Here is a 288,358-nt window from a genome sequence, read left to right as displayed (position 1 = left end):
CCTGGATTCAAACATTAGACATTCACTTATAACAGAAATACTTCACATATTCTAATCAGAACATTCTATTCAGGAAACTCACTCATCTTAATCTACACTTTAAACAAGAAAGAAAAGGGATTCATTCGTGTCATACAGTGTTTGGATCAGCATCTTGGTATTGACATATGGATTGTTTCATGTTGTCCAACTGCTCAATAATGTGTTCCAGCTTCTTGCAACAGATCTCGTTAGATATTTTTGAGCTGTAATCACACTTTTCAAATGGGCGGTACTCACAAGCACTTCTGATTTCCTCCCGTAAAGTCATTTGGATATCCTGATTCCACATCCGAGTAAGGCTTCTCAGACACAGTCAGAGTTTAATTTACAAAATTCATCCAATTTTCAAAAAAAAAAAAAAAAAAAAAAAGTATTCAACTGACAAACTTGAAACTAACTGCACCAGACAAACTTCCTCCATTCCACTCAAACTCAGCATGATCTAATGTCTATTTTCAAGTCTTTTATGTCCTTCCTCGCTACCTTGATCCACACCCTTCACTGTTTTAAAGCTGTCCAATTGGCACCATGTGGTCCAAAGTAGTCCTCATTGTTTCTGGGACATGAGTTTCTTTCCGGCACAAGAGTTTCTTTAGTAACTTCCTTTTCTTGTGATCCTATTGGTGCTATGCAAATACAGGTATTTGTTTAACGAGGGAAGATTACCATCACCCATACTACACTTCTGGCCTTGGTTGAAATACACCGAGCACCAAAACCATCTATATCCTAAACGTATCCTCTTTCTTTCAGGATAGTATTTTAAGAAAATATAATTTTTTTCCCCTTTGGTCAAGCTAATGATACCTTCCTACATAATCACCATCTAAAAATTTCATAAATTATGGAATCATCTTCCTTGTATTCTCTTTTACCCAACCAAAAAAGAAGAAAAAAAGTCTTTCTTCAATTCTCTTGCTAAGACCCCTTGATCATCACTCTTGAATACATCTCACCGTGTAAACTCTATATCCCTTTCCTATTCTAGAATTTTGCAGGGACCTTTCTCACTTTCTAAGGGCAATTACCTAGTGCTGGCCTGTCCCATGTGGGGTCTTGGGAGGGATGAGTCTCAATATGGCCCTAACCTTTGGCTTTCTTCATGCAAAGTGGCCACTAGTTAAGACTCGAAAATGAGCATTTGCACTGGCAACCCAAACCTTTAACCATTACAAGCAACCCACATCTTTTTCACCGTTTGTGGCACCCTGATACAATCCTCAGATTTAGCATTGAATCCTGAGCTTTTCTTAGCATTGTCCATTGGACCCCAGCCTTTTGACAAGCCTAGAAATAGGACTGTTTAACTATATGGTATTTGGATTTTCACCTATTTCACGCCCCAATGTTCATTAGATGGTTTTCTTACTCCCTTGGATCCTGTCTAAGGGCCATACAGTATTCTTACTAGTACCAAGTATTTGCTCCAATCTCATTTTATATCCTTAAGTTTATCTCAACAAGTGCTGCTTTTTTTCATTTCTTTTTCCTTTCTGAATTGGTATTCCACCTTCTAATACAAATGCACATTTTATGTCCTTCAACAGCCTCCAATTTCCTTACACTCCTTGCTCAACAACCCATAAGGCGCATCAGTACTCAGCAGAAGCATTGAAATTTTTTACTTCGACTTATCTATCATTCAATTGAAAAGGGAGTCTTATCTAGCTCTAACATGGTTTCTTTCAAAAGTTAAAATAATCTAGCATGTTATTGCAGATTCTTGGATTCCATCTTCTTTTAATGTTGTTATCTGGAAACCCAAATCCTTCAGTTCCTTATCATCATCAACTCTTCTACATTTCCATAAAAGCTCAAAGAAAGTGCCACACACACACACACACAGAATAGGGTATTCTCCCTCATTCAGAATTCCTGTCGATATATTCATCCAGCGCATCCAAAATTGTCTCCTAAAAATTGTGATTCTTCAAGAATAGTTGCAGGCTGATGGGTCCCTGTATTGAGACCACTTGAATGCAACTTTGACAAGGAATATTCCAATAGTATCCACAAGAGAGGAAAGCTGGCTGCTGCACTTCCAGAAAAATATATTTACTTCTGAATTTTTATGCAGTCCTAGTTTCTATTTTCTAGTTATATTTCTATAAATTGTCAAGTCTCAAATTTCTAGTAATTGAGTTCTACTTCCTCTGTTTTTTTTTTTTTTTTTTTTTTGGGGGGGGGGGGGGGAAGTAGGTAAATTTGTTTGTAGTAATGATGGTAAAAAATATGGATTAAGGCAATCTCCTAGATCCCCCAACCACAAAAAAAGGGCATTCCCTCCTCAGCAATACCTGAAGGGAGAAGAATACGTAAAACAAAACCTTTCTGAATAAGATCCAAAGAAAAATCCATAGGATTCCACATCATCTGCATTCTCCACCTGCATGATTGTCATGTAATCCAATGCTGGTTTTGCTTTCTCCACATACGTATAAACTCCTTCCTAGTGAGCTAGCTGCCTCAAGTAGAAGTTTCCATTTCATTATTTGGGACTTTCAAGGCCGCTGGATTTTTCCATTAATGTCTAAAGCCAGTTTAAAATCTAATCAAATAGAAAATTCCATGATGTTTCTAATACGATGTTGCAGTCTTCCAAATATAGCCTGCATTTCCATCTCTGGAACTGATATAACTCCTCACCTCTGCCTTCATATGCTATGATTGGATGACCATTTGTATATCTGATCAGCCCTCCTCTAGTTGCCGCTGGGAGGGCAAACAAGTCAGGGTTTGCTTTAATCCAGCAGCAAGACAGCAAGCCTTTAGTACCTTGGTGGCATGGTTTTTAAAGCGTCCGCCTAGGTGGTAAAGTGGTTTTTCAACAGCCTTATTTGTCATCACTTTGTTAACATGCAATTTTTCAGCCGCTTTTTCACCTAACTGCTACTGCGTTGCTGCCTTATGCGCATCATTGCCGCCTAGACACCAAAGTGGTTGCTTTTTTGACATTTTGTATATAATATATTTTTTCAATCAAATTATATTCTACAACGCCATATACGAACTTAATAGTTAGTCATTTGAGAATCGGGAATCAGTGAATCATTAGATGGACAAAGCACTTATTTGGCATCACAGAATCATAGCCGTAAGTAAAAATGTAAAATTACTACTTTCATTTTTCATACTTATAATTTGATATAGGTCATAGCCATATGTTATGATGCTCGATGAGATGAACTTATGTTTGTGTTCTTTTTTGGATAATCTTTCATATATATAATTCTTGAATGCTTTTTTTTTTTATGAATCTGATTCTTGATGTTTGTATAGCTTACAATAGATATTTATCAGTCTAAAAGTAGTTGTATTAAAAAAAATTGACCCAACCGCATTGGTCGCCTTATTACCACCTAATCACCTAGGCAGAGCCCCAACAGCTTTGGTCGCCTTGACAACCATGCTTGTTGCTTCAGACTGTATAAATATCACAATTTGTTGCCACTAAGAGATTCTTGGCATTTCGTTATGCTGAAATGGCAAAGGAATTCACTTGTTGATCACATTTTCAGTAATGGTAGCAACAACCTGATCCTAGCTTCTAGTTTTGTTTCTAAAAATTCAGAAATTCTTTTAGTTCAAAGACATTGGATGGTTGTGCAAGCTAGGGCTGCAACTGGGCCGGACTTTCGCAATCCCAAGCCAAGCCCATTCCCGACCTAATTGGCCCTAATTGGACTTGGTCGGGATGGGTTGGCCCTGACCTTGATTGGCCCTGTCCCTGATTAGCCTTGTCCCTAACCCTGATTGACCCTATCTTGGCCCTAGCCCTGATTGGCCTTGTCCCTAGCCTTAATTGGTCCTATCGTTGGACCTAAAATATCAAATGTAAATTCAAAAAAAAAAAGGAGTATCACAACAAGTAAACTTAAAATAAAATTCATAAAAATATAAGATGATTCAAGCTCCTACAAAAGATAAAATAGTCAATAAGTTGCCAATGCAGGGTTGGTTGAGTGGTAAAGATCTATACTTCTCAGTGGAGAGGTCTTGGGTTCGACCCTTGCGGACGGCATTTCATTTACAGTATTAAAAAAGCACCCGTACCCAAAAAAAAAAAAAAAAAAAAAGTCAATAAGTTGATAGTGTTGCTTTAAACATAAATAAATTCATACTCCATAATTCTATATTGAGCTCTAAAAGCCTCTCATTGCTTTGGTGATGGAAATTGAAAACCTCTCCCATTGATATCCTTATTCAACAAAAAAAAAAAATCCATATTCAAAACCTTATTAACAAGTAAATCAACGATAATTTAGTATTGATATCTTTTTCGTAGTTAAAGAAAATGATATTTTAGTTACAAACATAACTATTTGTCCTTAATAAGTTTTTTCTGAAATATCACATTGGAGGCAAAAGAAAGATGTCAATATTCCTGATGAGAAGTTGGGGTGTAGATTTGTTAGATATTAATTCTCTATATACTAGCTTTTATTATTTATAATATATTATCTCGCCTTAGTCCAAAAAAAAAATCAATGTTTTTTGGAACTAAAAATGACTTAGTTCGAAAAATAAAAATTATCTTAAAAATAATATAAAAAGTGAACTCATAGTCTAATATGATCAAAATGACTGAAGATCAAAGTCGAGACTTATAGTTATATCAGTGTTAATATAAGATTAGCGTAAAAATCTAGTACATGATTAGGGTCAAATTAACATCAAGACTAGAGCCAAAATTAGGGTCAGGATCGGGCTAAAATCAGATGGATGCTTACTACATTGGTAATGAGGATATAATTTATTTTTATTAATTTTCTACCAAACATGATCATGTTTTTAAAATTTGACACGTGTCAAGTATTCACCTATGTGGATTATAATTAATTCCTCCCCATATAGGTGGCGGGTCCAGAACTCAAATCAGGGCCAAATTCATGGGCCTAGATTAAGGCCAATATCAAGGCCAAAATCAGGGCCAGGATCAGGGACAAAATCAGGGCCAAAATTAGGGACCGGCCGGAATGGGCTAGGCGAGCTAGAGAGTGATCCCAAGCCCGCCCTTGGCCCTAAGGCCAGAATATTTTGGCCCTAACCCGCCCTTAGGGCCAAAATCTTTAACCCAAGCCTATTTGGGCTCAGGGCAGGCTTAGGGCGGGTCAGGCCCGCCAGGGCCAAACTTGCACCCCTAGTGCAGGCAGCCAACTTCCCTAATTTCCAATCTTATGGGGAAGCTACATCTAGAACCTGGGTAGGCTTTCTCCTGACTCCTACTAATTTAGCATCCCCAATCCAAGGAGCTAAAATCACTCGCATGAAAGATGTAGTTGAATTGATTGCTCTTTGTGCAACATTTTACTGTCCTACTGTGAGGATGAAGGGCTAAGAGAGATGCATTCCTTAGCCCCTTTATCTTCTTCTCCTATCTACTTCTCCTCCTCTACCTAATACCTCCTTGTGCTGCTGATGCTTGTGCCTGCAAAAAGTGCTGGAGATCATCCTGAATGACCCACCATTTGAGATAAGAGCTGCTGTTTCTGTATCAACACAAAGCCCGTCTGTGCCTGAGGTTCCAGTTCTTCCTAGGTCATGTTGCAGATTTCAGACTTGAATAATTTCCCAACCAACCAGTGGAATCAATTGAGATTTGAAGCCTGAATCAGTTTACCAAGAACTCTACTCGACCCTAACTTTGAATCTATACTCTCTGGTCTGTAAGATCTCAACTTCTTGGGAACTACCTTCAGATTTCCATTGTTGGCCATCAGAATTGAATAAGTTTTTTAGCAGAGGCCCCACCCATTCCCAACTCCACTTGGTCCAAGTTTGAGCATATTACTGGATGATTTGCTTCCTAAATGATCTCTACTTTCTAATTTTGTGACCAACTGCCATTTGTGTCTGGCCATTCTAATCAGTCCTCATCCCAAGGCTTCCACTTGACCTTAGTTGCAGCCCCTGTACTTACTGGTATTTTAGTGCAAGCTTGAACCCTATTCTGACCTTCGGGGCAACTTTCTATTCTGCTGTTAGGGTCTACTGTTGGTTGACTGAATCAGTCATTGTGGGTGTTGTGATGTTTGTCAGCTTGCTATTTTAGCCTTATATTACTACATAAATCAAGGTCTTTAACTCGACGGCCAACTCACTCCCTTAAAAAAGCAAGTTGGACCATGATCTCGGCTGATAGATCTGGAAGGAGAACACCACGAGAGATGATCAGGATTCCCCCCAGTCTAGGGCTCCCCGAGCTATGCTGGGTGAACTCAGGCTACTCAGCTATTAAAAATCGGAGCTAATGTGAAACCCTGTTTGATGGTCCATCTCAAGGGACATATAGTAGCAGTTGGGGCTGAAACTGACAGCAAGTTATTTTATGCCTTCTGAGCACAGTGGTGCCCTTAGATTTATGACAGAACAAGTCTCAATGAGAGTTCCACTTTAGGGACCCAAGTTGGAACCACTTTGCTGAAGTAAAAGACTGAAATGCTCTACTGCACACATAATATACTCATAAAAATTAATTAACTCATACACTAATGTTCCAACAATTTTGTTTACCACAATTAACATTTCAAATTTCAACATTCAAATTTTAATCCAAAGGTACAACTGCACTGGTGTGTTCTACAAAGAATATGATGGAAAAATCAAACAAATCCTGCAAATCTAGCTCCACAAAGCAACAGAGGCAAAACTGCAAAAGTTTCGGTGAGATTGAGTCAAGCTATCTTGACTTGATAGAGTTGGGTCTCCTCTATAAGCTGGGTTTGGCTGAAATATTTCTTGAACTGAGATCTTGGCTTGAGATATCAACTCAGATGTCGACCAAGTCCAAGTAATTTTGCAATTCAACAAGGATCTCATCCGAGTCAAGGTAATTTTGCAATCCAACACGGAGATCATCTTGCAATCCTGAAAAGTGAAAAATCTCACGAGATCTCGCAAGTTCTTGATCTATGCACTATGCCTTCAAATAACTTTTACAGATTCTATCCCAATTTGACCCAAAGCAAACATTTGAAAGAAATTTCAGATAAACAAATGAAATGCAGAGCAAATAAAGTCAAGAAAGTGATTAACATTAGGAAGAAGAATCTTTTAAATGAGACAATTTCTCAAACTAACTCCCAGCCCAAGGGGCTCAAATTCAAATTCCCAGATAAAAGAGAGGCTTAGATTGATAAAAGAGAGACTGAAAGACAGATACCTTGATCAACTGCATGAACTCACGACAATGAGTGTTAAGCATTTCCATCCTTGGACCAGTTGAGTTAGACAGTTCATCCATTACAGCTCCAGCAATCTCCAACACCCGAACAACTCTCTGTATGACATTATAGATGGGAGATATCACTTCTCTCCTCCAAAATTTTTTTTGCAAAATACGAACAGCAGTGCAAAACAAATCATGTAGGCAAAGATCTTTCAATATTTTTAAGCTTTATCATTGACCTTCTCCACAATATGAAGCTTCTGGAGAGAGGTATTTTGGCTTTGAGACTCCATGGCATTGGTTGAGTTCTTCCAATTGCTGAGCAGAGAGTTCATTTCAGTTACTCAACAAATAACTGTGTACAAGATCAAGTTATTCGTAGTGTTAGAGCAGCTTTAAACAGAGCACCAAATAAACTAGTGTAACTCATGTGCTGCATTCCATTCTCAATTATTGAAATACTCTATAGTAACTTTGTTTACTCTCATAGTTTTGTAAAACAGACTTGCCATCAACCATGGCATAAACTGACTCATTTTTCTCAGGTTAAAGCAGCACTTGAAAGTTACAACTAAACCATGCCCAATAAACTAACAACAAATGAGAACAGAACCATATTGAGGGTTATGAGGAATGGAGTAAATCCACAAACACAAAAGAAATAATCAGCCAGATAATCAACCATACAAAAAAACATTCCTTAAAAAAATAGGGGTTCCTAATACAATTTCAGTTGATTTACTTAAGAGCAGTAAAACTATTTCTTGAACTCTTTAGGTTTTATCATTTCCATGAAAAGCATGAAAAATGTCTGGTGTCTCTTGCATTTTCCAAAAATAAAACAACAGTTGGCAGCACGACTGTAACTTTTCTCCGCTGGATAATATAAAGATGTTACATATGAGCATCATAAAGATGTTACATATGAGCATCCATGGTTATACATGCCAGCATTCAGTTCTACCTTCTAAGAGTGTGAAAGTATATTAAAAAACACAAAATGGTGGCTGAACAAAAATTGAATTAGATATTAATGCAAGGATACTCATCCATAAGGTGGCTGCACAAAATAGGACTCTCAAATTTGCTGCCCAGCAGTGCAGACTATTTCCCAGCATTAGTTACTACTATCAGGGAAAGTATTCCCTGACAGAACTTTGTTGTGTTTGTATATACTACTTTTTCAGATGGCCTTGTGCACAAAATTAGATAAGACTTAGAAGGTTTTGGCATCAACCCAACTTTGAAGCTGAAAAAATTTATGCCCTAGAATTTGACTACTAGCTAACCTAAACCATTTTGTATTTATACAACTATCACAATTCCCATGTCATCACTTTAGATGAATCCACGTTAATGAATCACATGACTTTTGGTAGGTAAAAGAAAAACTAAATTCAAAACCAATTTTCTTTTTTTTGCTTTCTGGAAGGAATTTGCATGCTCACAGTATTATGAATTGGGCTTTGAAAATCCCACTATCAACTGACAAATTTCATAAACAGAAGATACATTAAATCCCTTAAACATAAGACAGTCAAACCCAAGTTCTCAGACCGGGGGAAAGAAAAGGAAAACACTCGGAAAAGGCAAATGTTATAACTGAATTCAACAATTCAGGCAACGAGAGTCGAGAAGGAGAAAACAGAGAAGCCTTGAACGGCTTCAATTGTTTGAAGAGTAAGGTGTTTCGCAGTGATGGAGAAGATGGAGACGAGTAGTTTTAAACCCTAGAATAAGATCTCAGATGAGAAACGTAGGAAGAGAGAAGTAGAGATTTCGTCCTAGTAACAAAGAGAGAGAGAAAGGGAAGGAGAGAGACAGACATACCTGAAGTAATCTGGTTCGTGGGCGCTGCTAGATCTCTCTCAAGACTTGTGAAAACATATGTACGTACTTACTTTTCATTTTACATTAGAAGGTTTAATATTTTGTAAATAGAAAAAGACTACGTACAAATGCACGTGGTCTAAGTGGTGTTGGGGTTTTTTACTTTTGGTTTTTTTTTTTTTGGGAGAGAGCTTTGGTTGGGGAATATTACTAATATAGGTACTGCCGTTTAATATTTTGGTCTAGAAGTATTTTCTTTGTTAAAAAAATCGTCTATTGTGCACAACAATACACCATCACAGTAGGACATGTGGATTATACCATATAAAAGGTTCAGATTAAATTACACATTTTAAGTGAAAGAAGCCTAATTTTGCAACTCGTTTAACCAATACCCACCCATTTCTAGGTTGCCAATTACACACGAATCCTTTCTTCATTTCTTCTTCTCTTCTTGAATTGAAGCATGAACCGATCACAAAAAATGAATAAAAACCCTAACAATGGAATAGATCATCACTAGCCAACCCAAGCTTATGAACTGTCAACGGAATTACAGTCATTAGAGCCACAATAGCTTCAACATACCTTTGAGGAAATCAATCATAGGTGTGTTGTTTTGGTGAATGCTATTGTAGATACGATTTGTCATTTTTTTTGTTGTTTTTTTGCTTTTCTCTTTTTTGAAAGGTAGGGGAAACATTGAGGTTGTGTTTGCTATGAATTCTGATAGCGTAGATGCATTTAAGTTTGGATCTACATGGGCAAGTATATGGGAACATTTTACGTCTTGTATTCCACTTGAGGTACCATATGGATCTCATGTAGGAGAATTATGGTTGTAAATTTGGAGTGTTGGAAAATTACTCTTGTTGTATGTTTGGCAGGAATAGTGTGAAGACCTCTTTATCAGGGGAAGTTCAATTGGTTGCTTTGGTGTCTATGTTCCTTTCTTTAGGGTGAGTGTGTTTGGTGTCTTTTTTTTTTTTTTTTTGGGCTACTCATTTTAGGACATAAGGTTGGTATTGGTTGTATGTTCATTCCAGTTGTGTGGTTTCAGTTATTTCATGTGGTTTTTTTTTTTTTTTGGGTTATTCGGTCACTATTTAATGGTTGACATGGTATGCTTTTTATCTTTGTTATATTCATGCTATTTCCATTTTTTTGGGGGGGGTATGTTTACTCAGTTTTCTGTGTTTACTTGTTAGCATGTGTGTAAATGGTTGCCGGCAAATATGCTAATATAGTTAATATTCACAAGGTTGGAGTGCATAGGAATTCCAGAGAGCTAGTTATGGGCTAGGGCATTGGTTTGAATCCATGCTTCGTGTACTATGTCGGGTATGTGGGTATATTCCGTATGCAGTTCTTCTAATGTGTTTCTAGTGCAAGGGATGGTGCATGGGCAAAAGGTCATTGGTAATGTTGTGTGTTGGTGTGCTCTACATGCAAGAAATGGTTGGAGAGTGTGGGAGGAGGAGTGGATAGGGTTGATTCTCCCATAAGTTTAAGGTTTAAGGGGAGTTTTTTTTTTTTTTTTATTGATTCGAACCCCATTTCACTCCTTAAACCACAAACTTGCATGAGGGTTATTGGTTGTCTTCCAAGTTTTTTGAATGGCTATCCCTTAGTATTGTTGTATTCATGGATGCAAATTTTTCGTAGTACAATGGCCTTGAGTTTCCATTCTTCTTAGTGAACTTTGAGGGTGTTGATGTTTAGCGGTTCCTTCCTGTTTGTTGATCCTTGCAAAAGATTAGTAAGTTACGATTAGATTGGTTGTCCAAATGAGGTTTTTTTTTGGGGGGGGGGGGGGGGGGGGGTTTTTTTTTTGTTGATTGTTTTGGGGGGTGGTTGTGTGTGGTGAGTGGAATGATAGGTGGGCTTGGCATACCTGTGTGCTATTGTTAGTCTCCATGAGTGTACTGGGAGTTGTATTTTGCAATTGTTGGAACCGGGAAGAGAGGTTGGCAAAAATCCGACCTTCTGGGCGTGCCCCCCCCCTTTCGTTCATTGTGTGTTTCTAAGTATTGTCTAGCGGCCGAAGCACTCGTCCAGAGTGCTTATCTGGAGGGTCCCCCCCCTGTGAGATTTGATATGTTTTATACTTGTACCTCTGATTTGTAAAGATCGCTACCTCTCAATTGTATTGCAATTTCATTTTTGCGTTTGATTCCCCCCGCCCCCCGGCTATGCTAGAAGCACATCTACTAGAATTCTTAACTGAAAGATGGTCAAGGGAGACGTGTGCGTGTTGATGAAACTTATAATGGAGCTAGAAATCACAGATTCTACATTCAATGATTTCTTATGAATATAGTCCATGTTGTTATGGTGACAAGATAATTAATGCAATGCCACACCATCAGCTTCCTTGGTCTACAAATTCCTTTTTTTTTAATCTCATACCTAACCAATATTCCTCTGAAAGTCCCCTCTTACGTACGCATGAGAAAACCAAGACCTTAAATCTTACGTAATCTCTTCCTTATTATTTGCTTAGTGCATAAACTACATTAAAACTGGAGATCGATATAGTGATCGATTAGCTAAACCTTGCATGCATGCTATATATATATATGAGATCACACTGACACAGAGCCCACTGGAGCGTTGCACCTAGTTTTTGCCATCAACACTTAAAACAAAATTTTGTAAACCGCCCAGGAATTTAGAAAATTTTGTAGATAATGAAACCTAACATGAAATGGTGAGTTGGTGAGAGGAGGCTTAAGGTTTTCTAGTGGCGTAAGCAATGACTTTATCAGTGTCAAACAAAGCTAGCTAGCAAACGTTAACTATGGTGGATGCCTAACTTTCAAAGCAGGCAATGAGTGCAAGACAGATTGAATAAATCTTCTAACATTATTTGATTGATGCAGAGTGGATACGTATTTGTTTTACATAATTTCTTTTAAATATGAACGAAATCCGTTAATTATTTAACTAACATCTACATATGCATATTCAATTTTTGACTAAAATGTTTTCTTCAATATGCGAGACGGTGAATGTTACAAGACAATGAAAAGCAGTCACTATCAATGCAAGGTTGATAGAGTGATAACTATACTTCTTAATGGAGAAGTCATGGGTTCGATTCTTATAGAGGACAAAGCTCCCTCTGAGGATATAATTGAGGTGTGGGAAAACGGGCCTGGATGAACCTCAAACACCAAGAAAAAATAGTCACTAATGCTATTATTTATCCAATGGTCAAGTCTTTCCAATTCATTCCATTAGCTTTAGAGTTTTTGAAGCACTAGTAAAGTATCCAACGCGTGCGTCCAGTTCATTGAAATCCTAGTCTTGAGATTCTTTTGGTCATACCAATGGTTTGTTCCAACCCGGTGATCAATGAATGAAATACCTATGCCCCCTATGAGTCAAAGACTATGGGCGTAAACAGACCGGACTTGGATTGAATAGTGATGATACCATATCAACATCCTAGTGTATTATGATGGATTCAGATAATACCCTATCGGTTTTTCGGACGGATTTTAGTCGGAGTCAAATCCGAATGATAATCGAATTGAATAGTTATTCTTAAATAGATTCTTCTAAATGGACATGAATACAGATTGAATACAAGTTTTTTACTATATTTTTACATCTTAATCATTTTATTTATGAGGGCTAGGTTTGAAATTTAAGAATTTAACACCTTTGGTAGTTATTTTAATAAAAATCTAAGAAAAATAGTCACATTTCACAAGTAAAAAGTTTATAAAAATAAATCTAAATACGTAACTTAATCGGATAATAATCGTTAAGAAAGAGTTATAGCATATCTGCATCTTACTAGTAATCGGTCGGATTCGGACACCCCTAAAATCAACCTCTAATCTTAGGATACTTCATTTGTAGATAATTTACCTTCAAATCCATATGGATAAAAACAAGACAAAATAATCAATTAGATTAACCCACCACATAAATAAATCAAATCTTCCTTACTTTTTTCATTAATGATGATCATTTAGAAACCAAAACTAATTTATCAACTCCTAAAAGATAATGTCCTCAAGTTGTGTATATCTCACTGTCTATACCAACCATGATTGTTGAGTTTATCTTAATCTGTTATCTTTGATTACTTACCAAATAAGTGCCAAAATCTATCTACAGATTTGGCAAGTAAACCGCTGGCTGTTGCTTGACACTGAAGTAAAAACCATAAACAAATCACAAGTTCACAAATCACAACATTCACATTGGCAAAATAGCAGCTAACATAAAGTCTCTAAAGCATACTGTTAAAAGCGATGGATTATCCAATAACACCCAACAAATAGTAATTTATTAAAATTTAAAAAGATATTACAATATCTCAATGATATGAGAATGAAAAACATATCTGAACCAACCATAACCCCCCTCCCCAGAAGAATAAAATAAAAAAAATAAAAAAATACTAGGGGCGTCAAACACAAAATCGAACCAATCAAACCACTAAACCTTAGTGGACCAAACCAATCACCTATGGGGTCGTTTTGGGTCTATGACTGGCCAAAACCTGAACCGTACCAATAAACCAAAAATTGGACCATAACCTCTTAAAACCACACCGAACCAGGGTTGATTTGACTGTTTCAATTTTCAACTCCCCCACCCTCTGTTCCTTTTGAGTCTTACCTGATCACCCATGAAACTTCAATAGCCTGCAAGAAAGTAGAAAATGAGTGCATGCCGACATTTAGTGATCGGGAGGCTGTCTTTGACAATTAAGTCATTACTCGTGCACATCACTAAGAAAACTTTGAGGATTTACAAAGTCTGGAACTAAGTAAAATGAATTTGAACTACCTTGAGTGAACTAATTTAGGGTTTATATATAGATTAACCTAAATAATTGGAGTCGGCAAATGATGTTGGCATACTTGTTTCCGTATTGAATGATCTAGGTGGATGGTAGCTTCCTCCTTGGACACTGAGTCTGGATCCAACTTATACACAATAAGTTCTTGCCAATTTCACAATCCCTTTCCGAATCTCTTATTGGGATCGGATGTGGCACAAGGCTAGCCATTTGATGCCTTTTTTGGAACTCTGAGGGATCAAACCCTCGGTCCTCCAAGCATTAATCCGGCCGGTCTTGTGTGGTTCAACCTGGTCGGCTGAACCAGACAAAACACCCCCAACCCAACCCAACCCAACCCTTGGAATTGGTCAGGAATATCCGGATTTGCTCACCTGATTCCGTAGATATGATTCTAATTCTTATAAAAATAGTGGCAACCTAACCCATTTAGACAAATTAGAGTATAAGATATACATTTACCAAACCAAATTGAAAAAGAATTAAAGAAAACCAAATTTCAGAGAGATCTGGTGAGAGACGTCTGAAGGTGGCTGTAGTTCGGATAGAGCTTTCAGTCATTTTTCAAGAATTTTCTGCGCAAAGAGTTGAATTTCTGTCGTAATCATCTTCTTGGCTTACCGATTAGAGCTGGATTCCAACCCATTACGCCACGTCAACTGACCCATCTCATCCGCTTGGCTCTTCTTTTAAACCAATTCAACAACTCCTCCGTCTCCTTCAACCCAAAAACCCCAAGTCAAGGAGGAGCACTTGAAGGAAGGCGGCGAATTAATCTCTTTCTTTCTTTTTTCTCTCTTGGACAAAAACACAAACAAATGGAGGGTCTTATCCCATTTGTGTATAGAGCCATAATGCGATACAGGGTTGGTGGAAGAGCTGCCATGGCAGGTGCTTGGTTCGAAGATCCGCCTTCTGCTTCATACATGAGACTTCCTGCAGGCGATTCAGCGAGGTTCCAGTTATCTGATACTCAATTCTTCAGACAAGATCGTGTCTTTTCATCGTCTTCCAACCCTTCAATGTCTCCTTCAGCTTCTCAGCTACTTCTCTCCGCCGTAGCTCAATCACCTCTTTCACGTACCCCTTCTCGCCGTTTGATCTCCTAAAGGAGTTGTCCATGCTTGACCAAAATGGGTCGATCTCTGCAGTAGAAATTTGTTAGATATGGTGTGGTTGGTTTAGATGAATAAATGAGTGGGCTAATGAAGGAGCTAGCTAGCCTCTCTCCCGTGAGTATATTGCGTGTAAATGGATATGAAGTGTTTCAGAAGAATTCTGGATGTGTGTTCCAAGGTCCAAAGGGACTTTGCATTTAACTGTAAAGTTGTTGTAGTTTGTTCATGTTGGGTCTGTTCAATGGATTGAAATTAAGTTATTTGTGTTCTATAATCTCTTTTTTAAAGCTCCGTGAGGAATATAATTGATGATCGAATTTCATGTGCAGACAGCAATACAGCATGGGTGTGTTAAATCTTAAAATCAGCTAGGAATCGGTTGGTAGGTACCAGTTCCAGATTCAATCGGATTGGAAGCGGTCCAAAACCCTTCTATATGACTCAATTCCGATTCACATGGAATTGCTCTGGGTCAGTTTCAGTATTCGATCCTGGATCCGATTCATATTGGCATCAACTCAAAATTGATATGTTATCAAACTGGTGGTATTAGAGGGATCACATCCTCTAAAGTTCCCACCACCGCAATTCCGTATAATTGCCTAGGATTGTGACACATGGTAAATAATTATTCAAGGGTTAAATTAGAACTCAATTAGGAAAATTTAGGAATTTATTAGATTCAATTTTTAGTTATGTTCTAATTTTGATCATTGGTAATTAACTGTCACGTGTCACAATCTTTGATAGGAATTACAAGAAATTACAGGGCAAGTTCTTGTACTGAAATCTGAAGAATGACCAACACCAATATGTTTTGATAGACAACCTAAATGATTTGTTTTGAGAGTTGTCATGGATGTAGAGGATTTGGGTGGTTAACCATTTATCCAATTAAAATTCTGTGAATATATATTTACATGGTCGTTATTATAAGATTCGAAGATTTGCATCTTAGGGTTTTGGGTGGGAGTTCTGTAATGCCGTGGTAGGATGAAATGGCGACCTATAGACACGAAGTCTTCCATGCCTAGCCTAGCTATCTTGACTTACTTGAATGGCATGCATGCTTAAAAGGAAGGCAAATTCTCTTAAAATGAATTGTTTGGCAAAGTTTAATTCTCCACCTTTGTTATTACATTAGCAGATTTATATACATTTTCCCTTGCAATCTTTCACCTGTAACGCATTACTTCTCACTCCTAATTTGTTGTTTGGCAGTTATGTGAGATCTTCATTGTAATCTTCTTTCAATATAGTGGGAGTTCTTATTCCCCAATATACATAGTTCAAGTCTGGATCTTCGCATGGTTAATTCATGTTTGTCCAATCCGAAAACAAATTTCTTTTTTTTTTGAGTGAGAGAGAGAGGGATGATTTAAATTCTTATAAATGCTTTCAGAAATTTCTTTTAAAAAAAATTGTTTTTAGATTAGACATATGTCATAAATCTAACAATGTGAATTAGAAATTTTTTTCTCTATATGAATAAAGGATCTAGACTCGACCAAGTACATCCCATTGGTATAGAAGTCACGTGCCTTTATTGTTCATGATTTCATAGTCGAAAAACTTTCACCTGATAAAAAATGCTCAAATAAAAAACAAGTATCATTCAGGTCTTGCTTGGGTTCTGTGCATAATGCACACGACCATCAAGCCGTGCATTTGGGAAGGTCGGATCGAGATTTCGGTTGAAATTTTGATTTCGACTGAGATTTCGGATCCGACGGCCAAAATCTCAACTTGACGGTTAATGCGCATGACCCAAGCTTTTTCCGTATCATCATGTATCTTCAATGGTGAAAAAAATCCATCCTGCAGTCCTGTATGGTTGATGAGTGGACCTGTATCAATATCAATGTTAGTGAGCCAACTCGTTTGGCAATTAACGAAAATTTGAAATGTAGGACTAGACAAGCATTGGGGCAGTTAATGGGCCAGCCGAGGAAGAGCCCATCGTTTTGTACAGGGCCTCATGCTAATTAAATTCCAAACCAGCAAGGATATGGGCCCCATTAATCAGGCACAACACCAATAAGATGGATCATGGGCCTGCCGGGAAAGGTTTAAACTATACCTATCTATATTAACTGACAAAATACATATTAACACGTTTCTATATTAGATTGCTTTAAAATACATTGGTGCTCGATACGAGACAATACGTCTCTTAAAATCACTTGAACAATACGATACTCGGTACCGATACTGTAAAACTTGCCGTTAAGACTTTGTTGTGTTTGTATATACTACTTTTCTCTTACCAAAAAAAAAGTATATACTACTTTTCTACATGTCCTTGTACGCAAAATTAAATATGATTTAGAAGGTTTTGGCTTCAACCTAACTTAGGGTGTTATTAATTTAGGGTTGTGCTTCAGTGTTGCGCGATTAATGCACAACACTGAGTTGCCTACGGTCGACATTCAATCTCGACCACCCGTTTTGTTTTTCTTTTTCTTTTTCAGTCGATGTAGTTCAAAAGGTAAATAATAAATAATAAAATTAAAAAAAACCAAAACTGGCGGTCCAGATTGACCACCGGTATTGATCCTGACCATTTGCAGCACTAAAGCAAAATGTGTAAATTTAAGGGGCGAGACCTGAATGTTGCGCATTATTTAATGTGCAACATTACTACCGAGATTGAAATCTCGATCGTCCATCTCGCAGGTGGTTGAAAGCAAGACAAACGATTGAGACCGAAATTTTGATCTCGACAGTTAGCAGCTGATGTGTCCAAAAATCCGCTTAGCCTTGAGATTCCTGGGAATGACTTGCAAAACAAAGTTAGACGTGGCTCGACCCTGGGGTCCGGAGGCCACCTCCGAAGACCACAAAGCTTTGGCGAGTTGCAGAGCTTAATTGAAAGCTAGAATGTAAGAAGAATGATTGAGTTACCTAGTACGAGCGTAGGCTACTTGTTTATCTAAATTTACCTCTGATTCTCGATCGTTGGATGAGTTCATGATCCTTCTTGGTGGCCGTCTGATTGTAGGGCTTTTCCCCCTTTTCTTGAGGGTGGAAGCGGTTTCCATGATTAACACGATTGTGCATTCCTCATGGTGGTTGTAACCTTATATAACTCAATCATGTATCCCGAATTTCTCGAGATCATGGTTATTCTTGGAACCATTGGGTTCTTTCCTCATCACACTACCGTGATGACCAAACCCAATCTTGATGGCTAAACCTGACTGTGATGGCCAAACCCAATCGTGATGACCGAACCCGACCATGAGGTCGGGCCATCTTCGACTGTGGTCAAAGACTAAACCGAAGATGAACCCGGTCCAGTAATATTTTATCCACAACAGTAGCACAGTGCTATACATTTAAATATACAACATTAAAGTCAAAGTGGGAATAAATAATAAAAAAAAAAATAAAAAAATAAAATAAAATAAAAAAAAAACAAACTCACTCATTGCATCACAATGATCACATGATCTTTTGGTTATGAGTAAAAGAAAACCCAAATTCAAACCTTTCGCTCTTTAGGTTTTTCCTGAAGGAATTTACATGCCAACAGTATTACGAAATTGGGCTTGGAAAATCCCATTTCCAGGGTTGTTGACAACCTCAGCAACCAGCACACAGGTTGGCAAGGTGATTTCTGTACAAGTAAGCAACGGGTTTCATTTCATTGACAAAAAATGGTTTCCACCGACAAGTCCAACCCAGATTTTTTAAAAACCAAGTTTTGCCTTATTTTTTCCAATTAATTAACAAACCAAACCAATCGGGGGGAAAGAATGATTTTTTTTTTTTTTCGTCCAACAGGGGGAAAGAATGATTTGTTAAGGCGTGCTTTACTTATTACTTTTCTTTTTGTTAAACTCTATTTATATTACTTATTGATCATATTTTGTCACGTTACTTGCATGAGCCCATGTATCCTGGTCCTTCTCTCATTATTAAATTAAGATTAGTTGAGATGGCCTTTTTGAATCAATCTTCTGATAACCTAGAGAAGCAATAGATCAAATAAATTTATTGATGTAGGTAGATGTATTATTGCATTTCCCTTACACAATAGAAGTAGGTAATTTTCAAATTAAGAAACTCAAATATAAATTATATAATTGCTTATTGTTATGCCAATCTGCACCAAGTCCCTTGGCTCAAGAATGAACCATCTGGTCTAACCACTCATAATGGTCGACCAGAAAGCCTAGTAAGTTCTCTAGGAACTAGGATGAAGAGAACATGAGAAAATGAGTGAGAGTAATAGTCTAGGAAGTCCCATTGAAGAGGGAGGACCTCGGGAGGATTCATTGTTTGTCCTATTCAGTGACTCGCGTATCTCAACATTTAGTTCTCCATGTGTATTAACAAATATGTTGACCTTGAGCATACACAATTGGAGCATGCTTCTCGCCATCTTGTCCGGTGTTTAGGTGGAGACAAGTCCCATCAGCCGTCATCTTTTCTAGTGTCAAGTACAAGCCTCATCAGAACCATCTTGGCCAGTGCTTAGGTGGAGAGTCTGGAGACAAGTCCCATCAGCCGTTAGTTTTTCTAGTGTCAAGTACAAGCCTCATCAGAACGGTCGACGAATCCTACTAGCATGTCAATCGTTTGGAATCACGCATTAGCTATAAATACTCCTAATCACCAAGGAATCTGATTATGCTGATTAACTCTCAATACATATCTGCAAGCTTCTTTTTCTCAAGTAATTGAAGCCCCATCCTGAGGTCTAGTTGTTTTGAGCCTGACTTAATCTTCTAAAGCGGCTAGCCGACCACTGAATTGACTTGCACTCACCTTCTTTTGTGTGGACAAGCAGTAACAAAACCAAAGCCAAACCAAAATTATTCTTGGTCCAGTGGAAGAAGTCAAATTCTGAAACAACACCTATAATTTTTTTTTAAGAGAATTTTTTGATCAAGTGACATATCATACTATTATTCTTAAAACATAATTGAAAAGACAAGCTACATTTCTCTTTTCCAAAATATCCTTGCCTATTCAATTTATTATATCTTTAAACCATTTAAGAAAGATGTCCAAGACTGTAGTTATCATTCATAAACACAATATTAATTAATAGAATAATATACTAATTATCATCAATTGAACACGAACTCAAATGACAAAATAAACACAACATTTATTAATAGAATAATATAACAACTATCATTAATTGATCTAAAAATCAACTCAAAGAAAAAAAATTTAAATTATACAAAAATAGAAAATTATATTTGAGAACGCATCACAAGTGCACTTATGCGAGGTTTGAAATGTCAGCCAAAATCGGATGTCGGTGGCTGGTGGTGACACCACCGACATGGTGAAATTTTTCGGATATTTGGGCGTCTTTTGGCAGTTGACACCACCGACACAATGAAATTTTTCCGATATTTGGGTGACTTAGTTCGGATGGATTGCATATCTCGGTGACCATTGTTGAGCAGGGGTCGCGCTCTCTTTGAATGCAACCTCAGCAGCAATAATAGCAAAAGCGGGAGCTAGAGGAAAAGCAAATCGACTTCGATTCTTGAATAATCCACATCACTTCTGGTTCTATTGTAACAAAAGATTCCCTTTTTATGTGGAAAATGCCTGTATCAATAATTATGATCTTATAGCGGTGGAACTCGATAAAATCACTGGAAATCTCACTGCTAGCCTACTGCTTCACTTGAAACTAGACTAGAGAAACTCACAACAGAGACAGTAAAATGCAGGAGGGAGGGAGAGAGAGAGATAGACCAGAGAAAAGAGGTTGCAGATGTACTTGCGGACCCACCAATTTTTCTTCGAAAGCGATATTTCAGAAACATAATGTACCTTGCACGTACGTCATTACTAGTGGGATCAAATGCATCAAACCAATATTGAGTAAGAGAGTACAAATGTGCAGTAAAATCAGTTCATGTTTAGAGGAGAAAGACACGTCTAAATGCTTAAAATACTATTCAGCTTGGTTAAGCTAGCACTTACATTAATTGGGGGGGGGGGGGGGGAGGTAGGGGATTGTATTAGAGTGGACTCAGTGGAGAACAAAATGACAGACATGGTGGGTGACAATATATTAAATGCTCCGATGGAGTGTCTAACATCGACAATCGTCTTAAGGTCGATAAGATGTATTATCAACTAACAAAAATACAAGATGGAGACGAAAAATAAACAACATTACAAAAATATAATATGGTTATTTTCTTATCCTAGGTGGAGTACGGATCTCTGCATTCATTGTTGCTGTTAGGAATTAATCCCAAAATTAATTAATTAAAAAAAATTTGATAGAAGCAAAGAAAATTATTACAGAGAACAAACACGCAGCATCAGTTCATGAGAATTTTATACATTGCTTGATTTGTGAGAGTGACCAACCAATTTTTCGTTTCCTCCTTCTGGAATGGTTCGATCCTAAATGCAGTAGTGTATTTAATTAATGATAACAATTCCTCAGTTACCTCCGTTGGCCAAAATGACTTAGGAGATCGCAGGTATTGTAATATGTTATCTAGCATGGTCCAAATCCTAGTGATCTAGCATATTTTAGTCCATCTAGAAAGCCCCAAGTGATCATTTTCAGATGATTAGCTGCCATGAACTGACCAACCACACAACTTTGGATTGTACCATGCACAATGACCCCCCAACATCATCCTATCCAATTATTTCAAATAGTAGCACTTCCTGCACAGAGTAAGAAAATATCATTTGATAATTCTTCTAGAGTAAGGACTTTGCAAATGCATACACCGGGTTAGGGGGTAAGGGAGGCCTGAGATCCTTAAGTCCTTTACTAGGTGGCCATAACGAGAGGTCCACCATCCATTTATGAAGAAAGTCTAAAACCTGTTTAGGTTGGGGTTCATTTTTAGCAAAATTGACTTCATTACAAATAAGCCAAATCCTTAGCAAAAAAATCCGAAAAGAACCATGTTAGTGTTGCTTTATCTAGCAGAGCATGATAAAACATAAATTCTCGAAAGTCATTCAGATTATTTTGGAGAATATTTTCTACTCAAAGACCTAATGGGTCTTGCTGTCGGACCTTGCTTGGGTCCTGCACAATAAATGCGCAGGACCATCAAGCCATTCACTTTGGGCGGTGGGATCGGAATTTCATCGTCGAGATCGAAATCTCGACTGAAATTAATCTCGACCGAAATTTCGGCTTGATGATCCTGCGTATTTAATGCGCAGATCCAAACTTTTTCGCTTGCTGCCCACACCCTCCGTGTCCATTGAGAATCAGCAAAAAGATGTCAAATCTTATATCTGAGTCGTCCGCATTTTGCTCTTCTTGTGAAAAAGGCATCTATGCCCTTTTACCATGGGTAGAGTATGGAGAGAGACTTCACCAAAAAACAGAGATATAGAGAGAGAGAAAAAGAGATAAGCACCGACACACACGCACACGAAGAGAGGCCGCGCTCACATGCAGAGAACCACTTCCCTTCTCATGGCTATGATTGGCAAGCGAGGTATCATAATCACAATCAGAGAAGGGAAGCAGAGATATCATAATCAGTAAAGGCGACGCATAAGACTCATCACCTATCTTGTTTGTAGGCCCTGATTTGCATTGCAATGCCAGCTAGTTTCTGAAGAAATTTCCGACAAGATCCAAACTCCCTTGAGGAAAGCCTTGCTCCACGCGAACGAAAGACGGAAAGAGGTCAATTTCTTCATTCTTCAATAACTAGACTTCAACGACTTCCAAATCCGCTCATATATATTTGGGTGAAAACCTCTACCTGTTCAAGCAGCTCGTACATTGTTTACAACGTTCAGATCGTTGCCGGGAAAAGAAGCCTTATTCCCAATTCCCGGCTAAAGTCCAAACGAATTTCGGGTAAGTTTCTCAAGATCTCTGTTAAGTGTTAATCCATCCTTTGCTTGCTTTCGAATTTGTTTCTCCAATTAATCTCTTGACGCGTTGTTGATCCCAAATTGTTCGTGGAAGATCTTCGGTGAAGATCTTGGGTGATTGGGCTCTTACCAATTACAGAATTTTCTTGAATGTGATATACAGTTCCTTTGTGTGAAAGAGATAAAAAATCAAGAGTGTTCTGGTGTTTATTATTTGAGGGTTATCTTCTCTTCCTCTCCATCTCCACTCTCCACTCTCCTGCCCGCATTCCCCTTCAAATTTTTGAGACCCCAGTTTACTTCTCTCCGTCGCCGAGAAATGTGATTTTCATCAGACCCTAATATCGGGTTGATTTAGCATTTGTAAGAAGGGACCCAGAAAAAGAAAAAAGAAAAAGCCCTGATCTTTGGTTGGAAATCAGATCCTCCTAATCATGGGATGATTTTTTTTATTTTGAACAGTTGTGGTATCTGAAGCCAGATAACGGATTTTTCTTTTTCTTTTTTCTTGTATTTATCTACCGAAGGCTTTGGTTTTGAATGTAATAGCTAAAATTGACGACTTACTGATTCTACTTGGTGATTTTTCTCCTTTTCAACGTCCATGTAAGCAGGGATTACTATGAATACATTTAAAAAGAAGTTATGGGTGAGATTCGTATTCTAGCATAAGTCTGTTCTAGATTAATAGCTCCAGATCTTCTCCTTTCTTACACATTGATACCAAAATCGAATCAGATTACGGTTGCTTCTGCTTCCATGGGTTGCACCATGACTCCTGGATTTATGTTCATATACTCCAATGCGGTATAGCATCCCCATACCTCTGCACAGAACCTTTTGTCCCGGATCCATGATGTTCCTTTTCTAAGTTGTGCACCATAGGTAGTTCCATCGATATATCTTGCTAGAGTTGTATTGATTACTTGTTTGAAGATGTAATTGAGATTGATGTTTACTTCTTCCAGTAATAGCCATAAATGAGGTTCTTGGAATTTTGGCCTCGATTATTTTTGGGAACATTTCTTTTGTGGAAACTGTGCACCCCTTTCAATCTCCAGCAAACCAGAGAAGGAGCACTGGTGAAGCATTACCTGCCCAATATCTGCCCCAATTTCAAGTAGTTGAGAACCCACCAGTCAACTTTAGTTTGGCCTCCTTGTCCTGTAGGATGTCTCAGGCAAATCTTTACTGAAAACATTCACATGTGGGGCGCTTTCTATTATAGCATTGCTTCTTATCCAATGATATCTGGATAAATCTTTTAGTGGTTTATCATTTATGCCGGCTTTAAATTTCCTATGTTCTTTGTCACTAGTTCCTATCCTGGATTGGTATTATTTCTTCCTCCTTGCATGGCGAGTTCTTGTCTGGTTAAATTCTGTGCGTTATTGCTTGATAACTTCGCTTGGACTGACAACAGCAAGCCATTTATCATCGTTTTGGATTAACAAATGTCAAACTTGCGTTCCATGAATGAACCTTTCTCAGACACATTTGGGAATCCATTGATAAGGTTGTGTTCTGATTTGTTATGTGAAAAATTGCTTCTTAGAATCTTACTTTTGGGTGACAGGAAAGGCACGATGAAGGCACTTATCCTTGTTGGAGGGTTTGGAACACGGTTGAGGCCATTGACGCTTAGCGTTCCAAAGCCACTGGTCGATTTTGCTAACAAGCCCATGATTCTGCATCAGGTCTTACTTAAACTTGTTTTTATAGGGTTGACATCTGTCTCTGTCACTCTTGCCTTCCCCCCCCCCCCCCCCCCAACCCGTCTGGAGGATTTGTATCAGCTAGCAGGTTCTCTAATCTCTATACCAGCAGGATGTGGAAGGTAGCTATACAATATGAGTGTATGCGCCATCCAAACATATTTAATAAGGCTTGAATTTGAAAACAGGTGAACTGAAAATGTAAAAAGTGTTGAGAGGGTGCACAGGGACATCCATTGGGGGGGGGGGGGCTTTTGAATCTAAGTACCAAATTTGATGTGTGGTGATCCAGATGGCTTGATTTGCCATATCAACTTGCAAATGGCAAAATTTTGGGGCTAGTGTAGATAAACTTTGATCTTAGAGATGTTCATTTAATTTATCTCTGAAAAAATTCATCTTCATGCCTGCAAGGGGGTAGTGTATGGAAATTGTGTCATGTTGCTTATACTAAAGACTTTATCAAGTATTAGACTAGGGTCTCCTTGTGGCTATTTCTGTTTTGCTTCCCAAGTTATAGTGTCCAATTACTGATCCCAAAGTATTTCAGGCTGTATAAATTCAAGTGGAACTAAGGGTCCTAAGCGTGAAGAAAATCATGCACCTCAATAGAAAGTCCTGACATTTCCTCTTGGCTGTTGTATACTGTTTTTGTTGCTTTGAGTTCTGTTTGTTCAACATGGTCCTTGATTCTGTCTCAGATAGAAGCTCTGAAGGCTATTGGAGTTACTGAAGTGGTTTTGGCCATCAATTACCAACCAGAGGTAATAGACCATGAGTTCCAATGAACAACTACCTTTAATTGGCCATTACTGCATTTATATCAAGGATTTGTGATGATTAATTATTCATTTTGGTACAGGTGATGCTTAACTTCTTGAAGGATTTTGAGGCAAAGCTTGAGATTAAGATCACATGCTCACAGGAGACTGAACCACTTGGAACTGCTGGTCCTTTGGCTTTGGCTAGGGACAAACTGATTGATGGTTCAGATGAGCCTTTTTTTGTCCTAAACAGTGACGTTATCAGTGAGTACCCACTCAAGGAAATGATTGACTTTCACAAAAGCCATGGAGGCGAGGCTTCCATTATGGTGACCAAGGTACTTACTAGTTTTCTATCACTCCTATATTTCTTTTTCTTCCACTTCATTGTCTCAATGTAAGAACTTTAGAATATCAGTATGTTTGTAGAGTGCCTCAGGATGCAGTGAAATGATTACTTTGTCCCTTTTTATTTCACTCTGAATTCAATAGGTGGATGAGCCATCCAAATATGGTGTTGTGGTTATGGAAGAATCAACGGGGAAAGTTGAGAAATTCGTAGAAAAGCCAAAATTATTTGTGGGAAACAAGATCAATGCTGGGGTTTACCTGTTGAACCCATCTGTACTTGATCGTATAGAATTGCGGCCAACATCGATTGAGAAAGAGGTGTTCCCCAAGATTGCAGCAGTGCAGAAGCTCTATGCAATGGTCCTTCCTGGTTTCTGGATGGATATTGGACAACCAAAGGATTACATTACTGGATTGAGACTCTACCTGGACTCCTTGCGGAAGAAATCCTCCTCGAAGTTGGCCTCTGGTTCTCACATAGTTGGAAATGTTCTGGTGGACGAGAGTGCTGTGATCGGAGAGGGATGCCTGATTGGACCAGATGTTGCCATTGGACCAGGATGTGTAGTTGAACCAGGTGTCAGACTCTCACGTTGTACAGTGATGAGAGGGGTCCGCATTAAAAAGCATGCATGCATCTCCGGCAGCATCATTGGCTGGCACTCGACAATTGGACAGTGGGCTCGGGTTGAAAACATGACTATCCTCGGAGAAGATGTTCATGTTTGTGATGAAATCTACAGCAATGGAGGTGTGGTCCTGCCTCACAAGGAGATCAAGAGTAGCATTCTGAAACCAGAGATCGTCATGTGAGTGTGAACATGCAGTTTAGATCAGGTGTTGAGTATGTAATGTTTATAATTATCTTTCCTTCCTCTGTTTCTGAAATGTAAAAGTTCTCTTTTATTTTTTCCGTTTTTTGGGAGTGGGTAGTGGGGTAGTTTGAGGGTCTGCCCTCAGAAATATGGAAGGGAGGTTTGGTGTGGTTGGTCAGTGTAATGGCATGAGATAATGTTTTTTTTTCTCCCTTTTTGGGTAAACGCATGAGATAAAATGTTCAGTTCATGAAGATGAATTAATTGCTGTGGTTGCTCAAGCACTGTTACTTTTGATTTGATACGGTTCTGATGTTTCTTTTCCTGGTATGGGCAAAACGAAAGTATCGATCATCATTTTGCTGATCATGATCATTTCTGGTGGCAAAATCGCCACAGCATCCAAATTTCTGGCACTAGTGCGACACCTCGCACCTGCTTTATGCTGAACTCATGTACAGGGTGTCTATTCTTAAGTCTTTAACTTCCAAGTCCACTCGTTCGTTCTTGCTTTCATCATCTGACTTTCCCTTACAACGTTATGAATCCATATTCTGGAGATCTTTCTTTCCATCATTCTACAACCAGCTCATCAAAGTTGAACTTGCAGTTGTAGGAGCCTTAGAAGGAGATTTAGGAGCTATGACTCCAGAATAGGGCATCAGGCATCAAGCTTGAATATGGCAACGGGTAGGGGTGCATCTTGAGATTCTTGTCCATTTTCTTTCTTCCTACGTTTTCAAGTTTCATATATCTAATATGCATGATTAAGTTTCAGCTTGGCAGGGAAGAAGGCATGGACTGAATTTTCATTCATGCCCCTCTATGTGATGGGACAAAGTGAGTAGATTCTTGTGTTGTTTTAATTCTTCTTTCATCATAATCATAAGCAAGCAAAATCCAGATCCTTTCTTATAATTCGTGTTCACAGAGAGTATTCTCACCATACCATGGGAGAAAGAAACTATCAGACACAAACAGGTTTCACCCGGACCCCAACAAGATTCAAACCCTTGGACCTCATAATCCAACGTGTTAGTCTTTTACCAACTGAGCCACCCTTAACATGATACTTTTCTCGGTTTAACTAATCCTACCTCAAGGTGTTTGTTTTTTCCACCTCAAACCTACAGAACATTTAGGGCTCACTCCCCAGATTTTCCCACTCCAACCCTAACCAGACAGGGTTAAGCAGCCCATGGACGGACAATACAGCAGTTACAGCATACTGCACTTGAAGTCTGAAAAGGGGATTTGAACAACCACTTGAAATAATTGTATTTTACAGAATGAAACTAAAGACTTTACCAAAAAGAAGTATGCTAGAAAACCAAAATTTCTTTTGCTCAGAATGAACTTTACAGGAATAATAAAATTTACATGGAAAATTATATTCAGCATGTGTAGTGAAGAAGAATGTGAAAAATTGGAGAGATTACTGCCTTACTGGTCGGTCAAACAGAGGCTACCAACCAAAACATGACAAGGTAAGATATGGCAACGAGGAACCACGTAACAAAAGACAGAGCTACGGAGATTTGAAACCTGCTACAGGGGAGTTCAGTTTGTGCCCTGCAGAAATCTAAGTCCCTTGCATACAAAACTGTTACTGCCGCTGATGAACATGCAGCTGCAAGGGATAGAGTTGATGTCACCTGTATATCAATTTATTCATATTAGACCAAAATACCAGCAGTTTTTGACAGACAAATTCTGTTTAACTTTGTTACTGACAGGACAGAATACATTTAGTATGAGATGTTTGATAGGAGTAAAGAGCAGTTAAATACAATAAAACAAATACCACTATCAACTAACTTCTGAACTAATAAACCCACTTCACAATGACCTAAAATGGGGAAGCAGGTATTAAAGAAAATATGCTTTCAACTATGTGAATGGATCTATTAAAAGGACAATCTTCCAACAAGCATGTACTTCAGGAGATTTCTGTTAATAAAGAGTAATGATTCTTTTTAACAAACCAACACTTTGCACCATACATCATAGCTAGTCGAATGACTATCTCATGGAATTTTCCTTTGATCTTTAAAGGAATACATCAATCACACAGGACCCCCGACACACCTCTCCTCTTCATCCACCCAATTCTTTGGAAACATCATTCTTTTGTACCACCTTCTTTACTTATGATTAAGCCAAGGTATCTAAAATAATCACTTTTTGGAATCTCCTCATTAAGTTTCACCACCCCCTCGTTTGTTTGACTACGACCAAAGTTACACACTAGATATTTCGTTTTCATTTTATTTAGTTTAAATGGCTTTTGATTCCAATGTTTTTCTTCTAACTTGATATTAATCCCTACTTGTGTCTCATCTATCAAAACAATATCATCAACAAAAAGTGTACACCAAGGAAACTCACCTTGAATGTCTTAGTTAAATTATCCATTATAAGTAAAAAAAAAATATGGGCTTAAAGCTAATCCTTGGAGGTCATCAGTTATTTGATAACTTTAATCAATTCAACCCCATCAACGTTGTTTTCCTTCCTCATCTACAGGTTGACTCATGCACCTCCTTTTAAGCTTTTTATTTGTTTTTTGTTTTCCCCATGCCAAACCTATTTTTTAACTTCATTTTCGTCTGGCATACTGCATGCCACAGCTTAACATTTCAATTTCAAACCAGGCATTTTCTCCAGTAATGCCGAGATTGTTTTTGTCCATTCCATCATTTCAGTTTTCTCAACTAATAACATATACTATTCTCCTATATTGCACTAAAAAAATTTGCCACCTCCTTGACCTTGATTGGTCCATGTGGCCAGTTATCTGTCTCCGACAAAACTGTTGTCCTAAAAATAAGACACACGCTACAAACTTGAGCCACTCCCCAATAAATGTGTATCCATCATTACCTAGAATCTTACATGGAAACTTTGGTTGCTAGTGAAATAGTTTCTGAAAGAAATATACACGAGATATTGAAACAACAAAATATATGATTCAAGGGCAAAAAAGGGTCCCAACTCTCATGGAATAGTTAAATTGGAAGACAGACAGCATACATGAATCCAAACAAAAGAGGAAAAATACACAATCAAAATACTTAGAAAACCTTTACTCCCACAAACATTTCCAGCAAATATCATGCATCCAGAGGTATGCATCTTTCTAGAGTTCCAAGCTAAGATGCTAATACTCTTCTAAATTTGGAACTTGAAAGATATTAAAGTTTAGAGGCAAAAGCCTGTTACCCAGTCACCAACAACAAACAAGCTCAGTAGGAGAGGATTCTGAAGGTTTCTCTTCATCTGCAAAGCATAAAGATCAAGAGATGCAAGTCCCAAGCTCCACAGTACTTGAAGCCCCATTGAAACAACTAAATAACTGGATGCAAACAAACATAAGTTAGCAGATGTACATAGTGAAATAGAATCAACTTTATATTCATTAACTTTCAAGAAAAAAAATTAGTTCAGTATTGAAAGTTTCCTAACTCATGCATCAGAAATGTATAAATAAAAAGTGTAGAAGGAAAGGACATAAAAGGTATAAATTTTTGTTCCCAGAAACATCCTCCCTGATCAATGCTAAAGGGAAAAAGCAACTTGAAGAAGCATTGAGCAACTGCACATACGTTTCCTCCCTACTAATCCTTGGTTCATTTTTGGGCTGTCCCTTTGATGCAGATCTAACACCTATTTGGGCTTATTTCTTTTTAAATAAGCCTAAGGTTGGGTTACATAGGCCATAGGCCTTTGGTCCTTTGAGTCTAATGTGTATTGGGTCCCTTTAATGGGCTAGAATGGGGTTCCCAAGAATTGCATGCGAATTCAGTATTAGCTACTGAGTTTATTTTATGTTTTAGAGTGGAACCATGGTCATTCGGTTCAACTAATTCTTTTAATTGTAAGTATTGGTCCAATTTAAGTGAAGGACAGAACAGTCAGTTTATGTTTTGAGATCTTCAAAAAGATGGGCCCCGGCTGGCCTTGCTGGACCAAGGGTACATCACCCCACTGTTTTTGGTTCCCTTGATATTGATCAGATCACACCTCTGTACTAGGCCATCCTCAGGCCTCCTTTGAATGTGGCCATGCCACCTCAAATTACTCTCTCAGTTTACTGTGTGTCAGCAACTGCCAAATTCAGCTCTAATATGGTCATAATCCTTACTTTACCCTTCCTAGTTTCACCACACATCCAAGTTAAAATTCTTATCTCTGCTATGCTTAGTTTGTTTAAATCATGTTTCTCAACTACTCAATAGTCCACCACATACATTATAACCAGTCATATGACAATCCTATAGATTTTCCTTTTAAGTTTTAGAAGGATGTGATGATCACACAACACTCTGGAAGCACTCCACTTCATTCATCACACTTTAATTTTGCATGAAACGTTATCCTCTATACCACCTACTTTATACAACCCCAAATATCTAAACAAATCTTTCTGAGAATTCTCTCTCTTCCCTCAATAATCAACATTTTGCCATCCATCCAAATGGCGCTAAAGTTACACACTCTATATTCCGTCTTTGACCTACTTATTGTAAAGCCTCTTGAAAGAGTTGATTACAATGCTGATCTCCATAACTCCAGCATAGCATTAATCCATGCTTTTCCCTAATCCAACAAAACAATATCATCAACAAAAACCTTACATCACATTTCTCATCTTGAATATTCAGCATTAACTCATCCATGGTAAGTGAAAACCAATAAGGTATTAGATCTGGTTCTTGATGTAACCCAACTATAATTGGATATCCCTACCGCCCTCCCTCCATTGGTCTCACACTAGCAACGAATGCTCTCATAAACATCTTTAGTATACCTAGATACTTACACAACAAACTTCTCTTATCTACTAGATGCTACGATAACACTCGGTGTACTTTGTCATATGCTTTTTCTAAGTAAATAAAGATAAATAGAGATCCTCATTTCAGACTAAATCTTTCCATAAGGTTTCTAAGTAAATGGCTTCTGTCGTGGATCTACCTGGCATAATCCACGTTAATTTTCTAAGATTAGTAGTTTTTCTTCTCAAGTGGGTTTCAATAAGACTCTGCTAGAATTTCATAGCATAAATCATTAGTTTAAAGCCTCTGCAAGTGTTGCAGCTCTAATCTTTACTTTTGAAGATCAAGATCACAACCCTTCTCCACTCATCATCTGGCATTTCCTAGTCTCTTAATTTTGTTCAACTGGGCCTGGTGCCTATCCTACTTGATCTTTCTTAAGGTTTCTTTAACACCAAACACCATAACATTATATATATAGTCTTCATAGGGCAATTGTCAGTGCTTATGGACCCAAACCTGGGTGATTTATCCATGACCAGGATGAAGCTTGGGTGAAACTAAGTGGAGGTCTGAACCGACTGATATTGAATCAGTGGATGAGTTGTGGTTAGGGGTGAAATGCCACTCCAACCCATAAAGAGTTTTTTTTTTATTGAAAGATTATCAATTGATTGGGCAATAATCCCAATAATCCAAAGATTACTAGATTACTAGTTATTGGTATTGCTCCCACTAAAGTCCATATCTATGTGGTTATCAATATATCACCCGTGTCTCTGTTACAAGACAGCTATTATAAATAGAAATCATTGAATAAAATCATAGGAATACGTATGCTGTACACCCCCAATCCCTAGGAGTGTAGTTCAATCGGTTAGAGCACCACCTTGTCAAGGCAGAAGCTGCAGGTTCGAGTCCCATTAGTCCCGACCTAGTATCCAATGAATTCAATTTCTCTCTCCATTTTCTGTTAAAGAGTATATATGTGTGTGTGTGTTGTCTTGATGGGTTTTCTAGGTGACTCCTACCTCAAAACCTGTTCGATAGGTGCAAAAATACACTTCTCATCTCTTCATAATGTCCTCATTCTTTACAAGCAGTCCATCATCTTCAACTTTTAGACAACTAATATGGTTCAGATCTCCACTCTTCCTTCTTCTCATTTAGCAATCCTGCAGATATTTTTTTCCTCAGTGTCTAAACATTGATTGAGGTCCTTGAAGTTCTTTTTCCTTGCTTTCACCACTATCTTCTTAGTTTCATATTTGGCAGACTAATACCTTTTTAAATCCTTTGCATCCTTAATCGTTTGCCAAGTTCGAAGCTAGCTTTCTTACTCTTAACAGCCACTTCAACCTCATTTTCTCACCACTAAGCTTCTGGGACGATGTTTCCCTTCATTTTCCCTATGGCAACTTGGCAACCTTCTTAATATACACAGAGTCACAGACAACCTATTCTATAACACATCATTGTCCCCTTCACAGCCCTACTTTCCTTTCATATATTCAAGGTAACCTCCTATAACCTCCGCTCTGCCACCTTATCCTAGGGAAAATCTGCTTATGCTAACCTTGCTTATAGACATGCAGAGTGAGGCATACATCCTTGATCAATAATTTATGTGGAGTAGATATGCTCTTTCCTGGTTCTTGCAGTCCTTGCATAATACTCCATTAGCCCTTCTAGTGACGCAAAAATCAAATTGGCTATCATGATGCTCACGTTTATGGGTAAAAATCATATCATCCTCCTTTTTGGAGTTTACAATGGATAAATCATTGGCAGAAGCAAAATCCAAGACTGGGATCATATATTCTTCATCTTGCTAAAACAATAATCTCTGTAGACAATTCCATAGCCTCTGGGGTTTCTGCCAACATAACCATTCAGATCACCCCAGTAATATCATTCTGTCCTTAACAAAACCTTGTATTAAACAATCCATGAGTTCCAGGAAATGTGACCTTGAACTTTCACTCAAACCTACTTGAGGTGCATTAGCACTCAACTAACTGACAACCTCTATACTGACAACCTCTTTCTCCAACAAGCTCGATGAGTATAATCCTATATCCAAATCCTAGCGCATCGACCATATCATTCTTTAAATCTTTATCCAATACCATCCCAATTCTGTTTCGATTACTTATTGCCTTAGCTTTTCTACAGTCCATCTTGTCTCATGGATACATGCTATATTTATCTTTTTTTCTTCTCATGACATCAATAAGTTCTACAATCTTACAAATTAAAAAACAATGTTCCAAGATGCTGATCTAATCTAATGCTTTTGCGTATATACTAGCTTCTTTACTTGGACATGTTAATCATGCAAAATCCCTTGCCTACCAGTCCTGCATCTGGGTGCTGATGAGGCATGTCACTTAAAAAGGTACACCCCAATGTAAGGTGATAGGACATATTCCTGTAAAAGGTGATTGGCTGGAATACTAATAGTGCAGGCTGCTACCTGCAGCACCAAAAATGTATAGTAGGAAACAATAATAATAATAACAATAACAATAAGAACTATCATTATTTATTTTGATACCATGACTATATGAGAAGCATTAGAATATGAGCAAAAACAAGAAAAAACCCCAATAACATTAAAAAGTCTAACTCAATACACTAGCTTCCGTCCCTTTTTTCTCTTAAATATTTTCTATAGATAGTTAAATCAATGAAAAGTCAAAATTGCAGACGATCCCCACATTTTATTGTTAAATCACTTTGCCCAACAAAGCATTCTCACATTGTTATTATAATGAATCACTCTCATTACCTAAATGTAACCAACAGAAAATGCTCATCACACCATTGAAGTGGCTTGTTTGTTGATCATCAATCAAATCTCTTGGTTTCCTTGCCGCAATGTATTGCCTCCTCTACCCAGATCCAGAATGAACTATCTGAGGTGAGCAAATGACATTCATTAGGTCTCCAATGCTAGGACCACACAAATTCCTTGGCGAAGTTAGACTTCATTCTGCTTAACATGGACCTGATGTGATACAGTTTTAATGTTTGTCCTCTAAGAATGCAGTTTAATCAGCAGTTCAAGATAATCTTCAGATGGTCTGTAGTCGCAAGAGTCAAAGCACAATGTGCGACAGGAGCAGCATCTTGGGGTTTCACTTAGCTGGCTTGCCTGTAAAATACTTGGGTTTGCCCCTTCTGTCCACCAGACTCAGGTATGTGATTTTCGATTCACTTGGGGGTCCTTTTTGCACAAAACATTGGTCTGTGTCTTGGTGTAGAAACCACACTAACTGCCCAACTAGTTAGCATTCTTTTTCTTGTAAATATTGAGCATAATAAGGCGCCCTCCAAACAAGGGACAATAAAAAATGATATGTACAAGAAGACAAATACTCACTCTGTTTTTAACCTTTCAATTGATATAACAATAAAAAATACCATAAAATATCCTTTGAGGAAGGAAGGCTAGAATACATCCCACGTCCTAAAGTTATGTCAGTTCCTTGATCAATGATTTCAAATTCAAGGAAAAGAAGTTCATTTGAACAATAACATGCAATAATCAACTCTGCTATCTGAGAGACACATGAAAAGCACCACATTCCCCTCATGATTTTTTTTTTTTATTTCGGGGAACATATGTAGCTTTCATGAAATAAACTTGTAGGAAACCAAGTGATCATATAACCAGTAAAACAATAAGGCAAATGCTGCAAAGTTTTCCCTGTAAATTGCAGTCCAAATCAAAGCAGTTGACAGATCAGGAAAGACAGCTTCCCAGCCAACGTCCAATTAGAAGTGAGGTAATAAAATGGCCCAGACCAAACCAAAATGACAATCATGACTTCGGTAAATAAAAAATGAATGTGACATTTTCTGAAAACTCTCTCCATCTTCCACACCACCACCACCACCACCACCACAACAACAAACCTTACCTCAACTAAATGGGATTTGCTACATGGATCTTGCCTTATAATCAGCTCTATCTGAGGTTATATTAGATATGTGGCCTAAACCATGTATATCCTTTCTCACCACTTCTCCTAAGGTTACTTTAGCTCTGCCCCTAGCTCTTCTAGCTCCTTTGATATAGATTAAATCACTCCTCCGCACATCAGCATTTAAAGGTTCCATTGAGCATGGCCTTGTTACCTCAAATGACTTTCTTGTAGCTTAAGGGCTACTACCAGACCAGCTCTAATATGATCATTCATTGCTTTATCCTTCCTAGTTTTGCCACTCATTCACCTTCCTCACCATTGAGGAATAATTCAAATTTGTTTTTACCACATTTGACCACTAATTATAAATAGAATTTCATTAACATAAAGCTTAAACAAGAGACAACGACGAGGTTGAGTTAAGAAACTGTCACTTACAGTAGTCAACCTAAACCCTAAGATGAAAAAACCCAGAAGAATGCAACTCAAAGAACTCTTATGTTAGGTAGAACAAAGGGAAAATAAGTGGGGAGAAATCTGAGAAAAGGAAAAGATAATGAAACTACCAGAAAGCTGTGTAGTTATTAAACTTCAAGGCAGACGCCATCGCCCAAATGGATCCACCAGCAAACAAACACTGTCCTATTCTCAGTAGAAACCCGCTCACAGTACCAGGGCTCCCAAATAAATTCTTCATCTCTCTGTATTACCCGGATGGAAAACAACGTCTCTTATGATCCCAATCTACTTCACCAATGAAAGTTGCTCTCCAAATCTTCCCTTTAAGCATGATAAACCATTTCCCCGTCTGCAAGATCTACTTTCAAGTTAAATCAAGGGGAATAGAACAAGAGGATCCCATTTTCAGAGGTTTAAAGACTAAATCCCTGTCAGTAAGATCGTTTCATGTCGAACAGAGTATGAATTAACACTTTACACAGACTCTCATAGATTATTAGGATGGAAAGAAAGAAAGAACAACTATTTCTGCAAAGTAGGAGCTGAAATTATTTTACTGCATTGAGCATCAAGAAACCCACGATATGTCGGGGGAGTGGGAATTAAAAAAGGGAAATACAAGGTTGGTATTTCTATTAAAGTATTCATTCCTTGCCTGCCAATCTGCCATTGTTTACCCTCTAAACTGTGTTCTTGATTGGCCGCCAACAAGAAAAGACAGGAACACTGGCCTAGCCCAACAATCAGATTCAAAAAATAAGGATGGAAAAACAACTCCAAGAGCCCAGCGTCAAGAGTGTAATCCTAAACCGGCCGGACCAGACCGTTTCGGCGTTGAACTCTCAATGGAGTAAAGTGCGGATAGCTAATCGTGGATTTTTATTTGTGGCAGCTGCTAACTGTTACGATCATGTCACGAGAATTTAAGTAAATATAAATTTTTTATTTTACAAAATCTCATCCAATCTTTTGAAATTTACTAAAAGAACTCTCGAATCAAATGAACTTGATTTGGGGTTTTTTGATTTCTCTCGCTTTCTTCTTCCTCTCTTCCTTTCCTTTCTGGTTCCTACACTTATCGCTTCACTTGTCAATTTCTCACTTTGCTATTCTTTCGTGGCCAATAGTAGTTTTCTCATCTTGTGTTTAGTTTGGCAATTTTCTTCCCCATAAAGCAAAAAGTGCCAACCATCTCACCATAAGTGCAAGAGCAACTGGTGCACAGCCTCCGCAATCGACTCAATAATCAATGAGAAAAGTTGTCAGCGGTTTCACAATTCAGATCATGGAGACCATAGCAGCCACTACAACCTCATTTTTCTTGTCTCTCTTCCTCCTTCCTCTCACATTTGTAGAGATCAAGGACCTTAAGATCACCGCAGACTCCAGAGGCATGATATGGTTCAAAAAATTCAGCTTCACTCACACTATCACGTCATGGTTAGTGTTTCCAACATCTCTTACTCTTCATCTCTCTCATAGCCTAATACCTTGCGCTTTGGCTTTTTTCCCTTCTCTTTGAAGAAGCCTTAATTAGAGTTTTATTGGAAGTCGAAGAAAACCTTAATTTTTGTGTTCATGAGAGTCATTACATTACCGTTCTCTACACTTTCAAGGATCTCTTGTTACCCCCAACGGATCTTCAATGGTTCATTACCAGTCACTTTCAAGGCTCTAACTCAATTTAGGAATCAGAAAGGAAAGGAAAAGAGGAAGAATAAAGCGGGAGAAATCGAAAAACCTAAATTGAGTTCATTTTACTCAAAGTGAACACCGGGAAGTTCTTTTTATAAAAATTTCAAAAGATTATGTGAGATTTTGTAAAATAAAAAAAGTATAATTACACTTAAATCCTCACACTTTCATTCACAGCTGTTGGATTTGTATCTACGCATGTGGCGTGATCGTAGCGCCTAGCTGCTAGCAATAGCCATTGCCACAAATGAAAATCCATCCCTCACCACAAAATTGGCGTGGGGCCTACATCTAAATAATTGAACAAGAAAAATTAGAAGTGGGACCATAGGTCTCACATAGGCCCCACCCAATTTTGCAACGAAGAAGCATTGGGGAACTACGAGGGGGTGATCTGGACTCCATAGAGTAGTTGGATAGGATATGCTCATAAGTGTGTTTCTTTTGGTGTCTTTTTCCATCTTTTCTTAGTGTGTCTTTTCTGCAGAGTTTGGATCTTCCACTGGTTAAGATAAAAGTTTGTGCCCTCTTCATATTTTTTTTATTACACAATAGGAGTGATGCACACCTTTGACTATTGATAAAATAAATAATAAGTGAAACCCTAATGAATTTGACTCGAACCCCATATCTTATTTTATCGTGGAGAAGTATGAGGGGAGCAATGACATTTATAGACTATTTTCTTCATCATCACTGCTGGTGATGTTCTTAACAAATATGTGCGGAGATTGGATTATCTCCCATAAGGGGAGAACAATGGGTTTTCGAAGCTTTCCATCCAAAGGGGAAAAAAAGAAGAAGTGCACTTCCTAACCTTTCCTTACCTTGTCCGATCCAACTAGGGGTGTAAATGGATAATCGAAACCCGCTTCCGAATTCACATCCGCATCCGTTTAGGGGTATTTGAATCCGTCCGATTACTAATAGGATGTGGATATGGTATACCCATTTCTTACCGATTATTATCCGTCCAATAAAATTATCCAATTAAGTTACTTATTTAGATTTATTTTTCTTATTTTTATAAATTTTGTTATGTGACTATTTTTCTAAATTTTCCACTAAAATAGCTACCAAAGTTACTAAATTCTTAAATTTCAAACATAGCCCTCACAAATAAAATGCTAAAGATGTAAATAGGTAGTCGAAAACTTATATTCAATTTGTATTCATGTCCATTTAGAAAAATTTATTTAAGAAAATCACTATTTGATTATCATCTGAATCCGACTGAATCCGTCTAGGAACCGATATGATATTATTCAAATCCGTTTGAACATGATAGAATGCAAATATAGTATTACCACTTTCCGATCCGAATTCGGTTCTTACACCCCTAAATCCAACAACCCTTTGGATAGTTAAAGAGGCATCGAATGATGGGACCAAATTTTGCCCATTTTGTCTATTAGCCCACTAATCCCGAATTCGGTTCTTACATCCCTAAATCCAACAACCCTTTGGAGCTGCTAAGTTAAATAGAGCACCTCAGAATGAGCAACATGGGACCCGTTTAGATTTTTGTCTCCAAATTTTGTTTCTAAAACGTAGACCCCACACATGAAATTGTTTCAAAGAAGCCTAAAACATGTTTACCAAACACAAACTTTATTTTTCAAAAACCCAATTTATTCGCGTCATATAGGGTTGTATTTTAAAATTACAACGCCATTGTCAAGCCAAAGCGCGCACTTTCAGTACAGAAACATTAAAAAACGATTTTGCATAAGAACTAGTTTCCAGAATAGAAACGTTAACAAACTCATATAGATTTTGGCATGCGCTAATTAACAAAGCCACCGCCACCACCACGGCTGTTGATTCGCGCTCTCCAAGCTTTACCTCCCACCGAATCTCAGAAAGCGAGCTTACGAGAGAGCTGACGGAAGTCCACAGACTCCACACTCTTCGATTGCCGTCCAGGGTAGCTTCTTCAGTCTTCCACGAGGCTAGACTCTTCCAATTTTGTCAAGTGGAAAGCTTCTTCAGTTTCTTTATTCTTCCACAAGCACAGATTCTTCCATTTTCGTCACCAGGCTGAAAGCTTCTCCATTATTCCCCAGGTATTTCACTCACTCTCTCTCCAAAAATTCTTACTCATGCTCTGTTCATTTGAACTGGTATCTTGAAGAAGGATTTGGCTTTCTCTGTTTTCCCTGTTTCTGAGGTTGCAGTTCGAAAATGGCTAACGCTATCCGGTGTTTCGAGTTGAACACTGGAGCGAAAATCCCTTCCGTTGGGTTAGGAACATGGCAATCTGACCCTGGAGTTGTTGGAAATGCTGTAATTGCTGCAGTCAAGGTAGTTTTCTCCCCTTCTCGAGAGTTTCTAACCTTTTTTCCCGGATGATTGTGCCTCATAAAAGTGTTAAACTCTCGCCTTCTTATTTTTGAGGTGTTGGTCGTTGCTAGATGCTACTTATTTATCATATTATGCTGAGTATTTTATGATCGCAATACTTGAAGTGGTGAGCAAATATTCGCTCGTTGTTTTTCTTTGGTTTCAGGGCATGTATCATTTCTTCCAGTTTTTAGTTGTTGACTATCATTTCTGGTGCATGTGACAAAAACTTCGAGTTCGAGTTGCAGTAAAAACTATTGGTACTCGATCCCCAACCCCTTTATAAAAATAGCAAATAAAATAATAATTAATTAACGGGAAGAAAAAAAAACAAAAACTCAAACTGTGATTCGCTTGCCAGCTTCCACTCCCTTTTTAGTTTATTTTCCCCATCTATATCTTCTTTAGGTGGGTTTCTCATCTTCTAAGGTTTATTGAGGCATTACGCATGCAATCAATTTTGATGAAGGGGACTACTACCAAAAAAAAAACCTTTGATGAAGGGGAAAGAAAATGAGCAACTTCAGATGGCCGAGAGTTGTGACAGTCTGCTGTCTTTTTGTCTTCAGGGATAACTTTATGATGGGTAAATGCAATATATAATTAGGATTGAACAGTTAGGGTAAAAGCTTTTCTTATTGCTCATAAATCAAATTGTGATAATAGAAACATACTGTGTAGTGTTGGTTGGGGTTGCATCTGGTAGCTTACTAACTGATTTGAGTGTATCATATTTAACTGAAATTCTGTTTCATTACCATGATATCCTGTTTCTGCTACTAGCCCTTCTTCTCATTGATATGACTTCTGGTTTAGCTTAGTAAAGGGAACCTCAAATCCTGTGAACTTCCAGTTCTTTGCCAACCCACCTTCATTCTTCTTGGGGGTAAGTATATGAATGCCATTTTGTTAGATATCTTGGTTATATTTAACATATTTAACTTATCAGGTGACCTTACCACATATGGTCTGCAGTCCCTAAAAATGAAAGTAGAATGTATTTATGATTTGACAAAAAAATGTTGTTGCTTCTATGTGCTCCCACCCCTCACCCCCCACCCCCCAACCCCAAGAAAAACTCTTTTTTCCTTGGGATTCTCTTTTCCTCCCTCTTTTTTTGTACAGGATGATCTCTTTAAATTTATTGTTTTAATTCTATGCATACAGCTGGAAATACACAAATAAGTATTTTAACTGGTATGGGCTGATAACCTCTCTTGGAGGGCCATGTAGAGGCTGATTTTTCCCATCTGTTGGTGGATAGGCTTTTCTTTATGGCTATCTGCCAAACTTGATGCCAATTTCAGCATATCGATAGTGTTTCTTCACATTGTATTTTCAGCAATATGGAAATCAATTCAGACGTTATTGTAACATGTGTATTCAAACACTACAATGAGCAAGCATAAGAGGTTGATGTTAGAGACCGCCATGGATAATATCTGTCAGAATTTGAAAGTCAATTGATTGGCCATGCAGCATAAGAGCATGATCCGTATCCACGTGTATTTAAAAAAAAAAGAAGCATAAATGAGAAGAGTACTCTAAACTTCATAAATTACTTTTAAAATTGAAAATATTCCAAATTATTATCTTGACATATTTTTTATCCTTAATAAAAATACTAAAAATGATCACATTGTTGAAAAGCTACAAGTCAAATTTTTGAGAACTTCATTGTGTCCCTAGGTTCATTCCTATCTCCTTTAAGATTCGTTGATCACATAAAAGTAGGCACCAGATTTTTCACTCTTTTGTATGCTTCACAGTTCTTAATTCTTTATTGAAAAAAGATGTCTGATTCGTGTATCCAAAAACTGTCTTTTATTTCTCTCAATACTTCAATGGATGTTTCTGCCTATGCATACTGTTCTTTAATGCAGAATTGGTTGCATTATTTGCAGGCTATAAACATATATGTCTAAACTTTTGTATTATCCATATTCGTTTTTTTATTCACTATGTTTGTTGTGTGTCAATACAGGCTGGCTATCGGCATATTGATTGTGCTCAAATCTATGCAAATGAGAAGGAGGTGATTAAACTAATCATTGCTTGTTTGTATATGTGTTTGTCTTCTCTCTTCCTCTCTCACCCACACATGTGATCATCATAATTGTCTCTGATCAAAATCGATGATAGAAGTGACCATTACATGATCAAGTAGTGGTTTTGTTTTTACTGATTCTGACAACATACTGGGTTAAAATTTGGAGCTATAGCATTGTGGGTTACAACTCCAACTGTAATATGATACCAGTTGAGTGATTGAAGAGTACATATTGATCCAATCTTTGGATGATTGCTTTCTCATTTTATTTTATTTTTCTTTGTTTTTTACTGGCTGTTGTAGGTTGGTCTGGCATTTAAGAAGCTGTTTTCAGATGGTGTGGTGAAGCGTGAGGATTTGTGGATTACATCTAAACTCTGGTTTGTATATTCTTATTTTGACTTTTGAATACCAGTGGATTTGTAGCCGCTTCAATTAATAACTGGGCGGCAAAGATTTACCGTCCTAGTGTCCTACTTTTATTACATGATTTCATGTAGTGAAAGATATCCAATACCAGACAAACTTACAGATATAAGATGTGACATTAATCTGCAGGTGTTCTGATCATGCACCAGAAGATGTACCTGAGGCGCTAAACAGAACTTTGCAAGATTTACAGCTTGACTATGTTGACCTGTATCTTGTATGTGCCCTCTATATAATGGTTACTTTCTGAAAAATGACATAATGAGTTTATTATCATGGTAGCTAGTAGAAGGGTGTATTCTTTAGTGATCATGTTCTTCTGTATGGGGTTGAAGACTGAAGTCGTGCCAAGTCATCTGATGTAGTGGTTTGGTATCAGAAAGATCCATGTTTGGAACTCTAGATCGGTTTACCTATGCAGCAAAATAGGATTTGTGCAGCTGGTCCATTTATCTGGAACAGGACTTGGTTGAGTTGAGTTGAGCGTTTATCATTGGACTTAGAAATTCAAATATTTTACCAGTATTTTTCTCTAAAGTATTGCAAGTTCTCCAGTATTAGGTTCTTACAGTGATTGCATTTCTATGCCGGGCCTTCATCACTGTATTCTTAAGTAATGTACATGTCTTTAAGGTCAAAAGGTGCTGGTAAAATGGTATTGTTGATTGTAGTATTGAGGTTGGGAATTTATGGCATGGAAGGGTCTTTCTTGTATGTGAACTATTATTAAAGCTTGTTCTGAGAAAGTCATTGTTTGCTTTTAAACTGATATTATATACTGTGCATGTCATGTTTTCCTTCAATATAATTGCTTGACATGGTAGTCGACCCAAATCATATTTTATAAGTTGGTTTGTCTGTCTGCCATTGAATGTTACTTTAAGTGACATTATTTGCATCCAAGTTTTTGAGATTGCTCTGTTGCTTGAGGATTTGCAAGGTTGAAGTAATTAGCTGGAAGCTTGAAATTTCATCACCTCCGTTTAAAAGCTTTCCATGTGCAGAAGCTATACTATGTTTACATTCAATAATACACTTTAGGATCCAGTTCAAAGCATATTCTAATTATTAAATTCTGTGACATGCATGATTTCAAGCCTGCTGGTGGATGGTCTAATTTCGCCCCACTTTTTTCTTGGAGCTCATGGGAAGTTAGATGCCTAACTTTGGAACTGTTTCCTGGGGATCCTGAATTATCTAGGCACCTGAGATCCTCATTTGGGAGAACACTTTGTGTTGGGGTGTTAAAAATTGTGTGGGAATAGCCTGTCAGATTAACAAAATTGGCCCATTAATGCTGCAATCCTGGGTCCTGCTCACATATCTAAGTGGGAAGGATGGACGGAACTTTTCTGTTCTGAGTTTGTATCTTGTAGGTTTTATACAGTTATTATTGTATGTTTTGTCATTTATAAAGACCTGGCGAGTGGTTTTGCATCAAGCAATTGGGTATTTGTGGTTTTGAAAACAGTTCTGCATTAGTTCACTGACATTATACTTACAGTGTGATTTGTCTACCAATGCTAACTGGGGCTTCTAAATTCTTGAAGATTCATTGGCCAGTCAGTAAGAAGAAGGGATCTGTAGGTTTTAGTCCTGAAAACCTCACCATGCCTAATATCCCAAGTACGTGGAGGGCAATTGAGGCACTCTATGATTCAGGAAAGGCCCGTGCTATTGGTGTTAGCAATTTCTCTTCAAAGAAGTTGGGGGATTTGCTAGAGGCTTCCCGTGTTCCCCCTGCAGTCAACCAAGTGGAATGCCACCCTGCTTGGCAGCAGACCAAGTTACATGCGTTTTGTAAAGCCAAGGGAGTTCACCTATCTGTAAGAAAATCTTGATGCCATTAAGCTCATGTATATTTTAAAAATTTTGTTGCTATTTGTGTTAATTTCCCCATTTCTTCTCAGGGGTATTCACCTCTTGGTTCCCCTGGCACAACATGGCTCAAGAGTGATGTACTTAAGCATCCTGTTATAACTACGGTTGCTGAGAAATTAGGCAAGAGTCCTGCACAAGTTGCTCTTCGCTGGGGGCTCCAAATGGGCCACAGTGTGCTTCCTAAGAGCACAAATGAGAACCGGATCATTGAAAACATTGATATCCATGAATGGTCCATACCAGATGATTTGTTTGCAAAGTTTGGTGAAATTGAACAGGCAAGTTGTTTATGTTTCCTTACCATTGCTACTCCTGCAATAAACATGTGTTAGAGGCTTGTGACTCATTTTAGTTACAATTTGAGACACCGGCATTCTGGTGTTGAGCAATCTAATTACTTGGTGCTCTTCCTGATGAAACATACTAATAGCTGACTCGTTTTCCATGACATGGTATGGCTCTGAATAGAGTTGAATGCCAGAACTAGATATGTGAATCTGGCCCATTTAGGTGGGAAAAAGCTTAGTTGGGTTGAGCGCAAGCTTTAGGGGATGTGCGTTGCAATCCTTTCCATTTCACCAAAATATATGCGCTGTGTCATACCTATATATTTTTCTGGTCTTGGAGGATACCCTTTTGGATCTGGTAGTATAGAAAAATATTCCTGTAAGGTCACGGGTTCTTTTTGGGTAGAATTTTCTCTGTAGATGATTATATTAATGTGCTTTTTTGGTCGTTATGCAGGCAAGATTGATTAGAGGTGCTTCTTTTGTCCACGAGACCCATGGTGCTTATAGGACTCTTGAAGAATTCTGGGATGGTGAAATCTGAGCTTATATGTAATTTGTCTTGTTCTTGGATTCAGCTCACATGAAATTCTCTGTTATAGAATTTGTGCGATTCCTTGTATTGAGTAGTCAAATGTGATTGGTGTACTGACAGATTACCAAACTGTAAAATGTTGGATGTGATGTTTCTGTTGTAGAGTTAATATTGCAACTTCCGGTTGATTACTAAAGCTTCAGGTTCCACAAAGTGAGTATGTCAATTTTAATCCACCTAGACTAGAATTAAATAACAATCAAAACAATTATAAGAGTTAAAGATATGATATTACCTAACAATGAAAATGACACTTTATCCTTCGTGTGAGAGTGATGCAATGTGAATGAATGTTCAAGATTGAATGAATTGCAACATTAAGAATTATTAAAAAGCCTTTAATCACCACAATCTGGCTTTAACAAGCCTGCTTTGCTTCCTTGTGATAACCTTTAAGGAGTGGATATGGGTGAGAGGCAAGAACACAAGAAATCTGAGATCTGGAGATTTTATGAGACTGTATGGTTGATAGCACTTCGTAGAGATTAAATAGAAACACAAAAGGTCCTACAGCTCTAAGTCTAACAAATAGAAAGTTAGTCAGTTTTTTGTCCGAAATAGCGGGCCATTTGGAATATAGCCATTAATGCGGCCATCAGGTCGTTTGTGGGAGTCCGGATCTGCGAGCCTGTCGGGGAGCACAAAGTGCTACCCGACGGCTTTTCCACCCCAAAATACGAGGGGGCCCAGAGGTGGGTGATGGGAGGTTTTTTTTTTTTTTTTTAAATATTTTTCAACTGTGGAGCCCACCGATTTTGTGGTGGAAAATCTGTGTTCCCCGACAGGGGTGATGATCCAAATTCCATTTGTGGAGCATATATAAAATAACTTTGTGTCAATTGGTGAGCCGTTTGGAATCAAATGGCGTGCCGTTGATTGCCCAGACGGCGAGCCAATTTGGAACAATAAAGTTGTGCTTACATTATCAAGGGATTTGGTGTTTCTAGTCAACCCTAAGTCCAAAAAAATCAATGGTACTTGACTTGCTCGTCGGAGACGTACCTCGACCACACAAAGTCGAACATGCATTTTGCAGGTTTGTGACAAGGAAGGGCGAGCGAGATTCCGTATCAACAATACTATTTGTATTTTTTTATTAGAAAAGCTTTTATTAAGAGAGAAAAAAGGGGGGCCAAAGCCCCTATTTACACAGATTGATTCAAGACAATGAAGTAAAGAAGACCACCAATTATGGGAGAAACTCCAATTGACAATTCCTTTAGCTAGCAAATGAGCCCCTTATTGAAGGACCTTGGAATAAAACAAAAACAAACCAAAAAAACTAATTTTTTTTTCGTAGTAATCTAAACCAAAAAATCTATAACCTTAATGAGAAGAATACCATCTTAATCCAAAGTAGCAAGAAGATCATTAAGAGCATTACAACCATAGAACAATATGAGAAAACATCTAGGGGGAGAGACCAAGATTTTTATACTATTCAATGAAAAAAGGGAGTTTTAGACCAAGTTTATGGACTCTTGAGCAAGGGTAGGGCTATCCCAACAACCCCGCTCTAAATTTTTGAAAATTTCACCTTTTCTTTCCAATTTGTTGAAAATTTTTCTCTAGCTTTCTTTTTATGTGTGAAATATTAATAATTGGTCCACATCTTTGATTGCGCACCACAAAAACATTAACAATAGGGTTTTAGCAAGATTACTCATGTTTAGAATATCAAATTCCATTAAGGGTTTGTTTGGTTACTTGAACATGAAGATTTCAAAATCCTAGAAATTTCAAATCTATAGTCATTGTTGTATGTAACAGGGGTATTGATGTCTTTTCACAGGGAGTTGGACTATGATGTCTTATGTATTAGTTTTAAGGGCATTTTGGTCTTTACAGCAATATGTATATGTTTTATCTTTTGGGGGTTTGGCTTATGCGTATTCATTCGATCAGTTCACTCTCTCTCTTCATTCTTTTCTCTCTGGTTGCGATAGAGCTTCTAGGGTTTGAGATTTGGTGCTTCTTCTTGCTGCTGGTTCAAGGATTGTAAAGCGTGGACGGTTAGAGGCTTTCTGGATTTTGAAGGACTGATTATTGCCTTGCTGTTGGTGTTATCGGTTTCCTTGAAGAGGAGATAAGGCTGCTGTGTAATCAGGTGCAAACGCTCTGATTGAGTCTTTCTTCTTCTTGTTTTGTCCATTTGTATGATTCTACTTGGGTAGCTATCTTAGTGCTGTAATTTCCTTTCTTAAACTATTGAATATTGCATGACTGATGAGTTTGTTAACTCATCCTTGGACGTAGGTCGTAAGACCGAACCAAGTAAAAAATTGTGGTGTCTTGTTAATTCTTTATTTCTTTCTTTCTTGGTAATATTCCGCTGCGTATGTGAAAGTTTGCTCAACAGTCATGATTCATAAAATTAACTGTTTGGTTAGCCTGAAACTTTGAAATGAAATCTGTAGACTCATATTGAAAAAACATCCATGGAATCATGGTTTAAATGTTTAACGAGTAGAAGTGAAATATAGTGAAATATTTGGATTTCCCCTCATACCCATAAATCTACATATTCACATTTTTAGTGTAAAAATGTGAATTCCTAGATTTTATGAATCTAGAGATTCACACAACCAAACGAGTATAAATCTTCTATTTATAATTCTTAAGATTTGAAATCTCTTGATTCATGTAACCAAATGCCCTAAATATTTGTCTTTAAAATCTTTGCCTTTTGCTTCGAGAATATTGTTGCGTCAAAACGATTTATAAGCACATTTCCATAATTTTAATTTATGTTTAAAAAATAACCTGAAACAAATATAGTTTTCTTTCTTGAGTGAAGAAACATCAGAAACTTTTTTTTGGTGGATTATCAAACCGGTCGTTGGTTTCCTAACCATGATCCGTTCGTTATTATTTTTTTCTTTTGGGGTGAAATGGTCAATTCATAAATTATGTGCGGATATTCGGATAATTGGATATTTTCGAGTATCTATTTTAATTTCTTTTTTCTTTTCTTTTATGGAAAATCCTTGTCAACTTGGTTTGGAATTTAGATTCAATGCAGAACTGGGCCTGGCCCTGGGCCTGGGCCTGGGCCTGGGCCTATCTACTGGATTTCAACTCGCTGTGCAAAACGCCGGAGAAAGAATATCCCAATCCAATATTCTAGAATGATTCTAATGGCTTTGGCATGCTTTTGGCCTTCCCCGGTATCCGATTCTCAGAAATCCTTGTTCTTCCTCGCCGGTCTGCGATCACACAGAACTGAAATAAGAGAATCAGAACAAATTAGGGTTTCAATTTGATCGAAGCAGACGAAAATGGCAGGAGTAGAAGGTATGTTCAAATTCCTTCGGCCAGGGCGTCGTCCTCAATCAACTGACATTCAAGCTGCCATCGCTTGGGGAGCCGCCGCAACAACGGGAGCCATTTATCTGATCCAGGTTTGCCCGCTGCTTCAATTTTATCTTCATCACAGATGATAGTATATTATGGTTCTTTTTCCATTCTTTTTGCTCTTTCTTCAAAGCTTTTGAGTTTTCGATTAGGTTTCCTGATTTCGCTTGTTTTCCTTTGTCCGCTAGTGATGTGGTATTTCAATTTTAGAGTATGTAATGACAATCTCAGTTTGATTTCTTAAAAGTTGCACATGATTCTTGAGATGTTTGCACTTAAGTGGCAATTGTATTTTTGCCAGGATAGTCAACGCCCCATAATCCTGATACTCATATGCAATAAATACTCAACTAACTAGTATTTATTTGGAAGAACATCCAGAATGATTCAGAATCTAATATGGGTAGACTGAATAAGCTTGAGTGGGGCTTGTAATTAATGAATTCATGTTTTCTGGTTTCACATCCACGTCGATCTGGAGCTGAAAATGACCAGAGGGATAAGCATGAGTGGGGTTGCATAAACAAAAGCCTTGTTTGAAAGAGGTAATTAAATGACCGTAATGTAATTATTGATATGGGGTCTTCTTCATCTTTTCAAATTTGAATCGTTCTGCCTGTGGTTCTGAATCATTCTATCTGATGCTTTATAGGGGAGCAAACACAAAGAGCATTTATATCATTCTTGGACATCCTTTGGTGTACCTTTATTGGTGCCATGGTGCATTACCCCCCCCCCCCCCCTGGATAAACTTCTTAAAGTCGAGCATCAAAGGCACTTAGAACGTATGATTGGGGTCCTCCTGTGTGTAGTAAATAATGCCTTATGATTTTTAAATTGACTTGATGTTTGGCATATGAATTCCATTATGAATTTGTTCATGTTAGTATGAAGTTTTGTAAGGCTCAGGACATCTAATGGTGTCCATGGTACATAAAGTAAATGTCCCTAAGGAATAATGAACTGAAGTTGATATGATGTGATATTGTGGGTTGCCGTTTGTGTTAGATAATAGAGAAAATGGAAGTTTCTGAATGGCTTTGCTGTTCAATGAACACTTATATACCCCAGTAAGTGGGGTAAAAGAGGAGAACACAGATAAGTTTCTCTTTTCTTTTTGGAGGGATGGTTGGTTGGGTGGGGGGTTGTGAAGGAAAGAGAGAGGTGAACAGAGAGACAAGGTCGATCTCAATCATGATCAGCCAGAATTAGTATAAACTGGCTGGAATTGGAGTTATGATTTCCCTAATTCCAATCTGCTTCCTCACCATGGGACGGTATCAAGATGTATCCTAGGCATATGCTTGGAGTATTAGAGGAGAGCTTGAAAAAATAGCCTTACAAGTTGAACTCGGCATGTGCCTTTGTGGATGTTCTATAAAATGTATGTAAAATATCCTTCTGTCGATTATTGTAGTTGCAAGATATGGTTATTACATGCTTTTGGTAGCATGCTGTTTCTCATTTTAACCCGACAAAATGAAATTGAGTTTATTTGCTTTTTCACTTGTGTACTTGTCATCATCAGCATTGTTTTTGTTTGATACAGTATTTATTGGAAATGGTATAACGAATTTGATTTTCATTTTCTGAATGATTGTAATACTTATTCTATAACATGGTTACCTAAAATAAAAATGTTAAAAAATAAATTAAGTTGCTAGTGGTAGGGCTTAGACAAGCAAATATGGAGTTTCCTTATTCTTGTTTCTAATATAAAATGCATTACGCCAAAGCTTAGCCTGTTAAGGTATCACAGCAATGTCTGGGCATGTTTTGGTTTGAAACTGCCTAAGCTGCCAAGACATCCCTGGGTCTTGTCTTGGCATTCCTGAGTTTTTGACAACATTAGAAAGATAGGGTCACTCTTTTTTCCACCTTTCAGTGTGCATGTATGTGTGTACGAGAGAGATTGGAGTGTTGAAGAGAAGAACATTTGTTTAACGAGTGACCATTTCAAATTCAAACAAAGGTTGTTATGAGTTATGGTAGATTCTTTGTAAATTGTTATAGTTGGTTAACATGATGATTGTTATCCCTTTTCCTTTATATTCCAGTATGGTTTCTGATTCATTTTCTGGGGGCAATTCTGTAGCCATTTGATTGGATCAAGAAGACCTTTTTTGAGAAACCAGAAGAGAAAGTGATTTAAAATGCAGCAGATGCCAGAATCTTGTACAACATTTTGCAATGGATGGTATGTTTCTGCTGTGAACTGTAGAAAGCCTGTTTATGTGAATAATGCATCTTGGATTTTGTTGTTTGTATTGTCATTTGGAGGCATTGTGAGATGATACCAAGGAAGTTTGACTGAATTTACTTTTCTTGAAGTTGTTCTTTGGTCTTCTCTTTACCAATTGATTGCTGTAAAGATATTCTGCAATCCATGGCTCTTCCAGTCATGGTTTTGATTGGCTTCGGTTATTCTACAGTCTGATTGCTTGTTCAGTTTTTGGGTAGCCGTTACCTGTTGTATAAAACTTCTAAACCTCAAATTTCTTGATGCTAAGAAATGTTGGGACGGATTCTGGGGTTCTGGAACTGACTCTATCCCCAACTCTTGGTTTTAAAACCCTGATTCCAAAGTTAATGGAGATTGCAATGAATGGTGGTGCCTATCTCCGGGTCTTTGTCATAAAGAAATGATATGATTATAAACAACAAATGTGAACCATCACTTTTGCTTTTGCACACACTTCCATTTATGAAATGAAGCTGGTTTTTGGGTGTACGTCAAGATTTAGGACCTTGCTTCAGTGTTGCATTTAATGCGCAGGACTGTCATGCTCAACAACTTGAGCCGTAAAATCAAAAGATTTAATGTTGTAGAAGTGATGAATCTGCCCCTTTATTCATTGTCTTTGGGAAGATTATCGTGCTGAGTCTCATTTAGGAAGGGTTTCCTAATGGCTTGTATACCCTTCATTGTTTCACTTGGAATTTCATCATTAGAGGGATCAAAATTAGCCCAAATTTCACATTCCTATTTTATTTATTTTATTTTTTGGGTGGGGGCATTGATTTAACACCCTCTTCCATGAAGTTGCTTGCTATAACATTTTGATTGAATTAGGGCTCGATGTGTGGCGTCCACCTCCTCGAATTTTCTAATTTTCTTAGGGTTGTATGGTATGTTTTGTTTAGGGTAAGCAGTTCTGGGAATGGAGGGGAAGAGTGTTGTCTGTTCAAGGAGTTCAAACTTGAATTGGGGTTGAATCAGTATCTGTGGATCGGATTGGAGTTAGCCATATGTGGTGTTAAAAGCTTAGGAACTGGGCATTGGATCTGAAAACCCAGTATTCCTGTCAAGGGGTCTGGTAATTTGGTGTCCGAGCATTTTATTGGACTCTGCTCATGCCAATCCGGAAGGATCTATATCAGCCTTGGATAGGTATTGGAATTGGGAAACTGGTACCTTTGGGTTGGGCACTATCATAGTTCTATGGTTCATTCTTGGCATGTAAATTCTGAAAATGTAAGAATCCAAAATTTTCACTCTTTCCTAAATAAAAGAATTTTAATTTTTAGATTGGAAATGTGTTAAACATCTAATCATGTGAATTAAAAATTTTCTTTTCCCTGTGAGTAGAGGATCCAGGCTCGAAGTCATCTGATAGAACATTTGAAATACCTTGGGCATTGCATTGATCAATCTCCGAAAGAAAGCGAAGGATCAGATTCTCTTTTCAGCTAAGGCCTGAGAATCCTCAGAAATTAGTGTCTCCAGGGGAAGTAAACATAATCTGAACGTGCTAAACTCCAACTGTTCAACAATGTCCAGAATTCACCGGGGAAACAGAACATTTCTAATACTGTCCAGCAACAAAATAATGAGCAACGCCAGGAATGGTTTCGGTTGAGGTCACTAGTGTAACTGAGACCCATTGCCTGTAAAGATTTGGTCCCAAAATTCTAGAATTTGTCGCTCGAATCTGAAAACTGAATGAACAATCAAATTCCCAGACCCCGAAAAATCAATTAATTTTTGGATCCGTGAATCTATATCGGCCTCTGGATTTCTGAATTACTTGTATAGGTTAGAGCAGACTCACACCCCAACTCGGAGAGAATACAAGCAAAGATAACAAATACAGATTGATTACGACAATTAAAACCCAAAATTACAGAACATATGAGCACCCTGAATAACAGTCCCATGGTCCAACATAAATAACAGCTTTCTCTTTCTTTTGTACTAATTGTTTTCTTTGGCAATTTTCACTTGTAATTACAACAGTACAAAAACCATATTCAAAAATCAATCCTCATGTACAACCCACCCCCTCTTTTTGTTTTGGGGTGTGTGTGTGTGCTTGTTAATTTATTAATCCAGTACATTCTCCAACAGTATCACTGGGTAAAGAAAAAACTTTACTCATTATAGACATCTCCATACAACATCAACATTCTTCACATCATCACACAAGTAGATTATTCAACCTTGGAAAAGCATACGACTCCAACCTGTAGATATTAAGTTCCTGCAAATCTACGAGATGTAGGTGAAGAAATTGTATAGAACACAAATGATGAGAACTATCAATAGTTGATCATGCAACGATATCTTCCTCAATTGTTGGGCGTTGTTATCCGTTAATGTTGAAGGAGTACACATGAACTCAACGAAGAAAGAGGAGCTCCCATCAGAGTTTAGCACCAAATTTGGCTCTCCAGCAACGTCTTTGAACTCTCCATTTCTCCATTCCTATTCTCACAAAAGAACAGAAAATCCCTTTCGTTATATACAGAAAAAAAAAGGGGGGGGGGGGGGGAAGAAGGTAACTGGAGATGGGATGCATCTTCTCTCTTTTCTAACCCCTCTGCCTGAAGCCACTCAACTAAATTATGGACTTCTAATGGGTTCAGCAAGGATTATGGTTTTTAACCCAACTGTGCCCAGGGGCTCAAGGGCCTGAAGGGTCCAGGGATGGGCTTCCAAGATTAGGATGGAGCCATCTCTACATCAACTCCAATAAATAAATTGAATGAACCAGTGATTTATATCACCATAGCGGGTTCCATGTCGGTTTGCTGACCAACACCAATCTAACCGTATGGGTCGGCTGATTGATTCAATTCTACATAAACAACACTAGTAGAAGATAAACAACACTTTTGATCCATGATTTCAGAATATTTCAAATAGTTTATGTCGAAGTTGATAGTTAGAATTTCGTTAAGCCTTTTAAACTATTCCATACAAGGTTGGCCCAATCTAATATCTATACACTAAATTAGACATCATTCGGCACATAACATGATAAGGGGAGTTTCAGTTTCATGAGATTAGCTCTCTACCAAGTAACGTGAGAAGATCAAAGAATGATTTACCTTGAACTGTTTTCTGACGCTGACGATAATACTTCCTGCCGGTGAGTTGAATAACAATGGACCTCTTGCAGACTGAACCAAGAACTCATTGTCATTGCCAGAAAGGAAGAAGCTTAGAGCGAAGTGATAAGAATCATTGTAAGACAGATTGGGGCCCATGGACTTGTGTAAACAGAGAATTGGATCTCTCCCTGGGAAGTGGAAACCTTCCTCCCCGTGCTTTTTGTTGCCCACAAACTCCGATATTATGAGACCAACCATATCGCTAATGCTTTCCAATTCACCGAAAAGGTAATCCATAGTTTGGCTGTAATCCGAAATGGAGTGTAATTAGAAGGTTGTGTTTGCTACTCGTTGAAGCTGTGAAAATGAAGCAGTGATTAATAGTTAATACAAGGATGGTGGTTGGTGGTTTGCTACATATAACAGCTTCATCGGAAACCTAACCACACTACCCCCACCCCCCCCTCCTTTCTTTTCACTTTGATTTGTTGAGTTTATGCTCAGAAAAAAGAAAGACTATCTGCATGTAAACATTCTCAGTTGAATTTAATTAAAGAGTCCAGATTTTGATTTTTATGAAAATAGATGAAACACCAACAAGTGTAAATGCATCGTAACAAGAAAAATTGCTTAAGGGCGACCTGTTTGGTTACTTTGAGTCTAAAGATTTCAAAAATCTAGAGATTTCAAATTTATGGAGTCATGGTTCATAAAATTAATTGTTTGCTTAGCCTGAATCTTTGGAATGAAAATTTGTAGTTTCATCTTAAAAAAACATTTATGGAGTCATGGTTCAAATGTTTTACACTTTTATAGTAGAGATGAAATCTCTAAATTTCACCTCATATCCATAAATTTACAGATCCACATTTTTAGTGTAAAAATGTGAATATCTAGATTTCATGCATCCAAAGATTCACACAACCAAACGGGTATAAGTTTCCCATGTGTGAATCCAGAGATTTGAAATCTTTGGATTCATGTAACCAAACATGCCTTTATGTGAATCCAGGGATTTGAAATGAAATGAGATTTCAAATCTACGGATTCATGGTTCAAAAAACTAATTGTTTGGTTAACCTCAAATTTATCGAAGTTCATAGAGTTTCCTTGAGTTACCTCACATGAACCTGCAAATTTCATCAACATTTTTATGCTTATGATGTCAATACCAAAAAATGACTTAATTCACATTTTTAGGCAAAAAAAAAAAAAATGAAATTCCTGGATTTCATGAATCTAAGGATGTTTTATAACTAAACATGTGTAAATCTCCTATTTATGAATCCAAGAATTTGAAATTTCTGGATTAAGATAACCAACCAAGCCCTAAGCAAACCTTTCCTTTCTCGTAGAATTTTTTGAAGCAAACTATATATGGTTAAGAGATATCATTTCACTTCATCAAAAGACAAAATTATCATTTCTCCGAGACATGCTAATTTTTTTTGTGTAAACCAAGAGCTAGAACCATGTTGTCACGTATTCTGTGATGACATAATGTAAAATTTTCATTCTAAAAATTCAAAATACTAGACAGTTGACTTCCTGTAGAGCGCTATGGGTTATAGGCTCATTAATAGCCAATGTCAGACTAATCTTTCAACAGATGAGAGTGCTCCAATAATAACATGTAGATAAAATATTCTCTTAAAAAAATTAGAGGATCAAACTGGTTGTGCCAACTGCTAAGACTCATTGAGCCACACCTACCAAGAACTGAGTAGTGTGTTTGATGATAAATTCTGTCAACAATTTCACTATATTTATGCAATTTTAAAATGCTAATTATGATCTTCAGAATTTTAGGTTTTTTCCTTTGATCGAAGCTTATTCATGTATAACACTAATAACACAAGAGATATTATTCAACTATGAATGCCACGTCTACAGAACGCTTTGTTCTGCCATGTGGCGGAGATCAATAGAAATTCGGAGATCAAATGGTGACTTACCTTAAGTTCCGATGTTTTTCGGGGCCGATCTCTCCTCGTATCCCAGTATTTCCAGAAGAAAACGTCAAGAACTTCAGTCGATTTGGATCCCTCTTTAACACCACTGGGATCGGAAAAACTTTCTCTGCTTCAGCCATCATCGAACGTAATTCATCGGCCGATATTCCATGACCGATGATACTGAAAACGCCGAACTGCAATGCCGATCGCAATAACAGATGAATCGAATCATCGTCTCTTAAAGAAAGCAACCCTAGATCGATTTCAACGGGATGCGATATCGGAGAATGGCGAGATTGAGGGAGGGAAAGGTCAGGGATACGTAGATTGTTCTCGAGATATTCAGCGAGGACGTAATCGTCCACGGCGGCTGATTTTAATCCTCTGCCGGTGGCGATTGGAGAAGGAGGTGGAGCAGGGAAGATGAAGCTTTTTTGGTTGCGGAGAAGAGCCATTGAAGAAAAAACTTCTACTTCTGATAGAACAGAAAGAAAGAAAGAAAGAAAACGTCGAAGAAACAGAAACTATTAAAGTTAATATTAAGTGGCCACAGTGGGGTTTCGATCTTATTTCTGCCGATGCGAGGTGGAGGAGGGCGGGCCCTCTCTCCACTCTCGTGCATAAAGCATGAGTCGTAGTGTGCACGTCGTCCCAGTGGTAAGGTGGCTCCGCTCTGCACGTAGGGGTTGTTGGTCGGCTGGGTCCGATCCGGTCGGACCAAATGTTTCATTTTCATATCGAAGCGTAAACCAAAGCGTTTATGGCAAAGTCTTAGGATTGGGACTCTGGATCCTCTACCCAGTAGAAGTCTTGTCTGCTCTCACACTTCTCCACCAAACAATAGGGGTAAGACCAACTTCTAATTGCTGACAAAATAAATTAGAGGTCTGATTCCTAGTAAGTCTCATGTTGGTCCATCCCTATGCTATAGTGAAAAAAACGTGAGGAGAGCACAAACCTGTAATGATCCCTTCAGTTCATTATCGATAGGGTACAATAAGGTGGGTTGGGCCGGCCTTTTCAATCCCAGCCCAGCTCTTCAAGTCTTTTTAGTTGGGTGCACATCTTCTTGGTGGTAGGGTGGCTCTGTTGAACGTAGGGGCGTTGGTCGGCTGGGTACTATTCCGTCGGACCAAATGTTTTGCTCTCGTATTGGGAAACAAAACCAAACCATTTTTGGTTTGCTATAATGGTCCCTTTAGTTGAGTTTGGATCACCTTTCCATTAAGGGAGTAGTATAACTTCTCCAACATAATAGAGGTGGAGTCCACATCTAAGCATGATAAAATAATTCAGAAATGAGATTCCAATTGGTTCAAATAAAACTTTCATTATCAGTAGGGTATGGTTTTACAGTAGGGAGGGTGGGCTGGCCTTTTCAATCCCAGCCCAGGCATGGAGTTCTTTTAGCTGTGTGGAGCCCACTATGAATCTGATTCAGCCTAGAAAATTCCAATCAGAACAGAACCTGCCCTAGAGGCCCACAGAGAGGAACTGCAGGGCTGGGCTAACCCTTTTATGGGAAGGGGAAAGAGTAAAATAGGAACTGAACCGGCTTGGGGATGGAAAGAAGGAGAATGCTTGGTGAGCTGGGCCAGGCCTGTCCCAAACAAACCATTATTGGGATTTAGGTGGGTCATGGTAGGTTTGGGTTGTCAGGGCCCACGTTTGCATCCTTAATGATGATGACATGCTACTAGTTTACGTTTTTTCATAATAGTTGATCAATAAAATATATTTAAATGGGCTTTCTTTTTTTCTTTTTACATTTTTTGTAGAAATTTTTGGTTTTATTTTCATCAGTTGTACTGTTTTTTTTGGGGGATAAATTTCTCATCAGTTGTCTTACCCAAAAAATAAAAATTCTCATCACCTGTACATTCTCTGCTCTTTTTGTGCACATACATTTCTTTTTTGGAAATTTTCTCCTTGTTAGATTGGATGGGATTTCCGGAGGATAAGTTTCAAAACCCTACAATTTTAGAATTATTTCACTTTTTTTTTTTTGCGATATAGGGGGGGGGGTAGGCCCGCGGGGGGGCCCCCCCCCCCCGGGGGGGGGGCTTTCCCCTCTCCCCCGCCAAAGGATCAACGAGACTTCACCTTGACATAGAAGGAGACTGATAAGGATAATTTTCTCAAAATTTAATATTATTTTAAAATTTCCTAACAGTAGCTGACTAACAAAAAATCCAAACTAAACTTTTCACAGTCAAAATCAAAATCTTAATTTTTTAAAATCCAAAATAACAAGAATACAAGTATAAAATTGATATTCTATATAATTTTTTTTTAAATAAGACTGATATCATCTTTTGGCTTAATAGGCATTACACGTCCAATTTATCAGTCTGTTACTACCATTTGAAAAATCTGAAGGCATAATAAGACTAAGCCATCATTTAGTGCTTGTTTTTCTACTTTTTCCTGGTTAATTGATCACTATAATCTTAAACCTTTTTTGTAGTCTAAGGGCCAAGACCAATTTAATATGAATCAGTTTTGGTACATTTAAGTTGAGCAAATCATATTTTGATTTCAAATTTTCACTCGTCTGTTGTCACTTGAATATCATAATCAAGAATCAAACAGCACTCAAAGATAGTTTTTATATATAATTTAAATGTACAACAAAACTCCACTTCTGGTCCTGAAAAGATTCGACCTCTCGACTTCATACTATGAAGCGTTGGTCTTTTACCAACTAAACCAACCCCTTGAGGTTGAACTAAATATATATTATAATTAGATCCAAACCCAACCAATCATGATTGGATATGGTATTCAGTTTCTAAAAATTGAGCCAATATTGGATTTGAATTTGGATCCCACTTCTCTATAGTTTAGAACAAATTCAAACATTTTATTTATTTATTTTGGGTTATCCAAACCAAGCTCCTGTAATCAAAACGAGTTGACACCCTTAGGATTTGTTTGGTTATTTGAATCCAAGGATTTCAAACCCTTAGATTCACGAATCAGAGATTTATACCTATTTAGTTGTAAAATATTTTCCTGAATTCGTGAAATCTACGGATTTCATTCTTTTAGGGCTTGTTTGGTTACTTGAATCCACGATTTATCCGGAATATTTTTGGAAATCTTTGGATTCATCGAGATTGAAACTCGGACGAATTATACCCGTTTGGTTGTAAAAATCTCCAGATTCATGAAATCTAGAGATTCACATTTTTACACTAAAAACGTGAATTTGTAGATTTATGGGTAACAGGTGAAATCCAGAGATTTCAAAAAAGCTGTACATTTGCCCATTCACAAAAATCACGTCGATCAAATAGTTTTTTAGGATGAATCCACAAATTTCATTCCACAACCAAACATTTAATTTTATAAATTATAACTCCATAGATTTGAAATCTCCAGACTCATGTAACCAAACAAGCCCTTACCTAAAAACGTGAATTATCCCATTCTTCTGTATTGCATGGATTCCACCCTAAGTATAAAATAAATGAAATTAGCCAATTGATGCAAAGTAACTGGATGAAACTCTACGAACTTCGATAGATTTGAAGTTAACCGAACAGTTAATTTTTTTAACCATGAATCCATATATTTGGAATCCATAGACTTTAAATCTCATTTCATTTTAAATCCCTGAATTCATGTTATCAAACGGACTCTTAGATCATGCCACTACAGAGGCACAATGATGACATCACTTAGGATCTTGAGGCTTGGCAAAGCAAAATTATAGTAAATGAACATTTACAATGCAAAAGCCCCCACAAATGCAAGATCGGAGGAGAATCGTACCATGAATTTCATGCTAAAGCTGATCCTGTTAGAACCCACAGCCAATATTTCACAGTAGTGATGAAACCAAGGGAAACCCGGAAGGTACAGTGGCAAGTTCTCTCTCTCTCTCTCTCTCTCTCTCTGACCTTGTTGAATTCCTGTTCTGTAATGCCTCCACTTGTACAGAATACCATTTCCCCCAAAGACAAATAAGATTTATGCGGCATTTTATTGGATGGATGCCATCAAATTTGACATTAGCAACTTCGGATATTGAATACTAAAAAAATGTTGCATTTAGCTTATCTTTCTTGGGCATACCAACACATTTTCTGTACTGAGTTTTCCTTTCCATGTTCCAATTTCCAAGGCAGAAATACAAACACTGATCATCTAATCATAGATAATGTTAGATACAATTCTAACTGCTTGCCGTTTTTCCAACCACAAGGCCCAACCACAACTGCCAAACTTTCTCTATACTTTCCATTAGCATGCAAGATCAAGTACTGTGTAACACCCAGTATTGCTGCTTCATTTCACCATCATCACCATTACCTACAAGATTTTGCTCCTTAGCTTTGATTCTCTATTCCCTGTGACAGGAAACATTACCCGGCTGTCACTCATCCTTGCTCTGCCCCTCAAGAGCACCCATTAGTAATATAAGAAAGCAATCAATCAGTAAAGAACCAAGTAGTCACAGTGGAGTATCTACAAAACATACACATGCACATCATCTGGTTGAGAGAAGCTCTCTCAATTCCCAAATAAGCACCAAGTCTTTATTGCTGAAACTAACATGTTAGATCCACTTGGCATGCTTGCTTCACTTATGTAGATCAGTTCCCAAGGTTTTTGCTATTAGTTACTTTTGTTTACCTGAAGGATGTATGTCTAATTCTCCGCAGTGATTTCATTTGTTCAGTCATGACTTACACAATTATGGAGTAAATGAGGTTAAAGCCTTTTCTCTCTCAGTTCTAAATATCACTTTATTTTGGGATCATTTAAATGCCAACCCAAGTACATTTGAAGAAACCAGGATAAGTAACAGATATTGTCAATCACATCTCAATCCAAATAATCATGTCCCATCTTAAGATAATTCACAGAAAAAATGAATACTTTTTGTTATAATCCAAGAATACGAATGTGTGCCTATATTAGAGATTTGACTGCATTAGTTCCAAAAAATAATAAAATTGAAAACCTTACCTGTGGAGATCCTCAGAAGAAGCTCCTTCACGAGCAAATTATTCAGCCAATTCAAGCTGAACCATACAGGACTGATTCTCCTCCTCTAGGAGAAAGTAACATGATTGTTATCTTGAACCTTGATCTGGTTTTGACCTTAGATGGTTTGGCCATTTCTTCAGTATTTCAGCTTCTCTAGCTATCTGAATATCTGAAGGTCGAATTAATTGATGTATAGCTTTAAAAATAAATCGGGGGAGCAATGCTATAGTAATTGTAAGAATGACGGTGAGCCAATAGGTAGCTGACTTAACAAGATGGTAAATTGTCCTGCAAAAGAGAAAACACTTACGCACTGCAAAGATAGTTCATGAAAAATCAATTAATACATAAAGCCATAAGACGAACCAGTAATTAGGAAATTTTGGTATAGTATCCAATACCACCAAACATACACCTGTGGTGACTATGGAACCCCAGGTTGCAATATGAGTGATCAAGAACCAACGTTGTATGTCCATTGCCAAGTGAATATTCACAAGAACAACAACCGTAATTGTCCATAGGCTGCCCAAACTCCAGACATCAATTGTACTGTCCTGATAGATGCAAACAGGAATATAAAAAAGAACAACACTCTGCCAAAGAGTATCTATCATGGTAATCCAGAACAGGCAAACATTGTAACTCTCTTGTCTATGCCCTGCTCCATAAAGCTTTGGATGCTGGAGCAAAGTCTTATGACTTAAATCCATGTCTAGAATACCAACAACAATGGTAGGGACAGAAGTATAAAGAATAGAATATAGCATACTACTCCAATCTGTTAAAGCAGAAGTAGTTGAAAATGCTGTGCATAATATGTACCTGCAACAAAAGGCAAACCAAACCACTCAAACCAAATTGCACCAAAAATCGATTGCTGAAAACTAAAGTAAAAGGTGTGAATAAACAATGAATGTTTCAAGTTAGTGAACAGAAAACCTCCAACATTTTAAATATTCAGTGACTCAGATTTCAGAAAAAGAAATAAAAAAGTAGAGACTCTCCACGAAGGCTCTGTCCGGTTGGATGTACAGCATTGCAAACTGAAAACAAAAATAACCCGAAAATTTTTCCAATTGTAGCAACAACAATTGTTGAAGGAACTCAGAACAATGTAATAATAAAGCAACAAAATTTTCAACCAAATCTATAGATATCGTGAAAAATATGGCAAAATGATTATTTACTTCACTTTTTTACTACAAATTTTTATGTATGATGATATTGGTCTTTCCTACTAGATATTGACTGTTACTGATGAGGATTGGTCCATGGGCCCAGGTGATGATCATGGTGGGGATGAAGCTCAGCCTTCTACAGTTGGTCGGGATCCGAACGAGACCCAACCTCCTAGTCAAGTTGGGACTTATATTGGCAATGATGGTGGAGATTTTGCTCCTACAAAAGCTGAGAATAGCAGTGTTGCAGGCACTGATGGTGCTGATGGTCACAATGGTGGTGGTGGACTTCTAGATCATTATGTGGTACCATTACCAGAGTCATTAAGCCCCATCAGTTTCAGGGGCATCCAAGTTAACAACATGCCACCTAGGATATGCACCATGGTGGCATACCTCTTCATAGGAGTCGGCCCTCCTCATCCACTGGGACTAGGTGTCACTAGAGAGGACCTTGTGGCCGGTTCCACCCATCAAGGCAAACAGACGTAGACATTGAGAGCATTTTGGGCTCCATATGTCATATGAGTGTTTGAACATTTGGTGGGAGTTCGTCTCAGAGGGGCTCAGAGCAAAGTGGAACATATTTTAACCCATATTGTCAGATGGTTGGCATGGGGATGCTTGCTTCATCTTATCCTAGTGTTGACCATGACTTGTCTTACTCAAAATTACAATTGAGTCACAGTACGAGATCTTCCTTCATTGATGACATGTTCTCCCACCCTATCCTTGTCCCTGCACACCAGCCAGCATATTCATACCCATCCCTGATGTCAGCAACACCATGCCATCCGTATGATAGCTGTGGTGGTGGGTAAGGTGGTAGTACATCTCAGACTCCACATCATGGTATGAGATCTCTCTGAGATCTCGCTTTTTGGCATTGGCGAGATGAGTTTTGGGTCTAGTCTAGAAAACTGTAAAATATTAAATCTGACTTCCAAGGGGTTAATCCTGTTGAGAAATATGAAATTGGTAGAATGGCTTATTGATCCATGATCTCAAGCCCTTTATTTATAATAAAGTGGAAAGTAGACTATTACAAGGAATAGAAGTTTACATGAATGCAAACTCTAATTTAACTCCTATACAAACTCTTATTAGACTCCTAATAGAATCCAACACTCCCCCTCAAGTTGAGGCATGGATATCACACATGTCCAACTTGACCAAAAAAGTATAAAACATCTGTCCAGGTAAACATCTGCAATTTGATCTTCAAACTTATAGATTACGTCTGCCTTATAGACTTCCATTTGATTTGTCCTCATCTTTACTGCAACTTTATGTCTCCAAGGAAGAACGCCTAAGTAAAAAAGGTAGAATCTTCAAATGTTGAGAAGACTAAATTTTTGCACAAATCTGAGGGAAAATATATTTTTGGGGTAACAATAACTAGGGTAAAACAGCCAAAGTGAAAGTTTTGATTTGTAGCAATGTTAGATCTTTAAAGGGAAAGTTTGCCAAGGGACAATCTTCAAAGGTAGGGGAAAATTTGTCAAGATAAGTGACAATCTCCAAAGGTAATAGAGATCAAGTTCTGCAAAGGTCAAACGACAAGTCTTTTGCAAGGTTAGATCTCCGAAGGGAAGATGTCAAGTTAAGGGGCAAATCTCCAGGGTTAACAGAGATCAAGTTCTCACGAGTCAAAAAGATAGCTCTATAGCAATGTTAGATCTCCAAAGTGGAAGATTGCGAAGGTAAGGGACAAACTTTCAAAGGTAACAAAGATCAAATTCTACATAAGGAACATGGTGGGAGATCTCGCGAGATCTCGGCGAGATCTCGCGAGATATCTCGGTTTCTTCATAAACCGAGACGAGATCAAGGGCGAGATCTGCGAGATGGGATATCTCGCTCGAGATCTCGCCATATCTCGCCATATCTCGCTATATCTCGCCATTCTCGCCATATCTCGCCCCAAATCTCGCCTATCTCGCGAAATCTCATTTTACCAAATTTTTGTAGATTTCAACCAAGTTTCACTGCCTCTCTTGCACATCTCAACATCAAGAAACTCAATCATCCTCTACTTGTCTTTGAACTTTGCATTATGACTTATATAAACTTCTACGGTTGTATACTTTTATCATTCTATTCTTGAGTTAAGATTGTAATACTCTTGAATGTTATCTTGTGCATTTAGTTATTTGTGTATTTGATACCTGTTTTCATTTATATGCCTAGGTTTTATATTACATGTTATATAACCTTGCATTCTCTAATCCTACAGCATTAATGGTTTTATATTATATGTTATATAACCTTGCATTCTCTAATCCTCCAGCATTTCGGTTTCACAATATGGGTAGACTTAGAAATCATATTTAGGGTTGTTTTCTCACAAATCCAAGGCCACTAGTGTGTTCAAAAGGCATCAAATAGGCTAAAACCAAGTTTTAGCCTCGGGACCTAAACCCACCGAGTGGGCTCCGGTTGCGCCCATGGCACTCTCGCCGGATCTCGCCGAGATGGTCGAGATCTCGGTTTTCTGGTGCGAGATCTCGCTCGGGCGAGATCTCCCACCTGTAGGAGTCCACGTGAAAGGCTTTGAATTGTGGTGTCTTCTTCTCCCCCTCCGTGTGGCATACACGTGGGAAGATAATAACAAAGGAAATTCCAATGGGGAAACTTGGAAAGGAAGAAATTGTAATGGTAAGATAAAAGTATCAGGAAAACAAATCTAAATAAAATGACAAAATTTGAAAGGGGGTTGACCGAGCCTACGGTGCCACTAATGAAGGTCTAATATTACCGAATGGACCGGATTAGAAGATGTAGTCAAAGCAGAAGTAGATCCTCCAATCGGCTCGAGCAAATAAAGTCCATTTACCACGACCAATCTCCTTCCCCAAATCCTGAAGTAGCTAGGTAGGAGTTGGTAGGGGTAGTAGAGGAAGCAGTGGTCGAGGCTATACCGGCAGTAGAAGAATGCATAATACGTCGCAGAGTAGCGAACTCCTCCTGCGAAAAACCAACGTCTGCAGAGGGTGTGGTGGAAACTGTCTCAGAAAGATTAGCCTTTTGTTTTCCTTGTCTTTGTGCTCGTTTTTGCTCAAAATCAGCAGGCTTCCCATGCAGTTTCCAACAATTTTCCTTGGTATGATATGGTTTGTGACAGTGCTCACACTTGACAATCTCCTTAGCCGGATTAGATTTAGTGCGAACAGATTGTAAAGTTGATTTCTCCATAATAGGAGTATGAAGCATGACTAATCGACGACTTTCCTCACACTGAACAAGAGCATAAGACTGTTTTAGTGTAGGAAAGGGAGAACGACTTAAGACTTGCACTCTGATCTGATCGTACTCTACGTTCAAACCTGCCAAGAAGTCATATACTCGAATCTTATCAATGTACTTCTTATATGTCGCCACATCATCTAGATTAGTGGGGTGATAATCCCCATAATGATCCAACTCTTGCCAAAGAGATCACAACTCAGCATAATAGTGGGCCACAGTTAGTTCCTTTTGGGTAATCTCATGAAGCTTCTTTCGTAGCTCATAAAACTCAGTGCATCATTCCCCAACCGTCCATATGTTTCGGTAGTAGCCTTCCCGCATTTGGGCTGCAGTATCAAGTAATAGGTAACCCCGGGCAATATTTGGATGCATGGAATTCAAAAGGAATGACATAATAAGAGAGTCGTTTGATATCCATTTATCCTGTAAAACACCTGCGGTAGTGGGTTTGATAGTAGTGCCCGTAATGTATCCAACTAGTCCTCTTCCAAAGAATAGTCGGTAAGCGGATCGAGACCAGATCAAGTAATTTGTGCCGTCAAATCTTACCGAAAGAGAATGAAAAGTGGAAAAATATTCGGATCGAGTGGGAGCAGTAGTATCATCAATAGTTGTCATGTTGACAAAATTATCTGCAGTTCTTCAGTCTTCACCCTTTCGAAGTAACAGAAACGTCGCAGAATGCAATAGCCAAACAACTCAAGACTTTTTTCTTTTTTTTTTTTGGTAAAGCAGAATAGTAGATTAGAAGAAAGAAAAAAAAATATCGGCCAAATATGCAATGGTCAGGTTTGGTCTAAATGTAAAGAGATTGGTCCAAATATGATGTGGTTTGGTTTAAATATAAAGACTTTTAGACAAATGTTGTAATGTTTGGTTTGGTTTAAAGGGTGAAAAGGGAACAGAGGGGTTTTGTTTCAGACAAAAGGTACCTAGTTTCTTGGAGATGGCGATGGTTACGAAATGCGGATTCTGTTCGGCTTCTCCCGAAGTAGCGAGAAAAACAACAGACAACAAGCGGCGGAAGTGGTGATTACTGTTCGGCTTCTCCTGAAGTAGCGAAAACAACGACAGAATGGGCAACGGAAGTGGTCTCATCCTCTCTCTCTCCTTTCCGTCTGGTTTGGTGGTAGAAAAACTGAAGAATGATAGATACCAGTTTGAGGCGCAGGAAACAAAGGGCTTTTCTTCCGCTTTTTTCTCCTCTTTTTTCTCTTGATGGCGCAGAAGCGAGAATGTAGATGATAATGACGATAGAAGCGGCAGAGTCCAGAAGCGAAGAACTTCGCTTTCTCTCCCCCCCGAAGCTTCGCTTTCTTTTTTTTTTTTTTTTTTTTTTCTCGATAGCGCAGGAAGCAGCGATGTTTGGAAAGAATCAGAAATTGCTACTGGTTTGAAGAACTGCGATGTTTTTGAAGAAAATCAAAGAATTGAAGTGGTTTGCGATGGGTTTGAAAAAAATTCAGAAGAAGGAGGTAGGTCTTTGTTTTGTTTTCCTAATCGCACTTAGGCATTGATGCCATGTTGAGAAATATGAAATTGGTAGAATGGCTTATTGATCCATGATCTCAAGCCCTTTATTTATAATAAAGTGGAAAGTAGACTATTACAAGGAATAGAAGTTTACATGAATGCAAACTCTAATTTAACTCCTTATACAAACTCTTATTAGATGGTATAGATTTTTCTAAAAATAGTTGGTTAACCTAGATTTCTAGAGAAGTCGATTAAAATGGATTTTTCCGAGGTGGTACGTAGGAAACAAAATTGTAACTAATAAACAGATAAGACTAAGAGCACATAGGGGATTGGGAGACTAAATGGATTAAGGAGATAATGTTATAGAAAAGATCAGGATAATTCCATCTTTAATGAGGAAATTTCTAGGACGGTGGAAGTTGCCTATAAAAAGGGGATTTGGTTGTTGGCTAATTTGCAAGAGGAGAAAGTAAGAAAGACAGTAAGAGAAAATCGTGAGGTGCTGTTGAAACACCTAGTCGTGTAGATTTCTATATTATTTAAGAAATTTTTTTAGTAAGAAATTATTTCTGTCTTAAAGTCTCTCCATTTCATCTTTTTTGTTTTTTGTTGAGTTTATATTTCCACCCCATTGCACCTATAAAAATTACCAAATCTCAACCCAGATCTCAGTTCTTGGTCCAACCACCCTTTTAAGTCCCACAACTCAAGCGAGACAGGTTGAGATCTTGACTTGTTTGGCCTCCTCTCACCTCCCATCTCGCCCACAACTTCCCACAACTCCCTCTCACCTTCTTCTTGTTAGTATTTAGGATAATCAATCACACACAATCAAGTAAAAACAATAAAGAAAAGAGACTGATTTACCCCAGTTCACCCTAACGTAGGGCTACGTCCAACTTTTAGGTTCTCACTATATTCGAGGCCCAAATTTTTATAAGGCCAATACAAGCTTAGAGGCGCTGCCCCCTACACCCCCGCTAGGGCGGCCCCCCAAACCCTTGCTAAATCGGGGGGGATGTTGTCAACAACAGAATGTGAAGCATGAGCCATACCCAACACTTCAGTTATGAACTCATGATTTATATTGAACTTATGATGGTCATATTATTGATGTTCTACCATACTCGTATGGATGGAATTCTGTTGGTATTTAAGTTATTTAATGCATCTTATCACTTGTTTTTCATTTATGTCCTAATAGTCCATTGAACTTATGATGGTCATATTATTGATGTTCTACTATACTCGTATGGATGGAATTATGTTGGTAATTAAGTTATTTAATACATCTTATCACTTGCTTTTCATTTATATGTCCTAATAGTCATATATTTCATGTTTTATAACCTTGCAAATTCATTTCTACAGCATTTCGATTTCAAACTAAGGGTTGAGTTAGAACTCAAACTTTAGGGTTGTTTTCACACAAATCTAAGGCCACCATTATGTTTAAAAGGCCTAAATAGGCTAAATACCAGCTTTGAGCCCAACCTGACCCTTAAAATCCCCTGAGATGGGCCCTTGAGTTCACTCGAGTTGGGTTGGGAAAAAATACCAAATCTCCCACTTTTTCTCAAGGGCAAGATTGCCTTTGGAGTGAGATCCGGTACCTTGCTTCACATTATGATGGTGACCCATATCCTAGGATTGGTTACTGATGATGCCACATATATGGAGGTGGTGTACTATTATGTTTAATGCTTCTCAACTTCCATGTCATGGGATGGCTATGTGGCACAAAGTGAGCATTGGATCCAACGGATATACAATGGATCAAGCCAAGCTGAAAAATCAACTTCTACTAGATTACGTCTTATTCTTATGATTGATGAAGTCTTGTGGAGTTGCGAACTTGTACTTTCTTCATTGTAATTTTAACCAAGTACTGAGTTTAGAATGCTATGAGTCATGACTTCTTGAGTTCTACTTGTTCTTGTAGTCGTTATTGCATTTTAATGAAAGTTTTTCAGCATTCTCTAGCATAATATCCATATTTACATTTGTCAAAATACATGTTCCAGATTTCCAGTTTCGTCAGCATACTACCAGGCATGTACAAATCAAGACCAGCACTTTGTGTTAGGTTTTAGTAAAAAGTAAAATTTCCATTGTGTTTAGTGGCCTCAAATTAGGCTGTACACCGAAAGTCAAACCCAAAAAACACCTAAAACCTCCAAAATAGCCTGTCTAAACATGGTACAAAGTTGTACCATATTTCGCCAAGAGCTCAGTATCTCAGCTGTCTCGACCAGGACAGCGAGATGAAACAAGATTTTGGACGATGGTTTTACTATAAATACAATACTGAACAAACTTTCAAGTTCTCTTATAATTTAAGCTTCTATTAATACATTTTTTGTTTAAAGAAAAATGGTTGTTGTAAACTCGTAGTCTACCTAGGTACCTCTGCATCTCACTCCCAAATCGAGTTCTCGGTTTGCATTAAAAGCTTCACTCCACAGTGCACCTAAAAATTTTGCATTTATGGAGATTCCCAAAACTATATACATCAGAAAGAGAAAGACTATCTATACAGATGGAAAGAATAACATACCAAAACAGCATCAACACAAATACAGCATTACGATAGAAGTTGTACAGAACCAAGTAACCAACACGCTGATAATTCCAGTGTCCATGCACAAGGAGCAATCTTTTAAGAAATCGAAACTGGCCCATGGCAAAGTCTGATGCCATCACTGCTTGTCGTCCTTCCTGACCACATATTCCAACCCCAACATCCGCCATTTGGATCATTGAAACATCATTAGCCCCTGTCACAGATGTTCCTGGTCAGTGGAAAGAAAGACTGCATTTTCTAGGTAAGGAATTCAGCAGTTACCGGAGCACAATGTAAGAAAAGACTAACTGAAAAAGAAGAAAAAGAAAAATCAATGCCATGGAGTGCACCACCATCTTAGGAGTATCTCAGTCAAATCAAAACCACAACGTTATCCCAAGTCCCAACAAGGAAGGTAGACCACATAAATCCTATTTTAATTCCATTCCATCAAATAACTAATGAAGACAAACACAAATGACATTATTATAAAATACGTTGAATGAAGCAGAAGGAAAACACATAGAAATCCCCAATGATAAAGATCTCGCTAGGCTCCAATCCACTTCCCCCTCCCCCACCCTATAAAAAAATGGGGGGGGGGGGGGGGGGAGAAATCAGATAAACTATCAAGTTGAAAAACTCACCATCTCCTATTGCCAATGTCATGTCATCAGTCCGGCATTTAATGAGATCAACAACCCCAGCTTTTTGCAGAGGTGCAACACGACAACAGAGGACAACCTTGCAGGTAATTGCAAGATCAAAAAGCTGAGAAAAGAATATTTAACATGTTAGACAACTTCATCCATGGATAGCATATTTGTCCAGAATCCTAAACATGCACACGAAAAGAAAAGAAAAGAAAAGACAAGAAGTCTAGATATCTCAAAAAATTTGAAAAATATTTGCAACAAAGAGCTTCCAAACATATAATTTGTAACTGATATTATATTTAAAAGGAGCAGACTCATGCCTCATCTTCAAGATCTTTCTCCAAAATATACACAAGGCTGTTCCCATCAATTACCAGAGCTAGTGGAGCACTTTTCATGCCTACCACTTTCTCAGCATGCCACTGTGATGCATCAGCAATCTCAAGATAATCATTTTGTTTATTTTTCAGACCCTTATTCCTAGAAATTGCTGATTTCACACCATATTTGGCCTTAGCATCAGCTAAAAGACGTCTACATGCACCTTCAGAAGTACCATTGATTACAATCTTCTGCATATCTGGGGTCAAGAGTCTGCATGAAAGACCGATTGAAATTGCAGTCTCTTGCTTATCTCCAGTAAGAACCCAGACATTGATTCCTGCTTGCCGAAGGCATTCAATGGTTTCTGGCACACCATCTTGCAGTTTGTCTTCAATTCCAGTGGCCCCAAGAAGATTTAAATTACATTCAATAAGAGCTGCAGTTTGACGTAGTTTTGTTGATCTCTCAGTCAGCGAAGTGCTTGCCTCCTCATACATCTCTTGCCACTCCTCAAACTCTGCTGCAGTAAGATCCCTTGCAGCAACAACAAGTGTGCGCAAACCTTGCAACGAATATTCCGTCAAATGACTCTCTGTTGCATTTTTTATATTGGCTCTGTGATCAACCTCATCGATCGGTTTCTCTAAAATATTGAGCATTGAAGTATCAGCACCTTTCACTAGAACCTTTACAGAATTGTCAGGAAATCTAATGACGACTGACATTCTCTTGCGCACGCTATCAAACTCTTGCAGGCCTATCACATCCAACCTACATTGAATATAGAAACCACATCATTACAAAGGCGCAAGTACAACCACAATCCTTTTCTTTTCTTTTCTTTTTTTGGAGAGAAATAGATTGACAAATGACAAGCATGAGAATTATGGTCACACAAGAAAGGTGCAAACAACTACAAAACCATATCAGAGGCTGAAAAGATTCAAGATAGAGTATCCCCTCAAATTGACTAGGAAAGACAGGTTGAGTCCTTCCCCATCTTAATATTTCAACCCAGGTTCCAGTTCGACAGTTCTGTTGGATAATAGACAAAAAGTTTATGCATGACAGACCAGTCAATTGCCCTCCAAAAGAAAATTAAGTGATAAAGCACTCTACCTTACTTTCTCACCATTGACATCAATCACAATGTGCCCAGAAGTACGCTCAATAAGAGTGTAACCATAAGCTGCAGCTGCAGTAACTAAAGCTTGCTCATCGGGAGATTCACCCTGATAGTCAATACCTTCAACCTTTTCATTTAAGTGACTCATTGCACAAGTTAAACTGTGTTGGATTGGGATAACAGTATTACAAGCTGCCAGAGTAAGGAAAAACTCGTGTGCAGCCACTCTCTCATTTCCATCCAAGTCTTTATGCAATAATTTCACAAGTTCGGGATCAGTGACGACCTCAGACTTTAGCTTCCATCTCTTTCCAGCAGCTCTGGCTGCAACAAGTAAAGCAAAATGACAGGATCAGAATACAAAGTTCAGTAAAATTTGACAAACGTGCTCTGTAGTGCAAGTTTTCTTCTCATCAAGTATCCTTTGCCACCAAGTCAGCCAGCTGCCTCTCAGCACTTGGCAGGAAAGCGCATCTGCTGGAAATACATTGGAGCTGGGTATTCAACAATTGACCAAGCCACCTTCAGATGCTCTTTTACAGTAAAAAGGCAGCCAAAAGGAGACAGAACAAGTTGCAGCAAAGGATCCAGATTCAGCTCATCACTAATGATGTAGAACAGAAAACATGGCATGAATAGCAGTAATTCATAATATGATAATAACAGGACTAAAGTATAAGCTGTAAAATAAAAAGGAAATGTATAAGAATATGCAATCTGTAAAACCTTCATGAGAACTGAAAGAGATCTACTCACATATTTTCGAACTAATGTTGTATTTACAGTCTGTAGACATAATTACAATTATTTAGTCTCCCAGAAGGGTAGAAAATAACGCACTCATGACCCATTTTACGTTCTTCATTATTTGTAACAGTTCTTTATTTTTGGGTTGGAAACTTTCTATTCTGTAGATATTCATTCCTGAGCTTTTAGAAATAAATAAGGCAGAGGGGGTCTTTCGAATGACTATTTGTATCTTTATTGCATTAGCTAAAGCTTATTTGTTCCTATTCATTCCTTTCACAACAAGATGGACTTTGCCTAGGATAAAAATGGACCAACTATTAAAACTCAATGCAGCACTCTCAGGCAGTTTTATGGCACCATCAAACATCCTCATCTGAATGCAAAGTCTAATTTCAAGCCAAAGTATCAACATGTATATTCACTTGCACTCTGAACTATTTGCAGAAAAGTGCTGAGAAACAGCCCACTTAACAAGAGCCTCAGGACATCTTTCCTGACAGCCACATTTGGTGCACAAGGAGCTCCATCCTCCTCTATGCACATGTAAAATTCCCAAACAATTATTAAACCATAGCCAAAAGAATAGTTGTCTATTTTGTGAGTTGCTGACCAGACCATATCATGACTATAATAGATAGAGGAAAACGACTTTGAATTATCCCCTTAAGTTGTCAAATCTCAGTGTCTAATTCAATCAATACCATCCCTTGGATGCATCTCCATGTATGTTTGATAGTCTATCATGCTTCATGCTACTGCTTACCCTGGCCACACTACAGCACCTTGCAACTGCTCAAATTTTCAAAACTCTATTTTCCCCATTTGGCATAGTCTGTTTGAGCTAAAATTTGATAGGTAGCAGAGACCTTGTGGTCTAACTGCCCACAGAAAATTTGGGTCCACCTAAATGTTACCATACTGGTTCTCATCATTTCTTTGTCTTTAATGGATGTGCTTCAGGAAAAAGTTCCTTTCTTTTCCCTTATATCTCCTTAAGGGGAGAATCTTAGTGAAAAGGTTCCAGTTTTTATTTTCCTTTTAGATATTTCTCCTAAGATTCCTGCAGATGATCCTCCTTTCAAAGATAGAGTGGTTGGATAGGAACAGATGGAGGAGGATGTGCAGGGAAAGCGACAACCCTTGAAGACTTATCAAAGAAAAGAGCAAGAACCCCCTTTTGTGCCAAGCCATTTGGAAGCTTCAGCTCCTAGTCCTAAGGTACAAGTTCTTCCAGATGAGCCTATCTCTTGCCCTAATTTGTACCTACCAATTGAATTGAGAAAGCAGCCACGGGCTTGCACCAAACATTATATTTCCAATTATGTTTCATATCAATCCCTATCCCAAGAATTTCAGAGTTTTGTTTTCTCTTTGTCCTCCATTTATGTTCCTAGCACTTGGCAAGAAACATTATCTCTCTCAAACTGAAAAGAAGCAATGGATGAGGAAATGCGAGCTCTAGAGAAAAACAAAACATTAGAGTTGGTGATTTTGCTTGCAGGATAGCGAACTGTTGGGTGCAAATGGGTGTTCATTATCAAGCATAAGGCAGATGGGACTTTTAAGAGGTATGACAGCCAAAGGCTTTACTCAAACTCATGGAATTGACTACTAGGAGACGTTTGCCCCTGTTGCCAAGATGAGCGCAGTTCATGTTGTCCTTTCATGTGCAGTGAATAAGAGGTGGAGCTTACAACAATTAGATGTCAAAAATGCTTTTCTGCATAGAGAACTTAAAGAGGAGGTGTACATCAATGTGTTGCTTAGGTATTCCACTGCTAATACTAATGGGAAAGTTTGCAAGTTGAATAAGGCATTATATGGGCTAAAGCAATCTCCAAAAGCGTGGTTTGGAAGGTTCCATAAGGCCATGATCCCTAATGCCTATAAGCAAAGTAATGAAGACCACACTTTGTTCATTAAGAGAGATGTTTCCCACACTATAGTACTTCTAGTGTATGTGGATGATATTGTGATTACAAGCAACAATGTGGGTGAAATTTCAGCTTTGAAGACCTTTTTGAAAACTGAATTTGAGATTAAGGACATAAAAAGCTCAAATATTTCCTAGGACTGGAGTTGGCATATTGACCAGCGGTGTATCTCTCTCTCAGAGGAAGTATACTAGGGATCTGCTTAAGGAAACTGGGATGTTGGGATCTAAGCTTGTTAAAACTCCTAGGGAGCCTAACCTACACTTGAAGGCAAAAGAAGGAGAACCAATTGACAAGACAAGGTATCAAAAATTGGTGAGAAAATTGATCTATCTATCTCATACCAGACCAGACCAGACATTACATTTGCAGTCAGCCTTATCAACTAGTATATGCATGATCCTTACTCCTCAGAGTTGGATGCAATGTATCGTATCATAAGGTACTTGAAGGCCACTCCAAGAAAAGGAATTTTGATATCAGCTCATGGACACTTGAAGATTAAAGCATATACAGATGCAAACTGGGCAACGTGTCTGGATGATAGGAGATCTACTTCCAAGTATTGTGTGCATGTAGGAGGTAACTTGGTAACTTTGAGAAGCAAGAACAAGGTTGTGGTTGCAAGGTCCAATGCTGAGACCGAATTTAGGGCATTTGTGAGTTAATATGGCTGCCTAAAGAGATTGGTCAAATTCGGAGGTTCTTATACAATTGTACTCAGATAGTAAGTCAACAATCCACACAGCTCACAATCAACTACAGCATGACAGGACCAAGCATATGGAGATTGATAGACATTTTATCAAAGAGAAGATTGAGGTTGGGTTTATTCGTATCATATTTGTCACCTCAAACAGTCAACATGCTAATGTGCTTACAAAGAGCTTAAGCACCAAGATGTTTAATAGTGTCATTGGCAAGTTGGGCATGATAAACATCTATGCTCCAACTTGAGGAGGAGTGTTGAAAGGCAAGGCAGAATCGAGTGTTAGTAGATCTAGTAGATATGGGTGTGATTTGGATATTACAAGATTCAGTTTCTATTTTTCGATTTTGCTTGGATCTTCAAAATCTTTAGGATCTTTCATGATTTCTTGTAAGATTTCCACACTGAAAAGATTTGATTTGTTCTGTATTTGATAAGTTATGAGTAGAAATGAAGTTCTTATTGAGTCCTTCAAACACAAGTCAGGAAATCACCAACTCTTTCAACAGGTCCAATTTTCACATTATAATGGCCGACATGAAAACATAATTTATTCAAAACAAAAGCCAGAAGGGGCCAGCCAATCTGGAGAAAAATATAAAATATGGCTCTACCTGAAATGGAAGCTTCCTGCATTGTGACATCTGTGGTGTTAGAGGAGCTTCCGTAATCCTTCCCATACACACTGGCTCTCCGGAATTCCATTTTATTCTCAGTCAATGTACCCGTCTTATCAGCAAATACATAGCGTATCTGTCCTAGATCCTCATTTATATTCAGCGATCTGCACTGAAACCTTGAATTGGAGCTACTGTCATACATATGCATATCCTCTATCATGAAATAGGATTGTCCCAACCGGACCATCTCCATTGTAATATACAGAGATATTGGAATCATTATCTGAAACACTATGATAGAACTCAAAAATGAGAAGAATGTCTCCATAGCAATTCCATAATATTTATGTGGTTTCCCATCAAAGGGTCCATTTTGAAAATATCTTTTACGATAGTATGGCAATGTATCAAGCTGCATTTTATGTCTTTCAAGCCACAGGACCATCCCAAGTGCCACAATAGAACACATGATTAGAAGAAAAACAGACAACCATAGGGTTTCCCTATTCATGTAACTTTCAAGTCTGCTTCTCTTGGAAGGGGATGCTGTACTGTTCAACATTGCTTTTGTATCCTGCCCAGCATAAACAACAACACCAATTACCCATTCAGTGTTCTTCAGCTGGCATCCTCGCAAGATGATGTTGGATTGGCTGAGGGAAAATTTCTGCCGGTTGAACTCCATATAAGCTGTAAACTCATAAATATTCCTGTTAGGCTGCTCGCATTTGATAAGCCCTGAAATGGTGTGTCCTTCAAAAACAATTAAAGCTGTTTCCTGCCGGGCATATCTTGTTTTCAGGTTTGACTCACCATCCAAATTTATTGTCTGGATATAAGCTATTCCACTTGGATCACTTGTCGCCAGCAAAACCATGTCAGTTGGAATTGATTCATCGGCACGTACTTTTACAACCTCACCAGCTTGTATCTTTCTCCATTGCTTCAGCCTAAACTGACCAGATTGAAGCACTAGAGCCTCACGGTTGTTCTCATTCTGGTCTGATCTGTGTCTCCGCCAATCTTCATACCCATCCTTCATTGCCGTGACACCAAGCACTAAGAGGAGAGGAAAAAGCGAAGCTGTTCTTCCAAAAACAGCTAGAGGCGGGAGCTGGTTCAGAGCAGCAATAGCTAGGAAATACAAATAAGCAACACGCTGGAACTGGATGAAAATATTCTTGGGCAGGAACGTGATCACAGTGTACTTGCTGGTTATAACCTCATTTCCTGCGAACTCGCACTTTTCATTTGTCGTCTTTGGATCATTAACATAAATTAATCTTGGATTCTCTCCAGGTGAGAAATTATCTTCAAACTGCACACTTTTGTGACGGATACGCCGAGATTTGCTCCCTCCGTCCTGAACCAGAGGTATCCCAGAAATTTTAACTGATGCAGACTTTTTCTGGAGCTCCATTGTATCCCGGAGTACCGAATGCCTCTTTTCCTTCTTGGGGCATTCCGACAGAAACTCTGGTACGATCTGGGAGCTCTCTGATTGGAACCTTTCTACGGTCACAGCAGAATCAACGTGATCGATAGGTTTCTGATACCAATCTGAATCTCCAAGGGGAACAGTATCATTGTCCTTTCCATCTGAAAAATTGCTTTGAACGTCATCAGAAACGGAAGATGCGAATGAAGTAGTGGGGTAGTGGCAGCTCAAGGAGACATCATTCAACGGCGCCGGATCAGGCTCCACAGACGAAGGATCTGATTTACTAGAAGATGATGACAGCAATGGTTCGCTGGAAGTCATAAATAATTATCCACCGAACGCATTGCAAAAAAAATCAGGAAGGAAATTTTGGATTTGTATAGATTATTTTCTGAACGAAAATCGGTGGCCTAGAGCTAATTTCTCCCCCTAGTATCCTCGGCCATTTAAGTTCTTCGACAATGCGTAACAGGAGGGCACACACTGCAATATTTACTACAACATCTCAACCTCTTAACCCGTCCATCATATCTTCTTATTGAACGTTGAAACATAAATAACGTCAATCCTTGCTATCTTGATCGCTTCACAATGTCCTTCCTTTATTCCCTAGCACGAAATTGTTCATAATCCTCGCGGTTCAACCAGTAAGAATTCCTATAATTTTCTGTTAATTTCGTGATACCTCTGTTGCAAGTTCGGAAAACCTGCTGAACGTGTATCACGGAATCGCGCACATCAATCAAAACCTGTTGTTCTGGATAGGATTTCGGTCTTTTTTTGTTCAGATATTGCGATCTCTAAGCAACTAACGTAATTCAACCATGTATTTCATTTGAAAATTTGCCAACGCCAACTGAATACCTAAAAGACTAAGATCATCGTCCCCTGAAAAGCCACAGCAGAAATGACATTTAACAAACTAAATCCAAAAAACTTGGAAGCTCAGTTGATCGGTAGCACAAACCTGATCGTTTCTGTAAATACTTCTCTAATTTACTCAATGGCTTTTCGGCCGGCAGATTCACCAGAGAGCTAGGGTTTTCTCCTATTTTCCATCTTTCCAGGGGGACGGTGATTCTGAAACAGGTGAGAGAAAACGAACATAGGGCTTGAAGTGCGAGAAAATCGCGAGATGAGAAAAACAGTGAGAAGGACGAGCGGAAGAGCATGATTCTTGGTTTAGCGTTGTCTCCGTTGTTAATCCGTTCGCGTTTTTGGACATCCCGCCCTTTTTCAAGTACTAGCACCATTTGGAGTTTCAATTTTTTTTATTAAAATATTAACCCATACCTGTCCTTGTGTGTACGGATCAGATTTTGGTTTCCAAGAAAACGGCCGCATTTGCACGGTTGTGCCAGCAACCTCAAGTGGGTAAGGATTTTGCTTCGGTTCCGCGTGGGATTTTATACCGTTGGATCGCATATTTCGGTTGAGATTTCGATCTTAATCTTTGTTTTTCAACTGATATTAATCCAATAGCCAAGGATATCTCGCTGAATGGTTTAAGTGCTTAACCCATTTATTGCGCTAAACCCAAGCAAAATCAAGTGGTTGAAGGGCTTGTGCAGTCTAGCTGTATGTGTAGCAATACTCTATAATCATTGAAGGTTCCTTATCAATAATGATAAGCACCTCTGGCGCAAAAAAGCTTGAGTAAATGCATAAGACTGTCTTACAAAATTCCAAACCGTCATATATGAGATCTTAATTCGACGGTCTAAAATGCTTACTAGACAGTCCTATGCATTTAATGCGCAATGCCTTGTTGGACAGACTAAAGCAAGATCCCCTCTTGGTGAAGAGATAACGACTCACGAGTTCAACCTTCTATCATCTCCATAATCTAAAAACAATTATACCCTTTTGTTTGTGGCTACGTCTGTAACATTTCCATATCTGCTACACATGGCATGATTCTAAAGCAAGGGTTTAATTGGTAAATTTAGTTATTTTATGTTAGTACTTAAATAACTTCCAATTTTACAAGAATCCACTCCTGACATATGTTAATTTATAATATAATACAAGATGGGAGGAGGGGGGAGAATCCAGCCCTAGTCACTCGATTCTCTATCTTTAGTATTGCTCCTCTTCTTCTTATGTCCCTTCTCTCATTTTCTGTGGGCAAAACCCTTTAATTCCACCTGGTTTCTCTAGACGCTCTTTTGAATTCTCTCAGGATTAAGTCTGGCTTATGTAACATTATTATGCATGAACTTCCATATGTGATACGATAGGTAAGTTGATGTTCAATGCATTGATCTCTTACCTCTGGTGGACCGCCAATCTTGATTCTTATAGGCGATTTGGTGAGCTATTTATTTTGATGTATCTTCCAAGCTTCAATCCCATCTCCAACCCTAAGTTGCGACACCCAGGAAATAGAGATATTGTTTTCTCCAGGCTTTTAGGTTCTCCTTTTTTGCCAAGCAGTAGATTTTGATTGATCCCCCCTTCACTCTTCCTCTCCCTCTTTTGCATATTCTATTTTCCTTGTTTGAGAAAAGACATATTGTTGCTCCCCCATTTGACTCTTCGAGTGAATCGTGCTCAATCCCATTAAAGATTCAAGAATCTATTTACAGAAAATGAGAGTGAGTGCAAGGAGACTTTGGTAGTCATCACCTGCCTCCACACTTAAGCCAAATTCAAGAACAATGCTACCTCAGGTTGGGCTTTTAAATTGTAGGAACTTTGGAGCTAGTGAAATAGAGTGGGAGCAAAATGAGCATTAACATCGAATGTGGTGGTTGAGGAGGTATTTAGAGTAGAACCTGACTTAAGAGTGGTTGTTAGATCGTTCACTAGAGATGGATCCCTTGATCAACAGGATAGCAGTAGGGCTTGACATGATAGATCTTACACTACACTATTGACACTTCGGTGGTAGCGTCGCCTAATAGGGATGTCCTCATAGGTCAACGTATCTCTGACTAGGTATAGAACTATCATACCTTGATTGTGTGTCATTTGTCTTACATCCCCTTGAGAAAGAAGAACCCTGAGGCATCAACTAATGAACCTCCCAAGGCAGTGCATTAAGCCCCCTACCCACAAGGCCTTCTAGACTTCACAATCAAAGGTGTGAAGTCACTCCTTCGTCCTCGTCGAGACAGGTCCCAACGTGATGCAATTTAGTTCTCCATGGATAGGGTTGATCCCCCAAATTTTATATTTTTTTATCATTGTTGGGCCACCAAGGTCGAGCCACCTGGTCTAATGACTTGTTTTGGCTTCCCGGCCAAGCCATCGATTTGGTATCGGGTTGAATGACTTCACCAAAAATAGCATAACACATATAATAGTGTTTCTCTATCGAGGAGTATTGCCAACCTTAACGCTTCTTGTGTCTATCAATCTATGTCTATCCTCCCAAAAACAGAAGACAAAGGTGTCTTTGAAATTGAAGAGTTGGTGTCGACCATGCTTATAAACAAAGTTCTTATACCTCACCTCCATGGTGAAAATAAACAAAACACCAATGAAAGATCTTCAATTAGTCTTGAATGTTGAGTTATTTAATAATTATGTTACAATATCTTATGTTGAATTATTTAATAATTTTGTTACAATATTTTTTTTCCTAGATAAGATGTAGTATGTTAGTTATAAGCCTAGCACAATGAACATTGCCCAATTATTCCATTTTACATATAATCGTCTAAGTAGAACCCAAACAATTATGGTTGATTTGGAAGTTACTATAAAGGGCTTGAACATGTTTGATAGTCATGTCATAACTCTATGCAGCGCTAGGACTAGTCGTCATCCACTGGCCGCTACGAATGAATAGCCACGTGTTTGATAATAAACCCTACTCGTTGGATGAGTTAACATTTTATCTGTATTTAAATCCATCCAATTGATCTGATTCATTGATCAAACCAAACCTCTATTCTTCACCAACCTTGGATTCTCTTTAAAAAAGTAAAAAAAAGGAAAATTGGATAATCACCGTCAACGTTGCTAGCTAGAGTTAGAAACAAACACACTCCTCCACGTCCAAAATCTCGTGGAGTGGGAACGACTACTCTCTATCTCTTTCAATCTACCAGATTGTTCTTCTCTATTGAGAATCCCAGTCTTAGAGGTAAAATTTTCTCTTGAATTTGATCCAGTTTTTGGTTTCCAAAAAAATAAAAAAAGAATTTGGTCTAGTTTCTTTCTTCCTAAGTGTATCTCTATTGAGTTTTAGTGTTGTATATTCATCAGTGTTGGCTTTTGCTTGCATAGCAGCAACAAAGTTTCCTCGAATATCCTTAGTTTTACAACTCATATGGATGTTGAGTGCTCAAGTATCTATCAATCGTGATTTAGCCAAGGGAAAAATCAAAGTTGAAAATATCATTCGGTGCAAAAAATCTAGTGAAATTATTGGAGAAACAAGATCCGAACTCTTGTGAAAGAGATCAAAGATTTTGAGTTCAAACTCGAAGATCCGAATTACAATACTTTTGGCAATGGAAAGCTTCTACTTCTACAACTCACAACTATTTATCCTTATGGATTGGAAGTCTAACGAGAGTGAGAGGTTTGGTTGACCGATGAACCATATCAGTTATATCGGTTTAAAAATGGATAGAATGTTTAATTTACCCAATGATTAGGACTTATTATGAAATGCAATACACTAATCCGTAGCGGCCGATGAATGACCAGTACTTTAGGTGCTACAGAGGATTATGACCCTTGATAGTCACCCTATTGCATAATAACTTCCTACCCTATTTGCTTTTCAAGAATATCTTATGTTAAATATGGTGTTTATCACAGAACTCTTCTTTTTCTTGTCCTTTATTTTAACCTAATTAGTCTTCGGAAAAAAAATTAACTAATCATAGTTGTACAAGAAGATGTAAAAAATTTTCATAAAACATGAACAATAGCCGACGAAAAATTTAAAGTGCATGCAGAAACGGCGCAGATAGGAATCGGATAAGAAAGAAAAATAAAATAAAGAAGTCCGTCAATACACGTGGAGGATGCACTGGTGTTTTTCGCGACCACTCAAACAAAAGAACTTGTATAAATAATATCTTACACGTGGTAGAAATCTCGTCCGTGGCTGTCACGTGTTTTTGGCAGTTAAAATTTTCTGGTAATCTCGCCTCTCTCAACTCCTAGAATAATTAGGTTAAATAAATAGGTTTTGACCGATGGACCGTTTGAAGCAGAGGATTCGAAGCTACCCCACCCGGTAGACTGGTGTCGTGTCAGTAATTTATGGAAGTTTTGGCTCTGTTGTGGACGTTCTTCTCGGTAGGTTTCTGTTAATTTTGATTTTCATGTCTCTAGTTTTCGTTCTGAAAGATGTTAAGGAGATTTCTAGGGAGTGAGACTTATATTTTGTCTGTTCACATTGTTTCGGTTGTGATAGTGAACAGATGGAGAAGGAACTTCTCGAGTTGTTCGAAGCGGCGACGAAAGCTGCGGATGATGCAGCAACAAATGCGTCTTCCTCTGGTGGATCTGAGGAAGCCCGATGCATTGACATTTTGAAGCAACTGAAGGATTTTCCTGTTACAAAAGATACTCTCATTGCAACGCAGGTATCATCTCCTCCTTGTCGAGCTTTCGATTGTCTTTTAAGTTTTTAGAATTAAAATATCTTATACATTTCGGTGACCATAATTCATGACCAGGTTATACCTGATTCTTCGCCCCTTAAGTTGTTGGATTGAAAATATTTAGAGCAAAAAGCAAAACGACAAACCTCTGTTTTGTTTTAAATATGCAATGAAGAGCTAATTTTTTTATAGTCAAAGTTCTGGCATTTGTGGTGGTTAGGGTTTATTCGAATATAGCATCAAAACAGTAACCCGCACATTATAACGTTATTTATGCTTATTGTGGTGCATGCATGCTCTTAACTGGTTTTGTTTGATGTAAACAAAATCCCGAGTTAGAATGTGTTAAGATTCAAATTCCTCCACAAATTTTTGGTATTGTTTTGGTTACAAATTCTTTGGTGTAATTTTATGAAATTTCGAATTGATAGATAGCTTCATGAATAGTTGGACCAAATGAGAGTTAGGCGGAAGAAATGTGAGGACAAGAAGGATCTTGGAACTCAAAATTGTTAAAGGAGCATAGGCCTCTGATTTGATCTTGGATTTCCGAGTGGATTTCCTGCCGAGATTTTTATTTTCGAATCTGGTTTGAGAATGATATTTAGTATTTTTTTTGTTGACGACTGATAAATAGTGACTTTATTTTCCACATTAGATAACATTCTTAAGTCCATTCTGGTTTTTAGTTACATATGTAAAATCTATTTAGGTCCAAACAGCCTGAACTGATGGTCTGGGATCCTTAAATCTCAACATTATTTCTCTCTCCTCTCCCTTTAGCTTATTTTCAATATCTATCTGAGATTTTATTCATCTTTATCTTCAAAACTGATTTGAAGCTTCATGACTCTGTCTGAAACTTAACATTGAATACTGCTTTGATCAGGGCAGATATCGTTGGCAGGGTTTATGGCCAGTAAATCTGGATATGATTTTTCCAAATTGCATATTTATGTTTGAATTACTTCAACATGCAGATCCCCAACCGCTAATCTTTTGCATTCACAAAACATCCACATTAAACTCTTTTTCTTGACTAATTTTAGAAATGCAGTAAGGAACCTGGAAATTAGAAAAAAAATTCCATTGATTGTGGACTCCCCCCCCCCCTCTTCTCCCTTCTGCCAATTCCACCCCAGTGCTTTTCATGGTTTTCACACTAATTGAGACAGTTATATTTCACCATAGGTTGGAAAACGTGTTCGGAATCTCAAAAGGCATCCTAGTGCAAAGATCCAGGCCTTGGCTTCTGACTTGATTGAGACATGGAAAAAAGCAATCATTGAGGAAACAGCCAGAAATAAGAGTAGTGGAAGCTCAGAAGATAAAAATTCTGCAAAGGTTGAAAAGACTGAGATTGTCAAGGTTGGGAAGGACCAAAAGGCGGATCCCATGAAGATTGAGAAGGTGGCAATGACCAAAATTACCAAGGTTGACCGGGTTGAGAGAATAAAATCTGAGAAGGCTCCATTTTCAGATACTACAAAGGTTGAAAAGATTGAGATTGTCAAGTTGGACAAGAAGAGTAATGAGACTGAGTGTGTTAAGGTTGAAATGATATCCAAATCCAAAGAGGACAAGCAAGCTTCTGGAATGAAGAAACCTCTACAAGCTTCCAATTGTCCTCCAAAACTGACTTCAATGTTCAAATGCAATGACGCTGCACGTGATAAGCTCCGAGAAATTATTGCGGATGCCCTTTCGAGAGTGTCTAGTGAGGCCACTGAAGAAATTAGGGAAGAAGTAAATGCTTGTGACCCAATCCAAGTTGCTGTCTCTGTTGAGTCGGTATTGTTTGATAAACTAGGCCGGAGAACTGGGGCACAGAGTTTAAAGTACAGATCTATCGTGTTCAACATGCAAGATCGCAATAACCCGGATTTGCGGAGAAGAGTTCTTCTTGGACATATCAAACCAGAGAGACTTATTGTGATGACACCTGAGGAGTTAGCAAGCGATAGAAGGAAATGTCAAAACAACCAAATAAAGGAGAAGGCTTTATTTGATTGTGAGCGTCCTGATGCTCCAAAAGCCACAACAGATCAGTTCAAGTGTGGTAGATGTGGGCAGCGGAAGTGCACTTACTATCAGATGCAAACGCGGAGCGCCGATGAACCTATGACGACCTTTGTAACATGTGTAAACTGCAACAACCATTGGAAGTTTTGTTAGTTGGCCATTGGGACAGATTGGCTTGGATGTATATCGTAGAATTCTCAAGCTCTATACTTGTTCTTTTTAATCATGTCCACAATTAGTTCGTTTAATCTTTGATTTCCTTTTAAATTAATGCTTTTCGTTTATGTAGAGATTAAGATGAATCTACTTCAGGAGGCAGGCATTCAGTAATCTAGTTCTTGATGTGGAAATTGGAACTTTGCTGAACACCCTCCAGTTGAAGTAAATCTACTTCTGTTTTTTCATTCATAGGTAAGGTGGGTAGAGGATAACAGCCAAGAAGTTTGAACTTGAGAACTCGTAGTGAGCAGAGGCTTCAGGGGCACCGAGCTCACTAACTTCCCAAGGTAGTTGTTTTTTTCCCAGTTGAAGGCAGTTGTTTAGTATATCTGCTTTCATCAACTTCGATATCAGACATCATCCTCTTTTTCCTGATCTTGTTTATTTTGTTTTTCTGCATAGTATTGAAGCATCCATCATATGTGCTTATATATAAAAAATGAGTTAAGTGGGGGCATTTTTTTTTTTTTTTGTAAGAAGTGGGGGCATCTTTAGTAAGGGCTATCTGTACTGAAGCTTAGAATCTATTTACATTATATACTTTCATCATGGTCTCAGACTCTCAGTTTCTCTTGGAAGTTTTCCTTCTTTAATATTTATCACTTTCTAGATGAATTTTTGCTGGTATCCCAACTATGTACTCCACCCACATCCCTCCCAAATAAAAGAAAGAATTGAAATTTCCATATGCAAGCTTGAGATTCCAGGTTTGAACTCTTCACTCTTGCTGGTTGAATTTCAAGTGGTTACCAATTTGAATGTTCTTTAATCCTAGTAGTCAAAATTTACTTGCCATAACTGGAACAGGGATTGTGGATAGAAGATTTGCAGTAGAATCCATCAAAACCAATTCATCAGCACTGAGCCAAAAGGTGGATCCCAGTTGGTGATTCACCAAGTCTCAATCAACTCTTGTCGAGGTAATACTGATGCTTTTCCCCACACATATTATGTGGGATCTAAATTGGAGCATCAATGAAATAATTCATAGGTGGGATGCCCATTGGGTCTCACACATGGCCCCACGCCACAATATATCACCAGCATCAGGACAGGGAGGTGATTTCGACTCATTCATCAACCTCTTTTGTATGGTAAAGGAGCGTCACAGATATCTCTCCCGGTGAGTTTATCAAGACTCTAACCAACCTCCCTGGTGTTATCTTCTCCTCAGCCCCTACCCATAAGAAAAATAACAAAAACTAAAGACTGCTTTTGAACTTGTTTTCTTTTCTATCCTCATTAATAACTGCTAGATACACTTGACACTATGTGTACAAGTTGTTCTCTATCACAGGGGCGAAAAACAGGTATTGCTTTAAGCTGCATGCGTAGAAACTTCTCATTGAACTGAAGTTACAGAAGTAGATTGCCTATGCATACTTGATATCTTGATTGATCTTGGAATTACTAGTTGGGAGAAAAGTAGATGCATATGCATACTTGTTATCTTGATTGATTGATCTTAGAATTACTAGTTGGGAAGAAAGCAAAACAAGTTAGGGACTGTGAACACTGCAGCGTTGCTTCAGAGCCTGGAAGACCCGAGAGCTATTGTCGAATATACGTGCCCTGCGTTTGTAATCAATGGGCTTTCTCCCCTGGTCGCTCCCAAGAATTGCTTCTTCCAAGCACTCAGTCATTTCCACTATTCCCTTTATCTCTCTGCAGAGCTTGTTCCCTCTCCCTTCCTCGTAAACTTCATATCCTAACTTCTCCCATTCCTCTGCGTTAATAATCTCCGCTTCTTTTTCTTCTTCTCCAACTCCTGCTTCTGTTACCACCTCTCGCTTCGATGATGCCACCGGAGCTACAGATTCTGGCAATACCAAGGTCGCCGATAAACCTGTAAATGTAATTTCATTGTGAGAAGACCAAGCTAACCAGGAATTGTGAGAAGAGAACGTTGAGTAAAGTGAAGGCTTGTTATGGCTTCGAAGATAACCAGTGGTGATGGATTGGTTTTGATGGAGACGAAAGTGGGTCTGAGCATTCATGGCAGCTAATTTAGAGCAACACTAACTATTAGAGCTTTTACCAGCGGGCTTGAGATGGGTTGGAGTTGGACACTTGGACACTTGGACTGGCTAATTTTATAGGGCCGGGAGTAACATCGATCCTACAAGCAAGACAGCGTCCGTTACCCAACTTTTGTATTTTATCGAACTGGGCGGTGTGTTCATAAATCATGACAAAAATTTGGGTGACCAATAATGGAGGATCGTGCTTGGGAGCAGCGCCGCTCCCAACAATGCACGGTCTAAATGCATTTTGGGTTTTAAAGCAAATCTAGACCATTGAATGAACACTTCATTCAACTGTTCATATTTGCTCTGGGCTCCAAAATGCATATGAGTCTTTGATTGCTAAGAGCAGCGTTGTTTCCAAGCAAAACTAAGAGAGGCGAAATTTACCCCTAATTTACAGGAGGTGAAGTACAATTACATTTAAACCCATTAGTGTTTGTCATTTACTAAATACTCCTATTTTCTAAAATAATAAGGTTAAATTTAAAAGAATATTGATTTTTTATGCATATGGAGAAAAAAAATTTCAATCCACATGATTGGATATTTGATAGGTGTTCAATCTAAAAATGACTTTTTTTCCCTTGAGGAAATGAGTAAGAAGTATGCATTTTTAGTTTTTTACATTCACTCTTGACACTTGCAAAGTGACCAGCAAAGAGGAGTTTCTAAGCTCCAAATCTCTTCTCTTCCTCGTGCAATTACTAGTACAGGGTGGATCACTAATCATATGGGGATTAGAGTATTGGGTCCCCTATAAATATTGTCTTTGTGGGTAAGCTCGGGGAAATAAGCAAAGCGTGACAATTTGTGAGGTGGAAAGTGATGTTTCTCAAGCAACAGTAGAATTTCTTGTTCTTTCAGGTAGGGTAGGCAATCTTACTAAACCATGATGAATTCTTTATTGTTGTGAATGTATTTTGTCTATGTTATTCTTTGTGGTTGTGCATCCATTTCTAACAATTACAACCATGCAATCACATAATACTTTTATTTGATGATCTATAGCTAATATTAGATGACATCGTAAGCCAAAAAGAGGGACTCCATGCTTATTTTTTGCCCAACTTTGACCACCTTTGCTCTCATTTTGTGTTGGGGATGAATGAACAATTACAAAGAACACAAGTAAAACATATTTACGACACAATAAGAAATTTAATGTGGTTTCACAAGATTGCATATGTTTACTAGAGAGCGAGATTCTACTTTTTCTTGAAAATCACACCATTTCATATTTTACAAAATGCTACATTTTATTATCCTAATCATCATATAATTAAGATTCTATTCCTATAGTAACTAGCCTATAACTTGTTCCAACTACAAATACTTATACAAGACATATCCAAACCCAACATCTTAGACATTATAATTGTCATCCTGTCTATTCCCCATATAGAGGAATCATCCCAGTAATTTAGCTCTCTTGGTTTTCCCTTTTTTCTGGAAAATCAATTTGAAATGTCTTTTATTTTCTGTCACGAATTAAATTTCAGTCGTTTTCGAAATAGTTTGGATTCTTTAGAATCCGGATGGTGACAACCACGATTATCAAAGAAGAATTATTGTTTCTTCTTTGGGTGGAGAAACAGGGATAAGTGGATGTGCGTCAGTGTCTAGCGGGCTGTCACTGTGAGGAAGAAATACTTTAGAGGGATCATTTTATGGACAAAGAAGCCAAACCCCTAAAAAAACACTTTTTTCTTCGTTCAATAAATGTAAGTCAATTATCAACTTTGATGCGTGCAAGGGTACATAACTCAGTGCTAAACGGTATCGAATGGAGTGTAGGATTATTTTGAAGTGGATAGCTAAAGTATGTTAGTACAGAAGGAATTAAGAAGGAAAATATCATTTAAGCTCTCTTATTTGAGATAAATGATGGAATAGACCAAGCACAACACTACAACATTCAACGAGATGAGATATGGTGCAATGAAAAGGAAGTGCTCGATCTACTTTCACCACTGAATCACAACAAGTGGCCGATAGTTTATGTCCCGCTTTTGGTAAATATAACATGTAATATTAAGGATACTAATCTTAATGGTTTTAGTCAAACCACACTCCAACAATGGCTCACTTATATAGCATCTATATCTTCCACAGAATATCAGAAGACATTAGCAGTAATAGATACTATTGCTCTTTGTATTTGCTGTTCTAAGTAATATCAAGTCAAATAATAAAAGCCAGTAAATATGCGGTGGAGGAGAGTTTACATTTAAGAATGCATCTTGTGTGAGTGCACAGTCCTTTGCTATGGTGTCTGTCACCATGTTAGTCTCACGAAGTACGTGTCTAAACGAGGTCAACTCAAAAGATTCCTTCATATGCAAAATATCTGCAACTATTGGGATATACTTTCAGAAACTTGCATGTGAGAAATTGTAACAAGCCTAATGAGGCATATTGGACTAGTTTAGTATATGATAGGTTAAAATGTTTGACTAAACTCGTTCAATTAATTTCAAAACTTTTAGCAAACTAGTCAAATACCTAAAATTTGGAATCAAAATTGACATCAAATCTGAAAAAAAGAAGAAAAAAAAACCCTAGTGGAGGGCTAACTGGAATAGCTTGAAAGTTACCAAAAGAGTACTATTTGAGTGCATCACTTGGAGAGGGCTACCTAGAATTGAAGCTTACTTTGAATACATGGTATTAGTTTTACTCTTTTTTGTGCAATTTGGGTTTGGAAACTGCTAGGTTTCTGGGAAATGTGAGAGAGATAAAAAAATATTCATGACTGGTTTTGATCCAATTTCTAGAACCATGATTGGACCTGATTTAGAAGCCACTCTACATCAGGTCACATTGTTATAAATGCGAGAACCTACCTGTTTAAACTAGCCTTGAACCATAACCAATGACATCTACTGAATCTAGGTTAGCAATGGTAGGCTCCGCATACCCTTCTGACTTATCTTGCAATCCATTGATGAATTTAGATGTCAAAGGAATTCAGACATTCAGTCATACTCTTAATCGTTCACAAGGTTGAACCCATAACCTCTTTACTAAATATGATTCTTTACCACTCTACCAACCTTCACTGTTCTCTCAATTTTATTTGCACTAAATTTGTATACTTTTTTCCCCTTTCCTATACTCTTCACATGTCCTTCCCCCGTGTAACCTTGACCATTCGTCCCTTTAACCTTCTTTAACAAATCTTTTTGTTAAAAAAAGCTAAAAAAACGGTAAATGATCAAATTATGCACTTAAGATAAACATTAACTGAGGAAAGACAAAACAAACCAACAAAAGCCCTGCGCACCAAAAATACATATTTAACCCGCATCAGTCCTGGGGGAAAGGGAAATTATAATTATTTTTGTGGGGGGGGGGGCCCCCCCCCCCCCGGAACCTCCCCCAATAAAATTTTGGTTTTTGGTGGGGGTTCCAAACCCCCGCCTTTTCCCCCCCCCCCAAAAGGGCGCCCCCCTGTTAAGCTCACGATCATAATTATTCTTAAGAAAATTACATTTTTTTTTGGGTAAACTGAAAAAGAAAAAACAAACTTAACAGAAAATCTGCCAGTTTTGGAGCGAACCAAAACAATCTATACAGGTAAAGACTATGACAGTCAATTATTACTCTCTAATTTAAATCGGTGAGCACAACCAGACTTTTCATATTTACAAGAATAAATTGGGATTAGATAAAATACATATGAAAAAAAGAAAGAAAGTCACCCATGATGTTTTTTCTTAAGTTACAAAATAAATTCTTGCTACTTTTATTTTATTTTATTGGCATTAATAATTAGAAAGTCCTGCTTTGAGAAGCTGAAAAATGGAAGGGTGACATTCTAAACGGGTGCTGACATGCCCAACCACCTGAGATCATTGGTCTAGGCAGACCCTCATAACTAGGACAGGAGGTTCCTGCTGTTGTTGATCCCGGAACTGAATTACCAGGATGTCTTGTATGCAAAGCACTACCTGAACTGATGCAGCCATTTGCCAAGCAAAAACCATGAGAAGATTTGGTCCCTAATGTTCTCAGCTCCCTCAGAAGTAACTAAAGATCAGTTTGAACCATCTCTGAGTCTCCTTTCAGCAGCCAAAGCAGCAGCAACAGCAGGAGGCAGATGCATTAAACTCTCAGAAGGATTCTCATTTTCTGGCTGTGAGGAAGGCAAAGCTGCAGAGAATAAGGATTGAACATCTTTGAGGGTCAAGACAGGCTGATCCTTATTTTTGGTGTTACCGCTGATGACAGAATTGGTAGTCCTGCTGCTATTCAAATTGAGAATGCTTTCTTCGACAGTATCTTTCACCTGTAACAGACGCCAGAATCAATAAAGGTAATCATGCAACTACCATAAACTTTGAGTGTCTGGACCTTGAAAGAGATCGCCAGAAGGATAAAACAAATAGTAATGAAAATATCTTTGAAGCAAACTCTTCATTTTGTCCATTATATTGTTAAATGGTAGCACCAGAGGTCAGTTACATCTAAAAACTTGATAATCTGAGAGTACAGGACATACTATTTGATTAAGCTCCCACCAGATACTATAAATATCCACAAAATAGATAGCCAGTTCATAACTGACTTTAAACTCAAAACAGATTTTCAGCTAATCAGGACAGGAGTGTTAAGATTGCCATTCTCAAGGACCTCACTACCAATTCAACAGCAACTGGTTTGATGACCATGGATTCAAATGAAGGGAAAACAATGTTAAACGCATTAAAACAGGAACATTCAATAGAACTCTCATTTTCAGAATAGATATTTGTATGAATATTCCATACTTGCCTACAATGTTAAATGCACAAGCAGGGTTAAAATCATACTATAAAACGGTGCACGAGTGTTGTCTTCTCCTGTCCGATTCGGTGAACCCGGTTAATTGCTTGTGCTTCTGCAGCAGGATTAATCAGTGGCTCTACAAGAATGACATGCTGTGCTTCTAAGAGATTAAGGCCATTTGCTCCATGTTGGATTAAGAGCAGTAACACTTGGATGGGATTTGGTTCTGGTTGATGGTCATCTTTCATACATCTTGGACTAGTTTTCTGGCCTTTGAACTGTGAGATTGCATCATGTGATTTTCTGCAGGTTCAATTTACAAATCATAAGCATGAGCGCACAGGTAATTAATAATATTCTGTTGATAAAACTTTCCACCTTATTACCCAGGACCAGGAAAGAAAAGGGAAAAACCGCTTTGGGGGGGGGGGGGGGATGAAAACCTGAATTTCTGAAGAATAGGCCCACATAAGAGTACAAGGTGTCAGTTGTCACCAGGAGAGTGTGGCTACCCTAAATTTCAACAAGCCACTATTCTTCTATGGAAATGATTGGCATCTTGATCTATCAAAGACTCCAGGGAAGAAAGCACAAACCAATCTCAAAATCAACTATAGGCATATCTCACCTGCCACCTTTCATCCGTATGCAGCTAACATCGTTAGTAGCCAAAGCATGCGCTAACACATCGAGAACATCGTTCCAACTAGAGAAGACAATTACTTTAGCTTTGGGATCAGTAGATTTGATCCACAGTATTCTCCTTGTGACAGCTTCAATCTTCATATGCATGATCAACAATGTTAGAACATTAAGGCTTCAAGGTGGAGATGACTGTAAGTCTATATGACAATCGCAAATAGGCAAAAAAAGAAGCAGCAATGGATGGACAGTAAAGGCTGGATAAGCTGAAGTCAGTGAACGGAACAATAAAATGTTGAACAGAAAAACAGACCTTTGTTCCATATGAACCTTTAACATCTATAAGAGCTTCAGGCTTTTGATGACCTTGGAAAGAAATTGGATTGCAGGAAGTATAGGCTTTGGTTTGTCTGTCATCAGCAAGAGCAATATTTTGAATATCTGTACGTTGCCGACATATAGGGCACATTACCCATCTTTGTCGTGTCTCTCCGTGATGAATTAATCCCTGCTCTGTCATTGCAACCAAACCTGAAAAGTAATTTCAAAAATACATCACAACCTGAACAACGACGGCAGAACAAAAACACATACTGCTTAACTCAAACATCGTGAGAAAACGCCAATGAGACCTGCCAACACTGCCAACGTGAGGTGCAGATATGGGTGTCTAATGGCTGACCAAACCTAACACAGAGCCACAGAGCACCCCCACAAAAAAAGGAAGAAAAAAAAAGAAAAAAGAAGAGGATCTAGATCTGGCAGCCGTACATAACAACTATGACTATCTCAGGATATGACTCAAGGTATAAAGGTCAAAAACAACATGACATACTCTTTTATGATTTTATGATTTAGCTTACATCCAACACAAAAAGTACCTTCTTTTATTTTTATTTTTTATTTAGTACGGTAAAACCATAAGGCAGGATTTTGAAACAAACTGTTATTGCCATAGTTGTCATAGCACCCAGATGAGCCAAGAGTCACAGATCTGGTCCACACCCCAAGAGATACACCTATTAAGGGGCAAAGAGCCAAAGATCCACCCCAAGGTTGATTGATGTGGTCTTTATTTATTATTTTATTTATTTTTTTGGGTTGAGGGGGGGGGGGGTTTGTGGTTCAAGGTTAGCCTATGAGCCTGACAGCTTCCCTACCCAATTCTGTTATCCTTTCTGGGGGAATCAAAGTCTTTGTGGGACCCACATTTCACTCAAAGGTCAAATCCAGACCTTCACTGCCTGCCCATTGAATGGTTCTGATACCATGAGTTGGGCCACAGCCCAAGATATGAACCTCTTGTGGGTTTCCTTTCCCAAGGTAGGTCAATTTTGGATTTCTTTTCCCCTTCTTTTTTTTTTTTTTTTTTTTTTTAAAATATTTGGAAGCGGGCTGAGAGAGAGGTGGTGGGGGGCGTGTGTGGCATGACCCAAGGCAATTGACACCATCTTGTCTGAAGGTCAGGAGGCCAAAACAAGTGCCATAGTTTGCCCATATTTTATGCTGGTTCCAAACCTATCTTCTCTCTCTTCCCTACTTTATCTTATTGCATCTAGCATACTCAATGTGACTACCAACCATACCAGACTTTATTGGATGCTCAATCTTGGAACCCCTTAACAGATATCCTTACTGTCGACCACGGGAGGTGTTCCATAGACCTCCATGGTGTAGTGAACCATAGGACATATTGATGTAACGCTAAACTGATGGAAGATTAACTAGGAGCCAATTAATAAAATCTTTAAGGAAACAGCAGTTCCAAATGGGTCACATACTGAATTTATGGAGACAATTAGGGTTTCCTTGGGATATTGGGAATAATGGTGAGATGGATGACTGAATCTGTGAAGGTTTTGTGAATTCCCACTTCTTGATTTGGGATGTCTTGAGTAGAGATTGTTGCCTATTGATTTGGAGAAGATAGCAAGAGATGGTTGGGATGCTGTTAGTTATTACTGGTTAATTTGTCAAGAAACTTAGGAGATGGACAATTTTCAAAGATGGGTCAGATTAGGTTTGGATGATTAATGGAAGAATAAGTATGAGGGGATCAGAAGGATCAAACTCACACTATAGTGTAGGTTCCTTTGGCAGCAGCTTGAATGGTTGAAAATATTCTTGTGAGCAATAAAAGAGAAGGTGGCTGTCCAACTATGCTATGTAATTGTACTGCTCCAATGGCAATGAAAAATTTTAAAATCCTGGCTTCCAAAAATAAAAACCTGTTGAAATAAACGATTGTAGTAGAATGGCTTATTGATCCATGATCTCAAGCCCTCTATTTATAATTAAGTGGAAAGTAGACTATTACAAGGAATAGAATTTTACATGAATGCAAACTCTAATTTAACTCCTATACAAACTCTTATTAGACTCCTAATAGAATCCAACACTCCCCCTCAAGTTGAGGCATGGATATCACACATGCCCAACTTGACCAAAAAGAATATAAAACATCTATCCAGGTAAACATCTGCAATTTGATCTTCAAACTTATAGATTACTTCTGCCTTATAGACTTCCATTTGCTTTTTCCTCATCTTTACTGCAACTTTATGTCTCCAAGGAAGAACGCCCAAGAAAAAAGGTAGAATCTTCAAATGTTGAGAAGACTAAATTTCTGCGCAAATCTGAGGGAAAAAATATTTTTGGGGTAACAATTGCTAGGGTAAAACAGCCAAAGTGAAACTTTTGATTTATAGCAATGTTAGATCTTTAAAGGGAAAGTTTGCCAAGGGACAATCTCCAAAGGTAGGGGAAAATTTGTCAAGATAAGTAACAATCTCCAAAGGTAATAGAGATCAAGTTCTGCAAAGGTCAAACGACAAGTCTTTTGCAAGGTTAGATCTCCGAAGGGAAGATGTCAAGTTAAGGGGCAAATCTCCAGGGTTAACAGAGATCAAGTTCTGCACAGTCAAAAAGATAGCTCTATAGCAATGTTAGATCTCCAAAGTAGAAGATTGTGAAGGTAAGGGACAAACTTTCAAAGGTAACAAAGATCAAATTCTACATAAGGAAGTCTACATGAAAGGCATTGAATTGTAGACATCTTCAATCTCCCCCTCACGTGTAGCTTTACACGTGGGAAAACAATAACAAAGGAAAGGAAGAAATTGTAATGGTAAGATGAAAGTATCAGGAAAACAAATCTAGAGAAAGTGACAAAATTTGAAAGGGGGTTGACCGAGCCTACGGTGCCACTGATGAAGGTCTAATATTACCGAATGGACCGGATTAGAAGATGTAGTCAAAGCAGAAGTAGATCCTCCAATCGGCTCGAGCAAATAAAGTCCATTTACCACGACCAATCCCCTTCCCCGTGACCAGATCCTGAAGTAGCAAGGTAGGAGTTGGTAGGGGTAGTAGAGGAAGCAGTGGTCGAGGCTGTACCGGCAGTAGAAGACTGCAGAATACGTGGCAGAGTAGCGAACTCCTCCTGTGAAAAACCAACGTCTGCAGAGGGTGTGGTGGAAACTGTCTCAAAAAGATTAGCCTTTGGTGTTCCCTTTCTTTGTGCTCGTTTTTGCTCAAAATCAGCAGGCTTCCCATGCAGTTTCCAACAATTTTCCTTGGTATGATATGGTTTGTGACAGTGCTCACACTTGACAATCTCCTTAGCCGGATCAGATTTAGTGTGAACAGACTGTAAAGCTGATTTCTCCATAATAGAAGTATGAAGCATGACTAATTGACGACTTTCCTCACACTGAACAAGAGCATAAGACTGTTCTAGTGTAGGAAAGGGAGAACGACTTAAGACTTGCACTCTGATCTGATCGTACTCCACGTTCAAACCTGCCAAGAAGTCATATACTCGAATCTTATCAATGTACTTCTTATATGTTGCCACATCATTTGGATTAGTGGGGTGATAATCCCCATAATGATCCAACTCTTGCCAAAGAGATCGCAACTTAGCATAATAGTGGGCCACAGTTAGTTCCTTTTGGGTAGTCTCATGAAGCTTCTTTCGTAGCTCATAAACCCGTGCATCATTCCCCAACTGTCCATATGTTTCAGTAGTAGCCTCCCAGATTTGGGCTGCAGTATCAAGTAATAGGTAACCCGGGCAATATTTGGATGCATAGAATTCAAAAGGAATGACATAATAAGAGAGTCATTTGATATCCATTTATCCTGTAAAACACCTGCTGTAGTGGGTTTGATAGTGGTGCCCGTAATGTATCCAACTAGTCCTCTTTCAGCAATAGTCAGGTAAGCAGATCGAGACCAGATCAAGTAATTTGTGCCGTCAAATCTTACCGAAAGAGAATGAAGAGTGGGAAAATATTCGGATCCAGTGGGAGCAGTAGTATCATTTGTGGCTGCCATGTTGAAAGAATTGTCTGCAGTTCTTCAGTCTTCACCCCTTGAAAAAAAACTAAAACGTCGCAGAATGCAATAGCCAAACAATAATATGATCAAATCTCCTTTTTCCCTTCTTCTTCTTCTTCTTTTTTCTTAACAGAATCGTAGATTAGAAGAAGAAGAGAAAGAAAAGAAAAAAATAATATGGTTCGGTCAAAGAGAACCAAAATATGGTCTAAATTTGGTTTGGGAATTTGAAAAAGAGAAAAATCTGGTTCAGCCAAAGGACTGGTCTGGTTTATTGAAGCGATGGGCTTAAAGGGATTTCATCATCGTCCCTGGCTTAAAACAGATCGCAAATCAAAGAGAGGGACTTAAAACAGATTGCAAATCAAAGAGAGGCAGAGGCGATGGTGAAAGCAAATTATGGAAAACAACTCACAATCCCTGGAAGCTAGAAGCAGATCGATTCTTTCTCTTCCTTTCTTTTTTTTTTTTTTTTTTTTTCTTTGGTCGATGGCGGAAGCAGCGATGTAGCAGCAGGGTTTTTGACGATAGCAGCAGTGGTATCAGCAGGGTTCCTCTTCTCTTCTTCTTTCCTTTCCCTCCTTTTGGTTTTGGAGATCGATAAGTGCAGAAAATTTCTGAATTTGAGTTTCTGCGATAGTTGCAGAAAAAAACCTGCGATGGTTGTAGAAAAAATTCTGCAAATGTTGCAGAAGAAAGAACTCTACGACGGTATTACAGTTGCAGAAAATTCCTGCGATGGGTTTTACTGAAAAAAATTTGAAGAATATCAATCGAACTTAGGCTCTGATGCCATGTTGAAATAAACGATTGTAGTAGAATGGCTTATTGATCCATGATCTCAAGCCCTCTATTTATAATTAAGTGGAAAGTAGACTATTACAAGGAATAGAATTTTACATGAATGCAAACTCTAATTTAACTCCTATACAAACTCTTATTAGACTCCTAATAGAATCCAACATATACTAAAAAAAGGAAATGCCTACCCTCAGCCAACCATAACTTAAATTAATGAGGACTGGTGCTGGTTGAGCACCAAATTGGGCTATTTTCCTTTGAAATCAGCCTAGGGTTGATATATTATATATGGGGGTTGGGCCTTTGTTCAATATATTTTGTGGTACTGGGGTGGTTATCATATGGGCCCAAACATTAAGCATTTAGGTCAAATATGAAAATAGGTTAAACATTTAGGTCAAGTATGAAGAAGGGGGGCAGGGGAGCTTGTGGGTGGCAGGGAAAAAGGAAGGGGGGGGGGGGGGAAGGGGCTGGGGTAGGCTGTACTTGGGAGTGGAAGGGAGCTGCTGGAGTTGAAGAAACCTTGCTGAAAATTGAAGAAACTGCAGAAATCCACACTTTAATGGCTGCCGCAGGCTTCCCCAGGGAAACACATGAATTCTCTTCCTCTTAGACTCTCAACCAATATTTAATTGATCAATTCAATTTGTCAATTACAAAGAATGAAGATAAGCCTCAAAAAAGAAAACACACTAAGACTCAATTAGGAACCCAACTTGGATTCTAAATTGCAATCCAATTCTAAGTACGACTCTTACTTGACTAAAGACTCCTAACTCAAACAAGGATTATATCATATCTCACTCCACAAGGATCCAATTTGGAATTTGAGATTAGATATACAATCCCCACAAAAAGTAGGACAATGCTAGAGGATTCCTTCACAAATTAGGAATCCTACTCTAATAAGGACTTTTCAGTAACTGCAAAATAATGACTCAACTGCAAATATTATTTAAAAAAAAAAAAAAAAAAAAAAAAAAAAAGGGAGAGAGAAAAGATCTAGGGTCCTACCAGCATGTTGGACCCAATGGCACCTAACTTGGACTCCACGATTTTACAGAAAATGACCAAAATGCCCCAGGTGGGATTAGGGGCCACAGGGTTTGGGGAAGTAACCCTAGGCCCTATGCTGCCCCTGCCCCTGGGGATGATTTACATCACTTCTAGGGAGTAATAATGACACTGCTGTAAAACCAAGAAACCATAGACTAGCTCAGGATCAATGGCTTACACATAACTCTCTACTGAAAGCCTTAATGATGTAAACCATGGTTGGACCCCCAAAAATTGGGCCCAAAAACCTGACCCAAAAAAAAGTCACTTAAAGCTGGCCGAATACCCCACGGGTATCTTGATCAGTTTTCCCTGCTCCCTTAGGGCTGAATATGGGTCTAGTTTTACTCCCCTCGATCCCAGGGTCAGGGATCTAATTTTATATTTTCATTTTGGTTAGTCAATTTTGATTTGTTTAAGAGTTTCGGTTGAGTTGGAGTTAGTTGGTTAGTTGCGATAAAAAACCTTATCCAAGGGATCTTATCTTTAAGAGTTGTTTTCTGTTTGGACAGTCAGTTATGTGAGTCTTAATTACTAAGTCTTTGTTACTTAGAGTCCAAGTCTTAAAGTAGTTGGATCCTAATCAGTTTAAGGACTCCCAAGTTGAGTCAAAGTGTCTTGTAATTTGGCCATAAATAGCCTCTTTAATGATGAATAAAGCAGGTTGAATTGCTGAGTAAATTAGAGGCTTGGGCCATGGGGAAGGAAACCCTGCGGCCTGGGCTGGAGAGTAATTCTCAATAAATTCAGCAAATTCCAGCAGCATCTTCATCTTCATCATCTTCAAGCTGGCGACAGCTCAACAACTTTCAAACTTCCAGCAGCCTTTGAGATTACTCTTCCCCCATCAAACAAGTACAATCCCAACCCCTTCCCTACCCTTGGACACCCTCCCAAACCCTAAAACCATGACCCTAATGCCCTTATCATCCCTTTTCTAATTTTTTCTGGAATTTTCTGCAATTTGCGGACTTCTTCCTAGTAGACCTGAAATTCAAGGTCAGATCTACAGCAACCTAACCGTTAGATCTATCCCAAACTTTAGGAACCTTATCCCTCTAACCCTTCCCTCCCTTTCAGCCTGATCGGATCGCCTAAACCCCAAAATCCTAACACCAACATTCTGCACTTCATCTTCTTCCCTAACTTCTGCAAACTTTAAACTCATACCATTCACATCTTTCTCAAGCCTTAGAATCAAGTTCTGAAGTCGCTAACAGCACGAATATCAGTTCTGAACTGTAGAACAGCAAACCCCACTCCCTCCCTAACCCTAACCAAACCTTTCTTAACCCTAATCGGTGCTGGGTCTTATCAAAGAGGGTCCTGGAGGATCTAACCCAGACCCTGGGTTACATTACTTTTTAATTAGGTCTATGAAACTAGAGTTACATCAAACTTTTCTACTATCGGATATTGCTTCTAGTATTTGGACTGTTGCTCAGAGGACTTATGGTAAAGTTGGAGGGATCAAGTCTTGAACTCTATAGGAAAGTTCATGAGACAGAACAGAAGGAGATGACACACTCAATATTACAACACTCTTAGTGCACTATTGCAAAAGATTGACCAGTACAACACCTTTCAGTCTAACAATACTGATGACATTGCTGCATACCATAAGCACCTAGATGAGACTTGGGTGTACGGTTTTCTAGCTGGACTTAATATCGAACATGATCCCATTCAGCTTCAAATTCTAATCCAGAATCCTCCTTCTCCCACCATATAGGAATCATATGCCTTTGTACACACAAATACTGTCCTCATGCAACTATTTGCTTCCTCCCTCTACACCTAACAGGTCAACCCTCAAACTCAAACCGGAAGTAGTACGAAAGCAATAAAAGAAGTTATCAAGTGTGAACATTGTGGCAAACCATGGCATTCAAAAGAAAAATGATAGAAACTGCACTGGAAGCCCATAGATTTTGAAGCAAAATGAAAGGTTGGTCGAGTAAAGAATCAAGGAAATACACTGACTAATCAAACTGAATCTCACTGTCCTACTGATACAGTCTCCAAGCTCTCCAACAAAGAACTGCAAGCTCTCCAACAGTTACTACAACCTCCACTACCACCACCAGTCTGCAACTGCCTCTACTACCTCTGGAAATCATTAGGCCTAATCAGGTATATCTACTCTACCTTCTTGTGCTACAAATATACCGGACTCTTGAATCATCAGCTCCGAGGCTACAGGTCATATGACTAGTTCTTCCACTCATTTCCATCAATATACCCCTCTCTAGGAAAGAAACAATTTGTGTGGCAAATGGATCCTTTTCCTGGGTCCATTTGTTGTTTTCCACCCTACCTCTACCTCTACCTTTGCTTCCTTTTCTACTAGCCTCTTATCCATTAGTGGTATTACTAGGGATTTGAAATACAAAGTTACCTTTTTTCCTTCTCGTTATGTTGTACAAGATTTGGTGATAGAGAGGATGACTAGACATGGTAAGGTGCAAAATGGTCTCTATCTAGTTGACCATATGGCTCCTCCAACTGCACAACATCTTCACCAACACCACAAATTCACTTTGTCAACTCAGATAGTCAGATGTTTCAATTTCCCCATCAAGGGCCAGGTCACCCTCTGCCAGTTTCCTTTCTTCCATATTTAGTTACATTGAAATAAGAATGAGCTTTTTCTTCTTTCTTTTTTTTGGGTTTTTTTTTTTTTTGGTTTGGGGGGGTAGAGCGTGCATTTTTGTTCAACAAAAATGCTCTAGTTATTTTCCTCCTCATAAAGAAAAAATCTTTCATTTAATTCATTTAGATGGATGGGGTCCTAATTGTTGTCATTCTATCCTTGGTCATCGTTGGACTCAAGGATTGGAATCTTAGTTTCAAGGCGGTTTCGACCAGGCGATAAATCAAGATATGGTGGTCGCGACCATGGTGGGAGATCTCGCCAAGATCTCGCGAGATATCTCGCCTTTTTAGAAAGGCGAGACAAGATCTCTGGCGAGATTTGCAAGATTGCAGATCTCGCTCGAGATCTCGCCCATCTCGCGAGATCTCGCCAACGGGACTTTTTTTGCTGCTTTAGGGGCTTTTTAAAGCCCCTGTCTCGCTCAAGAGAGGCATCTCTCGCCTCTCTCTCGCCTCTATCTCGCTGGAAGCCCATATTTGGCCGGAAAACTTCATTTTTGGCCGGAATTTGGCCGGAATTTGTTGGGGATTCAACATAGAAACATCATCAACTCATCTACAACAACAAATTGAAGCATATTTGTAGTGATTCAAGCATATTTCAAGGGATCTTCAAGAAATGTAAGATTTTCCTCCAAATTTGATTTTTTTCAAATACAAGGTTCTACAATGATTGTATGAGTGTGATATAAATATATGTTGATGTTCAAGCTTAGATCTACACTTTCATGGAAAAAAAATTAATTTTCTGTTATTAATTTTTTTTTAATTTTCGTATTTAAAAATATATTATCTAAAAAATTAAAATTAAAGATAATAAATAAATACTTATGATATGAATGTGATTATTATTTATGTTAAACTACATTTAGAGGGCTACAATCTCATGTATTAATATTTTGATTATCATGCTTGCTGTATTTTTTTATTTAAATAATTAAATAAAATAATTATGAAAAATAATATTTTATTAAAAAATTATCTTTTTTTTTTTTTTAAATGATGCTTATATTATGTAGTTTATTTTAAAAATACAAACATGTCTTATTGAGCATTGTATATATGTTATCTTAGAACAAAGTGTGTGTTTTGTTGTTTTATAAATTATTTTTACATAAAATAATTATAAAAAATAATATGTTATTAAAAATTTATCTGTTTTTTTTTTTAAATGATGCTCATATTATGTAGTTTATTTTAAAAATACTAACATGTTTGTTTGAGCAGTGTATATATGTTATCTTAGAACAAAGTGTGTGTTTTGTTGTTTTATAAATTGTTTTTACATGTTTTTATGTATCTAAAAATTATTCTAATGATTATTTGGGAATATTCATGATTCATGTATGTATTTCAGACTTTCGGTGCTGTACATTTGAATCTTAAATGGCAACTAGTGGGAGTGGCGGCACCTGGTAGTGGGACTCGGGACATTGCTTGGCAACATGGGGATCCACTATTGCCGACAAGAAGAAATCCCGATGCAAGTATTGCCTCAAGACTTTGAATTCTGGTGGTTCAACCAGATTAAAGCAACATTTGGCTGGTGGTTATAAAGATGTTGCCAAGTGTCCCAGGGTTCCTTATGAAGTCCAAAAAACAATTGCAGCAACTTTAAGGGGAGGGAAACAAAAAAAGGAAGAGATGGCACAAAAGCAAAGGGAATTTGAGGATATAGTGCTATCTAAACCTACTCTTGATGTTGATGAGGAATCAAGCGATGATGAAGAGAGGAGGAGGGTTATGGGTGTTGAGTCACGAGCCGAATGGAGACAGATGAAGGCTGCAATGGAAGCTAGCGAGACAGTCCTTACATGCTGATAGTGTGAGGCAATATGAACAAACAAGGGGAGCGGTGGTTCGGGGTCGGGGGCATCCATGCCACCTAGACATAGTTTTCAGGGAACTGAGACTAAGAGGACCGAAAGGAGGAGGAGGAAGACTACACATTATGATTCCACATTTGACCAAGACCCCTCCCTCTTCAACCAACAAGACATCTATCAAAGAAGCATTCCCTATATGTTTGTTGGAGGTAGAGAAGGCAGTAGGGAGGAGGAAGCTAGGTTATCAATCAGCAAATTCATGCTCTATAACAACATTGCACCCAATGTAGCCAAAACACCATACTATCAGGGGATGATCAATGCAGTTGCTAGGGCAGGTGTAGGGGTTAAAGGCCCAACAGCTTGGGAAGTAATGAATAAATATTTACCCAAGGTAAAGCAGGAGGTGGATGAATACATTGAATCATTAAAAGAACAATGGAGTACATATGGTGTTACTGTGATGGTTGATGGATGGACTGGTCCTACTAGACAGTCCATCATTAATTTCATGGTGAGCTGCAATGGAAAGACCTCCTTCCTCAAGTCAGTGGATGCCTCAGATAAGATCAAAGATGCTGACTACCTTTACAAGCTTCTTAGGGAGGTGGTCCTCGAGGTAGGGCCAAAGAATGTTGTCCAAATTGTCACAGATAATGGTGCAAACTTCAAAAAAGCTGGTGAAATGTTGATGAGGAAGAAGAGCAGCAGGATCCACCTCTTTTGGACACCATGTGCTGCTCATTCGATTGATCTTATGTTGAAGGACTTGGGGAAAAGAAAGTCAATCAGTACTGTGGTTGAGAGGGCTAGAAGGGTAAGTAATTTTATTTATAACCATGGTTATGTGCTGAAGATGATGAGGAACCACTGGTAAGGGTGATCTAGTCGGACTGGATTGACTAGATTCGCCACCAACTATGTAGCTCTGAAAAGCTTCCAGAAGAAAGTGGTGGGTCTTTGGCACATGTTTGCAAGTGAGGAGTGGTTTGGTTGGCGTGGATCTAGCCATCCTGATGCATTACTAGCCCAACAAACCATTGCTAATGATTCCTTTTGGAGGCAGCTGAATAGGACACTGGGCATTATAGAGCCTATTGTGTTTGTTTTAAGGATGGTGGATTCGGAGAAGAAGCCCACAATGCCCCACATATATGCTGCCCTCCAGCAAATGAAAGAGTTGGTTAGAGCTGCTGCCCCTAGCACCTTTAAATCCTACGAGAGGATCATCGATAATAGATGGGAGATGCACTTGATGCATCCTTTGCACTTGGCTGGTGAGTCACTTTTAAGTCTTTAAGTTTTTGTTGTATACTTTAATTTAAATTCTTTATTTGTTATAACTTATAACTTATAATTTATAAACAAGTAAGTTAGTAAACAACCAAATCACTAAGTCACTAACCAAATTTTTTATTTCCACAATGCAAGCTTACTACCTCAACCCAAAGTACCATTACAAGAATGATCTGGGGCTTGATGTAAAGTTGATGATCACGGTGCAAGAGGTGGTGGAGAAGCTTGTGTCAAATCCCATCATGCAAGGGACAATTAATGGAGAGGTGAGAACTTATTCAATTGTTTCTTCAACTTCTTGCATTAGTGCATTAGCCATTAAGCATATACATAATACAATAATTGAAGAATTGGTGTACAGATCAGGGAGTTCAGGGATGCCTCTGGGAGTTTTGGAAAGCCTTCTGCAGTTGCAACTAGGAAAAAAACTGATCCTGGTAAATAGTTCACTACTCTATAAGTCATTAAGTCTATAAGTCTATAGACTATAAGTCTATAACTTTATAAATGATAACTGATAAGTTATATAAATATAAAGATTTGCTTGCCTAATGCATTCTTATTTTTGGTTATGCAGTGACTAGTGGTTTCTATATGGAATTAGTGCGCCAAATCTCGGGGATATAGCAATTAAAGTACTCTCACGAGACTTGCTCATCCTCCGGTTGCGAGAGGAACCGGAGCACCTTCTCGCTCATCCATAGTAAGGTACGGAACAGTTGGGGAGTAAGAGGCTCGAGAACTTGGTGTATGTGCATTACAACATGAGATTGAGAGTAGGGCACATACAAGATAATATAGATGACGACAATCGTGAACCGATTGAGTTGACTGATATATTCCACGAGCCCCCGCGAAGATGAGGAAGATGATGTCATATATCGGTGGGTTAGGGATCGAGGTGGCCCGGTCTTTGGATGGGCCGGAAGGGCAGCTGATCCTACCATTGCTTGCTCTTTGTGGGCCCAGATCTTGTGGTCGAGCACCTATCTTCTGATGAGGGTCAGGCTGCTGTAGCGGCATCAGAAGGATCAGCTGTACCATTTGTGGAGCCACCTGGTCGACTTCAAACAACTGAGGTGACAACTAGTAGTGGGGATTCAGATGATGATGCCGATGATACCACTCATACCAGACGGCCAAGTGGCCCAAATCAGACATCGAGTTCGAGTCATGGAGGCAGTCGGGCTGGTCGTGTTTACGGTGGAAGTCGGCGTCAACAAAGGGAGTCACCTGACTCACCTCCACCAAGTCCGAGTCATCCGACACATGTGAGCCACAGTTCCCCTATCTCTCGGACTTATAGTAGGAGTCGGAAGAGCAGATCAAAGCAAGGGCAGGGGCAACCAAATGATGATGCGAGCATGCATGATCTTGAATTGAACATGGGAAGCATGAGCCTAGATCAGAGTGATTCACAACAGCAGAGCCTATCATCGGGGTACCAATACGGGGATCACAGCACCGGGTCAGATTACAGTGGGTATTCTTCTTATGGAGGTCATACTATTCCTCAAGACCCTTCACCTGGAGAGTATGCATATGGGAGTGAAGGTGGGTTGTTAAATGAGTGGTTTAGAAACCCGTACCCAAATACTCAACAACTATATGAACAACAACAACAACAACAATGGCTCTTTCACCCACCCACGATTGACGGTTATCCCAGACTGCTATTCCTCTTGTATTCTGACATGCAAACATATAATGATCATATAAACCGATATGTGACATACTTCAGTGATCAATTGACTTGGGAGTCATATGTGGCCACCGTTCAGAATCAATTGATGCGGAATGTTGAGTGATACTCTTAGTCTTGTAACTTGTAAGTTGTAAGTTGTAATCTTCTTAATTCTTATGGAGTTATGGTTGTAAAATTTTGAAGACATTTAAGTGTTTAACAATTTATTACTTTGAATCTTTGATAGTTTGAAGTTTGAACTTTGATCACTTGTTGACTTGATTCTTGAATACTTGATGTGTAATGTTATTGTATATTTGTATTTGATACTTGATGGTTGATAAATGATAACTCATTAACTTGAAGTCTTGAATTACTTGATATCTTTACATAATTACATTACATGTTGTCTCTAACTCTATATCTATAATCTCTATTCTCTAAGACTCTAACTTTGCATTTCACAGAATTTCGGTTTTACACATAGGGTCGACGTAGGAGAAATAGTTAGGGTTATTTTCTCACAAATCTAAGGCCACCAATGTGTTCAAAAGGCCTTAAATAGGCTAAATACCAAGTTTCAGCCCAACCAGAGCCCTAAAACTCACCGAGATGGGCTACCAAGACTACCGCCAATTTTCTGGCATATCTCGACCGAGATCTCGCCATCTTGGTCGAGATCTCGGTATTTCTGAGTGGCGAGATCTCCCACCATGGTTGCGACCAAAATTTCAATTGAAACTTGGAACTTTTCCTTGCGAGTTTTGGTAGCAAGTTTCGACCCTTTTTTAATGGTTTTTCATCTGATTTCTTGCATACTACCTATTTAAAGCATAATGGACACAATGGAACTGATATTTTGCTAAAAAAACCAATAAAAATTTATCATTCAAGTATACTAACACATGAGAGGTTCTGAGAAATACAAACTTTCTAGGATTGAAAAAAAAAAATCATAGATCATAGTCCTAGACTAAACATATATTAATCTCATACCCATACAAGATCGTTTAGGCCATCCATAAAGCACCCCAACAAAATAAAAAATAAAAATAAAAAGAAGAAGAAGAAGAAGCAAAGTCTAGAACAAACGTTGCAAAAATCTTCCAAAATACCCACAAGAGGATCAAATGGTGTGATGGAACGCAAATGAGTGACTGAAATTGGGTGAAAAATGTGTTGAAAGCACAAAAAATAAGAAAAAAGGGATTCTTTTTTTTTTTTTTTTTTTGGGGGGGGGGGGGTCAAAATAGCCCTGGTGAAAGTTGTGAAACTTGGCGAACCTAGTCGAAACCTATGAAATCTCGTAGGGGTCGATTCACCACAAGTTTCATCTTGATATCCAAAAAAGCCAAGATTTTGACCCAAATTGGTTCCTTGTTGACCTGTAATCTCAATTGACTCCCATACTCGTGTCACTAGGGTATACTCGGTATGTCACAAGAGTGAAGTCTTTTAGTGTTTCCAACTATTTCATAAGATAATATAAATCCATTCGACTGCAAGATCAGAGCAACAATAATGGCAGAGAATATATGAAGCATACTTTTCAACCATACTTGGTAGTTGGTAGATCATGGTATTCTCCATCAGACCAGCTGTGTTGATACTCCTGCTCAAAATGGCATGACTGAAAGAAGAAAAACGACACTTATTGGAGGTTGCCTATGCACTTATGACAACCTGGAATGTTCCAAGATTCACGAAGCATTCAATGTATCTTTGTGGGATATTCTCCTTCCCAAAAGGGCTACCACTGCTACAATCCACCATCTTGCAAGTTTTTTGTTTCCATAGATGTCATCTTTCATTAAGCCTCATCCTACTATAACTCAACAACTCTCTTGGGATGAATGGAATAGTCAAGGTAGCCACTTACAGAGAAGTCACTAATAGAGCATCCACCTACAAAACTACCAGAGCAGCCACTGACAGATCAGCAAGAAGTACCAAGTGAGGGGGAGCAGTAGACTCCTAGTAGAGGTTCCTTGAAGACACATGAGCAACAAACTCCAGGTAATAACATTTTGAAGTCATATGTTCTTAGGTGTCGTCAAGTGACCACTACCAAAGCTCCTTTACCATTACAAAAATCCTCTTCAGAACTAGAGCTTCAATCTCCACCTGCTCCATATCCCAGTAAGGATCTTTCTCTTGAACAACCTATTGAAAGGGTGTTAGGACATGCACTTATCCCATATCCTATGTAGTCTCCTTGACTTCTTTCACCTTTCTATCATAGTTTTGTGTCTTTCTGATCTTTTATGCCTGTTCCACAAAAGTGGTAGGAGGCATACCTAGATCCTAAGTGGAAGGCAGCAACTTTGGAAGAAATGAAAGCACTTTATAAAAATGGGACTTAGGAGCTTGTCATTCTTCCTCTGGGCAAGTGACCTATTAGTTGCAAATAGGTGATTGTTGTGAAGTAAAACAGTGATGGATTTGTAAATTGACGCAAATCTAGACTAGTGACCAAAGGATTCACTCAGACTTTTGGAATTGAATATCAAGAGACTTTTGCACTTGTAAAGCTGATAATTATCGTAGTATTACTTGCACCTATTAACTTGGGCTAGGATTTCCAACAGTTAGTTGTGACGAATGCCTTTTTACATGGAGAACCAGAAGAAGTCCCCATGGAAATTCCTCTTGGTTCTCTGATGACAAGACCAAACAAAAAGTATGCAAACTCTGACGTGCACTATATGGGCTAAAGCAGTCATCTTAGACGTGGTTTGGTAGATTCCATTAAGTGATAGTGTCAACAAGATAAAAGTAGAGTAATGCTGATCCCACCTGCTTAAAAGGACACATCCCCAGGTTACCATTCCAATTGTCAATGTTGACAATACAGATGTGACAGGTAATGATGGTGAAGAAATATTGAAAATTGAAACAAAAAAAAGAAAAATTCCTGGGTCATAAGTTTTCTAGGGATCGAAGTTGCACATTCAGCTAAAGGCATATTTCTACCCCAGAGAAAGTACGCACTAGAGTTATTATAAGAAATAGGCTCACTGGGTTGTCATCCAAGTGATACTTCTCTACAAGTTGCTAGTGGCTGAAGGATTAATAAGGGAACCTGCTGATTAAGGACGTTATTAGCGATCGAAGTGACAGCTAATCTACCTGCCTCATAAACAACCTTAGTCAGTTCATGTATGATCCATATTCCAATCACATGTTTGCTCTCTTTTGAGTTCTTCATGGCCTGAAATCAGCTCCAGGCAAGTGAGTTCTTCTGTCACCACATTATCATCTCTGCATTAAAGCCTACATTGATGCAGACAGCGGAGGTTCACTTGATTGGAAGTCCACCTCAGGACTGTACTTTTGGTGGTGAGAATCTTGTTACCTAGCATAGCAAAAAGAAAAATGTTGTTGCAAGGTCTAGTGCTAAAAATTCTGATCTATGGCTTAAGAGGTTTGTGAGTTATTATAAATTTATAATTACGTAGTCTACTAGAGATCTGGGTGTGCTAGTGCCCTTCTTATGATGCTCCACTATGACAACAAAGCAACCATAAGCATCGCCAATAATCCAGTGCAACATGACAAGAGAAAGCATGTGGACTTGATAGGCATTTTGCCAAAGAAAAATTGGAAAGCAGCATAGTTTGTATGCCCTTTGTGGATTCAAATAAAAAGTATACCCTTTTTCTGCCAAGAGATGCCTTTGCTGGTCTTTTCCCCTTTCGGATCCTCTCTCTCTCTCTCTCTCATATCCCCCCTTTCTGCTGAGCATTATCCCTTATCCCTTATCTTATATTTTCTTTTAACCCTTTACCCTTCAATAATATGCCTTGCTCTGTGAGTTTTCTAACATATCCAGTCAATTTAATCAAACTCCATCCAGAGTCATCTATTAGTTCTGGATTTTTTGCAAACATGTGTACTCACCTGGATGATCAGAGACAGTAGGACTTACAGTCGTGGGAACTGATCCCACTAGGAACATTAGCTCCGATTAGACCTGCAAATACTGCTGATTCCTAATTTCATAGATACGCAATCCAAGTACCAAGTGATTTTTAATTTTTTATAACTGCAGCGGTTTGGATCCATCCAACAGATAAGGTACCAACAAATCTGGGATTTCAAATCTTTTTGACTTTTGAGACAGATACTAACATGCTGTTCAAGTACTTCTCTTGTGCCCAACTGTGAACTGCCCCTGTTATTATTCTCAGGATTAAAGAGGTAAGCTGCCAAAATTTACAAATAAGGGTTATTATCTTTAGTGACAATACCCATTTCTGAACTTCAATTCTGTTTATTAACACTGTTCCTTAATCTCCAGAATTGTCAATTCCTTTAAAAACATAAATACCAGATATATCCCAGCTAATATTTAGTTACTTTTTAAGTAGCCATCTGCTTCAAAAACTTACAGCTTTACCATTGAAACCTGATGAATGTCTATCATTCTTGTGGTCCATAGTGAACCTGTAATTAAGGTATTGAACCTGCCAACCTGGGATCACATTCCAAGCTCAGGATAGCAGATATACAGCTTGAGGGGGAGCATTAAATTGTGTATCATGGGATAAGTTCCATTGGGCAGTATACCATAGATCATATCTAATAGCTCATTTGTCTTTAGTTATTTCATTTTGAAATTAGACTAAAATAAATTGTTTCCTCACATTGCAATTTGTCATCCCTTTCTTTTTCCTTTCACTTCATCTTCTCTCAAATGTTGAATTCTCAAATCTTAATATTATTACAGGACGGCAGGACCCACACTGCCACATGGCCACACCCCCATGTGGGACCACAATACAACACCCCCCCCCCAATGCACATCTTTAGTGCTCCTGGGTTGGTATGGTTGTCTGATACCACGAGTTGGGCCACACCCCCCCCCCCCCCCCCCAAAAAAAAAAAAAAAAAAAGATACAGCCATTTTGGGGGTTCCTTCCCCATATATATGCCCAAGAGGGCCAAGACCCAGCTGAAGATGGTCAACGTGGGATTTGTTTTGTGTGTATGGGAATTTGTCAGAGCATCATTCCTTCTTTTTTTTTTTTTGTGTGTGTGTGGGGGGGGGGGGGGAGGTTGTTGACAATTTGAGGCCATGACACAAGGCAACAGTCCGCCATCTTGCGTGAAGGTCAAGGACTCAAGGTGCAGAAGCAAGGGCCACATTTCCCATAGTTTATGTCAATTCCGGGTCTATCTTTTTATTCTTCCCCAGACAATCCCACTGGGTGGGACTGGTGGTTCATGGTGACTACTAGCCTCACCACCAGGTTTTACTGGACGCTAGCCTTCTACCTCAAGTACAAGGCCTCTGAATGAAGCTGTAAGAAATGAAAATGGAACTTGAAGATGATCATTAGACTTACATTTCCAACAAGTGACATGCCCACACTGAAATACCATTTTCTGATTGTCGAGTTTTTCTTGACAAACAGGGCATGCCTCATCATCAGCTCTACAGACATGTTCAATTTGTTCAATTGCAGAATCAGCAGCATCTGATTCTACTGCACCTTGAGGCACAGATGTAGCATCAAGGTTCTTCGGATGTACATTTTGCTTAGACTGAACTAGTCCCTGAAAAGATATTGTTTAAGTAAGTACAAGGACCCAAAATTCAACTCATATGACTAAATCTGCACTCTCAAGACCAAAAGCATTGGATGGGAGCATGAACTTCCCCTAAGATAGAATCATCAAAGTATTAAGAAGATCCATTAGAAATTTTACACCAAATGACTATACTCTACAAAACCAAACAATACAAACCAGCTGATCTGTCACCCTATCTAGGAGACTAGGATAGACCTGTAACACTGGATCCTTATCCTAATCCTTTTCCAGTAACCTAAATGAATAAGGATGCCTACTATTGCACAGATTTCCCCAAAGTCAAAACTATATGTTGTTTAAGACCTGCAGACCAACAAGAAATGTTCCTTGGGGTGTCTACTAGGGGTTTGGGAGGCAAAGGTGAATATTGGCATTGACATCTCTACAGATGGCCTTCCAAATCTGATCAATAGAGCAGGATTTGGAAGAACATCTAGAGGTTATGCTAGTATCAGATGTGGGAGATGGTAGCAGAGAACACTAGACGAGCAGCAGTGTCACAAATAGTAGAGCCAATAAATTTGTCCACTAGCCAATGACATTCCTCGTCAAACGGGAGAGGGTGTCTGCAACAGGCCCAAATGGACACAAGGCCAAGGGCCCAGATAGATTTACTGAAGGGGTAGGAGAAAAGGAGGTGATGGATGTCTTCCTAAGTATGGTCGCAGAAAAGACAGGTTGGCCAGGAGGTGATGACTATCTTCCTCAGTATGGGCGAAGAAAAGACAAGAGGTTTGCTATACCCCTGTTGCCAACCCTCTGTGTTTTCTACGACCATACCAAGGAAGACATTCATCGCCTCTTTTTCTCCTGCCTCTTCAATGAATCTATCTGGAAACTAGGGCTTGCCTCCACTTGGCCTCGTTTTAGACACCCCCTACCTTTCAACAAGAGTTGAGTGATGGACAAACTTGCTCGTTCTACTATTTATGATACCATTGCTCATCTTCTATTCAATGATATCCATCTCCGACATCCAGTATGAGCATAGCCTCCATAGATGGTCATCCAAATCCCGGTCTATTAATCAGATTTGGATGGCCATCTATATGTTAGGGCCAAGATTCCCCCCTCCAAACCGCCCCCCCCCACCCACCCAAAAAAAAAGAAAAAGAAAAAGAAAAGGATATTCCTTGTTACCAGGGGCTTGGACTCGTCCATATTGCATACCCCCACGGCCATATGAATTGTGGTTGCTCCCCACTTCTCTTCCCCCCCCCCCCCCAATTTCCTACTTCATATTTTCCTCCTTAGAGGCTGCTTTAATGTATTATTTATTCATCCAAAAAAAAAAAATAAAAGGACCTGGAGACCAACAATATTAATATGAATATAACCAAATGCAAACAGAAAATTTCATGCTGCTCATTAGATAGATCTTTGAGGCCTAAAAGATAGAACAGGATAATTCCGCAAGCAAACATCACAAAAAACAGAAAATGAAGATTATAATTTCAAAGACATCTAAAAGAGTGGGCTGATAATGATTTGAAATAAAAAAGTGACAGATAGTGAAAGAAAGCTGCTGGCTAAAAGCCACAAGTCAGTAAAAGTAGGGTCCAGCTATCCAGGTGTTGGGATGGAGAATTTTCTTTTGAGGTTTTTCTTGTGTGGGGAAGAAAAGAGAAGGGGAGGAAGGGTTGAACTCTAACCTTACCGGGTCAGCATACCATGTATGGAATTTGAAACTCTAAGTACCCACTAAATTGACTGAGTATGTGAATTGATAATCTTGTAAATGAACCCCCTGCATGCTTATTGGAAGGGCAAGGAAGACTTAAATCAAGGTTACATGATATTTTACAAAAGTTCATGCATGCTAATGGTAAACCTGCCTTACTCCAGTTGTCAACATAAGGTTACCACCAAACAATAAGAAAGAAAGGCAAACTTCAATTAAAACTACGAGAATACTCGAAAATAATCATAGAAACACATAGGCAGAGCAAAAACATCCAAAAGACATTGTCCAATCTCCACAGTAACAGTTTAAATAGAACTTGTAACCAATAAATTACATGGGATTATGACAATGACCAATTTAAACAGAACAGTGAAAGACTAGACAACAAAGTTATGCTCCCTCTAACCCATCAATTTACACATGCAACACTGTCCCCATGCAGCAGCTCATTAGATTTCAAATTACTGGACATTGTAAATATTTTGTAACATAAGATAATTTCTTATCCATCCAATCTCTCCATGTGTGCTTTAAAAACTGTTTGAAATTACAACTATGGTCGGACAGCTTGAAGTAGTCATAGCCATGGAAAAAAATTCGAGGGAAACTCAAGTTTCGACCTTGTGACAAAGGGAAATTTCATGGAAACGTGGGACTTTTTCCTGCAAAATTTGACATCATGTTTTGATAGGTTTTAGGGGTATTTTGTAGTGGGACTCTGCATATAAGCTAATTAGAGTGTAAATAACACATTCGCACATTTATTTTGCTAAAAAAGTCAATGTAGATATGTCATTCAAAATACATAACATCAATGTAAAGTTTTCCAACAAATACACTATAAACTTAACTACCTAAGTACATAGCATTCAATATATAACTTCTAAGTTCAAAACATCAAATACAAAATACATATCATCAATGTAAAGTTTTCCAACAAATACTCTATAAACTTAACTATTTAAGTACGTAGCATTCAATAAATAACTTCTAAGTTCTAAACATCAAATACAAAGTAACAACCAATAAAAGGGAAGTGCAACTCAATGCCAAGAGGAGTGCCTTGGCGGATCCATCTTGTGAGCCGAGTAGTACTGTGCCTGTAACATCCTCTCCTCCGACCAACAAACATAAACATCCCATGACATGTTATGCATGTGCCCCTAGGGTTGTCGAGGTAATCGACAATTGTAGCTCTATAAGTCTGGTCACCAACATGCCTAAGATAACCAGCCTGAGGGAGTACACAATTTGGGTAGGGAAGACCTGATGGAGGGTGTGTGGGTAGTCGTATTTGGGAAACATGAACGAAAGAAAAAGATAAAAAAATTTGGGGAAACCACAACAGAGTGCCAATGTGTTATTTATACTCTTCATAGCTTATATGCAGAGTCCCACCCCAAAATACCCCTTAAAACCTAGTGAAACTTGCAGGTTTCTACGAAATTTCCCATTTTCAAAAAGTTGAAACTTGAATTTCCCTCAAATTTTTCCCCCCACGTTTCGACCAGGTTGGGGGAAATTTCCTAGTTTAGCATGGTTTAGTCAAATTTTCCCAAGTTTCTAGGGAACCATAAACTCTTTTTTGTTCCCTTATAGTTTCGCTTCCCATTTACAAAAATGGGAAATTTCGCGCGAAATTTCCAGGTTTCGTGCGAGTTTTGTTCCATGGTCATAACCTCTACCAAATGCATGTGATCAAGACCGTTTAGTTGTAATAAGGTTACTGTTGTTGTTGGTTAGACAACTTGAACAAGTATGCTTGAAATATAATGCGGGACAAGCCCCCAAAGTCTACAGTTGAGACTTTGTCAATTGACCCATCCAATCATTCCCCTATAAATCCAAATATCGCAGCTGTGGTTTGATTAGATTCTGACCTTGCATTTTGCAGGAAACTTGTTTCCCTAGATATGACCCTAGGAGAGGTGGAAGGATGATATGCATACTCTAGGTTTTGTGCGAAGGATGACTTCAGATAGAGCCTTCTGGAGGGCAAATTGGGCAAGCATCCAATTTGCCAGCCTCTTTTGGCTGAGATTTTCATGACATACCAAGCTGTGGCTCTTTCCTCTTACTTTGTTATCTCATTTCCCATTTCTCCTCTCTCATTTCTGCAGTCATGAATTTCTCCATGCATCTAATTTTCAGGCACGCTTACCTACTATGTTTTGTGAGGACCCGTATAGCACAGGGCTGAGTTTGATGTTTTGGTAAAATGTGGGATACTGAGAGTGGTCTGGAAATTTTCCATAGGAGAGTTAGAGCCGTATATTCAAATTTTTCTATGTCAATTTAACTGGTAACAGGTGAGACATTAATTCATGAGTATATATTTGGCAATGAATCTGAAACCTTAGTATCTATCTGGTGATTCATAAAATTCCATAAGTTCAAATCATGCAAAATAAAATAAAATTTAGTGGCGTCATAGGTGCATAAAAACAACTTGAGCAATGGTTTACATTTATTTGATGTAGTGGCATCATAAGTGCATAAAAACAACTTGAGCAATGGTTTACAGTTATACCTTCAAATAACGAAGTTGGCCTTTTATACGTGACAATGAGGCTAAATACATGAACTTTTCATTCGAGAACTCCACACTAGCTGCAATTAGTTCTTCTGAACATAAAGCATCAATGGATGCAGCTTCAGTCTCACTGTTCCTCAGGCGCAACCGTGATGTGGCCATCTTTATCTCATCATGAGCACACAAGACTTGAGCTTGAACAGTTGCCAAGGACCTTGCAAGGGTATATTCCTTCTTCATAGCCTTAACCAAAAAAAAATAACAAGTTGATGATCACTGAGAGAAGGTTTCTTGCTTCAATGTAGTCTAAATTTGAGTGGTAATTCCAGACAAAAAAAGAAGACAAGAAAATGGCAATGAAATAAAGATCATTTAATGTTATTTATTAGAGACTTGGACAAAAACATGTGACAGGGCATCGCTACTTTGGTCCTTCTCTTTATATCATTTGCTTATTCACTTAGAAGTTAGGAAGCATTTCTCCTCTACATGGCGGACAACCAATAGTGTAAAAACTATCATCCAGTCAGTACAGGCAAAGAAAATTGAGTATTAGAATTGAAACCAGGATTTCAAACCCTGTATAGATGACAAACCAACCTAACAGGAATTGTAAGAGGGAAATGATATCTATGCCACCAGAAGCAGTGGGATTGGTTTTACTAGACACCTCATAGTCTCCTACACCTTAATGTGTCACTACGAAAGCCAAATTCCGGGAAAAAGAATGGGAAAAAATTATTCAGGGAAACCTCATGTTTGGAAGCACTCATACTTCGCTGAGAGGATAATGGCAAGAGTATCAGTTACTGCTATGTGGCAAGAAGGTTTAGTAGTTGGCGAAGAATACAAGGGATTCCATGGAATGGCTTTTTCTGATACCAAGTGAAGGACATCTGCTTTTCTAAGTTCATGCAATTAAAAGCATCACAGCACAAAACAGTTCCAGTGATCTAGTTGCACAAGGATCAGGGATAGTACAAGAACTCGGAAAGATCTCCGTAAAGTCTCCCCTTTTTTGTCTGACTGAAACGAGACGAGATTGCATACAAGTTCATATCTTGGTGATATCTTGAGATGTTGGTATATCTTAGAATGCTAATGTAATTTTAAGATTTCCACCCAAATTTGCTGTTGGTTTCAACACTCCTCCAGTCCTCTGCACCCAACCCCCCCCCCCCCCCCCACCCAAAAAAAAAAGACGCTCAGCAATTGCAAAGGGGGTCAAGATTAAGTTCTAGAAGCATGAGATTAAGGAATAGACTGGAACTGGCTTCTGGACCTCCTCAAGCTATTCGAGGGGAAGTCTAGGTACCGGAAGAATGACTAAGGAACTGAAAAGGTTTTAATTACTAATAAAGGTCAAAACCTATAATCCTCTTAGCAATAGCAAATATTCTACTTTGACACAATGCCACATTCAAGGCAAGATATATTCTTCTGGTTTGCTGAGAGTAAATGAAAGATTCTCTCTATGATGCTTATCAAGGAAGACAAACTGCAAATTCTTCTTGTGAAAAAATGGGAGAACAACCTGTACGTAAAACAAAGGTACTGCAAAAAAGAAAAACATCTCAAAGGCAATACCTCAACTAGACGCAGATGCTTTGAAGCAGCTGACATCCCCTGTCTCCCTAAATGAGCTTTGGAATAACTCTTGATAATCTTAAGGATAATCTCCAATTCAGATGGAAATCTTGATACCTGATACACAATATATAAGCAAATATTAACAAGATGAGAAATGAAGGAGTAGATTGATTGCTATCACAAAAGCTCAGTTTGATAGTCAATTAAGAGAAATTAATAGTCACAGGACTTTAAGAATGAAATTCTGCACAAAATCCAAAAGTATGGGGAAGTGCATCCAAACATGTGTGCACATTGACATGATACAAACACAGTAAGGCTGGGAATCCAGTGGGTACTTGATGACTTTATTTATTAAAAAGTTAAGCGTTGATGTGTGTTATAACAAACCAAAAGTCCGAAATCAAGAGCTGCAATGAAGTCAGAGGGAGAACTATGGAAGAAGGAGAGAATAATTGCTGAAATACGATATATCCAACACACTATTGCGGTGTCCGACAGTTTATTGTTACTTAGCAATTAGACTGTTAATAACCTTACAAGTCGTCAATGTCTAATTACAAGAGCAATGGAAGACTACAAATAACAGCAAACTACTAACCATATCAACGCACGGACTGTGGTACATATCTTACCACTCCCTATCAATAAGTGGCTCCAATTTGGAACAAGTAGAACAAATATTTTAGCAGCACCAGATTTGGAAACACCTGGTGGCATTTATAAGCGCCAATGGACAGAAAAAACCATTTTTCCTTTTTCTTTTTTTTTTTTTTTTTTCAATTTTTTTGGAAGGGTGGGGTTTGGTAAGAGGAACACTACAATCAGTGCTAAGGAACTAGCTTGACCTCAAAAAAAAAGCTACAGATCCTGAAACAGCCCAAACTAGCAAACCCTTAACAGTAAGATCAAGAACGGGAATGGGGTTGCCAACTAGGCCAACATAACAAGTACACAAACCAGGATCCAGGATTCTGCAACAAAGAGTATTGTCTTTGATATCCAAACTCAATTACTGGATCAGACACGGGCCAAGTAGGAAATGGCAATTTTAGGGGTTGGATGGGGGAGCAGAGGGAGATGATATCTCGGAAGAAAGCAGAAAATAATTGGCCTGGGGAGATCGCTTCAGTGAAGGAAAAGCCAGACTAAGTTTGGAAGACAAGTTTGAAAACAAGGGGGTCAAGGTGGGAGGAGGGTCAACTGGATTAGTAGAAGGACATGAGGAACAAATGGATATAAGGAACAGGCTATGGGAGACAAGCCAGGAGAGGATGGGAGATGGGCCTGGTTCAAGAGAGATGGATCCAGACTGGGTAGTGATGGAAGGGTTGGTGATGCAGAATCATCTTCAAATTGAGCTTCTTTCCATATGGATTTGGCCTTTCATTCCTTGGGTTTACTTTGTAATTGGCCAATTTAATGGGTAGAAACTAGGAAAACGAAATTTATTTCATTAATTTGGTTAGAGTCCTGTTTTAGATGTGTTTCCTTTATTATATCAATTTCCTAGTCAACTTAGGTTACTTAATAGGTTAAGGATTAGGTCAGGCCCTTCTATTTTAGCATAGGAATCTATCTTGGAGTCAATTTCTAATTCTGAGTCCTAATTTGAGTTTGAAACTACGCAAGCATGGAACAAAATTCGATCGATATGGTCGATATATCGATCGAAATGTCTGTAAAAATTGAAATCGAAACGAAATGTAGTTGTAGGAACAAAAAGTGTACATATCGTTATATCGGTCGATACGAGTCAATATTTCGGCCCGATACCATATCGGACCGAAATGTTACATGCGCAGCTTATAAAGTGTCCAAACCGAGCCACTTTTCGACCTATCAACGCTATTTCGACCTACTGAGCGATATCGCCCTCTGCATTTCGACCTCCTTTGGAAATTTTTGCTAATTTCTCTTGCTTTCATCCCCTTCTACACCTAATTTCTAGTATTCCATTTCCTTCAAACACTTGATTTGCTCCTCCATTTGTGCATTTTCTCAAATCTTGCAAGGTGAGTAACCAACTTCCTCTTTTTTTTTTTTTTTTCCATTTGTGCCTTAAATCATGTTAGATTGCTTCCAAATTTATGTATGTTTACTTTAGAGTGTTGATCTATGAATTTGTAGTGTCAAAATTATTTTTTGACTCTTCCTACTATTTTTTTATTTTTCTGTTATTAAAAGTTATTTACTAAATTATGTATATTGCTAAAAATTTATATGTATAATACATGTATAAGCTTCAAATGAATGTATGTGAGAGTTGAGACACCATATTGCTGTGATGGTGTTGAATTAATTTCTTTTCTGTTAATTATGTAATTTTACTGTATTTAATGTATATTTAAATAATTAAAAATTATATTTAAATATTAAAAAAAAACTAATTAATTTCTGTTTTAAATTTTAAAATAGTGGAGTATTAGTGGAAGCATGTATGCAATTTTTGGAGCATGTTGTGGATATTTTTAAGATAGTTTGTGTGTATTTTATATATTTTAAAATTATTCATATATTAAAAAAATACTTATATAGTTATACATATATTTTTTATATTTAAAAATAGGAGGTTATTATTAGAAGCATGTATGTCATTTTTGGAGCATATTGTGGAGCTTTTCAAGATACTTAGTGTGTGTTTCTTGTATCAGGCACTCTCTTTTAAAGATGTCAGATATAGCTTGGGAACATAGGAGGCCACTGACAGCTGATGGGAGGAAGAGCGAGTGTAACTATTGTAAGAAACAAATAGGAGGAGGTGGGGTCACTAGATTGAAGCTGCATCTAGCTGGTGGCAACAGGGATGTAACAGGGTGCCCAAAGGTGCCCGAAAACGTCAAGAGGGCAATGGCCTCATATATTACTGGTGGAAAGCAAAAGAGGAAAGAGAAGAGATCACAGAGGGATGAGTTCGAGGATGCCTGCTTAGATGACCTTCCAGATCCTGAGGATTATGGTAGGGATGAGCCAGGAGACAGTGACCCTGATCCATAGGCCGATCAGCTGAGGAGGGCGATGATGATGAGTAGGGAGCAACAGAGGATTGATGACATGAGGAGGCAATAGAGGGGTCTGGGTTGTGGGTCCTCTAGAGAGCCAGTAGGTATAGGAGGCACAGGTGGCTCCCAAGTCCCTATGAGGAGGACTCAGAGTGTGAGGCAAGAGGCTCCTATCCCACGGGCCCCTACGAGGGGTCGAGCTTCGTCAACACATCCTACAGATCCGGATCTTGAGATTCTTCGCAATGATCCGGCCTATTTAGGAGGCTTGAGCAAAAGCAGAGGAAGTTAAAGCACTTATGGGGGAGTGTGAAGGAAAAAGTGGGGATGGCTTTCTCCAAATGGGCCTATTACCATAGTATTCCAGCACATACAGCCCAAGGGCCCTATTATAGAGATATGATTGAGGAGATAGGCAGGGCTGGGAGTGTTGTACAGGGCCCCACTCCATATAAGATATATAATGTGTATTTGCCTAAGCATAAAGAGGACTTAATGAGTACATTAAGGGATTAAAGCGCATGTGGAATCATTATGGAGTGACTGTGATGGCTGATGGTTGGACTAGTCCCACTAGACAGTCCATCATCAATTTCATGTTGAATTGTGATGGGAGGACAGTGTTCCTCAAGTCAGTAGATGCATCCGGTGAGAAAAAGGATGCAAAATACATTTACAAATCATTGAAGCAAGTGGTGAAGGAGGTTGGAGTGGAAAATGTGGTTCAAATTGTGACTGATAATGGCTCCAACTACAAGAAAGCTGGGTTGAAGATGCAAGAGAACTCCAGGTATTTAAACATATGGTATTAATTTTCATTTGTAAATACATATATTTACATTACACATATACATGTACACTTTATAACTTTGTATTGATGGCTTGATGCCTTAATGGATGGACAGATATATGCTCTTTTGGACTCCTTGTGCTGCTCACTGCATTGACTTAATGTTAAAGGACATTGGAAAAGTCAAGCTTGTGAAGAAGACTATGGAGCAAGCTCAACATGTTAGCACCTTCATATATAATCATAGTTGTCACGGCGACGAGGCGATGCGAGGCGGTTTTAGCTAATTGGGGCGATGAGTCGATGAGGCACCCTCCGAGGCGCTTTTGAGGCGGTCGAGGCGTTTTAAGTGAAATTTTTACTTTTTAGTGTACATCTCATACACTAATTCATTATAAACCTATCTTATATATAATAAAAAAACTAATATTAGCCATTTAGCCTACCTCAAGTCATCCAACATACTACAAACCACACATAGTAGGTCCTAAATAAATTCCAAGTATCATACTACTTGGAGTAGGAATAGGATGCAGTAACCAGATAGCAGGTTCAGAGTATGAAAGATGTTGAATGACCTTTAAACAACAGTAATCAAATACTACTTGGAGTACAATAGGATGCAGTAATCAGATAGCAGGTTCAGAGTATGACATCAGAACATTACATGAATAACAACCACGTGAAAGTCACAGAGAAGTAGCTATGTCACAAGAACCACAACAGAAACTTTAATTGCAATTTGCAAGTCACAAAGAAGTAAATAATCAGTTAATAATCTCCAAACAGAAATTAAACAACGAATAGCAACTTATAACATTGTTAAAACACAAAAGAAAAGAAAAAAAAGCATGTTGGCGACATATCGTCGCTTGAGATGGTGAACAAAATCACCGAAGGCCGCTACAAAACGTTAATGAATTAATGTTACAAATGATCCCATGTATTCCATGTAACATTTGTATAAGCATTCAGCCATTAGATTATTCCCAATTGGAATCTAATTTCCAATTTATTTTTGGCCTTTGATTTGGAATAAAAAATGGTGGTTTTTTAAAATCCCATAAGGCGGTCGCCTCAGGGTCTGAGGCGTCCAAGGCGTCTGAGGCGAGCCTGAGGCGACGCCTAAGAGCCTGAGGCGACAGCCTTATGGGCTCCAACTGAGGCGAGTATCGCCTCAGGCCCTCTAAGGCCACCAAGACGCCTTGACAACTATGTATATAACCACACCTATGCATTAAGGATGATGAGGGGCAAGTGTCAAGGTGAGTTAGTGAGGCCAGGCATAACCAGATTTGCTACTAATTGAATAGCACTGCAAAGCTTTAAGAGTAAGAAGACTGGCCTTAGGAGTATGTTTGCATCAGAGGAGTGGTTTAACTGGGAGGGTTCTTCACCAGTGGGAGGAAGGAGAGCACAGTTGACTATACTCGATGAGACTTTCTGGCACAATGTGAGGATAGTGGTGAAGATGGTTGAGCCTGTGGTGAATGTGTTGAGGATGGTAGATCAGCAAAGAAAACCTACTCTAGCACACATACTTGCTGCAATAGAGAGGATGAAGCAGCAAGTTGCTCAGGTCCACCCACGCGGCAACAAGAAAGTCCTTCAAATCATCGACATTAGATGGGAGTCTATGTTGCAGCATCCATAAGGCTGGTGAGTTGTTAAGTCTAGTATTTAATTTAATTTAATTTTCATTATGTTATCACACTATTAAGCATTAACTATTCCCATTTTATGACATACTCTTTCTTACACAGCATACTATTTAAATCCCAAGTACCATTACAAGGACAATCTTGGGATGAGGCAAGATTTGATGGATGCTGTCCAAACTGTAGTGGAGAAGTTCGAACCGGATTCAACTAAACAAGCACTCATCCTTATGGAGGTGAGATAGTGATTTGAATCATTTGATATTCACAATTCATAGTTTTATACTAAGTCATTAACCTAGTAACTAGTTATTGTTTTTTCTCTTTATGTATTAGATAAAGGCTTTTAGGGATGCCACTGGGAGCTTCGGTCATGCTGTGGCCCTAGCGGAACGGGAAACCGCCCCTGCGGGTAAGTTCATTCATTTATTTCATTATACATTTAATTATTATATTCTATCTTTAATTTAGTTATTTAAGTATTAAAATGACTTGGAGTCTATGTTTGTTGCAGCTGAGTGGTGGTTGCAATTTGGACGTGATTCACACAACTTGAGTAGGATTGCAAGCAAAGTGCTCTCCCAAACATGTTCTGCCACTGGTTGTGAGCGAAACTAGAGCACCTTCAGCCTCATTCACTCGAAGAGGCACAACCGATTGGGTGTGAAGCGTCTAGAGGACCATGTCTACATACATTATAATATGAGACTGAGAGAGGATCATATTAGACAGGGGATGGACAGAGAGAGCACCAATATCGAGTTGGCCGACATATTTGAGATGGATGATGATGATAACCCAGTAGTTGACTGGATCAGGGACAGTGGAGAGCCATTGCTGGATGAGGAGGGAGGTCGTCCCAGTAGACAAATTGCAAAGGAGATGGGGGCTGATGTGGATGAGTACATGGCCCAGGAGGGGAGGGCACATGTAGAGCCCGCCCGTACCTTCGTGCCACACCCTAGTGCATCCACCCAGAGTGAGGATTTGATTCTTTGGTCCGACACTGAGGATGAGGTGACTCAAGCCTCAGGCGATGACGACGATGGTGGTGATGATGACGATGGCGATGACGGTGATGATGGAGGGGATGAGGAGGGTGTGGGACCTCGTGATCAGGATTCAGCTGATCCTAGGGGCAGACCACCACCACCACCACTACCACCAGCAGTACGTGAGAGTCAAGGGGGGGAGGATGACCATCGAGATTCACAGGAGAGAGTCAGTTCACCCACGCGACACAGGATTCATACCACACTGGAGCTGCATCTCGAGGCAAAAATGTTTCCTCTACATATATGAGGAATGGGAAGGGGAGACAACACGGCTGGAGCACAGAGGACACGCCATCATATGGGTCCTACCGTCCACCCGATGCCAAGAGCTTGGTGGGATCTATGAGATCGATGAGCATTGATGATGCTAGAGACTCCTCCACCTCTAGAGGATCCGAATGGCATAGGCCTGCACAGTCCTCATATGATACTGTTGTGGAGAGTATTGGTTCTACCAAGTCGACTTATGGTTATGGACCATATGGTGTCCCTCCTGGCTATCAGATTCAGGGTCAGGCCAGTCAGCCACTAGTGGAGCCTTATGGTTATGGAGCAGCCTATGGAGCTTATGGTGTCCCTCCCACTGTCGATTATCGGAGTCAGCCACTGGGACCTTATAAGTATCTTTATCCTTCTCCTAGTCCTGAAAGCCAGGGTGCTCTTTCATTTGTTGAGCAGATCTTCCACACTATTCCACAACCACAAGGCCCACCACCACCAGTTCCTTTGGAGATTCACAACTTTCCACCGTCAGGAAATCTTATGCATGTGGATAAGGCCACGTACAAAGATGCAGTTGTTGATTATGTCCAAAACTATATGGGGCAAACATCATGGAAGTTGTATTGTCATTTGTATGGGGTGCAGATGGAAGAGGGAGACCTTGAGGCTTGAATAGAATAGACTTGTAACTTGTAAGTAATAACATTCCCGCTTCTTCTCTGATTCATGTACTATATACTTGGAATGTTGGATACTTGGATGTTACATTTTCAGTAGTTTTTTGGTAAACTAGTAGTTCTATAGTGTTTATTATGCTTGAAATAGGTAGTATGCAAAAATCTAAATCAATTTGAGTGCATTTGAGGCTTGAAATTGACTTTTCAAGAGTCAGATAAAAAGTATCCAGTTTCGGTTGAAATTTCGACCGAAACATGGAAATTTCAACCTTTTTCAAGGTCGAAATTACCATATCGATCGAAATTTTTTCCTTGTACGCAAGTCATTTTGGCTATAAATATTGATGTTATTGCTTAGTTAAGCAACGAATTGAATTCTGACTTTTCTTTATTTCTGCTAGTGAGGTAAAATGACATAGCATGTCCAAAACCCCCTCCCCACAACAACCTCTCTCTATCTGTCTCTACACAATTTCTTCCCTTTCTTATGTGATTTGTTATCTTCTCCCAATAATATATTTAATCAATCAACCTGATCTTCAACAAAAGTAAGTGGAACTATTCCAAACCCCAATTCTTCTTTATCTAATCTTCTAAGCTTCTAAATTCCCTAACCCTAAATTTCTTTTTTCTTTCCTTTCTATTTTCATTTTCCCTAAACCCTACCATCAAAACCTATCTCCAGCTTCCCATTGGAATCATTAGAAATGAAAACATAGCCTATATCTATCATCCCCTTCTGCCAATCAAGAGTATACATCAAATGATCACAATACCAGCCAAAATCCAAGGATCTAAACCCCTTTCCTGAATTTTTACACTCCCCAGAAAATGCAAATTTCCAACTTAGATCTACACCACTTTGACCATTAGAATTGTTCCAAAATTTAGGATCATCCTATATACCATTAACCATTCCAATAACTTTTAATCCCATATCTCAAGAACCTGCCTCATCCATCTATGTACCCCATTCTCTAAATCTCTCCAAGATTATCCAACTACTATAACTAATGTTCTTATGTATCACAATTAAATTTCGCAAAATCTTATAACCCTAAGCCCTTACCTTTCGAGTTAAGATCTTGGAAAGTTGACCCTAGTAGAACCTCTTCAACTTAAGGCTACATCAAGTGGTACCAAATCCAAGTTGGGGAACATTTTACTCCTTTCCTATCTCATCCCCCTCCCTTTTTCGAAGTTGTGTGGGACTAACCATGTCATGTGGTCACATTACCAACACTGAACCACATGGCTATTCAAGGAATTGACTAAGACTCAAAAGAAGAACGATACTGAGGTTGAGACTAGATTTGATGGAATTGAGGTAATGATTAGAAGAATGAAGTCAAATTTGACAAGTTTATTGAAGAGACCAGTAACATTCTCACAGAAATCCTTGGAATCATGAGGAGAATCGAAGCACAAACTACAACAAGAGCTTCTAATTCAAGTGTTTAAAATTTGCAAGCTTAAGACACCCTACAAGAAATCATTGGTGTTCAAGATGTTTCTGAAGAGGCGCAGTTAGAGCCTCAAGCACTTAAAGAGCAGGTTACTTGCACTGAGGACTCTATGAATTTGCCATTCACAGTTGAAATTAGTTTAGAGATTGAACACAGAATTCGTGGTTCCACCTAAAACTTTTGACGATAAAACTCCTCATCTCAAAGAATACATTATAAACACATGTGAGATGTCAGAGTATTCTTTTGGACTGAAGGTGGACATTCACCACACCAAACTCATCCTTATATTTTGCAAAACTCATGGTCGAATTTTTCTCAACACCGAGAGAGTTGAGGCAGAATCATCATCAAATTGGGCATTTATGCTTAAAAGCCTAAGATTGGTCAGATATGTGTTTGGCCTTTGATTCCTTAGGATTAATTTGTAAATGGCCACTTGGATGGGCCTAAAGTATCGGCAGAAAATAGGGGAACGAGATTTATTTTATTAATTTTGTTAACATGTATTACATTATTAATTCAATTTCCTAGTCAATTTGGGTTATTTAATAGGTTAAGGACTAGGTTAGGCATTTGCTTCCTTGCACAGAAGTCTATTTTGGAGTCAAATTCTAATTTTGAGTGCTAATTTGCGTTTGAAACAATGTCAGCCAATGTGGCTATAAATGTATGTGGAATTGCTTAGTTGAGAAATGAATTGATGAATTAAATTTTGAGTTCTTTTTTACTTGCTACCAGTGAGGTACAATGACATAGCACCCCCCCCCCCAATCATGCAATTTCTTCCCTTTCTTACATGATTTCTTATCTTCTCCCAAGAATATATTTACTCATTCAACCTGATCTTCAGCAAAAGTCAGTTGAATTATCCATACCCCAAATCTTCTTGCCTAATGTTCTGAACTTCTAAATGACCCCTAATACCCCTTGAATTGGAGCCTTGAGTTGAAGAACAAAACTTTCACAACTCAGTGAAATCTTGTCGAGATCTCAAGTCAAATCAATATTTTGAGAGAGCAAGAAGGCCCTCAGTTTTGAGTTCTTGAACTATGATACCAAATGCCCTACCAAGAATCCAAGATTCCCCAACAAAGAGGATGTTCTCTAGTATCCAAACTCAACGGTTGAATTTTCAAACTTAGACTTTGGACCATGAAATTGATGAGCCATACTATGAAATTAAGGAAGAGAATAATTGAAACCCGTTTGAGACACTTAACTACAATTACGGAGAACCAATTTGGGTTTAATGCCGGGAAGATCTACAACGGAAGCTAAATTATTTACCTAATTAGGAGACTTATGGAAAGGTATAGAGAATGTAGGAAAGACCTTCATATGATATTTATTGACCTAGAAAAAGCTTATGAAAGAATCCCTAGAGCCTTAATTTGGCAAGTACTAGAGAAAAGAAGTGTTGCAAGTAAATATGTAGATATAGTTAAGGATATGTATGATATTTCGGTGACAAGTGTAAGAACAGTGGGGGGACAAAGTAATGAATTCTCAATTACAATTGCACTATATCAAGGATCAACTTTAAGCCCATATCTATTTGCACTTGTAATGGATGAATTAACCAAAGACATTCAAGATGAGGTCCCCTGGTGTATGCTTTTTGCTGATGATATTGTGTTGATTGACGAGACTCAAGTGGGGATTAATACCAAATTAAAATCATGGAATGTAGCTTTGGAATCAAAAGGCTTTAAACTAAGTAGAACAAAGACAGAATATTTAGTTTGTAACTTTAGTCATAATTGAACAGACGATGAGGTGGTGATACTTGACGATAAGAGATTCCTCAGAATGATTGTTTTAAGTACCTAGGTTCAATCATAAGTAAAAGAGGTGATTTAGAGGATGATGTTTCCCAAAGAATTAAAATAGGGTGGATGAAGTGGAGAGGTGCGTCCGGGGTCTTGTGTGATCGGCGAATTCCATTAAAGCTTAGGAAAATTTTATAGGACCGTTGTTCGACCAGCTATGATGTACGGTGAAGAGTATTGGGCTGTTAAAAAGAATCATATAGATAAACTCAGTGTGGCAGAAATGAGGATGCTAAAATGGATGAGTGGCAAAACTAGGATGGATAAGATAAGGAATGATCATATTAGAGTTGGTTTGGTAGTTGCTCCCATAAGTGATAAGCTTCAAGAAAGTCGTTTGAGGTGGCATTGCCACGTTCAACAGAGACCTATAAATGCCCCTGTACGGAGTGATATAATCTAGATTGAAGAAACTAGAAGAGCTAAGGGTAGACCTAAGATAACCTTAAGAGAAGTGGTGAGAAAGGATATGCATAGCTTAGGCCTTGTATCTAGCATGACCTTGAACAAAACTGACTAGAAGGCAAGAATCCATGTAGCCGACCCCATTTAGTTGGGACAAGGCTTATTTTTTTTGTTGTTGTTGACTTTGGACCATGAAACTCTCTATTTCGATCTTTATCTATCAGTATTAGTTATTGGTATTCATCCAAATTTTGTTTTCTTGGTATCAATTGACAAGGTCAATGCTATTTCAACATCAGCTTGCAACTCTACAAAATAATCAGCCTTTGAATCAGCAATCTTGATGGCAATTAAGTTGACTAGGCCAAAAGGTGGGTCACGGTTGGCCGGCATAATGGGCTTCATTAGATGTAGCGTATGGCTGGAGAAAACCTATGTTCCATCGCAAGTCGTGCTACGTCAATTCCCCGCCTCTAAGAAAAAGAAAAGGCCTCTTTGAGTAAATGATGTGAACACCAGGACCCCCTGGTCAAAACCTCAAGAGGGGCCCCAATATGGCTCCAAGAAGCCACCACAACCTGGCCAAACCCTTATTTGGGGGATATTTTGGGCATTTTGCCCCCTTTTTAATTCTGGAATTATTTCCAAAAAATTTCAGAATTTTATTTGAGTTAAAATACCTAAGTTAGGTTCAGTTTGGATTGGTTTAGATAATTCTGTTTTCATTCAACGTTGTTCGGTTGAGTCCTAGGTTTTTAATTAGCATGTGCTTATCTAAGTTAACTTAAAGACTAATATAGCATGTGTTCTTTTAATTAATAGAGTCCATGTAATAAGGTGGGATCCTAATCTATAAGGAAACCCCACCTAGAGTCCAATTCATTTTATTAATTAGATTCCAATCCAAAGGTTTTTGGTCAAGAGGTGGGATTCTTAGTTCATTGTAAATATCAGTTTTGATTGAATAAAGAATTTGAGTGTTTATTGCCAACGTGGAGGCAGGGTTCCTTTGAGGAGGGACCCTGCAGTTGTCAATTTGAGAGTATTCAGATTTCCTGCATTCAAGCCTCAATTGCATTCTTCCAGCAATCAAGCATTCAAGCATTCAATCACAGCAACCAAGTACAGCAGCTTCCCCCACCCCTTCCCTGCCTCCCCTCTTATTGGCAGCCCTTCCCCACCCTTCCCCTCTCCTGCACAACCCTAGAAGCCCCTTTCCCTTCCACCATAGGCTTCCCTGCCCTTTCCCCTCTTGCACAGCCCTAGGAACTCACCCAACCCTGTCACAATTACTCCCTCCCCCTTCCCCTTCTATTTCAGCGAAGTCCTACCCCTCCCCTTTCCCTTCTCTCCTGTGATAGCAGCAGCCCCCGCACCCCCTGTTAATCCATATTCCCCAGCCCCTTTTAGGCATCTTCCTCTTCCCCTAGGATCGCACCTAGCCCTTGGCTGTTTTCCTTGGGTTATTTTCCCCAACCATGACCTAGAAAAATCCTGCACTTCCTCCTCTTCCTTGAGATGTCTGCAGAATTTCTAAATTTCTAAAATCTGATTCTGTTTTAAGTTCTAAGTCCAGATCAATCAAATTCTATTCTGAGTGGCAGAACATCAAGAGGAATCAGTTCTGACAGAACCAGCAAGGCCAGGCGCTCTTCCACACTAGCCGAACCTTCTCAAACCCTAATTCCTGATTGCCGCTAAAATCCCTGTTCACACTGTAGCAGAATTTCAGGGTGTGAAAACACCCTCCAATCCCTAGGGTTTTCATTCTTCTTTCCTGGAATTTCCTGGGCAACCCTTAATCTAGGGAATTGACCTCAATACCCTTAGCCTTAGATCTGGGTTTTTGTCAGTTAAATCAAAGACTGATCTTGTATGGAACACATTGCTGTTAAGAAGAAGAAAATAGCAGGGTAGAGAGACAGAGAAGGTGAAGGATCCCAGAGATACTTCCCCAGTTTTATACTCCAATGCCAAGTAACGGAGGATAGCAAAATTGAAGAAGGAAAGGAGAAGTGTCCCACCTGAGAAGAATTGGAGTTGCAGCAGAAGAGAGAAAAAACCGCACAGGCAAGAAAAAGAGAGGGAGGGGAGTGAAGAAGAGTGCACATGCACAAAAGCTCAACTTTTCAATTAACTTCATTCTATTCCATGCTTAACATGTTGATTACAAGCATATATAAATGATGGAATAAGCAAACTTCAATAAGCGAACAATTGTACTAAGACTCTTTAACAATTTAAAACAAATTAAAAGTCTTCCTACACATCGTACCAAGATCACAAATCTGCTTACACAAGTATCACTAAAATAAATAACAAAATCCAAAATATCTACCAAAACCTCTGAGAAACCTCGGAAGAATATGATGGTGGAATTTTGTGGCTTAGAGAGTTCTGAGCCACAGTCGTACTACTTCACTAACATAATATACAGAACTACATGTATTACTAATGGAAGTGAAAAGTAAAAGAAGGAATACAATGTAAGGCAATAAAGTAACTAATGTAGTACTGTATTTGAATGATCAAAACAGTAGCCAAATAGGACCTTTTACAGGGAATCAAGTTCAAATTTGATGGACTTAAGGTGAAACAGAGTTTAGATGGGAACGAGGGCTGAAACTAGAATGGTATTATAACGGGCTGAATAGATCTTCAAATAGGAACAGAACTATAATGAATAAAGTGACAATAACAATGTAACATGTAACACCCGGGCTTCACACCGTAAGGTGGATCAATTGGATCGAACACCAACCTACCTTGATCAAACACAAGGGTTCTCCAAAGAGGAAAGAATGCTAGCAAGCAATTTGATTTCAATTCATAAGTTGTATCTTCACCACTTACATAAGTCTCTTTATATAGCATTCTAAAGAGACAAACATTAATGGAAACATCCAACCACTAGCTAACACAACCTACTACAAACATTAATGGAAACATCCTACTACTACCCAACAACACTAGTCAAAACAATAATAGAAACATCCACCTACTATACCCCACCACTAACCAACACCACCTACTAGCTCCTTTTGTTGACTTTTCAAAGCTAGACTTGGGCTTAGTTCAAAATAGTGGGCTGATATTCTCCCACTAAAGTAATCCAAGCCCATGAAACCATGGGCTCATTTTATCCCACTACAATAGTCCTAGCCCATGCAAGCCATGGGCTGTTTTGGATCATATCCTTAAGCTTTGATGAGCTTGACCATTGGGCTTTTCTCTTCCTTGTATATGCTGCCAATTCTACATCAGTAACAAAAACTAAATCCTAAACGACCCTCAATACAAAATACTAACAGGCAATACTACTAAAACCCACCACTAAACCACTACTTCTGCCTGGGCAATAGGCATCACTGTAACACACACGCAAAAAGCCTATCACAAAATTCTTCAGAAGATTAACATAGCATACAAAGAAACAGAAGAGAAAATACAGTTAATGTCATCCAATCAGGTTAACTTGGCAAGGATGACCCCCTGGTGCATCCAGAAAATGAAAAACTCCTTGTTTAATTATATGATGGGTGTCATAACGCTAGTTTTGCACAATATCTAGCAGTATGTTATGTTGGGTTATTAGATTAGATCAATAAACCCTAACACTTACAGGGCAACAAGTGCACAGAGTTCTAAATGGTGACATAAGTGCATGTCGAAGCATCCAATAGGAAAGTCAACACTTCTTCAGATAGTAGAATTTGACCTCCAATCTGAGACATGTCTGAGAGAGTCAGATGCCAATTCTTATCTCAGAAGCTACAAACGTATTGTAGAATCTAACCCTGAATTTCAGTGACAATGGGCATTCTAGCTAAATCAAACCCAACCTGTACAGCATTGGTATGTTCAAGGTGATCTTGCTTTCAAAACTAGAATTCAGTTATGAATTTCCAAAAATTCAACAGACTTCCAACTCAAGAACACTTCGGAGCAATTACCAATGGATACTTAGGACGAATGGCAATCCCTATCAAAATAGTATAATTATAAAACTTCTCCGAGGCCTCCATAAGTAAGATATAACCAGCTAAGGTATTTCAAAGCTTTAATTGAGACACAATTTTCACAAACCGACACCATTCATTCATTCAAGCCAGAACAGATTTAACACTAACGAAGTTTATGATACCATCCATAAGCTGCTTGTTCCAGTAATGAACAGGTAATTAAGGATCCTTGCGTGGAATTAAATTTTTAGGAAAAAGAGGGGCCGCAGGGGTGGGGGTGGGGGTGGGGGTGGGGGGTGGGTGGAGGAAGCATGTGCTCCAAGTAACTCACTACTACTTTTTCCCCGACATCCCTCTTCTTTTTATTCTCTACATCCCCAGCTGTGGAGGAAACTGAATCCTTACTGGGATGAGACAAGGCCTTATAGAAACGATTCAGTTCAGATCTTCTCTTTTGCATGTCTACTGCCTCTTCAGCAGACACAATCTGCCCTCCATCATTTCCTTTTGAAGGACGAAAGAGCCTTGCCCCGTAGACCTGGAGAAAGAGTGGCAGAAGTAAAGTCAAAGAAAACATGAAAATATCCCAGTTAATGGCAAAACATTTTGGTTATGAAAGAAGATAAGCACACCTGAAATAGCTCATCAAGTTCACAGAGCACACATACAGGACCATTGCCATTTTCTTGACAGTTCGGACAGTATCTCATATGTTCAATATCCTCATCTCTTGGGTTATCCATTGTCTGGTCAATTTCAAGGAGTCGTTCAATTAACTTTTCTCTAGAAGTTTCCAACGACTCTAGACCAGACTGGATTACATATTTTAATCCACTTATGCTTCGAAACCTGCATTATGTAAGCCAAATAAACACATCGGCAACATTAAATTACATTATAAGCTAAAATTTGATTAGAATTGAGCTTGAAGAAAAAGGGTCTCATGAAGTTTTCATGCTAAACATATGGTTTGAATACTTAAGCTCCCCTCTCCCCCCCCCCCCCCAAAAAAAAAACTAAAAAACTTTTCTTTCAGCAGTTCCTTAACCTTCATGGGGTTTAACATTTTCATTGCCACGCAGCCGAGAAGGCATTATTAAGTGTATCTACTGTGTTGATACTTTTAATACTGAGCACCACGAAACAACCATGACCACACAAGTCTTAAAGGCATGAAGCGCAATGGAGGAACACGTACAGACTTCAGAGAGGAAAATTGAATTTCACTCAACAAATTTTCACATGTTCCAATGGTTGAAAATGATAATCCATGAGCACTGCAATAAATATAACGGGTGTATGAAAAGATATCAGCATACTTTTGTGGGCCAGTAACCAAGAATCATTATGGTATCACATGTTTTAATACTCTCCTCAAATAAGTTGGTATTTTCAGATGCTGATATCTCTATAAAATCGTGCGCCCGGTAGCTAGTACACAAGGTTCCCACAAGAGCAGGTTAAGGGAGGTCATGATGTGTGCAGCCTTAGCCCTGCTTTATGGAGAGGCTTATTCAGACTTGAACCCATGATTAGAAGGTCATAATTTTGCACTGAGCCTGTCCTCTTGATGTTGATACCTCTCTGGTCTGAAAATATCGCAGCATGAGGTTTTCTTCTTTCCGACAGAAATCATGAAATTTTCAATCCAATTTCACAGATCAGTATACTTTTTTTTTTCTTTTTCTCTCGAGTAGCAACAAACGATATATGATCAAGGAATCCAACCAAGAAAATAAAATGTTTCAAATGCCATATTCTGCACACAGAAGATTCAGCAGGGTTATCAATCTCTTAGGAAAGTCCCAAAGTGCATGCTTGGTAAAGTCAAGTCTCTGGGATATGCTGTATTGATTTGAATAATTTGATTGAGCTTTTAAAATATTCATATTGTTGGTTTTCCTATTCATGCCTCCAGGATCATAAGTCCTCATTACCGCTTCCTTTTTTCATTGTCTTTGGAGCATGGATTAAATTTCATCACATGAAAACCCATCTGTCCTTGAAAAGACCCACATTAGTTCCTTGAGTATCATCCCTCTAAGTAATACCCTTTTCTTCCCTAGCTGGTAATGGAAAGAGCTTACAAATGTAAATATATAGACGGTTACATATACAGATGATCCAAGTACTGTAAAAAAGAAAACCACAACTATAACAAACCTTAAAGGAATTCTCGAGGATTTTGAGGCATTTAAAGTCCTACAGACAGCTTCACTAACTTTTCCAATTAACTCATTCGAGGAGTCCTTGTTCTGCTCAATATGCAGAAGGGCTTCTAACCACCAACATGTATCATGATCTTTTCTGGTATTTAGTAAGTTACAAACCTTCAAAAATACAAAGTCAAATATACACATCAAATGAAGAGTAAAATATGAAGAAAAAAAATTGCCTCATGATGAAATCATAAAGGACTAGTAAAAGTATATCTCAAACATTTCACGCAAGTGAAAGAATCTGCATGACTTAAGAACACACTGCAGCAATATTGAAACCTAAAAAAGAAAATTCATCCCCCCAACTATAAATTGGTAGTTTCAAAAATTAATCACCAGTCATTGAAAACTGGAAATAGCAAAACTTCAGTTAGTTCTGATCTGTTAGAAGGGTACTTGGAAAATAGGGCAAAATAGAAAGGATCTCGAGTTGGTGCTGCCTCTTAACTCCAGAGTCCAAGTTCCTTAGTTATCTAGCATATGGTTTCCATTTTTGTTTGATTATCTACGCTAGATGTAATTGCTGCTGTTCTATAAATAAACATTTTGGCTGAAGGAGGCTTATATGATAAGTAAGGCCTCCTAGCCTCTTCTCTGGTCTTCTTCTTCCTCTTGCCATTCTGTCTTTCTTCTTTATCCGCTCTCTAGTTTATGCGGTATAAGAGCAGCAGGTGCTCTAGATTACCTTCAATCCAAGCTATTAAGGTTCACAAACATACCTGCAACTCTTAGGGGGGGTCATCGCAGCAAGTTTGAGGGGCTTTTAGGTTTCGTCTGAAGGGGCAACAGCACCTGACGCTGCAACTCTGTTTTGAATAACTAATGAAATAAAGAAGCTCTTAAAGCTTCCGTTTGGACGGAAGAATGGTTGCACTGCTTCTGGTCTTGCTCTCTGAGAGGTAAGTACTACGTTTCTGCACTGTTACAAAAGATTCCTTGGAGATTTGAATGACCTATTGTGGTTGACCGCCAAACCTGATCACATAGATAAGGAGGGTAAGGCACGTAGAAGTTGAGTTGCCCGAGGGCTTGGTCATAGCTCCTATTCAACCGCTTTCTCAGAGCAGGTCGGTCTCAATCAAGATCCACTCTATTGGGCTACATTGACTCCCTGTTTCATGAGTGGTACTGACAGCAATTTTCATTGAAAATGACCATGAGATGCTGGTATAATATGGGGTCTCCCCCTCCGTTTGAAGCTTCGATTGACCAATTGGAGTATCAATTGAATGTCCTCTTTAGTATCGATTGATCTGCTAAAACCATGATCTAGAAGTTGTACATGTTCAAAACTCGTAGAAATTTCTGCTATTCTACATAACCTATCTGATGTAGACCAAGGAGGGTGGGAAGTAGGAATGGTTGAATCTAGGGCAACTCTAGGGTTTTTGGGAAATTTGGTAGGTCATGGAAAATTCTTGGGAGGATCTTTGAGATCCTTCCCAAGTTCTCTCTCTTCTTGCCTTCTTGCCTTCTCTTTTTCTATCTTTCCTCTCTGTTTCCCTTTTTTTTTTCTTTCTTTTTTCCGTTTTCTTTTCTTCTTTTCTGTCTTTCTTTTATTTTCTGTTTTTCTGCCAAAACAGAGCACCCGAGAGAGAAGGAGGGTTTTAGGGGGGGCATAGAAGGGCTGGAGAGGTGAGGGAATGATTCCAGAGGGATCATTATGAGGGTGGGGGGAGGGGTTACAGGTCTGAACAGAAGAGGAAGGGGTCCTAAGAGGTCTGTAATGGCCTGGGATGGGGGTTTCTGTGTTGCGCAGAAACAGGAATGGAGGGAGGAGTTGCGATGGGCAGGGAAGGCTGGAAATACCTGAAGAGGCTTGGGTCTGAATTCTGCAGAATGTATGCATGCTGTTCCTTGCTGTAAACGATGCTTGAAAGCTGAGACAAAAAGCCGGGACTGCTGGAGCTATTGAAAAACAACTGAAAGCAGTAATTTACACTAAAGCAGGGTCCCTCTCAAAGGAACCCTACCAAACCTCCTTGGCTGTAAACTCTCAATTATCTTTATTCATTCAAAACTGAAAAATTCTGTGAGAGGCTTGAGAATTTATAGCCTTTACAAGACTGTAAAACAAAATGAAACTCTAATCCTAACTGACTTCAACTTAAGTTCCTCACCCAACTAGATAACTAAGGTAAGAAACTTCCTAATCCAACTTAACTAACTCTACTAGATAAAAACTTAATTGGGCCTCTTGAAATTCAGATTAGAATCCCAACTGGAATGAACAACCAAAAGGGAAAAAAGAAAGAAAAATAAATAAATAAATAAATAAATAAAAGCACAAAATTATGGCACATGGGCCTGGAAGTATTAGGCCCCACCCCATTATGGCTCTTGATGGGCCTCTTTCTTGTGTTCCCATAACTATTGTATCAAATCAACTCTGTTCTTGTCGATTTTGTTATCTGAATAGTTCAAAGTTTGGTTCTGCCGGTGCATGTTGGTTTAAAGTTCTTGGTTCCATTCTGCTATTTTGATTTGTATTGTATGGTTCAACTTCTGGTTCAATTTTTCTGTTCAATTTCTGGCTCTGACTTGCAAGGGCAGATTCCTGAGTTGGATTATTTTTCTGAAAAATCTGTGATGGCTGAAGCTAAGACTGAAAATAAAAATACTATGACCAAGGTGTTATCCTCTTCCTCCAATTGGCTTAACTGTACATAAGCTTATAGGGGCTAGTAATTCCATCAGTGGGGAAAAATTGTTAGGAGTAATAATTCTTGGGAGAGGACAACAGGATCACTTGACCACAAAACTTGATACTATAGACCCTAATTGGGAGACAGTGGATGCCCATATTTTAGGAGAAATGTTGAATTCTATGGGAATATTTGGATGTCCTATATTCTGGTCAGGAGACTCAGGACAACATTTCCCATATATATGAGCTATCGCAGGAGTCCTACAAAACAGGAAGAGCAGCAAAGCCTATACAAATACAGGATCCTCTCTTTCAGAATCAGCTATCAAATAACCAAACCTTGGAGGCATTGTTTAAATCATAATAACTCACGAACTGAGAAGAATTGGTTATGGGAGGGAATTGGGAAAGTTAGGGTTTCAACAATACCAAAATGGGATAGAATTGAGGAAATATAGGGTTTTAACTACCCAAATAATACCCATGATGGGATGGGACTGAAGGAGTTGGAGTTTGGGGAAGGACATGGAAAAATTAGGGCTCAACACTAATCTATGTGTTGGGTTAATTTGATAAAATAGCAATTCAGCTGTGGGATGAATTCAGATGGGATGGGGATAGCGTAGATGTTGTAAGGCTTGCGGCTCAAGGAAAAGGGTTGGGAAGCTTGCGGTAGGGTCCAGGAAAAGTTTAGGGAAGAATTGAGCAAAGATAAGGGCTGTCCTAGTTTCTTGAATGATTCTTGAATCCTTCTTCCTTCTTTCTTGCCTTTCTTGATCTTTCATTGTTTCTTTCTTTGATTTCTTCTTTGAAATTCTGCACTTGGTTTCAAGGAAGAAGATGAATTACAGAAAATTCTGCAAATTCAAATGAAGGGGCTGCAATGGGTTTTAGAGATAAGAAAAGAGAGAGTGGAGGGATGCAATCCTAGTGGTAGGGGTTTCTTGGGTTTTAGATGGGAAAGGGGTGTGGCAGCCTTAAGAAAGAAGAAGGAAGGGGATAGGGGGCTGCAGATGGGGTAGGGAGGGGGAGAGAGTACGGTATGCCGGGATGGGGCTTGGAGTTAGCTTACTTGATGTGGGGAGGTCTTGCACTCGATGGATTTTGAAATTGGAAAATCTCTAAGCTGCCCCAAGTTGAAGGAGAGGGGTGGGGGTGATTTGCGCAGGGGTCAGGGGAGTTGACTGGTTCACTCAAGCTAGAGGAAGGTTAGAAGGCTGCCGCAGGTTATAGAAGTCGAAGAAGATTGAAGAAATCTGCAGAAAACACAAGCACTCAGCCATGGGGATCCTCCTTGGAACCGATGACCTCCAATTCTCCTTCAATGCTTTGTAATTTATATTAATGTAGTCTGAGTTTCAATACAAGGTATGGAGCCTTAATATAACCCCTTATATAGAAGGAAGGACACTTGGGACTCTGAACTAACTAACAAACTTCTACTCTACTTAGGCTGAGTTTGTTTGCAAAGGTGGGGTGGGAAAAAAAAACATGTGGGCCCAATGTGTAGTGGGGTGAGGGAGAAGGAAAGGAAAGAAAACAAAAGGGTTTTGTGGAAAAGTGATAGTGGTGGGTCTCACTTTTTACTTTTCCAAACTTTTCCACAAAGTCCCACCAAATTTGTGGGGTTTTGAAAAGGCTTGGGGTGGGAAGCTTGGGTTGCCACCTCACTAGACAAGTTTCCTTGATTCAAGGAAACTTGTCTCTCACTTTCCCACTCCAAGCAACCAAACAATTTACACTTTTGGAATTTAAAGGAAAAGCAAGAAAATTTTGCTTTTTCAAAAATTTTCCCACCCCACCTTTATTCCAGCAAACAAATGCAGCCTTAGGGAATCCAGTTTGGATTGGAAAATCCTTTACAACTCATAGGGAATCCATTTGGATTGGAAACTCCTTTACAACTCAACAACTTAGAAAGGAAAATAACCAAAATAAAATAACAATTATCCAAGAGGAATCTTACCTTAAAGTTGATTTCAACCGGGACTCCCACATGGACAAGGAACGTAACTAAACTTAAAATTACAAGTAGACATGAAATCCTGCAGTAGTCTACATCTGACTAGCCCTACTAAGGCTCCAAAAGAGTGAACAAAATGACCAAAATACTCCTGGATAGAATTCGGCCAGCCCTTGGTGCACCAATTGGTCTTAGTTCTAGGGTTGAGGCTTTTTGGGTTTTTTTTTTTTTTTTTTGGGGGGGGGGGGGGGGGGGGGGGGAACCTTGTTACTGCTTGACTATAATGTCACATGCCATTATTCAAAGTCATCCCAGCTATTATTTCATCTCAGAGTTGCAAACCCTATCTTTCTTTTTTTTTTTTTTTTGCTGTACTACTACAGCATCTTGTTTTACATATAGCAGTCAAGGTGGTGCCTCAGCTATTCCAATTTCCAAGTCAACCAGTCACTATATTTCAAGGAAGTCATACCCAAACTTGGAAATCTTAACACAGAAAACATACATGTGACATTGAATATGGCAAATATACCTGTAGCTGGGGTGCCTTCACCTTGGCTTGGCTCAGTGATGACTCTGATTTTACAGTTTATGTCAAAGAGTCCTAATCAAAATGGTAGAGTTCCTATGCCACATCATATTCATTGGACTGAAGTCTCCTATCAGGTGCATGATCTCTTTCACTGCTTCCACCATCAGGACTGAACAATTCCATTTCCTTATGAATTTTGATACATTTTTAACTTATTTGAATTAGAGTTTTGTGGACTTTTAGTTCAGACAAAGAAGTGTCAAACACTTCAGAGTGAATTCTTAATGTGTTCAAACATACAAAAGTATGTTCCCTTCCCCCAAATGGTTCTCAAAAAGGAAAGTTGAATAGAACAGGTACCTGCACATATGAGACTTTAAAATCTTGTTGAGCCAATGACAGCCTAGAAATGAATGCTGACAAGTACTTCTGTTTAATGTTTTCACAAGTTGTTCTCAAAGAACTGTAACTAAATGAGCTAGGTAATATTGTGGTCTGTGTATCATGTTCTGCCTGGACCACAACTTCTGTTCTTCCAACACCCATTTCAGATAGGTTAGACATAAAATCAGGTGATTTCTCTTGCTGTTCTTGACGTGTAACACCAGAAGTTATACCCATGTCAACATCATTGCTCAATTTTTGTCTCTTCAGTGGGTACTGTAGAAACTCATCAGTTTCATGTACTTGTGCTGTGTTTGCTTTAGTGTTCCCAGGGAGCTGTTCTCCTACTGGTGAGCATTTTTGTGTATAACCTGAAGTAACTGAAAGTATTTCAGCCAGATTATGATGAATGTGAAGATTCAACAAGGGATCCAATCGGAAATCATCAGCATTCTCTTCAGCTAATGTGAGTGCTTCTTTGTACAAAGATACTGCTCGAGCATGATCTTGCTCAATTATGGCTATTCCAGCCAGTCCGTTCAGGGCCACAACCAATCTCCGTAAAGCTTCCTCCCCTTCTGTTTTTGTCTTACCCATGAGAACCTACAAAACATAAATGTATTAAACAATGGGAACAGGAAGACTCAACCACTAAAATTTGTGGTGGAAACATATGAAACTAAAAATTTCATAAAGTCCCAAATGAAACTCACCACCAATATCTCCTCCATGGTCATCGGAGACTGCTGCAATGCACGTAACCCAGAACTACCTACTTGAGGATGGCAGCAGGCCTGGCGAAGCTTCAAAAGTGAGCTGAGGAGCTTAGAAGCCTCATTATGGGTAAGAAATAAATCAGCGGCAGATGATTCACAACCTGGAAGGGAGAGACAATGATAATGTGTCATTAGACTGAGATTGTGCTATTCAATACTTCAAATTACAAGCATCAAAATAACAAATACCTAGATATTTCCTTTTATGAATATCATCCTTGAAATTTTCAATAACTTCACGGGCACAACTCACACAGGTTTCATGTTGCCTCTCATAAAAATGTGCCTCAATGGCTGAGAAAGTGAGCCATGATAGACACTCCTCCTGTGGAGGCAGCTGTAACTCATCAGCCACATGTACTTTGGATGAACGCCACATGATTTCTTTAAAGAATTTCCAAGCAAATTCCACAGCTCCTTTCTTTCTCTTCTGGAATGGGAGAGCACATCAGAAATGGGGAATGAGTGTTAAATAAATGCTACAAGCAAACATGTAGCTTCCTCAAAACAAAAAAACAGGAAATCCACTACGAAACCCGGAAAAGCAATGAACAATACAATAAGCACCTGGAGGTTTACCAGGGGCACCTAGGTAGGCACCTGGAGGTTTACCAGGGGGTAGATAGCTCATTTTTTTACTTGGTACAAATCAGCACAGGTCAATTTCCTCAATCAAACCAACCCCCTACCCAGCCCAAAATGAAAAATAACAATAACAGTTGCGAGGGATGGTTTACATGGAAATTTTGGAAAAACTGCTGCATGCATCAATAATTATCTTTTACATGTAAAACGGGAGAAAGAATATTATTCACAACTTCCTTAGTCATTTTGACTGGATTTCCAAATATTCATGTTGATTCAATTGCACCTCCCTCGATGGACAATATTCTGGGTGATTTACATTACAGCAGTGATTCAGATCTATCAGATCTAATGAATCTGATGCCAGAGGATAATGGTCCACCAATGGTATAGAAGAAATCTCAATCTCACAGCTAGATGTGGACAGATTCGATCATAAATCTAATGGATAGTTGTCTTAACAACTCATTTTCAGAATTCAACTTTTGCATTTAATGAGGTGCATTAAAGAGGAAAAGCGAATTGATCCGTGTAATTATCATAGTTATCAAGGTAGTGCAAAGGAGTCCAATTCCATCACAGAATCACCGAGAACACCTTGCTCCCTTGCCTCTTTTTTGTTTAACCTTCCCTAGAGCCATGGTCATCTTGATGCCATGATAATGATAGTTATTATCGACATAAAATAGAGAAGAAACAACTTACCATGGGAGGATAGTGAGTGCCAATAATTTATTTGGTACGATATGAAGTACATGCAATATGGGAAAGTGGTACCATTTGGGTAATATTTCCACAACTTCTATTTCCAAAGATAGAAGTTGTGGATGGATCTTGCATTATCCCAGTGTCCCACATAGACTCCTAACCTGATACTATGTTGTAGGACCTGGATCAAGGAAATAGAACCCACATATGCTGCTGGATCTTGTAATATCCCAGTGTCCCACATAGACTCCTAACCTGATACTATGTTGTAGGACCTAGATCATGACTTGTTGCATCATTTTATTTTCTTGTTTCTCAAAATATTGAGAAGATATTGTTGGTTATTGCAATAGCAAAGTACTGCCGCCTCTTTCCCTGGTTTTTGGTAACTAAGGTTGAACGTCACCTTCTATTTTTCTATTTTCCTTCAAAAACCTCAATTTTGTTTTTCATGGAAGTGAGGGAAGTGAGAGGACTGAAAAGAGGAGGTAGACTGCACATTATGATGCAACATTTGACCAAGACCCCTCCCTCTTCAAAGCATTAAGACACCTATCAAATAAGCATTCCATATATGTTTGTTGGAGGTAGAGAAGGCAGTAGGGAGGAGGAAGCTAGGTAGACGATTAGCAAATTCATGCTCTACAACAACATTGTAGCCAAGTAGCCAAAACATCATACTATCGGGGGATGATCAATGCAGTTACTAAGGTAGGTGTAGGGTTTAAAGGCCCAACAGCTTGGCAAGTAATGAATAAATATTTACCAAATGTGAAGCAAGAGGTGGAGGAATACATTGGTTCATTGAAGGAAAGATGGACTACATATGGTATTACTGTGATTGTTGATGGATGGATTGGTCCTACTAGATAGTCCATCATTAATTTCATGGTGAGTTGCAATGGAGAGACATCCTTCCTTAAGTCAGTGGATGCCTCAGATAAAATCAAAGATGCTGACTACCTTTACAAGCTTTTTAGGCAGGTGGTCCTCGAGGTAGGGCCAAGTAATGTTGTCCAAATTATCACAGATAATGGTGCTAACTTCAAGAAAGCTAGTGAAATGTTGATGAAGAAGAAGAGCAGCAGGATCTCCACCTCTTTTGAACACCATGTACAGCACACTCGATTGATCTTATGTTAAAGGACTTGAGGAAGAAAAAGTCAATCAATATTGTGGTTGAGAGGGCTAAAAGGATCAGTAATTTTATTTATACCCATGGTTATGTGCTGAAGATGATGAAGAACCACTGTAAGGGTGATATCATCAAACTTGGATTGACTAGATTCACCACCAACTATGTAGCTTTGAAAAACTTTCAGAAGAAAGTGGTGGGTCTATAGCACATGTTTGCAAGTGAGGAGTAGTTTAATTGGCATGGATCTAGCCATCCTGATACAATAGTAGTCCAACAAACCATTGCTAATGATTCCTCTTAGAGGCAGTTGAATAGGAAAGTGGGCATTTTAGAGCCTATTGTATTTGTTTTAAGGATGGTGGATTCAGAGAAGAAGCCCACAATGCCCCACATTTATGCTGCCCTCCAGCAAATAAAAGAGTTGGCTAGAGCTGCTGCCCCTGGCTCCTTCAAATCCTACGAGAGAATGAATAAATGGGAGACACACTTGATGCATCCTTTGCACTTGGTTGGTGAGTCACTTTTAAGTCTTTAAGTTTTTGTTGTATACTTTAATTTACATTGTTAATTTGTTCTAACTTATAATTTATAAACAAGTAAACAACTAACTAACCAAATTTTTTATTTTCACAATGCAAACTTACTAAATCAACCCAAAGTACCATTACAAGAATGATCTGGGGCTTAATGTAAGGTTGATGACTGTGGTGCAAGGCGTGGTGGAAAAGCTTGTGCCAAATCCCATCATGCAGGAGACAATCATGGAGAGATGAGAACTTATTTAATTGTTTCTTCAACTTCTTGCATTAGTGCATATACAGTAGTAAATGTACAATAATTGAACAATTGGTGTACATATCAGGGAGTTTAGGGATGCCTCTGGGAGTTTTGGAAAGCCTTATGCAGTTGTAACTAAGCCAAAAAATTGATCTTGGTAAATAGTCCATTACTATAACTCTATAAGTGATAATTGATAAGTCCATAAGACTATAACCCATAAGTTATATAAGTAATAAGATTTACTTGCCTAATGCATTATTATATTTGGTTATGCAACTGACTGGTGGATGTTATATGGAACTAGTTTGCCAAATCTCAGGAACATAGCAATTAAAGTACTCTCACAAACTTGCTCATCCTCTGGTTGCGAGAGAAATTGGAGCACCTTCTCGCTCATCCATAGTAAGGTACGGAACAGATTGGGGAGTAAGAGGCTCAAGGACTTAGGGTATGTGCATTACAACATGAGGTTGAGAATAGGACACATACAAGATGATATGGATGACGAAAATTGGGAACCAATTGACTGATATATTCCACGAGCCCCCTGTAGAGGATGAAGAAGACGATGTATATATCAGTGGGTGAGGGATCGAGGTGGCCCAGTGTTGGATGGGCCAGGAGGGCAGCCGGATCCTACCATTGTTGCTACCATGGGCCTAGATATTGTGGCTGACCACATGTCTTCTAATGAGGTCAGGTTGTTGTAGTTGCATCAGCAGGACCGAGTGTATCATTTGTGGAGCCACCTAGTCAACTTGAACTAGCTGAGGTGATGTCTAGTAGTGGGAGTTAAGATGATGCCAATGATACCATCGCTCCAAGTCAGCCATCGAGTCATGGAGGCAGTCAGGCTGGTGGTGTTGCTGGTGGGAGTCAGGGTCAACAAAAGGAGTCACCTTCACCAGGTCCGAGTCATCTGACACATGCGAGCCGTGGTTCCCCTATCGCCCAGACTTATACCAAGAGTAGGAAGAGCATATCAAACCAGGGACAAAACAAATGATGATGCGAGCATGCAAGATCTTGAATTGAACATGGGAAGCATGAGCCTAGATCATGGTACAGTGGTTCACAACAACAGAGTTTGGCCAGTTGGCAGTTATCAGAGTACCTATACAGGGATCATAGCACCAAGTCAGATTACACTGGGTATTCTTCTTATGGAGATCATGCTATTCCTCAAGACCCTACACCTGGAATATACGCATATGGGAGTGAAGGTGGGCTATTGGCTAACTAGTTTAGAAACCCCTACCCATATATTCAATAGTAGCACGAACAGTAAGAGCAGCAATGGCTCTTTCACCCACCCATGATTGACGGTTACCCGACAATGCTATTCCTCCAGTATTCTAACATGGAGACATATCGGTCCCACATAAACCGATATGTGACGTACTACAATGATGAGTGGACTTGGGAGTCATATGTAGCCACCGTTCAGAATCAGTTGATGCAGAATGTTGAGTGATACTCTTGCAATCTTGTGAACTTATGGATTATGATTTATGACTTACTAAAACTTCTTATGGTAGTAAAATTTGGAAGACATTTAAGTTATTTGATAATTTGATGTATAATGTATTTGATAATTGATAGTTGATAACTTGAATCACTTGATATCTCTACATTACATGTTGTCTAACCTTGCATTTCATAGCATTTTGGTTTTACACATAGGGTTGACTTAGAAGACATACTTAAGGTTATTTTCTCACAATTCCATGGCCACCAGTGTGTTCAAAAGGCCTTAAATACGCTAAATACCAAGTTTCAACCCAATCGAGGCCCTAAAACCCACCGAGATGGGCACTGAGTTTACGCCACAAAAATGGTATATCTCGACCGAGATCTCGCCATCTCGGTCAAGATCTTGGTATTTTGAGGTGGCAACATCTCGCTCGAGAGCGAGATCTCCCACCATGATCCTTAGTATTGTCCGTAACTTGTTTTGTAAGCTTCCACCATGGTTGATCCTTCGAAAACTCTGTCCAAGGAAGATATACACTTCCAAATCACAAATATTAAATTGAAAAGAGCCGAAAATTATTTTCTTTCAATGAAGGCGATGTGCGCATTTATCCATGCCTAAGGAAAATCAAAGTATGTAAAAAAATATTTGTCCCTGAGTTGATTCGAAGGATGCGGTTACAATTTTTGCACATGAAATGTGGACTCGTGAAGATGTTGTGGTTAAGGTATGGATCTAGAATAGTGTTGATTCTTCCATTGCAAATAACATTATATTTCATGATACATCCAAAGCCATAGGAGGACTTGTGCAATTCCTTTGATCAAGAAAAAACATTTTGCGTGCTTATGACCTACATGATTGAATGTTCAGTTATTCTCAGAATGGTCGTCCATTGACGGAGCATTACAGTGGATTCAAAGGATTGATTGAAGAGTTGCAGCAACATCAGCCTCTTACACCTTATCTTGAAACTGCTGAATTTTATGTTTCAAAATTCCTAGCTGGTCCAGATCCAGAGTTTTCTATAGGTAGAAGTCAACTTTAACTTCTGAAACAGTTCCTTCTTTAAGTGATGCACATGTTATTATGTATTAATGGACAAAAAAGCACCCAAGGAAGCAAGGAGAATGCAGGTGTGGTTGCTAGTCATGATTCCCATCCATCATGCGGAAGGGGTAATGAACAAGGAAGGGGAGGAGGACATACTCCTCCAAATTATCCAAGGGAAACTGATTTTGTACTTCATGTGGCAAACAAATCACAATGAAGACAATTGTTGAGACAAACATGGTCGTCCTGAGTGAGAATTATGTTAATATGACAACATCTACTAGAGAAAATACCACAAACAACGTATCTACAAGCTCCTCATCTCCTAATGTTGACATCAATCAAATCCTAGTAAAGCCAAAGTACATCCACTTCCAATCTCATCCAAACAGGTATATTTCCTAAGTCTCATGCTTCGGATTCCTAGATAAGTAGATAGTAGATTCTAGAGCATCCAAACATATGACAAATAGTTCATCTCTATTTTCAAATTTTTCTGAGTTTCCTAACCCTACTGCTATTGTTATGACTAATCGTGAAAAATCTTCCGCTACCGATAATGGAAGTGTTTCACCTTTACCAAACTTGAACCTTTCCTCTGTTTTATTTATTCCTAAATTTCAAGTAAATCTTATTTATATACATCATGTTGCTAAAGCCTTACACTATCTTGTCTTGTTCTTCCATCTTTTTCTGACTTTCAGGATCTTCGGACCAAAAGGAGGATTGGTGGAGGAATTGAGAAAGATGGGCTGCACTACTTCACCAATTTTGATTCTTCTACTATGAAGGCCTACAATGTGTCTCTATTGGACTAGCATTATAGTTTGGGACATCTTTCTTCTAATAGATTTAGGTTGGTATTGCCTGATTGCAAGGATGTTACTTCAACAAAGTGTGAGGCATATGAGTTAGATAAACATTGTGGGACAAATTTTCCTGCCAAAGCCAAACCTATAAGTATATGTTTGTTTTTTTCAGTTCATTCCAATGCTTGGGGACCTTGTCACATTCCAAATTGTTTTGGTTTTCAGTACTTTATTATTTTTGCAAATGACTTTTCAAGATTTACCTGGTTGCTTCTAATAAAGGATGGGACTGAAGTTTTAAAAATACTTACAGATTTTTTTTGCTGAAATTTCTACTCAGTTTAAACGTCAGTCAAATTTTTCCGTATTGACAATGCTTTGGAGCATGGAAGAAAATTCGATCGAAATGGTCGAAATTTCGACCGAAATGCCGAAAATCCAAATCGAACGAAAGTAGTAGTAGGCCGAATGTATCCATACGTTCGACGCGAATTCGACCATTTTGACCGAAATTTCGACCATTTCGACCAACATTTCGACATATCGGCATTCCAACTTGTTTTCCTTGCTTTTGTTGATTTCATCCCATTTTCACCTAATTTTCACTACTCCTTTGCCTTCACCCACTTTTGCTCATTTTTGCCTCCAAACCCTCCTCGCCACAACAACTACAAAGGACTCCAGCAATAGTGGCATGAGCCCCCCAACGCCCCCCTTTTTTTTTTTGTTTTGTTCTGCCTTATGATCTTGTTTGCCTTGAAATTAATTATGTTTAGCCTAGGACTATGTCTATAATTGTGTTTTGTTAAACTTATCTTTTATTATTTGCTACTATTTTTTCATTTTTTATTTTAATAATTATTTTCTAAAATTATGTATTTTTATTTTATGTATATATGATATATAGGCTTTAGCTTAATATATTTGAGACACCATCACTTGATCTAGTCGGTCATTTTATTTTGTTGACTTGTTGTATATGTAACCATTCTACCAAACAATTCATGTATGTTGTTGATTCATGCTGTTGCTCGCTCTTTGTTAGTATCTTGATGATAAATTTTCAATAGTTTTGTTTTTACAAATACTAGTTCCATTGTGTTTGTTATGCTTGATAGGTGTTACAAGATCCAAATCATTTGGTCCATATGAGGCCCGATTGAGTTCCAATTTTGGTAAAGTATCCGTTTGATCGTTTCGCCGCGTCGTTCGCCTTTTGCGGTCGAATTCTGTTTGTCGAATTTTCTTCCTTGCTTTGGAGTACACGCAAAATTTCTGATTTATGTTCTACTAAAGGCATCCTTCAATCTAGTAGCTCATATACACCACAACAAAATGGTGTAGCTGAGCATAAACATAGACATTTGTTTAGAAGTAGCAAGGTCCCTAATGTTCCATATGAGTGTACCCAAGCAATATGGGTGTAATGCAATACTTATAGCTTATACACTGATAAATCGAATCCCATCAGTGGGTTTGAATTAGGCTCAACACCTCTGCGGTTACCCCTTTAGCGGCTCACATCAGTTTCGCAATATGAGATACCCTTTCGAGTTATTTATCCAGAGTTGCCTCTATTTTCTATCTCAACCAAAGTTTTTGGCTGTGCACCTCAATCAAAAGACAAGTTTTCAGCCAAGGCTCATAAGTGTATTTTCTAAGTTATTCTCGGTACGAAAAAAGATACAAAGTCTTTGACCCTCTGACTAAGCGTCATTTTATCACAACTGATGTCACTTTCTTTGAGGACGTATTATGATCCAAATCAATAATTTGAAGATAAGTTTGACCCCCCCCCCTCTTTTACCTGTGTGGTGCCGTTTCCTACTGAGACACCTAGGTCGGAGTCGTTGCCTGAGAGAGAACCAGATTGTGGTTCAACTAAAGAACTACATGTATTCCTTGAACCAGATGAGGTGCTAGTTCAATTTCCACCAGTAGTCTAGCACCGGCAGGAGAAACAAAAACAGTCAAATGGTACAAGTATTGACATCACTTCATCTACAAATCCTACCCCTGCCTTTCATCTCCAGCCCTTCCCCTGAAACCCCCTCCCCTTGCTGCTGCAGCCAGCAACACACACACACACACACCCCCCCCCCCCCAAATTCCCCTGCAGCCCCTTAGCCTCTACCCCTCAACCCCACGACCCTTCCCCCACTTGCCCTAGCACCCGTGGGTCTCCCCACCCATTCCTCTTCCCCACAGCAGCCCTAGAATCCCACCCCCCACAACTTCCACCTTCCCAGCCCCTAACCTCCCTTTCTTCTTTCCCTAGGATTGCATCCTTCCCCCAAACCTTAAGTCCTACTCTTAATTCCCCAACTGAACCTAGTTTCTGTAGTTCTAGAAAATACCTGCATATCATCTTCTTCCTCAGAAATTTCTGCAAATTATTTTTAAACCTCTAAAATTTGAACCTACTGCAACTTCACCATACCCTACATTCCAGACAAGTGAAAACACGTTCTGAAATTACAGAACAGCAAGTGCAGGCCTTCCCCCATCCTAGCCGAACCCCCCCCCCTTCAAAAAAAAACCATAGTTTTCTGGTTTTTGTTAAAATTCAGATATGAGTTCAAATTACAGAAGGGTTTTAGAGTAATAGAATACCCTATAAACCCTAGGATAACCCTCCTCTTTGCTGGAAATTCCTGGGCAGCCCTCAGTTTCCTTCACCCAAAGACTGCGTTTACATCCCTTCTAAACAAATAAGCCTTTTTAGAATAAGAGAAACAAAAAAGTAGAAGCCAGAAATCAGAAACTAATAGCAGCTGTATACCCGAAAGAGACCTACCCAAAAAGAGAACCCACAAGAGTATATTCTCAAAAAACAGAAAATACCCCCAACAATTGATTAAAAATTGAATCACAAACACAAAATACCTGGAATATGACATGTTGAGAATTGCAAATGGTTCAAGGCTCTGCCTTGTTGCACAAGCCTTGGACAGCCTTGGTTTGCTCATGAGTTGCTACATTCCTTTCTTGGAAAAGGTTCCTTAGTGATCAAGGTTTAGGAGAATTAGAAAGTATAGTTTCTATTTACAAGTTCTTTCGAATTTTATATACTTCTTTTTTGGTTTTTTTTTTTTTTTGGACAGATTCACGAGTCCTTGAGATGTATTTTTCTTTCCTTTTTAGAGGGCAAGATGGTTTGCTTCTCAAGTTGTAATCTAGACTTTTGAATTCTATAAATAAGAGGCCGCAATTCTAGGAGTCTTTTGCTAGAATTGTAGATCCTTGCTGCTCTGATTTTCCCTCATCTTCTCTTCTCTTCTCTTCTTTTCTTTCATCTTCTCTGTTCTATTCATTAGTTCAGCTACTGTTTAGATTAAGGCTTAGTTTCTAACATGGTATAAGAGCAGTTTTTAGTCTAAACAGTGTTGTTCCCATCTTTTCTTCTGAAGTTCGTTTTTGTGTTCTGTTTTCTTTGGTGCACAACCACCTAATGCTGCACCTAATATACTATTAGATCAAGTATTCATGTGAACTGATCTCTTCTACTTATTACCCTACTTTCAAAAGTCCTAAAACTTAGATTACATCCTCATTTATACCCCCTGCCATTATTTCTGCACTTTGCAGATCCTTTTTCTTCCCGTTCAGCCTGAATTCTGCTGAATTTCTGTTGATATTTTTACTTCAAGTTCCAGGATACTGGTTTGAGCTTCTACCTTACTGGTTGGGTGATATCTACTTCAGTTCTAATGTCTTCAATTACTAGTGATTCGATTACAAATACTTCAGAATCCAAGGGATCACAAATTGATCCGGTGAATGTTCAGATTACTTCCATCAAATTCAAAGGTGGTTCTAATTATTTGCTTTGGTCCGAAGTTGTTCGAGTTTATATACTTGCAAAAGGTATAGTTTATTGAGGCTGAACCTCCTACTAAAACTAACGAGTCCTACTCTAGTTGGACCCAAGATAATGCAATCATCAAAATTTGGATGTGGAATAACATGAGACCTGACATAGCAGCCAATGTTATGTTCCACAAAACTACCAAAGAAATATGGGATGATTTGCAAGAAACCTAATCCTAGGCTAAAAAAGTGACTTGGATTTATAGTATTTATAAACAATTATTTCAGTTTCAGCAAGCTAACAACTCTTTGTAGGATTATTACAACTCCTTTAAGGGCATGATGGAGGAGTTGAATGTCTCTCAACATCTCAATACAAATATAGAGAAGCTTAAGGCACAACAGAATGAGTTTTTTGCATCTAAAGTTTCTTGTAGGATTGAACCCTGAACTAAAATCCGTCAAAGGACATCTTCTAGTTGGTGAGCATGTCCCTAGCCTCAATGAAGCATATTCAAGACTTCAATAGATTGCCTTGCCTGAAGGGAGTTCTCCTAGAAATAGTTCTAAAGGAGAGTGTTCTGCCCTAACTACTTCCCGTGGAAAGGGACGTGGTCGTCATTCAGGGGGAGTTATTAAATCCTATGTAGGTCGTGGTATTTAGCAGTCTGATAAGGCATCTCGGATGTGCACTCATTGTGGTAAAACTGGACACTTGGTGGAAGCTGGTTGGGCCAAACATGGAAAGCCAGAGTGGGCCAAGCAACTAGCCAATCATATCGTATCTGATGTAGGTACTGATAGTCTGACACAGTAACAAACAACAATAGTGGCTCTAGATCTTCAAGGGACTTGTGTAAAATTCTACAAGATGATATAAGCCCAATTCTTTGTCGTTCGCAAAATATTGAGACAGCTGCCTCCACATCCACTGTTACTTCTACTACCACTCTCTCTCATGTAGGTAACACAGATCTTCTCACTTTTACATCCACCCCTTGGATCATCGGCTTCTTCCCACATGATTGGTAAGTCATCCCTTTTTAGATCTTTTTTTAAATCTACCACTAATAATTCTCATGTCATAGTTAATAGTACTTTCACACCTATTTTAGGCTTTAAATCTCCTATACCTTCCCTCGCTTTGTCTGCATTTTCCAGGATCTCCACGCAAGGAAATCGATTAGTGGAGAGTGTGAAAGGAACAAACTCTACTATCTAGACTATATTGCCCCTACTGCATCTCTCTCTGATGAGGGTGTAGATGCTCTCCAATGGCACTACCATTTAGGATATCTTTCGTTAACTAGATTAAAAATTTTATATCCTTCATTCAAGTGTGTGTGTAGATTTAATTGTGAGGCATGTGAATTAGGGAAGCATCATCGTGCCACCGATACTCCACGCTTTGTCCCTCGTAGTGAGTCTTTGTTTTCTCTAGTTTATTTAGATATTGGGGTCCTTGCAAAGTTAGTAATAGGCATGCTTTTTGGTATTTTGTTACTCTTGTAGATGATTTTTCTTGTCATACATGGTTGTATCTTCTAAAGGATTGGACTGAGTTCTTATCTATATTTAAAATTTTCATTTATGAAATAAAGACTAAATTTTTTTCTTCTGGATAAAATTTTTAGTTCTTATCTATATTTAAATTTTCATTTATGAAATAAAGACTAAATTTTTTCTTCTTATTAAAATTTTTGATCTGATAATGCTTTAGAATATGTGCAAACTGATATATCTAACTTTTGTGATTCTATTGGGATGATTCATCAAAACAGTTGTTCATTCACTCCACAACAAAATGAAGTGGTTGAATGCAAGAGTAGCCACCTTTTGGAAGTTGCACGAGCTCTTCTAATTCAGATGGATGTTCCCAAGAGTTACTGGTGTGATGCGGTTTTTACAGCTGGCCATTTAATTAACCGAATGCCTATGACTTTACTTTCTCACAAATCTCTGTTTCAATTGTTTTTCCAAATGGAGGGACACTTAAGTGTGTTTTTGTTCACATACCACATAGTGTGGATAAACTTTCTCCCAATCTGTTAAATGTATTTTTCTTGGGTACTCCCGCACTTAAAAAGGTTTTCGATGTTATGATTATATTCATCAGAAACAGTTTGTAAGTGCTAATGAGACATTTTTTAAGGATACCCCTTATTACCCAAGTCCATATATGTTTGATGAAAACCATGTTTTGAATGATGTTCCTCTTATTCCCTCTTTAGTTCCTTCAAACAACAGTGTCCCTCTACAAGTTTATCAATGGAAACGTAAGTTGGCAGAGCGTATTGTGGATAGTACGGTTGCTCTTGTTGATACTAGCGCTCTTGAAGTAGAGGATGAGGTTGGTCCTACAGAAGCCCCATCTTCATCCTCTCCACCGTGAATTCTTCCATGGATATCTACTCCAACTTTAGATGACTTACCAATTGCCTTATGGAAAGGTACTCGTACTTGCACTTTACGCTCTTAACATTGTTTATCATATTTCCAATTATGCATCTATTTCTCGTCTACCTCCAAACTTCCGTTGTCTTGCCCTTTCTCTCTTTGTCATTCATGTTCCAACCCATCATAATGAGGCCCTTAAAATCCCTAGCTGGAAAGTTGCCATGGATGTGGAGATGGATGCTTTACAGTCTCATTATAGATGGTATTTGGTAGACTTACCTCCTGAAAAAGATGTGATCCGTTGTCGATGGGTCATGGGTGTATAATGTTAGGTATCATTCTTATGGTACGGTTGAACGGCTCAAGGCTCGATTCGTGGCTAAGTCTATACACAAACGTATGGTGTGGACTATTTTGAGACTTTTTCTCCAACGGCTAGACTTACTTTAGTACATGTGTTGATTTCTTTAGCTGTAAATTATGATTGGCCTCTTTTTCAACTTGACATAAAAAATGCTTTCTTGTATGGTGATTTTAATAAAGAGGCTTATTATATGGAGCAACCTACAGGGTACATTGCTCAGGGGGAGGACAGTGCTCGTGTTTGTAGGCTTCATAAAGCAATCTATGGACACAAACAATCCCCACGGGCTTGGCTTGAAAATTTTAGGAAGACTATGGAAACTTCTGGATTTGTCCAATGTTATTCTCATCATTATATTTTTGTTAGATGACAGGATGGTAGTATTGTCATTATGGCAGTTTGGGTTGATGATATTATTCTTTCAAACAGTGATGTTGAGGCTATTAATACAGTCAAGGCACACTTATAGAAATATTTTCAGATCAAAGACTTGGGTAATCTTCAATATTTCCTGGGAATTGAGGTAATTCACAATAAACAAGGAATTAGTTTGTCACAAAGAAAATATGTTGGATCCCTCGACAGAAACTAGCATGCTTGCCTCTAAACCTACTGACATTCCCATGGATCCTTAGTTGAAGTTAGGATTGGATAATGGTGACTCATTTGATGATGTCCACCTTCACAGAGTCTTATTGGGAAGCTTATTTATCTCACCATGTTGGTGAGTTGAGTCAGTTTATGCAGTCTCCTAAAAAGGCCCATTGGGATGCAAAGATGAGTACTTTGGTATTTCAAGAGTGCACCCAAAAAAGGGCTTATCTATCGACCAAATCGGACTACGGATTTGGTTGCCTTTTCTAATGCAGATTGAGCAGGATCTATAGTTGGTCACCAATCTACTACAGGTTATTGTACCTTAATTGGTGAAAATATTGTAACTTGGAGAAGTAAAAAGCAATCTATTGTTGCCTGGTCTAGTGTTGAACCAGAGTATAAAGCCATGGCCCACACTACTGCCGAATTGATGCGGCTTTGTTCCTTGTTGAAGGAAATGGGATTTCCAATCTCCACCCCAATGAAGATGTTCTATAATAATCAAGCTGCTACTTATATTGCCAATAATCCAATGTTCCATAAGAGGATGAAGCATATAAAGGTGGACTATCACTTTATTCGTGATGTAGTCAAGAAGAAGATTATTCAGACTCCCCTTATGAGTTCTACTAACCAGCTAGCTGACTTGTTCACCAAAGCCCTGTTCAGGCCTAGTTTTCAATCTATCTGTTGCAAACTTGGCATGGGAGACTGGTATGCTCCGGCTTGAGGGGAGTGTCGAGAATTGCGCAAGGTCCAAGGCTGCTGCCTTGGTGTGCAAGGCTTGGACAACCCTTGGTCTGCTCAAGAGTTGCCTACTTTCCTTTCTTGGAAAAGGTTCCTTAGTGATAAAGGTTTAGGAGAATTAGAAAATATAGTTTCTATTTTCAAGTTCTTTATAATTTCGTACATTTCCCATTTTGGTTCTTTCAATTTTGGACGATTTCATGAGTTCTTGAAATGTATTATTCTTTCCTTTTTAGAGGGCAAGATGGCTTGCTTCTCAAGTTGTAATCTAGACGTTTGAGTTCTATAAATAAGAGGTTGTGTTCTAGGAGTCTTTTGCTAGAATAGCAGATCCTTGCTGCTGTGATTTTTCCTCAGCTTCTCTTCTCTGTTCTCTTAATTAGTTAAGCTACTGTTTAGATTATTAAAGGCTTAGTTTCTAACACGATATATAGCTGCCCTTCCACAATATCACAAAGAAGACCTAGTTCTTCTTCATCATTCCATAAACTAGTTCTCCAAAAGTCCAAAGACCATGCAGCAGTGCTGTCCCCCACCCAAGAGAATGTAGGAACTGCACGGTAGCTTTCGGCAGTAGCTTTTTAAGTCTAGGAAGGAGAAATCTGAAAGAGGAGAACACCACTGGAGGTCGCACTACTGCTAATGATTCGGCTCTGATACTGTGTCAAGTTTACTTGGAATAAGGAAGAGAGAAGAAAGAAAAAAAAAAGGAGAGAACAAACCAGGACTTCTTGTGGATCTTCACAGAGAACTTGTGAAGCCTCAAATACTTCTTGGCTTTATTCCTGCAGTTAAAACGGTATAGGAAAAGAAAACAGGAACAGATAATGAAATAGGAATAGCTTTAGAATAGCCCAGTTTACCCTTCTAACAAAACTAAAACACAACCCAACCCCCCCTAAATCCCGGAGTCTGTAAATAGAATCTAGGACTAACATGAAAAAAGGGAAGAAAAAAGACCCTCTTACCCCTAGAACTTAAACTGGGCTAGAATTACATTAATTAGATCACTGAACCAAGTCTGGAACAACGATGGAGGGACAGTAACAACAGTGACTTATGTTGGTGGTAATGTCAAGGCATCTACTCCTCTGGCAGACCACGGTGGTAAGGTACTCTCTCTAGTATTCTTATTTCCCGTTTGCTCTTTGCCCCCCCCCCCCCGCCCCCCTCTCTTTCTTTTCAAGGGATAATAAGAAGGCTTCATACAGGTGTAGGCATGCAATTTGCAGAGTGTATGACTAATCCAGGACTAATCCTTGTAACACAAGTGTATACAACTTCACCACCAACCTCTATTTTGTTTTCTTAATTTCCTAATCACCTGACCACTGGACACTGGCACAAAGAAATGAAAAATATCAGAAAAATTATTTTAATAGCAGGACTATATGGCATAATTTTTTTGCGGCCTATGCCAGGATCCCATCTCGCTTCCAATCCTAAGATTTTAAAGAGAGACTCACATTCTAATCATCGTGAAACAAAGAGCATCCTAAGATTTTCACATTCAAAAGTTTTATCTTTCTCACTTATTTGAAGATAAATACGACTTTCCTGCCCTGCTTTTGATGTAGGGAAGGAGCCCCATACATCTATTGTTGAAGCCTCACAGCATCAAGACAAACAATAATTTCCCAGTGAGAGAATTTCAGGTAAGGACATAAAGATCAGTCCACGATCGTGAAATGAGTACTAATACTAGGCCCGCTTGCATTTGTTCCAACATTTGAATCAGAAGAAGGTAAGTTCCATGCACATTTCATTCAAAACATTCCAATTTATTGTAATCCAACCCCCGCCCCAGGAATTAAATGTGAAGCACACTGAAAAGTGCATCTACCCACAGTAATCTAGCACTCCCCTTCACAGAAGTTGAAATCCACCTAGCAAAGTTATTGGTTTTAGGGAAAATCAATAATTATGGAAAAGGAGGCAAGAGTCACAAGACCACTAATCGCCATACCTCATATGGGTCTCTTACAACTTCAACCCACCACCTATGGACATCAAAAGGACTTGCTCTAAGAAATCGTAGAAGTCCGTATAAATCATCAAATCTTCGCTGTATAGGTGTTCCAGTAATACACCAGACATGCTTAGCATGCAATCGCAATGCCATTTCTGTTGAAGCAGCAGCATTACTCTCCACCATTTGAGCTTCATCCAAACAAATCCTCCACCACAGTATTCTAGTAAGCAAAGTTGGAATTACCGGATACCTATATAAAAATAAAAAATAAAAAACAATGTGAAAAAAAATAACCTTTAAGGTCACAGATTTTATGTTAAACATCATGATGACTGCCTCAAAGTACTCAATATCTGCAGGAGGCCAACAGAGTGTCCATACAATCAATAATGAAAGCAAGATACCTACATGCCTAGCATCATTTATGGTTGATTCCATATTCGGACTATTGATTACATCATAATTATCCTGTGTTCGATTCTCTTAGGGCCTGTTTGGTTACATGAATCCAGAGATTTGAAATCTTTGGATTCATGAATGCGAGATTTATACCCGTTTGGTTGTGAAAATCATTGGATTCATGAAATCTAGATATTCATCTTTTTACACTAAAAACGTGAATCTGTAGATTTATGGGTATGAGGTGAAAATTCAGAGATTTCATCCCTACTATGAAAACACTAAACATTTTTGTATTCACAAAATTACAAATGAATCCACAGATTTCATCCACATATTCAGTTAACCAAACCATTAATTTTATGAATTAAGACTCCATAGATTTGAAATCTATAGATTTGAAATTTATAGATATTTGGAATCTCCAAGCTCATGTAACCAAACAGGCCCTTAGAACATGTGTGGGAAAGAAAGGTTGAAAAGGTGAGGAAAGACGAATGGTGAAAGACTTTGATGTCAACCAGGTCTAAGGCAAAGGGTAAATTGACAATTCCCTAACCTTAGGGTTTAGCACAGGAAGTTCTAGTGAAAGAGAGAAGGGTTTTAGGGTTTCCACTGCTGTTTAGAGCCATCTGAAACTCAATTTCAGATCTGATTCCTTTTGTAAATTGAATTTCAGATTTGAAAAAGAAAAATAAATAAATAAATAAAATCTGTCATTCTCAAGGTTGAAAATGAAATGCAGAATTTTGAAGTCACTGAAATAGGACAGGATTGAGGAAAATAAGGGTAGGACTTGGGTCTATGGCTTCCTGCGATCCTAATGGAAGTCAAAGGGTTGGATAAGGGGTTGGGAACCAGGGTTTCCAAAGGGGTTAGGATTTGGGTGTCGTGGGAGAGGAGGGGAAGGGAGGCTTGCAGGTGCTAAGGTAAGTGGAGGAAGGGCCGGGAAGATCGTGGGGTTTAGAGGAAGGGTCTAAGGGAATCATGGGACCTAGGTAAGGGTGCTGAATTGTTGTAACAGCAGGGCAGGGGGTTGGGGAGGGTCGCGCAAGGCAAAGGAAGGGTGGGGGAGCGTTGTGGACAAGAGAGGGAGGCCGGGAGTGGTGCAGAATGGGCTGTGACTTACTTGGCTTGCTGGAAACTTGAAGAAGCTTGCTGGACTTGATGATTTTAACCTTCATAACTTGAATGCTGGAAATCAACTTAAGAACACTCTCAAAGACAACCGCAGGGTCCCCCTCGAACCCTGCTACAAAAGCAATTCACAATCAATTTTCTTTAATTCATCAAATCTGAAAATAACAATGCATAGAGAGGCTATTTATAGCCTAAAATAACAAACTCTAACTCCAACTGGGATATCCTTTCTAATAGGATCCCATCACATATTGAATTGGACTCTTACCCCCACTTTAAAGAGGAATCAAATTACTACGAGATTACAACCCTTAGATTGGATCTTTCTCACACACTTTATCTTTTTAAGCACATGCTAATGAAATAACTTAACACTAAAGCAATCAACTTTAAATCAAACTGAACTCTTAAGCAAAACCAACCCTAACTCAACTCAACAAACGGGACTCAACAAATATTTTGGAAAATTCCTAAATTAATTTCAGAGGTAAATTATGGACTAAAATGCCCAAAATACCCCTCAAAGGGTTCAACTAGCTTATGGAGGCTTCTTGGAGCCATCCTGGGGGGCCCACTTGAGCTTTCAGCCAGGGGATCCTTGTGTTATTATCAGACTTCATTCACAATGTTATTTGATTAAACAAGGGAGAGAACTTTCCATGCCGTTCGCTCTTCTCTTCGCAGTTTCTCCCACTTCTTCTATGGAAAACATTTGGGTGTGAATACTTTCTCAAGGATATTTTTTCTTTCCCTGCAAAGACACCCAAACAGATGTGCTAAAAGTTTTAGGAAACGCCTCCACAATTCACATTGTAATCTTCCAGAGAAAAGAACCAGTACAGAATTAGGGAAAATTTGTTTCAAATAACTCAGTATCCACAGGGGCCCACTGAATGTTCGATTAAGAATAAAGACAAGACTTCTGAAAATCAATAAAAGAACAATAGCTTGGCAATCTAGAAACGAACCAGTGTACCATTAAGGAAAATCTGTTCCAAAGAATTCAGTATCTGCAGGAGGCCACTGAGTGTTTGATTAAGAATAAAGGCAAGAGTGTACAACATCGATAACAGAACAATAGTTAGGTATCTGAAATAACTGAAATAAGGGATTAACCATTAGAATAGGAAACAGCTGGACTCCATGTACCATCAAAAGTTTGTGACAACAATGTGTTAAAACATTGGAATTTTCTATAAGCAAATTTTCCTTCGAATCAGGTCCAACACCAAAGACGTGTTCTTTTGTAAGGAAACAACCTAGGGTTGACATATGTATGATTGGGCTTTCATTGGTTGAGCATGTATTTAGGGTTACTGTCTCTACATATGGGAGACCTAGCATTCCTTTTTCATTTTTCTTTTTTCTTTTTTTTTTCTTTTTGTTAGAAAACAAGCTTTAAACAATCAAAATAGCAGTTGAACTTGAACAAAGAAAAGAGAGAATAAGAAGAAGAGAAGAGAGATGAAGAACTAGTAGAAAAGACCTGTGATTCTTAGCTAAAGAGACTAGAATCACAGAGCACTTTTATTTATAGCTTCTAATGAATCTAATACAACTTGAGAGACAAGTAATTGTCCTCTAGAAGAAGGAAACAAAATATTACAGCTTTAGTAACTTCCTAACTCCTAAAATAGAAAGTTCTGAAAATAGAAACTACCACCAAAATAGAAACTATGCTTTCTAAAAAAAACTCCCAAAACTTATGTAGCAAGATTCCAACATTAGAAATAGAAAATATAATCAAAACAACAACAAAATAATGTTCACGTGAACAGTAAACTCCAAATTTATGTATACTTTAACACTTTTTTTTTTTTTTTGGGGGGGGGGGGGGGGAGGGGGATGGTTATTTAGATTGTATTTTGTGGTCTGCGCATTCCCCACATATAAGTGTTAAGAGTTGTGATTTGTTAGTATATTTTAGAGTGCTTCTAAGTCGTTACTAGGTCTTAGGGGTTTATATAGGAGTTGGTTACATAAAAACTCTTTTTCCAATTGGATTTGAGTTGCTTTCCTACTTTATTTCAAAGTGAAACTTTCTTTTATCCCCCATTGTGCAAGAGCAGAAACAGCCAAATTAATGGTGCACCAAATTGTCTGAATTGAATTGACAGAACAACAGGCCTGGAACCACTTCTTCCTCCTTGAGACAGCTGGGCAGTACTCTATTGGTTACCGCTCTAGGACCTGGAGAGAAACCTTCACTAGGTCTAGGACCTACCCATCCACCAGAAACAACTGCAGGGCAGTGTCAACTGATTCGCTAAGCAGGTCCAGGACCTAGCCAGGGAACCCCACCCTTCCCAAGGTCAGGGATCTTCCTTATATCTCTTCTCTTTAATTTCTTGTATTCATTTTTGAAGGGAAACCTCTATTAGACTTGTTCTTGTCTTCCCCAATTGCTGTCCAATTAGAAACCTAGCTTCTTGACATTACAGTCAATAAAATTTTGGAGGAAACCTTCAACACCATAAGCCTATTCAATCCAAGTTACAGCCCTTAACTCTAGGGCCTTTGACTTCGGTTTCCTAAATTTTCTCAATTAACCCCAAAATTTAGGAGAATTCAGGATTACTGAAAATCAGGCCTTCCTATAGGCCAGCATAGCATTCCTCAAAGTGAACTACTTCTGACAATCATAGACCCTAAACAACCATTCCTCCTTGGTAACTGAAATGTCATTTCTGGTTCGAGTTTCTACCACATTCCAGGCAGCATTTGCCCATGGTTGATCCTTTGAATCCAAGGATACATCATCCTTTGTCATCCTAATTGGATCAAGATTACTAGTTTAATTGCTCTTTAATCTTTAAGGCACTGATAGAAATGACCTGACACTAGGGGTGTAAACTGACCGGATTCGAATTGGATAGTGGTAAAACCATATCCGCATCCTATTATATTCGGACGGATTCGGATAATATCCTATTGGTTTTCGGATGGATTCAGTCAGATTTGGATGATAATCAGAAAGTTATTTTCTTAAGTAGATTCTTCTAAATGGGCATGAATACAGATTGAATACACTTCTAAATGGGCATGAATACAGATTGAATACAAGTTTTTGACTACCTGTTTACATCTTTACCATTTTATTTGTGAGGGCTAGGTTTGAAATTTAAGAATTTAGTAACTTTGGTAACTATTATAGTAGAAAATCTAGGAAAATAATCACATATCGCAGGTAAAAAATTTATAAAATAAGAAAAATAAATCTAAATAAGTAACTTACTTGGATAATTTTATCGAACGGAAATAATTGGTAAGAAAGGGGTCTACCATATCCGCATCCTATTAGTAATTGGACGGATTCAGATACCCCTAAACGGATGCGGATGCGGATGCGAATCCGGAAGCGGATTTCGGTTATCCATTTACACCCCTACCTGAGACAACCCTACCAAGTACCATCACCCTAGGTATTACCAACCCTAATCCTGGTATTGACCTAAAAACCCAAAATTGACCAGTTCAAGGTGCCTGGCATTGAAGACCTGGTTGTTGGCTTCCAGTTGATCTCTCATCAGTCTCGGACCGCATCAACAGTGATTCACCCCCTTCTCTCAATATCAGCCTGGAATATCAGACCTTCATAATTCATATATCAGCATGCATTGGCACCATGACAACCTGAAGTCTCAAATGCAGTCAAAGAATTCATCTCCAAAGTGAAACCACATCAACACAAGCAAGTATCATGAAAATGTAACAAATAACCAAAGGGTGTAACAACTCATGCTTGTCAAGGCATCACCTAAGTGTCCAGGAGCCTTGGTCAACTTGGTTGCATAGGCAGGCACCTTGGGCACCTTATTAGCCTTGCTTTGCTTTTCAACTATCTCCAACGCCTTGGTTCGAACCATCATAACTATGATAACAAGCAACACTTACTTTTCTATCATGTTACTGAATTTGGACTTTCTTCCACTATAAACACCATCAGCATCATTACCTTGTCGAGGCAATGCCTCAAAGCTTGTTATATTGTTGCAAAATCGATTACTAATTATCTGTTTCTGAACAAATGACTACATAATTTTTATTGAACGAAATGTAAACCCAAAGCCACATTGAAACACCACTGAAGGGAGTTTTGAAGTAACCTCTTTTGAAATCTCATTGTGCGACAATCACCTTCATGCCTATCAGAGTCGTGAGAAAGGTCTTCTTTCAAGATATCATACGTTGTTAGCACAATGTCAGAATTGATCAGCTCATTGATATCCATCGATGACCCTGTCAAAAGGGAAGCATTCCTCACTCCTTCATAAACACAAGTCTTGAGAGAACCTGCTTTTGTATGACTAGAATGAAAAGAATACACATATGTTAGGTACTGTCTATTCAAAATAATCAAATAAATAAAAAACCATATAATAGCAGAAACATACATGAAGCAGAAAAGATATAAACCAAAGAGGTGTGTATACCATAGATATAGGAGATGTAGAACCGTAATAATAAGGGCTAAGGGCATTAAAAGAGAATCTGAAATTTTATTTATTCAGCCTACTAAATGAAAGCACTATGAGTAATAGTGTTTTGGAAGACTACATAAACCATTAGGACACCAGATATAGTAGATATGTACATAAAAATGAGGTGTCTAGAATAAAAGAAGCTTCAACAAGGACGAAAGTAGCATAGACGAGATCCCAATAGAAGTGTAGAAAAGCTTAAGAATCTGTGGTTTATCTTGGCAAACCAAACTATTAATTAGATATAAGCACAACGAAAATGCTAGAAAAACAAAGAAGAAATGTAATTTCCATTTACAGAAATATATGTGATATTCCAAGCTACAATATCTATAGAGGCATATAACTAACGAGTCATACTGTGGCAGGTTATTGAAAGCTTGAAACCCACTGAAAAAAGTAACAACTATCATAGTTCAAATAACGAGCAAAATTTTGGTTTTCTGCCCAGCCGAGACGAAACCTGAGGGGCAAAATTTCCTTCTCTGCGGTCCATTTCGGTCGAATTTCAACCAAAACACAACCATCTCCACTTACCATTTTGGACCATTTCATTCCATCTTCTCCCTTTCAATTACCTAGTCTCAACGAGATCTACACATTTCACAAATCTCGTCTCGGCACCACCGTCCAATTTCACAAACTTTGACCTAAGATCCAACTTCTTCGCTTCAAATCCCTATTTCTCCCTTATATTCTTACACTCATTCAGTCCTTTGTCAACAGACATCCACTTTGTTGGGGATTAAACACACCATTAAGTTAGGTATGTGTATTCACCCCAAAATTATAACTTTTCGATAGTTGATGCATCAAAACATGTTTGCTTTTTTTCAAATAAATATATGTTTAGTTTAGGAGCATAATTTATGAATTTATATTGTTAAACCTTTTTTGTGGAGTGCTAGTATTTATATAATTTTTTGGTTTTAAAAATAAATTTCTATATAATGTATTTTGAAAAAGAAATAGTATTTATGCATGATACATGACATTGAATCTAATATATGTGAGATACCAAACTTGATCTATATTGTGATGGTGTTGAGTTTATTTATCTGTAGTTAATTTATTTCAATTATTTGAAAATTTATTAAATATTTGCTGTAATTATTTAAAACGTGATAAAAATGCCAATTATTTTCTGTTTTATTTTTAAAAAATAGTGGAATATTAGTACAACTACGTATGTAATTATTGGTGTGGTTTATGATGATGATGTTTATGTCTTTTAATTAAAGTACTTCTATCACAATTTACAACTCTTTGTATTTGTTGAAACAAACATACATTTCTCCACTAGTAGGACTGAGTACTTATCCTTGGGTTTTTAATGCAAATTACCACTTCCATTGTGTTAATTTATGCTTTAAATAGGGTTTATGTAAAAACCCAAATAAAAAGCCCATCAAAACAGGACTGAAACCATCCATCAAGATATGCTGGAAAAATTCCCTGGTTTCAACCAAGTTGATTGAAATTTTGAAACCTAACTCAACCAGCCTGGAAACCGAAATTTCGAACCTAGACTACTATTATGAAGAACCCCCTTGATTTATGCCGGACATATCTACAGTAAAAGCTATTTCCTTATTTGGGAGACAAATGGAAAGATTGAGAATCTGCAAGGTTTTTATTAACCTTTAAAAAATAATAATAATAATAAATTATGATAGAATCCACAGAGAGTTGATCTTGCAAGTACTAGAGAAGAAAAACGTTTCAAGTAAATGGGTGGACATAATCAAAGTTATGTGTAATGTTGGACTAACAATTCCCAAATACAATTGGGTTACGTCAAGGATTGGGCATAACTTAGAAGCTCCTTTCTTTTTTGCGCTTATCATGATGATTCTATTATAGACATTCAAGATGAGGTAATCGGGTGTTTGCTTTTCTGTTGATGACATTGCTTTGGTGGATAAAATAAAATCTATAATTGAAGCCAAATTGGAGTTATTGAGATCAACCTTGAAATCAAAAGGTTTTAAGAGAAATAGAACGAAGATGGAATGTATGATGTATGATTAACACCAGACAGATGATAAGGTGGTGAAATTTAATGAGAGGGAGACTTTGCAAAGTGATTATCTTAGGTCCCTTGGCTCAACCACAAAAAGAAGATGACATAGAGGATAGTGTTACACAGAGAATATAAATATATGGATAAAGTGGAGAGGAGTATATAAGGTAGAACGAACTCACCAAGATCTTGGTGAGTATCTTCTTTTTATCCTTAGACGTGATGGCATATGATTTAACATCTCAGATATCTCCGTCTCGAAATCTTGTTGCAATTCTATGCTTCCCATTGAATCTTGGCTTTAATTCAACTGAAAAAATTACATCAACTTGGATTTTGGCTTCCAAGTTGGATTTCAAAACCATGGTATACAAAGTTTATTGTGAGCAACAAATTCCTTTAAAACTTAAAAAGAAAGCTTTACAAGACAATCATATGACTACCCATCATGTATGGAGTGAAATGTTGAGTAATAAGAATCATACTATAGATAAACTTAGGGGTACTGGAGATGAGGTTGTTGAGATGGAAGAGTGGCAATATTTGGAAGGATAAAATGAGGAGTGATCATATGAGAGATGATTTAGAAGTGACTCCAAGACATGAGTTAGGAGAGGAGTGGTATGACCATATTCAACAAAGAAGTAGGACAGATAAAATAAAGAATGGTTATGGAATAAATTTTGGTCGAAATATGCGAAATTTCAACTGAAATACCTACAAAATCTCAAATCGCAACGAAATTCCCAATATTTCGCCTCGTTACCAAGTTTCAACCGAAATGTTGCAGGTTTTGACCATTTCACAAATTCAACCTAAATTTCGCAAGTTTCAACACTCCAACTTGGTTTTCCTTGGTTTGTTGATTTATCTCCCATTTTCACTTACTTTCCACAACTCTTTTGCTCCTCTTTTGCTTTCAAACACCTGTTAAGCCACAACAGCTACAAAGGGAACTCTGTTGGCAACAGAATGTGAAACATGGGCCGTACCCAACAGTTCCAAACTTCCCCTTTTTTATTTTTGTTTCATTCATGCCTTAAATGATCTTATACTGCTTTGAAATTAATATATGTTTAGTCTAGGACTATGATCTATGTTTGTGTGTTGTTAAAACTTTTTTTTTTATTATCGCTACTATTTTTTTATTTTATAATTTCAAAAACTATCTTCTAAGTTATGTATTTTGAAGGGAAAAAAACATATGTATACATGATATATGGACTTGAACTCAAAATGCGTAAGACACCATCACTTAATCTAATTGGTCATTGTATTTTGTTGAATTGTTGTATATGTAACCATTCTATAAAACAATTCACATATGCTGATGATTTTATGCATGCATGCAATATAGTGACCTGTCGAACCAATCATTTGTTAGTACACTTGAATGACAACTTTTTCATGGTTTTTTTTTGCAGAATATTATTTCTATTGTGTTTAGTATACTTTAAATAGGTAGGAGACAAAAAAATCAGATGAAATGGAGGTCAGATGAAACCTAGGGCCAAAATTTCAGAAAAAGTACCAGGTTAAGACCGAAATTTTGGTCAAAACCTAGAGATTTCGGTTTTTGCCTGGGTCGACCGAAATTTGCACCAGGGTTCTGAGTATGTATATGGATGCACTATGTCAAAGAAATAATGCAAAAAATAATTTTAGTAACAGGATACACAACAGATCACAGCATCACAATCATTCCAAGTATGTATTCATCGCAAGATTAACCATGATAAATTCAAAATTAAATGACATACCGAATGATCTCAGAGTGCCACTGGGGCAATATAGGAGCTGGACAAACAATAAGAGTGGCAGCAGTACTAATAGGAGAATTGGCAGCTTGGATCAAGGTTAAGCATGTCTGGCAAATGTGATCCCCATCCATGGTAACTAGCATTGAGGTACCTTTCCTTTTAGAATGGGTTTTTACTTTTGGAGATTGGTTCTTTTTACAGACTTTCCCAGCTGGTGAATAACCAACACAACTGGCATGCTGCCAAGCATCACAAACATCACATTGAACCCATAATCCTTTATATTTAGCACTTTCAGTCATGGCCCCACATACACACTCAACACGTTCTCTTTTCAACCTTTTCAAATTATTTCTCTGTTCTCTACTAACTTGAAATTCATCTTTGAACAAAACTCCACCTTCAGATGAAGACTTTCGATGAGCAAAGATGCATGCAAGTAGTTCAACAGTTTTGCCCAAGCCCATTTCATCTGCATTGTCATTGAGAAAGACTGGTTTAGTGACATCAGATTAGAACATCTCTAACTCTTGGTTCTTGGCAGAGATTTTCCAAAAAACTTTTCCTTTTTATTGATGTGATGGGAGGATGAAGGAATTCAGAAATCACAGGGAAAAAGTTGCAGATGGTATAATTAATGTCAATATAGATTATAGACTATCCTTAAATTAGTAAGTCAAAGCCCTACAAGGTGTGTTTTTATCATCAGAAATATTAGGACCATAACGATGGCAATACATAGAGGGAGAGTTAGATAATGTTTCAAAAACTGTTTTTCTGTTCCAAATATATAAAAACGTTCTTCAAATAGATAACATGTTTCATTGCTCCTTGTTCTGAAAGTTGAAACACATCTATGAAAAAGTTTTCTACCCTCAATGTTTAGGAAGGACATTTTCAACACAAGGTTTGACCTGTTTTTCAGCCCCACTTCCCACCACTCAAACAAAAGGTTAGAAACACAGTTTTTCTTTTTTTCCCCAAGTAAGTTTGCAAATATGAAAGGAGGAAGGTAATTTTGTTATTTCAGTTTAAAATAAAAGATCACCAGGTCCTCCTTCCTTTCACACGTGTACTTCCTCTCTTCAATCACTCTCTCCCCTCCCTATATTCACTTTCTGTGACACACAAGTACACATGTATTGTCTCTCTTTCTATCTAAACCTGAGTTTAGGCCATGGGCTGAGTGAGACCGCATGGATTTAACCCTCATTCTGGGCCGGGTCTGTGTTCTCAAAACCTGGAACAGATATCTAATTTTTAGTGGTTTCCATACAGTTTTCTAATAACAATTTTAAATCAAAAACCCTAAAACAGTTTTTCTCTTTGTCCTTAAATCAAAACGACTTCTCATAAGCAACTATTAGAGTCACTAAAATCCTCAATTAGCACTGTATGAAAACATATCCAACAAATCTGTGACAATTAAGCAACAGGGCTTACCAGCAAGAATACCACCATGAACATATGTTGTCAAGGATTCAGGTTGTAATGAGATATTTCCACTGGAATTGAATAGAACACATGTTAAGACAAACAAAAAGCTAAATACTATCTTCCTCAGAACAAAAATACTTCTTGGAAATAAAAAAACATGCTCTTTCCATCAATAATTTGAGTTTTCTGACAAGATTAAAATGAAAATAAGGACATGAGATGAATCAAAGTCATTTTATTGACAAAATTGGAACCAAAAAATCCATAACAAAATCAAAGCAATAATTCAAGTCTCTCCACATAGCCTGGACGCAGAAACAAGTAGGCAGTGTATATACACAAAGTGTTGGATCCTGTAAATATGAGAGCAAATCAAAACAAAGAGGAGCAAGAAAGGAGGAGGCAAGAAGATGGCTGCAGCAGAGGGAGGTTTCCGTTACATTAGAGGACCTCCAAAATACTCCATATAAATAGCAAACAAACTACAAAGGACCTAGAGTCCAATAAGGAATAAGTAAATGAAGGAAAACCATTTATGCAATAAAATTATAACTTAAAAGTGGCATCCGTAACTCAATTATATTATTTCCAGCAAAAAGAATGGATTACTCGACAAGCATAGGGACATGCCTCAAGACTTTGAATGAATATTTTCCAAATAAAAGATGAGAAACAAAAACAATCATGTTTGGTAATGATTTACAAGACTCTCATTTTAAATTTCTATTTTCCCCGGCCCTTTTATTTCTCCATCAACCAGATAGAACCAAATTGTCTATTGATGCCAATGGAATTGAAACATAACCACGAGAAGTCTGACGGGGCTTCTATGCATGTAGAGGCCTACTTTGCGATGTCCGGCTAGAACCTGCTTGCAATTTTACTTCACAAAAATAAACGACTTGCATCTAGTTCATATCACCTTTACAGGTCATGTAATAAAATTTCAGAAACCAAAAACCTCAGCAATCTAAAACCCAACTAATCATTCAAAAGAACTGGTCAAAAATTACCTGAATGGATTGTAGAACATTTTCTTATGTGTATCTAGGAAATCCAAAGGTACAGATAGAGGACCGAAAAAGTTATTATTCTGATCTCTTCCACGCATACTTTCTGATGATCCTTTCTCCCTTTGAACCATCCAATAAGCTGCACGGCGCTGGTATGGTCTCAGTTCAAGAAGCAAGTCAGGAAGCTCATCTTCCAGCACTGGCTCTTCTCTGAGAGCAATAAATAACACCATTGATAAAGCAAATAGTTATTACTCCTCTGAAGTGGGATTTCCATCAACTGAGATAACAAATAACAATACAGAAATTGTAATGATACAATAACAATAAAAACAATAACAGTAATGATTTTCCTTATCCGACTTGATTTTGACTCAAGTGGCTGTTGATTGGCTTTACCTTGTCCATTTCATCTTCTACTCATATGTGTCTATATCCAGCCCATTCAGACTCCATAATGAGTTATTTTTAAAGTATAACATTGGAGACAATGTCCCCCATTTCTCACTGTTGGAAAAAAAAAAAATCCCCTCCCCCAAAAAACAAATATATATATATATATATATATAGGGTAAATATCACTTACCTCCCCTCTTAGCTGAACAAATAGCACTTAGACCCCCTCTTAGTTAGATAATGTCACTTACCTCCCCACTTACCTAGCAAATATATCAAATACCTCCCCTCTGTTAACTTTCTCAGTTAAATTTAAATTATACTGTTAGATATCTTCCTAAAACCCCAAACTACCCTTGGCTGAAAACATATTTTTAGTGTAAACCCTAAATCACCTTCAATTGATGTTATTTTTAAGACCCAAAACACCCTTAATTAACTTCTATTCTTTAATTTAAATTTAAACGTTATAAAAGAGAGAGAGAGAGAGAGAGAGAGAGAATCGACGCTTCATCTTCTTCAACCAAGATGTCTCAATTTAAATTGCATTTTGATATTAAGTAGTATGTGTTTTTTTAGTTGTTTGATAAAATTATATTAAAAAAATAAAAATAACAATATAAGAGGGTACATTGGGTTTTTAATAATTAAAGATAATTTGGGTTTTAACTCTGGTATTTTGGTTTTTAACAATTATTTTAATGGAAGGTAATTTAGTATTTTAACTGCTAGGGTGATTACATTAATTCAGGGTTTAAACTAAAAAATGTTTTCAGCCAAGGGTAGTTTGGGGTTTTAGAACAATATTTAACAGTAAAAGTTAAATTTAACCAAAGAAGTTAACAGAGGGGAGGTGTTCGATATATTTGCTAGGTAAGAGGGGAGGTAAGTGACATTATCCAACTAAGAGGGGGTCTAAGCATTATTTGTTCAGCTAAGAGGGGAGGTAAGTAAAATTTACCCTATATATATATATATATATATAGAGAGAGAGAGAGAGAGAGAGAAAGATATATAAATATACACAATCAAAATAGATCTAACACATGGTACACCATATCATCAAGATGGCACCTAAACCTACAATTTGGTGATCCAAAGGATACCCCATAATTTCCCCACATGTTGAGGAAGGAAACAATTTTCCTTTATCATGATAACAGTAAGAACAGCAATAGCAATAACAGCATAAATATTAACAATTTATTCATTGACATAATAAAAGGAAGAGGGAACTTCCCAATTACTCACTTGGATCGCTTAATGGCTTCATAGAACCCAGCAGCATCAAACCTAGCACCTTCCATTGAAACATCACTACTGCTGCCTGCCTCTGTAAGTGAATCTTCTTCCATGGCATCAAATTTACTAAAGCCATATATAGCCTCCTGAGTTGCAACTTCTGGTCGCAGCCAAGCAATAGCATTCATCATACTCTTCTTCCACGGTTGTCTACTTGTCTCCAACAGAGACTCACAAGCATCAAAAGCACTCTTGAGTATCTCCACCCTCAACCTAATAGACGGAATAACCTCTGAAACTCTTAATTCAGGAACTGGCCTCAGTGTCAGAATTTTCTGACTAACCAAGTGAACAAGACCAGAAATACCCTCGTCTGGTCCATCAAAACTCCCTGACAACATTACACATGCTCTTTCCTTCTCCTCCACCATGGAGGTTTCAACCATCTGCAAAGAGATATTGTCGGTGGAAATCAATGGCCAATGGCCTAACTTAAGACGACCTCCAAACTCCTCTACATTCTGCAGCATAAATCGAAGAGAGAAATTCAAATTGCAAAAATCCTCCACGAACCTATGAACCAAAAAAACTTCTCCAAATTTTATATCCTTCAACACAATTTCTGCAATATCAAGATGTCCATCGAAATTCCAACCTTCCCGGTCAATTTCCACAAAAAATGGTTTACTTGATTCACTAATCTCCTCGTTTTTATTATCATTTGGGAGTTCAGAACTAGCTATGTCATCTGGCTTCCTTTCAGTGACGTTAGAGCTCCCCAATATCCCTCCAGATCGATGTGGTCGGGCTTGCTTCTTTCTACCCATCACTACATTAAAGTGATTCCACATAAAACAAGTCAATGAATGGGTGAACACTACTGTTATTCAAAAATTTAGGAATCCGAACGTGAAAGCACAATATAAGTAACGACTGATTTTCCAGAAAAGACCTAATAGCATTGATTCACCTTCTCTTTCTCTTTTTTAAATGAAAAAAACTTGAACTTGGCGGAACAACTAAGTTTCAAGAATCTGGGAAATAATTCCCCAACCAGGAAAGAGAAACATAAATGGAAAGATACACAATATAGTCAAATGATTCTAAATCGATCATTCGAAGACAATATCTGGAAGCTAAGGTTTTAAGAAATCCGGTTGTAAATGATTAATACAGTAATCCACCCAAACAGATAAAAATCAGCAAAATATTCAAACAACACCAGGAAGACTCCGTGACGGGACTAGGGTATTGTTTGGAAGAAGAGAAGAAGCAAAAAAAGCGAGAAGCGAAGCTCGTACCTCACACGCCACCGAATGAAGCCACACTGATTCCCAACAGGAATGAAAAGGAAGTTATTACCGAATGCGAAGAAAAATAGTCAATTTTGAAAAATGGCAGATGCTGAGAAAAAATCCGCAGCAATATACAAATGCTCCGTACGTCAGGTCGTCAGCCAGTGAGTGAAAAAATGAAGATTGTCTTTGCAGAAGTACTACCAGAGCTCGACGAGAGGGAGAGAGGTTTTGACCGTCATATTGCTCTCTTCAATTTATCTGTAGAGCTACGAAGAAGATCGAGGTTTTAGGCGGTGAGTCAGATACTAACGGCGGCTCTACTTGAAGATTTAACCGACTATTTCTACCCGGAAAAACTGAGCAACGGTCTATTCTTAAAAAAAAAAAGCCCAGGTAACGGGCTAACGGCGGTTTTTCTCGGTTATTCACATTAGCGGTTCAACTTCAGTATTATGCATTGCATTTACTGCTAACAACCGATATCGAAATCTCGATCGTGTGTTCATTATCAACTACCTGCAAGACTGAAGGTCGAGATCGAGATCGAAATCTCAATGGACATTTCGATCTCAACTGTTGTTGCAGCAAGTGTTGTGCATTATTCAAGTTTCGGCCCCTAATTAAATCCCCTCCCATCCTCCCACCAAACGCTTCTCTAATCATCATCAAAGCGGGCCTACAAGTCCAATGAAGGGGGAATATTGCATTACGAAATCTTCTTGAATTTACTGCCTCTACATAATAAACTGTCATCGATATCTTTTAATTTGGTGCGAATCGAGATACACTTACTTGAAAATCAAAATTCATATATTAATCTATAGTGATCTTTGGAGTATCTCTTTAAACACATTGCACTGTCTAATTGATGAAAAATGTAACAAAATGGTGAATCAAACAACAAATAATTAAAGTCCCATAATGTTAATACATGCAAGATGCAATTGTTTTGCATGAGCCATGCATCATCACTCACATAGTGTGCATCACATGGGAAACAGGCTATAATGAGGGGGGTAATGCCATTAGTGTGAAGTAATTACGTGAGTCAATAGGTAGTTATTTGAGCCAAGATGCACCGACGTAGACCAGTAAATAGATACTTGAAATATGCCTCCGAATTGACATTCATATTCCTTTAAAGGTGTATGTGTCTTTAGTTTTTTTACCATAAAATATGTCTATATGTCCTCTAAGTAGCTGAATTCGGATAATTGATTACTGGATTGAATGATATCCAAATAAAAATTTATCCGAATATAATACAATTTTCAACATTTTTTTCCTCTAAAAATGGATGATAATCAAATTCGGATACCAGTAATCAGTAATAAAATAATCAAAAATCCAAAATTATTCAGTTAGAGTAAAGTATTAAACACTATTCTCTAAAAATTGGCTAATAATCGGATTTAGAAACCGATAATCGGAAATTGGAATCATAAAAAAATAAATAAAATCAAAAATCACAAATCAATAATTCGATAGTTTATCGGATCATATTATTATCAGATATCCGATAAAGTTCCGGATTTGCATTTAGATGCTTTCTCTTAATTTATATTGGATTCGGATTCAGATTCAGATAACGGTTTTGTTAACCGGATTCAGATCTTGATGTATTTGAGCCAAATCCGATCTATTTATAGATTGTTATTCCCGGATTGACACTGAGAGGGGGGTGAACCAGTGTCTTCAAAAATTCACCACAATGTGGTTGGGTCTCGTCCACCACGCATCAAGGCCTCCATTGTGCCAAGAAAATAACCGCGGCACGTTCGTGGTTCCTTGCCTCTCGCTTCCCCCTAGGGTTTCGTTTTCTCTCCTCTTGTTTTTGTGCCTGACCCTCCGCTTTGTCTTGCTTGCGGGCCCCCCCACCCCTTCGCTCCAACTTGCTGGTCCTGTACCATTTCGTTCCCCAATTACATTTATGAGCTAGATTCTTCATCACTAAACATAACCTATTAATAGACAATCACTTGTGAATACGGGTTCCTCCTTGTGTGTGCTGGTAACAATCTTGTTTCTCTTTTTCTCCAACTCTTTTTTTTTTTTTTTTCTTTTCAATCTTTTTCAGTTTTCTCTCTTTAAAAGCCATACAATCTGTTCCTTATTTTCTTCTGCTGCTTCTTTTGTCTTCTCTTTCACTTTCTTTCTTGTTCAGAACAAGACTTCTTATTCCCAAGCTTCAGATCTCCATGCCCCCGCTTCGGTTCGGCCTCCACGCTATTCCCAGCTCCTCTCGTCCTCTCTTCTGCTGGGTTTGCTCTCCTTTATGATTTTTCTCGGTTTGTCCTCGGTTCCTTCGCTTCGGGTGTTTTCGTCAATCGGCTCTTCGAGATCTCCAATGCATCCCCCGTTGGTTTGAAGATCGGTCGTGGCTCTCCTCCTTGGCTCAATCGGCACTAGTGCCATCCGATGGGGTTGTCCTGGCTCGGTTTGAATCACTCGGTTCCTATCGACTTAACGGGTGTTTTGCGTCCGTCGGACTAATTTAGAGTCTCCATGAACAATCCCCCGTTGGTTTGGTCAGGTCGTGGCTCTCCTCCATCGGCTCAATCGGCACTGGCGCCATCCGTGAGGGTTGATCACTGGCGGCCCTCACGGGTTCTTGGTTTTCTTTTTTGAATTGTTCTTTCTCTCGCCTTTTGTGTGTTGCTGTCCTTCCCCCTTGTTGCCCTGCCCCTTCATTTTGCCTGGCCTGTCAACACCAAGGTAAGAGATTTCATAGTTGTTATCATATGTAAACACAATGTGTTATCGCATGTACTAGAAGATTGAATGGTTTTATCATTAGAAAAGAAAAAAAGATCCCTTTTATAAAAATAAATAGAGTAACATATACATCACCAAGGATTGGAATTGGACCAAATTTTACAACCCCACCCCACCCCAAAAAAAAAAAAAAAAACCAAATTGTCATATTTGTAATGGATATAGCCCTCATAGCAAAGGTGTCGGCATCGTATATTGGTCATTTGACTAAGGTCCCTATCATCTAGGTTGGTTTTTTGAGCTATGGAGAAAATGAATAACCTAGGCATTTTGATTGTATTAAAAGTTTGGGATAATTACTATTGCCCCCTTGTATTTTGATTTTATTACTAATAAAACCCTATTCTCTATGAAATTACTGTTGCCCCCTTCATTGTAACGATGTTAAGTAGCCGTTAAGTTTAAATATGTAATGTCTAATTTGCCCTTTCATTAAAATTAAGAAATCAAAAAACAATGCTACCCCATTTATAAAAACCAAATTAAATGTCAATTTTACCCTAAACTTCATTTATTTTGGATTAATGAAATGGGGAAATCCAAATCCGATTTGGTTTCCCACCTTAACTAAACTTTATTTATTTTGAGTTAAAGAAATAGGCAAAATCCAAATCCGATTTGGTTTCCGCCTTCACTAAACTTCATTTATTTTGAAAATATTCAGTTTCTAATTTGAGTTGAATTCGATTTTCCTTCCTCTTTGGTTTTTATTTGAGTTTTATTCAATCAATTATTTATTTATTTAGTGGTTTTTTTTTAGAATAAAACGGATTATAGTTACTTTTTTCTCCACAATCAATTAAGAGTACTACTGTAACTTGACAAAAGGGTAAATAAATAAAGAGATAAGTATAAGGGTATTTTGGGGTTTTTGAGAAAATATAAAGATGCCACATCATCAGTAAACTAACGGAACTTAACGGTAGGGGGCAATAGTAATTGTAGACAAAGTTAAAGGTTGGATTAGTAATTTTGAAAAATACAGGGGATACACTAGTAATAAAATCAAAGTAAAGGGGAGCAATAGTAATTATCCCTAAAAGTTTTTTTTTAATGGATGTAGTTGTCGCCTTCCATAGAATTCTCTCATTATAGTTTTTAATTTGTTCCATAGTTCACAATAGGTGAACATAATCATGAAGTCTAAATACATACATATCATTCTAGTGTCAGAGCAAACGTATGAACCAACAAATGGAGATGCTTAAAATGACATGGCATGGATTATTGTAGTGAAGAGAGTAGAAGGAAATTCTTACCTATCTCAATAAGACATTTGAAAGATTTGCCTTCTCATCTTCTCATAGCCAAATGAAGTTTAGACATGTTTAGAGCATCAACATAGTTCAACGTTCTATCAACACTTTTCCACTTCACAATATATAATCATCAACAATTTGATAAATTTGTATTTATGGCAGCATAATTGAGATGAAGATGCTGCTAATTTGACATATTTGGCTTAGATAGATTTCTTTTGAGTTTTGCTAGACACTATCGAAAAAAGTATTTTTAGCTTCTTTATTTTTTGTGTTATTTTTTAAATAACACAAAAGTATGGCATAAAAGATACTCCTAAGGCTTACCAAAAAAAAAAAAAAACTCATAAGGAGGACCTAAGTGTCTTTAACTTATTTTTTGAGAATGACCGCTTTCTTATTGGCTGGATGATTATTTCAATATAGCATTGGCTTTTCCACAATAAATTTTAGTTACATCATTTATAAGAAATTTTTACCCAATTTTTTTTGATAAGAAATAAGTATAACTGATGTTTATGGTGTTTTTTTTGGGGTGCATGTAAATTTTTTTGATTTGTTTTTCTTTTTCAATATCTTTTTTCGACAGAAGATGTATTCTTTCCCCCCTCAATGTCAGTTTTGATAAAACTCGCAGCCTAATAACCCTCTGACTTCCAGTTCTAAAGTTTGTGGTATGCATTCTGAAAATCAGTTGATATTATGAAAAGCGGTCGAAAGAATCTGAAGAGGGCATCCAAAGAAGAAATTCCATACTTGCTCGATGGTCAAAGCATAATGCAAGTTGTATCTCTTTGCGGTTCGAATCTTATTGAGGTGATTTCTGTTTATAGTTTGACGATTTATTGTCTTGCGTTTTACTTCTTCTTTATTTGTTTCTGCTTCATGTGTCTATTTTGGATTTTATTTCCTCCGTGTTCTCGTTCTTCCTTACATTTTTGGATGTTTGAAAAGTATAAATCTCTTCTTTGTTCGAAAGGCCTTGAATATAATGGTTCACAGGGTTTCTTCAACCAAAAGCAAACCCATCTGCAGTTTTGCATTTCCTGGTCCTTTGATTAAAATCCAAGGAATAAAAGACCGGACCCTCTTTACAAATTTTAGGTGGTCAATAAATCATGAAAAATGTTGAGGATGTAATGGGAGTCTATGTGCAGCAGGCATTGAGCTATGCCGCATGATTCTTCATAGCTAATGCAGAACCATTTGAAAGCAGCAGCATTAATTTCCTTGTCTCCCTAAATTTAGGCCTATGAAATGAACAAAAATGTGAGTTCCTCAATTGTCATGGTGATTCTTGCAGCTGGCAGTTTCATGGAGGTAGCTATCGACAGCTGAACGACTTTAAAATCTATCAGATCTTCTAAGCAAGGAGACCATGATAAGCTAGTGGACAATTGCTTTTAAATCTTTTATGGATCGTTAGGACCTTGATAAACTTAATTGGAGTGTCACCTGGATTGTTTATTGAAAATAGTTGGCTGCCAATGTTCACATTTGAAATGTGCTGTCTATTGGAAACAACCTTTTATGGATCATTAGGAGCTCAAATAAACTTCACGAGCAAGCCTCTTCTATCTCCTTTGGTTAATAGGAAAAAAATTAAGTTTCACGAAGAAATGACATATTGTACTGCTGATGCAGGACAACCAGCTAGCACTCATTCAAACCAGCACTGGATGCCAGTTCAAGCTAGCAAACTAGTCAAAGTAGAAGGTCACCTTGCTCCACAATTTTGACCAGTCAATTTGAACTGCCACAATAGGAGAAAATACAAAGAAAGAAGGCCAAAACACTGTTCACATGAACAATGTAACAGCCCTTTATTTGGTATGTTGAGAATGCTTCAAAGAAGATTTGTGGGGCTCAAGATCATATTTTATGGAGATTTTGTTATTGGGAGATTTAGGACTTTAGTTTAGTTTTTATTTTGCTAGTTTATGTTTTAGTTATTCATGGATGTGGCTGAAATGTAAAGCCTAATAGTTTCTAATTCTAATTAATTTATGTGTTAGTAAAACTATATTGTCACTAGTTACTCGGATACTAGTTTCTATTTTTAGTCTACAAAGTTTTTATTTCTTGTAAAGCTTTAGACAAGCTATAGATGGGCCCTAACTTTGTGATAAAAAAATTACTTATGGAATAGAAAGAAAAGATGAATTGAAGCTTTAGCATTGGGCGTTTGCAGCCCCCTCTCTCTACTCTTGTCTTCTTCTTATGGGTATTCTTTTCCATCTTCCCCTTCTTTTAAGTCTTATTCTTCTCGACTTTATCATTCTTCTCCCAATTTTCTTTAGCCTTCTCTCTTCTCTATTCTGCCCCCCATTAGTTATCTTTCAATAGGTGGTGTTTGTGTTTGTGAGGGGGGTCATAATGTTTTAATCTTTCAAAAGCCTCAAGAAGTTATTCTACCTCCCAATCATTTATGTACCTCCTAAAGCTTGAGCTCAGAAAAACTTAAGGTTTAATCTCTTTCTTACTTTTGCATGTGTTTGAAGTGTGACTCCATACTGTGGACTTATCTCTCATACTATGAAATTATGGGAGAGGGTTTTTGAAACCCCTTGAGACAAGAATTACTATTTCAGAGGACCATTTTTGTTTCATGCTAGGAAGATCCACCGCGAAAGCTGTTAACCTAACAAGGAGACTTATGGAAAGGTTGCATATTTCAGGTTGGACCTCCATATGGTGTTTTAACTCCTTATTGACTTGAAACAAGCTTATGAGTGACGATAGAGTACTTAAAGAGTTAATTTTGTGAGTACTATAAAAGAGAAGTGTTTCAAGGAAATATGTGGACATTACGGTGCAATGATAGTGTAAGAGTTGTGGGGGGCAACGTCGTAGATTCCCATATATAACTGCGCTACTTTACATTAAGGATCAAACCTTTTAGGCCCTTATCATGAGTGGTTTAGCCAAGGACAATCACGATGAGGTTCCTTGGTGTATGTTTTTTCCTTGACAATATTGTTTTGATTGGGGAAACAAAAGCAGCTATTAAAACTGAGTTAGATTTATGGAGATCAACCTTGGGACTGAAAGTCTTTAGTAGAATGAATGCAGGGTCTATGGTGAGTGACTTTAAGTCACACTAGGACAGATAATAAATGGGTGTGAATTAATGGGAGGGAGATTCCGCAAATTGATTATTTAAGTACCCTCAATTTTAAATATTAAGGTGATATAGATGATGATGATGTTCAACAAAGAATTAAAATAGGATGGATGAAGTGGTCTAGGGCATCTGGATTGTCTTGTGATCGGCATATCTCTTCAAAACTCAAAGAAAAATTTTATAGGGACAGCCATAGGATCGCTATGATGTATGGTTTAGAATGCTAGCAGTTAAAAAGCTTTATATTGATAAACCAAGTATGGTAGAGATGAGGATGATGAGATGCATAAGTGGCAAAACTAGGAAGGATCATAGTAGAGCTTGTTTGGGAGTAGCTCCAGTGCATGATAAGCTGCAAGAAAGTCATCTAAGGTGGGATGGACATGTTCAATAGAGGTCTTTGGATGCTCTAGTATGGATGAGTAATTTAAGTTATTTGATGAAATAAATAGAAACTAAAATGACCTTAGAGAAAGGGGTGACGAAAGACATGCATGGCATAGATGTTACAGCAAGTATGACCTTGAATAGAGCTGTTCTAAGGGCAAGGATCCATGGGGCTGACCCCATTTATTTGGGATAAGGCTTAGTAGTTGTATTCTGAATTTGGTGATTTTCATAATTTTTTTTGCAATTTTATTTCTGTAAGAACAACCAATTTGCGGTATCTTGGAAGTATACTGCACCTACGTAAGATCCTTTGAAACTGCACGATACAATCTTCCCTTGCAGTCATCAAGTAGGTTCTTTTCCCTTGGATTTTTGAATGAATTAGGCACTTAGAAAATTGAGCCTTAACAATGTCTTTGAATTACATGCATTTGTCTTTGCATGAAAAAGCTAGTTTATTTTTGAAGAATTAAATTTTGTGCTTTTCTAATATAAACTTAAGTATCCAATTTATATGTGCTTTCCTTTGATATAATTTTTGTTTATGTCTCCAAAGGTAATGGATGCAGAAGGGCAGAAATCACAGGCATTATTTCCAGCCAAATTTCAAAAAAAAGTCTGTGGATCAGATGAGGTTTGTGCTATAACAAGCAGACCATATGACTTTCAATTTTGATTCAATAAGCTCTTTCTCATTTGTATTCAATTTTGATTCAATAAGCTCTTTCTCATTTGTATTCTTTCTTTATGTAAGATACTTGTTGTTGCTTTGATCTCTCTCCTAATGGCAAACCATTAGACCCCAATACATTTATTAACCCTTGTATGGATGAGCTCTTAACATGTGATCAAAATTATAGCTATGGTTTTCTGGCCCTAACCCTTTTCCTAGAGTTATTTTCAAATTTTCATGTTTGCAGTGGATGTATGGTGTTATGAATTAAGGACCCCTCAAGGCAGTCTGTCTGAGTCACAGTTCAGAAACTTTCGATATTTCGGTCAGATGGAAACAAGATGGTATGTCAAAATGGGAGAAAAAAATGCAGTATTTCGAAATAACAGTCATCTCATTTTGAAATTTCAAATCTTTCAGTCTAACAAATGCACTTTTTTGTCAAATTTTCTACTAGTTTGTTTAGGTAGTCAGTCATTTTACATGCCAAAATAGCCAGTTTTGTTTCATAGGAAAATTCCATGTTATGTTAAGATTTCAGTGAGTTCCATGAAACCAAAGCCGAAGAAAGAGCAGAATCTGAGGTAAAAGAAAAATGAAGAAGAAGAGAAGGAGGGAGAGTTTTGTGTGTGCTCTCCCCCCTCACATGCTATGTTATTAATAGCTGAAGAGAGTCCAGATCTAGGATACCTCCTAAATCTGGTTTCACACATAATACCAAAAAAGGAAACTATTCTCCCTTGCATTTAATCAAGCTACATAAAAGTAGAAAGTGCAAAAAATAGAAAGTAATCTCCTAATCTATTAAACAGAAAAAAAATCTGGGCAGAATAAAACCAGATCTTATCCAATCTATGGTGGGCCACACAAAATGTTGTTACCGTTGAAGTGGTAAGTGACATCTATCTTAACACTCTCCCCCAAGTTGGTGTATACAAATCAAAGGCTCTAGCTTGGAATAACAAAATCATATATTAAAAACTTCATCAATTTTAAACACAAGTAGCAATAGCATGCACTAATAAACGTTAAGAGAACTTCACCCAAGAGATAACCAACAACAACTTAAATAATCTTCATGTCAAGCAAATTATCCAACAATGGGAACAATAGGTGTCAATGAACATGAATCACATCCACAAACATAGCAGCAACAATAATACCAAAGACACCATCAAAATAATGCAAGTAATGGCAAGTAGTGACTGTCACAAAAGTGTAGCATCACTACATTACAAGAGGCAAGTAGTGTTGTGAAAAATAACAACGCAAGTGTACGCTGTCGTAACAAGTAATATAATGATAAAAGATCGTTGCCTCGAGGACTATAGATTAAGTACCAAATTAATTAAACCAAATTTATTCGAACAATTAATAAGGAAGAGAATTATTCTAGACTATAATGCAAATTGAAAGTTAAATTGAGATTATTAATTGCTAAAAACCTAGGGGTCAGATTTCACCATAACTAAGCATTCCCACCCTTTAATCCATCTTTATAATTTGAGAAATATTTTCCTGATTGATAGTTGAGATTCCCTTCCCTATCTACTAGTCTCTCTTGAGTACTAATAAAAATTCCCTCAATTGCTAGCCCACTATATTTCTACGTGGGTTACAACAACTAAGAAATCATTAAATTCTATGGATTCCCATGTAACAACTACACAAACCATGTAAGTATATCTCTATCCTACATGTAATTCATGGTTTTCTACTACAATGAACTAAACACATAAATCCCCTCTCAGTTCATTATGATTAACAAATCAGTTGATTAGTGGCCAATTAATCAAAAGCATGAAGAATAGAAGTAAAAACTCTATCAAAGGAAACAATATTCAAAATTATATTGATGAATTCAAGAGTGGAAATTCAAAGATAGGCTACATCTGATCCCTAGAAAAACTAAATTAGTTCATACCATAAATTAAAAACATTACCGAAGAGTTTGAGAACATTGAACGAAGATGTAGAAAAACTTAGTCCCAAACTTCAGATCTCCAAAGCCAACCAATGTCTCCAAAAGTCGTCCTCTATGTTCCTCCAAAGCTCCAAGAAGGTTCTTTATGCTCTTCCAAAGCTCCCAAAAACGATTTTGCTCTCCTTTTATAGATTAATTAAACTCAAAGTTTGAATCAAACTCAGAGTTCCCATCTGACTTAACCAAGGAGTGTTTGACGTACAAATCGGACTAACTTAGAGATCTCCAATGCATAATCCCACCGTTGGATTTGAAGATCAAGAAGTCGAGAAGCTCTCCTCCGAAAATTGGCTCAATCGGATACCGGATGACCATCCGATGAAGGGCTTGATCAAAACTGGACAGAGACACTCAAAAACGGGATTTTTGAGTATTCCTTATTTGAATTGGATTCTTTTTCCTCTTTTCCCTCTTTGATCAAATCCTAATTAGGAGACAAAATATAGAATCATCCAAGGACTCATTCTCTTTATGTTTTTGACTTTAGGAAGCTTCTAGAGTGCATTGTAACTTAATGATCAAGACTTTCCTTTCTGGAGTGGAATAAAATCCAGTTGAGTTCCATTAGGACTCTTGCAATAATACCCATATTTGATTGATAATTTCCTACACATAAAAGTAATAAATCTTAATTAGAATTTGTTAGGAAATATATAAAATCACCAAAATTATAGAAATAAAAGGAAAGGGTGCAACATATTCATTTTCATATCATATTAGGGTAAATTGATATAAAACAATTGTAAATACGTGGAAATATAGTAAATTAATTGTATAAAATAATATGCATGAAATCAACTTATCAAGTAGTAGGCAGGAGTCTCCGCAAGAGAAGAAAAGAGTGCAGCTAAAATGTCTACAAATGCAGTTCCAATGTCCACCTATAAGCTCTTCACAAGAAGGCAAGTAGTAGGTAGTAGATAATGATTTTTCTCAACCAATGGTAGAAATAGAGCATCAAACGAAGGTCTCTACAAGTCAAATATAGGTTTATATGAACCAAATAGGCAGTATAGGTTATTGTCGATCAAGTAGGTAGATAAAATATAGTAGAAGTTACTGCGGACCAAGTAGGTCAGTCATAGGGACTATGTCTTACTGCAGACCAAGTCGGTAGTTGTTGTTGCTGTAGAACACCATCTTAGGATAGGAGTCTTTAAACAAATATGGCATAAGTCCCCTTTCTCCCCCTCATGTGTTGGCCTTGCACGTGGACAAAAAATGACAACCAATATCCAATATAGGAAGATCCCAAGCATGAGTCTCCCATATGTGCTTTTATTGTAGATATAATCCTCATTCTTCAAGCAAGTAGATCCAAAGACAATTTCCATGCTCCCCTGATGGTAGCGAATGATGTAATATGGTAAATATACAGTGAGGATTAGTGATAAAAATAGTTCAGTGACAAGGATTTATGGTATAGATGGAAGTTGATGTTGAGGTATGCAAAATTAAAGACAAGGAGAGCGAAAGAGGCATATTCAGCCATAGATAGTCAGAAACAATGAGGAATCATCGGATATGTTAAATTTGAAATAGTTCCAAAGGTGGGTAGAAACATTTGTTAGAAACAGCAAGTGGCAGTGGATGAAATATGACTGATATTGAATTTGCAGGTTTAAGTTTGCTAAGACAAAACTTAGAGGAAACAGAGCAGCAACAAGTTTTTTATGAAAAAAATTTTAGATAATTAATTCCAGTTGCCAAACAGGGAATGAAGGTCTGAATATGCAACATGCAAATATACAATGGTGGGGACTAACCAAATCAAGTGGGACAAATAGAAAAAAGAGACAGCAGCAACACACAAGGAAAAGAAAGGGTTCATGATAGTAGAATGACAAAAAACAGAGGTTTCAGAGGCATACAGCGGGTAATCAGTATTACTATCAATCAGTCCTCACCATTGTATATTTGTATGTTGCATATTCAGACCTTCATTCCCTATTAACACTGGAATAAGAAGACAAACCACTCTGTCTTTTGTTGCTGTATAATTATTGAATCATTGGAAGTTCTTTTTCTATCATGCCATCAGTGGGATTTGTGGGATGTTTTTTCCCTTACAGAGCTTCGGAATAAGATCTATTAGTGAATTTGGCATGTGCTGGTTGCGGTTCTTAGAGTATTTGTAATTTGATTACTTCTGTTGCCAGTATAGAATTAAATGATTGATTTCTGTAGGGAGCTTTGTTGTGATGGATGAAAGTGGGAAAGAGAAGGCCCTTGAATCAGGCAGCAAGGTGGCATGCCTGATTTCTCAACTTCTTTTTTTCTGAGCAACTTCGTGCCCTTCAAAAATCTACAGAGTGGTTTGTCTTCTTATTCCAGCGGCAAGTATTAAATAATCAAATGACTCGATGACTATCATCTATGTTCTGTCCATACTCCACCCACCTCGGAGAACAGTGACTTGCAAAGAAGAAAGCAATATTGAATTGCTGAGATTTGTAGTGTCTGGCACTCTGGCTTTTCTTTTATTTAAGAATGTGGCATGTTAGCAATGAAAATCAAAGAATCAATGAAGCAATAATCAAAAAGATGTTTGTGGTTGCCTCAAGGTTCATGATTCTCAGCTGAATTCTTGAAAATTTAGGGGTGCCTAAAAAATTTTGAACTATAAAGTAATTTGAGTGCTCTCAACAGCTTTTCTTTTGGGTGAATGAAAAATATGTTATGGTAGCCATCAGGGGAAGGGTAGCTGAGGCTAAGAGGAAGAACTGTTTTTCATTAGATATTGATGGTGTTACCTCTGTTTCTTTTTTCTTTTTCCTCCTTCACAGGAGAGGTGGGATGCATCTTTGTGGTTTGGGTAGGAGGGTTAAGTGAGGGCCCATGGTGTTGAAGGAAGAGAGAGGGTAGGGTACGTGGAGGTGTTAAACCATAAAATTTTCCCAGGAGACAGAAACAGAGGTGGGAGGCAAATGGGTGGATAGTTGTAGGAAGAGGGTGAAGTAAGGGCTTTTGGCAGGGAAGGAAGACAGATAAAAGGGGTTGTAAAGGTGAAGGCTCTGTTTTGATGTTGCTGCCGGACCAAGCTCTGAGTGGGATATTTGGAGCTGGTCTCTCTGGAAGATTGTATCAGAAATGAACTTACAGAATTTGCCCTTTCACCTCAACTCATCAAAATCATTTAAGAGGGATAAAAGGATAACAAACTATTTCTTAGGTTTGTGGGAGGTTAATGGTAATGATACTTGGAAACATTTTAACCACCTAAACCAATTTGAAACTTGACTAGATCCAAATATTTTTTAATAGCTTTATGACTTACATCCTGAACAATCATTTATCTTTGCACTTCGTCTATTGGCATATTTTCTCTTTATCGTTACTGTGTTCTCTCCTTGATTGAGTAACTGTTGTTAGCTTCGCTTGATGGACGTACTCATGGAATATGAATGTATGATATGTTAATCTGGAGAAATAGCTTATGGAGCCCTATTATTATGAGATGTTAATCTGCAGAGCAAGCTTATAGAATCCTGTTCCAATGAGATGTTAATCTACAGAAATAGTTTATGGTATCTGATAAAAACCCTTATAATACCTTGGGAAATTATTACAAAGTTGCAAGAATTAACAAGATAACACTGGCTTCTATGGTGCCAGTCACCCCCCACACCTTGCGGTGTTCCCTCAGCCTGCGGCTGCTCACTCATAAACATTCGATCCCCTCTCCCCTCTCCCCTCTCTTTCCCCTCTATTTATTACCTCAACTAACCCTCATTCTCTCTCTCCTCCCCATCGCCTCATCCTAAGGTCCTAACAACTACCGGCCCCTCGAAAATCACCTTGTCCTCAAGGTGATGGAAAATTTGAGAAGTTTGGTCGTCACATGCTTGTCGCATAGCTGTATTAATTCAGCATCTTGATGCGCTCTCCTTGGCAGCCCATAGATCCCAACTCCAATTAATTTGAAACAATCCATACAGAGAAAAAGCTTTGACGCTTCATCGAATGGAAAGAACACACCATGAATAGCCAGAGGAGCTGGGTTCAGCCGAAAACCATGAACAACAAGCTGCTGTAATGAGTTGTGCATCAATATAGGGATTAAGGGCTTTCAATGGATAGCCGCCATTTTCTCCAGATGTGAAGAGGAAGCGATCAATTGCATGCCATTCTATGCATTCCAAAAAAATCATTTGTTTTCCATCGTTCGATAGATTCCTAGGTGTAGGATGTGAAGTTAACCCATGAGCAAGAGTAGGGTTGCTGATTTCACCAAGCGTCGGGTTCACAATCGTCGTTGGTGGAAGCTTGGGTAAAATAGCCTCAGATGCCGGTGTCTTCCAATCGACCGGATTTCTTTTGTCGCCATCAACGAGATCGACACCCATCTCAACCGCGGCGTCTCTCTCTCCTCCACCCGCACCTCCATCGTCAATAGCAGGTAAGGACCGTAAGGTTGAAGACGATGGTTTTACCCTTTGTTGGCTTGGTCGAGCCGCTGGTTTGGTGAGACTATGGGTCAGATCGGTTTTCTTGTTGGGTTGTGGTCCATCTGAAAATTTTGGGTTCAAGGTAATGCGGAGACCTGGGTTTTGTGTAAACAAAACGGGCCAGGCCCGTGAGAGATGGTTGAAAGCGGTAATGGTTTGATGGAAGGGGTTGGGTTTTGGGTCATGAAATTGTAATGGGCCCAAATTAATTCTTTTGAATGGGCTAGGTCTAAACACTTAAAATCATGGGTTAAGAAACATGGGTTGGATTTTGGGTTAGTGAAATAAAATGGGCTGGGGACTAATGGTATGGGTTGGGCCCAAGGGGGTTTCTTGGGAAATTTGACGGCCCAATCTTTGAACTTGGTTTTCTTTGGGCCTAAGCTTGATACTTTGCATACCTGGGTTGGGCGGAATTGATAAGAATTTTGGCTCTTAATATGTGAACCAAACCCATGAATCGATTTGAATTGAGCCGAACCAACCCCAAAAACCCAAAAACCCAATCGTCTTCTTCCCCATTTTCTGCAAACGAACCCTGTAGCCGCCTGAAGTCTTCCACCATGTGCTATTGTCTTCCCTCGGTTCCTCTTCTCGTCGCCAACCTTTGATCTAGCAGGAAGATTTATCGTTGTTGCTATTTTAATCCGGTAGGTGTTTATACCCAACTCTCCTTCTCTGCTTCTCTCTTCTCCATGCTCGGCAAGACTCATCGCCACTTGCTGTAACTTTCACTGCCCCATCAATCGACTTTACAGGGTGGTTTTGCGAATTTTTTCCATCGAAAACTGATGCATATTCAACATGGGGAATCTTTGCATTCTTCCCATCACCGGAATCAGTAACTAGCGCCGTCTTGAAGTTCCCCCAGGTAAACTCCGGCCAAGACCTCTCATACACCCAATCCAATGCGCTCCCTCCAAGTGTTGGAGAGCTATGCCTAACCGTTGGTCATCCTCGATGCTGCGTTCCCAGCAACACAACAGGATCTCAAGAAGCCAGCTCTGCACATCTTCGGTGCCTGAAAATAGCGGCAATACCATCCTTCTCTAGGATCGAACTGCTCTGATGCCAATTAATAAAACCGTTATAATACCTTGGAAAATTATTACATAGTTGCAAGAATTAACAAGATAACACTGCTTCTATGGTACCAGTTCACCCCCACACCTTGCGGTGTTCCCTCAGCCTGTGGCTGCTCACTCATAAACATTCGATCCCCTCTCCCCTTTCTTTCCCCTCTATTTATTACCTCAACTAACCCTAACTCACCCTCATTCTCTCTCTCCTCCCCATTGCCTCATCCTAGGGTCCTAACAATATCCTATACGGTCAGTTAACTAATTTATTTTTCTCAACCACTAATTCCTTGAGTTTTCTTCTAATGTTTGATGCCGGCCAGAAATTTTCAGAACAGCTGTTACAAATGATTCATATTGTGATCTAGAAATACCCATTTCTAGTCCTGAGGAATTGAATTCAAGTGACAGTGATGGTCTTGCCCCACTGGAGGGTAACTTGAACAGAATTAGGCCCATTGATTTGTATTCAGATTCAGAGTGAAATTCAGATGCAGATTCTTAAGCCTATATGGATCTCTTTTAGGCTTGACTATCTTTCCTGTGGAAATCAAATTCCTTTGTATGGGAAAGTTTGGGAGAATTAGGTTGTTTCCAACACTGGATCTTCATGTTGGAAGGTGAAGGATTTCCTACCGTTCGATAAAGAAATATCTGAAGATCTTTAGGGGTCAAGAATATTGTGAAGTCTTCGCTGAAGGAGAAGTTAATTGGTTTTCCTTCAATGGACTGAATTATTTTCTAGCGTACAAGATTCCGTATTTATGATTATGAAAGGTCTCTTTTGAGCCTGCCCTACAAAGTATAAAATACAACAGAAGGGTGGGCATAAAACCTCACCCCTCTTCCCCAAAAAAAATTGCCTAAATTTTGTTGTTTATTATTTATCATTGTTATTATAGTAATTATTATTATTATCATTATTGTTGTTGTTGTTTCCTACAGAAGGTTTTTCTGGTTGCATTGCCATCTTTGTAGCATTCTCTCTCCCCTCTTTGTATTCAAGTGATGTATTTTTTTTCCTTGGCTATTGCATGCAAGATAATGTTACCAATCAGATTGGAAGCTACCAGGGCTTGCACATCTGATACTCAAACCACTTATTTTTGCTTTTGGTATGTGTTATCTGAAGTAGCTTCTCTGTAAATAGGGATAAGGCTGCATTCATTTGTTTCTCCCGGGCCATGCAAATTATGAGAGCTTTGTGCATTGCATATGCTTTATTTTATTATTATTACTGTTGTTGTTATTGTCATTTTTTAATTTATATTTGTAGCAGTTACTGCAACAAATAAGAAAAGAACAGCAGGGACAAAGATGAAGAGAAGGGAGAATAAAGGAGATGGAGAATGGAAGAAAAGGGAAGAGAGCTTGCATGAGAGAGGCTCTTCCATATAGTGCTTTATTTATAATTGAAAAGCAATCTTAGTTTAGGAAAACTTTCCTAAACTGAGTTACAACAAAAAGGGGGTGGGGATAATTACATAAGATCTTCCAAATCTTTCAAAAATAGAAACTAATCCTAGGAATATTATTTGTAACTAAAAATAGCAAGAAACAAGCATAGATGGTCAAGATTTCTCCACAATATCTTGACCATGTGCAATACATAATCATCAACAATATTTATGAATCCTTGGAATAGATTTTGGTCCGCAATGCATTTTGAAAGCCAATTCTCCTGCATTTTCTCGTTTTTAGTGTATTTAACCGTACCCCCGAGGGGGGGGGGTTGTAAATGGATGTATTTTTAACCCAGGGTACATTAGTACATACTGAATGGAACATTAATTTCCTAGCTTGGGCCAACATAGGAACCCTTCAGGAAAAGGTGTGGGGGAGGACCAGTTGTCTGTATAATTTGTAGGATGAATAGGGATTATGTAGCTAAGATATGGGGCATTATGCAGGGAAAATTTGTAGGTGAAAGCATCACTAGTTTAACTTCTTTTATGAAGGGATCCAATGATAATTATACTATTTTATATTTAGAAAATTTGTGGCTAATTGCATATCATATTTCAAATGCAAATTCAGTTGAATAGTCTCTCATTTGTGTTTGTCAATCAGACGCTGCTGAGATTTCCCAACCAACAAATATTAAGGAAAATAAAACCATGTTGAGTTGAGGTACCCCATGGCATTTGGTCATGGCAAAGAATTGTTGGTTGGCTTTGGAGACTTGGAGCTTGGGAATAAGTTTTTCTTCATCTTCTTTCAATGTTCTTGAACTCTTCTGTGATGTTTTTAATTTCTAGAATGACTAATTTAATTTTCTAGGGATCAGATGTAGCCTATCTTTGAATTTCACTCTTGAATTCATCAATATAATTCTGAATATTGTTTTCTTTGATTGAGCTTTTACTTCTATTCTTAATATTTTTGATTATTGGCCACTAATCAACTGATTCATTAATCATAATGAACTGATAGGGGATTTATGTGTTTAGTGCATTGGAGTAAATGCCATGAGTTATATGTAGGATAGAAATATACTTACATGGTTTGTGCGGTTGTTACATGGGAATCCATAGAATTTAATGATTTCTTAGTTGTTTTAACCCACATAAAATATAGTGGGTTAGCAATTGAGCGAATTTTTATTAGTACTCGAGCGAGACTAGTAGATAGGGAAAAAAAATGTTTTTCCTAGAGTCCCCTTCCCTATTTATAGGCTAGTCTTTATTTGATACAATTCTAGATCGAACTGACTTAGAGAGCTCAAATGCACAATTCCACCGTTGGATTTGAAGGTCAAGAAGTCGTGAAGCTCTCCTTCAAATTCAGCCCGATCGGACACTGGATGACCATTTGATGAAGGGCTTGATCGAAACTGGTCAAAGACACTCAAAAATGGGATTTTTCTCTCTGCCTTCTCTGAATAGGATTCTTTTTCCTCTTTTTCCTTCTTTGATCCAGTCCCAAATAGGAAATAAAATCTTGAAGCATGCAAGGAATCCTTCTCTCCATGTTTTTGACTTGAGGAAGCTTTTAGAGTGCACTGTAACTTGATGAACAAGACTTTCCTTTCTGGAGTGGAATAAAATCCAGCTTGGTTCCATTACGACTCTCTTCACAGCATTTTCCAATAATACCCCTGCAGATTTGATTGATAATTTCCTACAAACGAAAGTAGTAAATCTTAATTAGGATTTGCTAGGAAATATTTAAAATCACCAAAATAATAGAAATTAAAGGAAAGGGTGCAACATAATCATTTTCATATAATATTAGGATAAATCGATATAAAACAATTATAAACACATGGAAATATAGCAAATTAATCATCTAAAATAATATACATGAAATCAACTTATCAGAAGCCGACTCATGTTGTCCTTAAATCTCATGTCCATTTATCAGTTCATTAGGGGAAGAATAACCCATAAGCTGGTGGAGGGGTGAACTAGATATTCGTGGCCCCACTTCTTGTTTCAAGGATGAAATTTTCACTTCTACCTCATTTGAGGATGCACTGGTTGATTCAGATTCTTCAATGCATGTCCTATAGCTGTTTCCACACTGTTTGAAGACCGACTTGTTCTTCCCCGGCACTTTTTCTTCAGAACAGCTGCCTGAAGGAAGCTTCTTGTCATTTGGATTACCTCGAAGGATTGGAAATGGAAGATTACCACCTTTCACAGAACTGCTCTTGCACATTGAAGGTTCACAGTCTCTGGAATGGGAAACCAGCTCCTCTTGTACAGAGTCATTGACATAGGATATGGATTCCAAGTTCCTTCCAGTGATAGGATTACCAACATTATCAGCCTCACTTGGTAGAGGCTCATCTGGATTTGGGTTGTAAGGAATGAGATGAGTTCTGTTCTGAAGTGAAAATTTTAGCACCTGAGAACAGGCACTGCACTGGAGCTGATGTATTCTTTTCTGTGAGAGAAAATCTTTGGGCAACTGCAACAGTGAACAACACCTGTAGCAGATTACAAAAGGGGCTCCACCTGCAATGGTTTGGCAATGCCGCTTAATTGACTGACGTCTGTCTCGATAGTACTTTTCCTGTAGATCATGATCCACAAACCTCTGGTTCTGGTAGTGCATCTGGCATCTTTGTGGTGAGAAACATGAATTGATATGTTTCTGCTGAGTAACTGAACTGGAACCTTGGTAGCACTTGTGAGCATAATGGCCTTTAAATGGCCCATGCTTACAGTAACTTCTGGAGGGTGGAAACTGGGGATGACATTGCCAGTCTTCTCTGCAAGAACGATAGCGGGAATGACCAGAATGGTTTTTACAGTATGCACCTTGTCCTGAGAAATGCATTTGAGAAGATTCACATCTTTGGCACCCATTTTGTCTTGGGCTATATGGTGCATGAGGATGCCTATGATTGTTTCCATCATAACAGTATGGAACTTCAAAGTCAACTTGTTTGTCACCGTCACACAGTGGTTGCTGTTTCACCCGCTGAATGCTTCTAGGAGGCAACCTTCCATTTGCAATTCCTCTCTGGTTATATGATCTACTTAGTTGATCTCTCAATTTATCCAGTTTACTGAGCAGTTCCATTTGTTCAAAGTAGTCAATTTCACAAGGAGAACATGTGCTCTTCCTTCGTGAAAATTCTTCATGCCTATGGTGTGAAGGGCTGCCATTCTCATACTCTGTAGAGTAACCCCTTTGGAACGACTCCCCAGACCAAAATTCACCACTTTCTGATCTAGTTCGATTCTTTTTTGGATGGAGACCATTAATGTCCTGTAAACATGCTCGACCTTGTGCTTGGAATGTGGATTCTTTCTTCAGGCGATCCATGATAGTCAGACCATGCTTCGCAGCTGATGAAATTGATGGTAACCTTCTCCCTTGATGCCTCACTTCTGGATTGCTACCAATCTTCTTATCCTTCAATCCATCCTCCCTTCTTGGTTTCTCTTTGTTAGAAGGAAACTCTGCAATCAGTTGGTGTTTGAACCAAGATCTTTTAGGTAAGTGCAACGGCTGCTCAGGAATGTTGTCATTCCTTTCATCTAAAGAGGAAAAACTACCATCATAAGCATGATAGGTTTTGGCTTTTGTAGATTTTGAAGTACCACCAGGTTTACCACTGAGACCCTTGTTGCCATGGTCAGTAGTTCCTGAAGCCTCAACTTTCTCTTCTGACCTTTTATTGTCAGACTTATGGTGAGGAATCTCCTGAGAGTGCCGCAACTCTTTACCCAAAGGCATGGAATTCATTTTCATAGGATTGCTCTTGTCAGATTGTATCTGATCTGCATAAGATGAGCTCTTTCTCCTCGAAGACTGTTGGCTTTCAGGACTTTGACTTGCATCATGTTCATCCATTTGTGTACTTCCATCTTCTGATGACTTTTCTTCCCTGTCATGACAACTGAAATAACTTGAAGAGACTGCTTTTAAGAAACTTTTACTTCCAGGTTGCTTGGTCGTACAATGTCCTGATTCAATCTGCTGTTTCCCATTATCAAGATCCAATGATTCACCAAAAGAAACTCCATTCATGAAGTTCCTGCTTCTGGATGGCACCATACTACAGTCTGTAAATTCGACTTGCTCCTTTGCATCAAGATCTGATGAGAACTCTGAATCACCTGTAGAAGCATCATTTAAGAAGCTTTTACTTTCAGCTGACTCAGTCCTACAATCTGTTGATTCCATTTTCTCTTCTGCACTCAGATGCAATGAACATTCTGAATCAGCCAAAGAATCTTCACTTTGGTCCTTCACATTCAGCCCTGATGAACAGTTCTCTATTTGAACTGAGCTGATCGATTTTACATATTCAGCATCATGCTGTGGTTGGTCCTGCAGTTGATCTATCAAATTCAGTTCTGACAAAGATTCAACTTCGCCCGAAGAAACTCCATTGAGGTTCCTATCTCCAGTTGCCTGAATACTGCAATCTGCAGATTCAGTTTGCTCTGCCACTTTCAGGTTAGATGAACAGTCTTTCATGTCACTATGATTTTCCAATTGACCTGAGCTGGTTAATTTTGCATATTCAGAATCATGTTCCAACTGGTTCTTTTGAGAAGTACTCTTTCCAGGTGATCCAGAGGTTATATGCTGTCCTTTCTTGCAATTTTTGGCTGCATACAATGACAAATTGAATAACCAATGTGTCAGGAACATCAAGTAAGAAACATTTTCTGATCCTGCTTTTCGACCTGTCCAGAAAGTACTGATAAATTGAAAAGAACTTTACCCTGAAGGGTGGCATGACAGCGACCACATCTATACAGTAGATGCTCAGGTGACTCAAGGAGAAGCTCTTGACATTTGGGACATCGGACTAATCGAACTAGAGCTGCTGCCATACTGTCCATGATCCTCAAGGTGTAGATTGAGTACACTTCAAAATTCTGTAACAGAGAACTTTAATCATGTCCTGAAATAATCCAATATACTAAGCTGCCAGTAATCTTTGATCTATGGTATCAATCAGACAGTGTCGTTAAAACCATCCTAAAACAGAACCTGCCCAACATGGACCATTAATTGAGAAAACTGCGTGGAGCACAGCAGGCAGAATCTCTGGGAAAATATACTGGCTGTCTTATATGATTGCTAATTTTTTGAGAGCCATAACAACGTTCCATCCACTGTGTGTTTCCAAATAAAAGGGGTGGTGCAAATAAAAACACACTTTCGAGTACAACCTTCGAGATTTCCTTTTGACAGAACAAGAAGGGGAGGCCAAAACAAAGATGTACCATGGCAGCCAGAGGCCCAGAGTATATAGCATATGAACATGAACAATTAATTTGAGAATAACTTCCAGAGAAACAGATTGCTTAAGCTTGAACTTTAGAAAAGGGGAAAAACATCAAAGAAAACTTTATACCATCAAACAGAAAGGGACAAAACTACAGTGAATCGGATGAACACCTATTCAACCATTTGAGGAACAGCAAGAATTATTTTTATTCAAATCATCTGGGATATTACAAACAATTAACATAGAGGTCTGGGTCTCTCAGAAGAAGAATTAGAAGGATCAAGACAAATGGAGTATAGAAAGTGAAATTCCAAGTCTAGATTTGGAGAAGGTAACTCTCAGATCAATTGCCTAAATACAGTTGGAAACCTTAGAATTCCAAGAACAAATGAAATATTACTACAAGAGACAATAAGTAGTTCAAATTAGTGGAGCAAACAGAGGGTTTTACAGTTTAAAAGGAAGAGCTCCAGAATTAAAGTTGTAAACAGAAAATGTAAAATTATCAGGTGAAAATCCACAAGAACAAGCAGAGATCTATTTGCTATACACAAATAAAACTGAAATCACTTACCTCTGAAGGAACAACACAAGACAAAATCCAAGACGACGTTAACAGATTATTTCCTTGTCGAACAGCTTACTACCTCTTCTCCATACTCTGCTCATACTCATCTTCTCTCGTCTCTGTGACTTTAAAGGTCATAATAAACGAAAGAGCTCCAAAAGTCCGAAACAAGAAGAAATGAAGTCAGAAATTCAATAGAGAATAACGTGAAGAACACGACCTCTTTTGAATTCGTTATGGCTACAGATTCCATGGCTGAAAACTGAAACTAAATTGAACTCAAAAAGTCCAAGTCAATGAATATCTAGAAGATAGAAAAACTCACCACTGGAAAAAGAAAGGTGATCTGGTTACAACTTACAATACCATTTTGGCGCCAACTAGCGTTGTGTCTTAACGGAGTCATTTGTAAAATTTCTATTCGAGCTCGATCCATTCAGACTATATATATATTTTGCAAGAAATTAATATACCGAAATGTATAAATAATATATCATTTCTTTTGAAAAGACTCGTTATCTTAGAAAAATTGTTGTGAGAAAAGATGATTTCAAATTTGAAAATAGAATTTTTTTCCCAAACAAAATTCATAAAAAGAATATAAAGGAGTATCTTTTTACTTTATTTTTTTCTTTTTCTTTTTCTTTTTTCTCCTTCCTTTCCTCTCCTCTGTATAAGGTTTGAAACTACTGGTTCAAACTACATACCAAACTAGTGGAATTCAAAGTTTGTCAGCATTTGCAGTGAAGTTTCCGTCGAGAAAGTTATAGGTTGCTCATGATTTCATTCAAGATTTGAAATTAAGGAAAGTCATCCTTAGTGGGGTAGAGCTTCAATTCCTCTTCAATTTCTATTTCTATGCTTCTTATCCATTCAATAAAAAATTTCTATTTCCAGGCATGTGAGACTGGAAGAAAAAATTGTGAGTAGAGAATTGGAGGGGAGCCAACAGGGCAAAGCTATCCCAAGGCCAAAGGGGCCATGGCCCTCCCCCTTCCTTCTCCTGATTTTTTGAACTTTGCCTCAAGAGACCCCTTTGGCTTGCTTTCCATGTGTGTGAGGAATCTTGATCTGCAACATCGAAGGGGGGGGGGGGGTTTGTGTTCTCTTCATAATTGACCTATGAGGGGTCTAATTTTGATTCTTTTGATAGAATTTAAAAGTGAACTTCACTCATAATATGTGGTGGAGAAGTACGAAAGGAGTTCAAACTTTTATCGATAGATAGAGAATCTCAACTCGAGGGAAAAAAGTGCTCGGATTTGAATGGCACACAAAGAGATACGCCTAGCTCACAAAGGTAGGACCTATGCCTTGAGTTGCAGGGCATACAACCATTGGCTATTCAGATTCAAGGTCGTGGGTCTTGATTTGACTGAGACTATCTTTCTATTCTTTATGGTGAATGGAGATGATGAGTCCTCTTACCAGAAAAAGAGAAAAAAAGAATGGAGATGACGGGGGATATCTACACGGCTACACCTACACAATGCATTTATTGTTATTTGAAAGGTTAGCTCAGTTAATAACGACCAATGCCTCTAATCCTTATCCCCACTATATATAGAATCATTGACTTCATTATCTAAATAAAAATAAATACTCTTGCACGTCCAATAAATGCTTGGCACATCTGATAACGTATGTACACAGAAACATGTCTGATGCCCGATTAGATTTCACCTAGCAACACATGCCAAGTGGATGTACATATTGTAAATTACAAATTTGCCCTACAAGAGATTCTCATTCAAAGTATATTAAAACCGGATTGGACAAAAATGGCTCGAAAGGTTACTACTAAAATAATTTATGTTTGTCAGTTTAGTTAGGACTCAGGTAGTGAATGAAGCTGAGCTGCTTAAGGCTTATCGAAGTCAATCGAACCGCCTATGTATGTATTACATAAATAATTAAGTTGAGATTTGACGTATGAAGAGGACCTTAGACTTGGAGAACTGTTCACAAATCCTCAATTCAACGCGTGTTATTAGTAGAGAAGCAGCCAAAGGACTCTGAGGAGGAATCATAATAATCAATAAACAGTTGCAAAGGATGAAAATAAAACTTTATTCTCTTACATGATTGTTTAGAGTTTACCATAAATAAATTGTGAAAGCCACTGGAAACTTCAAAACCATTAACAAGAAGAATGTTAAGTTAAAGAACTGAAGAGACGGGGGAAAAAAATAATCCATACACAGAAAATGGCTATCCAAACATAATTCATAACTTAGCGGATACCTGCAGAGCACTCAACGTCCTTTGGGGTTCATGATCTGTGAGAACACTTGACTGGGTGTCAAACCGTCCGATGCTTCACTCACAATGCTTCGTGACATCCCACTTGTTCTTGAATCTGCCATGTTCCCTTCATACCCATCTGGGTCCTTTTCCCCACTGCCTTTCTTGAATGGGGTCTCCTCTATGTCCATGTCACTCTGAATAACAGTGCCACTCTCCTCCGCGCTCTCCTGTAGCTGTAATGCGAATTCAAGGTTCCAAAGTACATCACCCATTGAAGGCCGATCGATCCCCTGATCTGCCACACACTTCTCTGCCGTCTCTGCAAACTTCTTGAAGCACTCTGGTGCAGTCTTCCCCTCCAGGTATGGGTCCATAATCTGATCAAGCATCCCTTTCTTCTGGCAATGTAATGCCCACTCTGCCAAGCTCACCTGCTCCTTAGGCAGTGCTGGATTCAACGCTGGTCGTGCACATAGAAGCTCAAACAGTACCACCCCAAATGAGTACACATCCGATTTGTCTGTCAGCTGCTGCCTTCTGAAATACTCTGGATCCAAATAGCCAAAACTACCCTTCACGACGGTACTGACATGTGTGTGGTCCAAGGTTGGTCCAGTCTTTGACAATCCAAAATCTGAAACCTTTGCTACCCACTTCTCATCCAAGAGGATGTTTGTTGTCTTGACGTCTCGGTGGATAATAGTGTATTTGGCACCGGTGTGGAGATAGTGTAATCCCCTAGCAGCTCCAATGGCGATTTCAAGTCTTTGCTTCCATGTGAGTGGTGGCTTTTGGGTCTTGTAAAGGTGCTCCCGGAGAGTCCCATGAGCCATGTAATCATAAACAAGGATCATTTCACATTTCTCTTCACAGTACCCAATAAGTGAGACGAGGTGGCGGTGTCGCAGCTTTGAAAGCATCTCAATCTCTGTCTGGAATTCATGTACACCCTGCTCAGATGATGGGTTTGCACGCTTGATTGCAACCTTGGTGGTACCTCCATCAATTTCACCCTTGTATACCTTGCCGAAACCACCTACCCCAAGAATCAGTGCCTCGTCAAAGTTTTTGGTAGCAGCCTTGATTTCAGCAAAAGAGAAGTGCCGGCAAAGGTTTGAAGGAAGAGAAGAAGCATAGCTTCCTGTTGTGTTTGTCTGGGCAGATCCTGAAGAGTGTGAATTTCCATACAGTGAAAGAGGAAGCCAGCCAGATGGTCCATCACTAGAATTGGAGTCCCTCCTTTGCTTCTGGCGTCGAAACACAAAAAACACAACCAAACAAAGGAGAGAGGCAACAGAAACACCACCTGCAATACTTCCACTAATGACTTTCTTTGAGCCACCTGAACTAGAAGATGACAAACCTTGGCTATTCTCTTGCTGCACTTGCACTGGTGGAGGAATCGGATTAGGTCCAGCAAGGTTTCCAGTTGAATCATTCACCTTAAATATCTCCACTCCATTTAAGATTGCATTATAATAATTGGACTTTGATTCTACATTTGGATGCAGTGCAAGCCACATATCCTGCTGGCCTTGCCCCTGTGGCACAATAATCATATAATCCTTATAAATTGGAATTCCAGTGTGTCGTTCAGTCCAAGCTATCACATCTGCCGCAGGCTGTGCTGTCTGGTTATTGAGGAAGATGTCGAACACCCTCTGATTAGGTTTGGTGAATTCCAATTCACAGAAATGAAGTCTCACCAAGTAGAGAAACCCTGAGTCAACTGTGAAAATCCATGTCAGATTGAAGTTCACGTTGATGTTTGGATCTGGCCCCATTGTCCTAGCAGTGGCATATACATCCACTGGTGCAACATAGCCAGGGAATCGAATCATGGATGTGGAGTTAGCCGAATCTGTGACACCAATAGCAGCACCAAAGATATATGGTGAATCATCAAACCAAGACCTTAATATGCCTGTGTCTCCGGTGGGTGAAATGTCATTGCCACCCACATTCAGTCGGTAAACATTCTCAAGTGCAGTACTGTTATCAATGTAGTATTGAGTAGTTTGGCCAACAACAAAGAGAGGAGGACCATCACTAGTACTACTATATATGTCTGGCATTGACACAATCTCAATCCCATTCACAAAAGCAAAGGCATTGGAAGCCTTTGAGGGAGTGAAAGTTATGTTCAATCTTTCACTGTCTGTATTGAGAGAGAATTCTTTGATGATGAAAGCAAAGTTCAGAGCCTGAGCAGTCTGGTAAGCACTGAAGTTTTTCATTAGAGTATATTCCCCACAAGTAACAGCGAAATGAGCATCAGAAGCATTGAGACCACTATATGAATCTGGGTAGAAATAGAAACGGATAAATTTGTGGCCAGTGGAAACGGGGAAGCTGTAAGTGAATTCAGACTTGAAGACCCTTGCAGTCATGAAAGGTACTTGAGGAACAGAGGGATCTTGAGTGGCAGCAGGGGATGTTAACGAGTTTTCATCGGCGGCCGCAAACTTGGAACCGATATCAGAAGTCCACTTCAGTCCATCCGAATCCGTTGTATCAGAGGGTGCACCACAACTCAAGAGGATCTTGTCAGAGGGAACAAAAGATGAATTGTCCGCATCAACCACATGAAGTAGGAAGAAGAAGAAGAAGAAGCAAAGAGAGGTTTTAATGGACACAATGTCCCTCTTATAGCTCTTCTCCATGGCCGGCAAAGAGAAGCAAAGCTGATAAGTTGGTTTTCAACAGGACCCAGATCACAGAATACTCGTGACTGATTTTTCAGGAAGAGATTGAGTTCCGAACCACACGCTCAGGTCCAGAACTCGACTCGATGGGTGACATTATCCGCTTGATAAGCCACCCAAAACGAGAAGATTAAACTAGAAGACACAACGAAAAAGAGCAGAAAAAAGGTCCTGTGAAATCAATCATAGAAAACTAGGGTCCTACGGACATCAAGAGAAGATCTAGCTCCTGCCCGACGATGTAGGGTTTTAACCGAAAAATGCGGTAACTTAACCTTGCTACCTGGTTGGAGAACGAGATCTCAGCAAATACCCAGATGCATCAAACAACCTGCTTCACAATGGTATACGAAATTCAGAAAAAAAGAAGAAAAAAAAGAAGAAAAAAAATCCAAACAAGATCTAGAAACAACTGCTTCCCGAAAAATGGAATAGATTGCAAATGGATAAAAAGAGAAATGCACTAATAACTGTCCTTAAAAGCTGATTGGATAAATAAGATGCAAACCATCTTCGGAACTCGAATAAATGCAGAACACTAAAACAGATTAATTTGAAACAAGTACCTCGAGACCAGCTGAGAAAGTGAAGCTAAACCAAGAACAGATCCGGAGACGCTTTAGAGACTGCATGTTTGTGTTCAAAACTCCAAGATTGCTTTGAGCAAAACTGGAAAAACCAGAAAGCTGGTAGGAGTGTAGAACCACTGCTGTTTACATTAAAGGTTTCTTTAATGAGCTGTACATCTTAGATGACCTTTCTAACCTTACCTTTTTATCGTAAATATCAGCTCTACCCTAGCGTTCGGCACAGAGAACGAGGAATAGGATATTAAGCACAATAAGTCAAAACCCTGGGACAGTTTCGGAATTTCACGAAAACGGTTTTCTTTCTATAATCAGGAATTATAAATAATGTAAGAGTATTAGTTATTTTATATGATTGCACCGCGTAATTTGGTGGGCCCAAAGAACTACGTGCTCGTCTGTCGCCAACGGAAGAACTCTCTGGAGCTACCTGTCATTGGGTAGTAGTGGGCCCAGCGTCGAGGCTAATAAAGTAGACTTTCCTCGGCACCAGAACGACGGTGTAGGAAGAAATGATGCACAACACCAGTGGAGGTTTGAAGAACGGTATCAATTGGTATTCACATTAGAAACACAGTAGAACACGCTTTCTTCCTTGGACGGCGACAAAAGATAAAAAATGGATTCCAAAAAGGTAATGACGGTTAAAAAGACAAGAAAAGGGAATGAGGGTTTCTCTAGTGAGAGACGGTGGCATTGTCTGAAATTGTAACCCTTAAGAGGAAACAAGATTAAGATAAGAATGGAGAAACATTTTCCTACCCAAAAAAAAATAATTTCATTGTTTTTCTTCGGAAAACAGGATCACTAATCGTATTTTTCCATTATGTTAGCAGTTAGGAGTAAGAATTTCATCATTTATTTATTTCTAACAATCTATTTTCTCCTAAACGAAAAATACCTAGGTTAAAGTAAAATTTAAAAGATAATTTTTTATTTTAATATAATCTCAATCATTGGATGTAATTGATAGACAGACGTCCTTCATTCATGGGGAATGCTCACCCACCTAGTCAGGAATGACGTGGGTCAAACTCTGAAGATTGGCCTTACCGCAAATTTTCTTGCCTTAGAAACCAAAGTTAAGTTAAGTCCTAAAAAAAAAAGAAAAAAAAATAAAGAATTGTACTCTTCTTACACCTCTTCACCACATATTAAAAAAAATCCACAAAAAATCCATTAAAGTCTCATATTTGATTCATTTTATTAGTCCAAATCACCTCCCGCTCAAGAATAATGTGCTCTTATACTTTCCCACAACATAATAGTGGCAAAATACTCTCTAATTTATTTTATTAATATTTATAGATATTTCTTCCACTATTATGTAATGAAAAAGCATTATGAGAACATACTGTTCACCCTCAAACGGGGACTGATTCAATGTCCATTTTATTAGAACTTAGAGATGGACTATTTTCTAATATAAAGGTGTATAGGGTCTGAGGTTTATAGAAAAAAAAAAAAAAACCAACCCCAAAAATCCAGACTCAGAAATGCAAATATTTACAATAAAGTTCGGTGTGCTGCTGAACTAAACACTAAAAACGCTAAACATATTGAGCTAAGAAGCTTCAACGGTTCAACCGTTAAGAAGTCGGCTCATTTTATCATCAGACCTTCTAACGTGACAAAAAAGAGTCAACTCACAGAAAAACGAACTTTCAAGATTTCTCCAGCAAGATTTGAAGCAGCCCAATCGAGTATGGGAGCTTGTAGAAGATGCTAATGGCTTGTCAGCAATCCAAGTTGACTCAAGATTCGATCCAGGTTAAGGGAGGCTGCCACGAAAAATATGTTAAAGCCTAGGAACTACTAAAACCATCGCCACAGAAGACATGAAAACAGTATTAAGGTGGATAGAGATCCAAAGCAAAAGAAAATTAAAGAGAGAAAAAGCTAATAGACTGTTGGCCAACCATATCACTGGAGGGAAAAAATTTATAAAAATAAAAACTCGTCTTTACAGTACAGAGATTTACTCGACAACAGCAATGTTGATCAATTGATCTCCACCCCCATCTTTTTCCATTTTTCTTATCATGGTATTGGTAATGGCTGCTCATGCCAATGCTGAGCTCAAATTGCAGGGGCAGCTGAAAGGAGAACTTAGAGAAGGAAAAGAAGAAGAACCAGTAATGAGTATCACAATATAAGCTTCAGTGGGGGAACAAGGCAAAAAGAAGAAGAACCAGTAATGAGTATCATTATATAAGCTTCAGTGGGGGAACAAGGCAAAAAGAAGAAGAACCAGTAATGAGTATCATTATATAAGCTTCAGTGGGGGGAAAAGGCAGAAAGAAGAAGAACCAGTAATGAATAGCATAATATAAGCTTCAGTTCGGGTGAAAAGGCAAAAATAACTTTGCGAGGAAACCTGAGGTACCTGAACAAAAGAAAGGTCTTGTAAATATTTCAAAAACGAATAGCGCAAAAGAAAATATAGTATGCTGTAATATCAGGTACCTAGGTCACTCCCTGCGAGTGTGTTTGCCCCGCTTACATTTATCAGATCACTTGTTACGCAGGTTGAAATATGTGGGCAGTGTTGAATCATTCTTGCTTTATTGCTCTTTCTTCTTCTAATAGGTATTACTGCAACAATTAATATACAAGAACAGGCAGTTTATAAGGTAAATTATTCAAGAAATTATCATCAGATAAATCCAAATATTAATGAGAACTGAAAAGATGACAGAAGCAAAGAACAGAATTAACTCATTGAACCCGTTTAGAAAGTTTTTGCAAAGTACCCAAAAAAACAAAGAATAAAATTATGTTGAAACCTACTACATATTTGCTAAATTAATCAATACAAAGCTCACGGTTGATGAACACAGGACTGGTGAACAAGTATCCTACTAAAAGCATGTGTACAATGCATCAGATGGAAGTATAAAACCACCACCTAATGGACCTTCGAGGAGTAAGCTAAGAAGATCGATTCTCATACTTCTCTGGATGGTCACAAAAAAGGTGGGGTTAGTGTACTCATAAGTGGTCATTGCAGTCTCATCTGATTCCTTGGTATCTTGGCATTCGAAACCTTCCAAGTAGTCTCTCACACCCATGGATGTTGGTAAGTTTCATTAGGGACAGCAGATCTTGCACCCACATATACACACCATGAAGCTACAATATCTATAGTCAAGAGCATTAAATGGGAAAAGTAAAACTTACATTACAACTTACAAGCAACACTATTACTTGATTAAGCTTAGCTTTGAAAGCACAGCAGCAGCCTGATCACCACCCAACAAGAAATACGGATGGCTCAGGGCAGCAGAAGCTGATAATCGCCCTCGTCTAAGGAATCCCCTCTCTGATATAAGTTTTGTGGCCAGGTCCCAACCTCTACCAGAATCAAGATCAAGAAGACGCAAGTCAGGTCTCAACCGAGTGACCTCCCTCCATTTCTTCAAATCATATCCAACTTTCTTAATTTCTGAATTGAAGTTCTTTAAACCTGATGTGGATCTCAATGAAGGTATGGCCATTTGCAAGAGTATGATTCCAGCAGAGTACATGTCAAACAGATCAGGACTATTTAGCTGCATAAAACATGAAAAATCATACCTTAGCTACAAAAAATATGAAACAACATAGCTTGTAAAGAATATCACTGAGTTGTTTCAGTGTTGCACAAATAGCAGTACAAACACAGGAAGTAGCAAAGCAACTGATGGCTTCCATCTAGAACATCAATATCTTATACATAAACTTAACCAAAGATTGCATACAGCATCCCAGTGCACAAGGCTCCCACTACTGAAGGATCTAGGAAGGGGTAATTGCACGACTTAACCACTGCTTCGCAGGAGAGGCTCTTTCCAAGTTTCAAACCTGAAGCCAATACACAGTATCATAACCTAACCGTTGCGCCAAGGCCTACCACCAAAGGACTGGATACAATGTCTGTGTTAATTCTCTTCACCACTGACATCTCTCTTGTTTTCAATCATAAAACTTGCAGAAGGGAATCACTAATGGATGGGTTCAACTTTTACACCTTCATGACGAATATACAGTGTGGAAGGTTAAAGCATTCTTGTAGTTGTTCACCCTGATGGCTACCCCAGGTTGCTTTAGAAATAAGGAGAGAGAACTAATAGTACCTGCCAGAGAATTGGAGAAAGAAAAGCTGCAATGGGCTCTGGTGGAGGATTGGGTGTTTCCTCTGGAAGCACATAAAGTTCAGGAGGGCAGTAATCTGGATCAAGCAGGCCACGGTTTGGTACGTAGTTCTTGCCAATCCGAAGGTCTGCAGCAGCCCCAAAATCTATGAGCTTGATCTGCCCTTTCTTTGTCACTACCAAATTGGCTGGTTTTATATCTCGGTGGACAATACCCGTGTCATGGATCTTCTTGAGAGAGGTTATAATTTGGCGCATAATTTGTTTGATGATCAAAGCATCCCGTTCAAAAGCATCTAAACCTTGCAAGACACTTCCAAACATAACGGACTCTAAATTTACAGGGAACTTGCGATCTTTCATGTAGTCAGCGAGGTCTCTGTTCGCCTGGAAGACATGGGGTTTTCTAGAGTAAGTGTAATGATACAATGAAACAAAACAAATAAATATGCACATCACATATAACTACACGGTTTATATGTACATACTACTTTGTATATCAAAGAATTTGAGGACTCAGACGAGATCTTTAGGAGGATATATAACATGAATAGTTTCTTCATATGTCAATAAAATCACCAAGAGCTGAATTACAAAGAAATTGATTGGAAAAAAATGTATTCCAAATTATAGCATGCATTTCACAACATAAATAATTTGCCACGAATAATAGAAATAAATAAATAAAACCCAAACCATAACAACACTACAAATTTGACAATATCCTCAGAGTACATGTTCTAGCATCATGGGTTTGTTAAAGATGTGAGGCACCATTTAACCACATTCCCTGTAAACCTAATTATTAAAACAGAGAAGTTTTCTGTACAGTTACGGAAAACTGATGTGTCTCTTTTCTGTTAGCCCAAATGAGAAGTCGAACAGGATGATTAGGAGTGCTTCAGCCAAAAGCATAAGAACAAAAAGGGACCATCTTAAGCTCATGGCATCTACAAATCACACTTTATTGACAGTAAAGGAAGATAGTGGAGCAAATATATCACAGCGAGAAAAACCCTTTTCTCCCCATTTGACATCCATACACACAATGTACCTCATATTTCCACACCAGCCATTTTCCACCCTTGGTGAATTCTGAGCTTGTTTTGTCTGCAACAAAGCTTCCAAGGAACTCGGCACATGTTTCAGGGGCTGCTCTTGACAACCTATAGTTGAACCATTCCTCAAAATCACCACATTCTTTTGCCCCTTCAATTCCAACCTTTATCTGCTTAAGAAAGACTGAATTAAATAAGGGAAAACTCGAATGTTAATAAGAAATGTTGGAAATTGGAATGATGGATGCTACTACCTAAAACATGGAGAAGATTGAATGGAACATGTTGGGACAAATACCATTTACCTTCTTCAAAATGACCTTTTCTTTGAACCTTCCTTCCAAGCGGAGTCCCTTGCCCTTCTTCGGTATTCGATCCTTGGCACTCAAATTCCTGGGAACAACTGCACCAGAGTAAACGACACCAAAATTCCCTTCCCCTAACCTACCCTCAACCACGAAGTCAGTCTGCTTCAAGTTTCTCCTTCCCAATAAGCTATCGAAACCAAGCTGAAGAGGAGCTAAAAGGTAAGCATCAATGGCACCCATAAGAACACCAGGCCTTGCAGTCAAGTAAACCCAACTCAGACCAGCGGAAATCAGAAATCCCCATCTCTGATACTCTGGTAGTTCATCAGCGGTAGTTTGAAATTGAGACAACCCAGATCGCAAAAATGGGGAAAAAGAAACTATTTCATCTAGATGGGATAGGTCGATGTTCAAGGGTAATGCATTACACCTTGCAGGGTTTCTCGTAGACGAATTCAGCAATGAAAGGTGATTTTGCGAGATGGGTCTTGCCAACGAAAAAACTGGAAGTTTAAGGTTCTGAGGATGCAAGAGAGCTGCTGTCGGGGATAACAGAGAAGCCATGAGATCTTACTTGGGAGAAGAACCAGAAGAGTATGTGTTGTTATTGCTGCATTTCTTTCGAGTGTTGAAACTTTTGCCACGTGAAATTTCAAGAGGTTTATCCATGACATGGAAAGACCATATTGCCCTTTCAATGGAAGAATGCCACGTTGGCACCTGTAACAGTATGTATTTCCATCCATTCATTTGCAAGTCTGACAGCGGTTAGAGCTTTAGATCAACATTTTCACATTTTCTTTTTGACAAAGAAATCATTTTTCATGGAAGAGGAAGAAGAGGTGAGAAAGACTCGTGGAAAATTGAGACGGAGGAAGAACACTCGTGGAAGTGTGACCTCCATCATAAAAGAGCTGACTGGCATTCTACGGGACAGAATTCTAACAAGAGGTATTTGATCCAAAATTCCGTTTCAAAAAGATTTCAAGGGATAATTTATCCGATAGTATTGATTGATTGATATCGATGGAGTGTTCATTTTCAGATTGATTGATTCCTGCCTAAACAAAATGCTAGAACTTGGTCCTAAAAGGCAACCAATAACAAACAGGGTTTTAATAGTGATGATGATTCAAGACATGTTTTCTTTTCCCTTTTTTTAGGGTTTTAGTAGCTGATGATGATTCAAGACTACTTTTTTTTTTTTTTTATTTTTTTATGTAATAATGTTTTCACCATTATTCCTACCTACTCGGTTGATTAAGAATCGATGTATGTCCTCTATACCAATACAAATCGAACCAGTGCAAAGAGCTCCCCAAACCATGCCACCTTAGAACTTAGAAGGGGCATATACACAAATCTTTGGCAGATAAGGGAAAACAAGAAAATATTCTGAATTTGTTTTGTAACAGGTTGCCTTGTTAATTTAAGGCCATATCATCTAGAATCCAAGATCTCAGGTTTCTCCAGTCTTATAACCCTCTTGCATGCAAAATGGGTGAGTGTGAGAGGTTCAAGAGGCAATGATAATTTGATCATGTCAGAGCAGCTCAGTTGAAAAACTTGAAATCCAAATGTAAGCATACAATTCTTGGTAAACTTCCAAAACCATGCACTTAAAATTAACATAATCAGAAGCTAATCAGCCTAGTGCAGGCTGCAGGGCAGTCAAAAAAAGGATACACACAACAACTAGTTTGTCCAAAATTAGATGGTTCACAAGCTCTAAACAAAGTAGAGCATATTATAGATATCGAATATAAGATTAAGAAAGTAACAGCAAACAACTTAGAATCACTGAGATACCCATGTCTTGTGAATGCAGTCCTAGAAAAAGGAAGCATTAGGTTGAAGAAATGGAGCTGCAGGCCTCACATATGTAAACCCCTGGAAGGGGCAGTCATTTGTTTTGGGGCTGGCAGCGGGTGAATCCAAAAGTTGCATGTTGGTCCACTTTTCCTCGAAGTTAGCAACACAATGCTTCCCAGCAACTTGTGGGCGAAAGCTTGGCTGAATTTGCCGTTCCTCCAACTTTTTCCAGCTGATGGGCTTGAACCATTTGTGGCACTTTATCTCCTCTCCCCCACCAAGTCCACTGCCAAGGCGCCTGCTCTCTTCCTTCTGCAACAGCTGAAACACAATGGGAGTGTAGTCAGCTCTACAAGCTCAGTTTCCTTGTCTACGAAACAGAGCAAGATTAATGAAGCAAAAGAATATTAATTGCTGCACAGAACCAAATATCTGTATCCATTCACATCCATCATCCACAAAATAGACACCTGCAAATTTTCAAGCAACCACCAACAAAATTCCCCCTAACAAAAGACAATCAATGAACTCTTTGATGACGTGTAGACATCTCTTTGTCCTCCTTATGGCTGAATGGATTGTATGGCTGAAATTACTAGCTTCCACATGGTAGATGGTTGAAGCAAATAATTCACAATGTCCCCCATTGCCGTTACAACAAAATGACAAGAAAGCTAAAAAGGACTTAAAAGTATTAATACTAAGTAAAGTTTACCCCTTTCAATAGGGAATGTGCTTCACTTGACAAAAATGCAGGCAACTTGATCTTATCCTTTATTATCTTCTGCTGGATCTTCTCACGGTTGCCGCCAATGAAAGGTGGCTGAAAAAGGAGCAATCATGACAAAAATAAGAAACTAATCAGTAACCAGCTAAGCAGACCAATATCCACATAAAAGAATGGTACTCTACCATATAGGTCCATAAAGGATAAAGTAGCTGTCAGAAATAATCATAATTTTTTTTTCTCTTTTTCTTTTTAGGGGTGTGGGTGTACCATGAAATAATTTGGATATTGCATTTGAAGATTTCAATTTTGGTGAATCTCATAGATTTGTAAGATGGAAAATGTCTGCTGTTACTTTTAGATAAGTCTAAACCAAGAAGGTAGTGTCCACAAATAGAATATTATTCTTTTTCAAGCCATATAAGAGTTCATCATAAGGAAAGGTCTTACTTATCACAGGTGGAAAGGATTTAGAATTGTATTCTTAATGTCAAATGGAGCAGAAAATGATGAGTGCTACAATTGCCAATTGAGATGCCCTCATCAATGGAAGAAACTAAGGCAGCTTGCCCCAGCCTCAGGCAAACTCTGATTCACAGCAAATATAAGATGATCTAAGGGTTAAAGGGGTGAGGGATTGTGGGTGGGGAAGTTTTGTGTTTAAGCACAACAAAAAATACATAACTAAAGAACCAGAAAAGAAGTGCTTGTCTATTTTATTAATAAAATATAGATTGACATTGAGCTGAGCTGCATGACTATCAATGCCAGATGACAATGTCACACCAGTAGCTTGTGTAGTTATGAACTTACGATAACACAATTCGAAGCAGCTCAGATCTTCTGGTGTGAACGGAAGGATAAATAACAAACAGAAGAAAGTTTTTTCTTAATACCTGTTCATTCTAGACATGTCAAACCTTCTTTGCACGATCTATAACAGAAAACATTCCAAATCTAAGAAGGAGAGTTTATTTTATTTTATCTGTATTATTGTTGCGTTGTTCAATTCTGAGTTCAAACCTCTGAAGTTCTAGCTTATGATCATAATTCAGAACTTCTAATTTAGGTATATAACAATGCCAAGTCAGATTTTATTTAACTTGTTTGATTTACTCTTTTTCATTTTCCCATTTAAGGTCAAAAGCTCAATCCTATCACCCTATGCTGCAATTAGTTCCTCGTCCTGACACACCATGTTAAACTCGTTTTGCAGTTATACAGCATCACAAGGTTAAGGGTAAAAACCTAATTGAGAATTCAAGATCATACAACTTTTTCACCTTTAAGAATCATATCTAAGTCAACCATATAGGGTGGTAACTAGTTTTTTTATTATTTTATTATTTATTTTTAAATGAGATTTGAAAAAAAGAAATACGATCCTGCATCAAATTTTCCCACCAAGGTACTCATGAGGGGCAACCGACTGACGGATACTAACCTTCCCTGTGAGCATCTCATACAACAGGACTCCCACACTCCACCAATCCGCAGCTTTATCATGCCCTTTCCCAAGGACAATTTCAGGTGCCATGTATTCTACTGTTCCGCACATGGAATTTGATCTGGTATTCTCATCAAATTGCTTTGCCAGACCAAAATCAGTCAGCATTGCCTAAAAATAAAGAGGCCAAAATCAGTTGACAACTTAACATTGCCTAAAACAAACATGCCAAAAATGTAAACCTGTGTATATAAGAGAGAGGGGGAGATCATACATGGCCATCAGCATCCAACAGAATATTTTCTGGTTTTAAATCCCTATGCATAATGCCATTAGCATGAAGGTGAGAAACAGCAGAAACAATCTCAGCTGTATATATGCGTGCCAAATCCTCCCTGGAACAAATTATTAGTGTCAAATAGTTGCATGCCCACCATTTTCATTACTCATAAAAAAGAAGTGAAAACTACCTGAAAAGTCCATGATGATAGAGTTGAAAAAATAGGTGGCCACCGTTTACAAAATCCAGAACAAGGTACAGCCTGTACTTTGTCTGCACAACAGAAGTTAAAACCTTAGTGCATACTACGTAGCAAAACCTCTGAAACTAAACAATTTGATTTTACATTTCTCATTCAAAGAAACCTTTCCAGTCAAGAGTTATAAGAGAGGAGAAAAGAGACTTGAAAGTTTTCTTATTCGTAAAAGGAAACTTATATGGGTGAACAAAGAGCACATAGATACGCAGTTTATCTTAACCAAGCCTTATGATAACTGAGAGCAAAACGAGCATATGCACGCAGTTCATATCAACAACGCCTTATGAAAACTATTTGGAAAGCAATGTAAGAATGAATACTATATGCGTTAATTCCTATCAATCATACACGTGGTTTTAACAATATCAAAAGAAAAGTATGAATTAATTTCTAGTGAGTTAATCACCCTGAAAAATAAGAAGCAAATTTGTCAGTTTATTCTTTACCAATAATTAGATTTATGGTTTAAAAGAGAAGGGGGGGGAAGGCAAAAGTTAAACAACCCCTATTAAGAGATCAAGTTGTCATTCTTTACAAATAATCTAGATTTATAGCAAAGAATAAATGGTAACAATACTAAATAAGGAGTTCAGCCATTACTTGGAATGAGTATCTGAGTTGCACAATGAAGGGATGATCTACTTTTGTCAAAATATCCCTCTCAGCTTTCATGTATTCCGCATGATTCTTCTCCATAATCTTATCCTTACGCATGACCTTCATTGCATATATTTCTGAAGTACCCTTCTTCCTCACTTGAAACACTCTGCCGAAAGCACCTTGCCCAACAACCTTCATAACTTCAAAATCCTCCAGCCCAACACTTTGACCGTTAGAACTTTGATTGTTGCCATTGTTGGATGATTTCTGTGCACCAACATCATCACTAGTAGGTTTCTCTGTTGCTTCTCCATCAACACACTCTACAAGTTCCAGTGAATCCTCTGTCTCGTGTAAAGTGAGCATGCTCAGCTTTAGTGATTGACTAACACATGTTGTGGGTCCTACCAAAGAATGGGATCGGCTGTAAATGACTACAGGATCATCATAAACCATTTCATTTGCATCAGTTTCAATTGAGGCTTGAACTGGCGCAGGACCAAATACATCTGAAAAGTCAAACTCAGCATAATCTGATGGAACATCAGGTGGTCCCCCAGGAAGAAGCAGCTGGCCCTTGAAGGTCTTGCACGTGCCAGTCCTGGACAAACCAGATAATTGGGAGGAAACCATCTTTCTAAATTTTATGGGTGAAGCAGACAGCAATTACAGATGGCTTAAGAAGTTTCACCCTCTTCTATAGATGAGTCTCTCCAAAAGAGTCCAGGATGCAGACAGATGAAGAAGGAATCCTCACAATGGCCTTGAACAACAGGAAGTTTACGTATGCAATTGCAGTTCCAAGAAATCTTGGGAGCAACCAGACCAAAATCCAGAAGAAATCGTTCTTGTTTCCCGATTTACAGGAAACAATGGATGCTGCAGTTCTTCCTGAACTCATGAAATCTGGTTGTAAAATCTGCAGTGCATAGTAAAGTTACTAAGTTAGTGTTCACCCAAGAATAAAAATCTACATATTTTTATGTGAATTAGATTTTGATTTCTCCATAAATGCATAAAGCAAGGCATGAGATGCATTTAGAGAAAGAAAGCATGATTAATGGCAAGTAGAAAAGAGATAAATGCTGCAATACCAAAAGAAAAATCCAAGCATATGCAACTTTCTAATGTCAAATTACAAATAAATATATGAATAGGAATGGATCATATCGAGATAAAAGTAACCAGTTTTTTCATGTTTAACCCACAGAAAATGGATGCAAAATCACTAACTCTTCAAAGATAGGGAAAAGTTCACATATTTTACACCTTAGCCTTATTGCTTGCAGAAGTTTGCCATATTTTTTACTTTTTATTTTACTGGATTAATATTTAATAAAGGAACCATCTAAAAGACACCTCTAAAGGTTTATCTAGAACTTGACACCTTATGATTGCATACTGGCAAAAAATGGTTTTCAAAAAAAACTTCAGAGTGATGTATCATTATGTCATTATCAAAGCTATCATGATATTACATGTTTTTGGTGTATACATGTAAAATGATAAGAAACAACCTAAGTGAAAGAAGAAAGAAAAGAAGTTATGCCAAAATGGCAAAAAAGTAAGGCTACCCTTAAAACAAATTACATAAATTATACATTTTAATATCATCATTTGCCATAATTTGCCCAATAATTATATCAAATTATATGCAAAAATGTATTGTATCATAATTCTGTAATTCCTAAATCCACAAACCATGACCAAGTTCCCATAGGATCAAATGCATGTCAATCATCCAAAAAGCCTGACATGTGAATAAAGTGCAATTTTACTTCCTTACACACCAAAACGAGTCCAAGATGATATAAGCCTAGATTGAGGGGGATCAACTAGGGGCCAGTTAACCAATATCTTTAACGAACTAGCCAATTCTAGTAGGCCAAACTGAGAGTGGGTCTGCTTGAGAGTTAGGGTTATTTTTAACCAGTGAAGTTATATCAAATTGAAGTGGAGGAGAATATAGTATAGAAGTTATAACTAAATCAGGTGGTTAAATCTGAAGTTAAGGAGGATTCCTAGTAGAATAGCATTGAAAGGTAAAGGGAAATTTTGAGAAATCAGTGGTAGTTGAGTTTGAAATTTGAATTGAGACTCTCTTAAGATTAGAGGAAGATTCAATTATAATCTCAACATGTTTTAACAGTGGGTTTCCACCGGGCAGAGTTCTCACAAAACATAACTTGCCTAGGATCTTCTAGTGGCTGCTGCTTCTTTGAACTTTAAGCTTGAGTAAATTAGATCCTTTTCAGGCTCTACTATTTGTGATGTGGTCGGTGAGTTGGTGTTTTGTGCTGCCATTCGCACTTATGGTGGGAGTGGAACACTAGGAGATGGGCCTCCCAACTCTCCTTGGACTTAATTTGATAGTCATCTCTTTTGATGTCTCCTCTAGACTTCAGCTTCAGTCTACCACCCCCCCCCCCCCCCCCCTAGATGCCCAAAAAGAATTAGATTAATGGATGTTAGGATTTTAGTGGTCAATGGAACAGCAGCTAGTATCAAATGAAAGGGGATGAAATTAATGCAGCCCTGTAATGGCAGTCCAAGCAAGGCAGCAATATGAGGCCGTCGGTCATATCAGAGATCCAAATGGTGCAACTTAAGAAGCACACCCTAATAACTTAGATCTGGCAAGAAAAAACATCGATCCTATCGAGGTCAGTTTACAAAATGCAAAATTGGGGGATCATTTATCCTATAACGCACTTTGGCGAAAGTTCAGATTAATGCTAGAATCTGTTAACTCGTTCAGTCCCTATAAGGCTAGACCGTCTATAAAGAAAGAATCACTTAGGTGGATCATCTAGATTCCTTGCCTGGTTAACCTGAGACTGAGAGTTTAAATCTCGCAAATTCAATTATATTGCGACAGCGTTATAGCATCTATAGCTCAATACGAGGTACTACAAAATAATAATAATAACCTAAACCAAAATCTGAAATACATTGTTCAAAATTTGAACTCCATTCAAGCAAATACAGGAATTATGACTAATGGAAAGAAATAGACGATTCAAGTAAAGAGAACCAGTGAGATCTCCACTCCCATCGAGCTCTATTCAGAAACGTACATAACCGAAACTAAAATTCTAATCAACCTCGTTAGAATTTCGAATTTACTCACCACCAATTCATGAAAAAAGATTAAGAACAACCAAGAACACTGTTACATCAAAGAAAACTGAAGAAACCAAAGAAGCAGAAACGAAGAAACTTACCTTGGGGAGATCGCAGTAGCAACGAAAGGAGGCCTGACAAGCGTTGTGTTGCAAAACCGTCGCTCAGAGTTTCTTCGCCAGTTATACTAAAACGGAAATAGCTTCTTGGAGTTGATGAACGTTTTCTTCGTCGACTACGTGGCACGATTTGATTGGCTAATGAACCACTCCGGAGATCCAACTTTAACTTTTGACGTTAACGTTCGTTCCCCATACTTTGTCTTTTCGATTTTGAGTTGAGAATATGCTCTGGTTTTGATACTATTCTACATACTGGATGGTATGTGAAGACTTAAGTACCCTTACATAAACTCGAAATTCACATAATTACCCTCCCACAGTCCCGCTGTGGCGTGGCGCGTGCCTCGCAAGTGGCAGAAGTGGCCGAAATCGAGAACATGCAAGACGCGCGTGGGGTTCCGCCAGAGTAACCTTTGTGGACTTTAAATATTTCTAATTTTTCTTTTTCTTTTTTTTTTGTGGTCAAAATTTTCTAATTTTTCTACCCACAGTAATAATATGAAGGGCTGAGAGTGAACTTTTAACGAAATACAATTTGAAAAAGTCAAACGAAGTGAGGGACGATTCTACCCACAAATTTCATCTAATTGGCTCCTAATGACACGGTACCGGATCTCAAAGGTTGTAAGAAGTTTACCATTTCTTTTTGTTTTTCTTTTTTTGGTAAGACGAAGTTTACCATTTCTAGAGACTCTGGTGGCAGTCTCCACTTATTTTATTGTGGAACCTTCTCCCATCGCCTCTCGTGTTAATTTAGAGAGTTTAGTATAAATTATTTATTGATTAAAAAAAAGAATCACCTTTCAACGAAGTTTATCTTTTCTTTTTGAGCAAATTGCACTGGTACCCCAAAATGAAAGCCTAAAAGCACTGACACCCCACTTTATGTTTAAAAAACACATAGGTCTTATTCTGTTATAATGGTTATTACTTGGTTAGTCATATTTTTGCAAAGACTATTATACTCTTGACCAAGGAACGAAATCTGGGACGAGATCGGTAGCTGCGAACCAAGCGAAGCAACAAAATCTCGCCGAAAGTCGCCGAAGTCACTCGGAAAGTCGGAAGTTTCGAAACCTCAAGAGCTGCAAACAATCCAGCGCTATCTGCAATCTCCAGCAAGGGCTGCAAACAATCCGGCGAGAATTTCCTCGCAAACAAGTAAGAGTGAGTCGTGTTCCACAACCGTAATCTGTAGTATCAGTTGCTTCGTGTAAGCAGGGGAGAAAGAGAACGATTCCAAACGTGCTAAGCTAAGGAAATCCAAAACGCGAAATAGTGTATCGCAAGCGTTGAACTTGGGAAATTTCTCTAGAATTTCTCAGAGTATAAAAAAGCTGTGAAGGACTTGGCCAGAGTCGTCATACGATACGAAAGAAGGAGTAGAAGCAGCAGCTTAGCTGAGAAAGCAAAGCTTAGCCGCCTTCATTGAATTCCTCTGCTATGACCTTGGAACCTATACAGATTACATCACTTATTTTAAAATTTCAGGAAACTTTCTTCTTCTTCTTATTCTTCCAAACCATTCATCATCATTGGCTTGACTAAAAAACAATTATACGGAAGATCAATAAAGTCCGAACAACCGACTTTCCATCTCCTCTATATATCCCTTTCTTTTCTCACTTCCCTTCACTGCAATTGCAACTTTTCTTCTCTGATTTAGAGCAGATAAAAAAACCCAACATTTTCCTCTCTTCAATCTTCCAATTCATACGCTGTTCCACTACTTACAGAGACCAATTTCAACCCACAGTTTCCTAACCCTCTACAATCTGGTCTACGCTCTCATCGCCGATATTCTGGCAAAAGTTCGATGGGTTCGTTGGTTAGCAAGAGACTGGCGGTAGGGCTTGGAGGCATGAATCATGAATCATGATCGTATAGGCAGCAGCAGGAGAAACGCCAACCAACCACTCCGTCCATGAATTCCGATTTTAGTAAGGGTATTTTTGGAATTAAAAAAATATTAACAGTTTCACTAACGAAATGGACTAGTGTGTTTATTGAATTGGGGTGTCTGTAGTTTTTAAAAATAAAATGGGGTGTCAGTGCTTTAATGCTTTCATTTTGGGGTGCCAGTGCAATTTGCTCTTTCTTTTTTGGTAACGCTCCTTCCTATGAAGTTAAAGAGTCTTCAATGGTGAAGCAACGGTAGGGTTGGGCCATGCCACCCCATCTCCTCTCTTATTAATATCGGAATTGTAATACCATCTGGAAGGGTTGAACCCAAGACCTCTCTATTGAGAAGTATGAATCTTTACCACTCAACCAACCCTGCATTGGCAAGATTTTTAAAAAATGTTTTACTCAATAAGATATTTTGAAAATAATTACCAAGTCCCAAATTTCTAGATAATTTTTTGCGCTCAACTAATATTCTACCATGAACTATCTAAATTACCCTCAAGTTTTTATAAAACTTGTAAGAAGTGCTTACCAATTCCTTCAATCTCAGGGCATGTTTGGTTACGTGAATCCAGAGATTTGAAATCTCTGGATTCACAAATGGGAGATTTTTACCTGTTTGGTTGTGTGAATCCCTAGATTCATGAAATCTAGAGATTCACATTTTTACACTAAAAACGTGAATCTGTAAATTTATGGGTATGAGGTGAAATCCAGAGATTTCATCCATACTATCAAAGCGTTAAACATTTAAACCATAATTCAATAAATGATTTTTTAGGATAAATCTAGAAATTTCATTCCAAAAATTCAAACTAACCAAACAGTTAATTTTATGAACCATGACTCTAGAGATTTGAAGTCTGTAGATTTGAAATCTCTAAATTTTTGAAATCTACAGACTCAAGTAACCAAACATGCCCTTAGCAATTCCAGGGTTGACAACATCTTGTCTTTTGTAACTCTCAATCCTTCTATCACTAATCAGTTTCATCGTTTGCAAAAAAAGATTTGAGGGTAATTTGGATAGTTCATGGTAAAATATCAGTTGGCTGAGAAAAATTATCACAAAATTTAGGACTTGGTAATTATTTTCAAAAATATAATCCATTTGAGTATAATTTTTTTTAAATATCTGGTTGATATTGGAATGAAAAATGGTTTAGTGAATTTTGTCAAAAATAAATTATGGAATGAAAAATAAGTTTGGTATATTAAAATAAAAAAATATTAGAAAATATGGATAATTACTGTTGCCCCTTGTACTTTGATTTTATTACTACTTTATCCCCTCTACTTTTTAAAATTGCTAATCCAACCCTTAACTCTGTTTAAAATTACTAATGCCCCCTTCCGTTAAGCTCAGTTAGTTTATTGATGATGTGGCATCTATATATTTTTTTAAAAACCCAAAAATAACCCTACAATTATCTCTTTACTTATTTACTCTTTTGCAAGTTATAATATTATCCTTAATTAATTATGGAGAAAATTTAACTTTAAATTAATTTTTCTTTTCTAAAAAGAAACTTCCGAATAAAGAAAAGACTTGATTTTTCTTCTCTAAAAAGAATTTGCCGAATAAAGGAATATGTGATTAAATAAAACTTAAAATAGAAACTAAAATATTAGGAAATATCAAATGTAATTCAAAATTGAAAACTGAAAATCTCCTAATATATGCTAATCATTGTACAAAGTGTGTGGTCCCACCAAAGCCAAAATTTATTGTGAAATATAAGATTTTAAAGATATTATAATTGATATTCAATATAGTTTCTAAAAATGAAGGTAATGTCATATTTTTAATTTCTTATTTTTAATGAAGGGCAAAATGGACATTACATATTTGATGTTAACAACCACTTAACACCGTTAGAAGTGAGGGGGGACAACAGTAATTTCATAAAAAAAGAGGTTTGATTAGTAATAAAACCAAAGTACAAGGGGGCAATAGTAATTATCCCTAGAAAATAATAATGAGAAAGTGAGAAAACATTAAAAAAAAAAAAAAAGTATGATTTTTATAAAATAATGTGTATTGATTATTTTACCCTCATCTTAATTATAAAGTTTTAAGTAAACATTTGCATAAATGAATAGAATGAAATTATCACCATAATCCATAGTAGACAAAAAGTCTATTATGGATTTTGCTGGAGGCTTTTCTATTAATTTTAAATAAAAATAAAACTGATAATAAATGCCAAACAATTTAAATAATGAAAAATTCTCCTCATTGAGAATGATAACTGATACCAAAAAGAGCCTTAATACACTGGAATTTCAACCCATTCATTATCTCGTTTTTTTATTTTAATTCTTTTATTTGCTTGTTTTTTATACCTTCAAACAACGGACAAGGCAGCGGAGGAAAATCAGTGCGAGGTTGAGCGGATGAGAGTAAAGCAACGAAGGAAGGCAGGTAGCGAGAGGTAGCACAACGTAAGGGAGAGAGGGAGGTTTGCTTGGGATGACGATATAATGTACTTCTCTTTAGATTTAAAGTGAGATGGTGAGGAGAGAGTCTTTCCGGTTTCGAATAACAAAGGTAGCATTAAGACTAGAGATTAAAATGATGGAGTTGAAGGAGGATAGAAGAGTATAGGTAAAGAATAGTGCAAAAGTAAGATGAAGAGGGTTAGGAGTTTCTTTTTTTTTGGGTAGAAAACTAGATTAAATAGAAGGAGACACAAGCTCTCGCTAAGGAACATTCTCCTTCAGCCAGACAGTGGAATTATGCCAAACCAGTGCTGTCTCAAGCACTAGGGCTTCCTGAGCCAAGGAATGAGCCACAGAGTTGGCTTCTCTTGGAGTAAAAGAAAAAACACAGACAAGGTAGCCCTAGCCAGATGTCTGATATTAGAGAATACATTTTGTAGCTGAATTGGGACCGGAAGAACTAGATTTAAGAGAAGCCTTACCACTGAGAGACAGTCACTCTCAATGATTACATGAAGCCAACCTTCCTCAGCTGCTAGCCATAGTCCTTATCTTATCCCCATCGTTTCACCAACAGCAGCCTCTCTGAATACCAGAGGAATAGACTTCGCCAGTAATGGGTCCCCATTCCGGTTTCTTGCAACAACTCCTAATCCACTTGCTGTCCTATTAGACCGTAGTGTTGCATCAGTGTTGATATTGATCACGCCCCTTGGAGGTGGTTCCCACATAAGAGATCCATGTTGGTGAACTCGTGGTTGAGATTGAGACAATGAATTCAGACCTTCCCTGCGTCTCCCTACAGCAGTTTGAGCACCAATGTACTCCATGGTTGCTTGAGTAGCCAACTGAATCACATCATTTGGCTTCCAACTATCTGTTGTAAATTGATTGATGTTTCTTGCTCGCCAGAGATACCACAGAGAAAACCTATCTTGGGCTTCTAAATCCTTATATCCTCTTTGATCTTCTAGCTGCAGCTGCCCTCAATCTTTAATCTTTTGATCAATAGAATGTGCTTGCTGCTCATTGAAGCGAAGACCTAGATTTGAACCTAACCAAACAGCTATAGCAAATGTGCAATGAAATAGTATATGTTCAATGGTTTCAAGTTCCCCACACCTAGAGCAATTAGCTTCAACCTTTATACCCCTATGAGCACAATTGGCACCTGTAGCCAGTGCTTGATTACAAGCTTTCCATATTAAGGCTCTCACCTTTGGTAATGCATTAAGTGTCCATACCTTCTTCCACACCGATTTATCTATCAATTCCCATGAATGTCGTCTAAAGGAGGAAGCTTTCATAGCTTTCTTTATGGTCTTGTCATTATCTAACAGATGATACGCTGACTTAACCAAGAAGATACCTGTTTTTTTGGAAACCAATATAGCTGATCTTCCACCGGAAACATTGGCAGCTGAAGTCTTTGAATTGCTAAACTTATGTCAGTTGGGAACAAGCTATTTAGTAACTCTGTGTTCCAGCTACCTTCCTCACTAATGAGCTGTGCTACTTGAGTTATTTCCTCTGAAATCTGAACCGTAGTTAGGAGTTGCAGCTCTGGTTTTGCAGACTTTTATTTGCAGCAACTGGTGCTGCCAACAACCGGCTGCCTAGATGTTGCCATGTATGCAAATTTCGATCTAACAATGTCTATTAAAAATGCATGGTTTAATGGCAAATATATTTTCATGGTTTTATATTAAAGGGTCTTATATTTTAAAAATTTACAAATCCAAACCCCTGAATTTATTAAACACTAACCATTCATTGCAAACCCTAGATTGACTTTGATTCTTCACCTCATAAATCCTGTAAAATGAATAACCTTCGAGAAGAAGAAGCTGTTGAAGAATTGAAGGAAAAAATAACAAAAAGAAAGAAGGAACCCTTCATCTCCAACAACGTAGTCTCAAAACCCATTTTCAATTCCTTCTCTATTTTACTTAAAAGCTGTGTGTCCAAAATACCTTGTTTTGTTGCAGCCATTCGGTCAATCAAACGATTCAGGCTGATTTTGATTTGGGTTCTTGCTTGATTTTGTGAATCAGAGGCAATAACATCTTATATTGCGTATGAGTACAAAGGAAAGGAGCTGAACTGGTTTACCATGACACCAAGAAGATGGCAACAGTGATTCAAGCTGATTTTGATTTGGGTTCTTGCTTGATTTTGTGAATCAGAGGCAATAACATCTTATATTGTGTATGAGTACAAAGGAAAGGAGCTGAACTGGTTTACCATGACACCAAGAAGATGGCAACAGTGATTGTGTGGATTGAAGTGGAAGGCCATCAATATGATCCGTTTGCTAGAAAACCCCTAATTTTACCTTTGCGTTTTGCTCCTAATTGGGAGAAATTCTTTAAAGGATATGAAGGGTTTTACTCCATTTATGTTAAATCTAATCCATCTTTTAATGGAATAGACCTTGAAGATTCGGGTGTATATCTGATAATCATGAAGGCCTGATGAAGAATGCCGCGATGCTTACACTTGAGGATTAGGGTTAAGGCTTGCTCTAGATTCCTTGTTACATCGGTGGTGATACATCGGAGGAAGCCTTCGTAGAGAGAAGGGTTTGAGGTGGTGAAACGGAGAGTAGAACGAAGCATTTGGGAGAGACCGTTGGTATGCTTACCTACTTTGATGCACTCCCAGGGCTCGCTTCAAATTCTTTGCGATGAATGGTTAGCATTTGATAAATTCAGGGATTTGGATTTGTAATTTTTAAAAATATAAGACCCTTTAATATAAAACAAGAAAAATATATTCACAATTAAACTCCCGCCGTTTGTTTGAAATTTGCATACGTGACAATATCTGGACCGCCGGTTACTGGCAGCAACGGCTGCCGCAACCTGGTTTTGGCCAGAGCCTAGAGGAAACCCGCGAGAAAGAAAGAACATAAGGGCAAAACTGTAAAAAATAAATAATGGTCCCAAACAATGGTCCCTGTTTTGGCTACTTTTGAACCCAAAACACACTATTTATAAATAGTGGCTAATCAAGTAATTTTACCTTTAAACTTTGGCACTTGGTAGTACCTGATCGGAGGCCTCATGATTCTTATCCAAGCGGTTAATTATTAGCAGTTTGTTCAAAAAAAGAAGAATAAAATAAAATAAAAATATTAGTACATAGCAACTAAATTCATTCCCGGCAACTGGAATGAGGTATAGAAATCGGAAGAGAAGAAATTCAAAAATTGGAACTACCTAATGTGCGATTGCGTTCCATCTGCTCCATTAACTTGTTCCGGCGTTGTAACCCTTACGTTAGGGCTACCGAGATGTAATTCAAAAGTAAGATTCTTCAGGACTGAACTCTTAAGAAGGATTGTTTACTATCATCGGTCCTCAAAATTCTCAAATGACTTCAGTTCAGTTCGGTTAGGTTCTCGACACGGAATTCAGTTTGTTTGTGCTTCTCTTAATCGCCACGGAGGTGATATAGATGATATCAGTCCATTCGATTTTGTAAGGTTGAGTCGTAATTCAGATGCTCTGGAGTTCAAAAACGATGATATTTTTGATAAATTGGGGTTTAAAGAGAAAGATGGAAACCATTTCAAGCTTCAGAAGGACCATGGAGCTGCAGAAGAAGAAGGAGAAGAAGATTTTCGCGGTCAAGCGGACGACAGCAAATGAAGCCAGTTCCAGTGACGGGCTAAATAACAGTAGCAACGGGTCAGTGTCTTCGAACGTCGATTTTCTGGAATTGAAGAGTGATTTGGAAAATGAGAAGAGTGAAAATGGGAGTGTGGGGAGTTTGGAGACCAAAGATGTGATTCCAGCTGGAGGATCTGGTTCAACGAATGGCAAGCTAGGGCTCAAAAGCGGAAGGCAAGCGATAAGGAGATCAAGCATGTTGGCAAAGCAAGTCATTAGTGTGCAATCTGCTCTTTCCTTGGGTTTCATCTCGCAACTGTGGATTGACACCTCCTCAGTAAGTATTATTTTCTCCCATTGTCTCAAAGATTTATTGTGTATAGAAGGAAATTGAGATATCTACTCAAGTCAGTGAGGTTTCAGAATTTGTTTATCTTTCTGTACTTCCTCTCTTCCCCACCCCCTCTTACGAGAGTTTGGTTAGTAGATAATAGTAGAACTACTAAAGACACTTGGTGCAGCTATAATGATACTCTTCCTTTCAGATGACCAACCTCGTAAAAGGGTAAACCCTGTTCTAACTGTACTTCTAATGATTTTCGTGCATCCATACATCCACCCCTTCCTCCCCTTTTCTCATGGTTCACGTGGACACAGGCTTCGCTCAGTTTCCTTGATCCGCTTCTTTTTGGCTAATGCACGTTTGATTCATTATCTGTGTTTTTACTCTATCGTGTATCACTATTTTTTTCAGATTTAAGAATTTATTTTCTCTTGTTTCTGATATATTTAGTCAGGTATAAGCCCTTTGGTCCCTTCCCTTATATGTAGAATCCTGATACAATTTGAGTTATCTGCTGCACAAGTAACGGATGGCCAATGGTCTGCAGGATTAGAAACATCTGTATCTTTAAAGAATTATTACTGCTTCTATGTTACCAGTGTCAATAACACTATCAATAACATGTTTTGCTTGTTAAGCAATGATGAACTATAATACAACCCAAGCCCCATCCTGAATCCTTAGTTCGAAGTTGGACAGGTCCTAATAACCCACTAATAACCCATTCCACCCCCCCCCCCCCCAAAAAAAAAAAAAAAAAAAAGGAAAGGAAGGAAAAAGGGCATCTTCCATAATACTGCAGTATTTGGACTGTGAAATATTTGTTCTCAGCTAGATATATATAATTTAATGAGTAGCTTCCAATATTTTTGTCGGTGGATGGAAAATCTTTCACCTGGCTTTGAGAATAAAAAAATCACGCAATATGTATGTCTTTGTAGCATCATTACCCAATGAGGTGTGAAAGCTTTGTAACAAAGCCTTATGGAAAATATTTCAAAGAGTGGGACCCATTTGAAGTATAGCTGGATGATCAGGCAGTCTCATGATTTTTTACCCATTCATCGCATACATCCACCCTGAGTGAAATGAAATATACAAACTTTATTTCTGTTTCTATGTATTTATTTGTGTTAGAGAGGCAATGATATGCGTATTGGTGTATCTCTTATTGAGGTATATGCTGGGATTTCTTCATCTTGATTTTCTTTTTTTTCGTTCTGCAGTGGGTTGTTATCATGGTAGAGGTCAGGCCAAGCTTGCTTTCTGGAGAGACAGATAGGTTTCTTATGAAGGATGTCTGCCAGGTATGTTGATACCATGTTTTCAGAGTTCTGTGTGCATTCTTTTGTAGTAAGTGCTAGTTATAAGAGGGTAGTTGCAGAGTTTTATATCTGAGGAAGAGAACTTTGGGGTGTAAGACAGTCAAAAATTCCGTTTGCTTTGGGATCATGTCATTTATTTAAGTTTGGTACATAAATGATATTCCTTTCATGATCCTGTATCGTTGTCTTTTTTATGAGTTTTACTCCCTTCTTACCACAATAACTGTCCTGTTTGTGATTTTTCACTGTCCTAAAATTTTTCCATTAAAAATAAAAAGATATGAAGTTTTGTTGGTTTCCCTTATGGTGCCTCTAGTTAACTATCTATCTGTACATTTTCTGGTTTCACTTATCAAATTTGTTTGCCTTTATTAAACAAATCAAACTAATAATGGTGATGTTGATTATAGGGTTTGAATTAGGGGCTATTTTTATGGGCAATGATTTATATATAGTGAAACCAAAGGGGAAACAAGAGAGAAGGGGCAGGGGAGAGATGTATGGGGAAAGAAGAAGGGGGGATGGTTCTAGGTAAATCTTGCCCAGAAGAGGTCAACAAAGAGATGTCTAAACCCTAGGTAACAACAATGAACCTGTTTCTTAGGGTATCAACTAGGGCTTCTGGTGAACGCAAAGAGTGCTTGGAACTCAAGGCGGTATATGATGAATTAAGGATATCTGTAGCATTCCTTTTTGTTTTTGTTTTTTTTTTTGTGTGTGTGTGTGTTTTGTTTTGTTTTTTTTTTTTTTTTTTTTTTTTTTTGTGGGGGGGGGGGGGATGTTAACAGAGGGAGTATGTCAGAGCAGCCAACCTCTTTTTCAGGAAATGTATTGTTCATTAAGGGGGGGGGGTTTGGATGTCCTAGATCATGGGGAATTGCAAAGATGTAGATTCTTTCATAGGCCACGGTGAAAAGTGCTTCACTAATCGCAACACTCTCCCGTTCTTCCCTCTTCTGGCTGATAGTGGGCGGTGGGTTCTTTGCCCCCCCAATGTATTCTGTTTTGTGATTTTTTACAGGACAATTAATTTCTACCATTCCCGGACGTGGACCTGCTTATAACATGCATATATTTGACCAAGGCCTGAGGGTTTTCCTTTTCCTCTCCTTTTTTCTTTTTTTTTTGGGGGGGGGGGGTTGTGGTGGTGGGGACCAAGGCATCAAGATCAACATGCTGTCAAGAATGGTAAAACGTTTGTTGGAAAAACTTTTAATGTGTCAAGAGCAAACATGGTGCTGTGATGCCTTTTGACATCTTTCCCACTTCTTTAGTTAAATGATGGAGAATTTTTGCATATTACTTTTGTTCTTCTTTTCTCCTGGGTATTTGCTGAATTTTATTTGTTCTTACAGGTTGGTGATGTTGTACTTGTTGAGGATGAAAGTGTATTGGAGAATGAATTTAAAATGATTGGACTAGACAATTTGGTATTGCATTCTTCCATTTTACTTGATCATTCAGTTTCCTTGGTTAAAGCATTTAGACCCATACCATTTGCATATTTACCTTTCATTACATTGATTTGGTAGTGTGAGATGGCATGTACTACCGACTAACTGGATTTAATAGCACAACATATTGCCAGTATTTGGACAGATTGATTGGTGAAGGCAGATGTATTGATATACAAATCCATGGACAAGGGCCCAACTAGAAGTACAGAAACTCTCAGATAATATTATTCTGAAAACCTGCAAGAGATCTTGTACTAGGTATTATGTTTAAAAGCTCCACAGCCAAAACACATAGCTATTTGGATGTTTGGAGTATGAAAACCAGAACCTTGAATCATCTGAAAGTGTTAACCCTATTATCAAATTCAGAAATCTGCCCCAGGGTATTATTCCCATTACAGGATTAGATGACCAAGAACTAATGAAAGAACTGCCAATGCAGGGTTGGTTGAGCGGTAAAGATCCATGCTTCTCAGTGGAGAGGTCTTGGGTTTGATCCTTGCAGACAGCATTACATTTCCAGTATTAAAAAAGCACCAGTACCCCCCCCCCCCCAAAAAAAAAAAAAAAAAAACTAATGAAAGAACAGGGAAAAATATCCATAAAATCTGTAGAAAGTTGATTGGAAAGGAGAGATAATCTAAAGGAAACTCAACTGGCCTGAATAATTGCAGATTTGTAGCACATCATTCCAGAAACAATCAATTAATATCCGTTCTTGAACATTTAGTTGCCAGAGAGCTATTCTGTGTACCAAAACACAGAATCCATCACACAAACTATTGGAAAGGATATATTAATAAATAGATGCATTTGATGCCTGTTTCTCCTTTTTTTTTTTTTGGGGGGGGGGGAGAATTAAGCGGTTAGGGGTGAGGTATGAGCTTTCTGTTTTCATTTTTGAGTTCAAAAACAGTTTTTTGGAATTAGTGCTAATGTTTATTTTTTTAAACATCAAGCCAGAAACTCAGGTTTCAAAAAAACAGAAAATAAGTATAAGGTTACTAAATCAGATAAGTTTGTGAAAGGCTTGGTGAGACCTCAGCAAGTTCATGAACTGTGCTCTTACTAGGATTTTTAATTGCCTCAAGCTCTTTTTCCTTTGTGGACGACTTAATTTCATAACCGGTGGAAGAAACCAACTTCATAGAGAAAGCTTACTATTTTCCCTTTCACATTCATGAAAATATACTTGTGCCAGACCTATGTAAAGGCTTTTACCTTATTCAGATTCTTTATTTAAGTATACATCAGTTTCCCCCAAACAAAATTATTTAATAAGTAAATACAACTTATAATTGGACTCCTAATCTCTAACATTAAACAACATTCATGTTAGCAAAATGTCCATCATGTGTGAACTGCTGTGCTGCTGTCCAAAATGAGTTGATCACTTTGGTAATAGTTATGGGTGTAAAGATAATATAAATTATTTAAATGTTAATAGAAGCTATATCTCACTCTCTTGTACCACTGAACCTTCTCTACGTCCTTTTTTTTTGGTTGGGGCAGGGGGGATTGTTTAGAACTGAGTTCAATTTCTTGTCTCTATATTGGGTTCCAATACTGGAACTACTATCCGTGTTAGCCAAATGTATATCATGTGTGATCTGCCGTGCTGCTGCTAACCAGCTGTAGTGATCTACCTGACAAATACTTCCAGATTTTCTTGGACATTGACCTTTTGAGTGAGTAAAATATCTAACAAAGGGGTATGGTGGTAGAATTAAAAAATAATTGACTGGTGGTCCCAAGAAAAAGAAGAAAAAATTGCTGTAAACTCTTGCAGAATTGGCTAGAAACCCTGGAATCCTGTTGTTGCTTTATGGACAATGAATTATCATTCTTAGCTAAAATGTCATTTTACCTTGTGTTCTTACCTCCAAGCATATTATGTTTCCAGTTTCTATACTGACCTCTCTAATCTATTTTGTTTGTTAGGTAGGATACAATGTTATAACGCCTAACCGACGCAACATTGGAAAGGTTAGTCCAAGATGTCTTCAGACGTGCATTTAGAAATATGTACTCTACTTTCTTACAGTAGTCTTATTTTCTCTCTTGTAATGTCTAAAGGTGCGAGGATACACATTCAATGTTAATTCAGGCGCTGTGGAATCACTTGAGCTTGATTCATTAGGGATTTCAATTATCCCATCCAGTTTGGTATGCAGTTTTCTCTTGCTCAAATTACCAAGCTCATAGAGAGAAGTATTTAAGTCAGTGACTCATTGCACATTGTCTTAATTGAAGGAGCTAGGAACCATAATCTAGTTTCACTCCTTAACTAAAAATTCCTGCATGGTCTGCACTCTATTCAACCTAGTGAAGTGGTTCATTCACTATCCTTTCAGGTAAGCACATTTGCGTTGTTTGTTGAGGATGTGCTTGAAGTAGTGTCTGATACCGTGGTAGTGCATGAAACTGCAGCATCCAGGATTCAAAGACTGACAAAGGTACTTATATAATATTACCACTCTTGTCTCTTAGGGGGTTTTCTCTGGTTGTTTGGTCACTTGGTTTTCCAATAAATCCTGCACAAAAAGTGGTGTGTTGCTGCTGCTGGGCTGGGTATGTGTCAACCCAGGTATAACATTTAATCATGTGTATAGAAGTCAATCTGAGCTGGGCCCAAGGCCTTGACCTAATTGTAGCTCAAGCTGCTTTTGGATAGGGATCAACCTAAGCACATCCATTGGCTGTAAATCCCAGCCCAGCTTTGCAAATTTCATCAGAGCCTGATTGGGTTTGCGTTTGGGCTTGGCCTAAGTTGCACCACAAAAGGTTATTTGCTTTTCCTTTTATCCTGTACATTGCTTGAGCACTTCAATGTTCATTTGTCTCATCAACATCATACTCTTGAGTGTGGCAGTTTATATCTATATATGTGAGAGTAATTAGTATTTGATACACAGTGCAAGTGCAAAACATATGCATGCATGCATTGATGTAGATGATTCCCAGGAGAAAATTCATGTAGGGTCACCTGCAGCCCCATTTTTTCTCATCATCTGACCTGATGCATAACGGTCAAGTCAGGGACTCATAGTATTCGATCTCTAAATGAAAAATGTCATTTTTTTTATGGTTATACAAATTTTAAATAAGACTCTAGTCATTAGTCATTAGATGAGAATTTATAATTTACTTAAAATGCCATAACAATTGGATGAGAATTTCTGATAAATTTTCAATGCTTGAGAATAATTTTCCATTTATTGGTTTGAAGACTTCTCTCCTTAGCAGTGAACAATGAAGAATGTTTTTCAGGGAAGGTTATGATAACTTGATAAATTAGATCTTTTATGTTGGGTGTGGCATTTGGCACTAAAATAAGTCAAAAGCATTGAAATAAAATCTAATTCAATTGGACAAAGTTTGTAGCCAAAATCATAATCTGTGATGTCTAGATAAGTTATGGTGTTTCTACTACCTAAACATTTGAAAAGTAAGTCCTTCTGTAACTTGGGTTATTAGAAATGAGTATTTAGGGTTCTATGACCTTAAGGAAGTAGTTGAGTTGGGAAAGGATGATCACCTAAAGAAGTGTGAGGTTCTGGGTTCGACTCCTCATACCCGTTGGGCCATTCACACAGATGTCTGGTACTCTTCACTGCTTTCAGTGGAATTTGAGAGGTTATTAACTTCTCATTCAACCCCAGTAACTGAACTGGTCCATGTTGTTGCAGGGTCATGGGCCCACGAGACTAGTTGGACAAAAGTCTGGACATCCATGTTACCCCAAAAAACAAGAGAGTATTTAGGGTTCTGATTGAGAGGGAAGATTAGGGACCTCAGTTCTGAAGATGCAGTATGTTCGTATATGAAAATATATGCTAACTGAGACAACAGTAGCTCTAGTTGCTAGGTTTAAAGTTACATTGGTAAAGATAAAGATGCACAGGGGTGAAGGTGACAAGATATTTGGTGGATAGAGTTGAATAAATGATACAGATTATGGATCTCTACTTCTAGTTAGGAATTAAGAAATATGGCATGACAAAATTGATTTGCTTAGTTATTTATATTTCTTCCTATGTGAATATTATAGAACCGTTATATGCTTACATTAGGGCCTGCTGGATAATCGCAACGTTGATGATGCTTCACAAGATGAGTCTGGAGAATTTGGCAGTTTTGGTCATCAGTCTGCTCAAGTTGATGATAACCAATCCAGACAGAAAAACTCCAGTAGCAGACGGTTTGGTTCCAAATTGAAGGAAATTGAGGAAGGTTGGCATCTCCCAATGGATTATTTGTGATTTACCTGCATAGTTTTTTTTCCGCCCCTCTTGTGGCTTGTTTTGGGGGGCTAGGGGTTGAGGTGTGGGGGATTGGCTGCTTCTTTATGGTTAAATCTATTGCTAATTAGAATTAATTTTTTGTATATATGTATATATTATATATGCCAATTACGGAACTACCAATCCTGGGATCAATGAAGAATAAATGGGGATACTGTGTTACAGAACTTTTTCACTGGAGGGGATTAAAGCAGATGCTTTGAGTAGACAGGTGAAGAGCTGAAGTGGGGTGGAGAAGAAGGGGCTATGATCACTCTCTAGAGCAAAGACCTGGGAAGGTGGCCACCTTTTAACCATTTCATCTTGCTGCTCGGGCTTGAGAATCCTGTCGTGCAGTGTCTTTATGTAAACCCTCTTCACTTGCTCCACTTCGGGCCCCTCACTGAAACTTGCCTGCATTAGTGCCATTAACGGTCCTGGTCGCAATAGCATTGACGCAAGGATAGAGTCCTGAAACCAAAAAGCCAGTCAACAGCATTTCTGATTATTTTTAGAAACCGTTTGTTTGCAGGACAAAAAGAGGTGTGATAGTTAAAAAATGCCATACTCAAAGAAAAGTAAAGGAAGGAAAAGTAAGGAAAAAGTAAAATATGTAGGTTTCACAAGCTTATTTTATGTTTTTTACAAAATCCCTCAAAAAATGATGGTTCTTTTTTATGCATGGAGTGAAAAAAAAAAAAGGTGGGTGTTATGTTAGGAACCAAACAAATTATTTTTCCCACCACTCTTCATCCCATTATACCATCAAACTAGTGGTCTGTCTCTTATTTTTTCTAGGTTTTTCCCCTCCTTGGGGTGTAGTGTGATGTGATCGAATTCAAACTAAGCCTATAGTAAAACTGTTGGAGTAGCATAGGATTGAGTGTTCCTTGTCAACAGCTGAAACTTTTTCTATTTTAGTTTGTACTTTTGGTTTTTGTTTTTGTTTTTCTCTTTCTCTGGCTGGGGGCTGATTCTGCCTTTTTGAACCTCGGTCTTAAACATCTCTCTCTTCCCCATTTATGCTATTGAATTTTAAGTACATTCTTGCCCTTCTGCAAACACCAATAAAATGAAAGAAGAAAAAAAATGTTTATGAAAGAAGTACCTCTAGAGGGCTCAAGTTGTACATGAGCTTTCGCTGAAAGTCTTTCTTAATAAAGCAGCTGGTAGGGAGTTGATCTGGTTCCAATCCAAATCCTAGTTCGTCGGACAAATCTGGTGAACCCTGAACAACCGATTCCCCCAACCACCATAAAAGAAGAAGAGAATTATTTAAAAATGTAGCAAAATCCAATAATTCCAAAAGTCACAGTATGCAAAATCACTGGTCCCAAACAATTTGATGGCCCGGCAGGCTCAGGTGGTCGTTCAAGCGTAGCACACTAGATAGGTTCAAATCCTCTACAATTCTCACCCCTTGCAATTTCTATCTAGGATTGTGAAGTGTGACAGTTAATTAATAGGGATGTGTTACAATACTAAATAGGAATATTAAGATTATGTTGGGACCCTGTAACAATGCATGAAAACAGAAATCTAAGGAGTGCGGCTTCTGCATCTAGATACTTGGCTGGAGCTGGGCTAGTATTGCATATGATTGTTGTAGTTGGTAAGTTGTGAGCTTAGGGATGAAGTGGGCCCATGAGTTAAATGTTATTTTGATCCGAGGAGAAAGTTAATCCGTGAACCCTGGCCTGGAATGAGTGGGACCAATCTGTTCACCAAGAAAACAGGAAGAGAGAAAAAGCAACTCAAAAAGTCAAACTTCTGGAGACATTTAAATCGGCGAAATCTAGCAAATTGGTATGCTGTATGCAGTTGGCATTTGGCAACACTTAGGATCCAGCGAGGTTAGAAAACCTTTCCCACCCACATTTAGAATTCCAGCGAGGAGCCAGTGGAGCTAAGTTTAAAGGTTCGAAAGGAGAAAACCATGGACAACTTGAGGCATGGTGCTTCAGAAATAGTCTAGATTCTTTCTGTTATGGTATGTTTTACAACACAATAAAGTCACTAAAATCATAACTATTGTGGGGTAAAAAAGCATAAGAAGAATATCGATTTCTATCTTGCCAGGTAGATATGTAGTCGAAGAGCTTCTCTACCACACAATAAAGATATTGTCCAACTCCAAATAATGAAATATATTAAAGATGAGATTTTGTTGTGTGATAAAGAAATGCTCAGAAAACGCATACCTCTCCCCTCTTGAAGATGTGACCCAGGCTTTTAAAAAAGCGCTGGTCAATAATTGAGGAATAAATTAGTTCGACGTGGCCAACATAGAGGTGAGAATTGTAGAGAATGTGAACCCAACACTGAAGCGCACAAAATGACATGCACTTGTAGATTGTATGTATTGCGCTAAAAAGAAGAAGAAGAAGAAGCAAAATATGATGCGGGAAGACAACAGCTACCTCCTGGATATCGAGGTCGGTGGCGAAGCCGTGGCGCAACATGGTGGCACCCACGTAGATGGCGACATGAATCTTCTTCCCAAGCTTATGAATGGCGTCCGTCACGCTCAACCCTCCAGCGCTGTGACCAACCAATATTACCTGATACATCCATCGTTAGCCCAAGAATTAAGATGATCTAATCATCAATGGTTGCTTATTGTGATCAGATAATTTTGGAAAATAATATAGACACGAATCAACGAAATGCAAGGAAGACAATGATTTTTTGTGTCAAAAGAAATTTATATATATATAGTACTTCATCTTTCTTCGCTTGACACTTTTCAACCACACAATAAAAGCAGGTTTTACAATTATTACTTGATGGAAAAAACAAAGAAGTAGGTGATTCAAACTCCACTCGTACCTGTTCATGGGGAGGCAAGGCAGACAGGAAGTCGATGAGAGGTTGGTTGTAGTCATCAAAGGTGAGGACGGAGGTGGCGTCGGATGGGTGGATTCCGGCGGATTTGAGGTCAATGCAGGAAACTTTGTAGTCGGAGCTCTCCAAGAGGCACTTAATCTTGTACCAGCACCATCCCCCGTGCCATATTCCATGCACCATCACGAAGTGCGGCAAAGCTGGAGATGCTCTTTCTCCTCTTGCTTCTAATGCAGCAGCAGTAGCTGCTGTGTCTTCTCTTTCGATATTATTAACCATTTCTACATTCACCTCCCCCATGGAATCACTTACTGCAGTTGCTGTTACCTTTCAACTCCTCCTCCAACTCAACCAACCTGAGATGCAGACACTGTTGTGCTCTCTGTTCTACTGTTTGTGGGTTCTGGCGCTCCTTGAAGTGTGAATCAGTTCCGAACTTCAATTTCTATCTCCCTTCATGGTCAAGGTTGTGGTTTCTATTTAATACCTCCTCGGGTGTCAATAATTAATTAGCTGTGCACAAGGTTAGAACCTCACTCTCTCTCTCTTTGGATCTCCTATTTTCTTTTGGTAAACTTTGGCTCTCCTATTACTTCTCTTTATTTATGGGTTTGGTCCTTGCTTCCAAATGTCAATTATTGACTGTGAATTCTGTCTCCCCCTCTACTTTAACCCGTCCTCGAGTGTCAGGTTTCAGCTGTGAAAAAGTAGTATGAACACATTTAGGTGCGGTGGAGAAAGGGCCTTGATTGTGAATTTGGTGTAGTAACAAGTGCTCTCCTCTTAGCTTTCTGTTTTGAGCCGAGGTCCTACTTATCAAACCCATTTACTCATCATGTGGGGCCCACGGTGAAAAATACTTTTTTCGCGGGGGAGAGAAAAAAATTAAAATTTTTTTTCACCAGTGGGACGCCACTGATGTTTGTGGTCGGAGGCTAAGGGGGAGCACAGAAGAAGGTGGGGAGGGGGGGCGGGGGGCCGCCGCTGTGCCGGGGGGGGGGGGGGGGGGGGGGGGGGGGGGGGGGGAGCAGGGGGGCCCCCCCCCCCCCCCGGAGGGGGTGGGTGGGGTGGGGGGGTTTTTTTTTTTTTTTTTTTTTTTTTTTTTGGGGTGCGGGTTTTTGTTTAGGGCGGGGGTTTTTCCTTTTTTTTACGTTTGACACTGGGCGAAGATCCGGATTCTCCTCTTTGAGAGCGGATCTTCTACTCACATGAAGAAAGAAGTATTCTAACATGACATATCCAATTTCAAAGTAATATCTTTTTTAAACTAAAAGGTAATTAATGGTGTTAAGTTTTATTTGGCCTATTTGGTCACATGAGTCTGGAGATTTCAAATCTGTGGAGTCAAAATTCATAAAATTAACTGTTTGGTTAATCTGAATCTATGTAATGAAAACTGTGGATTCATTATGAAAAATTGTTTAGTCGACGTGATTTTTGGCCATGCGCAATGTTTAACAGTTTTATAGTCAGGGTGAAATCTCTGGATTTTATCACATACCCATAAATCTACAGATTCATGTAACTAAATAGGCCCTTAACTAATTTACTAAAAATGAAAAACTTGCTTCGAAATTGAACATGTGTCAACAACCCAACCATGCGGATTGAAAAAAATTCTTCTCCGTATGAATATAAGATCCATAGTCAATTCCCCCTTCTCTTGAATTCTCCATGTACATTAGTACCATTAGTGAGTCTGGATTACGTCCTTGCTAGGACTCTTCAATGCTTTTTCATCACACATCTTTTATGAGGTCCATGAAAGATCTTTTAGGGATTCTATCGTTGAATTATTTTGTCAGTTTTTGAAGTGGATTTCATTTAAAATATATGGTGAACGAGCGTCAAGGTGTTTCCCGGATAGGGAGGTGATTTAGAATCCTCATTGGCCCCAATGCAGCTGTTTCCCTCATAAATATTCCTTGAGTGACCTAGTAGAACCCTATATCGGGAGGAACAAGAGCAAGAGCCCCACCAAAACGTATACGTTGAGTGTGGGTGTTTGTCATATACCATCCATGCATATTGGTGTGACCATGATTATCTTAAGATTCATTTTAATTAATTAATTAATTAATGATCTCTTCATATGAACTCCTACATCTTAGGATTGTTTTGGCATCTCCTGTTGTTAACGTGTGGAATATGCTATAGATTCCAACAAGGCCCATGTTTTCTGTTGTTTGATTAAGTTATGTCGATATGCCTACCTAAAGACAAGTACATTATCTATGCTGTCCAATCAGGCACTTGATTATGTTTAATCAATCTCAGCTGTCAAATAATATGAAAAGTCTTTTTTTCTTTATGATTATTTTCTTTTTCATTTGAATATGACAATTTGCACATGATCCAAAGTTGAGAATGTTTCCTTTTGATTCCCTCACAAACAAGTTAAGCATATTTTAAAAGTGCGAATTATGATTAATAACATTGGATTATCACTTGGCAAAGATTAATTCACCTTATAGGTTAAGTTTTGTTCTGTTTTCAATTATGTGATCACGTTGTTTAATTAGGTAGTTTGGTCTTTGCTGATTTAATTAAATAAAAAATTATCTAAAGATTTGGTGTCTGGCTGTCAAAAAGGAGTAATTTTGCTTTTGGAGATTTTAATATGTGATTCCCAAGAAGACATGGAAGGTGGTCTCTAAGGCCAAGTTTTTTATATTAGGGGAGACAGAACATGCATTGATGAAAGAATTAAGGGAAGGGTTATATATAATTTATAAGATAAAAGTCCAACAAATCATGAAACTACATGTGATATGCTTTTAGAATTTTACAATTGTTATTAACTCTCACTCACTTTTTGTCACTGGAGGTGGTGATCTAGTGGTGATCTAGTGGTCTTAAGCTCATTCCCAAGAGGTTTGATAGCTCCCATCTCTTAAGTTTGAATCCCCTCTGCCCTTCTGTTTCTTGCATTTGGTAGTTGTGTAATCTTTGGCTTGGGTATGGAAACACTACCGACTTCTATGGATTATACTAGGACTCTGGTGGGGCTATGCTGACGGGTTCAGTGCTGCAGTTCACAAGGCTAATGCTTCTATAAGTTAAACTCGAAAGTCCGAGCATTGCCTAGCAGCTCTGTCTCTCTTTTTTTTGTGAGAAGATAAAGTGCGTTCATTAGGCATTGTGCATACCACTACAGTAGTTAGTGATGCTTTTCCTATGAGTAGCATCCAAAGTACTAGGGTTGAGATCTAATAAGCATTGTTTAGAGCGTGGGATTGGAATTCGCACTTCTTGAGTTTGCCAGTGCTACAAATTGTTTGTATTAAAAGAGGAATCAACTTTCGAGGCCATGTGTTGTTCTCATTCCCTTTAAGCATGTCGATTACTTCTTTGCCATGACACCATATTTGCTTGATTTGTGCTCTTAATTCTTTCGCTTTGTCGATGCCTTGGATGATGCCAATACTCATTGCCTCCGCCATTGTTCCATAAACAACTTTCCGGTGCTGATGATTACCACATCCCCTCTTTACTTACCAAAAAATTCCCCCTCACCTTTTAAGTTTTCTAACTTATCAATCATGCCCCCTAAACCATTTTACATGTAGGGCAGCAACATGAAATTATGCCTTGTGTTTAGATTAGGGTCAAGGTTAAATGGCTTACCTGACTTGACTAGGCCAACCTGACCCAATCCTATGGCAACCCTAGTTCATTGATTTTCTTGTTGGCTATCACTTATTGGTGGATCGGTCGATCTCCTTTTCCTATTGGATTGTGACTCCTACCAAACCTTATGTGCGACCAGCATTGCTCATGTAACCATACTTTATTCAAAAAGTTCTTCTATAAAAATTAGAAACTTCAATATTGATTGTGAATCTATGACATTATACAATCATTTTTATTAAATAAATGGTTGTGGCTTTAGGTTCAGAACATTTTTCGTTAGCAAACCTAACCGTCATAATTATCAGTCGCTTAAGGGATAATTGTTATTAATTTTCTTTTTAATAAAGGGATAATTAATGACCCATATTACAGCTTAATTATTATCTTGCTTCTTATACTCTTTGAAATTATTAATCCAGATTTAGATTTTATTTGAAATTATTAATGCCTCTTGACATTAAGTTCTATTAATTAACTAAGGCCCTGTTTGGTTACATGAATCTAGAGATTTGAAATCTCTGGATTCATGAATGCGAGATTCATACCCGTTTGGTTGTGAAAAGTTATTTTGGTTATTACATAAATTTTTGAAAGATATGTGACACATTTAAGTTATTAGAATAAATATCCTTAAATAACAAAATGTCAAATTGGCACCATAGTGTTTCCCATGGGAATTTTGAGTCACGTGACATTCGCTAAGAAGTACGGATTTAAGAATAATGGAAATGCGAGAATATAAATGGACTTCACAAAAAGCAAAATAATTTTTTTTCCCTCTTTCACCCCCCAAAAAAACATAAAAAAAATATTAATAAAAAAAAAAAAAAAAAAAAAAAAAAACAAAAAAAAAAAAAAAAAAAAAATAAATTTATTTTTTATAAATTTATTTTTTTTTTATATTTCCTCATAAAAAAAAAAAAAAATATATTTTTTTTTTTTTTTTTTTTTTTATTTTTTATAATTTTTTGAAAATTTAAAAAATAAAAAAAAAAAAAAATTTATAAAAAAATAATTAAAAAATTTACCTAAAAAAAAAAACACCCCACCTAATTTAAAATAAAAAAAAAAAAATTTTTTTTAAAAAAAATTTTTTTTTTTTTTTTTTTAAATTTTTTTTAAAAATTTTTACCCAAAAAATTATATTTATATATATATATAGCATATGCTAGCTGGTGTATTTCAGGTCCAAAGGTTTCCCCTTGGCGGACCTATTAGAAATTATGAAACCAGGTTTCGTTCCTATCGGTCCTTAACATGAGTCCGGCTTGAAGAAGTTCAAGAGACTCGGTAGAAGAAGAAGAGGTCTAGAACAGACTTATAAGATACACAATTCCTAACGATCTCAATCCTTATTAGGTAAGTGAAGACATAGAGTAAAACACATAAAAATTTAATCTTTTCAACAATTTTAAAAGGCAAGCATTCCGAATCCTTCGGTGCACCATCCATGCCTAGCTTTCGAAGTCTATCGTAGCTAATGTCCAGCCACAACCAATTGCCCCGACGCACACAAAGAAGCGGGACTTATGTTGGAATTTAGGACTAGCACATCAGATCTTAATAGTTTTCTAAAATTAAACTGGTCTTACAGGAGGAATTTATGCCAGATTCATCCTTGTAACAGTAATTAAAACGTGTTTGAAAGATTAAGAAAAATGAATACCAAAAATTTACAAGAGTAGGAATTTACAGATGAAATGCATACCACTTTTCACCAAATTTAGCGGCAGAGCCGACCATTTATGGTTATGTGGTCTAATGAGATGCATGAAAAATTATCGAGGGGCCTAGGAGATGAAGGAAGCACGACTGTAGGCTATTCATCCCAAATCCTTCCTCGAAGAAATTAAAGAAAGAAATGAAAGAAGTAAATATACATATAAAGTGCATGATGATGCATGATGTCAAAGTTTAGAGGGGCCTAAGAGAGATGATAGAAGCACGATCGTAGGCTTTCATCCTCAAATCCTTCCTCTAAGAAATTAATAGAAAAAGAATAAAAACACAGGCACAAGATTAGCTACATCTTAACCACTTAGGGTTCCCTTTCGGGATCCCCGAAGTGTTAACTAAATACTAAGTAGAGAAGAAAGGATCCAAACATACCATTATGTAAACTTGTCTTTATTTCTTCAAAAGCATGTTACAAGAGAGCTTGATACAAGAGAGAGCCAAGAAGAGAGAGAGAGAGACTTCACACCTTCACCTTCATCCTTTTTGCTATCCTTCCTCCCCTTTATCTTACACTAACTACTTCTATTTATAGGCAAAGGGTGCCTCCTATTCCTAAAGACACATGTCACCATTTTAAGCTAAGTTGTAATGTACTATTACACTTGTCAACTTACTACAAAGATGGAAGTAAAAGGACTAAGGTACATTTTTCAGGGTACTAGAATACCCTTAGCCCTTTTTGGTATTTACAACATTGTCCACTGAGGTGTCACTTTAATGATTAAAGAATGATCCCATGCAACACCCTCTACGCATGCAGCTTTGTACTTCGCTGGGGACCGTAGATTTGGTATTTCTTCAAGAACCACCCCGTGGCATTCCATGTAGCATAAAACTACTGTTTTCCACATTGGTTTGGTTCTGTGTGTAACCCATATTTTACGTGACGTGGTTCTTGCCTGGCATACCTTTATCCTTAGCATGCTAAAGTGTGATGAACACTACGTTTTGTAACCCGTGTTCGTGGTTAGCCGGTTTTATACTAGCCTGGCCTAGTTTACCCAATGTTTTTCATGCTTGGTACTAGCATGGATCCCGTTGTAGCCCGGATCGAGGGTTAAGGACAATTATGTAGTTTTACATGGTTGTCCTATGAACCATGTGGTCCTTTATGGATTGGGCCAAAATCCTTGTGGTTTTGTTAAGGTCCACAAAAACCATCCCTAAGTTTAACGTCATTTGGGTGTGAGACGGATGGTTAGGGAATCACCCTTTGTTCAATCTACATTTCCAAGAGATTTTGTGATGTTGACGGAGACTTTCCTTTGTTGTGTCTTCGTCGTACTATTTCATATTCGAGTGTCTTCTTGTGGGGTCAATGTTCTTTCTTGTTCGTCCTGTGGGTTTATGGGCCCACGATAGCTTCCGCCGTATTGTGTGAATTTTTGTTGAAGGAGAGCTTCTATTTCTCCAAGTATTTCTGTTTTGAAGGCCTCCATTGGTGATTGTGAGCTAGAGCCTGGTGATACTTGTTCAACTTGTTGAGCTTCGTTTGCTGATGGAGTATCTTGTGCTTTGTAAAGTTGTAGCTCAGCTAAGAGGCTTTTGTTCGAAGCTTCTAATCGCTGAATTAGTCTTTCTTTTGTAGCATTTTCTATTTGTAACTTGCTTATCCTCATAGAACAATTGGCTACTTGATCCAAGAGTTCCCGGTTTTTGTTCTTGATTGGCTCGCATTGTATACAAGTTGTGTTCCTCTGAGCCATGTTGGAGAAAGAAGGTTGTTGAGGAGGAGCATTACGTAGTTTTGGATCTACGTAATATGTTGGGCCAATCATCGACTTGGCAAAAATCTGTGCTTGTTCGAGGGTCTCATATCCCTTGAAGAAAGGAGTGGGATAACCCTTTGTAGCTTCTGCAACATCTTCCCAATCAAGAAAAATGCCAGTATTGTGTCCTTGGTAGACGACGTAGAACTTCGCCTTGCCTTTCTTTGTTCGCAATTGTCCGTATAGGAAAGCAAAGCAAGATGTATGGCATTGGCTAATCCCGAGATAGCTTTATGTTGAGTGATACACTTGTTTGCATTGTACCATATGTTGTCCAAACATATTTGCTCTTCATCACCGATCATATAGCCATTGCTATTTTCAAACTTCATGTGAGAGTTTTTGAACAGAATATGTTTTCCAAAGTTTATAGTTTCCGGGGAGAGGGAATTCTGTGGTGGTGAGAAAGAAGGGAATGTGCGAGCTGCACCGGTATTTGAATTACCGACTGTTCCCATTATGTCGGCAGGGTAAACGCCGTGTTTGTGGTGAGAAAGTATTATTCAATAATTGTGAGGGGGTTATCGAGAGGAGAAGTCAGAGAGCTTTGTTCTGGAGTTGTATTACTCCTTTGTATGAGATCTCGGATCATATCATCTTCCTGTGTAATCATAAAATAAAGGTGGTTAACCAGGGTCCTGTAAAATTTGGTGTATCCTGGATAGTAAATCAGCAGTTTTGTTGTCTACACCTTTTATATGTTCAATTGTAATTTTATATCCTCTATTATAAAAATGGTTTCTTAAAAGAACCCATCTCCTATGTTGTATTTTCCTTTCATTTAAATTATTATATGCCTTGACTATGGCTTCACAGTCTGTTCTAATTGTAAATGGTCGATTTGTTAAGAATATTTCCATACAATCAAGTCCTTTTAATAAGGCCTCAATTTCGTATTCAACAGAGGTCAATGTTTTTATACTAAACTTTCCTGAGTTATACCTACTGATTTCTTCAGTTGATTTAGGGTGTTGTTCTGATGGTTTAATTTTTAAAATAGCTCCCACCCAGCCTTCACAACCATCGCTTTCATTATTCGATAATCCTTATCTCGTAGGTAATCTTAATGAGGGAATATTTAAGAAAAGATTTTTAATTTTTTGTACAAGAAGAATATCTTGATTATTCCATCTGTGTTCGCCATTAGATGAAGTTTTATGATGTAACGGTCCTAAATATTTTCCTAAGTTTTGTATGAAAGGTCTAGCTTGATTAGCTAAGCCTAAAAATGATCGAATTTGTGTTATAGATGTTAATTTATCAGGAAAGTCATGTATTTTTGTGGCAATATGGGGTTGTAACTTAATAGTACCATTGCCTAATTCCATTCCTAAGAATTTAATGTATTGTTTACCAATTTCCATTTTCTTTTTTGAAATAATTATACCATTATTCATAAATTCGGCAAATATTATTTTCAAATGACTTATATGTTCTTGAGGTGTTTTACTATAGACTAAAATATCATCTATATAGACTATAGCAAATTTCTTATGTTTTAAAAATATATCATCCATTCGTCTTTGAAAGACAGATGGAGCGTTTTTTAATCCAAAGGGCATTACTAACCACTCAAAATGTCCTAAGGTTGTAGAAAAGGCTGTCCATTCTATTGAGTCTTTATGCATTTTTATTTGGTGGAAACCCGATTTACAATCAAATTTGCTAAAAATTGTACAATCTTGTATATGACTTAGCAAATAATCTCTTTCTGTATTTTGTAAGAATCTTCATGTGTATTATCATTTAATCTTTTATAATTTATTACCATTCTGGTTTTTCCTCTAATTTGTTCGGCATGATTATTTACAATGAAGGCTGCACTAGAATGTCGAGAATTTGATTTTTGTATTAATTTATATTCTAATAATTCTTTCATGTGTAATAGAAATTCTTCATTATCTTTAGGTGTATATTTCGCCTGTTCTGTATCTATTCGCATTTCAGGATTAATTATTTCTAATTTACAAATTGGTTTTGTAACATTCCAATGTTTAAGTGGATTATCATTTGCTATGATTTCTAATTTTTCTAAATTTCTAATTATCTCGTTGGATTTCATTGTTTGAGTCAAGACTATAATATAAAGATTTACCTGTGATTAGATGTTCAAAATGTTCAGGTTCTATTATGCATAAGTCATTCATTGTTCCTTTTTCAGAAGTTTCTGCAATATGTTCATTATATTGTAATTGAAGTGGAGGTAATCCACATTGATTTCGTGTACAGGCGCATGTGTTTGAAGAAATGTTAATGGGTTTTGTTTTTGAGTTTTGGAAGTCAGCTTAACGATTCCACCACGCGAAGTTGCCGACTCTGATTGGGTGATGCGACGGCGTGACGCGCGATATTCATTGGGAGAAACCGTGGGTGTAAGGGTAGAACCATCAAAGAGAAGAAGGGCCTCTTTGGTGATGAGAAGACCCGCATTTTGATTTAAAAGGAAATTTAGGCCTAAAAGCATATCGATAGAAGGGGGCATGTCAGTTTTGATATAAACAGTGTCAAGGGGGTAGGAAAGAGAATATTGTTTACAATGGTTGCGAAAAGCAATTGTGGAAGGTTTGAGTTGATGAGTATATATATGGGGAATATTATCAATACCATAACCGAGCGTAGTTTGTGGGTCGATATATGGGCTGAGTATCATGTTCAGAGATAAAATGGGAAGAAAGGAGGTTTTTTGTACATCCGGTGTCAACATGGGCGATAAGAAATATCTCTTTGTTGGTGGAAAGAATTGTTAGTTTGACTTTGACCAAAAGAGTATGTAAAGTTGGATGAGGTGAACATTGGAAAGTGGGAAAAGAAGCGGGGTCAGAGTTTGTGGAATATTCAATGTTGTAGAGCTCGGTAGGCGGTGATTGAGAATGTTGTTGTAATTGTAATAATTCAGTAATATATTGGACCTTGGATGTTAAGGTATGTAGAGTTGTGTGCATGGTTTGAATATCGGATTTAATAGAGACGATATCGGATTCGAGGGCTGAAACGCGAGTGTGAAGTTGTGCATTATTTGATTCAATTTGTGTTAATCGAAGATCGAAGGTGCTGTGGGAGTCTCAGATAACTGGTGTGTTTTGGGTTGAGGTAGGTGAGAGAAGAGTTATATTTGAATATTCGGGTGTGCGTAAAAATGGAGAGGTTTTGCCAGTAAGGCAAGAGTTACAGGCTTCTTTATAACATTTGTTACATTGATACCGGTTTTGTAAAGATGGCCAAAAGCCACAGTAAAGACATCCTATTTGTAGGTTGCCTTTGTTGTTTATCCAATTATGAGAACAACTTGTCATTTAATAAATATGGTTTAAATTGATGTTGTGGAATAATTCTTCTATTGGTTTTTGTTCAAGATCTTCTTGTTCTATATCTTCCCTATCATGGATAGTAATTATACTATAAATGCTTTCGGTGTCGTAAACATCTTTATCAATTTCTAATAACGCTTGATTTGTATTTTGTACTAAATAAGCATTCTCGAGTATATGTATTTTGTAGATTTGGGCAATTATTACTAAAATGTCCCGTATTGCCGCAGTATAACACTTTAATTGTTGTTTATATGTTCTTCTAGGGTCATATCTTCTAACATGTTTATCTTGAGATAAAAATGGTTTTCTAGCTGTAGATTTTCGGATAGAGTAATTGGAATTTGTTTTTCGAGGTTTACTAGTATAGCTATTTTGGCTTTTAGTGGAATTTGTATTGTATTTAGAATTCTGGTAATTTCTATTTTGTTTAGCTTGTTTTCTATAGAAGGGTATATTTCTATTGTATTGTTGTGGGACATACATTATATCGCAATAGCTATTATCTCCCTTTAATTGTTTTTGTGCTAATTGGTCAAGACATTTAGCTTTAAGTGTTTCCATTATAAATTGTACTTTTATACCGAGACCGTGCATATCTGCTTTAGTTAGATGCTCAGCCTTGTCTTTTAAAAAATTATTCCAAGCTTCGAGTATTTGTTGTCCTAATACCCGGTAATTTTAAAAATAGTTTGTCACTTATTTCTTTATTAAAATATAATCCAGATTTTATTCCATGATACATGTAATCATTACAAAATTGTTTAATATATCGATAATCTGTTAAAGACATTTGTTCTAATGTTTTTAAGGCATCAGCCTGCTCTGTGGTGTTTCCTAAATTTGGGTCTTTTCCAGTGACTAATTGTCCTACATAATTTAAGAAATTGAAGGGATTATTTCCTAGATTTATTAAATATTGATATGTGGGTTGATATTCTTGTTTAAATTTTTCCCATATCACTTTAACAGAGTCACCTAAATATGTTTCTAATCTAGCAAATAATTCTTCCGTTGTTAAATTTTCTACATTAAAATTTTTATAAATATCATTAGTAACTCTTTGTTTCCAAATAGCTATAACAAAGATTCCATTTTTGTGGATCATGATGGGTTATATTTAATATAGCTCCTTGCTCATGATTCTCGAATATTATCGGTTCATCCCTCAGGGGGTATCTTTGTCCTCTAGATTTCCACTGTGTATCATGATTAAAATTGTTGGTATTTCCCGGTAACCAAAATATATCTTTATGTTGTGCAGATGGTCTAGGTAGATTCATTCCAGACGATCCATCTTCGAGACTCATTGTCGTATCTCGTATGTGAGTATTGTGAGGTTGATGTGAAGCACTAGCTCTAGATTCTTGTGGTTCCATATATTCATTATTTATATTATCTATAATTTCTTGTATATACTCACGTTCTGGATCTACAACATATTCCGTATTAATAATATTTGATATTTCTGATTCGAATTCTATGTCAGATTCATAGGTGATATTTGTATCGGGGGTTATAACAAGTTCTTTCTGGTTTTCTATAACCTTAAATTTGTTTTCTTGTTCTAACTTATCTTTTTTACATTGTTCTTCTACTAATTTGGTAATTATTGCTATATTATTTGTTAATTTATCTATTGATTGGTGCATTTCTTTTAAAGTATTTTTGATATCCATTTTGTTTTGTTTAATCACTAATTGATTCAAAGATCGTTGTCTGTCTTAGGTTGGGTTAGGGTTGTATAATTTGTGAATTTTATTAATGTCTCTCCTTTAGCGGTTTGATACATTGAGTGTTCAGATGGAGTTATTGTCATTTGTGTATCGTTTTGCACTATTTGAGAAATGTTCCATGGTAATCCTGCATATTCAAAAGAGTCTATTTTAGGGGGTGTTATGGCTTTTACGCCTTTACTAGCCATACTTTCTACTATATCTTTTATATTTATTTTATAATTAGTGGTTGAATTTTGTATTCCGGCTCCTAAAAATCCAAAGACAAATTATAAGATTGTTTCCCGTAAATCCTTCATATCCTTTAGTTTGGATTCCTATCTGTATATTGTTTATAAAAGCTTCTTTATCAATTAACATATCAGGGGTGAAGAATACTAATCCTACATTATTGTTCATATCTATTTCCATTAATTGTATTATTGAATTTGTGTTTTTCCATCTAGAATCATATATTGTTACCAGGGCTTTAGTGCCTAAGTGTTTTCGAGTAAGGGATTTTATTCCAACTACAAATATTCCAAAGGTGTATTAATTTAATATGCTTTGGTTTTAATAATATTTTTAATTCTTTGTCCACCATTGGTAATCCGATGGTTTGTCCTTCTAAACAACTTACAATTTCTTCGTTTTTTGTGTCTTATAAATACAAGATCTCTTGGGAAGTTTGCCGTATTATATAAGGTTTTAGGGTTTAATAGATTTAAAGCATTATTCCTAAATATTTCTATATTTTCATTTATATCTACAATTTCTGTTATTTTATTTTCTTGTGGGCTTTCAGAAGTTTTGGAGGATTGTCCTACAAGTTGTCTATTCGAAAATTTTCTTATCATTTTACTCATGATTTTTGTACGTAAAATTTAGCTAGGGGTTTTGGTTGTCTGAGTCTATCTATTCCTGTTGTCTTGTTAATATTTAGATTTTCCATTTGAGATAATATATCATTTACTGTGGTTTTCTTTGGTATTAAATCTTGTACTAAAAGTAAATCTTTGTGTAATTGTTCTAAGTTATTTAGGAGTTTTAAATGTAATAATATAATTACATTATTTTGTTTAAGGAGTATTTTATCAGTGGGTTGTCCTGGATCATATTTTGATAAGCCTTCCGTTTCTGGGTGATATTCTTTGGCTTGTTGTAAAATTTGTTGATATATAAGGTTGTCTTCCATAGCCTAATATCCTATTTGTTTAATTATCTTTTCTAAATATTCTAATTTTTCCATTATTTGATCACACCTAATATTTACTTTATCACATCTTTCGTTCAATAAATTAAATATTTCTTTATACTTTATATGTCTATTTTGCTCTTGTTCAAAGAAAAAGATTAATTTATGTATATCCTCACTTGTTGGTAATTGTTGTAATTTTAATTGGTTTGTTACAGACATAATTTGTTCTAATTCACTTTTTATGTAATCTTGATTTTGTCTAAGTACTATTAGTTCATTTTTATAATTTTTATTTTCTTGGTCCATTTAGTAATATTCTTCGGAATTATGATAATCTTCAAATAGGTCATCATTTTCTTCATTTACTCTAATTATTTGTTCAAATTGTTTTAATAATATTCCAATTTCTTCAAATAATTCATAATTTTGTTGTCTAAATTCTTTTAGAAGTTTTCTTTCTTCTAGGGTAGGGCCGCGTGGTCCTAAATATCTTGGGGCAGTTAATCGATGTATACTATCATAATTATTTCTGATTTGTTGTTTCAAGATTACTATCTCATCACTTATATCTTTTTGTTTTTGGATTTCTATTTTCATTTCTTGAGTTTTTATATTTATTGTTTCGATTAAAGTTAAACTTCTATCAAATGGTTCATATCCGTAAGATATAGCTAATTTCATTTTCATATTTTCTATATTTTTATACCAGGGGAGGTCTTCACAAAGTTGATCGAAATAACTCGAAATCCTATGTATACAATATTTTTGTCTTATTGATCTTGTGTCTTCTTTTAATTGTATATATTGTGATAATAATTTTGAATTTGTAGATTCTATGGATGATGCTAATTTATCAAATATCAGTTCTCTTATTTCACTGGGTAAAGTTATTCCTTGACTAATAGTTTCTTCAGGGAGTTCAATAATATTTACTGCATGTTTAAAATATTCTAATAAGCTACAAAAAGCCACTTTCTTTCCGTTAGTTGTTTCACTAAGTTGTAAAGCGATATGTATACTCGTGTATGTTTCTACTAGTTTTTGCATAATTATTAGAATAATTTGTTACCAAGATGACTCATGATGCAAATTGTGCTAATTCTTTTTGTTTATATTCTAAGATAGCCTTTAATCTATCTATTTGGTATATTCTTATTAGTATTGGTGGTTGATTATCTATTCTCCAACGTAGGTAGTCTGGGATATTATCAAAGGGTTCATTATGATCTATTTCTGCCATTTTTCTTCTAAAATAATTAACTTCATTTTCTGCCTTCTTTTATTTTATCTCTTAAATTTTTTATTTCTTTTAACTGTCTTAGCCTATCTTGTGAACTCATGTTCCAATTAATGTTATTAAATATTAGAGTTTTTCTATTAAATTTGCATAATTATTCTATTTCGTAATTATCACTATCTTCAATGTCAATTGCGATATTTAATTCATTTTGTTTAAGCTCCATATATTGTTTGATATTTCCATAAATTTTTACTAAATTATTAATTTGTTCAAATAATTTTTGATTATTTCTTTCAATTTTATTCATATGTTTTCTATCTTTTTTACTTATTATGCCATGACCTTTATTCATAATATTATGGATTCTCGTTATAATTTTGTTGAATTTTAGTTATTATACAAACAAGTTCATCACCAATATTTCTTTGGTGTAAAATTTCTATTTTAATTTCATGTTTTTTTATTTCTAGAGTTTCAGACATGAGTAATTCATATGTATAAGGATCAAATCCCATAGATGTGGGACTTTTATATTTTATTCCTTTTATAAGATCATACCACGGTAATTCTGTTTCTTTTTTTTCAAAATGTTTTACCGCCAAATATATCACATATTTTTGTCTTTGATTTTTAAACTTATTTCTTAATTGTTCTTTTTGTACTACAAGTATTGGTTGGTTTAATAGAAATTGCTAACTTATCAAAGATAAGTTCGCGGATTTCTATTGGAAGAGTTAATCCTTGTTCAACATATGTTTGTGGAAGTTCTATAATATTCACAATTGTTTTGTAATATTCAAGTAAACTGCAAAATACTTCTTTTATTTGTGAAAAATTATTACAATTATGCAAAAGATGAATATAAACAAGAATTTATCTACTACTTCCTTCATTATAGCAAGTTTATAAAGACAAGAAGGAAAATTTACTAGAGTTCCGAAAAGTAAATTTACTAGCAAAGAAGTGAACAAAGTGAATAGTGAATAGAGAACAAAGAACCGGATACAACGAGTGATCAATAAAGTTGTATATCCTACTCAAGTACTACCTTCGTAGTTAAGACTTACTTATCTTGGCCTGATGCAAAGTTATACTATATGAATGCAAAGATATCGAAGGAGTGGTTTTCTCGTGGTCTTTACTGGTATTGTATGGTAAATTTCGTTTGGCGCAAAACACAAAGCCTACAGGGCTCCATCTAATTATCAGAACTGAGACTTATAGCCAAGCTCGCTCTACGAAGTTCAGATAATAGACTTTCCTTTTGGGCTAGGGGATGCATTCCATAGAAATTGAACCATAACTTCAGAATTTGGTACTGAGAAAACGTTCCTTACATAATATCCGGATGCAAGATGGATGCATGAACCACGCTCTGATACCATCAAGAGTGCGTGGGTGACATAGCGCGTATGCGAGAGCCACACACGGGCGGGAGCGAACAAATCGTTTAATCTCCTCACCTTTGTTTATGTGATTTTTTTTTTTTTTTTTTTTTTTTTTTTTTAACCCTCAAGATATTTCAAATTATATATATATTTTGTCACAAATAAGGGGATGGTTGAGCATAATTTTACCAAAAATACGTTTTTTAAAACCTCGCTTAAAATCTACCACAAAAAAGGAAAGAGTAAAAAAGAAAAAAGAAAAAGAAAAAAATCTCTTAAAATTTTACCACAAAAAAGGAGAAGATGTCTTAAAATTAAAATAATAAGAGGAAACGGACAGCCCTTTTCCGACGGACATCAAGCTTCATTTGTCCTTTGCCTTTCAAATCTCAGACATCGTAACCCTAAATCGAATCGACGCGTCGTCTCGTGAAGGTCCTGGCAGCGATCTCAGGTATTCCTCAGAGACTCCACATGACTACAAATACTCTCTGATTCTCTTTCAGTTCTTGCTTTCTTGGTCTCATCTCGCACTGTTTGACTTGTAGTTGGCTGGATTTGTTGCCGTTGAAGTAGTCGGTTGAGCTTTGAATCTTTCCACTCAGGTAGAGAAAGAGAGACGCTACCTTTACGAAGGCCATTTTTATGATTTCTGATGATTATCTTGACTGTTAGTCTTGATTTAATATGATTTAATTAGATTGTTGTGTTTTTTACCAAAAAAATTAGTATGTTGTGCTTGTTTCTGAGTTTTGTTAGATCAGCATGTTGTGCACTGTTTGACTCGTAGTTGGCTGGATTTGTTGCTGTGGAAGTAATCGGTTGATCTGTGAATTCTTTCCATTCAGGTAGAGAAATAAGTGATGCTACCTTCGTGAAAGGCCGTTTTTAGGATGTCTGATAATTATCTTGACTGTTAGTCTTGATTTAGTATGATTATGCTTGTTTCCGAGTTTTGTTGTGGAGCCGAACCTTATTGTGTTAGACGAATCTTTCTCTTTTCTCATCTATTTCATGTTTATGAAAAAAATTGAACGAGGTCAGTGCATTAAATCCGTTTCTGTGAATCCATGGCTCACGTTAATAACAAAATCGTTGTGCATGGTGACCAGAGCGGTGGTTAAGATCCGTAGAATGGATCCTCAGATTAAAAATACTTGGGTTTCGGTGGTCTCTGGATGCTTGTCTACTGCGTTGGATTGGTAAGGGTTGATTCACCATCCACACAGTCCCATGTATCATGTTTCTTCATCTAGGGAATCATTCAACAGTTAGATCCTGAGTATTATGTAGAATAGGAAAGAATGGTGATGTTTTTTATGGAGTTATGATAGCATATAGATGTTAGATTAGGAAGGATCTAAATAGAAGCCAATAACCAGGATCTGAGCTTAAGTACAATGTTTGATTAGGTAATGGGGTTTTGAGCCAAAGTATGGTTATGGTGATGGTTTGGTAGGACCTTTGATTTGATGATGGGGTTATGTCAAGTGATTTATTGATCATGTTCTGATAGTATAATATTGCTGAGATGGAAGTTTGAGCAAATATGGTTTGGTTTTCAGGATTCAGGAAAGTAGAAGATGAAGGTATCTAGGGTTTTGAAGGGTTAGAATGGGATGTTACCCGGATTGAGTTTTCCTTATAGTGAGACTCTTTGAAAAAATTAGAGGGAAACTCAAGTTTCGACTAGGTGAAAATGGGAGATCTAGGTGGAAAATTGGAAAATTTCGAGGAAATTTACGACTTTTTTGTGCAAGTTTCGACATGAAGTTTTGATAGGTTTTAGGGAGTATTTTGGAATGGGACTTTGTATTTAAGATAATTAGAGTTTAAAGAACACATTGACTGTATTTTGCTAAAAAAGTCAATGTAGATATGTCATTTAATGTACATAACATCAATGTAGAGTTGTCCGAGAAGTACACAGGTTTTAGGGAGTATTTTAGAATGAGACTCTGTATTTAAACTAATTAGAGTTTAAAGAACACATTGACTATATTTTGCTAAAAAAGTTAATGTAGATATGTCATTTAATGTACATAACATTAATGTAGAGTTGTCCGAGAAGTACACAAGTTTTAGGGAGTATTTTAGAATGGGACTCTGCATTTTAACTAATTAGAGTACAAAGAACACATTGACTGTACTTTGCTAAAAAAGTCAATGTAGATATGTCATTTAATGTACATAACATCAATGTAGAGTTGTCCGAGAAGTACACTATAAACTTAACTATTTAATTACATAACATTCAATATATAATTTCTAACTTCAAAACATCAAAACATCAAATACAAAATAATTGACAATAAAAGGAAAGTACAACTCAGTGCCAAGAGCAGTGCCTCGATGGATCCATCCTGTAAATTGAGTAGTACTATGCCTGTAACATCTTCTCTTTCAACCAACGAACATAGACATCCCATGACATTTTATGCCTATGGTTGTCAAGGTAATCGACAACTGTAAATTTATAAGTTTGGTCATCAACATGCCTAAGATAACCAGTCTGAAAGAATATGAAATTTGGATAGAGAAGTACTGATAGATGAGGTATTTGGGGAAATATGAAAGAAACAAAAAAATTGAAAATATGGGAAAGCAACAAAACTTGCAGGAAAAAGACCAAGGTTTCCGCGAAATTTCCTATGTATCCCACGAAATGTTGGAATTTTTTTTTTCATGAACTAGGTGGTCTGGCTGGGTTGAACAAGGTTTCGACAAGTTTCAATGAAATTTCGACGGTTTCAATCGAAATCTAGGATTTCTTTTCCGGTCCCTAGTTTTTTCGTTTCAAGGTTCCCAAAATGGGAAATTTCGGTGGAAATTTCACAAGTTTCGACGAAATTTTGTTCCATGAATGGGAGGAGAAATCAATCCAAAAGGAGGACAATTCGGTGGGAAAAGCGTAGTATTTATGTTTTAGAGGATTAGAGGAAGAAGAAATGTGGTTGGGGAGGGATGATTCAACTTACTATTTATTGAAGATTTTCTTGAACGTCAGCATGAATGATTGAGGAGAATAGCTTAACCTTTTAAAGAATCTTCAGCGGGGGTTGAGAATATAATAGCTCTTCCTAGGAGTAAGCAATGTTTAAACGAAAACTCTTCATTCATTTATTTCTGGATGGACTCCCCATTAGAAAAAGCAAAGTCTAGTCAAGGTCAGACTTATACTAGGATTTAGGTCAAATATCCATTAGGATTTGAATTCAAATTAAGACTTGAAGTTGAAGTCAACATGAAAATCTAAGTTCTCCTTTAATGCTCCCACAATTTTATTGCTGCTGTGGGTGTGTGTGGTTTTAGACAGCTGAAGTCCATCACTTTCTCCAGCAATAGTTTGAATTATCCTCCTTGTATAGTTGGGAACATGGTTATCTAGGCGGCAAGGCAAACCTGGCACTCTGGCAGTTGTGGGCTTTGCTACATGCTTTGGCAATAGGCAGGCACACAGCATTGCCTTGACGAACAAGGCACGTTTAGTGTTGTTTTTTCGGTTGTAACCATTTTATTTGTTACAGCAGCATAGTTAAATTGATGTGATTCTACTTGTCTGTTATACCTGTGTTGGGCTTTTGATCCCATGTGTTTACTCCGTATATAGCCAATATAATAAGCCTAAATATGGGTAGGGAGTATGAAAACAGGATTCTCGGTTTAGTTAGTTCCATTATGAGTCTATATTCATTCATGTTTCATATTCTTAATCAATCTTGTATAGTTTACTAGTAAATCATAGTAAAACATTCAGTTGGGCCTTCTCTTTTAGCATTTACATCTATTTTTGAGTCATCTACATAAGCATGTGTAGGAGGCTTTTACAGAATTTTGATTCATGAAGTACTGGCTTGAGCCTTTAAGAAGATCGTGGGATAATTGTGTTGCCCTACCTGAGATAGCCAACCCCACTCTCCCCATACCATTCAATTGTTTTTGTTGATTCCAAACCTTATTTCTCTCTTAATTGATTCAAGAGTTCTACATTGTTACTAAGCTTTGTTGCCAACAGATGGTGTTACAAGGGGGGTGCCATTGTTTTCTTTAGTTTTGTACTTGATCCTGCTGAGATTTTTTTGGTTCAGAAAACAACTCTTTATCTAGTAACTTGATTGTTTAAGATTGCTTCTCTTCCTCCAAAAACAGAAAATGTTTCATGGTTTTCTGAACACAGTCTCTTCTTTCTAATGGAAGTAATGAATAAAATGTATTTTTACACACTCTTTGTTGAAAACAAAAGCAATTGTAGGTGTATCAACTGCGCTGGTGAAACGCACTTCTGAATGTAGGATGTAATCTTCACTAGTGCTGTCATGGCTGATGTTCTTTTCAAAATTTTTAACCAAGCTAGGAAAAGTTAATTCCTCTTCCATTTTGAAGATGTTCCATTTCCATTTCCATTTGAAAGTTTGTAACAAATCATAACAATATTATATGCATCTGTCTGTACAATTGCTATATTGCTACTGCTCATACACCCAGTCTCTACTTTACAGGGAATCTCAGATTATGTTCTCTGCTTGGTTATAGGCATTTGATTGGAGACATAGTATAAAACAAAACTGTTTATCTGATTAAAATTCGAAGTAGATTTGAACATGAAGTTTCTGGAACACACTCCCTTGGACAGGTATCTGTTAAGCTCTTTTATTGTTTAGAAGCAATGAAAGGTTGTTAATTTTGCTCTCTTTTACTTTGCTTATAGGTCTGATAAATAAAATATTTCTTTCTTCAGCATTAATGATTTTTTAAACCATGTAAACCTTGGAGAGTGTACTGTTAGAGGAAGTCTTGAAGCATACTCCTGTAAGTAAAATTTTACTACTTTTTGTTATATATTGGCATGTGAACAAGACAACTGGAGTTAATTTTTCTTTGTATTTGTAGGCAAGCATACAGGAACTGACAGAAGGTTATCTTTTAGTTTGGAAAATGAGGTAAGTAAAACTTGTCACGGAATTATTGTATTTGATTCCAGCAAAGTTTGGACAAAGACAGAGTGCTGTAGTGCATAGAGAATAGGGTGTATTTTAAAGGATATTTTAATCCTCTCCGTGGTACTATGGTAGTACTGTTTTTACCATATTATAAGAGTTAAAATGATCCCTGAAGGTGATCTGTGTAGACCTTTTGAGTGTAAAATCCTGACCGCTTTGTGGGGATGCTCCACATAACAAGATTGGAGAATGATATGGAAGAAACTCCAATTATCTAGAACATCTATCTTGGTCCACTACTGGTGGGGATAGGGAGAGAGAATGCTTGTTACTTATTAATAATTTATCCTATTTGGCTTCTGTGTTGATTTTATTCAATTGTTTATTCATATTACTTTTTGTTGCTTTAGATATTTTTTTTCTCCTTTTTTGTTTCTCTTTTACCCCATATTTTTCATTTTTCCTTAGTTTTAAGTTTTTTAAATTCATCCATCCAGATTCTTGATTCTCTTGGGCAATCTTCAGACAGTGACCGGTCCTTCTCTCCGGGTGGATTCCTTTCGAGTAGATCAAGGTGGTGAAGATGGCTATATAGGTTTAGATATTTTGGCTTGCCATTTGTTCCCCCCCCCCAATTAACTATAGTTTCTCTTCGTTCCAGCCGAAAGACACTGATTTACCTGGTTCTCACTCTGAGCCACATTTATCCAGATTATGACTTCAGGTATCTGTCTCTTATTCCATACTACTTTGTAAAGGCATGGTGAGGGAGGATTATGGGTAATGCTACTGTCAGCTTATTGGGCGACATGGCAACCCGCTATTCATCCTCTCTTACCAGAACTGGGAGTGTTGTCAAAAGGTTTGACAGACGGTTGGAGAACCGTTGCTCTTTGAGCTGAGAGTTCGAGTCTCTCCATTTCCCAAAGTGATCCTGATTGTCCGTGTATTAGTGGTTCTTGCTGGTCTTAATATTGCTTCCTCCATATGCAATGTCACTGATGTACATGTGGGTGCAAGAGAATAATTATTTGTTTCATTATTTGCCAATATGTATATGGTGTACCAGTGCTGTGCGAGCTCATCAGTTTTTCACAGAGGAAGGATGGGACAGCTTCATGCTGACATTTGACACTTACATGCTTGAAACAGCAAAGGTGTGTGGAATATACGCGGAACTGGTGTTAAATACTGTTTAGTAGTACACATTTATGGTCTCCTTGCTCCTGTTTATGGACAATATTTGTGTTTGGAATGCCACAAGGAATGTACATGGACTGTTTCTGGCTGGCTACCTAAATGATGTATTTATTTGATTTCTGTTCTTTAATAAGAAAAGAAAACATTTGCCTGCTTACATTCCCAAATGAAGGCATCATGTTTTCTATGATTTTCTTTCGACACAGGAATTTGCTGAGGCTAATGGTGGCGGCAGTCTACTCGAAAGTTTATATAAAGCATTGGATGAAGTAAGTTTAGTTGAGAAATGTGCTGGCAAAAACTTGTACTTGAGTATAACCTATCTACTAATGTGCAGGTTGTCAAATTATCAGAATGTGAGATCTACAGCTACAATCCTGATTCCGATGGAGTACCATTCCTAGAAAAAGGAGCGATGTAAGATGATCAGTACCACATGCAGATTTTTCTATAGTTCTTGCATCTAAATTGACCTTGATATTCGGATCTTTGCAGATGGGCTTTCAATTTCTTCTTTTATAATAGAAAGTTGAAGCGTGTTGTAAGTTTCCGCTGTTGTTGCCTAAGGTGGGTCTTTTTTTCTATTTGTTTTTCCTGGTGTGAGATTGAACTGTCGATTGGTGTTATATTCTTCTGTTGTGCTGGTTGTTGCTTGCAGTAATTTGACATCAGATGGTTTTATCACTGACGAGTCTGACAAGGAAGAGACAGAAATTTTTGATGAGATGGACATGTAATGGATCTCTCCATGGAAATTGTACAAATTTGCTTAGCACTTTGTGTAAGCCGTTGTATATTTCATAAGCTTCGCCACCATTTGGGCATGGTGCTGTACAGAGAATGATGTTACTGAACTCTGTTGTAGACATGTTAGACTGTTGCAGTAATGTTTCTTGTGCGTCACATGATCTGAATGTGATTGCCAACAATGTAACTTTGTAATGTACTGTTTTTTGTACAATATGGTCTCTGCCAAGAGGGTAGATTCTCATGGATGGTGCTTCTGTTTTGTGAATAATGAATGGCATATGGTGCTTATGTTTGCAAAGGAGATTATAGTTAACATCCCTAGTCTATGGGCTTTTTGAGGTGGCACATCAGGACTTTTAAGATGTTTGAACTGTATCTTAACCTACTGATGCATGTCTATTTTACCCTACTCCTATGTTGCCCCATGTTTCTCTAACCTTTCCTGTGGGGGTTTGAAATATTAGATTCATCCATGTGGCATATGCTGATTTGATGTCTAAAATAGACATCATTTGAAAAATTGGATTCCAGTCTCTAACTTGCAGAAGATTTTGGCTCGTTCTCTGTTTTTTTGGTAAGATGGCTCGTTCTCTGATTATGGAATAAGATGGATTGTTGTAAGCGAAGCTACAACCTGCAGTTAGGGTAACTTGTGTAATTCTTTTGCATTTGATAAATGAAGAAACAGGAAAGAAGAAGGAAAAAGAACTCATAGAGAAATCAAATCTGAAAGACAGAAAATCGAGAGTGACAGAGAGTTTGAATTTCAGGGAGATGGGTAAAAATTGATGTACTCCATGACAGAACATTTTTCCTTGTTCTTCCTTACAGGGAACCCACACCAACCAAGAAAGGGACTACTTGCTCATGTGATCATGCAACATTTAATAGAAAGGGAAAGCTATTTAATTGCCACTGTTCTTTGCAGCATTGCATGTTAGAGCATTGAATCTGTCAGACGGTGTGAACCCAATCCCAATCGGATAATAGATTTTCAAAATTGGGAAGAGATATTTTCCAAATGTATTATAATCTATTTCAAATTTTAAAACAAAAGATCGTCACTGGTGTGATTTTTATTTTTATTTTTATTTTTATAGCGTTTTCGATAAAAACGTGTCACAAACTAGATGTCTTAATATCTTAAAATGAATTTCCACCATGCACACACGACGCCCGAACGAACCGGTGGTATTGTCGGCTTATGGGCACACACTGACACACAACGACTACACAAGCACTGAAAATTCGAATTTCCAATTTTGTTTTCAAGCAATGCCAGCATTCCCGCCAGCAAATAAGTTTATGGCGCGAATCACGACACGTTACATCCGAACTTTAATGGGACCCACCGGGAGTAGTTTTCTTCCATTTTCCAGCCTGATCTGATCTGATCTGATCTGATGATGCATTCATTGATGGATATTCAAAATTTCAAACACTAGTTTCCAAATTTACAAAACTAGCCCTAATTGGTACGAGATCATTTCTTTGTCTGGTTAAATAGAAGGCCATTTTCGTCATTTTCGTTCATTTCCCGCTCTCACATTCTCTCACTTCACTGACATTTTACTATAGATCAATAATGGGAGTGAGGTGAACAACAAGAAATTGACTTTGTTTATTTAAAGTGTTTCATTTCTTCTTCCGGACTTCCCGTGGAGTCGCTCTGAGGCTAGCTCTGAGCATTTCTTTCTCGTGAAGGTTTTGAGGTTTCAAGCATTTCACATTACTCGGTGATTCGATCTCACCATCCAGAGAAGGTAAGGTTCCATTTCCGATCTGTGTGAACGTTCAATTTGTTGTCCACGATTTCCGTTCTTTAGTTCTGAATTGTGAGCTTCAGGTGATCAAGAGTAGATTAATTCGGTTCTTTTTACGTGTCTTTTTCCTCTGTTTCTAGTCAATTTCAAGAGATTACTCCTTGTAAATCTTGGCATTAGAAGATCAAGAGTACTCTGTTTGACAGAGTCTAGGATCTTCGAATTACCTGGACTTTAATCTGTTGAGTTATCGTAGTTGCAGTGTCCTGGTTGTGATCTGTTTATATTCTAGAGGAATAAGAAAGTAGAACTGATAACGGAGAACGAACCAGATCTCTTCTCTAGAAATTTTGGCCTTTCAGGTGATCAAGAATTCAAGATAGATTAATTCGGTTCTTTATATGTGCCTTTTCCTTCGTTTCTCTTGTCAATTTCAAGAGATTCCTCTTGTAAATCTAGGCATTAGAAGATCAAGCATACACTCTGTTTTGAGTCTGGTATGCTTGGAAGCTTAGATTTGCTTGTTTACTCTTATCTGGACTTTGATCGTTGGTTATCCTAGTTACAGTTTTCTGGTTGCGATCTGTTTAGATTTAGGAGGAAAAAGAAAATAGAAAGCATAATGTCGTACCGTTGGGAGAATGGATAATCAATGGAGAACGAGTCAGGCTCTTTCTAGAAATTTTGGCCTTTCAGATCTCGGAATGGGCTCAAAAACATTTCTCATGGGAGAGCCCTCGGATCGCTCAAAGACCAAATTCAATGTCTAATAATTCCTCTGACAAGCACTTTGCCTCAAAGTACCACAAGAATCAACCATCAACGAAGGTAGAAGATGAAGGGGGGAAAGAAAAGGCGCCACCGGGAATCGCGATTATCTCCAGGTTCAACCCCCAAATCACAACACGAAACCCTCGACACTGTTTGCATACGTGAATGAAATAAACCAGCCCAACTATGCCTTATACAAACACATGAACCGGACGGTTCAATAACAAACCAGGTAAATACATGAAATACCCAGATTACCCCAACTTAAATACTTAATTCGATAGAAAATTAATGAATGCTGAAATGTCAAATGATCTTATCTTATGCTTTTTTCTTTTTCTTTTATATTTTATACATCGCTAGGAAAAAGATGATCCTTTCGGATTTTCTTTTTGGTGGTAGAGTTCCTTTTAAATTTTCAGTAGTTGGTCTCTCCCCTATTGCTTTTATCACGGATATCGGGGAATCAGCTGGAACTTTAAAGTTGACAGTTCGTGGTTGGTTTGACAAATTAGTTTTGGCCCTTCAAAATCATCCTGGTAGGTGACCTCTGGGATTGTTTTCCCTTCAACAATGGACACTGTTTCTTTTTTGTTTAAAATTTGCTAGACCAGCTGAAAGCAGTTCAGATGAATAAAGGCTTGAAACTGGTCCATATATGGTGTTTTCCCAACTTAATTCTTGATCTTAATATCATGTTCCTTGCCGCGTAGATCTATATGTTAAAGAACGTAGCCCTACCCAAATTAAAAGAACCTCATTTCCTAACTTAATCTATTGGTTGAGTGAAAGTAGTTCAATGGTTCACCTCTTTGTGCAGTAATTTCTTTGGGGATTAAGAGTTTGCATAGTGATTTGGCTACTCTAATTTTAACCCTTCAAATTGTGGCTTGCAACTCGTGTTAATATCAACCTGGATTTCTTTACCAGAAGAAAAAATATCAACCAGGATTTGATGAAATTCTCAAGAAAACTTTGGTGTCTTGGTTTTGATGCAGATAACTATACTCAAATGATCTCAGTATTCAAATCCTTTGTTGTGGTTGTCTCATTGCTTTATTTAATGAGAAATTAAATTCCTCACAGCTTGAATCTTGGCGACTTAAGTACCTGTTTAATCTCTTTGATTTGCTTTATGTGAAAGTTGATAATTTTTTGTTGCCCAGCTAATTCAGTATTCTGTTTGTTTATCAACTCCAGGCCAAAATGAGCAAGGATTTGAAGAGGTCAGAATCAAGAATATCACATTCATGGTTGTGGGAGAGCCATATTTGTCCACAAAGTTCAAAATGGATGGCAGAAACTCTTGACGGTATGGACTATTACGTTATTACCCTTCCTCTTTTCATCACCTAGTTAACGTTACAAGTATGCTTTAAGGTGAGGGAGGGTTGAAAATTAAATGCTAGACCAAGAAAGCTAATAACATGCCATATTATTTTGTTCTGCCCTATAAAACCATTCTTAACTAGCTTTCTTATATTTGCTTAATAAGCTATTTAAATACTTGATTTTTTGTGTTGCACATTAGATTAGATAGCTACATAAAGATAATAAGAGAAGCTAAAAGCAGGGGGCAGCAGGACGAGTAGATTAATCCATGTTAAGGCTTAATTCGACCCACCTCTACATTGACACCTTTTGCTTATACAACTGTTGCTCCAATCATTAAAGACCCAGGAATCTATTGAAGTTAGCCAGAACCAGAAAATTGATATAACTAATCATGGGTATCTGGTTTTGTTTCTGTTTTGACCAAGAAACCATCCATTGGGTATCTAGCGCATTAGTGTGTCTACTACCGGGTCAAAGTGTACTGCTTTGCCCCCTTCCCCTTCTCTTCTCTTGTTGGAGCAAGAAAATAGGAAAACATAATTTGGGGATGGAAGTAAAGTTGTTGCAAAATGGTCTGATATTAGAAAATTCTATTTTAGTGATCTGTGTTGATCCCCTGTTTTTCCTCAAAAACCTCCAAATGCTATAATGGTTCTTGTTCTCCCAAATCTGAACTGCCCAACTGCCAGGACAGAAATAAACTTTTTCCAAATTATGTACCTACTATATAACATTCTCTTATGGCTCCTGAGCAATTTGACATCTCCTGCTTTCTCTCGAGATGCCCCTACACAATAAAAAAATGTCTAACCGGTCCTTGACCACAGCGATGGACCAAAGCGTCAAGCGGATGCTGAAGCTGATCGAAGGAGATGGAGACTCCTTCGCAAAGAAGGCCCAGATGTATTACCAGAAGAGGCCTGAGCTCATCTCCCATGTCGAAGATTTCTATCGCTTGTACAGATCCCTTGCTGAACGCTACAATAACTTGACAGGTGAATTGCGTAAGAACGTTCCCGAGCTACATTCCCAGAGTTCCGGAATTTCCGACTCTGGTTCTGTGCCACCTTCTCCAACTTCTAGGAGATCAACCCGCCGGAAAAATGCTCCCCGGGCTCTTGGGTTTGACGTCTTTCTGGGTTCTGTAGAAAAAAATGTACAAGATTCATCTCCTCTTTCGTCGGATTCCGAGATGGAATCTGATGAAACATCGTCTGTCAACAACCACTCTGTTACATCCATGAACGGCGATAGCGAACTTCAACGGCTAGTTATTCAATTGGAAATCGAGCTCCGTGAGACAGAAGAAGATAACAAAAATTACAGCAATTCGAAGACCGTCGACCAAAATAAGGGTTCTGACAAACTGCTGCGTATAGTAGCAGGGTACGAGGAACAGTTGAAGACGTCAAATGAAAAGCTGAAGCTTGCAGAAGAAGAGATTGCCACGTTGAAAAATGAGCTTGAGAATGAAGCTTCAATGAAGCTTTCTGTTTCTGATCATGTTCAAGCGCAGCTAGAATCAGCACAGAAGGACATTCAGATGGTGGAAGCCGACACTAACTCTTTCGATCTGCAGGAACAGATTGCTGAATGGGAGGCTAGTAAATCGCCACCGTCTCTAGATTTTGCGTCACTCATCGAAATGCTGAAAACTACAAACAAGAGACTTCTCCATGCAGAGGACGAAGTTGCTGAATTGAAGCTCGAACTGGAGAATAATAATAATAATAATAATAATAATAATAATAATAATAAACGATCGTCGGATTCTGATCTCACGGATGATGCCATCAGCTACATGCCAGAGCTTGTTTCGGAAAAAAGCCAAGAACAAGATTTCTTTGAACGATTCAAGGAGTTGAAGGAGGAGGTTGTGACCCGCGACCATGAAGTTGAGGAACTGGAGCAGAAGTTGAAGGAGGTGGAAGAAGAATTATCTCAAACTACCCAGAATTCTTCTGCAGAGAAGAACACGTTGCAGGAAGAAATTTCTACTCTCACAGAAGAACGAGCCTTGCTGGAAGCAAAACTGAGAGAATGGGAATCAAGGGGCCAATCTGTCCAGGAAGAAATCAAGCAACTGAAGGAGGGTATTGCAGAGATAGGGGATGAAGTGAAAGCTTTGAACAAGGAACATGACGCCCTAAAACTGAGATACGATACGATGGAATCCGAGAGAGAGGAGCTAGATGCCAAGGTGGCGAAGCTATCGGCCGAGCTGGATTGCAGGGACGAGAAAATACATAAGATGTACGGGCATCTGAAAAGGTTGCACATCGAGCAGGTGCAGCTGATAAAGGAACTAGAGAGAGGAAGAAAGGTGACGAAGGAACTCGAGGAAGAAGTGGAGAAGCAGAGGTTGGCCATTTCCAGTGGTGCAGAGGAGAAGAGAGAGGCCATTCGTCAGTTATGTTTCTCGCTGGATCATTACAGAGATGGGTACAAGCACCTTCGCCAAGTTTTCATTGAAAACAAGCAGCAGAGCCAGCTCCCGGTACTGATGGCTTCCTAACTCAATCCATATATATGATCCCATATCCATTTAGCTTCCTTTAGAAGTGAGGTTGGTTTGGTATCTTACATAAAATACCATCACCCCAAGACTGTAAATCAAATGCTTGCAATGCATAAAATTTAACTCAAGCAAAGAGGGTGGATTTCCCTCGCTGACTTGTCTCGGGTTCGCTTATTATTTCTCTACCAAAAAAAATAAAAAAATTCCCTTATTATTTATCTTCAGAATTGCATTTGGTCCGTTTCTTTACATGAACCAGAGATTTTAAACTTTTGGATTCATAAATGGGAGATTTATATTTGTTTAATTGTGAAAATCTCTGAATTTATGAAATTTAGAGATTCATCTTTTTATACTAAAAACATGAATATGTAGATTTATGAGTATGGGGAATGAAATATCACCTCTACTACAAAAAACTAAACATTAAGCATCACCTCTGACCAAATAGTCTTTTATAATGAAAATTTCACAAATTCAGGTTAACCAAACAGTTAATTTTATGAATTAGATCTAAAATTTCCAAATTCATGTAACCAAACAGACGTTACAGAAATGTGCCTTTGTATCGGTTAAATTGTTACTTTTACAGTCCTTCACCATGGATACGTGAAGAATAAATGGCTGAATGAAAAAACAAGAGAATGAAAGAAATTGAAGACCATCTATTACCATATAATGGGCATGGCCGGCCCATCCCGGTCCGTCGACGTCGACGTGGGTTTTCTTCTATGCGTCGCGGAGAAAGGTTCCCGCCATTCAATTCAAATTGATAGAGGAGATTCGGAGATTTCTTGTCTGCTACGGGCATTTTGATCGGGAAAATGAGCAACCCTGTGATGCCGGTGGGTTGCTCTAAGGCCTCTTGAATCTGAGAAAGCTCCTGGTGAGAAGCCTGTTGTTGTTGTTGATATATGGTGCTTGGTTGGCCTAGCTCATTCTGGATTGAGGGTTTGGTATGAATCGAAGGTTCTGCGAGCAAGTATGATCAGATTGAAAGAACCTGCTAGGGCTCCCGCAGCGACGCAAGGAGCACAGAGAGAACGAATGTATCCGAGAACTTCTCCCAGGTAAATGACTCAGACCCCCAAGCCCTAACTACCATGAACATAGAGGTAATGTTAAGAACATTTGTTTCCGTTTGCTGGTATTTTTATCACCGTGGGTTGCAATCTACAGCATTTCTCTCTGTTATATGTTATCTCCTTTTGCAAAACACCAGCCTTCATGTGATCTATCCAAGTGTTTATCGAGTTAGGGTTTCCTAGCCCAAAGTAGAAAATCTTGTTAGCTCATTTACATCCTCGATAACCCTAACTACCTCTCCATTTTTGCAACTTCAAAAGCCTTTGATTCCCTCTTCAGCGAACCCTAGATTTGCTTTTCAGCTTCTCATCTCGATTCTTTCTTCCTCAAATCATTATCCAACTCTCTCAATCCCGATTTTCTACACCTTCTTAGATTGTCGCGGCAGCAAGTCCCTCATTCCCTAACCCACTGCAGTAATTCAGTCGCATTTACCCCAGAGTGTAATCCTTGATCATCTTTGAATCCTTCTGTAATCTTCTTATTTTCTGGTTATTTCTTAACTCATAGAACACATTTAATTATTGTAGTACAACTAGTCACATTAGCTGTTATTGTTCTGTTGATATTTGTTTTGTATAATGTCGTTCAGTTACCATATCACTTTGCATATCGAGGAATTTTTCTTACTTAGGTTGGCTTTTGATTTTAGAATGCTAAGTCAAATAGGGACTCTTCCATAACTGCAGTTGGGAGAAAGAATTGGTTGTTACACATTCAATTATTATAGTACAACTAATCACATTAGCTGTTATTGTTCTATTGATATTTGCTTTGTATTTATAGTTAGATCACACTCATTGTTTTACTATTAAATTTCTTAGCTGTTGAATTGATTGTAGTATTATTGATATCCTTGTCACTAATCCCTGGTCGTACACATAGTAGGACATTTTTCGTTTATATATTTGGTCTAGGTTTAAGCATTTTTTTTTAACATTGTTCTGGTAATATAACGCAGTTCAGTTACAATATCACTTTGCTTATGTAGGAATTTTTCTTACTAAGGTTGGCTTTTGATTTTTGAAAGTTAAGTCAAATAGGGAGTCTTCCATACCTGCAGTTGGGAGAAAAAAATTTGTTGTTCTGTTTTGTTTCCTTTTGTTTATTTATTTTAACATGCAAAAGGCATAGCCTCCTTTACGAATTGATAATGAAAAGTTTGGTGTTGCCTTCAATTCCGTCGTGATTCTGTAGGTTCAGTTGATTTCTGAAATTCATGTCCCTTTCACACTCTTCTATTTAGCTTCAAAATCTTAGTTAGTCTCTATGTTTCATTTCTGATTGATCTTTATCAGTGTTGGGGAAATGCCCACATGGGAATTACATTCCTTCTATGTTGGTCAAAACTGAGATTTGATGATAACAAATAAAAAAATAAAAAAAAATTGGGGGTGTAGGGACAAGAAAGAAGGGGATCTGAGAAGAATTAAAATTTCTGGGGAAGAGAGAGTAGAAGAAGATGAGGGGGCAGAGAAGAGTACACATGCACAAACTTAATTCAATTCATTCTATCTATCCTCAATAGATCGATTACAAGCATTTAAATAGCAAAAGATGGAGAATTCAACAAAACTAGGACTCTCGAACTGTTTAAAATAAACTAAAACTACTCCTATATGTATCCTATACTGATTAAATTTTGCTCACACAATGTATCACGATAATCCCTAAAATGTATCATAAAACCCTAAACATCGACTAGGCTGAACTTGGTTCTTGATCTGGGTTTTGGATGGCTTTGGCCCACTCTAAGTTCTGTTCTGTCCAAAGCTGTGCTACATTTGCAAGCACTCGAAGAATATTTAACAACCAGGCCTTTTGGTGTCATATGCTGATGACATTTACACCCACTTCTTCTGAAATCTGCTGATGTTCTCATCAATCTGCCCTCTTTGGACACCATCAGGCTGATCATGATGAATGAATGCTGGATTCTGGAAGTGCAGTTTATGACTGGAAGGGTTGAGAATACCGGATTTTAGCAAAAATGAAAAGGAATAAGAATCTTTTTTTTTTTGGTAGACAGAAATATAAGAATCTTGTGAGCTTAAGTTTAAAACAGGTCTCAAGAAAAGGAGAATAGTAAATTATCAAAGAAAATTCCACTAAGGAAGAACTCAAATCAGATAGGGGTAGAATTTCCTTCTCAAAAACAAGTTCCTTCTCCTATCTGTATGGGCACTTTGATCCTTAGATTACATATTATAGGGGTACTTTGTCTTTCAGGTAGTTTTAAATTAAGGAATATTTTAGCCTTTTAAAACAAGCTCTGGGGTAAAATTTGATATTTTATTCCACTTAACAGTGGAAGTTGATGGTAAAGAATTTAATGTCAACTTTTTGAGGTAAGAGGGGGTGTAAAAGTCATTAGCATATTAACAGGGAATGTGAATGTCATTTAATCAACTAAGAGTGCTGGTAACTATCATTTACCCAAATAAACTATGATGTTGCTCATGTTTATCTTATACTGGGGCAGGTGAAATGTGATAGACCTTTGGGCTGTCACAGTTTTTTTCCTCAATATAACACCTAGAGAGATTTTAATTAGAAACTTTTAAGTCTACCTGCTCAAATTCAACTCCAACCAATTCTTCCACTGACGTTCAACTAAACATAGATATCATTTCCCCATCTCTAGCTATTAAAAGCGAGTTTATGATTTCTAGTTAAGCTTTACTCCTCTTGTCCAATTCCAACAACTAAACATGGTTGACATAAATCTTAAACTCTTGTCAGTATTAGCATAAACGAAAACTAATTAGATAATGATACATCTTACACCTATAACACTGACACGACAGATCTTCCAGTAACTACTCGTAATGACATTGAACTTCTCATCTTCCCATCCATCTCCTCATATTTGGATCTTGCTTGGGTGCTATTTGTATGGTCAGGATTTAACCTCGATCCTATTTGTATTGGATTCAGCCAATTCCGTTCCAAAATGACTGGGACTGGTTTGAGTCATGTTGAGTCCGAGTCATTAATTTGTGGGGCTGTAGAGAAACTAGCTACAACAAAACCTAGGGGAAAAAAAGAAAGAAGAAGCTAGGGTTCTAACAACCGAAATGTGTTGAATCAGATTCTTAGGGTGGAATCTTAGAAACATATTAAAACACAATCTCAATAGAAATAATGATTGAATATATAGACATCATACATTCCATGCTGTTGGGTAACTATGAACAGTAAAGGAAATATGAAAATAATTTAAATGGGAGGAAGAGATAATATGGAAATAATTTAAATTAGGAACAGTTAAAGAAAGGATGAAAAATCATCCTAACACACTAAGATATTTGTGTTGGAAACTCTCTATTAAGAAGAAAAAAACCACAATTGTCAATAATCCATTAATTTCAATTGTTAAAAATTAATTAAGAAAATTCTAATTCAAGATATAATCAACACCTTACATCACTCAAGGTAATCTAGACCGTTGATAAAGAATTTGGATTCAATCTAGGTCTCACCAAAGTAAATAAGGCCTTAGCTTGGTTTGTAAGGGAAGTCTGCTTGCTCGCTTCTTTAGGTCCATTTCATACAATGGATTTCTATTCCCTTATTGTCCCTCCCTCCCTCCCTCCCTCCCTAATCATGTAGAATCAGAGTCACATTCATAACACAAATTAATTAAATAGCAATTGGGCCAGAATCAGATTTAAGTATCCACTTTCCGGGCCATGGAATGGAAAGCAGGTGTGGATAAGAAGGAAGGAAGGAGGCTATCCACAAGACTATAGGAGACTATAGGAAGTGGAGGAGGTGGCAAGTGGGCAGCTGAGCTGAAAAGAGAGGAGTAGCCGGTAAGCATCAATTATTTCAGGCAGGCTCATGGCGGTGGGCCGGTGGCCAAGGTGGGACCTAGCGGTGACGACGAATCACCGCTCAAGTATGATGACCGTGGATCACGTATCGTGTTGGTCACCAACTAACGGGACCCACCAAATCCTCTCAGTTGATCTGGTACCTGTCCTGTCCAAACTTCATAGATCTCCATCTCGATCTCTTCCTTCTTCCTTCTTCCCATTCAATATATATATATATTTATATATATTTTCTTTCCTTTATTAAATTAATAAGTCTCATGACTTTGTTGCGCAGCCGCCGGTTGCAAGTAATTCTTATTACTCTTCTTTATTTTCTACGTTTTATAAGTTGAAAATATCCATTCCGACTTCCGAGCGGGTTCACACCACATGTAGATATTATATGGCTGTGAACTTGTGGCCTCCCCACTATACTATAATATTAAATTAACTGTATCTCAATTCTCAACATCCCACCATCCTTGCTGCTTCATAATTCCAAATTATATTATATAGGCTGTGTGAGTGCGCTTCTCTCTTGTTAGAGGAATGTACTGTGTAATCCTCCGTACTCGCCACATCTCCCCCTCCCCTCTATCCCATCCGTAAAAGGGTCTATGGCCCTCTGATTTGAATCAGAAATTTGAGGAAATCTTTATGTTATGTGTCTGATGATGAGGTCCAATTTAATGTATGGACCTTATATCAGGTTAGTCAAGTATGAAATAGGTTAGTAAATAGTTTAATTCTAAACATAGATAAAAAGAAAAACTTTAACATTTAATATAATAGCTGACACTATTATTGTTTTATCAGAGCCTTTCAACAACTTATGAAATATCCAACGGTAGAAAACATTATTCCTCCATACTCCAGATTCATTTGGATTTGATTACAATTCGGAATGGATCAGCTAAGAATACTTCGTATTTGATTACAATTCGGAATGGATCAGCTAAGAATACTTCGTAGTTAATGACTTGGCATTTTTCAAGATAAATGACGGAAGACTCAATTTGATTGCCTTCAAGCTAGTAATAATTTCTTTCCATCATATGTCCACCACATACATGGTTTCAACCAATTCCTCTTAAACTTCTGGTTCTACTTCTACTTAATTGAGAAGGAGGGTTGAATTCAAATTTATTAACTCGCTCACCGATTTCTTATGCTAGTGGAAAACAGATATCACCAAACAGCATAATATCACGCGCCTATACATTTTATCGATTTTATTTATAAGTAAACGGAGAAAAAAGATGTTCCAGATCGACGGCTGACAGGACCAAATCGCCGCCCATTAATTGAGAAAAAAAAAAAGAAAAAGAAAAACCCGGAGTAGTCTTTGGTGGGCCCACACTTCCCAGCCACCCTACCAGGAGACAAACCCCTTGTTATCTTTATTTCTATTGCCTTGCCCACACATGTGTCCAGAATTAGTAAGCCAAAAGTCCACATCAGCACATGACGAATGACCAGTGTTCCCGGATTTTTTCCCTAACACCACGTGTCCACTGTAGATGGTTTTTTTACCGGCAGCAACCGGTAAATAGAATATTCAACGGTGATAAGCACACAAATACGCTATTTTATTCAAAGATTTCTGGAAAATGAAAAGGAGAGGCCTATATGTATGACATGTCCTTATAATAATACATACTTTTCCACGTCAAGCGTGGAAAACAAGGAACCAAACATCACCACTATCCCTCTAGGCCTCCACCACCACCACCACTGTTCTCATGTAAACATAACACTGTTTGGCTTGTTACCCTTTGTTTTGCTTCACAATTTCTCAAATTTCATTTAATTAATGAGTGTCTGTCTAATGAAAATAATAATTTAAAACAAAATTACACGCACAAAATCGCCTTATATCGGCTAGCTCACGGTAACGGTAACGGTATAAATAATATCTGAGCGTTCAACTCTTCATGACCTGAGGGCAAAATCGTCAATGTCTATCTCTCCGAATTCTTCTTCCTTGCCAAAGTAGCTACACCTTGGCCGCTTGATCTCCGGAAGCGTTAACGGTGATTCGATGTCAAACCCGAAAGCGTCAACGTCACCGTAAGGAGGTTCATAACTAAGTGTGTCTGAATCAAAACGGAGGACCGACGTGGGAGACCACGCAGCTTCAAGGCTAGACTTAGGAGAAGGTGAAGAAGCAGCAAAAGTGTCAAATGGATCGACTTCTTCCGTTACTGTTTCCGTCAATGTTGTCGAGAGAGGGAAGTTTGTAATGGCGTCAGGGCCCTTCAATCTAACGGCGGCTTTATCGTAGACGGTTGCCGCTTCTTCGGGTGTATCAAATGTTCCGAGCCACAACCGCTTCCGACGAGTCGGGTCGCGTATCTCCGCAGCCCAACGGCCCCATGGCCGTTGCCGTACACCTCTGAATCTTTTCCGGCGAGACTCATCGGAGTTCACCGACTGGAATTTTCTCTTCTTCATCTTTGCCGGAGGCGGGGGTGGAGGTGGAGGTGGGACCGCTTTAGCAGGAGTGTCGATGCGAATCTCTTGTACGTATCTTCTCATCCGGCGCACGATCCCTTCTCCTTCTTCGTCACTTGAGGAGTCAGTGGCATCTACGTCTGTGAAAATGATCTTCACCATTCTCTTTTGTCCGAATTTCGCCATGTCTCGGCCAGTTAGAAGCTTTCTTATTTTGAAAATATGCTCAGAGAGCTTCACCTTCGCTTCTTGTTGTGCACTAACCAAGTGATCCATGGCACAGAAGGGCGGATTTGAAGCAGGATAGATTTGATTCATGTGGTACATGAAAATCGCCTGGAAAGAACATGAAACAGAGGCAGGAGACCAATGGAACTCGGAACTTTACGGGAAAACAATGGAGGAGGAGACAAAAGAGGAAGGTGGATCTCTCTCGTGGAGTAGTTGCAGAAAGCGGAAATCAGAATTTATAGGCTTCTTTTTTGGAAGGTTTTCTTTCTGGAAGGACAGGGGTATAGAGAAGTAGTAGAGTCCAGTATCCAGTATTAGGCTGCAAATCGCCAAGAAAAGTTGGGGCAAAAGCTGATAATTTAAACCGTGAAAACCAATCTTCAGTATTTCCCAAAGTAAGGCTGCGTTACTGAAAAGGTAGAGCGGAGGTTGCAGAAGCAATTAGATGGCTTGACCTTTCTCTCTCTCTTCTGTTCTCTGTCTCTCTCTCTCTCTCTCTCTCTCTCTCTATCTGTGTCTCTGTGGCAGGAGAAAATGAAAGAAAATAGGTGCCTGAGTCAAGCAGGTTCGAGGGGGGTTTAGGGTTCTAGCAGTGGGTGCAGAGAAGAGTGAGAGAGTGAGACAGAGAGGAGAGAGAGAGGGGGAAAGGCAGAGACAGATTTGCAGAACTGGCTAACTGCAAGGGTGGACGAAACGAGGAGCAAAGTAGGAGAAAGAGGGATACTTATAGTATACGGCTTTTAAAAGCTAAACGCACAAGCACAAGTGCACAAGTGCACAACACACAGTCTCTCTCTCTTCTGAGGTCTGAACCCTTAAATTAGTGGGTTCATTGGGAAATGTCACGTGCGACGTTTCCCAGCTGGCTTTGTTTGACGTGGCGCTATGGCGGTCGTGTTTTGGACCATTGGTCGTGTTTTGAGCGTGAGAGACGGAAATTTGAATTTGCTCTTCTTCTGTCATCTATTCAAATAATTATTAATTGATTACTAGATTGTCCTTGCTCTTTCTCTTTCTCTTTCTCTTATAGTTGAATACTTGAATCTTCCTGCGACAACCACACTCACACCTACTCCTATTCTAAAGGGTGTTGTCAATCCTAATAGAAGTCGTCGAATTTGCTTGGTAAGTACGCAACACTATCGATATTTTGGACCGTTAAATTCGAAATTACGGTCCAAAATTTTGGTTAAAAATAAATCTTGACCGTTGAATTACAATAATCGATATCAAAATTTTGATCGGACGCCTATAATCCTAGTTCGAAAAATCCTAGTTCATAATCTCATGGTGGTATTTTTTGCGACCGAATCTTAACTCTTGTCGGACTTGGGCTGACTCGTTTGTTGGTCGAAGGGAGCCAACCCTATTTAAAACAGAAAATCGTGGATAGAGTAGGATTGATCTGAGGATTGGTGGACACTCTCACAGATTAGATACCACCACCACCAATAACGCTTCTCTGTGGTGGAGGAATTGAGTGTCCAATCTCTGGATTGGTGTTGCTTCTTCTTTTTTTTTTTTTTTTAATTTTAATATAATAATAATAATAATAATGAATCTCTTACTTGAGTTTGAGTTGAGAGAATTAACTAACTTACAAATTGATTTCTTCATACATAACTTCATGTTGGTCTCCATGACCACAACACCTAACATGTAAAGTAGAAGAGGACTTATAAGTGTAAGACATGATTTTAGGGGTGCCCTGCTCTAGGGGTGATGGGAAATTACTGTCCCATCTCAACTAACCCTCCTCTTTATCAATGCGTGAAAAGTGAGTGGTGGATCAAGTTTGTCTGTACATTAACGCAACATTGTGGATTGGACAACATTGGACATCCTCAACAATTTCCACTCTTTGCTTTGGTTGTAAATTAACTCCTTTTGTTGCATCAAGGAGATTCTTCCTCCTTGTGAACCTTCCCTTGAATAACTAAACCTATCGATTGCCTGTTCACTCAAAAAGGAGAAAAAATTAAAAAATTCCTTTATTAGAAACTCCTTGGGCCTGATAATCTCAATCAGCATCAATATGATATTATATATATATTGTAGAAAAGGAAAAGCAAAGGGTCAATAGTTGACAAAAGCAGAAAATGAATATACGAAATTAATTTAATTTGAATAAAGAAAGAAAGAAAGATTCCATATGTATGCTACTTTAAAAAGGGAATTTCTTGGGAGAGAGAAAAGCGAGTGGGAGGGAGGGGAGGGTTCTGTTCTGTTCTGTGACTTGTGTCGACAATTTGAAATAATTTTATAGTTTTTGGTCCATTAAAGCAAACCAAAGCATGTTAGCTGGGGCAAGCCGGCAAGGTTGGTCTGTCTTTGATGGATGGACTCTCTGTCTCTGCTCCAGCCTTGAGCCTCCTCCATTATAAAATAAATTATAAAAATAACACCAAATCCTATTTTTGATTATTTCTTCAATCCACGCTTTCTATTTTTAAACTATAAAATCATTTGGTGAAAGTTTTCTGTAACCCGCGGACAAGAACATGGATTCATCTATAGAAATAGTTTATTGTCTGGTATTAATTTTCCTACTCTCTCTTTCTTTTCTGGTTCAATTTTCTTATTCTCTCATTAAAAATTAGGGGAAAACCTCATGAAGGGAAAGCAAGAGAGCTCACTTATTATTATAGACAAAACAAACAAACAAAAACAGTGAGAAATTGATGAGTGATGAATGATGAGCCTGTGAGAGCCACAAACACGTTTTTCTCTTTGTTTATTATCTCAGACTTTTCTCTTGGATTTTGGATTTCTTACTTTTCTCGCGTCTCTTGAAACGCATGTGCTGACGAAGAGAATTTTCCTTTTGTTTTTCTTTCTTCTTCATTTACCTTTTTGCCCCTCGTCGCCATTGTTGAAGATTTAGATAGATAGGGGTTCTTTGATATAATTTTTCCAATAATTAGATATTATAAATAGATAATCATTTATTTCTAATAATATATTTAAAGAAGAAGTTGAGATAGTTCTGTGATTGATACTTGACATATGTTGTACCTTTCAATTAATTTTTTTTTAGTTGTTCATTATATTTGGCTCTATCAAGAAATTGTTTTAAACTAATAATGCTTGATAATAGTGAACATTGTTTTTAATTTAATCCTTCAATGGCTATTTTTTGCATAATATAAAATTATAAATTACTTTTTTTTTTTAGTCCAATAAAAAGTCATGTAAAAAGAGATAAAAAAGAATCAAACAAAGAGGAAAGACGGAGGTCCTCACAAAAAAACAATTTATGTTGAACTTAATTTACTTTTAATAAGAAAAGTTCTTTGTCAGGGGAGATTGGAAGAAAAAAAGACAGTGACTTAATTTTATTTGATTAGTCTCTTTGAACTTCAGTCAAACTTAAAAGAGAAGAATGTGATTTCATATATGACTTATGTATAAGTGTCTATACATAATCTGAATGTAAATCTTTATATATATTATTTTACATATTAATGATTTGGTTTGATCCATAAGTTAATAATACAAATCCTATTCCATTGATTGGACCTAGTTACCTATTGGATCAAGTATTTGTTTGGCCTCCCTAAATTATTATAATTTGTCCAGTAGACATGATTTTGCTTAAAACTTGATTTCCAAGCTTTATTTTTTTAATCAATTATCAATTCATTAATAAATAATCATTCAAATCAATTAAAAAAAAATGTACAATGAAACATGCATCATAGCAATTACCAATATTATAATAACAAAATGACCAAGTTGTTATATGTTTGATGGAAACAACATCAGGACCTAGATTTTTTGTTTTCCCCCTTCTTTGGTAGAATATCAAAGACTCAATTCATGATCAAAGATTTTATCAAAAAGAATTCATTATTGAAGATTGAGTGGACCAAGATAATTAAGAGAACGTAACAAATTGTGTGCTAAAGATGATTTCAGGATTTGCTCTTTAAAAAAAACTAGAAAGGGTCCCCATGCGGCTAGGGTTGAGAGGAATCTGAATGCAACGCCATTGAATATTCACCTTGAATTACTAGCACCTTTAGTTTTATTTATTTTCAATATTATATCCACATCTTAAGTTTAAAAATCCTATCGATGAATCATATCTCCCAAGTTTTATTAGGATTTATGATTAGGAGAGGAAGAAATCGTAGATTGTAGAGGAAAACAAAGAAACTAGTTGAGCATAGGGTTTTTCATTTAAAGTTATTCTTGTCTTTTTGAAATATTTAACTTGGTTACATCAATACTCAACTTTGATTTCTTAATGGTACTGAGTGCCATTGATATATTTTTACCCTATGAATGTCTGATTGATAAATTAGAAAACTTAGGATATGATATTAATTTTAAGGATTAACTCAAGAGGTGGCCCCAAAATTTTTCCTTTTGGAAAAATAATCAGTGGCATAACATTCATTTTCTTAAAAAGTGAAGATATTATGGAAATTAAGAAAAGTTCTTCTTCACCTACTGCAGAAGGTTCTTCCTCTATAACTCTAAAGCTATCAATTTAAGCACAATGATGACTATCAATGAAGAAAATCCTCATTCACCACGATTTGAGAGACACTTAATCAGAACAAAAAATGCAAAAGCAAAGGTATCTATCTCATTGAAGAGCGAACTTTGTTCACTATTTTCTCTTGCCTTTTTACTTATTATATACACTCCTATCTGTATTGGTATTATGCATTTCACTACCTTTTCAAAAAAAAATAACTTACAGTCAACTTTTTTCTTTTATCAAAAAAGCATGAAAGAAAAAAAAAATAAAAATAAAAATAAGAGAAGGTAGAGAAACACACACGCTTACAACATATTTATGAGAAAATATTATTTATTATGTTACTCATTATTATACGTGAAAAAGTATGAATTATTTATAATGCATTACAGGCATCATCATATATGGCAATATTCTATTTGAATGGTTGGGAGAATCAAGTTGATGTACTTTATACAATAAGAAACTAAGATGAGTAATAAATGAAAGGGATAATTACTATTGGCCCCTGTACTTTGATTTTATTACTATTGCATCTCATGTACTTCTCAAAATTACTAATTCAACCTTCAACTTTGTCTATAAGTACTATTGCCCCCTACCGTTAAGTTCCGTTAGTTAACTGATGATGTGGCATCTTTATATTTTCTCAAAAATTCCAAAATACAATTATACTTATCTCTTTACTTATTTACCATTTTGTCAAGTTACATTAGTACCTTTAATTAAATGTGGACAAAAAATAATTATAATCCGTTTTATTCTAAAAAAAAAAAATTTAAAAACACTAAATAAAGAATGAATGATTGAATAAAACTCAAATAGAAATCGAAGAGGAAGGAAAATCGAATTCAACTCAAATTGAAAACTGAATATCACCTAAAATTTTTATTTTTTTTAATAAATGAAGTTCAAGTGAAGATGGGAAACCAAATTGGATTTGGATTTTGTTCATTTATTTAAGTCAAAATAGATTAAGTTTTGTGAATGTGGGAAAGCAAATCGGACTTGGATTTTGCCCATTTCATTAATTCAAAATAAATGAAGTTTAGGGTAAAATTGACATTTAATCTGGTTTTATAAATGGGATACATTTTATTTTGATTTCTTAATTTTAATGAAGTGCAAATTAGACATTACATATTCAAACTTAACGGCAACTTAACACCATTATAAGGAAAGGGGCAACAGTAATTTCATAAAGAACAAGATTTTATTAGTAATAAAATCAAACTACAGGGCGCAACAGTAATTATCCTTAAATGAAAATACGTTAACACCAATTTCAAAAAGAGCAAGAGTTGTATGAGGAAGAACTTTGTTCTCTATAACAATATTAACAAAGACAATCATCATTGTGTTTTAAGGGGATGAAGCAATCGTTTTAGAGAGTTGTTGTTACCAAAAGGGTTTTTAGAATAAATACAAATTCATGGACCACAAGACCAAATTATCAATAACATATTCTAACCCCACAAACTTTTATATATATATCAACAATATCATATCGATATTGACACTACACTTCCAGAGCCTGCTAAATGAGAAGGCCTAATTCATAGCATATGGCCTTTTTATCTGACACTGGAATACTATCTTAAATGTGTGACTACCTATTCTAATTTAACATTTGATATGAATGCAATGGCAATGCATATCATATCAATATTAAAGAGGTCATACAAAAGTATTTATATCGACACCTACCTTAGGATATTTACTTAACATAGTGTTCTATTAATTAGTTCACACGTTGAAATAAATCAAATTTGGAAGGTCATGCTTGGTATGGTTGTAGTGCTCACTAATTGAATGTTTGACCGTGTTTGAGTATTAGACACAACTACTTTCAAAAAGATAAGGATAACGCAATAGATTCTCTCTAGACCCTAAACAGTAGTTGCTGGAGAAATATTTTAGATGATTCATTTTCATAGTGTGGCTATTTAAAATTCATATCAAGGTGGAGGTCAATGTTCTCCTTACATTTTTCACTATGTATAAGGAGGGCACGCTTCTAAATTTGTTACAAATATAATCTAAGGTTTGGGTTCATATGAAGGTTAATGTAAAAGGGTATTTGGATTGCAATGTCATTTTGAGATTTTAAAAATCTATTAAGGTGAATTATTGTCATCAAATAGGGTAGTAGTTCTAGGCTATAAATATATACGGGTATGGCATTTGCAAGGTAATGAATATACAATCAAGTTTTTCTTCTATCTCTTTAATTATAGGATGTCCACAAAGCAGATTTTCTTCTTCATTTGCTATTTTGTGATTTGTTGTTGTATCAAAATTTTGACAAAAAAATTTAAAAAATTGAGCTTTTAATTGGCTATTTTTCTAATATGTAGTAGAAAAATATGAAAAAAGCATAAACAGTTTATCCATCAGACTTGTTCAGCTATAAGTTGAAACCTTATTTAGGTCATCCCTGGTTTGAAAACTTCAACCCGATGTGATTCCAGTTTTATATGCATTGAATCCAATTGAGTCAGGTCAAATCTGACTGATGGGAGGATTTCGACTTGGAAACCGTAAAGACCAGTCCTCACTTTGGGTTCTTCGTTTAAAACAAAAAGGGCTACAGTGGCCCCAAGTTTGAATTGTTTGATTGATCAAAATAGACCCAAACTGGATTATAGACAACCTCACCTGGCCTGGCCGGTCTATTCATATTAAGAAAAGTTTTTCTACTCAAATTTGTTGATAATAGGTGTTTAATTTTGTTTTTCTAAGGGAGATTAATAGCGGTGTTGACTGAATAATAAGGAAATACGTGATTTTATATTATTGTAGGGTTGGTTGGTTAGTAAGACCAATACATCTTAGTGAAGAGGCCATCAATTCGATCTTACATGATAGTATATCATGTACTATTTTCATCTCTTATATAAATTATCTTTTAAAAATATATATATATATATATATATATGTGTGTGTTCTTGCCAAATACAACTACATAGTCACACAGAACGATTTCAAATTTATGTAACTTGGACATTTAAAATAAAAACTGATTCATTGGAAAAAGAAAAAGAGAGTCAAGTTATTTTCTTGGCTGACTTTTACCACTTACTTATGGATTTGCATCTAATTATGAGTTTCTATCTCCTAATTCAACCTCTAAGAAGACTTATAAGAAGTGGAAAAATTCAAAATTCTCCTCTTTAGATGAAGAAATTTATTAATAGGTGTCAAGAGATCAACCAAGTTGGCTGAAGGACTTTCTTCAAGTAAAGTAAGATGATGGAGGAATTAACATGGATCAGATTTGTAGTCTAACTCTAAGGTAATTGGTAATTAATATTTACAAGTTCTAGTCTGGAGATTTCAAATATCTAGAGATTTCAAATCTATGGAGTTATAATTTATGAAATTAGATGTTTGGTTTGGAATGAAATCGGTTCATCCTAAAAACTATTTGATCGCGTGATTTTGTGAATGTGCAATGTATGCCTTTTTGAAATCTCCGATTTCACCCCTTACCCATAAATCTGCTGATTCACGTTTTAGTGTAAAGGTGAATCTCTAGTTTCATGAATCTAGGGTTTTTACAACCAACGGGTATAATTCTCAGATTCATGAATCCAGAGATTTGAAATCTCTAGATTCATGTAACCAAACAGGCCCTAAATTAATTGGTAATTAATATTTACAAGTTCTATTTAGTGATATAACCCAGAAAGAGCGATAACCCCTCCCCTTCCCTCTTTCCATAGATTTGACTAAAATATCTTCACAGTGATAATTATGTTCTTCCCCCTCTCTTGATTGAATCTTGACTATACATCGAGTGGAAATCGCATCTATGAGATGTGGGACCCATGCCATGATGTTTTTTATTCCAATTCCATGTATGATTGGAATATGGCTCCTCAACTCTCTTTAAGAGCCATAGATCCCATTTTGGATCATCTGAAACAAACAATGGTGACCTATGAAATAAGATAATTTTCGTCTAATACAAACAAAAATAATGGGTAGATAATGATCCCAACTCTTTTACGTGGATGGGTTTAGAGCTAGCATTTCTTTCTATCTTGTTTGAAAAGAAAGAGAGATAGAGAGAGACAAGATATATAATTGGATTCCACCAAAAATTAAAAAGAGAGATATATAATTGGATGCTTAGGGTGGATTTGCTTTGCATGTGAATGATATTAACAGCTCAACTACTAATTTATTCTCACCTCTTGAAAGTCTTGGAAGTAAAACACACACGTGCAGAATGAATAATCTCTCTCCTTTTTAATCTTTTGGCCATTTTGATTGTTATATATGAACTTCAACTTTACGTAAAGGTGGTTTGTCGCATCACATATGGTATGGAAATTAAAACTTAACTCACCATCACTTTGGAATCCCTTGCTACCAAAAGCTTAGCTAGATTTTCTCCCACAACTAACTCCAGCCCACTTGTTCTAAATAGACAAGAGACCTAATATTAAGCTCTTCTATTCTTCTTGAGATTATTCATGCATTGTAGATTTAATTGATTTGTACGATTTAGAAACAAACACAGTTTTGGATTATATTCATTCGTTGAAAAAATATCATTAGATTCACTTTGCTTCAGTTGGAAAAATTCATCTTCTCAAAAAAGAAGACAAAAACTTAAATCTTCTTGGCTTGGGATTTTTCTATAATTTTTTTTTTTTTTTTTTTTTTTAAAAAAATTTAATATAAATATTATATATAATAAAATATAAAAAAAAAAAAAAAAATTTTTTTTTTTTTTTTTTTTTTTTGGGGGGGGGGGGGGGGTTTTTTTAATACACCCCAAAAAAAAACCCCAATTTTTTTTTTCTCCCCCCCCCCCCCCCCTTTTTTTTTTTTTTTTTTTTCCCCCCCCCCCCCCCCAAGGGGGGGGGGGAAAAGGAAAACACATAATAATTAAGTTGATGTATAGAGTAACATTTGAATTTTGAAGTCCCCAACTCAAAAATATTGCCATTTCTAAATTCAAAATCTTTTTAATTGGTTGCATTCTTGATGTCAAAAGTGAAAATTCTCATGACTGCTAAGTGTGGAGTTTTAAGAATCATATGATTCTCAGCATACGTGGATACAATCATACAAATAGTATTATATCGGTACATGTTTGAGGCATTAAAGAATGGGATACGGAGCAGGTCCAGTGTATGTTAATTTTAATTTCATTTCAATTAGAATGCGTCACTTTTGAATGATGAAAACTGATCTAATCCTGATTCTTGAAACTGTAAGATAGAGATGAGATACCTATCAAATCCTATCTGGAGAAGTTAGGTAAAGAAAAAGGGAAACATCAAAGACCCAAAGACCAGGAGTCATGATATTGAAATATAACTTAATTTACAACTAATTTGAAAAGGAGTGGCCATAGAAAGCCCCATCTGTCTCACTCTCTCTCTCTCTCTCTGAGCTTGGCTTGAGCAAGAAGCAAAGCAAAGCAAAGGTCTTTGAGAATAGAGAGAACTCAGTTATCTGTAAAAATGGAGAAAAGAGATGACAATGAAGCATGCAAGGAACCCATAAGCATAGGAAAAGATCACATACGTGAGCAATGATGTAGAGATTGGAGTTAGTAAAATTCTTTTTCATTATTTGCTGTCTTTGCTTGTCAACCAAGGGAGAGGGAATTTTTCTCTCAAGACTTCCAATTCATTCACTGAGATTTCTGTCTATTCTATTGCCCCTTCTGACTGAGTCTACTTCAGTTTACTTGACTACAGTCCATGTTTACGTTTTCAAACAGAATAAGAAAGGGTAGTTAATAATTAATTGGATCTATAATATTTGATTAGTTACTTACCTCAGGCATTATATAATAATTCCATAATGGTAAGTAACCTAACATAAACCTAACACAATTATACACAAAAGCTTAACTAGGTTCACACATTCAAATCATCATATGACCTTGGGATATATCATCAAATTTGAATCCTAAAAACAACAATGACAAAATAGAAAGTTTCTACCCCATAAAAACAAAAAATTAAAAATGAAAAAGACAAATTACATCTAGACTCCCTATGTTTGTAATTAATTACATCTACTATCTCTAAAAAAAATCAAACAAAAATGTAATTCAACCCTGAGATGCACCTCATAATTCAGCTCTCTAAATACAGCAGAGTCAAGATTCAAAATTCAGAGTGGATCATACTGAATTTTCTATCCATTGTCTTTGTCCTCAAAAAAATTTTCGTATAAAAGAAAAGGTCAAGCGTTAGGAAAAAATGACTAGATGACCCAAAAACAAAAGAAAAAGAACCAAACAGGAAAAAGGAAAATTAAATAAAAAGCAGGGGAGCGGCCATGGCCCTTGGGACAGCTTCAGTTCTGCCTGAGTGTGAACTGGATCCCACCCGGTGGGGTACCCTGAAATAAATAATTGAGAATCTTGGGTTTCCTAGGGTGGTAGTCAACAGAGACGTCATTGCCAATTCACAAAACCAGAAAGAAACTAATAAGCAGTGTTAGGAATTTGACCAGTGCTTCTTTAACATTCTATTCTATGTGAACGAAATCTAACAGTCATAAACCAAATTATGTCTGTCTTACCAGACACACAAGTACCCCGTCACCAAGTGTACATTTTTCTAATGTTTTCTTTCTATTTGGGAGAAATACGTATCAGCCCAAGTTCTGGAGCATTTAGGATAGTGGATGTCATTATTAACTCCACCGCCGCACTAAGGATACTTCACAGATAATCAACATGAGGAGGACCTTGCGCTACAAGTGCATCACCATCACCATCTCTTTTGAATGAATCATGGCACCCTCACCCACAGCCGCGGCGCAGGTGATGCGTCCGTTGAAACAACCCAAAAGTTTTTTTTTTCTTTGGTGAAGAAAGCCAAAAGTGAAAGTCTGATATATACCTCAACATCTATGGAAGGTCAAAATCTTCGGCTCCTTGTTCTCACCGAGAAGCCAAAGACAAAGTATAAGATTGGGTACATTTTCCACTGCTCTATTTGCGAGTTCTCACTGGCTCTTGAAAGGTAGGTGGGACCGTGGGGCTCATTCCATTCCAAATGAGGGAAACCATTAATAAGTGTTCTGAGTGGTCGGGTGACGCATTGTGCAACACTTAAGCCTACAATCTGTATAGAACTGTAATGCTTTCCGCATTCTACAGCTTACTACTTCAAGGAATGCGGCCTTTTCTTTCATCTTCAGTGCCATACTTCTTTTTCTTTTTTTTGGTAAGTTCTGTGCATTACTTCACTACTTGTAGAAGTTGGAAGTTGTTTTCACATATTTTTTTCTGATATCAACAGCATGGGCTGTATCTGACATCTTATCTTAGATCATCAAAAGAACATTAAGAAGAAAATAAAATAAAGGAACAGCTATAGGACATTGTATCTCGTGGAGCCACTTCATGCTGGCTCTATTTGTTCAGTGAGTTTAATTAGTACAGATTCTTCGACGGAGCTGCCGCTGGTCTCAATCAAGGGGCATCCTAAGACGAAAGAAGGGCAGGGGACACTACACCGAGAGAAGAAAAAAAAGGTTGAAATGAAACAAGGGATATCATGTAGTGCTGCAGTGCCATGGACGGCAAAACAATCTTTGCACAAGAGAACAATACAAATCCCAAAAAAAGTTGTCCTAGCTTTTAGCAGAATAGGCCACAATACTGATCCTCATCTGAGGAACAAGCATCACTCCCGCAGCAGGCAACACCCTGAAGCAAGTTCTTAGCCCTTGTGGACAAGGAAACTTACCCTTAAGAACAGAAACTTGACACCCCAGAAACGTATCCTTGGTCAAGTAGACATTAACTTGAAGGCTGAGGCATAACATAACAGTAAACCAGATGGCACCAAAATGTGAAATGAAGCAACATCTCAAACTATGCATGGAGGATAAACTTCAAACAGAAGCATCACCAAGAGACTCTGGTAACAACCACATCATCCTATTTAGTACAGTTAATTCCCCTTCCTTTCAAGACTTACACAAGTCAATTTCACAGAGAGAGAGGGTATGCCCAAAGATATTTCATATCAAACATTGTTCTTTGAATGAAGCAGAAACTATTGTTTTACACATCTTTCAAAGTCACAATTATTGGTGTTGTACCCTCATCCCATGGCATATTTCTGTGTCCAGCTCCGAGCAGTTGTCTCGTACTTGTTCCGATCGGACTTGTACATGTGAGCGATCTCCGGTACAAGTGGATCATCAGGGTTTGGGTCCGTCAGCAGGGAGCAGATAGAGAGCAAGACCTGAGTTGCAAAGAATAAATTGTTTTTTCCATTGATGTCACATATTACATTCAAAATTAATTTACAATCATATCTCTAGTACGAGAACAACATCCATCCTCATTATTGTTTGGAATGGGCAAGAAATTGGTAAGTACAGAGAGTTCCTGAGATTGCTTTAAAACTCATAATAGCTTCATAAGGGGAGGAATGACAATGGGATTTGTTCAACTGGCTTGGGAAGGATTACAGAGATTCCTGTATCCATAAACATTCGATAACCTTCTGATATCCAAGGATCTCTCTTTTTATATTTTCCAAGTTAATTTTTATTGAGGACCCACATTTAATCATTATTTTACTAGACAATAAAAAATTAAAAAATGAGCCAATTGTGTAAGAAAGTGCAAAGTTTGTACAGAAGTAACTACTTGAAAACTAAGGATCAGTGCCAAGACATAGTAGAGGATTTCACCATATGTTGACAAACCAACTCATACGCAGCAAGATTTGAAAGATCTCACAAAGACAAAATGGGAAGGTACTTCCTTGAATGTTTCAAGTTAATACATGATCATCAAATATTTGGCATTTTATTCTAGACAAGCCAACCCATAGTCATTACTAAAGAAGAGGCCAACGGAAACCAACCTAGGGGCTTGTAGACAAATTCTGATCAAACAAAGAAGACAGAGGAATAGGAGTTTAGTCACTCCAGGAATTACACGGTATTCTTGAAACTTAAGGCTTAAAAAGGAATAGGAGTTTAGCGGACTTGAGACAAAATTCTGCTCTATGTTTGGTTTCTCTGTCTGTCTGTGTTGATTCAAGCCTCATCAGTGTAAGGTAGCCAGAAGGATATTTTTGGCATTTGAATGACCAGGACCAAGATGAGAGAATCGAAACCCAACTCCCAAAAATGGTCTCTCTAAAGAGTACACACATCTTTCAGTGGTCCAAAAAAGCATGGTTGCCCTTTTAAATGATACAAGGGTCTTGTTCTCCTGAAGTTCTATTATCAAAATTATGCTAATACTAGTACATATAACTCCCAAAATCCTAGGAGAATGTGCTGTTTTCTGGTCCTGGAAAAAGTTCAAAGTTTCAAGTGCGACAAAGCATAATATCCCCCCTTTCTCTTACTTTGCTGAAAATGTAATACAGCGAAACCAAACCAGCCCAGCCAAGTGCCTTTGCGGTATCACAAACTCCTTTTAGCTCAATTTGGCAGGCGGAGTGTAGATGTTCAAACCCACCAAAATACAAAATCTAGTTACCCAAAGATGCCACATATCAGTTATAACAAAGCATGCCACATCAACAGTTGCAGCACCTTTGTCATGTGATTTTACATCATTAATCCACAACATTTCTTGCATACCAGAATGTGAATTTCACTTTGATAGCCATAAAAGGGATCACCGGCTTTGTGAAATAAGGACTTCTATTCAATTATGTTCCCAGACTGGTATAACTTTATAATTTTACTAGTATCCTAGTGAGTAACTCCTAGGAGAAGTCCTAGTCATGTTCTGCTACTGGCTTTTTTCAATTTTACTAGTATCCTAGTGAGTTTAGAACTCCTAGGAGAAGTCCTAGTCATGTTCTGCTACTGGCTTTTTTCCTCACCTCCAAAGCTCATACAAATAAACAGCCCCTACTGTTTTGTATAACGGATTATGCTTTTTTGCTTGCGCAAGCTTTTCTTTTCTCATGAGTCACTGTCGTTCGTTCTCTACGTAGGATTTCTTAATTTAAGTCTTAGAATCGGGTTTTCAGGTATTGTTACCAGATACAATTGTTCCAAATCTTTGATTATTATTACAGGGAGCAAATATCAATCTATCCATCAATCTGATTGAGTGCTACTTCCAAACTCATTTCTTCAACCTGTCTGTTTTGAATCATATTCTGGAAAAATGTCTCAGTTTCCTATTCTACTGTTTCTCTTTTGGACTTGGTGTTGCAAAAAAAAAATTATATTATCGTCTCCTTTCTGAATTTTCTGAAAAGCTACTATACCTTTACATTTTTTTTTTAATTATTCTACTATAGAACCCCACATTCCTACCAGCAGGTTCAGACCATAACTTCAAACTGATTAGGTCTAGCTTTTTTCCCATACAGATCTGACCTTCCACTAGCACAATGGCCATTTCGGACTCTTTATCTGTTGATATAGGAATATGTATATTCAGATTCTTCCATGTCATGCAATTCAAGGAAAAATGCCAGTTCTATAAACCCCAGCTCTTAGGTGTTTTGGATCTATATGCCATAGTTATCAAGAGTGTTCTTGGATTCCAAGCACCTTGTTGACATGTCACCTTGCATCCAGTGCCTTGGGTCAGCTGCACACCATCAGAACTATGCTCTACGCCTCCGAGAATCTAGAGGTAATTTCACAAAATCTCAACTCAATCATCCATCTTTAGACAATCCAATATCACTTCCACATGAACCTGGCATGTATCCACCATCCCACCATTACCCCTACAAACCCAACAAGAAAAATAATAAATACTAATTCCTATCCCTCCTTTCTGTTTTTCTTAATTTGCATAATTCATCCCTCACTGGAATCATCATTTTGGCTACTAGAACCACTTAAATCATGTTTCCTTTCTGTAATATATATCATAGCAGAGACCAGCATCAATCTTCATCAGCTTGTCAAAATGTTGCACGGAAAGATTCAATCTTTTAATCTCAACTCAAAGCAGCAGCAGCCTCAACCAATATTGGTTACAAGAAGAATTTTTTGAAGTCACTGTCCAGGATGTGATTAGCTTCACCTACTTTTCACATAAACCTACTTTACTATTAATTGAAAAGGTTTAAAACCCAAAGTCTGAGCTTGTATGATGCATATTCAAGAAAGTTCAATTTTAACTCGCTAACTGAAATAACCACAAGTAACCAAGACATGACCACCCCTTCTTCAACCAGCATCAAACTAAATCTTAACTGTAATACCACATTTTTCAGTCGCAAGCATGGTGAATAAAGGGATGGAATTTTAATGAAAAGGGGAAACTTATTTGTTGTTTCCTCAGTTTACCAAGATGGAACCTTAAAAACTGTCACTCCACAGATTCATTGACAACCTCCAACCATCCAAAATTTTGATCGTGAACCTTAAAAACTCTAGCACATACATCTAGCCTAGCTAACTTTATATATAACCTGTTGAAAAATGTGCTAAGAACATCAGGATTCAAAGCTAGAAGGACAAGGCTACTTAACAGATGAATAAGGAATACAAGCTAGCAGAAGGCATTTTCCAGATGTATCATACAAATAATACCTTGGAGATGGTAAGAGCTGGGCTCCATTGTTCTTTAAGGATATCCAGACAGATGCTTCCATTGCTATTGATGTTTGGGTGGAAGACCTTCGTCCTAAATGCTACCTGAAATACAAACATGGTGAGCCACCCATCTCAAATGAAACCTTCTGACCAGGATGCATCGTAGACACCAAGAGAGTGAACATGTATGAAGAATGTAAAACCAAAGAAACATCACCAGTTTAGTTAATTAATTCCAATCAGATTCCAGTTATTACAAAGCACGTGTAAAAGAATATTCATGACAACAACAACAACAAACAAACAAACAAAAGAAGAGGGATATAGAAATGCTAAACTCGAGCCCCTAATGAAAGATACTGAGGTAAGCAATAAATGAAACCACCCCAAGCCACCCATCTCAAATGAAACCTTCTGACCAGGATGCATCATAGACACCAAGAGAGTGAACATGTATGAAGAATGTAAAACCATAGAAACATCACCAGTTTAGTTAATTAATTCAATCAGATTGCAGTTATTACAAAAGCACGTGTGTAAAAGAATATTCATGACCCCAAAAAAAATAGGGACATAGAAATGCTAAACTCGAGCCCCTAATGAAAGATATTGAGGTAAGCAATTAATGAAACCACCTCCTCCCCAACCCAAAAAAATAAAAATTTACTTGTACTTAGCTATAATTGGTTCACATGTATTAGTATTGACACTTTTCCATAAAACCTCCAAGACGAAGATAATCCTGTGGGGATTCATTGGATCTAGCATTATTTAAATTTCATACTTGAACAATGAAGTGAACAAACATACCAAAAGTAAAGAGCCTAATAAAATGTCGTGGGCTAAAGAGTACAAAGCATAAGGTGCTGTACCCTGAAAACAGTGAGGTACGCAATTCAGGGAAACCCCATTTTACTTGTAAGAAAGCAATAATCTGTTCACACGTACAAGAATCAACACTTTTGCACATAGCCTCTAGGAAAATAATGAAGATCCAGCGGGAACCAACTGGATATGGCAATATTTAAATCTAATACTTCAACAATGAGATGTACTGAGAGTAAAGAGCCTAATGCAATGATATGGACAAAATATAAGGTACTCTTACACTGAAGCCTGAAAGGTTTACTTTGAAGTGCACTCTAGCTTTCAGAAAATGTTCCAAGACAATATTCTACTTAAAAAAATTAATAAAAATAACCAGAAATGGATGTTAAAAAAATTGAAATCCTTTAGAAATTTCATAGAGGATATCAAAACTATTGCATGATCCCTCCATTTTTTTGAATATTCTCCACCATCCTTTTTTCTATTTGGTACAAGATCCAACATGGATCTAGAATAATTGTGGGTACTTTTTTACAACTGAATCAGGTCATTAGAAGAATAAAGTATTACCTAAAGAAAGAGATTGCAGAAATTCCTTCTCTCAGACAACCCATTCCAAATATGCCCTCATAATGAGGAAAACTTTGGGGTTTCTCTGAAGGTAATAACGGCAACTGAATGGTTCAACAAGAATATGGTGTTCCCGTCCATTCCCCCCCCCCCCAAATGGCATATTAATTGAATGCAAGACCCAATCTCAATCCAACCCTAAAAAATTAAAGAATAGAGAATCGCCCTTGGAAAACTGACATAGAGATAATTATGTGAGATGCCAAGCCCCTTTGGTGTAGGGCTGGATACAAGAAAGAAGACACTTAGAAGTAACCAAAGTTGAATGAGAAAGAAGAATGCATAAGAAAAGGAAAGTGAGGAAATGGGAGAGTGCACAGGCACACAGCCCTTAAGCCAAACCATAGCTCAATTCATTCCTCAAATCTGTCTCAAATTATGGGAAACTACACAATATATATAAAGAGAATACAAGGTCCCTAAAAAATATAGACCAACTCTCTAACTAGGAAAATAAGAAAAAATCAGTGGGGGTAATTCACATTTACAGCAGGGAATAAGATGAGGTGGTAATGGGCTACAGAGAGATTGCAGCAAATAGAGAAAGGAGTGAGAGAGGTTAATAGGAAGAAATATGGGTACTTTGGCTTTAATACCATATTGGTGGAGCATGGTTAGAACTTAGAAGAAAAGAAAGCCCTGAAGAAATAGAAGTCACCAAGAGGGAAAAACAGTAGCAAGAGGGGAAGTATACATGCACACAGCCTTCATCTTCAGACCTGTCACCACAATGAGGAATTAATCATATAACAAAAGAACCAAAAGGTTCTTAAAAATAAGAAAACTAAGAAGAATAGGGAACCGACCTACAGGCTAATTTCTATTTCCAAAGTAAACTAAAAGACACAATTTTCTCAAATAAAATAAACTCCTAAATTCCAAGGGTATCAAAAAATAAAACTAGACCTTGTTCAACTTTGTCTAGAAGCCACCTTGTTCAACAATGACAACAACAACAACAAACTTTATATCAACTAAATGGGTTAGCTAGATGGATCCTCGCCTTCAAATTAGCTCTATTTGACACATGCTATTAGATCACTCATCTGTACTACGGCATTTAAAGGCCTCTATTGAACAGCTCATGAGTCATGACACCTCAAATGACTTTGGAGCCACTCCTAACAAGCTTCAATATGACAATACCTTACTTTATCTTTCCAAGTTTTGCCATTTGTGATACAATACGCTTTATCTAAGTGATGCTTCTTCATAGTCCAACACTTTGCACCACGAACCATAGCTGGTGCTACGACAGTCCTATAAAACTTCATTGTCCACAAATATCAAAGATTTTTTA

General features: G+C 37.8%; 17 protein-coding genes and 2 pseudogenes across 29 annotated transcripts in view; 7 read left to right on the top strand and 12 right to left on the bottom strand.

The window, feature by feature from the left end:
- The window catches only part of LOC149023244 (mediator of RNA polymerase II transcription subunit 11), a 12,049-nt gene extending 2,942 nt beyond the window's left edge, over positions 1–9,107 (bottom strand). For all 5 annotated transcript variants that reach the window (XR_016171510.1, XM_089143796.1, XM_089143797.1 and 2 more), the window contains exons 1-4: positions 9,041–9,107; positions 7,450–7,565; positions 7,205–7,321; positions 137–319 (exon numbers count right to left, since the gene is read on the bottom strand). Coding sequence is in view for 4 of the 5 variants with exons in the window: in XM_089143796.1 (XP_088999922.1) it covers positions 137–319; positions 7,205–7,321; positions 7,450–7,545 (396 nt within the window). In the remaining variant the exon portion in view is untranslated. The remainder of the gene's footprint in view (positions 1–136; positions 320–7,204; positions 7,322–7,449; positions 7,566–9,040) is intronic.
- Positions 9,108–22,320: 13,213 nt separating this feature from the next.
- LOC149023243 (mannose-1-phosphate guanylyltransferase 1) lies at positions 22,321–26,725 on the top strand. The gene is made up of 5 exons (XM_089143794.1): positions 22,321–22,805; positions 24,399–24,519; positions 25,239–25,301; positions 25,400–25,639; positions 25,794–26,725. The coding sequence occupies exons 2-5, from the start codon at positions 24,409–24,411 to the stop codon at positions 26,463–26,465; spliced, it is 1,086 nt and encodes a 361-aa protein (XP_088999920.1). The 5' UTR covers positions 22,321–22,805; positions 24,399–24,408; the 3' UTR covers positions 26,466–26,725.
- Positions 26,726–26,842: 117 nt separating this feature from the next.
- LOC149023242 (CASP-like protein 5B2) lies at positions 26,843–36,474 on the bottom strand. The gene is made up of 3 exons (XM_089143795.1): positions 35,744–36,474; positions 29,690–29,822; positions 26,843–28,122 (listed from the first exon to the last, which is right to left on the bottom strand). The coding sequence occupies exons 1-3, from the start codon at positions 35,872–35,874 to the stop codon at positions 27,922–27,924; spliced, it is 465 nt and encodes a 154-aa protein (XP_088999921.1). The 5' UTR covers positions 35,875–36,474; the 3' UTR covers positions 26,843–27,921.
- A 2,634-nt stretch (positions 36,475–39,108) lies between these two features.
- On the top strand, positions 39,109–45,065 carry LOC149023241 (NADPH-dependent aldo-keto reductase, chloroplastic-like). The gene is made up of 8 exons (XM_089143793.1): positions 39,109–39,397; positions 39,509–39,635; positions 41,659–41,709; positions 42,028–42,104; positions 42,283–42,370; positions 43,704–43,979; positions 44,064–44,312; positions 44,779–45,065. Exons 2-8 carry the CDS (start codon positions 39,516–39,518, stop codon positions 44,863–44,865), a joined length of 948 nt encoding a protein of 315 aa, XP_088999919.1. The 5' UTR covers positions 39,109–39,397; positions 39,509–39,515; the 3' UTR covers positions 44,866–45,065.
- Positions 45,066–52,180: 7,115 nt separating this feature from the next.
- On the bottom strand, positions 52,181–56,072 carry LOC149023240 (2-oxoglutarate (2OG) and Fe(II)-dependent oxygenase superfamily protein). Its single transcript, XM_089143792.1, has 3 exons — positions 55,560–56,072; positions 53,602–53,908; positions 52,181–52,975 (listed from the first exon to the last, which is right to left on the bottom strand). The coding sequence occupies exons 1-3, from the start codon at positions 56,012–56,014 to the stop codon at positions 52,760–52,762; spliced, it is 978 nt and encodes a 325-aa protein (XP_088999918.1). The 5' UTR covers positions 56,015–56,072; the 3' UTR covers positions 52,181–52,759.
- A 3,408-nt stretch (positions 56,073–59,480) lies between these two features.
- LOC149023239 (phospholipid-transporting ATPase 1-like) lies at positions 59,481–77,814 on the bottom strand. Of its 2 annotated transcripts, XR_016171509.1 has the most exons (8): positions 75,143–77,814; positions 71,129–71,459; positions 70,006–70,780; positions 69,677–69,800; positions 69,024–69,243; positions 60,924–61,382; positions 60,537–60,845; positions 59,481–59,914 (listed from the first exon to the last, which is right to left on the bottom strand). XR_016171509.1 is itself a non-coding variant. In XM_089143791.1 (7 exons), the coding sequence occupies exons 1-7, from the start codon at positions 76,908–76,910 to the stop codon at positions 60,644–60,646; spliced, it is 3,879 nt and encodes a 1,292-aa protein (XP_088999917.1). In that variant the 5' UTR covers positions 76,911–77,814; the 3' UTR covers positions 59,948–60,643. The 2 variants fall into 2 exon arrangements, 1 of the variants encoding a protein (XP_088999917.1); XM_089143791.1 differs by lacking the exon at positions 59,481–59,914 and having other exon boundaries at positions 59,948–60,845.
- Positions 77,815–81,758: 3,944 nt separating this feature from the next.
- On the top strand, positions 81,759–84,396 carry TFIIS (transcript elongation factor IIS). Its single transcript, XM_089142768.1, has 3 exons — positions 81,759–81,851; positions 81,970–82,141; positions 83,351–84,396. The coding sequence occupies exons 2-3, from the start codon at positions 81,977–81,979 to the stop codon at positions 84,332–84,334; spliced, it is 1,149 nt and encodes a 382-aa protein (XP_088998894.1). The 5' UTR covers positions 81,759–81,851; positions 81,970–81,976; the 3' UTR covers positions 84,335–84,396.
- Positions 84,397–89,911: 5,515 nt separating this feature from the next.
- On the bottom strand, positions 89,912–172,464 carry LOC149023237 (RING-finger, DEAD-like helicase, PHD and SNF2 domain-containing protein). Its single transcript, XM_089143790.1, has 20 exons — positions 172,114–172,464; positions 170,822–171,641; positions 169,175–169,384; positions 168,168–168,229; positions 166,725–167,196; positions 162,567–162,767; positions 156,916–157,171; positions 140,677–140,917; positions 140,425–140,588; positions 139,688–140,314; positions 134,130–134,296; positions 132,599–132,815; positions 132,298–132,504; positions 116,895–117,011; positions 115,305–115,550; positions 110,844–111,054; positions 92,150–92,367; positions 91,823–91,974; positions 91,239–91,497; positions 89,912–90,715 (listed from the first exon to the last, which is right to left on the bottom strand). The coding sequence occupies exons 2-20, from the start codon at positions 171,637–171,639 to the stop codon at positions 90,464–90,466; spliced, it is 5,097 nt and encodes a 1,698-aa protein (XP_088999916.1). The 5' UTR covers positions 171,640–171,641; positions 172,114–172,464; the 3' UTR covers positions 89,912–90,463.
- A 7,753-nt stretch (positions 172,465–180,217) lies between these two features.
- LOC149023236 (uncharacterized) lies at positions 180,218–188,645 on the top strand (annotated as a pseudogene).
- Positions 182,871–195,543, bottom strand: LOC149023235 (uncharacterized). 2 transcript variants are annotated; one of them, XR_016171506.1, is made up of 5 exons: positions 195,117–195,543; positions 194,030–194,186; positions 191,302–193,913; positions 190,555–190,962; positions 182,871–182,921 (listed from the first exon to the last, which is right to left on the bottom strand). XR_016171506.1 is itself a non-coding variant. In XM_089143786.1 (5 exons), the coding sequence occupies exons 3-5, from the start codon at positions 194,148–194,150 to the stop codon at positions 190,834–190,836; spliced, it is 2,862 nt and encodes a 953-aa protein (XP_088999912.1). In that variant the 5' UTR covers positions 194,151–194,186; positions 195,117–195,262; positions 195,436–195,543; the 3' UTR covers positions 189,736–190,833. The 2 variants fall into 2 exon arrangements, 1 of the variants encoding a protein (XP_088999912.1); XM_089143786.1 differs by lacking the exon at positions 182,871–182,921 and having other exon boundaries at positions 189,736–190,962; positions 195,117–195,262; positions 195,436–195,543.
- Positions 195,544–196,808: 1,265 nt separating this feature from the next.
- On the bottom strand, positions 196,809–200,778 carry LOC149023234 (receptor-like protein kinase FERONIA pseudogene; annotated as a pseudogene). Of its 2 annotated transcripts, none has more exons than XR_016171508.1 (2): positions 200,629–200,778; positions 196,809–200,396 (listed from the first exon to the last, which is right to left on the bottom strand). The product of XR_016171508.1 is annotated as a receptor-like protein kinase FERONIA pseudogene, transcript variant X2 (transcript). The 2 variants fall into 2 exon arrangements; XR_016171507.1 differs by having other exon boundaries at positions 196,809–200,393.
- Positions 200,779–201,851: 1,073 nt separating this feature from the next.
- On the bottom strand, positions 201,852–206,754 carry STN8 (Protein kinase superfamily protein). 3 transcript variants are annotated; one of them, XM_089143789.1, is made up of 6 exons: positions 206,146–206,754; positions 205,837–206,010; positions 204,765–205,169; positions 203,830–204,200; positions 203,116–203,244; positions 201,852–202,757 (listed from the first exon to the last, which is right to left on the bottom strand). In XM_089143789.1, exons 1-4 carry the CDS (start codon positions 206,710–206,712, stop codon positions 203,853–203,855), a joined length of 1,494 nt encoding a protein of 497 aa, XP_088999915.1. In that variant the 5' UTR covers positions 206,713–206,754; the 3' UTR covers positions 201,852–202,757; positions 203,116–203,244; positions 203,830–203,852. The 3 variants fall into 3 exon arrangements, with proteins under 3 accessions (XP_088999915.1, XP_088999913.1, XP_088999914.1); XM_089143787.1 differs by having other exon boundaries at positions 201,853–203,035; XM_089143788.1 differs by having other exon boundaries at positions 201,853–203,035; positions 203,153–203,244.
- Positions 206,755–207,392: 638 nt separating this feature from the next.
- On the bottom strand, positions 207,393–214,709 carry LOC149023232 (serine/threonine-protein kinase AtPK2/AtPK19-like). Its single transcript, XM_089143785.1, has 7 exons — positions 214,498–214,709; positions 211,274–212,192; positions 210,605–210,687; positions 210,409–210,529; positions 210,132–210,305; positions 208,676–208,783; positions 207,393–208,281 (listed from the first exon to the last, which is right to left on the bottom strand). The coding sequence occupies exons 2-7, from the start codon at positions 211,904–211,906 to the stop codon at positions 207,979–207,981; spliced, it is 1,422 nt and encodes a 473-aa protein (XP_088999911.1). The 5' UTR covers positions 211,907–212,192; positions 214,498–214,709; the 3' UTR covers positions 207,393–207,978.
- A 7,328-nt stretch (positions 214,710–222,037) lies between these two features.
- Positions 222,038–230,086, top strand: LOC149023231 (uncharacterized). 2 transcript variants are annotated; one of them, XM_089143782.1, is made up of 7 exons: positions 222,038–222,819; positions 224,052–224,132; positions 225,506–225,580; positions 227,549–227,593; positions 227,684–227,773; positions 227,962–228,063; positions 229,681–230,086. In XM_089143782.1, exons 1-7 carry the CDS (start codon positions 222,373–222,375, stop codon positions 229,867–229,869), a joined length of 1,029 nt encoding a protein of 342 aa, XP_088999908.1. In that variant the 5' UTR covers positions 222,038–222,372; the 3' UTR covers positions 229,870–230,086. The 2 variants fall into 2 exon arrangements, with proteins under 2 accessions (XP_088999908.1, XP_088999909.1); XM_089143783.1 differs by lacking the exons at positions 227,684–227,773; positions 227,962–228,063.
- Positions 229,990–233,167, bottom strand: LOC149023230 (methylesterase 17-like). Its single transcript, XM_089143784.1, has 4 exons — positions 232,720–233,167; positions 232,311–232,451; positions 230,999–231,118; positions 229,990–230,361 (listed from the first exon to the last, which is right to left on the bottom strand). Exons 1-4 carry the CDS (start codon positions 233,032–233,034, stop codon positions 230,071–230,073), a joined length of 867 nt encoding a protein of 288 aa, XP_088999910.1. The 5' UTR covers positions 233,035–233,167; the 3' UTR covers positions 229,990–230,070.
- Positions 233,168–249,059: 15,892 nt separating this feature from the next.
- Positions 249,060–255,959, top strand: LOC149023229 (transcription regulator). Its single transcript, XM_089143780.1, has 12 exons — positions 249,060–249,176; positions 249,271–249,327; positions 253,222–253,355; positions 253,461–253,531; positions 253,613–253,662; positions 254,160–254,236; positions 254,324–254,386; positions 254,732–254,819; positions 255,069–255,131; positions 255,200–255,279; positions 255,358–255,429; positions 255,521–255,959. Exons 3-12 carry the CDS (start codon positions 253,324–253,326, stop codon positions 255,597–255,599), a joined length of 675 nt encoding a protein of 224 aa, XP_088999906.1. The 5' UTR covers positions 249,060–249,176; positions 249,271–249,327; positions 253,222–253,323; the 3' UTR covers positions 255,600–255,959.
- Positions 255,960–257,281: 1,322 nt separating this feature from the next.
- NET4B (Kinase interacting (KIP1-like) family protein) lies at positions 257,282–262,220 on the top strand. The gene is made up of 3 exons (XM_089143779.1): positions 257,282–257,375; positions 259,347–259,458; positions 260,309–262,220. Exons 2-3 carry the CDS (start codon positions 259,353–259,355, stop codon positions 261,994–261,996), a joined length of 1,794 nt encoding a protein of 597 aa, XP_088999905.1. The 5' UTR covers positions 257,282–257,375; positions 259,347–259,352; the 3' UTR covers positions 261,997–262,220.
- A 6,614-nt stretch (positions 262,221–268,834) lies between these two features.
- LOC149023227 (pathogenesis-related genes transcriptional activator PTI6-like) lies at positions 268,835–270,277 on the bottom strand. The gene is given in 2 exon segments (XM_089143778.1): positions 268,835–269,056; positions 269,058–270,277. Coding segments are annotated over 2 exon segments (753 nt in total). The 5' UTR covers positions 269,685–270,277; the 3' UTR covers positions 268,835–268,930.
- An 11,206-nt stretch (positions 270,278–281,483) lies between these two features.
- LOC149023226 (ubiquitin-conjugating enzyme E2-17 kDa-like) overlaps positions 281,484–288,358 on the bottom strand; it is a 9,233-nt gene continuing 2,358 nt past the window's right edge. Inside the window, exons 4-5 of one of the 2 annotated variants that reach the window (XM_089143777.1) lie at positions 285,598–285,702; positions 281,484–282,311 (exon numbers count right to left, since the gene is read on the bottom strand). In XM_089143777.1, coding sequence (XP_088999903.1) covers positions 282,168–282,311; positions 285,598–285,702 — 249 coding nt within the window. In that variant the 3' untranslated portion in view covers positions 281,484–282,167. The remainder of the gene's footprint in view (positions 282,312–285,597; positions 285,703–288,358) is intronic. The other variant, XM_089143776.1, reaches the window with a different exon arrangement.

This window comes from Hakea prostrata, chromosome 2 (assembly GCF_041222555.1).
Source record: "Hakea prostrata isolate BN-2017 chromosome 2, UWA_Hpros_2, whole genome shotgun sequence".
NCBI classification, from domain to species: Eukaryota; Viridiplantae; Streptophyta; class Magnoliopsida; order Proteales; family Proteaceae; genus Hakea; species Hakea prostrata.
Note: the sequence above shows the minus strand (reverse complement) of the source record. Positions and strands in the feature narration are given on the sequence as shown.

Excerpts from the sequence above, each read along its gene's own strand:
- LOC149023231 (XM_089143782.1), top strand. The coding sequence starts at position 222,373 with ATGCTCTGGAGTTCAAAAACGATGATATTTTTGATAAATTGGGGTTTA. Across the intron at positions 225,581-227,548 it reads TGATTGGACTAGACAATTTG|GTAGGATACAATGTTATAAC; the intron begins GTATTGCATTCT and ends TTTGTTTGTTAG. Across the intron at positions 228,064-229,680 it reads GGATTCAAAGACTGACAAAG|GGCCTGCTGGATAATCGCAA; the intron begins GTACTTATATAA and ends TGCTTACATTAG.
- LOC149023243 (XM_089143794.1), top strand. The coding sequence starts at position 24,409 with ATGAAGGCACTTATCCTTGTTGGAGGGTTTGGAACACGGTTGAGGCCA. Across the intron at positions 24,520-25,238 it reads AGCCCATGATTCTGCATCAG|ATAGAAGCTCTGAAGGCTAT; the intron begins GTCTTACTTAAA and ends ATTCTGTCTCAG. Across the intron at positions 25,640-25,793 it reads CTTCCATTATGGTGACCAAG|GTGGATGAGCCATCCAAATA; the intron begins GTACTTACTAGT and ends TGAATTCAATAG.
- LOC149023230 (XM_089143784.1), bottom strand. The coding sequence starts at position 233,034 with ATGGGGGAGGTGAATGTAGAAATGGTTAATAATATCGAAAGAGAAGAC. Across the intron at positions 232,452-232,719 it reads CCTTGCCTCCCCATGAACAG|GTAATATTGGTTGGTCACAG; the intron begins GTACGAGTGGAG and ends TGGATGTATCAG. Across the intron at positions 231,119-232,310 it reads CCGACCTCGATATCCAGGAG|GGTTCACCAGATTTGTCCGA; the intron begins GTAGCTGTTGTC and ends TCGGTTGTTCAG.
- LOC149023241 (XM_089143793.1), top strand. The coding sequence starts at position 39,516 with ATGGCTAACGCTATCCGGTGTTTCGAGTTGAACACTGGAGCGAAAATC. Across the intron at positions 41,710-42,027 it reads TCTATGCAAATGAGAAGGAG|GTTGGTCTGGCATTTAAGAA; the intron begins GTGATTAAACTA and ends TGGCTGTTGTAG. Across the intron at positions 43,980-44,063 it reads CCAAGGGAGTTCACCTATCT|GGGTATTCACCTCTTGGTTC; the intron begins GTAAGAAAATCT and ends ATTTCTTCTCAG.
- LOC149023229 (XM_089143780.1), top strand. The coding sequence starts at position 253,324 with ATGAAGTTTCTGGAACACACTCCCTTGGACAG. Across the intron at positions 253,532-253,612 it reads AAGTCTTGAAGCATACTCCT|GCAAGCATACAGGAACTGAC; the intron begins GTAAGTAAAATT and ends TTGTATTTGTAG. Across the intron at positions 253,663-254,159 it reads CTTTTAGTTTGGAAAATGAG|ATTCTTGATTCTCTTGGGCA; the intron begins GTAAGTAAAACT and ends TCATCCATCCAG.
- TFIIS (XM_089142768.1), top strand. The coding sequence starts at position 81,977 with ATGGAGAAGGAACTTCTCGAGTTGTTCGAAGCGGCGACGAAAGCTGCG. Across the intron at positions 82,142-83,350 it reads ATACTCTCATTGCAACGCAG|GTTGGAAAACGTGTTCGGAA; the intron begins GTATCATCTCCT and ends ATTTCACCATAG.
- LOC149023240 (XM_089143792.1), bottom strand. The coding sequence starts at position 56,014 with ATGGCTCTTCTCCGCAACCAAAAAAGCTTCATCTTCCCTGCTCCACCT. Across the intron at positions 53,909-55,559 it reads GAAAAACATCGGAACTTAAG|CCAAACTATGGATTACCTTT; the intron begins GTAAGTCACCAT and ends TTCGGATTACAG. Across the intron at positions 52,976-53,601 it reads GCGTCAGAAAACAGTTCAAG|GAATGGAGAAATGGAGAGTT; the intron begins GTAAATCATTCT and ends TTGTGAGAATAG.
- NET4B (XM_089143779.1), top strand. The coding sequence starts at position 259,353 with ATGAGCAAGGATTTGAAGAGGTCAGAATCAAGAATATCACATTCATGG. Across the intron at positions 259,459-260,308 it reads GATGGCAGAAACTCTTGACG|CGATGGACCAAAGCGTCAAG; the intron begins GTATGGACTATT and ends CCTTGACCACAG.
- STN8 (XM_089143789.1), bottom strand. The coding sequence starts at position 206,712 with ATGGCTTCTCTGTTATCCCCGACAGCAGCTCTCTTGCATCCTCAGAAC. Across the intron at positions 206,011-206,145 it reads AAAAGGTCATTTTGAAGAAG|ATAAAGGTTGGAATTGAAGG; the intron begins GTAAATGGTATT and ends TTTCTTAAGCAG. Across the intron at positions 205,170-205,836 it reads GGCTGGTGTGGAAATATGAG|GCGAACAGAGACCTCGCTGA; the intron begins GTACATTGTGTG and ends CATGTCTTCCAG.
- LOC149023242 (XM_089143795.1), bottom strand. The coding sequence starts at position 35,874 with ATGAAGAATTTATTTGGGAGCCCTGGTACTGTGAGCGGGTTTCTACTG. Across the intron at positions 29,823-35,743 it reads AATAACTACACAGCTTTCTG|TTATTTAGTTGTTTCAATGG; the intron begins GTAGTTTCATTA and ends GTTTGCATCCAG. Across the intron at positions 28,123-29,689 it reads TGTTTGTTGTTGGTGACTGG|GTGACATCAACTCTATCCCT; the intron begins GTAACAGGCTTT and ends ATTGATATACAG.
- LOC149023237 (XM_089143790.1), bottom strand. The coding sequence starts at position 171,639 with ATGGGTAGAAAGAAGCAAGCCCGACCACATCGATCTGGAGGGATATTG. Across the intron at positions 169,385-170,821 it reads GAAGCCATTAAGCGATCCAA|AGAAGAGCCAGTGCTGGAAG; the intron begins GTGAGTAATTGG and ends TATTGCTCTCAG. Across the intron at positions 111,055-115,304 it reads GCCAACTTCGTTATTTGAAG|GGACTAGTTCAGTCTAAGCA; the intron begins GTATAACTGTAA and ends ATATCTTTTCAG.
- LOC149023235 (XM_089143786.1), bottom strand. The coding sequence starts at position 194,150 with ATGGACAGTATGGCAGCAGCTCTAGTTCGATTAGTCCGATGTCCCAAA. Across the intron at positions 193,914-194,029 it reads CTGTCATGCCACCCTTCAGG|CCAAAAATTGCAAGAAAGGA; the intron begins GTAAAGTTCTTT and ends CATTGTATGCAG. Across the intron at positions 190,963-191,301 it reads CCAGTGCATCCTCAAATGAG|GAAATTATCAATCAAATCTG; the intron begins GTAGAAGTGAAA and ends TTTCGTTTGTAG.
- LOC149023232 (XM_089143785.1), bottom strand. The coding sequence starts at position 211,906 with ATGGTTTCCTCCCAATTATCTGGTTTGTCCAGGACTGGCACGTGCAAG. Across the intron at positions 210,306-210,408 it reads TGTTGGATGCTGATGGCCAT|GCAATGCTGACTGATTTTGG; the intron begins GTATGATCTCCC and ends CTTTATTTTTAG. Across the intron at positions 208,282-208,675 it reads CACATTCCCTATTGAAAGGG|CTGTTGCAGAAGGAAGAGAG; the intron begins GTAAACTTTACT and ends ATTGTGTTTCAG.
- LOC149023239 (XM_089143791.1), bottom strand. The coding sequence starts at position 76,910 with ATGACTTCCAGCGAACCATTGCTGTCATCATCTTCTAGTAAATCAGAT. Across the intron at positions 69,801-70,005 it reads AGAAAGATCTTGAAGATGAG|CTTTTTGATCTTGCAATTAC; the intron begins GCATGAGTCTGC and ends TTCTTTTCTCAG. Across the intron at positions 60,846-60,923 it reads CCAAAATTTCCTAATTACTG|GACAATTTACCATCTTGTTA; the intron begins GTTCGTCTTATG and ends TCTCTTTTGCAG.